Raw genomic sequence first — 288358 nt, forward strand, 5'->3', positions numbered from 1 at the left:
CTATCAATATTATTGTGTATTTGATCAATAGAGGTCACTCTACTCTTTTCAGTTGTGGTATTCTAGAAAAAGCATGGATTGGTAAGAAGGCGAGTTATTCTTTTCTCAGAACCTTTGGTTGTGAAGCATTTGCAAATATAGAATTTGAAAATAGAGCCAAGTTGGAAGCTAAATCAAATAAATGTATATTTATTGGATATGACATTGATAAATTTGGTTATAGGATTTGGGATTTTGAAAATCATAAAATTGTAAGAAGTGAGGATGCCATATTCAATGAGAAAGTGTTGTACAAAGATCTATTGCAGCAATGTGAGAAGAAGGAAAATGATTATTTAGTATTGGATGATACTCCAAAAATGATGTTACAACACTTCCTCATGCTCCACAAAAACCACAAGAAGAAATACCACAAACCCTAGTGAATGTTAGACAGTCAACAAGGTTAAGTAGACCTCCAACAAGATTTTCTCCCTCTTTGTATTGTATTTTATTAGCAAATGTTGGTGAACTTGAATGTTATGATGAAGTTGTGCAGGTGGACACAAAGATATAATGGGAGTTTGCAATGAAACAAGAAATGGATTCCTTGGTGAAAAATCAAGCTTGGGATATGCAAGTTGCCTATATGTAAAAGGGCTTTATAAAATAAATGGGTTTATAGGTTGAAAGAAGAGGATGGAGGTAAGAAATTATTTAAGTCAAGTTAGTTGTAAAAGGATTTGCATAGAAAAAGGGCATTGATTTTGATGAGATATTTTCTCCTATTGTTAAAATGACTTATGTTGGCATTCTTTTAAGTATTTTGGCTATTGAAGATTTTTTTTGGGAGCAGCTTGAAGTTAAACAACTTTTCTTCATCGTGATTTGGATGAAGAGATATATATGGTACAACCACATGGATTTAAGGTCAAAGGTAAGGAGAATCTAGTGTGCAGATTGAAGAAAAGTTTATATGGCTTAAAGTAAGCACCTCGATAATGGTATCTTAAATTTGACAATTTTATGCATGAGCATGGTTACACTTGGTTTCATTCTGACCATTGTGTTTATTTTAAGAGGTTAGATGATGATAACTAAATTATTTTATGTTTATATGTTAATTATATGGTTGTAGTTGGGTCTAGCATGGATCACATTAAGGGGTTAAAAACAACAGTTAACACATTCATTTTCTATGAAGGATTTTGGGGGAACAAAGAAAATCCTTGATATGAAAATTTGCAGAGATAAGAAGAACAAAAAATTGATATTATCTCAGGTTGATTATATAGAGAAGGTGTTGCAACATTTCTCTATGGAGAATGCTAAAGTTGCCAACACACCTTCACCTAATCATTTAAAATTAACTAAGGAGATGTGTTCAAAGATACCAAAAGAGGAGGCTAAGATGTCCAAGGTACCTTATGCTTTAGTTGTAGGAAGTTTAATGTATGCTATGATATGTACTAGGCCATATATTGCACATGTAGTGGGAGTTGTTAGTAGGTATATGAGTCATCTAGGGATTGAGCATGGGCATGCAATTAAATGGATTCTTAGATATTTGAGAGGAACATCCAGTAAGTGTTTATATTTTGGGGCTCTGCTACTAACTTACAAGGCTATGTTGACTCAGATTTGGTAGGGGATATTGATACCGAGCGAATTACTATAGGTTATGTATTTACTATTGGTGGGTCAATAGTGAGTTGGATTTCTGATTGCAGAAAGTTAATGATTTATCCACTACAAATGCAAAGTATACTGCTGCTACAGAGGCAACCAAGAAGATGTTATGGCTTTAATTATTCATGGAAGAGTTGGGACACCCATAGATGGACAATTATTTATTTAGAAATAGCCAAAGTGTCATTTATCTTGCAAAGAAATATGCTCTACATTCAAAGATAAAGCACATAAAGCTGTGGTACCATTTTATTCGGTCAGTTTTGGATGATGGAAAGTTAAAATTGGAGATGATGCATATACATGATAATCCAACAAATATGTTTACCAAGGTAGTAACAAGAGAGAAGCTTAACTCCTCTTCAGCTTTGGTTGGTCTTCTAAACTGAACAAAATAAAAGAACAACAGTGTCCACGGTGGTTTGATATTCCAGTGGGAGCTACATGCTTAATAATGTAATGATCAATCTTCAAGTAGGATGTTATTGTTGTGGAGTCTGATGAGTCTCCAAGTGGGAGATTTTTGTGATGTGGAACCTAATCAAACTTAGAGTTTAATTTCTCTCACTTTATTCAGCATGGTTTTTCCCCCATAGTATTACCACAAGGGTTTGGGGGCAGCACCCCATGTGAGTTCCCTATTGCAATATAGGGTGGGGTCAAGGGGCAATGTCCCCATGGGGGTTTTCGAGGGTAGCACCCCTGAATGACTTTAAGATTATAAAAGGCACCAGTTGCTATTTTTCTATTGGACAACTTATTCTAGCACTAATTTTGTAAGTAGTAAAAAAGCTTGTATAAAATGGCTTAGGGTTAGGGATTTCATAATGTATGATGAGATTGTAGCTTCTTGCAACATTATTGTAGATTGTAATCACTATATAATAATAATATTGGACTTGTTCTTGGTGGGTGTAGCCTAGGGATTAGGTGAACTACATTAAATCTTTGTGTCTTATGTTATCTTTTGTGCAATTTATTATTTTTTGATATTTTTTATATTTGCATGTAACTTTTATTTATGTATATGGGTAATCCTAACACAATATTTATTCTTATGCCCTAGATTGAGACCTCTTTCCCTTTGATTTTCCTCTTGATTTCCCATAATTTCTAGAATTGTTTCCTCTCTCATTTATTTTTCCTTTACTTTGAGTATTCAAAGCACTTCCTGATGTAGATCCACTTGAGATTTTCCTATGATTTCTTTCACTCAAAATAACACCAATCATATCATCAAATTTTAGGGTATTAGATACATAAACATAATTACTTACAACTATTACCAAGTCATTCCAACTTTCAGTCAAAGAACAAAAAAATCAAGAGAGCACTAATTTATTCATCAAAATAACATTTATAGAAGATAATTGACTGGTAATCATATTGAACTCATTTAAAATGATTAGCAATAGATCTGCCTTCTACCAACTTCATATTAAATAAATACTTTATGAGAAATACCTTGTTTGAAGTTGAGGGCTTTTCATACAACCTTGTTAGGGTTTGCATCAACTCTTCAGTCTTCTTTTATTTTGTAATATTAAACCCCACCAATTGTGCCAAGCATAATCAAATAATTCCAAGTCCCTTTCTATCAAAAATATCCTAGTCCTCATTTGTCATAGTTGTTAGTTTCTTATATTTTCCTTCCAATAACTTCCATAAATCCTTCTAATAAAGATAGTCATTTATTTTCATTTTCCATAACTAAAAGTTTTACCCATTAAAATTTTCAACCTTTAGCTTACCCTCATCTTCCATCACTCCCACTTGGCCATGAGACTCTCACTCAACCGTAAGACCTTCCTGCAGAGGATAACTAAAAATAACCTTTCTCTGATATCACTTGTTAGGATTAATGAGACAAAAATAAAAATTACATGAAAATATAACCAATATCATAAAATAATAAATCGCACAAAAGAGAACACAAGACACAAATATTTAACATAGCTCTCTCAATCTCTAAGCTACATCCACCAAACAGTGAGTCCAACATTCTTATTATGCACCAATTACAACCTAATTACAATCCATAATCCTGTACAACTCAATACTACCCCAAGAAGCTACAATCTCATCATACATCATAAAATCCCTAACCCTAAGCCTTTTTATACAATATTTTTCCACTTATGAAATTAGGGCTAGAATAAGCAGACCAAAAGAAAAAATATAACTCTCAACACCTTTTACAATATTAAATTCATTTTTGGCTTTGGGGGCACTTCCCCCAAGACCCTGAAAGGGCACTACCCCTTGACCTCACTTAGGGCACTACCTTAGGAACTCGTAAGGGGAATTTCCCCTTGACCCCTAGAGCTTGGGGGTGCTATTCCCAAACCCCCATAGTAAAATCTAAAGGGAAATCACACTGAGAAAAGTAGGGAAAAATTAATCTCTAAGTCTGGTTAGGCCCTACATCACACAATTTACCAATTTGAGCTTGTTTCTTAAGGGGATGTGCATTTCCCAGAGTATAGAACTCTCTAGAGGCACTCCTAGGTTGTTGCAGATGATCTTGTAACAACTTTTGGTACATGCATCATGTAATTGATGGATTCTATTTTGAAAAAATTAAAAGTAGCTCAAAGATGTGTTGAGAAACACATATTTATAACACACAAAGAACTCGGATCATTCCAAATTAAATTTTAAGGAATTTCTATCTACGATTTGAAGACACTCGTGTTTATAATTTCACAATGTCAACAGGTATTCCCACAATCATAGGAATATGGTCAAAACTCATACAAATGCGATTGAATTAGCAAAACAAAAAAATAAAATTTGAAAACTAGTAAATAGAGGGCAATGAACTAATTTCTCATAGATAATTCCTGCAAGGCCACATTCCTGTAGGTATTGAAAGTGTTCTCGTAGGTTGAGATGCCACAGGTTCAACAAATAAGAATTTAATTATTTTATTGCCCAAAGACTTACATAGAGCATTCCCACAGGGACATACAAGTGTTCCCACTATCCATCAAGTGTTCCCATGAAGACAAGAATGAGAAAGAGAAAAGGGAATTCAGGGGGAAGAAAAAGGCCATTTAATAATAGCATAATATTTTTGGATAGTATTCCTGCCATCATGGGATCATGTTTCCGTTAGTAGTTTCCTTAACTCTCATAGCCATAGGATCATGGACAATGAAGTTTTTGTAATATTATTATGTGAAAATTGATTTATGGATGGGAAAGTGTTGACCTTCTTTAGCCCTACAACCTACAAGTAATGCCAAAAAGCTTAACAACGATAATGAAACAATACAAAATGTTAGATATGGGGTTATCTTTTAAATGAAAAAAATCAACAAAAAGGATGTTAAACTGACCCAAATTCAAGGCCCCATTGGGTGTGCCAAAATGCATCACCTAAAATTTTATTGCAAAGGAACACTAAACTAGTAATAGCATCCACAAACCAAGTTAGATTAACAATTATGAAAGGACAAAGAAGACATACGAAGAGAATGCAAACCAAGTATGGAAAGCTCTCAAGATAGTCTTCTTGATATTTTGATGTGTCCAATGATGGAGGATGTATGCTCAATGTACTTCGAGCTTTAAGGTGGCTTCAACAATGGAGGATGAATGGATATTCAAACTATGAGAGTGTGGATGAAATTTGGCATTATGAGGGTATGGTTGATGATCTTGTTGTAAAATGGAGTATTATAAAATTAACATGGAAGATGGATAAAAATGAAGAATGGGAAGGTTTTAATTTATAGGCCAAGGGGTAGTGAATGGAGGGCCAAGATGCAAGATGGAGGATTTGTGAGGTAGGGCTCAGATGCAAGGAGAGAAAAGCACATTAATTGTGCTTGTTTGGAGCCAATGAGATGATGACACTTATCACAAGGGGAGTGAGTGTGAGGAGAGGGTAATATTACCTTTTTAGAGAATGTGAGGGGACAAAGAGGAGTCATGAGGGTTTGGAGTGTGTAAGAGGGATGTAAGAGAGTGTAAGGGGCATTTAAGGTGGACTTTAATGCATATGGGTGGGAATGTGAAGGATGTGACAAGAGCGTAGACTTTTGTTTCAATTATAAAGTCTTAATACATGCTTAAAGTTGTGAAAATTTTTAGGAGAGTATTAGGTTTGGGTTAGGGATGGATTAGGAGATAAATGAGGATGTTAGAGAAATGCAAGTGGATGGATTAATTAAGTTGGGTTAAATAGCTACTGAGATGGATTAGTATGAGTAAATGGAGCAAGTTAGGTTTGAGCTCCCAACTTAGGATTAGATTAGGGGATTAGTCCATGGTTGAGGGATTTAATTAATTAATTTATATAATCAAATGAGGAAAATAGAATTTAATTAAATATGTTAGTGCGACTATTTAACTGTATAGGAGAAAGGGGACTAATTAATAAATCAGACTATAGGTTGTCATTTGATTATTAATTGGACCATATTCAATTAATTGGATTAATTAGCTAGAGGATAACATAAATTAAATAAATATTAAATACTTAATCAATAATATCTTAGAAGATAACTAAATAAGATTAGCTAAATGACATAATTAGATTTAGGTGTCTACAGTACTGACTGGTTTGGACTCATCCATACCAAATGTCTTCAATATCCCCTTAATGTATTTATACTAAGTGACATATATGACTCCTTATGTTTGATGAAATTTAAAACGAATTAAGAATTTAATCTCAACAAACATAGACATCTCAAATTCTTTTCTCATCTGATTGGCAAATGATTTGTACAACAAATTATTTCCACCAAATATTATATCATTAACAAATATTTCAACAATTAGGAATTTATCTTTAGCTTCACTCTTAAAATACAAGTTATTATTATCACTTGTTCTAACAAATCTAATTTTGACCATGGGTTTAACCATGGAGGAAACTATGTACTTAAGTGTGCTCAGACTAAAGTAGTACTGGGATGGGTGACGTCCTGGGAAGTCTTGGCGCTTCACCCCTATGAGCATCACCTAGATCCAAATGAGTGCTAAGTGTTCCATTTATACTCATGAGAGATGGATTCATGTTGAATCACTACTCATGAAACATGGGACAATGAGTTTGACTCAAAATCACATAGTTAAATCCTGATAGCAATATCACAATTTGACTTGCTATGGAAATTATCTCCTACTTATCAATTGATGATCTTAAGGGAATTTCTAATGAATGGTTCATAAGGTAAAACACTTGGTGAAGGTTTTGAAAATGGGGTTGCAAGCTTTGGTTTTAACCATGGAGGAAACTCTATAGTTAAGTGTGCTTAGGCTGGAGTAGTATTGGGATGGGTGACCTCCAAGGAAGTCTCGGTGCTTCACCCCTGTAAGCATCACCTAGATCCAATGAGTGCTAAGTGTTCCATTTATACTCATTAGAGATGGATTCATGTTTAATCACTACTCATGAAACATGGGTCAATGAGTTTGAATCAAAATCACACAGTTAAATCCTGATAGCAATATCACCATTTGACTTGCTGTGGAAATTATCTCCTACTTATCAATTGATGAGTTTAAGGGGCTTTCTAATGAATGGTTCATAAGGCACAACACTTGGTGAAGGTTTTGCAAATGGGGTTGAAAGCTTTGGGTTTAACCATAGAGGAAACTCTATAGTTAAGGGCGCTTAGGCTGGAGTAGTACTGGGATGGGTAACCTCTCGGGAAGTCCTAGTGCTTTCACCCCTATGAGCATCACCTAAATCCAATAAGTGCCAAGTGTTCCATTTATACTCATGAAATATGGATTCATGTTGAATCACTACTCCTGAAACATGGGTCGATGAGTTTGACTCAAAATCACACAGTTAAATCCTGGTAGCAATATCACAAATCTAATTTTGATCAAATAAGAATGCAAACTTTCATACCATGCTCTTGGTGCTTACTTCAAACCATTTAGCACTTTCTTTAGTTTACATACCAAGTGCTTTTAGTTTGGCTCCACAAATCCTTAAGGTTGTTTCATACATACCTATTGTTCTAGTATTTTATTAGAAAAGTATATTTAACATCCATTTGTTAGACTTTAAATCTCTTGTAAGCTATATAAGAAAGTAGAGTTTTGACTCCTTCCAATCTAGCAACAGGTGAAAAGGTCTCTCCATAGTCAATTCATTTTTCTTGGACATAACCTTTACAAACTAGTTTGTCTTTGTTCCTCACAACTTCTCCTTTCTCATTCAATTTATCCTGAATATCCACTTGGTTCCAATCATATTCTTGTCTTTGGGTCTTGGTATCAATATCAATGCTTTGTTCTTTTCAATCTGTTATATCTCCTTGTTCATATAATTAATCCAATCATCATTCTAAAGTGCATCTCTTATAGTTCTAGACTCAAAATCAGCATTCAAACACGCATTATCCTTCAAATTACTTCTTGTCATGCCTCTAACACTCTCATGACCAATTATTTGGTTCTTTTAATGGTGTCTTCTCACATACTTTTCTAAAATAGACCCAGTTATGTGAAATCCAACATTGTTATCTCTTTATTGAGACTCAACATTATAATATGGTTGTTCTATTTGTGGCTCAGATAATGTAGACTATTTCTTGGCATCTCTTTGTTGCTATTCAATGTACCATTATAATGACTTGGTTAGGTGATTAGGTGTAGTGCTAGGTGCATCATCATAAACATACACAAACTTGTTGTAATCCTCAAGTTATTTCTCACTCTCCTCATCATTCTTATCTATAAACTCAACAATTCTTAGATTTGCACTTTCAATTAGTATGTCAATCACTTTGTTCAAACATTTATAAGCTTTGTTCCTAGTAGAGCAACCTATGAATATACTTTCATCACCTTTTGATAACATCTCATTTCTTGTATCATTATGAATATAACACCTACTTCTAAAGATTTTGAAATAACTTACATCAGTGTATGGTCGTACTAGAGTTCATAAGGTATCTTGTTTGTTCCTTTCTTTAACTAAACTTGGTTAAGGGTGTAAATAACACTACTTATAACCTCTCTCCATAATATTTTTATAACTCCTTTTTCAATCAGTAGTGTTCTAGCACAATCAACAATGGATATGTTTCTTCTTTCTACAATCTCATTCTATTGTGGTGTTCTCAGTGCAGATAGTTGTCTTCTAATTACATGCTCAAAACAATAGTTAGTAAATTCATTAGAAAAAAAAATCACCACCTCTATCAAATATAAAAAAAATCAATTGTTTACAAGATTCCTTTTCAACTATAGTCTTATACCACTTGAACATTTGAAATGCATCATATTTCACCTTTAGAAACATAACTACCATCATCCTAGAATGGCCACTAAAAAATAGAATGAAATATATCTCCATAGTAGCTTTCAACTTTCATAGGACTGCATAAGTCAATATGAAATAACTCCACAATATCATTAGATGAGTGTAAATTACTAGATAAACTAGACTTAGTCATCTTACCAAGTTGACATTGTTTGCACATAGCATTATCAAATTTATGTAAGCTTAGTAAACCTCTCAATTTATCCTTCTACTCACTTTAACAATATTATCAAAGTTTACATGACGAATTCTCTTATGCCATAACCATACATCTTCAACTTTAGAAAATAAGCATGTACTCATAGTAGGATTTGGGTAAATAAGTTACCTCTTGTTTTCTCTCTAGTTATCAAATATCCATCACCATCATAGATCTTCACCTTTCTATTATAAAATTCTAATCTATGACCTATATTGTGGAGCTGTGAAACACTCAAAAATTTTTACTTTAGTCCTTGAACCTAATAAGAATAATCACATCTGATCTTATCATTCAACATTAATGATAATCTACCTTTCACTAGACATGGAACATCATTTCCAAGTTTAACAATTCTACCATCATATTCTTCCAACTTATCAAACTTATCTATATTGCCAGTCATGCAATGTGAACATCCACTATCAATAATCCATGTATCATTCTTATTAACATGAGAAATAAGGCATGTATCCTTTTTCATACCTTTCCTCATCTAATTCTTCTTTACTGCAACATATACAACTTCCTCGCATTGCTTCTCATCATCAAATTCTAACTTGGTGTACTCCTCCTCAACAATGTGATGTGACTTCTTCCCTTAATCTTATGGTCCTTGTAGTTTTTGTTCCTCTAGTATTTTTTATTCTTTTTCTCATCTTTGTCATCTGTGTTCTTGTTAGGAAACCTAGCAATAATATGACCAACTTCATTGCATTTAAAATGTATCAGAGGCAATTTACCTTTGAATCTTCCTTTACCTCTCAGTAGCCTTCTATCTAGTAATGCATCAAGGTCTTCATCATCTTTTTCTTTTGAATCAAAATCACTATCCTCTTTGCTACACTTTTATTTTCTTTAACTTCTAATGGTTAGAGATGACTTGAAAGCATCCTCAATCTTAGGCATTTTATTATCAAAGTAACTCAACTCAAATGCAATTAATCTATCATCTAGACCATCAAGTTTAAGAGCATCAATAGACATAGCTCCTTAGGAATTCTTGAATAGAAAACACTCTAATAGCATTAATAGGAAATAATGTTTTGAGAACCTTACAACTTCTTCATCACTGATGATTCCTTCAAGATATTTGATGGAACTCACAACTTCTTTGATTCGATTACTATATTTAACAATGTTCTTTCCTCCTTTCATTCTCATTTTATCATACTTTCCTCTTAGGCTCTTCACTTTAGCTCTCAATACATTCATATCTCCACCATGCATAAGTGTTAGCTTATCCAACATGTCTTTAGCAATAGTACAATCCTTAATATCATCAAAATCATCATTAGTAAGTGTAGAGGCAATTTCAATCATCAAGTTATTATGTTATTTCTTCTGGCTTATCTTATCAACTATCATAGGAGGGTTTGGAGGTGTGTACTAGTTGTCCAGATAGTGTAATGCATTATCTCCAATTCCTAAAATATACAATCTCATTTTAATTTTCCATAGTGTGATGTTCTTCTTGTTCAACTTTGGTACCTCTCTGTTATACATCTACAAATATTTAACTTAAGTCCCTTTAAAATTTTCTTTCAAGTAATCAACTCTGATAGTAGTTGTTAGATGATTGGGGGGGAGCAAAATAGTTATATCTAGTTATCCTACAGGGCTTAAATATACTTTTCAACAACTCACACACTTTAATCATTCAAATTACTAGCTTGGTAACCATATCTAACATCATAATATGAATTGATATAAACTTTGCATCAAACTATCAACTTAATATACCAAATATCAAAGTAAAATTCCAAATAATAAAAAGTTCCAACATTTAATAAGAAACATGAAATAAACATGCAAAAAAAAAACATTCACACAATTTTGACACAATTATTTAATATGGAAACCTTGTAAAGGAAAAACCACCTGGGAACAAGCCACCCAAAAATGTCACTCTTCTAAAGTGAGCTTTTTTAGGACCTTGCCTTGTTAAAGGTTTGCATACACATCACTACATGTGACCTTGTTAGAGGATTTTCACCAAACATCCTCTAGACCTTATCACTCCATGAAACATCTACATAATGACCTGCTCTAAAGGAATTACAAAACATTACAATAGAATGTTACCATATAGGATTTCAATAAGACTGTTAGGTCCACTTGGTTAAGATATTTTCCTCTACAATTTTTAAAATGCAACAATGAAATGATCTATTAGGTTTAGCACTATCTTTTCTTGTTTAGATTCTATTTTTTTCAATCTCTTACTTCTTTCTCCCTTTTGATCCTTTTTGGCTGATCCACTCGCTCACACATCAACTTATCACTTCTCTTTCTTGATCTTCACAATGCATCTTTACTTAGTTATCCTTTGGTTATCAATATCTTCTTCAACTTGATTAGTAATGATGAACATTATGCTTATCCCTTAAATAGAAAACTTTTTGCTTTTCCATTCAATCTGATCCCTTGACGTTTCCATTTAATTACACTAATATTCATCTAGCTTATATTACATGATTCTATACACTTGATTAACACACTTTCACCTTGAAATTTGTGCTTTGATTCAAATCATCAATTCACCTTCATCCAATCATCTTTGAATTTCTTCATCTATTGATCTCATAAATAACTTCTTGAAACTCTCAAACAATCTTTATTTTCTTCCAATGTTAACCTTAGATTTAATCTTTAATTTTTTCCCTTTCTCAGTTAATATTACATCTTGCTAAGTCAATACTAGACTTCCTTTACTTCTTCACTAGGTGTTTAGTGACACTTGTAGTACCTCAGTTAATATTATAGTTCTTCTTTCACTAACCAAATTGTCTTCCTTATACATGATCTCAATACTTAATCAAATCACCTAAAACAATCAAACCAACATTATGCCATCATAGTGTAACTCATTCAAGTGCCCATTAAATACCATACACTTATTATCACTTTCATTATCATACTTTCTTCAAATCCTCTTTATCAATCAAATCCTCTTCATCAATCAAATGATATGGCACTCTATTGAGTTATCATATTGTCTCATGAATTAAGGCATTACATCAGTGACAACATAAAAACTAATATGACTCTTTCATATACATTAATAGCATTATCAATTGGGGCTAACAATTTTCTGATTTTTAGGATTTTTTCAAGATCATATTTAATTTTTTTTGGATTTTTCAGGATCATATTTAATATGTACAAAAGAATGTTAGATGTCAAGAGCGTCAGGTCAAAAATCTCTTTATATGGAGTATATTGATGGGTTCAAGGAGTTGGTCTCCCTTTAGTGTGGAAACTTGATATGCACTAGATCTGAAGCAAGCAGTGATAATATAAGGACCCAAACAATTTGATTGGAATTTTTCTTTTTGAGCTCTATTATGTTGATATTTGGGATTTACTGTAAAGACCAAGTCACCAAAATTGAAGGATCTATGGAAGAACTTCTTGTTATAGCTTTTAGACATCCTCTTTTGATAAAATCTCATGTGATCAAAAGATATTTGACACAAAGTGATGGAATCTCAACTTCAATAGGTAGAAAAATATATGTCTTATAGACAAGGGAGAAAGGGGTAGCCCCTATAGGTGTGTGTATGGTAGTTCTATCAGCCCACAAAGTTGATTTGATCTAGAAGTTCCAATCTCATCTAGATTTACTTACAGTCTTATGCAAGATTTTGAGGATCATTTTGTTAGAGGCTTATGGTTGACCATTCCCTTGAGGGTAATAGATAGAATATTGAATGTTGTTTAATCTTCAATTTTGTCCACAACTTCTTCAGATCCTTATTTAGAAATTGTCCTCTATTATCAATAACTATGGAGGAAGGCACACTGTACATACATATGATGTAGTTGAGAATAAATAATGACACTTGTTTCCCTGTAGTAGTTGAAAGAGGGAAAATCTTAACCCACTTAGTGTATTATTTTGTGGCAGTGATATAAAACATATGACCAATAAATGAATTAGGATGTATCTAGCCTACCAAATCAAATCCCACTACTGAAAGGGCTAGTGAAAAATAAAAGGTGTAATATCTCTTCTAGGAGCATGAATCAAGTTCCCATATATTTGACACTTCTTATAGGATCTGGCATAGTGAGTAGCATCTGTTTGCATTGTAGGCCAATAGTAACCAACCTTAAGCAGTTTTTAGGTTAACGCAAGATCGTTTGAGTAAGACCTACACACACCCTCATAGACTTTGACTGACACACATTTATATTCCTCTCTTTCCAAGAGATTAAGATGTTTCATGTCTAAACCCCTTCTATACATGTCATAGAGACAAGGGTATAATAGGAAGCATTACATATACATCATCTTTTCTAATTGTGAGTTAGGCCACTATAGATAATTTGGTCATAAGGTAAGAGTAAATGTTTCCATAAGGGAGGAATCATTGGAAATGATGGTGCATATTACATTATTGATAGGTGAGTCACAAAAGGGTAAAATATTTATTCCACCAAGAATTCATATCTCAATTCATGTTCCTCTAGTTGCAACATGGAAGCTAAGGTAGCCATATCATCAACCACTTTATTTTCAGCTCTAGGAATCTGTTGGAATGTGTTAAAGGAAAATTAATTCTTAAGATAGTCAATCATCTTCTGGTAGGGTACCAGTTTTTCATCTTTTGTTTTATAATAATAATTTATTTGATTGATAATCAATTGAGAATCTCCAAAGATATGTAAATTAGCTATCCTCCATTCGATTTCTCGACTAATCCCATGAGTAATATCTTCATACTCGGCTATATTATTGGTACATGTGAACAATAATTTGTAGGACTTGGGTATATTATATCCTGGGAGAGTAACAAAGAGAACTCCAACACTAATACCATTATGTGTATGGGAACCATTAAAGAGCATTTTCTAGATGTGTGAAGTCATGTACATGATAGAAGAGTTGGGAAAATCAATTTGTATTGGAGCATTGTCTTGAAGAGGAAAAATAGCTAGTTGATCTTTAATAGCTTGTCCTTTAATGGCCTTACGTTCAACATAATCAATGTCAAATTTAGAGAGAATCATCATCCATTTTGCAAGTCATCCACTAAGGGTAGCCTTACTCATCATTTTTTTCTACAAGATGTATAGTGTGTGCAAGCATGTGGTGTCTTAATTTTTTAGATGTAAAGACTATAGAAAGGAAATATTTTTCAATATTATTGTATTTAACCTCATCGGCTACCAATGTTCTATTGATATAGTATATTTCTTGCTCTTTTCCTATCTCAAATTTATGTGCTAGTAATGCCCCCAAGAATGTAGTTGTAGATGATAAATACAAAATGAGAGATTTCCTAGGAATAGGAGGCATTAGAATAGGAGGTTTAGAAAAGTATGCTTTTATTTCATTCAGACTCTTTTCACATTCCTCATTCCAAACATAAGTTTCTCCTTTGTATAGGTTCTTGTTAAAAAGTTGTGACCTATTAATAAGTTGAGATATTAACCTCTTGATAGATTGAAGACACCCTTTGAGGCTCTTCATTTGACTTATATTTTTGGGAGGTGGCATATCCATTATGGTTTGAACTTTCTTCAAGTAATCCTATTACCTTTAGATGAAATAATATACCAAAGTAATGTCCCAAAGGTGACACCAAAAGCAAATTTCTTAGGGTTAAATTTGAGTAGAAATTGTTCCATCCAATCCAAGATCACAACCAGATCTTCTATATATGTATTTAACTTTTTAGATTTTTCCAAGATATCATCCACATAATCTTCCATGATTTTATGGATCATTTCATGGAATATGGTAGTCATAGCTTTTTGGTAAGTAGCTCCACCATTTTTTAGTCCAAATGGCATGGCGTTCTAGAAAAATGTCCCCCATATACAAGTAAAGCTATTTTTCTCTTAATCTTTGGGAGTTATCTTAGTTTGGTTGTGCCCTAAGAATCTATTAATGAGAGAGTACATTTCATAACCCTTTGTCATATCCACTATCATGTCTATGTTAGCAAATGGAAATTTGTCCTTAGGGAATGCATTATTGAGATAGTAGAAATTGGTGCATACACAAATGGATTTTTTATGTTTTAAAACTAGTACAATATTTGAAATCCACTCAACATTATGGATAGCTCTTATAAATCTAGCTTTGAGGAGCTCTTGTAATTTTGTTTAAACTAAGAAAGCTACATGTGGATGTACTTCCCTTAGTTTTTGTTTGATAAGTTTTACTCTAGGAACTATGAATAAATTATGCATGATAAGATTTGTGTCAAGCCATGGCATATCTGAATAGGTCCAAGCAAAATTAATCTTTTTCTCCTTAGACATTTCTATAAATTCCTTCTTTCTTCTTTTGAGAATGATTGAGCTAGGTGTATAATTTGAGGATTGTATTCTATCCCAAGACTTATAAACTAAGTAGGTTCAATCAATATTAAATATCTCTCCTAAAAATAACTAGGTAGACTACCAAGTACCTCATCCTTAGGTGCCTTAAGGAGGTTTTCACCCTTTGATATGTATTTTTTTAACCTTTTAAAGCTCTGATAAAACCACAAAGTGATTTTTTCCATATGAGGGCCTATTCTTTTTCATTTTTCTTTTCATTTTCTAAGGTACTTGATATATATGTTAGCCATATTTTATACTAATTTAATGATCGAAGAAACTATGGGTTCAATAAAATTGAGGTAGTAGGAAATCTCATAGTAATTTTGAAAGGTGAGTAATTCAGGTTGTTGGCTTTGTTGTGACCAATCAATGAGGTCTAGGTGAACAAGTGAGAGTGAAGTAGAAGGGTCTAGGTTGTTAATGTGATAGGAAGTTAAGTCAGAATCTATAAAGTTTCGCTCAAAGGTACCTAGATCAATCAACCCCCTAGTGTAATCGATATGATCAACAAGTGTAATGCACATATTTGAATCATCAATTCCTATACGTGACTCATCTACTACCTTGTATTAATTAGCATAATTATGTAAAACATCCACTCCTAAGTTTATGGATTCTACTAAATTAAAATCCCATTCATACTCATGTGAATTTGTACTAAGATTTATTCCAAGAAGTTGAGTAGTATCTCTTCAAATTCTCTCTTTGTTGGGATCTTTAGCCTCTTATTCATCATGTTGGTGAGATGTAGAAGCTTCATCATCGTTTTCTAATGGAGATCCTTCTACATTCCAAAGGATAGTAATAGAAGGGATAAAGTTTTCATCATCTTTCTCAATAGTATTGACAAGTGAAGTCTCTTCTTTAGATTCACAAGAACAATTAGGAGATCAATCAAAAATAGGTTGTGTATCAGCATTAGAAAATCCCAATGTAGTCTTATACTTACATTTTTATCTATTGTGTGACTTAGGGGTTCAATAAGAGCATTTTTTTGTTACTCAAAGACCATTACCTGGATATCTCATCTGAGCTAAAAGATCAATGCCCTTTCCATATTTCTTAGGATATATTTCAACAATTAATGTGACTTCTTCAAAAGGCACTCCTCAATAGATCCACTCTTTAATATCTCTTTCTTCATGTTCATCTTGTAAGTGTTTGATGACAGAAAAGGTTCCATAAAATATCATAGTTGAAGAAGATGGTTTCATTTCCTTTGAATGTTTTCTATAGAATCAAGGTGGAATCTAATTGATACTCACCCATACCAATATCAATAATTTTCAACTTATTTTCACATTCAACAAGTGTACTCTTATTTTATTTAGTTGCTCTATTATGGGGTGCCAAATATTTAGTGGGAGAATTTATAGACATAGAAGTTTCCCTAGGAATAGACACCTCAGTACCATTGTAAGGAAACTTTATACATTGATGATAAGTTGAGAAAAATACTTGTATTTCATGAATCCAAGGTCTACCTAATAACACATTATAAGAAAGAGGATTATCCCAAACTTGAAAGATCACATCTTTTTCTATTGGACCCACTCAAATAGGTAAAACACCCAATCCTTTAGATGACCTCTCAACTTCATCATATATTTTAATAGTGTTTTTCCACCCACAATAGTAAATTTAGACAATCCCAACTATTTAACCAAATCAAATGAACATAAGTTTTAACCTTGCACCATTATATATCAGCACAAGCTTGACTCAGGTTCGATAGATTTGAACTTTACTATGCAAGGTAAGGTTATGAAGATGGCTTAAGGAATTTTTGTCTTCTCCATAAAATGTGAGGTAATGAGGAGGAATGATATGGGTTACTATAGTTTTGACCTAGTCAGTATCAATGTTTTTGGTGATGATAGCTGTGGAAAAACTTTCTCCAAGATTTGCTTGTCTGTAGGTGAAATTTCTAACAATTCAAATATAGATATTTGAGCTACGGTCCTTTGTGTTGATCAACCAAGTTATAGTTAGACTTGGATTGTTAGCATGAATACTAGTGATATTCCTATGTGGGGGTATCCTAGAATTTGGGAGATTATTTGTGTGATCATATGTTGCATTCATGGAAGTATTTTTCATTGATGTCAACATATCAAAGACTAATAGAGAAACATATAGAAATCAAGATTGTATGGATTGAGGATTGAAGATGGGATCAAGCAAAGTTGAGGAAAATTTCTACAAGGTGTCTTGATGCTTTGGTTAAGAGTACATGTAGAGAGTCAAAGACTACTAACAATTATTCAAGATTTATACAAGAGAGTATATAGATAGGGTTCTTGAGAAGTGGTTTTTGATAATTTGATAATATTTCCTAACAAGGATAGAATCTGGTTATGCGTACTTATATAGAGGTAAAATACATGACGATGATGTTAGTGAGCACATGAAGTCCAAGGTTGCATGTGTGAAGATTTGCGAAGACTATGAGATGACAACGTTATGTAATTATGAAAAGATGTAATGTAGCATGTATTGTTTAATCTTAATAAGGTCCTATTGTAATTGTAAATTGGGAAAGCCTCAAGACCAATTCAATAAATTATTGTGAGGACTTGGTATAATGAAAAGTTGTTTTCCTTGTGATTAAATGTGTGTAGGTGTTGTGTTGAAGTAAGAAAGAGAATCACAAGTGTGAATTTTACGTGAGTAAGAGATCTAATTGATTAATGTGATACAAGTTTACAGATCTTGTATTGAGACCTAATATGTATTTAGTGCAATAGAGGCATTATTAATGAATAGAGTGATTATATTTGGAAGAGAGTGCTAGTGAGCAGTTGGTCATTTTCTATTATTCTAAAAGGAATAATATAGAGGCCAATTAGATGGTGAGTTTGGTGGTTTCCCCCTTAAAGATATTGAGACAGTGGGTCCTTCTGCCTTCCACAACCCCTAACACGGTTAGAATCTCCTCAAAAGGATTCAAAGTCTCCTAATAGGGATAGATATGTACTAAACACATTTCATTGGCTCCTAACATAGTCCATCCTCTTATAAGAAATTTATATATTAGTACATCATTTTGTGGGTAACATCCCCACTGAGGTTTTTCCTCTCATCAAGAGTTTCCCTAGTTAACAAATCTGGTGTTATTGTGTATGGTTATTGCAATTGCTACATGTTTTAGATTTAATAAAGATAAGAAAAACTATATTGATTATATAAATGAATCACCCCCACCCCTCTCTCAGTTATCTTGGTGTAATTTACTTTCTAACAATTAGTATCAGAGCATCAAGTCCTTGAAGCAAAAACTTAGTAGCTTAAGCAGATCTATGGTGAGTCATTTCAAAAAGGATAGTTTGAAGTTTGATTAAACCAATTATGATAGTTGGAAAGAGAAGATGAAGACACATTTTTTATGCATGGGTCCCATGATATTGGTTGATTACTAAGGGAAAGAAAGATGTAATTGATGAAGAAAATAATGAAGATTGTACTAAAAGATAGACATAGTTATTCATGTGTAATATGCTTGCCAAGGAAGCACTTTTTTCATCCCTTCCTAAAAATGAATACAGTCAAGTAAAATCTTTTAAATTATCAAATGAGATTTGGCAAGCTTTGGAATATACTTATGAAGTTGATAAGCATGCTAAGAAGAGTTGATTGTAGAATTGGATATGTTTGTTTCAAGAAGCTAAAATGGTGGAAGATGAATATGTAAGAATCTATTTTCGTAGGATATCAAAGACTGTTGCAGGAATTAAAGCATGTGATGGGAAGAAGGATGAAGATGAAATTGTGTGGGAAATTGTGAAAACTTTGACACCTACATATCATCAAATAGCGTAGATGATTGAACAAGTTATACCATTAATGCGATTATATTTCCACAATCCATGATAGTTATGGTACTAGGTTTCTAGATTAAATTGTGTAAAGATTTATTTTTCTCCATCAACATTTTGAATTACACTATGTGATCCATCATCAAGATCATGTAGTGTGATTCGAAACGTTGATGGAGAAAGAAAAAAAATAAATCTCTACATAATCTAATCTAGAAACTTATTACCATAAGTTATACCATGTTCGTATCAGTTTACAAGAGAAACTCTTCTTGGAATATTGGAAGCAACATAGATAAGTTTGAGACAAAGCGTAGATTTGCCTAGAATTGAGACAAAATTGAGCACATTGAGTGTTGGACCTACATTGATAAAGAGTGCAAGCACTAATGGAGATTATGCTAGCAACAACAGAGGAAGAACTAAAGAAGATAGAAAGATTGAAGAAGGCATTGCCTTGCTTGTGAAAAGAGAACCTGAAGGTAAGAAAATATTTAAAAGTAGGACTTTTAATAAATTTTCTCATTATGATTTTAAATGTCCTAAGAGAGTAAAGAAGTACAAGAGAATATTCCAGTCTAGGAGATCTAGAGAATGTCTTTGTGTAAATGATGAATATCTGGAAGCTAGTTTGGAAAGATTCTTGAGTGAAAGTGAAAATGATAGTGATGAACAAGGATTTATTGCAATTAAAGAAGAAAGTCTTGAAAGGAAGAAGTTTGAGAAGAAAAGGCATTAACTTGTCACAAGTTGAAAAGAAGAAATATGATTGGATCATAGAAAGTGGTTGTTCACATCATATGACTGATGGTATGAATTTTTTTCTTGAGTTCAATAGTTGTGATGAAGGAATTATTAGAGTAAAAAAAAAATGTGGCTTGTCCTATTAAGGGAACATGATCTATTAATGTTGTTGGTAAACCAAATACTTATGATATTTAATTTGTTGATTGACTCAAACATAATCTTCTAAGTCTTGGACAATTGGTTGACAAGGGATATCAATTGCAGTTCATTGAGAGGACATGTATTGTCAAGGATAACAATAGTAAGATGATTGGTACTAGCATGAGATCAAGAGGTAATGTTTTTCATTTGAATCCTACATAAATGACATGTTTGGTTGCTAAAGTTGGTAATAGTTAGTTGAAATATAAAAGGTGTTGTCATATAAACTTTGATAACATTATTTTAGTGATCAATAGACTTGTTGTTAGAGGTATGCCTAAAATAGTAAAGCCTAATAACATGATATGCAAGGACTGTGTCATGGAAAAGAAGAAGAAAATCTCTTTTATAGGAAAGAAGTTCACAACATCAACAAAGTTGGAGATAGTGCACACATATTTGAGTGGTCCTACAAAAACAAAAACATTTTATGGTGAAAAGGTACTCCATGATTCTTGTTGATGATTTTACCAGGATGGTGTGGGTAGTATCTATTAGTGATAAATCTAAAGCATTTGATAAGTTTGAAGTGTTTAAGAACATAGTTGAAAATGAATCTAGATTAAAAAATAAGTTCTTAAGATCTAATAGAGGTAGAGATTTTACCTTGAATGAGTTTAATGGTTATTGTGAAGTAAATAAAATCAAAAGACAACTTTCAGCCCCTAAGACACCTAAGAAGAATGGTGTGGTGGAAAGGAGAAATAGATCAGTGACATAAGCAACAAGAGCTATGATGTTTGAGAATGATGTCTCAAAGAAATTTTGGAGAGAAGAAGTTAACACAATAGTATCTGTACAATGAATAGACTACAGATTAGACAATGTACTATTAAGATTCCTTATGAACTTTGGTTTGGACATGCACCATTAGTTAAGTATTTCAGAATCTTTAGAAATAAGTGTTAAATTAAGAGAGAAGATGACATTGGTAAGTTTGATACAAGAAGTGGTGAATATATGTTTCTTGGTTATTCATTGAAGAGTAAAGCATACTAATGTTTTAATCAAATAACTAAGACTATTGTTGAGATCACAAATGTTTTAGTTGATGAGAAGTTTGGAATTCAAGAGATAATACTTGATTATGATTCTAATGAAGAAACTAATCCAAAGGCTAACCAAGAGGATTTTGAGTTTTTTTATGAAACTGAAACTAATTTGCATAATGATATATAGGTTGTGGAATAGAGAGAAGAACCAAGGAGTGAACCTAGATGTGAGATAAGAGTTGAGGCAGTAACACCTAACAAGTACCTAATAAAGAACCATGCTGCTGATAAGATTATTGGTAGAAAGGACAAAAGTTTGATGACAAGAAACTAGGTACAAAGAGAAGAACTATGTTTGATTTCTCAAGTAGAACCTAAAAGTACAGATGAAGCTAGTAAAGATGACTATTGGATTCAAACTATGAGAGAGGAGTTAGATTAGATTGAGAAGAATGATACATGGGAATTGGTTTCCAAACCTAAGGACAAGAACTTTATAGGAACTAAATGGGTTTTTAGGAATAAAATGAATGAATAAGGTGAGGTTGTGAGAAATAAAGCAAGACTAGTATGTAAAGGATATTCAATGCAAGAATATATCTATTATTGAGGAAACATTTGTAGTAGTTGCTAGAATAGAAGTAGTAAGAATTTTTTTGGCTTATGTGGCTAACGAGAAACTCAAAGTGTATCAGATGGATGTGAAGTTAGCATTTCTGAATGGAGAACTTGAAGAAGAAGTTTACATTGAGCATCTTGAAGAATTTCCTTTGACAAAAGAAAAAGATATGGTATGCAAGTTAAATAAATAATTGTATGTTTTGAATCAAGCACCTAGAGCTTGGTATGCGAGGTTGGATAAATATTTGGCAAAATTGAGATTCATTAAAGGTACTATAGAAATTAACTTGTATTTGAAAGAAATTGAGAATGCTTTGTTGATCATTGAAGTATTTGTGGATGATATAATCTTTGGAGGAGATGATGAAGCAAGTCAAGCATTTGCTAGAGAAATGAAGGAGTTTGAGATGAGCATGACTGGTGAAATGAAGCATTTCTTTAGTTTACAAATTGTACAGAATAGTGAAGGTATTTTTTTATCACAGACTAAGTACTTGAAAGATATGTTGTCAAGATTTGGTTTGGAAATTTGTAAACTTGTTGTAAACCTATGGTAATAAGTTATCTAATAAAGATGAGACACCTACTATTGAGCTAAAGAAGTATAGATCCATGATTGGAGGTTTGCAATATCCAATTTGTGTAAGACCAAACATAGCTAATGCAGTTGGCATTGTTGCAAGATTTCAAGTTGATCCTAAAGAAGCACATTATGTAGCAGTAAAGAAGATTTTTAGATGCTTGAAGGGTATACTTAATTTTGGGTTGTGGTGTGATAGATCAAATGACTTTACTCTATGTGCATATTCTGATGCAGATTGGGATGGAAGTATGGATGACATAAAGAGTACAAGTGGTGGAGTATTTTTCTTAGGAGGAAGATTGGTTTTTTGGATAAGCAAGAAATAAGATTTCATTTCATAGAGTACAACAAAAGTGGAGTATGTAGCAACAAGAAATAATTGCAATCAACTTATGTGGATGAAGCAGATGTTCAAGGATATTGGACTTGAGCTTATTGAGCTTGTTGTCATACATTATGATAACACAAGTATAATAAGTATGTCTAAGAATCCTTTGTCACATTCTAAAAAGAAAGCACACATCTATTACATATCATGTTTTGAGAGAGAAGGCTACAGAGAAAGAGATTAGACTAGAGTATGGTAGTATAAAGGAGAAGTTAGCGAATATTCTTACAAAGCCTTTTCCAAAGGATACATTTGAGTATTTGAGAGGTATGGTTGGGGTTATACTCCTACCAACTTCTAAGTAGATGATGCAAAGATTGTATTAGTCCAATGGTACATAACACTATTGTTTATCTGGACTAGATGTTGACACTTCCTCTATGGTGGAGTATCTTTTTTTGCGTTGTGTCATATAGGACTCTTGGTAGTTGGTATTTCAATAGTGTCTTTGGACAATTGATCTTGGTGAATATTTTTCCAACAGATTGATATAATGATACCTTTGTCATTGATTTCAATGAGGGAAGTATATCAATTGGGGAGAGATGTTTCTGTGAGTGATTGCTTTTATTGATGAAGAGGATTTAAAAAGAAGATGACTAAAACAGTGGAGCAGTTGCAACAGAGTGGTATGTTTGGTATTCTTGGAACTTAGATGTTTTTCATCTGTATTGTCATCAATGCTAAAGGGGGAGATTTTTATCATGAAAGATGATGATAATCCTACGAGGGAGTATTCTAGCACTTGGGAGATTGTTTGTGTGATCATATGTTGCATTCATGGCAGTGTTTGTCATTGATGTCAACATACTGAAGGCTGATAAAGTAGAAGACAGAGATTGAGAGCGTATAGATGAAGGATTGAAGATCAGGTCAAGAAAAGTTGAGCAAATTTTCTACAGAGTGTCCTGATGCTATGGTTAAGAGCACATGTAGACAGTTGAAGATTGGTACCAATTATTTAAGAATTATAGAAGCTTGTATACAAAAAAAAGCTCCTTAGAAGTGGATTTAGGTAATCTGGTTATATCTCCTAATAGGGATATAATCTAGTTGTGTATTTGTACATAGATAGAAGACATCATGATGATGACATAAACAAGTACACAAAGTATGAGGTTGCATGTGTGAAGATTTGTGAAGACTGTGAGCTGACAATGTTATGTAATAATGAAAAGATGTAATGTAGTGTATATTGTTTTATCTTAATGAGGTCCCACTATAATTATAAATTGGGAAAGCCTAAATGTTGACTCAATAAATTATTTTGAGGACTTAGTATAAAGGAGAGTTATTTTTCTTGTGATTAAATGTGTAAAAGTGTTGTGTTGTGTTGAAGTAAGGAAGTTAATTGTAAGTGCAAATTATATGCGAGTAAGTGATCTAAGGGATTAATGTGATGTGAGTTTGTAGATCTGGTATTGAGATTTGAGAAGTATTTGGTGCAATAGACTTACAGTTAATGAACATAGTGATTATATTTGGCAAAGAGTGCTAGTGGATGGTTGATCATTTTCTATTGTTCTGAAAGGAATAATACAGAGGTGACTTGGACAATGAGTATGATGGTCTTGCCCTTGAAGTTGTTTGGACAATGGGTCATTCTGCCTTCCAAAACTCCTAATAGGGTTGGAATTTCCTCATAGGGATTCAAAGTTTCCTAACAAGGACCAATATGGAATGAGTGTATTTCATTGGATCCTAAAAAAGTCCATCCTCTTACAAGGAATTGATATATTAGTACATCATTTTGTGGGTACCATCCTCATTGGGGTTTTCCCTTTGATCAAGGGTTTCCCTAGTTAACAAATCTGATGTTATTGTCTATGGTTAGCTTCTCATGGTTATTGTACTTGATGATTACAAGTTTAAAATTGAATAATGATAAAAATAATTATAATTGTATAACTAATTCACCCCTTCCCCCCCCCTCAATTATCTTGGTGAACTTTAGTTTCTAACATGGACATAGTAGGTGCTTGTTTGGAAGAGGACCCAAATTGTTTTGATGTTGACTTATTAAAGGAATCAATACCCTTAAGGATAACCTTAAGTTGACATCTTGTGACAAAATTCAACTTTTTAGTGTGTGAAGGGGAATTAGCACCTCTACAAATAATCAACGGTTTTTGTTCATGTTTTCTTCAATATCATCATTGTAAGGTCGTGATCATGTGTACGAAGAGCCAACACCTCTTAAGATAACTTGGGGTGGTTCATCAACATCTGAATCATAGTTGCATTTATCATCCTTAAGTCTAACCACATGTATACTTTCCTTGATGGGTTCAAGCAGATGTATCACATTCTCATTATCTATGTAAGTGTAGTTGACTTTCGCATTTCCATTTTTCTTCTTAGATGTTTCACCATTCTCATAGGTAGGGAGTGGTTCCTTAAAATATTTCTAAACAACATTCTTATCAAGTCCATATACTTCCACCTTTTCACTGTCAATAAGAACATGAATGCCATTTTTCAATCTTATGCAATTTTTAGTCTTGTGTCCTTTGTTCCTATGACAGTCATAATAGTGGTCATAATTCCACCACTTAGGCTTTACCTCAAGTTTACAAGGTCTAGAATTTTCTATTAGCATAATGATATTGTTAGCAATTAGAGTCTTAAGCACCACATTATATGAATCTCTCAAAGGATTGAAATTGTGTTTAGGTCTAGGTGCCCAATTAGATCTCCCTCTGAGTCATTTGATTTTTTTGAGTCATTAACTTTGGAAGCCTCTTATTGTTTATCCATTTCAATAGCACTAATAAAATTAAAAATAGGATCCTTGGGTTTAGGTGTATCAACAACATCATCATTGCCCATATGCTTGTTCTTGGTCCAAGTTTTGTTCTTGTCTTTATCTCTGTAAGAGTTGTTGCCATTGTTTGATTTGCAATTTTTTAATGAAATCTCACCTTTATATCATAGCATAAAATGTAAGAAAGAGTTATTTCCTAAGATCATAATGTAATTCAGGTATGTGATTATTTCAAAAAAAAAAATCAATCATTTCATTCTCTAGAAGTTGTTGAGGATAACATGAGTGTAACTTCCTCCACCTTTTTATAAATCTAACAAAAGGTTTTCCTTGCCTTTTTTTGATGTTTCACAGGTAAAGCACAGTGACTAGATGTTGAATATTGTAGGAATAGTGTTGGAAAAACCTTTGGGAAAGCTCATAAAAGGACTTAAGTGGAGGAGTAATATTTGTGAAACATTCCATAATGTGACCACATAAACTCCTAGGAAAGAGTCTCATGAGATAAGTACCATCATTCATAAAGTCCATACTGAAGGCATATAATTGTCTTACATGGTCACGAGGATCTTCGTTCACATCATATTTGTCATATTTAGGAATCTCAACATCTCTTGGGATAGGAGACATGTACCATATTTTGTCAAAAGGTAGAGAAATTATGGACTCATACAAGAATGATTTTTTATGTGTGCCTTGTTTCATCTTCATTTTCATCCATTTTTATTTCTTTTCCTCACATATTTTTCCCCTTTTCTCCAAAGGTGTAGGTTCTTCCATTTGAACTAAGTTGGTAACATCAAAGTTATGAGGTAATTAAACACCTTGGGAAGATAGATGCACAAAGAATTGATCCTTATTTTGTTCCAAAGTTTTTATCATAATATTTTGCAAGGATCTAACTTATTGAAATTGTAGGACCTCATCTTCAATAATCTTAGGATCTTAATCATGGCCATGTTCACATTTGTGTGAAGCATGCCTTAGTGTGTGAAGATCTAGGTGGTAAATCATATATTGCATTTTGTGGTGATCTTGGAGGTGCACTTGGAGGTGAACCATTTCCATTGATTCCACACATAATAGCATTGAATTATTGAGCCAAATGTTGCACTTTTTCTTCCCTAAGTTAATTTGTCTAAGCCTTTTGTTTTGCACGAAAAGGTCATGAATGCACTTTTCATGTTCGTATCTAATGAAAGGGTTAATTGTATCTTCATTATAACCACTAATTTGCATAAATACTTCAACAAAAGTTGCCTACTTCTTGCCTTGCACATCATTAATAATTGCATCACCAATAGAATTTGTTGATCAACTATTTGTCAGTTGTAGCTTTGTGTAGAACTTCTCCCAAACTAACATCCTCATTAATATAAATCCCTCACTTGGAATCATATCATCCACTAAGGCATCCCTAGTGAAAGGCCATATCATTTTCCTATAGAACCCACTCATTATATTGCCGAGGGTCAATATCATTTAGAAGGATTTATTGCCTAACATTGCCCTCTCTTCTCGAACGATATTGATTTGTGGGTTTATGGTCAACCATAATTTATTATGTTGTTTGAAGTATGTCATGAATGGTGATAATACATTAGCATCCAGTGGTTGACACTTATGGTTGGTATGTGCGACAACTATGACAAAATCTATGTCTAGTTAATTGTTTGCCATGTCATATGGCTATCATGACCATCAAATACTAGAAGACAATTTGAGGGAGACACCTTACTAGGAATGGTTCTTACAAAGTAGTTAAGCCAATTCAAGAATAATTCTTTTATCATCCAAGCATGTTCTTGTACTACCATGCAGGCCCCAGACTCACAATTGACAATGTAATTCTTTATGTGTCTCTTGGTTTTAGACAAATAAAAATTCAGTATGCTTTGACAAAAAGAGGTGACACATGCTAGAACAATGACCCATTCCCTTCTTTATGAAATGAGGTGGGGAAATTTCTTGCTCTCATTTCCATAATGACTCTTATTCTATAGTTATGTCCTCATGCTTCACTCATGTTTCATCATAATTATATATTTTTCTTGATCCATAGTGGTTAAGGTTGTACAATCTTTCCATGTTGTCATAAAACTGGGCAAAAATAGTAGGATGAAGCATAATAGCTTTGCTAATGTCCACCCCTTCTTTTATTCTAAGGCTCAACTTTATATGGCAATGTTTAAATCTTAGCCACTATGATCTTCCTGGTAGTCCATTCATAAAAGGCTTAACTATCCTTGATATGATTTGGGAAACCACTCATTGCAAGTTCTAAAATTGTACACCCATGCCCACTTGAGACATTTATTTTCATCAATGACCAACCTTCTCTTCCTCTTAATGGGTTAGCATTGTTTTAAGCTCCTTCGAATTTATCAATGTAGTTTCCATATACCACACCCTTAAACTAGGCACAAGTATCTTCCAATGTGTTGTTGTACCTCGAATTGAGCTTAGTCTTTTCTCAACACTATCCATTACAACTTCCATGTCCTCCTTATTCCACTCTCATTTTTTGGTTTGATGAATAGTGTTACTTGTGTCTACATCTCTCTCCCCCCCCCCCCCCCCCACCCCCCCATTTTTGTCTGGTGCATTCGCTTCTACTCTATTGCCTAGAGTAGCATCTAGTGGTGCATTTCCAAGAATAACATCTTCTAGTGCATTAGCAGAAGTAGTAGGAGATGATACTTTTGGACTTGCAACAAGAGCATGAATGAGACCCATGTTTATGAATTTAACTCCATGTGACACTGTTATAGGTCTACAAGATCCCCTTGTTTTCCTTGTTACTTTGCTATACTTATTTCCTTTGTTATCCTTGTTCCTTTTGCTATACTTATTTCCTTTATTATATGTTATTTCTTTTTGTGTGCCATGCTTATAAGTTTACTTCATACAATAATGTTTGACATTGTACATACATTCACAGATACATCAAGTCAATGTAAACTTATTATGTAAAGAATCCTAGGTGAAGAATGGAAAGCAACAAGTTGAAAATGTGAGTAATACATACAATGCATGTTAGTTTAAGAATGGATACATTCTAATATATATGCATACACCCGATGCAAACTAAACAATGCATACAAGTAATGGTAGCTCAAATAATGCATATAGGCAATGTCAACTTAACAATTCATACAATTAATGTCAACTTAACAATGTATACAGTCAATGTCAATTGAACAATGCATACATTTATGACAACCTAATAATGCAAAGTAGTTAGTTGAATGAGGCAATGCAATCAAATAGAGGTATGCAAATGAGTATATTAAGGATGTCAAATAATTTGATGAGGGAAAAACACACAAATAAAATAAGAATAGAAAATGAGGGTGGTGGGAAACGTTGGTGGGTGCTAAAGTTTTCAGATAAATATTATGTGGAAAAAAATGATTAACATAGAGAAATCCCCATATTAAAAAATTAAAAAAAGGAAGAAACAATGGAGATTCACAAGTAGTACAACACCAAGTAATAGTTAAATTGACAATGTACACAATTTCTTTATCATTTCCTCTAATTATTTCTTTCTATTACACTACATGCAATGATTTGAAGGTTAAAAGATTGAAACGTACAACTATTAGCAGAGGAAAATCATTAGAAATAGTACATGAATATAATTAGAAACACTAATTGAATGATAAATAAGAGTGATATATAGCTACTTCATAATTTCTCACCTCAAATATAGAACAAGAACAAGGTTGAGCAAATTGCCAAAGATGAAAGCAATGAGAAGCATTGATAAGAGCTCTATGAGTGACTTCTACACAAAGAATATGATCCGGTTTATGGTTCCTTCACCTTACTAATTGGGTTAACCATAGGTGGTAACATGATATTTAATGAACATGAGAATGTGTCAAGGTGTACAAGTTGAGGGTTGGTTGTGGTTAAGTGGGGTTTTTATATGGGTGTAATAAGATGGGGTTTTGATTAATGTTAGGGACAATATGTTTTAATTAAAATGACCCCATTACCACCTTTTCTACCTAGTGGACCAGTTCACATTATAGAATGATTATTCATTGACTCTAAAGTAATTAGTGATTGGATATATTTAATTTCTTTATTGGACATTCATACATTATAAAAGTATAATATCAATTGGGTGAATAGCTTTTGTAATGTATTCATTTGGACTATCACAATTTCAATTAAGCAAAATGGTATGATAGTTGTGTAATGTATTCATTGACAACATTATACAAATGAACATGGAATTGTTAACTAGTCAATGAGAATGTGACAACAGAAATGGGAAATCACTGGGTACAATGATCATAAATTAACTAGATTAACGAGTACATGAAATTGTTGATTAAATAAGATAACTATTTGTGCACTCTACATAATTAGTCTTGTAATGTAATCATTGATATGAATGTGAGTACATCAATTAACTATTTGTTCACTTTCTTGGGTTAGCTAAGTACATTTCATCAGTGAATACATCACCTAACTACTTGTGCAAAAGAATTAGTTTTGTAATATACTCATTGACAATAGTATATAAATGAACAAGGAATAGATGGGTATTCATTGAGAATATTATAAAAGTAATACAACAATGTGAAACCTGAGAGTACACTAAAAAGAACACAAGTAGATTTACATGTACATCTAATTGTAGAATACATCATTAAACTAATTGTGCATAATGAAAAGCTAGTTTTATAATGTACTCATTGATAGAATTACAAAACTATTTCATTTTGTCAAACATGAGAATAGGAAGCTTGCATGAGTAAAAAAAAATTCAATATGAAGGAATCAAATAGCTTGATTAGATGATCAATTTCTAGTCGAGTTTTGGAAGAAGCTTTCACTATTGCAGAGACGAAGGAAGGTATTAAAAAAATGTCGATCTCCTTCTTCTAGCCATTGCTTATTGTCAAATATTTTTAGCATCCTTCATAGTAGACATAAGTCTGGAGCCATAGAACCAGAAAATTGAAATAGATAAATAGATGCATATGCGAACTCTTGTTTGTAAGGAGCTCAAAATTGCACTCTATTTTGAAAACCCTACCTATTAAATGTTTTATATGGTGAATTACAATTATATTGAATGGTGGATCCGCTTGGTACACATTGAGATTTATTCAAGTTTTGAAACACATCAATTGAAATTTGAGGTTGACATATGTTAATTTTTCTAGAGCCAATATAATGTGTAGATGCAGTTAAGTTAGAATTTATAAGGAGCCTTGAATAGTGGGGATGTGGAGAAAAAAGAGATCTATTTGATGTTTTTTACTGTAAAGAAATGGATGTGATTCGTAAACAAGCAAGCAAATTATGGGAGCAAGTCACCAAGCAAACAACATAATATTGAATATGACCAAAAAATGGAAGGAAGAGTAGAGTACATGAATTATGCAAAATATGTAGATAAAAACAACTAGCAAACATGAAAAACTAGAACAACAAAGCATTTAATTAGCAAACCAAAGTAGACAATTTGGGAACCTAATTGGCAGCCAGGGCAACATCCAAAAATATCAATATGTCAATCTAGCAGAGAAGCAGATGAGATTGGAATTTATACCTAACGCAGTGCAAGGTAGGAGGATCCCCAAAGGAGATGTCCTAGCCCCCAGCTATGAAACCACACAGCGGAAACACAACAAGAAGAAGCAATAATGCAAGATCTAATACCAAATCATAATAATATATTCATAAAATATAATTGATTACATGCAATGTGTCGGGCTGTAAGGCCTTCGTGGTTATGGCCAAATACAAAGTAAGTAATAGTTCTGCAAGATCCCTCAAGATTCAATCCCAAACCCTAGCTAGTCCAGATCCATGCTCTGGTAGAAACCTCCAAGGAAGATCTCAACTTGTGCTCGCAAGCCCACCAAGCAATCTCCTTGTTTTCCAAGCCACAACTACTAGCCCTTCTCAAAATTTGCTCTTCCAAGCTCCTCTACCTCTCCTTTATGGGTCAATAATGCCTAAAGACTTCCCCACAACCCCTACTTATACCAATCTAAGCCACAAGTCAGCCCAGGACACAAATTAAATACAAATACATAAATTAAATGCCAAAGTCGGCCTCCTACAACAATTAAATTCCCAAAATTGATGTCTTAGTAAAATTGTGATATCTCCTAGCTCTAGATGAATTAGAACTCAAGCTTTGAACCGTAGTTATAAATCTAGGCCCTATTCAATCTCTAAAATTTTCATCCTTTAAATCATTGTGGAAAATTAGTAATATAGCTTGAAACAAACACCAAATTCTCAAACCATGCCAAGCAACCAAAGACCATGTCGAGCTCCATAGACCATGCTGAGTTCCAAAGACCATGTCAAGCAACCAAGGACCATGCTAAATTCCCTAGACCATGCCAAGATCCCAAGACCATGTCAATCTGCATAGAGCATGCCGAGCTCCATAGACCATGTTGAGCTCCTAGTGTATGTCGAGCTCCTAGTGCATGTCAAGCACCAGTATTCACCAAGCTCCATAACCCTTAACCAAAATCCTTCTCAAACATGCAGGATTGCAAGAAAACCCAAGATGCTCCTGCATCAGACACCCCAGGTTCAAGAAGATGTTCTAGCAACTGGAAGACTGTCTTTTGGGATTCAACACATAAATCCAAATTGGTTCTTCACATACATATCCTTTGAGTCTTTAACTTGTACACTCTTTCTCTTGTTTTTCTTCTTCACATCCACCATAGGTGTTCCATAGGTCATATTTCCATACTGATCTCCAACCTTCTCAGAATTTTCCAACTCAACTCAACTGCCAATACTCAGGTTTCTCCTACTAAGCTCTTCATTCTACAAAGGAATCAAGGAAAACTTCCTGCCACCTTTCTCAATAGTACACACATTCTTGAAACAATCATGCACAACCTTAAAATCATACTACCAAGCAACACATGACAACTATTCATATCCAAAATATCACACAACACTTGATCCTTATACTACCCTATCTAGAATTTCAACAAGGCATTGCTCCATCACTTTTAAAGCATGCTTACCTTGCAACCAGCCAATCCTATAAGGATAAGGATGCCTCATTCTCTTCAAACCAAGTTTCTAAACCATCTCTTCAGCAACAAGGTTATCAGTACTACCACCATCCACAATCACTTTGCAGACTTTACTACTAGACTTACAACACGTCCTGAACAAACTAGTCCTCTGACAAGAATCCAATGCCCTCTCACCAACTAGTACTCATCGAGCCAACAAACTTTCTACTTACTCAGGCTGACTATTTTGTACTTCAACCTCATTTACAATAGCAGTTGTCTTACCAATTGGACATTCAAAAGATCTATGCCCTTCTTGACCACACTTGAAACAATTACCTCTGAATCCACCTCCACCTACCCTTCTTTTCTATTCAATAGGTTTTGGTTCACCTTCTACTTTTGGTTTAGCTTGTGTTGAACTATCCTGCTTCTCCTTCCCTCGAAAACCACCTTGATTCTTCCTCTTTAGCTTCTCCTCTGCTCTCAAAGCTTACCGATAAGCATCCTCAATTAAAGAAATATTTAGCATACTGACCTCATCTTGAATATTGAATCACAAACTATTAATGTACCAAGCTACCTTCTCTTTTGACAATTCTCTATGACCAGACTGAATAGTCAACTTGTAGAACTCCTCTGTATAATCCTTCACAGACATATCTTTCTACTTCAGATTCTGTAATCTCTTAAACAAATCAAGTTCATAATCAGTAGGAATGAACTTAACCTTCAACTTAGTCACCATTAACCTCCATCTAGTGATCTTCATTTCACCTTCCTCTTCTCTATCTCTTTGTAGTTCCTTCCACCAAAGAGCAACATGTCCCTTCAACTTTGTTTGTGCCAACCTCACTCTAAGTGGATCCTCAATATCCTCAAGCTCAAAGTAGTCTTCCAATTCACCAATCCAATCAATCAAGTCTTCAGGATTCAAAGTACCTGAGAAATTAGAAACCTCCATCTTATGCTTCAGCTTCAACTAAGATCCAGGTCTAGCAAACTGACCAACCCTAGTTCCAATAGGTCTCTCCACATGATCAGTTCTATCCTCACCACTAGATCCAACAACTTCAAAGTCTTCTGCAACTTCCTCATAACTACCTTCAATACCCACATGTCTAGGTACACCACCTAAAGCACTCGCAATTTTAGCAATCATGTCACTCTTCATCAATGTTATCTGAGATTTGAACTCTGCCCTAAACTCCTCTATTTCAGATCTGAAATCTTCTTTAATCTTCTCTAAGAGCCTTTCTTCCACAACATCCTCAATCTCCTTAGGGTCTGATCTTTTTGGAGGCATCTTCCAAATTATTAGAAAACCCTACGCAACAAATCCATGACCAAAATCTACCTCTTCAACCCAAGTCCTGGTGCAAACTGCCTCAACTTTGGCGATCTGTTCACACACATAGGAACAACCTTCGCTCTAATATCACCTAACGTAGTGCAAGGCAGGAGGATCCCCAAAGGAGATGTCATAGCCCCCAGCTATAAAACCACATAGCGAAAACACAACAACAAGGAGAAATAATGCAAGATCTGATACCAAATCATAATAATATATTCTTAAAATATAACTAATTACATGCAATGTGTCAGGCTATAAGGCATTCCCAGTTACAGCCAAATACAAAGCAAGTAATAGTTCTGCAAGATCCCTCAAGATCCAATCCCAAACCCTAGCTAGTCCAGATCCACACTCTGGTAGAAACCTCCAAGGAAGATCTCAACTTGTGCTCGCAAGCCCACCAAGCAATCTCCTTGTTTTCTAAGCCGCAACTACTAGCCCTTCTCAAAATTTGCTCTTCCAAGCTCCTCTACCACTCCTTCATGGATCAATAATGCCTAAAGACCTCCCCACAACCCCTACTTATACCAATCTAAGCCACAGGTCAGTCCAAAACACAAATTAAATACAAATACATAAATTAAATGCCAAAGTCAACCTCCTACAACAATTAAATTCCCAAAATTGATGTCTTAGTAAAATTGTGATATCTCCTAGCTCTGGATGAATTAGAAATCAAGCTTTGAACTGTAGTTAGAAATCTAGGCCCTCTTCAACATTTGAAATTTTCATCCTTTAAATCATTATGGAAAATTAGTTATATAGCTTGAAATAGACACTGAATTCTTAGACCATGCCAAGCAACCAAAGACCATGCCGAGCTCCATAGACCACGCTGAGTTCCAAAGACCATGCCAAGAAACCAAGGACCATGCCGAGTTCCCTAGACCATGTCAAGCTCCCAAGACCATGCCAAGCTACATAGAGCATGCCGAGCTCCCTAGGCCATGCCGAGCTCCATAGACCATGCCGAGCTCCTAGTGTATGTCGAGCTCCCAGTGCATGCCAAGCACCAGTATTCACCAAGCTCCATAACCCTTAACCAAAATTCTTCTCAAACATGTAGGATTGCAAGTGAACCCAAGATGCTCCTGCATCAATAGCATCGACCCTCCACATATCAAGGCTACTCCCTCTGTTAATCTCCAGTTTGTGGTAAAAACATCTAATCCTTTTGTGACACTTTTGGGGTATGATGATTTCAAGAAAAAGTTTCAACGGCAGACAAAATACATACAACCATTAGACTAGTAAAAATATAGTTGCATCCAATCAAAAGCTACCAGTGAAATTTAAAGAAAAATTAGGTTTTTTATTTCACTCGATAAAGACAATAAGAACAACAAAGGAGGAATTAAATTGGTAAGTAATCAGGACAATATACTAAATCTATCAATGAATCATCATAAGGTAAGTCAAACTCAGGTACCTCCTCAAATCAGTATAACCAAAAAAATTTCCAAATTAGGCAACAAATGGAATTGGAAGGGCTTTCGCCCTAATATCATTTTTTCAACTACAAGCCTAGACAAACAAATTTTCTTTTTTAATCATACCAAATATGTAGCACAAAATAACTTATCTATGTATTCCTAGTAGAAAGGATATCTCTCTAATCCTGATAACCATGGAACCAATCTCTGGAAGGTAGAACATCCTAAACCCATATCACATCTTAAAATGGCTTATATCCCACCACATTGTAGGATTGGGTCCCCCATTCAAACCATATCAACTTTGTGAACCTATAAAGAAAAATCTAAAGAACAGGTCCTGATTATTAGCAATCAAGTCAGCAAAGAATGATGGTAGGATTGTTAGAAAGTGAGTATATTCACATTTTGGAATGGACCAAAACAAAAAATAATCAATCTCATTTGTTGGTTAAAGGAATTCTGCAAAAATCAGGTAAGTATATATCACCATTTTGATAGATTGATATGTGTGTGTGTGTTGTAGTAATGAAGATGTGAAAAAAGATTTCCTCTTTGTCTCTATTTGCTTTACAAAGGATTTTCTGTTAAATTCATTGAATGGTCGCCAGATTGCAAAGAAAAATAGTTAGATTTATCCATTCCAACCTCAGTGTCCATTCATTAAATACCTCCTGAACTAATGCATTTATAGATTCTTAGGAAAATCAGATATTCAATTAGTAATTTAATAGTAATAGAATTATGTAACTCTGTTAAATTTTTGGTTAATGATAAGAATAAAACTCTGGAACACAATAGGATTAAGTTAATTATAAACAACCCTATATACAACTTGAAATATCACAAATTTGAAGGTAAAATATCAGAAATAACCAGATTAGATAATGAAAGAAAGATATCATTTAAAACTTTACAATCAACATCGAATCTTATAGACACCTTTCCTATGATGAACATTACAAATAAAATAGAAAAATAGGGGAAATCATAAATGAGATAAATGGGTTGAAGCCAAGTAAGGATATAATAAGGAAAGGAGATATAGAAAGGGAGGAAGGTAAAATCATATCATAAAAAATAATGGAAAATAAGGGAGGGAAAACAATTTCTTATCAATTACCAAGAAAGATCAGAAGAAAGAAATGGAATCACTACAAAAGTCAAAAGAAAAAACATGATCAAAGCATAGAAAAGGAAAAGGTTTTAAATTTAGAAAACAATAAAGAAAGCATCCAACTGTTAGAAGAATTTAAAGACACTACTCCATAGATGACTTTAGATCTTTTGTATGAAGATCAAAACCATAAAGAAAATAAAAGGAGGAAAGAAGAAACATTAGAAGATAATATTTCTAAAAGAAAGAAGTTAAAGACAACCAGTAACAACAAAAGATTAAGAAAGAAAAAAAAGGAAAACAAAAAAAAAGATTATCAGGACTATAAGTAAAATTTCAAGAAAGGAATGTTATTCGAAAAAGAAAAGAGCATACAGGGAAACAATAAGAATCTTGAAAAAAAAGAAAACAAACTTCTTTTCTATGAAGAATCAATAGATCAAGATAATACTAATTGTCTAAAAGAAATATCGGAAACTCCACAACACAAGAAGGTAGAAAAGGAAGCAAGCAATAAAAAAAGGCAATAAATTATACACCAAATTCTAGCAGACACCAATCACAAATCATGTATCACCTCCTTATAAGATGAGTGAGTTTAATACAAAGGATAATGATCAAAGTAAGATAAAAGAAAATATAATACAAGAGCTCCACGACTTCTTGGATAATGATCCACAAAAGAATGAAGAGATGGAAATGATAATTGCAGATAAGGTAGAGAAAGAGACCTTGGACAATTAACTGATGGATTGATCCAAGTTTTTAACTTTGATAATATTGATAATAACAGTGACTTACACAAAGAGGATTTAATACAACAAGTATTAAAAATAGGTTGAGATAATTACACATTTGAAGACTTTATAAGAGATATGCTACTCATTGAGGAGGAAGATAAAAGAAATATAGATTTACGAACAATCAAAATTGAAACAACAATAGGACAAGGAGATGGTATGGAATTAGATAGTACATATAGTGCATACCCCTAGTTTGCATTTTATTATTATTGTCGAAGTCTTTTAGGCCAATTTATGCTTGTTGATTAGTAGCACTATCTTTCAGATTATCATATATTGTTTCATATTCAATTGATTTCATGATGATTATTACAATGATTTCAATTATTGATGATGATTAGTTAGATGGATTATCATATGTGTTTTCTTATGGATACTTACCCCATACTGCATGTGTATGGTGTGCGTGTATAATTTCTTTATGTATGACATTTCTAATGTGGTTAAGGAAGGGAGTCGTAGTCACCTGCTAGTCAGGATCTACATGATGCACCACTTCTTGCCATTGTCTATTTAGTTTAGCATATATGTGTTTGTACATGTGTGGATTTTATGTAGATTACATGTATCAGGTATTGACTTCTTGAATTGCTAGGATGAGCGTACCCTATCACATTATCTCAATAATAAGAGAGGGAAGATAAATTCTTAAGTCCAAATCCTAACCTTTAAACCCATTTGTCCTAGAAAAATAAGACAAGTATTTGAGTTAGTTTACCCATCCGAATTCGTCAAGTGATGTCAATTCATGATTTTGACCTTAGAGTTTGATTATGTTCTTTGCCTTTAGTTGAGTTGTCATTTTGGTTTTGTGAGTATGTGGTGATTTTCTGTTATGACTAAATCAAATTAAAAGATAATTTAATAGAAATTTCATTTAAAAAATCAATATTTAATTATATTTAATTAATTGAGAAATTAATTAAATAAAACAATTAGATTCAAAAGATTATATTAAAGTTCTATTTTTGACGTATATTTTTTTTTAATTTAATAATTATTATTTAGGAGTTCTATTTTAACAATAAACTCTAAATACTATTATTAGTTGAATTAATACATATATGATTAAATGTCTCATGAATTAATAAAATAAAATAATTAGATTCAAAAGACTATATTAAAGTTCTATTTTTGTTGTATTTATATAATAATTATTTAGGAGTTTTATTTTAATAATAAACTCTAAATAATATTATTTGCTGAATTAATAAAAATATTATTAAAACATCTTGTAATTAACAAGAGAGAGAGAGAGAGAATATAAAATTTATAAAGTTTATTTGTATTAAATTGCATAAAGTGTATGCAAGAAATTTAAAGATAAAGTTATAGTTCTAATTGTGGCGTAGTTATATTTATTTAATTTAATGATAATTATTTAGGAGTTTTATTTTAATAATAAACTCTAAATGATGTTATTAATTAAGTTAATAAATATATCATTAAAAAAACATCTCATGAATTAATTAAATAAAAGAATTCAACTTAAAGATAAAGTTTTAGTATGTGTAACAATATTTGAAGTTTGAAATGACGAGAGAGCAGGAAGAGGAAGGCTATGGAAGCTGGAGGCAACGACTACCTATTTACGGTAGAGGAAACCATAGAAGGCATAAAGATTTTTGTTCTGGTTTCTGTCAACATGAAGGTAGGTTTTATGGGAAGCAAGCTAGTTCCAAATGGCCCTTTAATCGATATCATAATAACAAGAGGTTGATGCCCCATAGCCATCGAAATGAACAATTCCATCCTCCACAAAGAAGATCAGTCAGGTGGAATGAGAGGAAATGGGGAAATCAGACCCAAGGAAAGCAACTGATCTACATAAAGTTTGACAAATTTGATTTTACAAAGATTACCCACAAGTTTTATCAGCCTAAAATGCAGCAACAAATTGGGGAGATGGAGAAATAGACAATTAAAGACACATCCCAAAGCCCAGACAAGCATATCACTTATGAGGTAATTTCCACTGTTCATATTGATAATGAGAAATGGCAAGAAACTGTAAGGGTTTTAAAAGAGAAAGCTTTCTTTTTCAAATGGTTAGGCCCATGGCCCTCTGAAAGAACTATAAGGTTAGGATGTAAAGTCATATGGGGTAAAGACTGCAGACTGAAAACCCTAACAAATGGCTTTTACATGGGGTTGGCACCAAGTAAATCTAACAAATGGGAAATTTTTTATTATGACCCATATCTTTTAGAAGGAAAAGGCATTTTTATGAAGGAATGGGAACCAAATTTTGATCCAGGTAAAGAAAAGCTAAAAAATTTCCCTTTATGGATTAATCTCTACAACTTACTAGTGGAATATTGGGGGAGGAGGTTTTGGTAGAGATTGGAAACATGATTGGATCTTATGTCAGAGTAGAAGAGGTGCTAAGCATTAAGGACTCTTCATCTCACCCAAGGGTTCTAGTCAACAGGAAGGAGGGGAACCCATGCCCAGACTTTATCACTCTTAGCACAAAAAATGGAGTGTGGAAACAACCTATAGAGGTATGGGAAGGGGATGATAATTCAATCCCTAAAGAAGCCTTTTAGAACAACAATTTTACAAAAGGGAAAGGGCTAGAGGTGGATGGACTCTTAGAAATTTTAGAAAGGAGGGAAGGTCAGTGGGAGAAAGAGAACAACACTCATTTAAAGTCTCATTTAAACAATCTCTGTGAAAATCAGCAGCAACCTACAACAAAAAAGTCAACAGAGACAGAGAAAGTTAATGAGGAAATAGATGTCAAAGAACATGAGGATAAAGAGGTTTCAACCCAAGTGGTGACAGAAACCCCTTTGGAGAATGGGATGTAAATAGGGAAGAGGATTTAAACATTAGCAATAGGGAGCAAGGCAAAGAGTCACATGAATTGGTAACTACCATCCCCTCAATGCTATTGTTGCCTGAACAGAACATAGAGACTGCCCAACCTAAAATTTTACTATCAGAAGGCTGTGAAGGACATATTATGGAAACACCCTTGAAGATGCAAGATCAAAGTGGCAAGACTTTAATAGAAGAGGAAAACCAAATTTTCAAGGATATAGAAGTATCTCCTAACAGGAATTTGAATGAATCTTTGGAGGAAACTATGGAAAGTGGCAGCTTGAAGGAAGGTGATGTTCATCTAAGGAGACTCTGGAAGAGGATGACAATTTGCATGATCTTGGCCTTTTTGAATACCCAGGCATTCAGGAGGAAAGATCAATAGAACAAACAAGTTCAAAAAAGAAGAGACCAAATGTAGGGAGCAAAAAGAAAAGGGGCCCCAAATCTATCAAATAAAGTTGGAGGTGGCAGGCAATGATGCAAGCCAATAGAAAATATTAAGATAGAGAAAAGGTTATCCTTTTCTCAGGTGCAATGAAAACCTTATCATGGAATGTCAGGGGTTGCAATGCCCCTGACAAGATTTGATTGATCAAAAGATGTCTTGATCAATCGAAACTGGACTTAGTGTTGCTACAGGAAACAAAGATAAAGGAGGTGGACTTTTCTTTTTTTTAAAACAAATTTAGAAGATGGGAGTGCTTTCTATCAAGAGGTCAAGGAGCCTTAGGAGGTATGGCTATTTTATGGAAATTTGATACTTTAGAAATTATCGGTTTCTTCTTGGATAGTAATTGGCAATGGGTTAGAGTTAATGTAAAACAATTACACTGCTCTTTTTTCAGTTTTCAATATTTATGGCCCAAATAATAATGCTCAAAAAAGGATCTTATGGGAAAACCTATCCAAAAAAGTGCAAGATATAGATAATGATGTGGCAATCCTTGGAGGGGATTTTAATGTAATTCTGAACCTAGGCGACAAAAAGGGTGGGAAAGGATGGATTTCAGAGAGTCAAAAATATTTTAGTAATATTGTTAATCATGGTGGTCTAGTGAAAATTTAGTTTAGAAAAGGAGATTTCACATGGACAAATAGAAGAGAGGGTTTTGTGCATATAGCATAAAAGTTGGACAGATTTATTGTGGCAGGTAATTGGGCAGAAGCAAATTGGTCTTGCTCAGTAGAAATCCTTCCTTATCAAGGTTCAGATCACTTTCCAATATGTTTGAGGATTTAAGAAGAAAATACTCTAGATAGGCGTCCATTCAAATTTAAGGCTATGTGGATGAAAACAGAAGGATTTGCAAACCTCATTGCTGAATGGTGGAAAAAATGTCCCAATAAGGAAAGGTAATAGAGCTTTCATTTAAAAAAAAATGTACAATATCTCAAGGAGTAGCTGAAGATTTGGAATAGAGAACATTTTGGCAATATTTTTGATAAAAAAAGGGATGTAGAGGAGAAACTTAAAATTGTGAGTCTTAAAGTCATAGAAAATGGAATGTTTGAGGAAGATTTTAAGGAGGAGAAAGTACTTAGGAAGGAATTAGAAGCATGTCTAAGTAAAGAAGAAGTTTACTGGAGATAGAAATCTAGAGAAGTATGGTTAAAGGAGGGGGACAAGAACACTAAATTCTTTCACAATTCAGTAAAAATTTGAAGGGCTAATAATAAAATATATGAGATTCAAAATGTTGATGGGGTTCTCATTCAAGATAAAGAAGCAATCAATGTGGGAGTAGTAAAATTTTTCTCTCATAAAGGTCAACAAACAATGAAGAATCATAATGAGGTGGATGAAGTGTTGAATGTTATCCTACAAAAGATTACATCCTCCCAAAACAAAGCTTTAATGGATCGAGTCAAAGAGAGTGAAGTGGTGGAAGCTCTAAAAGGTCTAGGAGGGGACAAAGCCCCAGGCCCAAATGGCTTTCCAACTATGTTCTTCCAAAAATTGAGTTTAATTTTTCAAAAGGATTTATGGGAATTTGTTGAGGAATCTAGGCAAGGAGGCTTCATCCTGAAAGATTTCAACAATACCTTTATAGCTTTAGTGCCAAAGAAAGAAACACTTTTAACCTTTGAAGACTTTAGACCAATTTTCTTATGTAACATAGTCTACAAGATTATTTTGAAGGTCATGGAAAAAAGGCTTAAACAAGTTCTTAGCTCTATAATTTTAGTGGAACATAATGGTTTCTTACCTGGGAGATCCATTTTTGAAGGAGTGGTGGTAGCACATGAGGTAGTTCACACAATTCGAACCTCAAGAACAAAAAATATGATGGTTAAATTAGATATAAAGTGGGCCTATGACAAGGTTGATAGAGGTTTTTTGTTGAATGTATTAAGGAGGTTTGGGTTTGGTTCATAATGGTTACAATGGGTGGAAAGCTAATTATTTATAGCACGCTTTTCAATGCTCATTAATGGAAGTCCTCAAGGTTTTTCTGAACAAGAGAAAGGCATTAGACTAGGGGACCCCTTATCCCCCTTTCTTTTTATCATAATGGTAGAAGTATTAGGGAGGCTTATACATACACAGAGGGAGCATGGTATTTGGAGAGGAATCAAAATTACAGAGACAATGGAAGCTCGAACTCACTTACAATTTGTAGATGGCACCTTTTTAGCAGGAATGTCAAGTTTAGAGGAAGCAAGGACTATGAAGGACAATTTAGAAATTTATGGTAAAATATTAGGACAATTTATTAACTAGAACAAATCAGAGATCTTTTTCTTCAACACCCCACATAATATCAGATTAAGGATTTGTAGGATAATAAACATAAGAGCAGGACTATTGCCAAACACATATCTAGGGATTCATTTTTTCGCAGGAAGAAACAAAGAAAATTTATGGGATAAATTGATAGACAAATGTTAGAAAAAGATGGAAGGATGGAGAGGGAAATGGTTATCCTCAGCAGGCTGAATCCTAATGCTTCAAATCTTAGCCATGCCTGTTTTTTCAATGATGTCTTTGGATTTACCCAAGAAAGTGATTCGTATTTTGGAATAGAAGATGAGGAATTTTTTTTGGAATGGGTCAAATGAAGGTGACAAAATCCCCTATTTGCATGGGAAAAGATATGTAGACCCAAGGAAGAAGGGGGTGCTAGAATAAGGAATTGGCAACTAATGAATAAAGCACGGGGAGCAAAATAATTTGGGCAATGTTTGAGAATTCACAACTATATTGGGTAAGAATTTTGAAAGGAAAATATCTAGATTCTGATGAGGCTCATAGGATCTTAACAATTTGAGACCCATCAAAAGGTTCAGCTATTTGAAATCTTATGCTCTCATGTAGACAAATTATAGTCAAACACATTTCTTGGCGTATTGGAGATGGCAAGCAAGCAAAATTTTGGGAAGACTCTTGGAATGGGAATAAATTTTTGGGTGAGGAGGTTGTTAATATGGATCTAAAAACATATTTCAAAGATAAGTGGGGAAATTCAGGAGCTGACTATATGACAGAAAAAGATGGACTTGTAGGGAAAGAATGGTGTTGGAGAGATGTTTGAAATGAGGAATTAACTAAGTCACAAAAACAACAAATGCAAAACATTTTCAAAGAGAGAGCTATCATGGTGATTCTTAAGAAGGATAAAATAATTTGGTGTGGGTCTTTATTAGGTAAGTACTTAGTTAAATTAGGATATAATATTCTGGCTGAAACAAATGAGGAGATCTTCACTTTAAAGGATCTATGTTGGAACAAAGACATTCTACCTAAGGCAGGGGCTTTTGCATGGCTAGCCTACAATGGGAGAATTTTAATAGTGGAAAGACTTAGGAGAATAGGCATCATTGGCCCATCAATATGTCCTCTATTTGAGAAGAATGAGGCGACTACAGATCATCTTTTAGTTCACTGTTAGTATGCAAAGAAATGCTAGGATATGGTGCAATTTAAATTAAGGTGGCAAGGTCCTAGAGTCCAAAGTGTCAGAGGGGTTATGGATGGATGGCCAAGGGAGCAAAGCAAAACAACACTCTCAAGCATTTGGCAAGTAACTCCATCTCTTATCATGTGGGAACTATGGAAGGAATGTAATAGAAGAATTTTTAAAGGGGAGAAATAAAATCTAAGAAGATGCTTAAATATAATTATAAACGCTATTGAAGAGACAATTAGTGTCTCAGCCACAAAAAGACAAGCTATGCAAATCCCTTACACCAAAGATGATAGTGTGTTACAAACTTCATGGCCAGGGATAAGATTCAAATCTCCCTTAGGGGCTTTAGTAACCAAAAAGAAAAAAGATAAACTAGGGAAAATTGAATGGAAAGTTCCACAGGATGGTTGGGTGAAGGCAAATTTTGATGGAGCTACAAGTGGCAACCCAGGAATCTCAAGAGTTGGGGTTATTTTGAGAGATAGTAAAGGTCATATCCTCTTGAAAGATGCTAAAAAATACCTATAGGCACAAACAACATAGCATAATGTCAAGCATCATTGCTAGCAATAAGGTTAGTAAGAAAGGAGGGGATTAAGAAATTGCACTTGGAAGGAGATTCTCTTTTAGCTATGCAAGCAATAGCAAAATTACAAACCAATGCTTGGAATTTGGAAGTGATAATCAATCAAATATGGAAAAATTAACTTACTTTGAAGATTTCAAAATAACACATATCAAATGCGAAGGAAACATAGATGTAGATATTTTTTCAAAATGGGCTTTATCTTTGAGAGATGAAGAAATTTGAGTTAAACATTCAAATAGAGGGAAAAATATAAATATTAACCCAAATGATGAAAGTTTGTAAATAACCACCAAGCAAGTCTATGCAAGGACGGGATAGTCAGAATGATAGATTTGGAAAGATTTATAAAAAACTTCAAATCTTTAAGAAGTGTGCGAGTTTATTTTTTCGTGCGGTGATAGGATTGGCTTTAAAGATGCCATTAATAACAATGATGAAGTGATAGAGTCACCATTAGCAAGAGTGTGCGAGCCTCTATAAAACAAGGAAGAAGGCATTTGCTTTTAATCATAAATTTGCATAAACTCAAAAATCTGTTACAGGTCTAATGGAGCCAACTTTTACTTTTAAAACTTTCGAGCAACAAAAAGTGCTTTTCAAGAGTGTTGCGGATCATCGGTTGAAGAAAATGGTGAAATGTCCTTTAGAGAAAGTTATTCAAGCTATGCAAGAGACAGTAGGGTCATTTTTCCATAAAGTTGAACATCGCTGGAAGTTGTAGGTGGATATAGCTGCAATGATCATGGCATGGGGTTTACATGTAGGAGAGCATGAGCAAGTGGTTGCATGGCTAATGAGGGAGCTCTTTAAAGAAGCTCTGATTCCAAATGTGGAAGCATTATTGGAATGGGTGCATCCAGGATGGGTGTTTGATTTTAGTGAGGGATATGCAAATGAGGAATGAGTTGTTGAAAAAGGGATATTTGCCTTTGTTAATTGGTTGCACGGGCAGATAGATAAAGATGCTTACACAAATGAGTGTTGCTAAGCATGGCAGACACTCAAATGTGCAATCTTGGCCCCATAATGAGCAGAAGAAAAGGGCTATGGTTCCACAAAACTTCCCAAAAGGAAAACGGTCAGCAAGGAATGTCCACCGTGCATGAAGTGAAGGAGGTTGGTGTCAATTTTTGAAAGGGCAAAAATATCTTTGGTTTTGATGGAAGACTTTGGACAAAGATGACAGATTGGTGAGGATTCAAAGTGTTGAAGACATGCTATTTTTGGCAAGCAGGAGGCTTGGAGAAAGGAAGTCCATGCAATATAGGTTGTTTTGGCTCTAAAGAGGATGTTTGAAGATGATCAGGTTACGACTGAATAAGGTTGCTTGGGGCAGATTGATCCAATGATTGGGTTTTTGGAGCATCGAGGATAATGTGAATGATGATCTAGGAGATGCTAGTTTTAGAAAGTAAGAAGTGCCTTGAGGCAATTTGGCCTAGCAGAGGCTTTTTGAATTTAGAATGTAAAGGAGTTATAGTATATTGTAAAGGATGGTCCTATATATTGAATTAAGGACCCTTAAATCTTGTTGCAATTACTATTATAATATTAAAAAAATAAAACTTATTACCGACCAAAAAAAAAGAGATAAAGTTTTAGTTCTAATTTAGGTGTAATTATATTTATTTAAATTAATAATGATTATTTAAGAGTTTTATTTTGAATAATAAACTCTAAATAATATTATTAGTTGAATTAATAAATATATTATTAAAACATCTTGTAATTAACTAGAGAGAGAAAATATAAATTTAGTAAATTTATTTTAATTAAATTGAATAAAGCGTATGCATGAAATTAAAATATAATAAATCAATAAGAGAGAGTAAGCAATTATTTAATAAAGATTATTTTAATTAAATTACATAAAGCTTATGCATGAAATTAAAATATAATAAATTAATAAGAGAGAGTAAGCAATTATTAATAAAGTTTATTTTAATTAAGAAGATTTTTATGTGTTAACCATGGCGTACAGGTGGGAATGGAGGTCGCCACGATAGAAATCAGGCATTGGTAATGACAGTTCCATGGTGCCTTGGCTTTGTAGGGATGGCAAAAGGACAGGGAAATCATCCTACCAGTTGTGGGACCAAGGGTAGACTAGTTTTTTTGGTGGAGGGTTTGGAAGGAAGGGTAATGGGGTCTCAAGACGATCCTTTAATATTCCCCGAGCAACACAAATTAATGATAGAATGCCTCCACGATGGAATTGTAAACAGTGGGATCTGGATGGTCCTAGTTCTCAGAGGCTTGGGAGGAAGGGGAATGGGGCTTTTCTCTACTCTAATGGAAATCTATCAATCCCTTAACCCTTCAATTTCAAGAAGATCGAGTAAAAGTTTTAGCGACCAAAACAAGCTCACCATGACAACATGGTGGCAGTGGGTATGTTATCTGAAGCCTATAACCAAAACATTTGCAGGGTTTCCACTCTAGCAGTGAAAAATCCTTCCTAAAGTGAATCTATAAAACATTTGCAATGTAGGGCTGTATTTCTAAAATGGCTTGGACCCTGGCCTTCTGTAAGGAAGATTTAGGAGTGGTTAAATGCAAACTAAGGAGAGAATATTGTGCTCAAACCCTTAGCTAATGAATTTTTTTGGCCATTTGCTCGACACTGGATGATAAGAGGAGCATTTTAAATGGTGGCCCATATATGCTAGATGGGAAAGGTTTTTATGTATGTGATTGGAGGCTGAACTTTAATCCAAAAATTGAAAAAGTGAAAGAGGTCTTGATTTGGGTTAATTTAAAAAGCCTACATTGGGAGTATAAGGATGAGGAAACCCTGAAGATGATTGGGGATAGTTTAGGAGTTTTTATTAAATCAGAAGAATTGTTAGATAAGAATCGCCTATATCAGTATTCTTAAATCTTGGTTAAAATGCAGGATTGTTACTTGGTTCGAGATCACATTGCTATTCGTCTTCCGGAAGGGGAATTTGTAGTCAGTGTGGATGCTAACCATGTTATTCTCTAAGAGGATATTGGAAAAGGGAAAGGACAGATGGAGAATTATTCCCTGGATCTAATGAAGCTTTTCAAGAAATAGAGAGAAATCATTCCCGCATGGTCCATTTCCTTCGAGGAGGAAATGCTTTGCAGAGAGCAAACTCTGGCAGATCCGATCAATGAATTGGGGAATGATCCCAATGATGGTAGTTGTGGTTTGCATGCAGATGAGTTTTGCGAGAATCTTGCCCAGTCAATACAAGTGGTGACTAAAACCCCCTTCTCTCAATTGTGTAATATCCAAGGGATTGGGCATGTTTCCACTTCTCAGGGTCAGACTCTGTATGCCCCAGATACTTGCGACAAGTATATGGGGGAAGGAAAATTACAAGATATGGTTGAGAGAGAACTAAAACCACAGGAGGAGGAGTGTTTCAATCAAGTGGTGGGGGAGACTTTATCTTTGGGAGGCAAGGATTGGGTGGAGGAGGAAACTTTCAAAGATATCCAAATTTCTCTGGTTAGAACTTTGAATTCCTTTTTGGATAGTGAGAAGACATGAAGAAGAGATACTTTGGCTTCTAAATCAAAATTTTCTAGTGATGAGGATATTGGCCCACGCGTTTCACCAGCACCATCAGCTCCATCAAAAAGCCAGTACAATATCTTGGAACACCTTGGGAACATGCCAACCCAAATCTCCATTTTAGACCTTCTTCGCACTAGTCCTATGTACAAGAACATCCTTGATAGTGCTCTCATAGAATCCTGTGTCCCTTCTAATATCAATGCTACTAATTTTCGTAATCTTGTTGGACACCTTTCATCCTCATGTGCCCTATCATTCAAACCCACTGACATACCCGTGGTCGAGCCAGATCACACCCTTCCGCTTCGCATAGCCATCATGGTATCCAATTTTGCCGTGAAAAGAGTAATGATAGATAATGGATCAGCCTTGAATATTTGTACCCTAAAATTCATAAAACAAGCTGGGTATACTGAGGCAGATATCATCAGTGAGGTTATCACCATCAAAGCTTATGGCAACTTGGAAAGAACCATAGAAGGAACTATTTTGCTGCCAATCAAGGTTGGTCCAGTCATCCAAGAAACACTCTGCCATGTTATTGATCTAAACCTACCATTCAACATCCTCCTCGGTCACCCATGGATTCATGCCATGAAAGCCGTTCCATCCACTTACCATCAGTGCATCAAATTTCCACATCAAGGCATTGAGGTAACCATCCATGCCATCCAGAACCCTTTGCTTACTGCAATGCGGTTGAAGCTTCATATACAAACCATTACTGTGGAATTGATATCGGCACATCCATCGCTAGCTCATCCCACACTTGTAATGACCCAGAAACCATCCTCGCCTCTACCCTGTCTATTGTGAAGATCAATAACAAGGGCTATGGAGAGTATAGTCTATCAGATGCATTTGTTGTCAGGGCACTCCCACTTGATCCACATGCCCATGGACAATTGACATATCACAAAGCTAAGAAGATTCCACCTCCTTGATACAAACAGTTTGGCCCAAGAACCTTTGTATCCTCGAAAATCCCTCTTCATGAGGAGCTCACTCCAGATATCAACAATTGGTTACATAAGGATGCACCTCAAAGGAATCAAGCACGCCTTGATCACTTCAGCCAAAAGTATCCCCAAGAACATAAGCTCATCACTAACAAATGGAACTATCAAGGTGGTGGTCTAGGACCAGAAGAAAGAGGCATGCAGTGCCCCATCGACGCACACAAGTGGGAATCGAAGTCAAGTCTTGGCTTTGGCATACCCACAACTGAGGGCACCAATACGGACAGTCACGCTTTTTTGAACATTCATCGCGACCTTGTCGAAATCGAAGACATTCCTGAGGAAGTTGAAAAGAGAGCCTACAACGATATGCTAGACCAAATCTCCCTCGGAGACTCTGTTCTCCAAGAACTATCCATCCACCTCATTGACCTACCGCTCGCCCATCCACAACTCATAGATTGGGACCAACCAAGCGTCATACACATTGATGAGTTCACATCAGAGGAAGCTCTTCTGAGATTCATGGGAGCTGAAACACCTCACAAGAAAACAAAGCTAGATTCTACCTATATCTACAAGCTAGATCCCAAGGGGTATTTTGGAGAAAATCCCAAACTTAGTTTTGATACACCCAAAACTGGAACTAAGGTGAATCTAAGACTAGCTAAGGCAGTGAAGAGAACCCCTCAGCAAGAACATCCAGAGCCACAAGAAGAACATGAGGATTTAGCATTACCTCCTCAAGATAATCGACTAGAGATATCTTTTATTCTAATTGAGGATACTAGGGAAGTCAACATCGGTTCTTTAGAGATCCCTAGGCTTGTTCACATTGCTGCATCCCTATCACAAGACCAAGTTGATCTCCTCTTTGAGGTCTTAAGAGAGAGCATTGGCCAATTTGCATGGTCATATCAGGACATGCCAGGGCTTGATCCAAAGCTTGTAGTTCATCATCTTGCAGTCAATCCACAGATCAAGCCGGTTAGACAAAAGCTTAGAAAAATGCACCCCAAGGTGGCATTACTAGTCAAAGCTGAGTTAGAAAGAATGTTAGCTGCTAAGGTTATCCAACCTATCGACTATTCAGAGTGGATCTCCACCATGGTCGCCGTCACTAAGCCTTCTGGTGACATCAGAATCTGCACTGATTTCAGAGATCTTAACAAAGCTTGTCCAAAAGATGATTTTCCCTTGCCCAACATAGATATGATTGTAGATCTTATAGCTGGACATGAAATTTTGTCCCTCATGGATGGATTTTCTGGGTATAATCAAATCAAGATTGCAGAAGAGAATCAACATAAGACAGCATTCACTACCCCTCGAGGAACCTTTTGCTACAACATGATGCCTTTTGGCCTAAAGAATGCTGGGGCTACCTATCAAAGAGCTATGACAGCCATTTTTCATGATCTCAGACATAGCATTTTGGAGGATTATGTGGATGATATCTTGGTCAAGTCTCATACCTTCATGGATCATCTTGTTGACCTGGAGAAAGTCTTTGATAGGTTAGCCAAATATCATCTCATGCTGAATCCCAAGAAATGTGTCTTTGGGGTCACATCTGGCAAGCTTCTAGGCTTTATAGTTTCTAAACGAGGTATAGAGATTGACCCCAAGAAGGTCAAGGCTATCTTAGACATGCCTCCTCCCCAGACACTACGACAACTTCGTTCTCTTCAGGGAAAGCTTCAATCTGTTCGACGCTTCATCTCCCACCTTGCAGATAAGTGTACACCATTTTCACATTTACTGAAGAAGGATGAGAACTTCAAGTGGGATCCTTTATGTCAGTGCAGCTTCGACCATCTCAAGCAGTATCTCATCAATCCCCCTATCTTGGTTCCACCAGTTCCTGGTCGTCCCCTGATTTTGTACATATCAGCAACACCTACTGCTCTGGGGGCACTTCTAGCACAACTCGATGACTACAGCAGAGAAAGAGCCATCTACTACATCAGTAGAACCCTAGTTGGTTATGAACTCAATTACACTCCTATGGAAAAAGCTTGTTTGGCAGTTGTTTTCTCAACTCAAAAGCTTCGCCATTACATGCTAAGTCATACCATCCAACTAGTCTCCAAGATTGACCCTCTCAAGTATATGCTCTCTAGAACAACACTTATAAGCCGTTTGGCCGAATGGGTTATGCTCCTTAGCGAATTTGACATCCAGTATGTGGACAGAAAGGCAATCAAAGGGAAAGCTATAGCAAATCACCTAGCTGATGCACCTCTAATAGATGCTTATCCGTTGATCACAGAATTTCCAAATGAGCATATCTATCTAATTGAAGAACAACCCCCATGGAAACTTTATTTTGATGGCTCATACACATCTCATGGATCAGGGGCAGGAATATTGTTGGTCACACCTCAAGGAGATTACATTCCAAAAGCCTTCAAGCTACAATTCCCTAGCACCAACAATATAGCTGAATATGAGGCCCTCATAGCAGGATTAAAGATAGCTGCAGAATGGAACATTGGTGAGCTACAAATCTTTGGCGATTCTCAGCTCATCATCAAGCAAGCCCTAAATGAATATCAAACCAAAGATGAAAAGCTATTACCCTACAAAGAGCTAGTTGATCAGCTATCCCAACATTTTACAAGGCTTCAGTTTACACAAGTGCCTCGAATATAGAACAAAGCAGCAGATGCTATGGCTACTATAGGCTCGCTCTTGGAAATTCCCCAAGCAGCTACACAGTATGAGTTTTTAGTGGAGCAGCTCCTCACACCTGCCTATGCGAATGAGGATTCAAACCGTGTTTGTATCTTGGTTGGTCCCCAATCCCCTTGGTACCATGAGATTCACGCTTACCTTAACGATGGTATCTTATCCCCTCACCTCACACGTACGCAATGCCAGAAACTCATTCAAAAATCATCCCACTATGTTATCATATCCAATACCCTATATCATTGGGGTTATCACGATACTCTCTCTCAATGTTTAGACCAAAACAAGGTTGTGATGGTGTTAAAGGAAGTACACTCTGGACTTTGCGGTGCCCACACGAGTGGTATTATCCTAGCGCGACAAATCCTTAGAGCAGGCTACTATTGGCCTACCATTGAAGAAGACTCCTGTGACTTTGTCAGAAAGTGTCTCCCATGTCAGCAGCATGCAAATCTTGTGCACGCTCCAGCACAGGATCTACAGCTTATTGCACCACCTTGGCCTTTCGCTTGTTGGGGCCTTGATCTAGTTGGAACTATCACACCCCTCTCATCTGATGGACATAAATGGATAATAACAGCTACAGACTATTTCACTAAATGGGTGGAAGCAGTCCCCCTAGTCTTAGCTATAGGAGTTCAGGTCTCCAAGTTCATCTTGTACCACATTGTTTTTCGCTTCGGCATCCCATCCACCATCTTCACCGACCACGGAGGTAACTTTGAAAATATCAACATGGAAGAATTATGCACTTCCCTCCGCATCCATCACCGCTTTTCTAGCCCATATTTCCCACAAGGTAACGGCCAAGCAGAGGCAACTAACAAAACCCTCCTCAAAATCCTAAAGAAAGTTGTCAATGATTCCAGCCGTGATTGGCACCTACAAATAAATCCAGCCCTATGGGCCTATTGAACTTCCTTTCGTACATCCACAGGCACAACTCCATACTCCCTAGTCTATGGTGCTGAAGCGGTACTACCTATAAAGGTTGAACTTCCCTCCTTGCGCATATCTTTGCAAGGGCAAATATCAGATGAAGAATACAGAGTAGCTCGACTCAGCCAATTAGATCTCTTAGATGAGAAGCAACAACAAGCCTATGATCATCTCATAGTCTATCAAAATCATCTCAAAAGGAATTTCAACAAGAAGGTGCTTCCATGACACTTTCAGCCAGGTGAAATGGTCCTCAAAGAAAACATGAAAGTCCAAGCAGATCGAGAAAAGAAAGGCAAGTTTGAACCTACATGGCTTGGTCCTTATGTTGTTACTGCTTCCTTTGGCTCCAGAGCCTATCAGCTATCTACATCGGAAGGAGAACTCTTGAATGATCCTACTAACATCATTCATCTCAAGAAGTTCTATGCTTGAAGATCCTTGGTATACCCAGCTTTTGAAAAATACAAAAAAAAATAGTAAAGAGAAATAAGCGTCCAATGGTGAAAACTTGGCAATTCAAGCGCCTTGGATAGGTACCTTGGTGAAAACCTGGTAATTCAGGCACCTTGTGTACTAAGACTAATCCATTATCTATCACTATCCTATCCCTCATCCATTCATCCACCATCCCATAAAACACCTGCTTGTTCTCTTGGTGTTCCAACCAAATATCCAAAATCTAATGGAGCTTGTAAATACCTCTTGTACAGCTTGTAAAATCTTGTACCAAAGCTTGTATTATACCTTGTAAATCTTGTACCATACCTTGTATATCCGAATCTTGTCCAAAGTTTGTACCATATTCCAGCCTGTAAATAATCTTGTATCTTAGCTTGTATACTATCACGTGCACACGCAAAACCCCATTTTCACTTAAGCTTTTCGCAAACCATCTACCTATCCACCTATCACCTATTATAGACATCCCATCCTTGACAAACATTTCCATCTCAAAAAAACCAAAACATGAACAAACTTGTACATTTGTAGCATATCTTGGTCCATCAGCTTGTACATCCTCTTTAGCTTAGTACCATTATATCTATCCAGCGTTTGTGTCAATTCGTCCTTGATCAGCATCTTGCACCCATCGCACATCTTGGTTAGCTATTCCAATGCATCCTTTAGCTAGATTTCCTATCACCAAAGTGTTATCTTTCTTAGTTCAGCTTGCCAGATGCATCACTCATCCAAATCCACCAGCTTAGGTGCTCTCCGATAGGTCCTTGCAGGATATAGCTTTCCTCATGTCTGATCTTGGTCCGTTAGTACCTCGTCCTACCCATCTCGTTGGCAAACGGTTCTTTTGGATTTTCGCTTTCTTTTGATTTGGACTCTTCCTTGTTGGCTCTTGAAATATCTTTTCCAAGCAATCTCCTTGTTCCCTCCTCAAGGTTGCCACGATCTTCCATATCATGGTATACTGCGAATGGGGCAATTAGAGCGTAAAGTCTTGATCATGTCTTTTGCTTGTTTTCTTTTCTGCTTGTGGGTTACCCAGTGTCGTTTCCACACTGCTTCCTTTGGGATTCATGTGTGATACTGGGGCAATCCTTGCGTGTTTGTTTTGAGTCAGTTCGCCAGTCCTCTGGACAGTTGGTGAAAAGGCCTTGATGTTCTTGGTAACCTTGGCAATTAACCAACAGTCCTATAGCAAATCTAGTGCTCAACTACATGGTGGTACTTCTCTTTGAAGTATCCCCCCTGCTCAAAAAGCTTCAATGGTTTTCCTTCATCTCCATTATCCCCCATCCATATCCAGCATCCGTCTCTCCTACCCCATCTTATGTATCAGTATCTCTTTGAATCACTCCTCACCTTTAGCTTTAGGGATCCACAATCCTAGTCTTAGGGATCCACCAATCCAAATCAATCCACCAAGCCTCGTCTTTTGAGATCCACAATCCTAGTCCTAGGGATCTCCGAAACCCATCTTCCACCAATCTGACTCTTTGAAATCCTATTGCATCAACTTTTTAATCCCCTCATCCATCTCCCTATCCTGGATTCCTTTTATAGCACTCCGCTCCTTCATCCTCCACCTTCCCTAAAGTCTTAAGCTTGCTTCCTCTTGTGCATCTGATTCTCCTTTATCATTCTCCCATAGTGAGAGTTTGAGCTAATTCAGCCCCTTCTCTTTGCCAATCTGAGTTTCCTTTCTCATTCAAGATTCTTGTACTTTTCAAGAAGCCATCGAGCCTCGCTTTCTCTTCCTGCCGCCTTCTTGAGGGGGCATCTCACAGTCCATTCTCTCCTCTTCTGCTCTAGCCTTGGGCATCTTATTTTCTTATCTTTGATGCCATGCCACTTGCAGCATCACATCAAAGAGGGGCAAAATGTAGACACCTAAAAACCTTTAGAAAATAAAGTATTTTTATTTTCTAAAAAATTCCTGATGACATCATCATTTATTAATTAATTAATTATTTAGTTAATTTATTTATTTTTATGCCATTAAATCCCTCTATCTTAATTAAAAATATTTAATTAAGAAATCCCTCCCAAAAATGTTTAAATCTTATTTAAACATTATTTCCTTATTTATTAATTATTTAATTAATAAATTGACCAAAAAACCCAAAATAAATTAAAAAAAAAATTTTTGCCCAAAACTTGGCCAATTTCCTTAAGACCACTAACCTCTTCCAAAATCTTCTAATCCTTCTTTAATTTTGATTAAAGGCCAATCCCATCATTTCCTACCCCTAATCCCAACTCAAAATATTTAATTAAGATTAAATATTAATCCTCATGTTTATTAAAAAAGTTTTAATAAATATCTCCTCAACCCAAACCCTTGAAATAAATAAAACTTTATTTATTTCCTAAAAATCTAATTTATCCTCATCCTAAGAAGTTCTAGACTCTTCTAGGAAGTCTTCATCCTCATCCTAGGAAATTCTAGACTATTCTAGAAAGTCTTTATCCTCATCCAAAGTCTAGACTCTTCTAGAAGATGTCTTTAAACCTAATCCTAATCCCCTCCTAACCTTGTCACATTCCCTAAACATGGGTTAAGACTTACTAACCCAAGCCAAAGTTAAGAAATATCTCCTCCTTCACCCACCCTCATTAAATGCCATCCACTTGCCTATCCCTAAGCTAATCCTAAACCATCCTAATCCATCCTCTAATCATTTGTACAATCCTAAGCAATCTTAAAACCCTCCTAATCAAGCCCAAGTCAAAATTCCTCTCATCTCCTTCAAAATATCTCAACCATAAAACTTTATGAAGCCCACTAGGCCATAAATGACTCTTCCAAGCCCTTTTATTGCTCTTACAAGTCATTGTGAGGGTCTTTATGAAAATTTTATCCCTTGAGCCTCCTTTGTTGACTCATCCTTCCCCTTTCCTCCATCTTCTCACCATGTGACATGTGTCACTCCTTGATTGGCTATAAGAAAGCACAATCCATGTGCTCTCCTCTCATGCAATCCGAGCCCTCCATGAGCTTTTTCCCATCCTTGCATCTTAGCCCTCAATCCCTCAAGCCTCTTGCTTATAAATTGGATCCTTTCCCTTTGTAAAATAACACAATCCATGAAGTAAAGTCATAATGCCATTTTAAGAAGCCATTTTACATCAAAACCATACACTCACACCCAAATTCCAACTCCATTTGAAGCCCTTTTTGAAGCATAAAGCTTGAGCATACATCCTATCTATTTAGAAAAAGCTGCTCAACAAGAGAGCTTCTCATTGAGAGAGCCCATTAATGGCTCATATTCTCAATTGAGAGTTCATCTTAGTCTATCTTGAAGTTTATGAATTTTGTTTAGTTTGTAGAAGCTTTATTTAAATTTGGTTTCTATTAGCATACTAACATTGCTCATATATAGTAGGAAGAAGGTTTCTTTGACTTGGTTAAAGGATGGTGGAATAGAGTTCCTAAACATAAGGGATCCTTTTCTTTTAATTTTTTCAAGAAATTGCAACATGTGAAGGAACAGTTGAAGGTATGGAACATGGTAGTGTTCAAAAATATTTTTGATGAGAAGTTTAAGCTGGAGAAACAGCTAATGGAAGTGAATGAAGTGGTGATGGCAGGGGGTTTGGATGAGGTTTTATATCAAAAAGAACTGTAGTTGAAGAAAGAATATGAGGCAATTTTACATAAGGAGAAAATTTTTGGTGACAAAAGTTTCGAGAATTGTGGCTCAAAGAGGGTGATTGTAGTACTAAATATTTTCATAATTCAGTTAAGGAAAGGAGAACAATCAATAAGATTTTCTCTATTATGAATGTGGATGGGGTTATTCTCATGGATCAAGCTCAGATAAATGGGGAAGCAGTTAGGTTTTTTAAGAATCTAATAGGAACTCCACATAATAATGCCTCGGAGGAGGATTGTCTAAGATTGTTGGATGGTGTTCCTAAGCCGATTTTAGATGCCTAAAATAAGATGTTAACTCGCTCGGTCTCTTTGGAGGAAGTGAAATCAACACTTTTTAGTTTGGGAAGGGATAAGTCACTTGGTTCGGATGGGTTTCTAGCTCTCTTCTTTAAGGAAGCATGGGATTTTGTTGGGTAGGAGCTCTGGGAGGTGGTGGATGAATCTAGAAGGAAGAAATTTGTGTTTAAAGACCTGAATAATACCTTTATTGTACTCATACGCAAAAAAGGGGATAGGGAGACTTTCAATGATTTTAGGCCCATTTCCTTGTGTAATACTATATACAAGGTGATTTCCAGGGTAATTGCAAATAGGCTTAAGTTGGTTTTACCTACAATCATATCCTTAGAACCAAGTGGTTTTGCTCCTGGGAAGTCTATCTTTCAAGGTGTCATTATAGCCCATGAAGCCATACATTCACTGAGAATGAATAAGGATGCAGGTATGATGATAAAATTAGATATTCATAAGGCTTATGACAATGTGAATAAGTTGTTTTTGTTGAAAGTTCTGGATAAGTTTGGTTTTAGTTATTGCTAGTCTTTCTTGCATTAATTCCCCCCGCATTTCAGTTTTAGTGAATGGTAGCCCCCAAGGTTTTTTTGATATGAAAAGGGGTATACATCAAGGTGACCCCTTATCTCCCTTTCTTTTTATTATTCTAGCAGAAGTATTGGGTAGAGCAATTTCTAAAGCAAGGAAGGATGGAAGGTGGAATGGACTGCAGGTTGCTAGAGGTGTTGATCAGGTAACACACTTAAAGTTTGTGGATGACAACTTTCTTATGGGAGAAGCTATTATTAGGGAGGCTCAATGTATTAAAAATGTGCTAAAGGAATATGGTAAAGTGTCTGAGCAGTGTATTAGCTAGAGAAATTTTTTTTAAAAGCTTTTTTAATACTGCAAGTAAGATTTGAGCCAAGATGTGCCAAATTTTGGGGGTAAGGTAGGGATTTCTACCTAATAAGTACTTAGGTACACCTCTGTTTCAAGGCAGAAATAATGCTAATATATGGAAAGAACTGATCGATAGTTGCATCAAGCATTTGGATGGTTGGAAAGGGAGGTGGTTGTCTTTTGCGAGAAGAATCTTGCTCCTTCAAACAGTTATTTCAGCTATTCCAACCTACTCTATGAGCTATTTGAAGATACCAGTAGAGTTATTAAGGTATATTGAATAGAGGATGATAAAATTATTGTGGAATGGGACCCAAAATGAAGAAAAAATTATGTTGGTAGCATCATAATCCTTGTGCAAGTCAAAGAAATAGGGGGGAGTGGGCCTTAGGAGGTGGCCAATTGTCAATAAGGCTTTGGGAGCCAAGTTGATATGGGAGATGTATGAGCATCTGAATCAACTATGGGTTAAAACACTATAGGCTAAATATTTAGATTCAAGGGATCCATTGTGGATTTTGACTATTAGGAATCCTCTAAAAGGTTTAGGTGTTTGGAATTTTATGTTGGAACATAGGCCTATTATAATTAAACATATCTCTTGGCACATTGGAAATGGGGAAAAAATATCCTTTTGGCATGATTCCTGGAATAGGATGGGAAAATTGGCTAAGTTGGAAGGTATGGAGGATCTTATTCCTATATTGGAGGCTACCTAGGGTACCACGGTGGACTGTTATATGGAGGAAAGACATACGAAGTTGGCCCCATGTTGGGCTTGGAGGGACTTTTCTAATTTGTAACTATCAGATGAGCATAAATCAAGGCTGGAAGGCATTTTTAAGGAAAGGCAAATTATTTTGAGCAATAAGGAGGATAGGATTGTTTGGTGTGCATCTAAGAGTGGACGATATTCTGCTAAGTTGGGATATCAGCTCAGTGGAAATGTGACAACTCTTAAGGGATGGCCACATAAGTTGTGTTGGAATAAATTATGCATGCCCAAGGTAGGAGCATTTGCTTGGCTTGCTTTGCAAGGCATGATTCTTACAAATGATAGAAGGTATGAGTATGGGTTTTGGGGGGTCGTCTCGTTGTTCCCTCTATATGAAGGCAACAGAGTCTGTGAATCACCTTTTAGCTCACTGTGACTTCACTCAACAGTGTTGGATGCAGTTGAAGATGCATTTATGCTAGACTGCTCCTCTATCGGATTTGGTTAAAGGAATCTTTCAATTTTGGCCGGTGGATTTCAAAAATCCTTCTGCTCAAATATTTGGGTTATAAGTCCAACTTTAGTTATATGGGAAATATGGAAGGAGAGGAATCGACATATTTTTCAGGATAAAGCGGAAAGTGTGGATGGAGTTTGGGATAAAATTCACCGTGCTATTGAAGAATGTATGAATGCCAATGGAGTACTTTAGCACCCTAAGAGATGTTTCAATTATTGGGATAGCAAAGTGTAAAAATTTTGGATAGGGATTAGAATTAAATGGGCAAATGATGGAGATTTGGAAGGGAAGCTAAAAATTGACAGGAAAGAAATCAAGTGGTGCCTGCCAAAAAAGGAATGGATTAAAATCAACTTTGATGGTGCGTCAAAAGGGAATAAAGGTGTATCAAGCGCAGTGGCAGTGGCTAGAAATGATAAAGGGGAGATCATTGGGTTTGTGGCTAAAAGGTTGGTGGATGGCACCAATAATGCAGCCAAGATTGAAGCTGCACTGTTGGTAGTTTTATTAGCAAAAAAAAAAAAGATGTTACACATCTTCACTTGGAAGGGGATTCAAAAGTGGTGGTTGATGGCATTGTTAGAGGATCGATGCAAACATGGTTTTATCAAAACCCAATTGAAATGATTAGAGAGTTGTTGGATACATTTATAGATTTTAAGATGAGTCACGTGTACAGGGATGACAACATGGAAATGGACAAATTGGCGAACTAGGCCACAACTTTTTTTGAAATTAATTCTATTGAAGTTAATGATCTATGTACGATACGACTGGACTCTTAAGGTGGTGGCAGTGTTGGGATTCATCATTGGTGTCAGTTATTTATTGCTGGTTGGTGATAGAGGGGCGCGTGTGATGAGTGGCTAGAAGATGGCTTCGGATTACCCAAACTGGCTTTTTAAGCTCCTATCAGTGGTCATATCTTATAAGTGGCGGCAACTAATAAGTTTTAGTTTTGATTAGAAGATTTTGTGTGTGAGGCAGGTGCTTTTATAGGTTGGCATACAAGACGGCTCATACACAAAACACAGTGTTGGTTGAATTAGGGCTCTAATTTTTTTGCAGTATAGGGAGACATTGTATGTAATGGAGGCCTCCTTTGCTTTGGATTCAAACAAAGAGATGAAGGGTTTTAAAGGGCTAGTTAGTAAGGAAAGGATGAAAGGCCTTTTGAAGATTAAGACTGATGCAATGATAGAATCAATGTTGGGTGTGGCGGGTACTCAATTCCAGGAATGAGCAGTTAAGTGGTGCTCCAACTTAGATGTTATTGCAATGGTGGTAGCATGGGGATTGGAGTTAAATAATCCCACAAAGGAGGTTGGATATGTGGCTAGAGCTTTGTTTGCAGAGGATATGCTAGAGGGGTTAGACTCCATTCTTGAGTGGTATGTACTAGGCATTGGCTCAGACCTTTATGAGTGTTTTGACGATGAGAATGAAGGTAGACGTTACGGCTACATTCCCTTCCTACAATGGAGAGCGAAGGTAGATAAGCCTTCTTTATATAAGGCAACAAAAGATGCATGGGGAAAGTTGTGGGAGGAGCTTAACAGGGAGGAAGGTGGGGATGCTCAGCCAACGAATGAATGGACCACCTTTCCATGTCAAATGCACAATCCTCAAGGTTGGCGTACTGCCCTGGAGATGCAGGGATAATGTTTTCACTTGGCAATGTTAAGGGCTAGGGTATGCTGGAAAGTTGATGGTGTATAAAGTTTTTGTGTAGGCGAATGCTATGTTTTTTAGTTGGCTGATATGTTAGTGGTAGGGAGCTAAGGCTTGTAATGGGTGGTTGGTTTTTGGATATGTATGGTTGCAGATTGTATTGAAAGTAGGATTGGCAATCAGGTTGGGTGCTCAAGCCTTTAGGACTTTTTTGTTAATGATATTTTGTTGATATTCGAATAACTTGTATGTAACTGTTTTATCTTTTATCTAATATATTATACCATTACCGATAAAAGAGAGAGAGTTTATTTTAACTAAATTGCATAAAGCTTATGCATGAAATTGTAATATAATAAATTAATTAAAAGAGAAAGCAAATTAATTTAATAAAGATATTTAAATTTAAATTGCTTAAAGTTGTTGCATGAAGATTGTATATAGAAAATTCAATATTTAATTAATTGAAAAATTAATTAAATAAAAGAATTAAATTTAAAAGATTAAATTAAAGTTCTAATTTTATCATATTTATATTTATTTAATTTAATAATAATTATTTAAGAGTTTTATTTTAATAATAAACTCTAAATAATATTATTAGTTGAGTAATAAATATTTTTTGATTAAAAAAAAAATATTAAAATATGTGAATATTTGATTAATTAAGAACTAATTAAATTTATGTTTTAAATAAAAAGCCTAAATTTAGAAGTCTAAATTTAGAAAATTGGTTAAAGAAAGATGATGTTATTTAATTAATTAGAAATTAATTAAATATGTAATTTAGTTTAAAAGATTTATTTTAAAAGTCTAATTTAAGAAGTTGGATAAAAATAGAATTAAAATATTAAAAGATTAAAGATTTAATATTGTTTTATTATGATTATTTAATTAATAATTATTAAACTAGAGTTGCATTTAAATAATAAGCTTTAATTATTCTTGTTAATTTAAATAATAAACTATGCTTTAAAAAGTGCTTACACTAATTAATAAATGGAGGAAAAGAAAATATAAAATAATATTTTAATAAAAATAATTCTTTAAATGTGCATGAATAAATATAAATATGCCTAAATAATTTAAAGTTATAATTTAGGCATATTTATATTTATTTAATTTAATAATAATTTATTTAGGAGTTTTATTTTTAATAAATTCTAAATAATATTATTAATTAAAATAATAAATATTATATTAAAAATGTTGTATGATTTAATAAGGGAGAGAAAGCTTCAATTTAATTAATTTTATTTTAATTAAATTGCTTAAAATGTGTGTATGAAAATTAAAATATAATAATTAAAGACAAAGGGTTTTCGCATGATTGCATGATCAGAGCCTTGATTTGGGAGAAAATTTCTTTATTAAGGAAATTAGAGCTTATTTCTAGATACACGGGTTTGAAGGAGCCAATTTACGAAAAGAGGGTTTTCGAAGTAAAAGGAAGATTCTCGTGTGTTTGCGTGTTCATTGTTTTAGCATCAGATCCAAGTAGGATCTTGTGAGTTTGTGCAGTAGTTGCTCATTCTTTGAATTCCTGTCTTCTTCGTGTCTATTGTATTTCTCTTTTGATAAGTTCTTTGGATTGAAACTCTTGTTTGAGAAAATTGTCTGTGATTTAATCTAAAAACTTTAGTAAATATTGAACTTTAGGGTTTTCAAAACCTAATGAATTATGAAATTCACTTTTATATGTGCTTTATGTGACGTGTGATTTACTGGTGTTGGGATATTTGGGTTTATCTTAGCTTTGGCCAATCAGGATGTTACCAAAGGCTCAAGAATTCTATGTTTGTGATGTCATGATGATGTTTGTATACGATCTTTTATACTCAACCATGGTAATGTGTCTTGTATGCTCTATGAGGTATTTTGATCTATTGATTATTATTACTTTCTAGTGTTCTTGTGTGAAACTGAGGTGAATGGTGTGACCTATCTGATATAACCTTTGAGTCTTTGATCAGTTGTATTTGGATTGCTTTCTAGTCGCTTTTATAGGACTGAGGTGTTTGTATGATTTGTCCTTAGTGATGTCATGTTATGATATGTTTGACTTAATCTTTTTGAGTCTTCGATCAGTATTTTTGGGATTCTTTCTAGTCACTTGTATAGGACCGAGGTGAAATACTATGATTCTTTGATTTATGATTTTTTTTATGAGCTTAGGGTAGGTTATATATATGTAATGTTGGGAAGTGGCTTGCAATGGAGGCCGGGGCCCAAAGTGGCTGCTAGGGTAACCCATTGTAGGTTATTTAATAAGTGATAACATTTCATTAAATGGGTTTAAAATGAATTAACAAGATATTGGTACCACAAAAAGTCACTAAGGGGTCGGAGGATTAAAAGACTACCCGAGTAACCTTAGAGTTGACTCATTAGTACGCCTTGTTAGTACGAAAGGATACTAGTGTTTCATAGCATAACTAAGGGGCTAGAGGATTAAAATACTAGCCGAGTAACCCTAGAGTTGGTTTGTGTGATGACACTTGCCCACTTGCATAGTAAATTTCCTACCTGTCTGTGTTGCCTCTGGGATTAGTTGATACTTGTGTCTTGGTACCTTTGAGTTAGATTGCTTTCAAGTGAATTCTTGAACCTAGGTATTGGATTTGATTGTTGAGTTTGTTATCCTGTTTGGGACTTGAGACTATCTCCTTAGCACAGTGGGAGTGGGTCATTTAGGTTCTATAAGGTTGGGCAGTAGTGCTTTTTCTTATACCATTGAGATTTGACCTTCAGACGCCCGGTGAACTAACCGTACCCCAAACCGACACGGGTGAACGAGTAGAGTATACTAGGGCGCTTGAGAGAACCATGTTGAAGGAACTTGGCAAAATGACCCCGTAACTTTGGGAGAAGGGGTGCTTTCCCATCCATGGGAAAGTGGCACATACCAGGGGGTAGCAACTGTTTCTTAAAAACACAGGACTCTTCCAAGTGGTAACATGATGTATAGAGTTTGACACCTGCCCGGTGCTGGAAGGTTGGAAGGAGTCTTAAGAGATGATGCAATTTATTTCATGATGTATATTATTTCATCCTTTCATACCCTGTGACCTGTACAGTGGATGATTGTGCATTTTGTTTATTGCCAAGTGGCATCATATATAATTATATATTATTTAAATGGTTTCATATTGGTATATTATCATTTGATGTGGATTTATTATATATTAGATTTATTATTAATTAAACTTAAATGTGATTCAACGTCATGGGACTCTTAAGAATTGTAATCTATTTTATGGTATGTGTTTATGCGAATGTTAATTGCTTCTACTATGTTATAACTGTTATTGTTAAGTTATTATCTTTAACTTTAAAAAAAATGTTTGACAAACTTAGTAAAACTTTAGGTTAACTTCTTTTGGGTCACATGGCAAGGTGTTATAGTACAAGGTGCAACCTAGCTTTAGAAGATGTATACATATAGGAAATCAAAAAAAATTGGTACAACTAATAATGTGAAATTAGAAAATGAAGAACAATGTGAGAGATGGTAAGCAATTGAAAGCTTTAAATGCATAGAGAATATAGAGCAATTGGGTATTCTGATGAATCGAGAAGGATTAAATTCCCCTAAATATGGTAGAGAATAAACTAAAAGAGGAAGGAAGTCACCTAAAGAACTTAGAGAAGCAGATGGGCAGAAAAAAGAATAGAAAAAGATTAATCAATTACTTAACATAGGGAAGGGGAAGATCCTTCCCAAGACAACATGAAGATCACTGCCTAGAATGCTAGGGGCTTAAATGCACCTAGCAAGAAAAGATTATTAAAACATAATTTAAAATAATTTGAATCCAAAATTATAATGATACAAGAAACAAAACTAAATAAGGAAGAATGATTTAAGCTAGAAAAGATATTAGGTAATTGGAACATCATCTTGCATGAATCAAGAGGAGTCTCAAGGGGATTAGGAATGATTTGGAATCCCATGAAAGTAAATCTAAATTTAATTCAATCTAATAACTCTTGGATGAGTGGCAAAATTAAAAACATTAAAAATAACTTTCAGTTAATTTTAATGTAACATATATGGACCGATCCAGAACATAGATAAAAATTGCTATTGGAAGAAATCAACATGTTTATAAAAATCCATAGGAATGAAAGCATTCTTATAGGTGGAGACTTTAACACTATCATAAATTTAGATGAAAAATTTGGAGGCATCCAAAAAAGTTCCCAAGCATCAATGGAATTTAAAAAATGGATAAACATTAATAACCTTATTAATATTCCTATTAACAACAATAAATACACATGGAATAATAGAAGGAAAGACTTTGCATTTATAGTTGAGAAACTTGAAAGATTATTGTTCAAAGGTGAATTAAGTGGATTAGATTTAGATTTACAAGCTGCAATACTTCCAATAGCAGGTTCTGATCACTTTCCTGCTAGAATTGAATTTAGTGAACCTATTAAACCTATCTTAAATCCTTTTAAATGCAAAAAAATGTGGATTTTAGATAAAAATTTCATGAAACTCATAAGAAAATGGTGGAATCAAGGCAATTTTAAAGGCTCCAAAATGTATATATTTGTATTAAAAATGAAAATGATTAAAAAAAATATACTCATATGGAACAAAAAAACATTTCACTGATATATTTAAAGAAAAAATAGACATCAAGGAAAGTATTAAAAAAATTAAACATAAAAGAAATTGAAAAAGGTAAGAATAATGAGACCTTTCTCTTAGAAAAAGAACTGTTGGCAAAGTAGGAAGACATTCTTGCAAAAGAAGAAGCCTTCTGGAGGCAAAAATCTAGAGAAAGATGGTTAGAAGAAGGGGACGGTAATACAAAATATTTCTATAACAACACGATTTATAATAGAGCTAAAAGTAAAATTATAAAAATTAAAGACATGTCAGGTTCTATCACTGAAAATCCTAGAAAATATAGCAAAGATGTTTGTAGATCATTTCAACAAGATATTAAATAATTTTGATAGTTCAAACATGATAGCCCAAACAAAAATGCTCAGAAACATACCAAAAGTGGTCCCCATAGAAGAAACAAAGCATTAAATACAACCATATCCTTGGAAGAAGTCAGATTTGTGTTATTTAGTATGAAACTGGATAGTTCACCAGGCCCAAACGGATTCTTTTATAAAAAATATTGGGACATTATCATAAATGATCTTTAGAAAGTCATTGAAGCTTCGAAAAACGGTGGATCTTTACTTTCAAAAATTAATAATACCTTTCTCATATTAATACCCAAAAAAGATGATCCTAAAAGCCCAAGGGACTTCAAACCTATAGCCCTCTGCAAAACCATTTATAAAATCTTATTCAAAATTTTAGCAAATAGAATGAGACCAATATTACATAAGATAATTTCATAAGAACAAACTTGTTTTGTTTTAGGAAGATCAATTCTAGATGGGATACTCATTATTCAAGAAACGTTATACACAACCAATAAGAATAAAATGGCAAGCATGTTCATGAAACTGGATATTCAAAAAGCATATGATATGGTTGATTGGAGGGTTTTATGCAAAACACTTGAAGCCTTTAGGTTCTCTCACCAATGGATTAATCTTATATACCAATGCATCTCAACAAGTAAATTTTTAGTTCTTATCAATAGAACGCCTGAAGGTTTCTTTGAGACATCAAGAGGTATTAGGTAGGGAGATCCCTTATCTCTGTTCCTATACATCATCATGGATGAAACATTTAGTAGAGCAATTTCCAAAGCCCACTCAGATGGTAAAATTAATGGTATTTCAGTTATTAAGAATGTTTCTAACATAACTCATCAATAATATGCTGATGATACCATTCTACCAAGAGAAAGTACAATATCAAAGGCACAAAACTTCAAGTTAATCATTCAATAGTATATGGAAGCATTAGGGAAAAGAGTAAATGCTGAAAAAAAATTAAAAATCATTAATACTAAGCCTGATAGAGAAATCCAGATTTGTAATATGCCAAGGTATATAAGAGAAAAATTTCCATGTAAATACTTGGGAATAGAGCTAGAAAAGGTAGTAAAACTAATAAGGGATGGCATAATATACTTGAAAAAATAGATAAGAAGATAGGAGGTTGGAAAGATAAATGGCTAACAAAAATAGGTAAAGTTATAAAGATCAAAGCAGTCTTATCGGCCCTCCCAACATGCCCACTTTCTTGCTTACCTCTTTCTAAAAATATGAATAAGAAGATGGAAGAAAAACTCAAACTTCTTCTTTTGGAATGACAATGAAGATCACAAAAAATTAGCTCTTATTAAATGGCAAAAATTATGTAAACCAAAGGAATTAGGAGGTCTCGGTATCAAGAATTTAAGTTGGCAAAATGAAGCATTAGGGGCCAAACTAACTTGGAGATTATTCATAGAAAGAAATCATAAATGGGAAAAATTTATGTATAATAAATATTTAAATGTATCTAACCCTTACTCTTTGTTTAGAATGAGGAACCTTCCTAAAGTATCTGAGAGCTGAAATTTCATAGTTAAAAGTAGAGATTTGATTAGTAAATATCTCACTTGATATGTTGGTAATGGGGAGGAAGCTCTCTTTTGGGAGGATTCTTGGGATGGGAATCCCCCATTAGACAATATGAATATCCTAGCTGATCTTAAAGAACAATTAATCAAAGTCGGAGGGTGTAAAGTCTGTAATTATAAAATTAAAAAAGATATTAATGGTAGTATAAGTTGGGAATGGAAAAATTTAGATAATTTTAACTTAGAACTAGAAGTAAAAAAGGTGTATGAAGACATCATTAATAAGAGGAAAATAAAACAATTAATAAGAAAAGACAAACTCATATAGGCAACATCAAAAGGTTGAAGGTATAGTGTGAAAAATGGCTATAAAGTAATCACTTAGTCTCAAATATGGGAAGAAGAGTACACTCCCCTTAAACTTTGTTGGGATTCTTCTTGTCTTCCAAAGGTAGGTTTCTTTCTGTGGACTACCTCCCAAGATAGGATTCTAACTACTGACAAACTTAGAAAGTTGGGCATTGAGGAGCCGTCTAGATGTTTGTTATGTAAGAATGACAATGAAGACACTAACCATCTTTTATGTAGATGTTCATACACACAAAAGTGTTGGGAATGACTTTGACATATGTTGAGATGGACTATGCCATTGCCTGAAACTCTGAATGAGCTACTCAAGGGTTGGCCCATGGACAATAGTAAAGGAATCTATGGTAACATCTGGAATATTTGACCTTCAATCCTTGTTTGGGAAATATGAAAAGAAAGGAATAGAAGAATATTCCACAATCAAGAGATAATGACATGCGAGATAAAAAATTCAATTGAAGCATGTATAGTTGAAACATTAAACTCTCATGTTAGAAAGATTCCATTAGAGGAAGGATCATTTACACAATGGGATGGTCTTATGAGAAAAAGTTGGAAAAACCTAGTCAATCCCCCAATGATGTATCAAAAAAAGAACAAAGAGGCTAGAAACAAATGTTGCTGGAATTCACCCCCAACAGGTTGGACCAAATTAAATTTTGATGGAGCTTTGAGAGGCAATCCTGGTACTACTAGGATAGGATGCATCATTAACAATGAATCTGGCAAGTGGATCACTAAAAGGGCTAAATATACATGATCAACCACTAACAACCTTGCTAATTTAGAAGCCCTTCAAGAAGGTCTCCAAATATGCCTGGAGCTCAGCATTTCAAAACTTATTATTGAAGGAGATTCGCATATTATCTTAAATGTTATCAGAAAAAGGGAGACTCCTAATTGGGTTCTAAATCTAATTTGGAAGAAGTTCTAAATCTCCTGGGCTATATCAAAGATATTAAGATTATGCATATTTTTTGGGAAGGTAATAAAGTAGCAAATTAGTTAGAAAATAAGGGAGGTGACAGGGAAAATTTCGTATTATTTAATTGTAAGTAAACTAATTAGAAATTTAACAACAATATAGTATATAAAACTAGCTATTAATATAAATGCATACATATCTGAGCATATAAAGACATACAAATCTATAGATATATTTGTATAACATCATAAATAAAAGTGAAAACATTAACACCGTGTAGTAATCAAAGGGGAGGATGGAAAATTGGAAAAGGTGTCCTCAAAATGCTGATAGATTTAAAAATATAAATTAAAAGAATAAAGTTGAATTCAAGTTATAAAAGTTAAGATAATTATACTTTCAAATGTGAAAGGTAGTCAGTCAGTATACATGGGAACATAATTTGGACATTTTTTAATACTTTATGAGTATTGATGGGAAATGTAGGATCCCTCTCCCAGAAATGTACATGGCACATACCCTTGGTAGCTTTGAGCTGGTTATTGTTCCTAGGTGGCCCTGTCCGGTTATTCGAGAGAATGCTTTGTTTTTTCAAGCTTGGCCAAAAATAGAAGCTAGTATTTATTTTCTTCTTAGGTGGAGAGGGATATTAGAAGACCATAACATAGTCCGGCTTAAGAATTATCTCTGCATCTTCAACTCCTATATCCATCTGAGAGTGGTGCTCAAGAATCTGAAAGATCTGGATATCTGTATTCCAAATATGGAAAAATCTAGTAGGGAGAAAAGTGCTTTTGAATTCTCGCCAAACTATCAATTTGAGAACTTGAAGGACATTATGAAATTATCATAGTTTACTAGAAATAGGATTTGTTGTTTATTGGTGCCCCTTGCTTTTTGGTTTTTGTTTGAATGTCAAATTATGTTAATATTAGATGTTAGATGGAGATTTTCGTGTTTCTCCTTTCCTGTATTCAACATATATGTAGTCTGGATAGCTTCAGTTTAGGGTTTTTTGTATCCACCATCTAGCCTTGGAGGTTTTGATTTTGTGACGGGTTCATCTTTATCTACAGCTCTGGCAATATCTTAGTCTGTTAGGTTTTTAGCTTTGGGCTATTATTTTTAGTGTATCCCAAGTTTATATAATTTTGAAATAAATTTGTAACTAGTTTTAATCTGTGTTGGTGAGTTTTTGCAAAACACGTAAGGTGATTGAAGCTTTGAATACAAGTTATGTAGCAATCATACCATAATCACAATATTAATCTTAGTAACTGTGCTAAAAGCTGTAAATACATGCATGGCAACACATTAAGACCAAAATGTGAAAGAAACAAATAAAGAATCAAATATATCAATTATAGTTAGAAAAAAAAAAAAAAAAGAATCTATCGGTAATGATATTCCACCTCGAATATAGCTAAACTTGATTGGATAAATTGACATCACTGTTTTAGAAACTACAAACATGTATAATCATTCAAAGGAATAGAATAGTAAAAATTGACAAGTCACAAACTAAGTATACCAATGCATAATAAATTATATATAGACAAAGAGAGAAATGCGATAAATATGTATCAGAAAAGGTAATTGCAAATATTGTAGAAACGTTTCATGTTTTCAGGTTGCTCTAACACTACTAATATTTGTGGAAATAAAGATATGTGTGATTGTAGGCTAATAAAAGGATTATTGCAAAAGATATAAGAAGCTACGAGTAGACAAACCAAATACCGAAAGGAGATTAATTCTTCATGGCAGGATTCGTGTTAATTTTCATGTCTCATCATATTTTTTATTCATATAAAAATAGGGGTTTGCCCCTTTTAAATTGTATAATATAAGACTTCGGTCTCGGATAATACTGGAGGTTTTCTTGCTTCATTATTTCCTACCAGTGTCCGTTTGAGCGGAGAATTCTATATTTCAATTTAATTTTATTTAATATAACACAAGGCTTCAACCATTTACTGATAAAAACAAAAGAAAAGCTTAATTAGATTGACATGTACATTTCATAAGTGAAAATATGGAATTGCTTAGTATTCATTGAGAATATTACAAAATGAAGAAAACAATGTGAATTCTCAGTGTATAACGAATACAACTTAGTAGAATGACCAATACATTTCATCGGTGAATACATCACATAACTAATTGTATACTACACAGAGTTAGTTTAGTAATGTACTCATTTACAACTTACAAAACTAATAAACACAAAAAAACTTGAATGTGTTAATGTACTCATTGACAATATTAGTTATGTAATGTACTAATTGAGATTATTAGATAACAACAATAAGGCATAGGCTTATACTTTTGAATACACATTAAGCATCATCATAAAGCATTCAGTAAGTAGTTAAAGCTAGTAAAACTGGAAAAAAATATGCATCAAAAATAGTAAAATTGAGAAACAAACATGCATTGAACATTATGCAAGTGTACTTTTAGTATACAATAACAACAAATAAACAAGACAAAAATGACAGTAAAAAGGCATATAAGTTTGGACATACGTTAAACATCGCTATTAAGCATTCACTAAACATAAACAATAAGCAATAAAATTGGAAACAAAAAATGTGCATTATAAGTTGCAAAATTGGAAAAATAACTGTCATTGAACTTTATGAAAGCACACATTAAGCATATGATAATAGGGATTAAGTCGAATGAAACATAGAGTAAAATCAAAATATGATAAAACATACATCTATAATTACCATGAAACATACAGTTAGCAATCAAAGTAGTAAAATTGGAAAAAAAAAGTGAATAAGAAACACTAAAATTGGGAAAATATTGTGCATTCCAACCACTAAAATAAGAAAGAAACATGCATTGAATAGTATGTTACCAACTTGAACAAACACAAAGAATTTGCATAATGTAGAGAATAAGTTGGGAGTGTTTAGATAAAGAATTTTCAAAGAAATTAACGCAACATTGTATCTTTCTTATAAGAATTCTGTCATAGAAGAAATAACTAGTTGATTTGAATTTTGAATTGTGGTGGGAAGTGATTGGTCATTTCATACTATAAATTGTAATTTAATGTTTGCTTCATGCAATGTCTTTCTAATTTTCAAATTTGTATTATTTGTTCTTTCTTTTATCTCCTTCCATCTGTTTAATTTAATTTAGTTGGTGTGCTTCCATCTATTTAATTTAATTCAATTGGTGAGCCTTACACAATTAGCTATGCATGCAGGTACTAAAAGAAGTTGGGTTGAATGCTTGAAGTTGTCACATATTTTTAGATCTATGTGCAGATGATAATGTTTAACAAGTGATTATGCACCAATAATTGTACATTTTTTTATGTAACCAAATTTGTAGTAAATGATCGTGTATGTGTGCACATGAATGTAATATAAATTAGACATTAATTTAGGATGCGCCTATCCTCTAGAGAAAATGCACCTTTGACCGAAATTGAAAAAATCGAAAATATAACAGATTTTGCTAAAATTTTCATCTTTTGTTCTCCATGATTTATATGTTCTATAATTGAAAACAACAAAAAAATTGTTAAAAAATCACTTATTTTCGAAGATCTAAAAAAATAAATTGATTTTTGGTGCATTCTGTATGGAATATAATTGACACTATTAATATATTCACTTTGTATTCTTAACCAATCATTTCAGTTTGCAAATATATGCACCAATATATTTTTATTAATACAAATATCACTTTATTACTTTTTTATGCAATAAGATATGCAACATAAACATGATTGTGGCAACAACAATGCATGTATTAATGCAAAAACCACCCTTATGCTGGGGTCCCATGGAGGGGGCTTAGGCTCTATATTTAAGGAGTTAGAGGTCCCATGATTATTTTTTGGGTGGGGGGGCTAAAGCTTAATTTTAAATCTTTTCCTATTAACTAGGAGTCCTTACTTTTTAGTTGAGCAGATGAAAATGGGGTGGGGCTGAAAAATAGCCCCACCAACTTAGGGAAGAATTCTGCCACTTGGCAAGAACCTACCCTTTATTTTCCCTCCAAAGTGAAATAATCTGGCCAAAAAATCTATAAAGAACAATTTATATTATCATAAATTTAAAAGTTTAAGCTAATTTCATTTTCAAATTCATGGGACCGCCTAATTCCTTGAATTTAGGAGTTAATTTTTTAAACAGATTTATATCTAAAATTCATGAGACCGCTCCCCTTTAAATGTTTCTAAAAAAGCTTGGTGACACTGCTCTATTTTTAAGCAAGTGAGTGACCATAGAACCCAGCCTTATTGAATGTTTATAGTGGTTTCTTTTGACATATTTGTTATTTTATGGGTACTAAGGGAAAAATATGACTAATAATTAAGATTTATCACAAAACTAGAATAGTCATTGACCTGGGGCTACGGAGTCCCTGTTCCCTAATTTCTATCAAAATTCAGTGATGAAAACTGCTTTCAAAATTTAGTGATAAAATTTGATCGAAATAATAGTCTTCAAATTCGATATGCTCATTAAATAAGAGCTTTGTTTGAGCACAAGTCCCTACCTATTGTGGCATTTAGAAGGGAATATAAGAGTCAATAATAAGATAGTAATTACATCTAAACGTTCAATTTGAGATAAAGACACTATTAACTTGGGTTAATCTAGTTATCAAACTTCTAAAGATGTAATAAATAATATTATAAAGTTCTTAGTTAAAGAGATATTAATAAGATTCATGGTCCCTAAATTGCCAAGTTGAAATGCTTTAATTTGATGCCACAAGAAGAAGATATGTAAAAGTTAGTAACTATTTTCATATATGCCAATCATCTTAGATTTGACAAAGAATATACATAAACAATTATATAATAAATTTTTGAATTTTTTAAATATTGGAAGAGAAAATTTTAATTTTATGGCTATTGTTGCAAGGTGTTTATACTCTTTAATACTCTTATGAATATCAATGCTATAATCTTCACTAATAAATATTAAAGAAAATCTAAAATCTTAACTTAATATTATATATACAACTAATATGTTTCCATTTTTAAATTACATATACAGAAAATCTTATATTGTATATTTCAATATTTCAAGGAACATAATTTAAAAATGTAAATAAAAAATTTAGCCGCAAGACTATTAATTAAATAATGGAAAAGTCGAGAACATTCAAGAGACTCATAAGGGGAGAAATTATTTGTGGGAAATTGAATTTGAAATGGAAATAGTTAAACAAAAGGAAGTATAAGAACAAACAGTACTTGCCGCGAGAGAAATATGAAAGCAGACAATTATGAGTGTAGAGTATACATAGATTGGCTCACCGTATAGGACAAGAGCTCATTTTAGATCTACAATGTATGTATAAAATAAAATAAGATATCACGTTGCAAAAAGTGTCTTACATCGGTGGAATCGTGAAAGGCTTTTTATCGGAAAATATCATTATAGTTTTAAACCCTTACAAATGAAATTTAAAATAATTTAAAAAAAAAATTGCGCAGGAAATCTATATTACGAGACTTGTTTCCTCCAAAATTTGGATTTGTTTTAACAATTTTCCGAACAGCTAGATTGTTATTTCTTTTCTTGTGTGACACATTATTTGTGCATCGATATTGTGGTTGCATTTCTTTACTAGAAAACAATTATGTCGACATCAGATCTTCAATACTCCAAACAATTTTCATAAATGGTTTAACAGAGAAACTATTCGCTTGAGAACTGTTCGACATTTAACTTTTTCCTGTCAATTTCTCCAAAAATATTCTCCAAGTTTTGTTTGTCCAAGAATATATTTTTAGAAATTGTGGGTTTATTTAAGTGGCTCGAATTTCCAAACGATGGAAGGCGTAGATTCATTGAGAACGCTTGGAGCTTGGACTAAATAAATCAGTGTCAAATGAACAAATGGTACATAAAATACCGCACCATAATGCAGAGATTGATATGACAAAAAGAGAGAGAGATTAATCAAAATATCTGAAGAATTTTCCAGAATTTAATTTATTGAATTTTTTGTATGCATAAATCAAAATTACCCTTGGAAGAATAGGGGTTAGCCAATCAGAATTAAACAATTAACATGCAAAAATTAATTTAAAAATAAACTTACTTTTTAACTTTAGAAAGTGATTGATTTTAGTTGTAAAAATTAAGTGTGACTTCAAGAGAAAACATTAGTTTCGAAACAAGAGCTCTTTGGGAGCTGGAGTCCCTGCCTTTTGACATTATAATAGGATTCTAGTATTGTAGTATTTGTTGGTGATTGCAAGACATTATAACAAGACATTATAACTATCATATTGAATTTGCTTTAGTTGAGCAATATTGAAATGGGAGACCTTGAGAAAGAAGGAACAGTTCATAATGTTTCATTCATTCTTGTTAGAGATTGGTTACAATATAACAATACCAAAACTAAATTATTTTTTTATTGATAACAATGTAATACAAAAATAAGAATTACTTTTATTTTTTAATATGAAAAGTTATATTATCAATTAAATTTGTTATTTTTTTACCATACATTTTTTTTTAATATTTGGAGTTAAATCATTTATTTATTTTTGAAATATTTCAAATTGAAAGTAAAATTTTATAATTTAGAATCTATAAACTAAAGAATTAATTTTTTTTGAAATGTGATATTTTTAACTATATTTTGAAAAAACTATTACGAACCTAACAAAAATTTAAAGAAATAAATCTAAAAATCTCTAAACTCTAAAAATTAATATTTGTTTTATGTTTAACAACAAACAATTTTGCAATTATAACATTTGTTTCAAATAAATAATTATTTAAGAGAAGATGGGAACATGGTAATATTAGAATATATTTTAACAATTATAGTTTTAATTTACCTAATGTGTGGCGTTGAGTACAGATCTAGTGTAGATACGTTAATAAATAATAAATAATAATAATAATAAAAGTACTTGAGATGCGTGACACCAAGGAGTGCCCATTCTTCGAAAATAAATATTTGTTAGGAAAAGTATTAAATGTATTCTTATCTTTAATTTGTTTTTTAACAATTTTAAAAAGTAATTTATACTCCCCTCAGAGACATTCGTTCTAATAAAACATTCAATATAAAAAAAACTCAAGATGTGACATGACTGTCAGTGTGCACTTGCAGTCGGAGACTCACATAGTGGCATCTGCCCTCATTAACTCCGTGCTTAGTGCTTTTATCGACATGTGGCTGAAGAAATCAAATCAAATCAGACAAAAATATTAACTGCCTACTGATCCTCTTTGCATTTTTCTGTATTTTTCAATTCGATAAATAGAAATTAAACCCAAGAAAATACTCTTCCACCAATCAGAAAAGTATTTTTTTGTTTTGATAAATGAATTAAAAAATATAGTGTCTTAAAACTTTTCAAAAGTGATACATGTTGAGAAAAAATTAATTAGATAGAGTAAAAGAAAACATTAGTTCCCTGCCCTGTATATAAGGCTCGTTAAATAATGCTTTTGGATCCTAGAGAGGCTAATTAGACCCTCTCTTTCAGTGGGCTCCAGCTCGGTTCCATTTGAAGACAACATTATGTGCCTCCAATAGGCGGACATGCAGATCCCAGGTACGCTTTTTCCCTTTTTCTTGCATCTGATTTTGCACCTGTTCAGGCTTCCTTTGTCTCTTCTCCTGGCATTGGTAAATTTACAACACTAAAACACCATTAAAAACATATAAACAAGGCACCAGTGGGAATGATATGGTCTTCATGGACGGAACAAACGGGGAAATCACAGATACATCTGCAGAGAGGATACTTGTAAAAGTATCATTGACTGATCAACCTAAGATAAGAGAGGAACAATCAGAACTTGATGGGTCCACCTTACATAACATAGGATCTGATAGTAACAGGGTGGCAGAGAATCAGATAGTCAAGGCACCCGTAACAGCAGAACAACAAACTAGTCTGGAAGAAGCTACGAAACACAACGACATCTCTGGCAATAGTGGCTTGGTCCTGACATACGGGGATAGTTTAATGCACAGTAGCATCATCAAGTGGAATCAAGGGAGCTTCCTCATTATTCCAGATCCCTCAGCCGGACACATGAGTTCGTTCAATCTTGGAGGGACAAATGGTAATTTACCCACAAACACTTTGAGCTTACCACAAGCCAGCGGACCACTCACAGGAGGCAACTACATCTATCTGAATGCCAAACAATATAAAAGAATAATTAGGCGGAGAAAGATACGAAAGTTTAAAAATGCAAAAAGAGGGAAGTTAGCAGCTTTACTTTTGAAACCGATTCCACAAATCCCAGACAGCACAAGGGAGGGAGAACAAAGTCTGAGGCCGACTGAAATCTCTAAAACAATTAAGCAATTTGATAATATCAGAGATATTAACGGTAAAAGGAAGCCAAATAATTCTCAGGTGATAGACATAGTGGAGGATGGGCTACCGAATAATTACAGCCCCACAAGGACACCTATGACGTGGTATCCAGACATTTTTGTGAACGATTTAGTAGCTATGAAGGAAAGGGTGTGGGCACTTGAAGAGAGGAGCCAAATAGAAAGTATCACAATGAAAAGAGTTACTGAAGATAACTGGAAGCTGGCAGCGGAGGTCAAGTCATTTAGAGAACAAATTCAAAAATTGCAATTTAATATGGAAAAAGGAGAGTATGAATTAATATTGTTAAAGAAAGAAGTAGGGGAAAAGAGGACAGCAGCAAGTACTACGGGAGAAGGAGAGGCTACAAAAGCAGACAAAAACCTGCAAATGAAAAATATACATGATGCCATGGCCAATATGGAAATAAAAGAGAATCAACTCAGAGAACAGATCGAAAAAGTTAGATCATGGGCCAACATAGTAAAGGGGCCAGCAAACACTTCTATTGACAACATAGAAAAACAAGTTCGGAGATAGATTAGAGAGGAAAAAGAAAGAAATGAGAAAGCAACAAATATCGTTGTCAAAGGGCTACGAGACTATGGAGAACAGGAGAAAAAAATGGATTTAGTTAAAGACTTCTTTAAAGACCAATTAGACTGGCATGGAACAACCATACAAGCTCAAAGAATCGAAAAATGGATTAGAGGAGGCAAAGATAGACATGTTAGAGTGACAATGAGGAATATAGGAGATAAAAATAACATTTTCAGCAAGAGGAAGTTTCTTAGAGGCACACACATATATCTTGATGATGACCTCACCGTAACTCAGCAAGAAGAAAGGAGGAAGGAATGGGAAAAAGTGAAAACAACAAGAGGAAAAGGCAAGTGGGCGTGGCTACAAGATGGCAAAGCCCAAATCAGCGACAAAATCACACACAATAAATAGGAACTCGGGCCCACCCAAGAACATTTAACTATAGTTAGCTGGAACTGTAGAGGTTATCCTTGGAGAAGAGGACCTGGGTTAGGGCCGATAGCTAAAGATAATGACATCATTATGCTTACCGAGACTCATGAACATGATGGATATAGAGTTTCAGATTTTGAAGGGTATAAGAAGGTATCACTGTGGAATGAAAAGATAGATAATGGTAAGGGGCATGGAGGCATCACCGTTCTAATAAAAGAAACTTGGAGCAGATTTGTAAACTTAGAGAAAGAAGATGTAAACAAGCAGTATATTTGGATAAAAATAACAGAGAATCAGATTTCTACAAGGGTGGCTATATGTTACTTCGCTCCAAAAGGCTCAAAAATATATAAAAAACATAGATTGGATCGAGAAGATCCGTTCGTTGCGCTAAAGAAAGACATAGCAGCCTTTAGCTCTTTAGGAGAAATAATACTAATAGGGGATTTCAATGCTAGAACAACAAACAACCAAACTCTCAATCTTAAGGAGAGTTACAATGAAAGCAAAGATCTAGTTTGGCTCGAAGAAGAAGGGACACAAAAATGGGAAAGATCTTCACAGGATAACATGGGAAAGATTAATCATTTTGGTGTTGAATTACTAGGCTTATGCTGCCTATACAACATGGTTATATGCAATGGTATGAAAAAGTGGCCTAAATCAGGAGGCATCACATGCAAAAGACACAATGGACAAAGTGTTGTTGATTATGTTATATGCTCACAAGACTATGTCGCAAAGATAATTAACTTTGAGATAGAAGATTGCGCCATAGAGTTAAAATCTGATCATAACCCCATCTTGATAAGGGTGACTACTCACTTTAAAGATCAACATATTGTCTCAAAACTTTTACAGAAGAGGAAGATGATTCTGACTGGCAAAGTTTTAATGACACAAGAAAACCATGATACTTTTCAAGACTCTCTTTTGCGGCTGTCTAGGGTTCCGGAAAACCATCTAGAGTCTGAAAAACAACATTTCATGGACAAGGATAATCTTGTTCTTACTATCATTAAAACATTGGAGGCGTGTAAAAGATCTAGGGCCACAAAAGAAGCCAAGAACACTTTTCTGGCCAATCCTTGGTTTGATAAGGAGTGCAAAATGGCAAAAAGGAATTGGAAAAAGAACATGAACAAAGAAAGTAGAAAAGAGTATGATCAACTGATTAAAAAGAAGAAAGAAGAGTACGTGAACAAGAGAAGAATAGAGTTGATTAATCTTGGTAAAAACAACCCCAGAAAATTTTGGAAAGAGCTTCAACAGAGAAAAACTCAGATAGTGAATAACATAACAGGAACCAAATGGTTGGAATATGCCAAGACTCTCTACGAATGTGATCTAAGAGAGCATAGTACTATGGAAACAGAGACTACAGGGGAGTTATTCAGCGAAAATGATATTATTCAAGGCATTAGGAGGTTAGTTGCCGGTAAAGCGCAAGATATAGATGGGCTACAAGCGGAATACTTAAAATGGGGTGCTGAAATCCTCACACCTCACATCACTAAGATTTTCAACAGTGTCAATAGAGAAGGTTTCCCTATAAAATGGACTACAAGTGTGGTGATCCCACTCCACAAAAGTGGAGATATAAACAATCCTTCTAATTACCGAACCATCATGATCAATCCAATATTTGGCAAGTTATTTGGTAGTTTGATAGAACAAAAAATCAGCAACTGGGCTGAAACAGAAGGCAAACGTGCAAAAGGGCAAACAAGCTTTAGACCGAAACACTCTACTATAGATCACGACATCACTCTCAGGCATTTGATAGAGAAAGTTTGGGACACTCTGGGGAACGAGACTTTTTGTTGTTTTGTGGACTTTAAAAAAGCTTTCGACACAGTGCCACGTAATAAACTATGGGATAGAATGGTAGAGTTGGATGTCCCTAAAGAACTTAGGTCAATGGTTTACAAATTATATGAGCAGGTCAAAGCTAAAATCAGAACGACAGAAGGGATATTAGAAGATTTTGACAGCAACATCGGGGTTAAGCAAGTGTGTCCGCTTTCTCCAACACTATTCGGGCTCTATATTGACAAGTTAGAAGAGTGGATAAACAAGACCAATGGTGAGGGGGTGCAGCTGGCCCACTTCATGATAAGATTGCTCTTATATGCAGATGATCTCATAATTCTTGCTAGAACAGCTAAAGGTCTGAAAGAGCACTTGAAAGCACTAGAAATTTTTTGTCATGATGTAGGAATGCAAGTTAACACTAGCAAAACCAAAATTATGATCTTCTCACTAAAGAAGAATAGGGGCATACAAGACAAGTTTTTGTTTGAAAATAGCTCCCTTGAGATTGTGGAAGAGTACAAATACTTGGGCATCGATTTTCATAACAAACTCAAATGGGATACTTGTAGATCGAAAAGGATCCAAGGGGGCTGGAAGGCGTTATACTCTTTACAAAACAAGTGCAGGAACGTAGAATTATGGGATTGGACGACCATGAAAACTCTGTTTGGTTTGCTGGTCACTCCGGTTATTCTATACGGATGTGAAGTGTGGGGCGGTAGTATGTCCAAACAGAAATGGCGGCAAGTAGAAAGAATTCAAAAACACTTTATTACATGCAATCTTAAAGTCAAGACCACAGTTCCGTATGAAATCCTTTTGGCGGAGGCGGGTTTCTTTCCATTAGAAGCCGTCGCATTGATCCGAATGCTAAGCTATTTAAAGAAAACCCAAGGTCTGGAAACACATCGTTGGCCCAAGTTGGTAATAGAGGAAAAACTTGTGAGGAGGAAAAGCACATGGATGAAACAAAATGACAAATGGATGCAAAAATGGGATATCAACATCCAAACTTGCCCGGATAACATTAAAGAAATAAAAAAATTTGTCAATGAAAAATTTCGCAATATTCTGTGGACAAGACACATAGGGCGGAAAAAATCTTATTACATTAAAGAATTTAATCCCACTTCTAGTCATGATGAAAAGGCCTATATAAGGGCACCTATTAATTGGAAAGCAAAAATGTTGATGGCACAAATTAGAACTAGTTCACATCAGCTGCGATGTGAAACTGGTAGATGGCAAGTTCCAAAGGAAGAGTGGGCAGACAGAACATTTTTATTCTGCAATATGGGAACAGTGGAGACAGAGCAACACTTTGTCATAGAATGCTTGGCTTACAACAACATCAGATCTGATTATACAAAAATTCTGAAGAACAGGGACTTCAACTATTTATTTGAGGAAGATCAAGTGAAGAGAACAGCGGATTTGATTATCAAAATTCAGAGAAGAAGAGACAAGTTAACCAAAACTTTGCAACTGACTAGTTTGGCTCTTGACTCGGGAGGGCGATTACATGAGTCCCATAGACTACTTTAGTCTCGTGGACGTCATTAAAATCTATCATATCATATCACCCCGTCGAAAATTCTTCCATTTCATTTCGTTTCCCTAAATTGGAAAATCGTCGGCCTTCCGCAGAAATAAATATATTGCAACTATCAACATATAATATTTCTTGAAGCAATGTATTTTTGGAAAATCGGAGATATAACCAGCACGCATTTCGCATTTTGACAAAGTTCAGAAAATGGGCAATGAAAAGGACGAGAACGCCAAGATTGGAGCGAACGAAGGCTCCCTGTTGGCCCATACATTTCTTTATCTAATGGGTACTCGCTTTTACGATAGGAGTTCAGGCTGCTTTAAGAATTGAAAAGCTACACAGTAATGTTTGCTTAAAAACTGAAACATGCTTGTTTGTGAACAGTGTCTCAGATTATATCCCGCGGATTCTCATTTGTTTTGAATTTGCTTATTGCCCGAAGGCTAACAGAAGAAGACTACGCGGTAATTCACTTCCATATGCCATCGTTTAACATAGAGCAATTTGCAAGGGGGTAAACTCCAAAAATAACGATATTGAGTGATGATACGTAACAATGTCTATGGGTTAACCATTAATTTGCCAATTTCATATAAGTAGGGCAATTCTATTCTGATTGCATAGTCTCAGGACAGCTTCTGTATGCACTTTCTATAAGCCGAAAATGCAAAGTTCCAATATAAAAGTCTTTCTTTGGCATTGATAGACATTTGCTGATTTTTTTCCCTGGTAATATGCATATGCTGCATGCCGGGTATGTTGATCTTGTCTAATTGAATCATACACCTTCAGATTATATTTTTCAGACATACTCTTTAAGCTCATAATTCTTATTGCCTTTTTTAAATAAGCAATGTTATAAATTGGAAATAATTGAAGTCCAAAAATGAAATAAAATATTTCTCTCGATGCAAGACTGATCCGCTAAAGAATTCATCTCAGGAAGCACTAACATTCAAAAAGTTCTTATGCTGCTTCCTACATGTTCCCTTTCCAGTTGATTCTAAAGCCCTTGTTTGCAGTCCCATAAAATTACTACCAAATTTATTTTGACTTCCTGTCTAGAAAAAATAGTACTCAGGGAAGCCTGTTGTTCGATTGTTTTTGAATTATCATGTCTCATTTCAAATACTGATAATTCTATATTAATTAAAATTTTTGATTGGTAACATAAGATGTTTTTAGCCTGGCTAAGCTGAGTGATGCCACAAACATGGGACCTTATCCCGGCCTAAACACATAGATTAACATGAATAGTTCAAACCTGTAATATCAATAGCTCAGCAGGGCACGAAGCTTGCAAGCAAACTGGCCCAACAGGGGTGTGGAGCACTAAGTCATTGGTATGAAAAGTAATAGCATCAACACAGAGGTTCAAACCCACAAGCACAATGGATTAGTGAAGGCACAATGCCCACATTCACAACAGCCTTGCTGGGGTTTGAACCTTGATGACTACAACAACAATCGCATGATTTAGCCATCATACAATGCCATGACCAGCCCTGGTGACTTTATTATTGATCCTTTTGGTATTAGATATTTTCACGTACTTCGGCATGTAATAGCATTGCTATGATTTTATGCTGATCGAATCAAACAATTCCTTTCTCCCAGAAAGCAATGACATGGCATGAGAGGTAAATTGAACACCTGGCTGAGAGAAAATTTTCAGCTTCTATGAAGTTTAAGGAAACATTTCAACACGAAAAAAAGAAACTCAAAAACTCCAAATAGTGGCATCTTGATCGAGTCCAATCCAGTGTTTCCTAATGGGTCAATGACAGGGCAACCAAGCTGCCCAAGGTCTAATATGATTACAAGAAGTAAAAGTAATATACTAATATGCCTTTTCTAAATGAAAGACTGGAAAACCTCAAAAACATTTTGAGAAGAACAAATCAGCGATGTTTCTATGATCCAAGGCTGGCTGAAACAAGGCTGTCTGTTCACTGGAAAAATAAGAGCCAGGAATGAGATATGAATTCAAGAAAAACATTTGAGTACTTAATGTTGGAGTTGTGCCAGAAAAAATCATTAGAGAAGAAGCATAAAAGATATGCTCCAGGAGCTCTTTATTTGAAAAACAAGCAAACACTAAGATTAATTGAGAACCTGTTATCTACACAAGGAAAAAAGACAATCTTGAGGTGGACGTTCCAACTTGATGTTTTAAGTACCTGTTTGGTTTGCAGTGCCTATATTGTTGTTCCTGATTACTTTCCAATGTAACCTTCAATGAAACTTCAACCAATGGGGGTCAATGTACAAGGAATCCAATAATATTTGCATGAGGATCGTGTCCAGCAATCAGGAAGAAAGAATAGATTTCTAATGGAGCAGCAATGTTTGGAATGAAAGTACTAGGAATAAACATCAGCAAAGCTATTTTCAAAAGATTGTTTTAGTTACTTTGTGGCCAGTCGGGAGAGAATGAACTCATCCACCAAAGGCCTTTTGTTAACAAGCATTCAAGTTTCCCAGTCATCCCACTCTGAAATATCTTATCATTGAAATTGTCAATGTCAGTGTAGGAAAGCCAACTTGAAAAAGACTCCGTTCCATGGTTACCCGGAGACCTGTCAACCAGCCCTGGAGATACATCTCAGAGATGGAAAGTCATCTCCAGTATCGGAGACATCACCCAAGACTTCTCAACACACATGGTTCTTTTTGCTGCTATCTCCTGCTGTTTCTGAAGTCTCCTGACCAGAAGTTGATGTCTCCCACCAGAAAACTTAGGGCAAAATGTGTTAAAAGGAAAAAAAGGAAGCCAACAAAATACAATAAGCCTGCATAATGTTTCATGCTGATATTTTGAATGATACAGCAATCCTTGCAAAGTTACAATGATTGGATCTACTAATAATGTAGACTTTTTAATGGGGACATAATCAGTTGTATGGCTGATTTCCTGTTATTATTATGGTCTAAAGAGAAACTACCTTTACTATTTATTGTTCTTGTATGGCTGATTTACTGTTCTTGTTTTCCAAGTTCTATGTCATTGATATTTTCTAGTTATTATAAAATATATTAAAAAGGCATCCCCAGGTACCTCCATCTATTTTTAAATATTAGGTGTACCGGTAATGGCACCAGTCCCTGCTGTCTCCAAGTACCCCCGACTCCTGATAACTATTGTCTGTTCTTATAACTCTATTTGCCATGACAACCAGAGGGTTAACCAAGCTAACAAATTTGCTGCCGGCCATATTAAAAAAAAGCTGAATAACCAGCTACACATTAAAAATAAACAGACCTAGTTAAATTACTATTTAGTGAAGCTTGATATCTGGTCATTCATTGCTGAATAGTTTTGAATCAAAGCTACCGAATATATCTCCATGTTTCCTATTTCTCTTATTTACTTTTGTTTAGGGATACAAGAGCAGGATTGGGTATGGGATTTGGGTATGTTGGCACAGCAAATTTATTTTCTGGGAATGGATACAACTTTACATGTATATACATATGGGATTTAGAATATATAATTTTATACTTGACAGTATGATACCAATTAAAGGTAAAGAACAGAATTGAAAATACATTTCACAATTCATTAATCATTCATATATCTATTAGGTGTACAGGTAGAAGAAGGCTCAATTATGAAATTCGAGGAATGTGCTGGCTAGGGATCTGTGTAATTCTGCAACTGACTATTAGGCTTAGCAACCTGTTTTTTAGATACCTCCTTACCATTGAGCAGGATGGTACACTTGTCTATGTGGTCTTGCACAAGGTGATGAAGATTCACACAATGCTAGGTATCATGACCGGGTAGTCAGTGGTATTGGTAGAACTTCTATGCACTACACCAGCTAGGGTATAGCTAGGGGAGAGTGACTAAGTTGTCTTTAAGTAGCATTTGAAGCTCACTCAGAGAATCAGATGTCTTAGTGAAGATTTGATTGTGTTGAGACTCCAATGTTCTCTTCTCAGTTGCTTGGGTTATTATTATTACATTGGCTAGTACTTTGATTTTCTTTGATCCCCCAGAGGAGGATGCAACTCCGTGATTATAAGGATGAGAGGATGAGGTGGAAACCCCATATCACATCAAATTTTGCTGATAATCAAGCAGTGTAGTGCATAATCTGGAAAGGAGGGGTACTTCACTAGAAGAACTTTATTCCTCAGTGCATGCTGCAGATTATTTATGAATACTCTCTGGATGTCAGAATCAGGCAGGGCATAGGGAATGTGGGAGTAAAAAAACAGGTAATAAAAGATGAAATCGATAACCTTCTCATGAGGTTGTTGCGTACGATGGACACGATCAGTGAAGGTTATCGGGTCCAATGTTAGCTTGGAAGTGTTGGAGGAATTGATTCATTAACTGCTTAAATGAGAATAAAGAATTGTAAGGCAACAAGCAAAGCCACTCCAATGTGGTATCCTAAAGAGACCGTGTGAATAACTTTGATTGCAACTGGTCCTGATACAAGAAGTCACTACAAAGTGCAGTGAAGAAGCTTCATGTGCTTGTGGATCTCCTTCCCCATTGTATTTATGAAACTTAGGGATCTCTAACCTTTGGGTTATGGGTGTGTTTTGGAGGAAGTCTCAAGGGCTTTGACAATAGTATGGTTGCAAAGTGGATTAGGAAGCGGAATTGGTTAAGTTAGCTAGATGTGACTGCATCTGACCCATGTTTTGCAACAGATGTTTAAGGATAGGGTTAGATGGAGTTGGAATAGTTGAGGCAGGAACAGAGGCTTGGATTGTGGAAATAGTTGGAGGGTGGATGTGATAACCCAAGGGAGGCTGAGAGACATTAATGCATAGAATGTTAGGAGGTACAGATGCATTGTTATTAGTATCATTAGAAGAAGAAGAAGTCACTATAGGGTTAGTATCAACCAAGCGCACAAACGCCTTAGGCATTGTCACATTCAATTGTAAGCCAGTGATGTCTGATTGAGCATTAGGAAGGTGACCCAAGTTCGACATGTATAGAGGTATATGAGTCTCAATTGTGCAAGTTCGTGCATGTAGAAGCCTAAAATATCCCTAATGGATATTTGCTTCAGATTTTACCAAATGTTCCAAAAGAATTCAAACGAACAGTTTGCAAGAAAACTGATTTCTATTCATCCAACACTGGCCAGAGCAGATCTTTCACTACTGTAGCGATTCTTCGTCAAGAGGGACTTCGTCCTCGAGAAGGATGAGATGGACCAAGTTCAAATCTCCAGAACCCATAGGGTTACAATCAATGAAGTGAATAAACTCAACATGCCCTCCAAAAATACTCTCAATGATCTTTTATAACTTCGGAATGTCCCTTGGTCTTCCATTTTCTCTTGCCTTTCAATTTCTTTTTCAATGTCTCTTTATTATCCTCTTTCAAATTGAAATAAGGGAAACAATAATAAAATGACTTCATTATTTTTTCACTAAACTTCAGCATTAGTCATTTTAATACTTAATTAAATAATTAAATTAAGTTGTTGTTAAATTTGATATAATTTGACAACTTAATTATTTATTGATTTCTAATGTTCTAGAAGGGGACATTTTAGTCCTCCCATCCCAGAGATTGCTTGCCCTTAAGCTATTGGCACCTGCATGTTGGAATTTAATACCTGGATCCCATATCAACCTCAGAAATGTTGCTCCGTCACCATAACCAGAGCTGTAAAGCAACTTACCAAGATCCCACTAAAGTAAAGCACCAAACATGCCACTGCCAGGATCCCATATCCTCATGCAATAATATTGTCAAATGTAAGGGGATATAAGTATCTCAAGGAGCTATCAGCACCAAATAACTCTCAACTCCAAATGGTCTTCCATGGACGTGCAAAAAACCCATCATGGGCACATGAAAAATCATATCAACCCATCCTAAACTGCTCGTGCAAACTAGAACAACTCCCATAGGTCTCCGAGAGTTTTACAAGTAGTGCCATGTAATATATCTTGCCAAGGTAACTCAAAAAAAACCACATCAACAAACTCCTGCCAATCACAATCCCAGGTAACAGAAATAATTTTTCATTAAACCAAAAATTAAAAATCTCAGTATTTCTCCTCATGAAGACTCAAACAAGAATCTGATCTGTTACTATCAAGGGATTGGAATAGAAGGTATCATGACCAATCCTAAAATCTACAAACCAAGTATTACATCTGTGGTCAACTACTGAAAACATGACATCGATAGATGACCTCTTAGTGCTAGTATAGGCAAATTGAGTATTCCAACAAACCCAATTTGCTGCAATCAACCCATCATCATCTGGAAGCACATATACTAATATTTTAAAGTGACCACAGTGACTTGAATTCTCCCAAGTGGAAGTAAAGAATAAATGAGTTGTGCCCACAAGATGCCCCACTACCAGCTGCACTGAGGTCTGCAAGTGCTCAAAATCAAACTGCTCAAAGGTAGGGGTCAACAACAATGGTGCAGGGGAACTAGTACAACAGTAAGCAATCTGAAATACCACTGGATACATAGGAATCATGAGTAAGAAAGTAGGTGAAAATCTTTCTCCTACAATCAAATCACATCTACCTTCATTCCTCAACCAAGCAATAATCAACTGCTTTAACAAACAATCCATCCAACTCATCTGTAGATCAGAATCGTTAAGCTGATTGGAAAGTGGGCAGCAGTACTAACTCTAGAAATTGATTCACTACTTTAATCTTGTTATCAAAACTCACCACTAGAAACTGCACCTGGGTCCAAAATCCTGCAATCAATACTATTTTCATTACTGGAGTCAGAAAGAACTTCCTCATCCAACTCAAAGAGTGGATTTATCAAATGTCCAATCAACAACTACCTCAAACATGCAATTGTCAACCAATTGAATATTATCCTTAACTCCCAACTCATACTGAGGTTCTAGCTTTCTAAAAATTTATTACTTGATCTTTTGGGACAATTATCCAAATCATGAGCCTGTCGTATGCTGTCAGGTTCCTTAATCACTTCCTTGATAAACTTAGTCCTTCATTTGTTCTCCCACTCCCTAAAATGATTAGTTACAGCAATCTGATTTTTCACTTCTTAAAGAGCCATTGGTGTATTCTCCAATATCAACTAAGTATCTTTGAGCTCTATGATTAGCTTATTGATCCCATTCTCCTTTCCCTTCAATATATTAGCATAAACTTCAACAACCTTTAACACATCATCCTTTTTTTTTGATTGGTAAACGGCTGAAGCCTTATATTATATTAAATAAGCAAAAAGGATGCAAAATTCTCCGATCTGATGGGCATTGGTAGGAAAGAGCGGAGAAAGAAAACCTCCAGTCTAGCCCGGGACTGAAGTCCTTCATTATACATATAATAAAATGGGCACACCCCAGTTAGAGAAGAAATCAAAATATCATTGAAATGCTCGAGTGAGCAGAACATCAAATATCCTTAATATGAAAGGAACCACGATCATCAAATAATATAAATTTCTTGGGGAATAGCAAGAAACTTGTTGACAGGGAAAACCAACACCAAAATCTAACAGCCAAAAGGGTTAGACATAATAATATTAATAGAATAAAAACAAGACCTGTTTAGGGCATACTTGTTAGGAGATAAAGACTACCAAATTCTAAGTTTAATAAGTGAGAAATGCCTGATATCAAAGGGTTGTTAAAATGTACTGAATAGGTTTAATGGGCTAAATTTAATAATTATCCAGTTTAGGATTTGTTCTGCTTTAGTTATATTCAGTTTTATTCTATACTGATTTTGAGATTTAGCTTTATTAATAATTTAAGTTTTAATAGCTATTTTAAGATGATATTTATTGAGAACACCTTATAAGCCTCAGCAGCCCTTTATAATTTAAGAGTATAATATTGGTAACATGGTAATAGGAGGGAATGCCAGAATAAAATGCATTTTTCATTTGCAGTTGTTAACTCAGAATTAATGAGTTGCAAGTGAGAGTATACTAAGTAAATCTTTAAGTGGTTGAATAAAGTGTTAGCAAAATTTGATTTGATCATCTTACCAGATTTGATGATCATATACAGGCACAAAAGACGAAACCATTTAGAGGGCCGAATCCAATTCCTTCGTATTGGAAACGAATACTCATAAGATAAGATTTAATATTAATATAAACAAAAATTTACATAAGTAAGTGATCCGTAATCCATAGAGTATAGGGAAAGCCCTAGATTATACATATTCTACTTGCTGCCTATGGAAAATGCAGCAAGTCAAAACCCTAAGCTATATCTAGAAACAAACCTAGCGCTACATAGCCATAACAGAGAAAACCATAAAGCACACCCATGATCTTGATTATACTTCATGAGTTTGCTTCCCGAAGACCGTAATAATTTCTGTGGCATCCTTGAGGTTTTTTGCCCTAGAGCCAAGTGGGAACTCGTAACTATTCCTAGTTCTGCTTGATTTTGTCAAAGTTGGGGAGGTAGAACTCAACAACTTCTAGGTCAAAGAAGTCCATATCCTGGTGAATGTATGCGTCAAAGGCTTACAAATAAGTCGTTAGCCACTCCCTTGTTGGGTCCTCTTTAATGCCTCTCCATCGCAACAAGAATTGCACGCTAGCTTCCATTCTTAGCCATTCTCGGAAGAAAAGGATGTTATCTCTGACGACTAGGCAGGGGCGCTTGGGAGCAATGGCGAGTTCGAAACTACCCGATTGGTGAGCCATGTAGGCTAAAGGCAGCGGGATTTTGAGTTTATCATTAATGCTAAAAACCACTTCCTCTAAACCTACTAACCAACTTGGGTCAAATAGATTGAAGCTAAGTTTGATAATGTCCCATTTCTCAACTCTAGCCCTAGCTAGGCATCTCATCCATGTCCCTAGAATATCACTGTTGGTGCGCCATGAAATTTCGTAGTTGAAAACACCTTCCCCTAAAACCCTACCGACTGCTACCCCACTCATGTCATCTGCAGGCCTAAGTAATCAATTCCCCCTTTCGAGTTTAACTGAACCAAGAAAGGCCATGGTTCTGTTTTCAAAAGCATGATACAAGCAAATATTGGTGTCCATTTAATTGGGGGCAACACAGAACCTAATTCAAACGAGGTGAGGAGAGAATGAAGATTAATGAATCCGGCTCACATTTATAAAATAACCAATGGGAAGCATCTAGAGAGTCAGGAGATGACGCCAACTCCATGCAACTGAGTGATTATTCCTCCATTCGAAATCATAATTAATATGATGCCTATAGTCACGATATCTCTGAGGAGAGGATTCAAATATACGGAGATACGTGAGCCAAGATTTGCACCAATAGTGATAATCATATATCTAAGTGTCGAGGGAGATTGCGATGTGGGCCGATATCTTATGATAATAATCCTTTACTAGCTATGATTAAATGTTGATATGTTTTCTCCATCTGTATCCACTTTAGTATTGCCTTCACTAAATATATGTGAGAATCTAATTTCTTCAAATTCTTCCAGTAGTCTTAGGGCCCGTTTGTTTGCTGGAATTAACTTGGAATAGGGAAACGGGAATAGGAAAATTGGAATAAATCTATTCCAATTTTGGCCCAGAATGAGAATAAATCGAATTCTAGGTTTTTTTAGGAATTAGATTTATTCTTGCATTGGACCAAAATTGGAATAGATTTATTCCAATTTTCCTATTCCCGTTTCCCTATTCTAGGTTAATTCCAGCAAACAAACGGGCCCTTATGGTTTTTTCTAATCTAGAATTTAATATCCAATTTTGGAGTTCTTCCTTTCCTGAGCGCGTTTAAGACTATTTGTGAGTCTCCTTCGATTATAATTTTTTTGATTTTTGGATTAATACAAAGTTTTAGTCCTTCTTCTACTACTTCTAGTTTTGCTATATTTTTCAAGACTATTCCTAGTGGCTTTGCTCTTTTAACAAGCCATTTTCCAGATTCTTCCTTGAGAATACACCCTATTCCTGCTTTTCCGGGGTTGCCTCTAGAAACTCCGTCGAAATTCAGTTTCTTCCAGCCTTTCGGTGGCGGTTCCCATTTGCATTCTTTTCTGGCTACACTGTTATTTTTCTTATATGTGAGTGGTGGATTGATTAGATGTTTCGAGTTCTTTTTAATCTCAACATCCCACTTTGAGAAGGAGCCTTCTTCTTTTGAAGTTTTCCTTAAATCGTAATTTATGACTTCCACAAATGTTAGCCTCAATTTTGTTGCAGAGTTAGTGTGTTAAGTTCTTCATTCTGAAAGATTCATTTGTTTTGTTCTTTCCATATCTCCCAAACTAGGATTGCTGGTGTAATGCACCAGAGTTTTCCATATACTTTATTGTCTACTTTTTTTGGCCACCCTATCAAATGGTCTTGGCATTTTTCCGGTAGAGGGGCTGTCCAATTTACTTTTGATTTAAGCCATATCCAGGATTCCTTCGCAAATTTGCATTTGTAAAGAAGATGCTTTGCATTTTCTAATTCTTCTTTACAAAGAGTACATCTCGATGGGCGTTCGAATCCCATTTTCCTAATTCTATCTGCTGTTAGAATTCTTTCTTGGATGGCTGCCCATAGAAAGATACCTGCTTTAGGAAGCCTTGCTGGATCCCAACAGAGATTCATCAGGATGTTTATTGCTTCCCATCTTTGCGAATTTATGATTTGGTTATATCCTTCTTTTACTTTGTAGTTTCCATCTTTAGAAGCTGCCCAGATAAGTCTATCCTCCCTATTTTTAATAGTAATAGGACGATCTCTAAGGATATTTTCTAGAGTCTCTTGGTCTACGTGGTTGAGACCACAATTGTCTAAGGATTTCCATTCCTAGGTTGTTTCTTCATTGGACTGGATCAAGTGAATGTAATCTTTTACCTTTGTACCCCAAATTGTTTGTAAGTGAATTTTTGCGTTACGAGTTACATCAAAGTGATCAAGGGGGGGATACCCATTCCAGGAATCTTCCAAGAAAAGAGCTTTATCACCTTTACTGATATCCCATGTCGTATATTTGGTTATAAGGGGATGGCACTTCATTAAGAAATTCCATGCTACTGAACTTTTGGGAGGGTTCCTAGTTCTGAATAGTGATGAACTATCTGACATGTTAAGATATTTGTTATATAGAATTCTAGCCCATTTACTATCTCTTTCTTGATACAATCTCCATTCTTGCTTTGCGCCTAGAGCTTCGTTCTGCCATTCTAGATTTTTTATTTCTAGACCCACTGCTTCTTTAGGCCTACATATTTTTTCCCATCTTATTAATGCTGCCCTCTTCTTGTCTTCTAATCCATTCCAAAAGAAGTCTCTTAATTTCTTTTCGATTTTCTGATTTATATTCTTGGGTAGTTGTGAACATGAAATTTGATAAGTAGGTATGGCTGATAGAACAACTTTGATTTTTCTCTCGGCTTTGGTTAGCCATTTTCCTTTCCAAGCTTCTGTCTGATTGTCTATTTTTCCCAATATTTGTTCCCATCCTTGATTATATTTGTTTCCTTTTTCCAGATATATTCCCAGATATTTAAATGGAAAGGTGCCCTTTTTAAATCCCAGTGTATTGCATATATATTCTTTTCTATCTATTGTTGTGTTTAAGAAAAAAATTTCAGATTTTTCTGCATTGATTTTTTGACCTTAGGCTTTCGTGTAATTGTTTAAAATTGTTTTGAAATAGTCTGTCTCTTTTGTAGTGCTTGCTCCAGCTAGTATAGTATCATCAGCGAATTGCTAATGTGTGGTGTTATCCACATTATTAGTGACCTTTATCCCTTTAATTTTATTTTGAAGTTGCACTGTTTTAATTGCTCTTCCAAAAGATTATGCCATGGTGATGAAAAGAAAGGGGGAGATAGGGTTGCCTTATCGGAGCACCCTAGATATACTAAAAAATCCTTCTGGAGTTCCATTAATAAGGAGAGAGATTTTTGGGGTAGAGATGCGTCGATAAATGATGTTTATCCATTGTTTCGAGAATCCAAAAGCTTAGAGTGTTTTACATATGAATCTTCAGTCTACTTTATCATAAGATTTTTGTATGTCTAATTTTAATAACATACATGCTTCTTTATTTTTGGATGCTGAATGAATTGTTTCTTGGATGACAGGAATGCCATCTAGAATTGGTCTCCCAGGTACAAATCTTGTTTGTTTTCTGAAATTAACTTAGGGAGAAGGTTTTTTGAAACGGTTGGCTAAGGCTTTTGAGAGAATTTTATAGATGGTATTACATAGTGCAATAGGTCTGAAATCTCCTAGTTCTTCAGTCCTATTTTTCTTTGGGATAAGAGTAAGGAAGGTGTGATTGATTTCCGCTAAAAGAGTTCCTTCATTCCTAGATGCTTCCATTGCTTTGCATAAATCTACACCTATTATTTCCTAGCATTTTTGGAAGAAGAATTCTTGGAATCCATCAGGTCCAGGTGATTTGTCTGAGTTAATACTAAAGAGAGCCATTTTGATTATTTGCAATGTGAATGGTTTATTGAGGGATTTATTATCGTTAGTTGAAATTACCTTAGGTATTGTTTTCAACATTTCTTGTTCTATTCTATTAGAAGTCTCATAATTATCGAGGATATTTTTAAAACACTCTACAAAAATTTCTGCTATTTTATCTGGATTATCTATTGATTCACCTTGTGTATTTTTTATTTTTGTTATATTATTACGGGCTCTATGATGTAGGTACTGTTGTGAAATAATTTCGTGTTGCGATCTCCTTCTGTCAACCATTTCCCCCTAGATTTTTGCTTCTAGTATACCTCTTCTTTAGCTAAAATTTCTTTTTGTTTTAGTAGATATTCTTTTTCTAGTTGGTAAGTTTCATTATTCATTCCTTTTTTGATAACTTTTTTGTTTAATTTTTCCAGTTTCTCTTCTATGTCTAACTTTTTTTTAAATATGCTTTTGAATTGTGTTTTATTCCATCTAAGTATCTTTTCTTTTATAATTTTTAGTTTGGATACGAAGCATAACATTTTTGAGCCCTGGAATTGCTCTTCTTGCTACCAATTTAGATATTCTTTTTCTAGTTGGTAAGTTTCATTATTCATTCCTTTTTTGATAACTTTTTTGTTTAATTTTTCTAGTTTCTCTTCTATGTCTAACTTTTTGTTTAATTTTTCCAGTTTCTCTTCTATGTCTAACTTTTCTTTAAATATGCTTTTGAATTGTGTTTTATTCCATCTAAGTATCTTTTCTTTTATAATTTTTAGTTTGGATACGAAGCATAACATTTTTGAGCCCTGGAATTGCTCTTCTTGCTACCAATTTAGATATTCTTTTTCTAGTTGGTAAGTTTCATTATTCATTCCTTTTTTGATAACTTTTTGGTTTAATTTTTCCAGTTTCTCTTCTATGTCTAACTTTTTGTTTAATTTTTTTAGTTTCTCTTCTATGTCTAACTTTTCTTTAAATATGCTTTTGAATTGTGTTTTATTCCATCTAAGTATCTTTTCTTTTATAATTTTTAGTTTGGATACGAAGCATAACATTTTTGAGCCCTGGAATTGCTCTTCTTGCTACCAATTTTTTATATTATTCATAAAGTTTTTGCCCATAAACCACATTTTTTCACATTTAAATGGGTTTCTAGTAGGCTTGGACTGTTCCTTGATTTCAGTTTTATCTGGAAAATGATCTGATCTTGCCATTGGTAGAATTTCTGTAGTGATTTCTCTTTCCAGATTGCTTAGCTCTCCTTTAAAGAAAAATCTATCTAATCTTTTTGCAATTTAGCTATAGTCTTTTCTTCTATTATTCTATGTGTACACTCCATTTTTTGTTGGAATATCTATGAAAGAATTTCTTTCTGTCCATTCTTTGAAGTCTTCTGTAGCTCTAGATATTGTTTGGATCCCACCATGTTTTTCATCTCTTTTTAATATTTCATTGAAATCTCCTCCAATAATAATGCTCTCATTTTGTAGTGTATTAAGAAATATATTGATCTCATTCCATACTGTTAATTTGTCTGCTGTTTGTGTGGGCCCATAGACATTTATTACTATCATCTAGAGATTAGTTTTTTTGTTGGAAACCCTGCTTCCCATCCAATTAGAACTAGAGGTTATACTTTCTAGATTTGACTTTTCGGTTATTCCATATTATTCCCAATCCTCCTGAGGCTCCTTGTGATGATTTAAATTCTGATTTCCAAGTGCCTAATTTCTGTCCTAACTTTAAGCCTTCTTTGTTTAATTTTGTTTGCCCCTAGCATTCCATGTGGTGATTCTCGTTGATCCTTGGGAAGGTTCTCCCCCTTCCCACCTTGTAGAATTTCTATAATCTTGGTTTGTTCCTTTGCTTGTCCTGCTGCCTCCCTAAGCTCTTTTAATGATTTTTTTCCTTGTTTCTGTTTTTGTTTATCACAATTGGGTGTCTTTAGCCCTTCCCAATTAATGGATATACCCAAATTGTTCCAAATTTAGTTGATTTTTTACTCTTTCTGCAATGTCTGAATCTTTTGTTTCCTTGTCATCCTCTGCTAAAACTTCTTTAATTAGTTGGTTATTCATTTGATAATCTTCTGCTTCTAAATTTTCCCCTTCTTCCTCCATTATTTCTTTCTCTGTTCCTTCTTCCCAGTTGGAGTTATCCACTATAGTTCCACAATCTTCCCATATTGAGTTTTCTTCTCTTTGGTTTTCTTGTACTTCTCCTTACATGCTTATTTGTTTGCTAATCTGTTTTATTTTTGAGAATATTTTTTCTATATCTATCGGTGTCAATGTCTTTATTTCTCCTTTGTCTTCAGCCCTTCTTATCTCTTCTTTGTCCTTATTGAACATAACCTTTCCATTGCTCGGTGTTTGCCAAAATTTGTAACTCTTCTTTTTTGCTTTTTTCCTAATGGTGACATTGCTCCATTGGGCTGATTCTGCTGGCAGGATATTAGGGTTCTGATCATTCTTCTCCACTATTTGATTTTGTTCTTGATTCACTTCTTCCTCTGATTCCATGTCTATGTTGGTCCCTTTTTCTAATTGATTATTGCAATTTTTTCCTTCCTGTTCCTTATTTGTATCCTTTTCTAATGATTTGATCTTTATATTACCTCTTTTTTCTGATTCTTTCTCTAAGTCGAACTTCAAAACAGCCTTACCTTTATGTTTTGTATGATTAGCTTCTGCCAGGATACATTGGTCTACCAGATCATTCTGTAGGAGCAGTATCTCATGAGAAAGCATATTTAATTTTTTACCATTAATCTCTATCTCTTCTATTGTATCCTTCTCCATTCTGCAGTCTTTACAATTTTTGTATTTTTCTAAAGAATGTTGATAATCTATATTTGTCATCTATCCATATTTTGCCTCTTCTTCTCTTCCTGAATATTCCTTTTGAACCTCGTGAACTATCTCTGTTTTCTCCATATCTTGGTTTCTATACTTTTCGAATGTTCTTTTCTCTCCGTTTTCTTCTACTTTTTCTTCCCTATTCCTGCTTGCCCTTATTGTTTACTTTAAGTTATTTTTGATGTTTATGCTGTTAAAGTCTGTTCCTATAATTTTGTTTATTTCTCTTTTATATTCAGTAAAGGTTAATTTATATATTGATCTGTTTGTTATAATTTTCCTATTTATAGATTCACTTTGATCAAGTTTCACTAAGAATCTTATCTTACTTGTTTTAGATTTATTGACTTCAATTCCTATTAGAGTTCTTAGAGATTGTCCTATTGTTCTTATGATGTGGATATCATTTAATTCTGATGGAATGTTCGCACATTCCATCCATATAATTGCTTGTTTTTGTTTACTATAGTTTTCATTAAAATTGGGCTTCCATGCTATAAAATTTATATGATGCCATTTGTAAACATAGTTTGATAGTTCTAATAGTTCATTTCTAAATTTAATATCCTGACATTGCAGAAACCAATATTGATTTGCATGAGGAGTTATGTTACTTACCTTTGCTCCACAGATTTTGGCTAGATTTCGTTTCAAATTGTTTCTGTATTTTGCTGGACCATTCCAATATGCATGAATGCCTTTCTCAGAATATTCCTGCTATTTTGCGTCGCTGTATTTGTTGCTAATGATTATAGTGTCGAAACTGTCTATTTTGGTTGAGATGCTTTGATTGGGGTTTGTTCCTTCACTTCATTTATTTAGTACACACTTCTTTTTCCGATGTGGAGAAATGTAAATAGATGGTGAGGATGTCTCTATTCCCTTCTGAGCTTGTTTTCTATATGATTTTTCAGTATAGATGCATATGTTTCATGCTTTTGTGCTGGTAACCGTGGTCGATACAGATTGCATCCTAAAGTTATGTTATTGGGTTCGGAGATCTGGGTAGATTGAGATGTTTGCTTTTTGTATTTTTCTTTGCATTGGCGAATGCTTCTTGTCTTCTCCATTGGCGTATTTGGTTTTTTTGAAAAAGATCTCTTGATTCTTCAATTGCTGACCCTGACCTTCGATCTTGGTGTATGGTTTTGACATCTGCTTTTTACCGTCTTGCTTATTCTTCTTTCTTTTTTGAACAGTGTTCCAACTGTTTTCATGATTGCTATTCTGATTCCTATGGATGACAGCATTTCATTCTGCATGAAGCCTAATTAGGGTTTCAAAGCCTTGCGAATTTTCTGGTTGTTTGCAAATTTGCTGTTCTTACTGGATTGATTTTTAACATGAAGAGCACCATCCCTCTTTGTTTGGTATTGGTTTGCTTTGTAGTTTGAGGGAGGCCTGTGATTAGGAGCAATCGTGTTTCCTGCTTTCTTCTAATTTTTCATCATATTCGTCATTTTTGCTAAGCAGAGCAGAGCATTGATTTTTCCTTTTATTGGAAATTTTTTATTCTTTAACACATCATCCTTGTCTGAAAGTAAATACAAATAATCATCATTCATTGATTCAAGCTACTTTGATCACTTGCAAGGTGGTAAGATAAGCATCACCTTCAATTGCCCCTTTGTCTCCTTCCAATCTGAGTCTTCTAGTATATTTCTTCAATCAGAGTGTGAGTGTTATCATAATGTAGTAAGGCTGCAACAATCATATCTCCAGTAACCTGCAACTGATTCTTCAAAGTATGTTTCTCAACACCATCATCTTGAAATGCATCTCTGATCAATTTCTTATTATATTTTAGATTCACAAGCTAGGACAATCCACCGTTTGTTGCAATTCGTACGGTAGATCTTCTTCTAACAACATGTTGATCTTATCCATTTTAAAGTTTACCAAATGGCCATCATCAATAACATTATTAGGGACCTTCTAAGTAATTGGTTTGGTCACCCAAAACACTATTATGCATCAGTGAATTGCTGCTATTAAGAACACACGAGTCATCATATCTTTCAATGTTTTCATAGTCCTCAAAACCCTTGTTTGATTGAACTGCATCCAAAGTCAAGACTGCTGTTGTGTCATCATTTTAAAGTAATTTCTTGAGCCTTTAACATTCTCTCTCCTTGAGTAAAACCATCATCATTTAAATATTTGTCAAAAACAACATCCAAGTCACTAATATAGAGATTTGTAATATCTCTTACCTATAACAATAGTTGAATCCATCTCATAAGCATATGTGTTATTTTGTTGGAACAAAGCTGTGGAATTTTTATCTTTTTCATTGCTAGTCCAAACTTCTTTAGCTGAGACACCTTCCTTACATACCCCACATTTGTGAACGGGTGTCCAAGTCTCCTAACATGAAACAAATTTTCTCCTTTCTCATCTAAGTCTTAACTTTTTTTGGGAGACCCTGCAACCTAAAAGCCCATTGAGATTAGTTCATTTTTAGCCATCTGTTTCTCGAAACTTTCAGTCTTCTGCTTAATCTGCCCTTTTGAGAGCTCATAAGCCATAGGTCAGATATTATGCTCCTTTCTCCAAATGGCCAAGAAGTCTGATTGCAATCACTAACATATATCATTATCGTTATCTAATAATAAAGACATAATAGTATGCATACAAGCCCTCACATTGTTTGGATGCAGTATTTTTAATTTTGGTTAAAAAACATTGAAACATCTGTAGAATCAATTTATCACATTTGAGATCCAACATAATGATAAATGATCTGGTTCTTGGCATAATTTCTAAAATCTTAGCTCTCTTACCAAAAATAGGGGCTTTGACATCATGTAACACATGTACTCTCTCCACAATTAGCTGTAGAACCTTCTTCGGCATGTCATCATTATAGGGTGCTGCAGGAGCTGTTATCCTTCTAATCTCATTTCGACAAGAAGTAACTGCAAGTTTTACATTTTCATAAGGATATTCCATAAACTTGTGTTTGACTGAAGCGAGTGTTGAGGGTTACAAAGTCCAATCACAATTTGAAAGCCTCCAATCTAACCGGTCTACTTTAGACAAGTATGAGTCTAATTCCTTTAAATTAGAGAGAACACCATCAAGAACTTTCATGGTTTCTAATTGTAATCCAGTTATATAGAGCCAAATTCCTACCTTTTCTTTCTTTTTGCAAGTCCTTTAGCTGATCATAATTAAATGTATCATTGAATTCTTTTGAGTAAAAATCGCTTTTCTGATTTTCTATTGGCTTCTTTTGTTTTTTCCAAACATGAATTGCACCAAATCTGCCCCTATTTTTATACCTCAATTTGAAATATCAGGTCCTAACTCAATAGTTTGCTAATTTTGCATTGGTATTGTTCGTTTGAGAAGATTTAATTGTTTCTTTGTTTGAGAAGACTTACAAGCCTATGCTCCACAGAGTTGTCGAGACATGGATGTTTAAGGGGCGGGGATGTGTTTTGTTACAGGTACAATTTAGAGCCAATTTTTTGGTGATGGCAGGGGATGACTATTAAAAGATTAGGGGATTATATATAGAGAGAATTTATTAAAATAATGTTTTATTATTTATTTAATGCTCAATAATGTACTTTGTTGGGTGGATATTTTGCAACCGACAGTTTTGGGTAAAATCCAGTTGCAAAATAGGTAGACCAGCCAGAACGTGTGAGACAAAGTCTCTCCTACCTTAAAAGGAAGGCTCCCCCTTCTCACTGTTCCTTGGATCAACTCAAGGCAAAGAAGAAGTTGAGAGATTTGAAAGGGTATTACCAATATTCTTTCCTCTTAGCTTTCAGAAAAGAATCTACTTACCCACAAAGCGAGTAATGGGCAAGATGAAACCTTGAACTACACTTCTATCTAGAGTTGTAAATGGAGATACCGATAAACTAACACTAACTCAAAGGCTAGCTGAAACCGTACCTGTTTGGCTCTAAGTTTGGTCTTTATCTACACTATAAGAATAACCTTTACTATTGGGGCACAAAGACTTCCAAAAGTAAAGAATTCTAACAATTTTGTGAGTTAAGAAAGAGATACAAGCTACAGTCAAAGCTCCTAGCCTATATATCTCCATAACTGCTCCTAGTCAAAGCTTCGGCTCCAATTGCTTCCTAACTCTTTATACTCAATTATCAAGAATGCAAAAGCACATGAATCAAAGATAACAAATGCAAATCACAGTCAAAGCTTCCAACTTGCACAAGTAACAGTTGCACTCAATCAAAGTTCAACTTCAATTGTTTCTTTGTATTCACCTTTCTTTCAAAATAACACTATATAATCAAAGTTATGCTTGCATAGTTTCTCTAGAGCTCTCTTGCATATAATAAAAGATGATTTTTACAATGAGGGGGCATTCCTTTATATAGGCAAAGGAGTTGAGAAAAAGGAGAAAAAAGTGGGAGCAACTCAACCAACTTTGACTTGGTCTAAGTAACAAGAGAAATTATTGGATTACACATCATAAGGACATGTAAATCGTATTACATGTAATTACACATTTTCATGTAATACATCTTCTTCAATCTACAAACATGAAATAGAGAAGAAAGAAGATGAAGAAGAGAAACAATCCTGAGGATTATTTTTAAGTGCCTTGAACTTGATGATAACATCACACATTGTAGGAAGATTTGAAATCTCCATCGTCTTTGATATAGCTTCTATTCTCACGCCATTGGCATATGCTGATTTCACTACTTTGCAAATTGCCACGAGAGAATCTTGTAAGTGCTTTGCTAAGGATTTGTACAAAACAAACTTATTTATTGTATGAGAACGAAAATCTTCAGAATCTAAATCAGCATTAATTTTGACTGTATATTTTGAAGTCATTTCTGCAATTGCAACCAAATTATGAGGTTCATCAAGAACTTAACATCCCATTTGTTCCAATTGCACATGATCCCAATTTCTATTGCCTGACAATCTGCTAAGGCTACCTGTAACTTTATTACAAGTTTTTGGAGCGTTTCTTCTTTATAACCCATGAGTCCGTGGCATCTATAGAACAATTCACAAGAAGGAACAATATCACATGTGACCATGGCATCCAAATCAGATTTGGCGATCTCATCCCAATCATTCAGAATTTCTTTCAGGGTATTAGTTTCCTGACTCAAAGATGCAATCAAGTCATGCAACATATCTTCAATCTCTCTAATACGTTCAAGAATTCTGACCGCACCTGTGATGGCTTGAACTCCTTTAGAGACAACTTCTCCAAACCAAGTTTTTGCTGCTTCCATGATCCGCTTCTCTTGAAGTGTCTCAGATGTAGTGGTTGCATGTTGCAAAGACTGTTGTTGAATAACCTCACTCAGGTGAGCAACTTCTTGCTTGAGTTGATTCTTTTTCTCGCACAGCTCATGATTACTTTTTGCTACATTAGCAAGTGCATCATGAGCATCTTGTAGACAATTCAATTGTGATTGCTTACCAAGTTCAATTTTGGTGAACTTGTAATACGAACAGTTAAGTTCTTCAACTAGTTTATCCACCAGTGGTTCAATAACCTCCACAAACTTAGTCTTATCAGAATCAACTACAATCCTTGAAACAATCTTATTTTTTCAAAAATTTAGACTTCGTTTTCTTAATAGGAAGATTATTTGGGGGCAACACAACCTTCCTTCTCTTCATAGTAATCTTGCCCAACCAAGTAGGCAAACTAAAACCCTTATCTACTGATTTAGGAGCTGTAATAACCATTGACATTGATCTTGATTGTATTTCCGTAGTGACTGCACAGGCTTCAATTTGTACTGTTGTACCAAGAGGTGCTTGTTGAGAAGATTCTGTCATGAATGCTTCAAAACTAGTTATTGAAGTATCAAGTTGGGAAATTTGAACTTCAGTGAATGTTGGGAAATCTTCAAACATATTTCCCAAGTTCTTGCATTGCTCAATTTGTGAGAATAGGAGGAGCTGCTAAAGAGAAAGGAAACACCAATGTATTCACCTCTGAGGAACAAATGGTAGATATGAAAACAGTGGAGAATGAATCCACGTCATCATCTATGACACCAAGAAAAGGCGTTTCCTGAATGGATGAACCTTGCTGATTTACTGGTCGTGGAGGAGATATGAGCATAACCTCTCCTTCCTCTTCATCAAATTCTTCTTCAGATGTAGTTTCCTCTTCAGCTTCTTCCTCATTAGATTCTTGAGCTTGTGCAGGTTCTTGTGAGGGTTCTTGAGATGACTTAGAGACCTTTCAACCTTTTAACTTGAACTTGAGGGATTGCGTTGCAACAAAAGAAGATGCACCATCTTTGCTTGAGATTTCCAGTGGAGATTTCCTTCTAGGCGGTCCAAAACTTCCACAATCTAACCCAAGTTTGGGATTCACTCTCTTGAGACCTTTGATCTTCAACCATTTGTTAGTATTCACCGGGATGGATTGAACTCTATAGAAAATGGATATACCTTCTTTCTGTTGCCACTGTATAGGAAACAAACATTGCTTATCAAAACTAGCACGACGGTATTTTGGATCAAGAATATTACCACCTTCCTCAATCTAAAGATTAGATGGAATTTCAAGCATGTTAAGATCAATGATCTCCTACAGGGTAAGCTTTTCATGATATGTAGCTTTTGTGCGCAAGTCAATCCATATGTCCTCTATGCGATGGATATGAGTGAATGCCCTCTTAATCATTGAATGCATACCTTGATAATCAAAATCAAACCTAGCCTTGAACCTTTTTAATGTGATAAGCTGAAGTTCTGCCTCCATATTCTTTGCCTTGTAAATTGAATTGATTATATACTGACCAATTACCAAGGGTTTGGCTATAGTGATAACAAAACTTGGCTTATGTAGAGAATTATGATGAGACTATACCTCCATGAGCTGTCTGGCTAATTCCATTGGTATGCTCTTATTTGTAGCATATCTTGGCAGAGTATATGGCTCTCCTTTGAAATAACCAACTCTCAAATAAGTGAAAGTTGAAAACTATAGAAAGATAGCACCAAATTGGTTAACCTTGTTCCAAGTTTCATGTGACGCTTGATTACCAGCTGTTTATCAAACAAACACTGGAAATATCCAAAAAATGCATTTTGGAATCTCATGTAATGATATTTTCTATGTGACAAGGTGATTTGATCATAGTAGTCTCAGATAGTAACTTGTAACCGATCCCCTTTGGTGGAGAGACACGAGAAAGATCACATGGATCTAGCTATGTAAACTAGGTAGGAATTCATGTTGAATGACGCTGAGGTTTCTACATTAAGAAATTGCTCACAAATAGCAATACTAATAAGTTCTCCCCAGAAGATAGGTTCTTCATTATCAAAGATATGGAAAATGAATTTATACATCTAAGGCTTGAAATCACTAGAATCTTTGAGACCACATATCTTGCTAAGAAGAGTTATTAAGTTTTTGTATTCTGAATGAAAGTTTGACATGTGAATGGTTTTAGGCCATCTTGAAAAATTGGTTCTTTTGACCTTTAACCAATATGCACTTACATATTTCTGATAATCCGCCCTCTTTTCATTCCTTAACTCTGAAGACATATCTTTAGACAAGTCTATGCACTCTGCACTTTGAGGAACTCTAAAGATTTGTTCAATAACCTCTGGATCAAGGCTAATGATGACCTTTCCATCTACATTCTTTATTGTCTTGGTCTTTGGACTGAAATTTTGCGCACAACCTAAAACAAACTCTAGTTCCAAGGCAGCCATAGGGAAAGTAGATACGAAATGGATATTTCTCTTCTTGATGTGCTTTAATTCATGAGTTGAAGGAGATTCAACCCTTTGTAAGAAATTAACCATGTCAACGTGCCCAATTCTGTGTCAGAAACATTATCAAGAGGTGATGAAACTTGAGATGCAGTCGCATTAGCTAACTCTTTGTCGAATTGGTACTTCATCTTTCCTTTGGATTTTGTTGATGAGGGCATTTCTTGTGCTACAACATAAAAATTCCAAAATGTGGACACGTCTCAGAGGGTATTGATTCCATAAAAACGTTGATTCTTGAGATCCAACAAAGGTTTGGAGTATGGATTAAATACTTCAAAGATCTAGTGTAATGATCTTGAAAGGAGATGACACACATATACAAGGTTGAAATGCAACTTGGGAAGATGGAAACATGTGTAAAGGATGAGTCCTTATGTACAAGTTTGAGGAGTGAATGTTAGGCACATGGGAATGCGTGCAAATGACAATTTTTGACTTTAAAAGAGTGACCTTTACTCAAAAATGGGTTCTCAAGATGCAATTACATGTAAATGTGACATGCGATAGGGTTTTGTTGAAGTTTGTAGCTGGGATAGAGATCTTTACCTATATTCTTATAAAATGGAAATATGTTTGTTATGATTGTTATGGTCACCATCAGGTGAAAGAGATATTTGTGAAAATATTTAAGTCAATATTATACAAAAAAAGAGGTGTCATACGTCATGTGAAGAGGCATGTGTATGAAAATATTAAGTGTTGTATATTTGGAAATTTGAATGGTCTCACATTTGAGATTTGAAGAGTCCATCTTGTGTAAGATGAAGTATCAAATGCAATCTATTTATGTGATTGCTCAACATATTGTAATTAAGTCAAGTGAAAAGCCTTGTATTCAATCATTTTTATCATCAATAAAAGAGAGATTTTGTTGGTGTGGCCGGGTTTTTCTCGTCAAGTGGAAGGGCTTTCCTAGGATAAATCTTTTGTCTTCTGTGCAATTTATTCAATTTTCTTATGTTTATCTAATTTCTGGGCATAAAATTTAATTGGTTCGAAGGATGAAATGCGTGTAAGTAGGAATGGAGAATGAGATTACATGTAAGTGCCGATAAAGGGTGAGATTACATGCAATCACATGTGAAAAATGAGATGCAACATGGCACGACATGTAATGATGGATATGGAATGAAATGATGCAATTGCACGAAGAGGTGGAAGGTGGAGTGAAGTGAAAGGTGCTCAAGTTCTTAGGAAAGAACTTGCAATTTCTTCCCAATGAAGAAAAACAAGAAAGCAAAACAAACAAACAAGAAAAATCCAAAAGTATGAAAATAAGAGTTTTCATCACATTTAAAGGAAAAATGCACTTTGGATGGCATATCTATGGAAAAGTGTGTAACATAAGCTAAAATATGCAATAGAATAGCAAAATAAACACAAATTAATGAACAAGATTGAAAATGTCCACTTACTCAAAGATCAATGAGCCAAAATAGAAAGATTTGTAGATTTTGAAGACCAATTCTCCTCCAAATCCGGATAATTAAACAATAATATTGACTTCTTAAATCTTGCAAGTGATGATCATTAATGTGCAATGAGGATACCAAAAATGTGGTCAAAGATCAGCAATGCACAAAACGTTTTTGTCAAAAAAAAACCCAAGGGAAACCCGTTTTTAGCAAAAACGTGGTCTCTTGGATCCTTGACATGAATAGTTTTTACCCTTGGAATGCAAAAACGTGTTTCTCAATAGCAAGGATATGGATCAAAATGCCAAAAGGCCTCTTTAGTAACAACTGTGATCAAAATCACCAAGAAATGGACATTTGTTGACAAAAATGTGGCTTCAAAATGCCATAAAATGCACCGTTTTTGGCAAAGAATCCAACATTTTTGCAAGGAGAATGCATGGAAGTGCAAAAACACCTCTTCAGGAAGAGATTTCAAGACATTCCATGGACAAATCTGGGCAAAATCTTCAAAAACGTGTTCTTCAAAGGCACAAGCATGAACAATTTTGCACTTGGAGGAAAAACATGATTACCAATTGCAAATGCATATGATGTTTGTCCAAACGCACTCTTTAGAGGAGATTACATGTTTTAAATTTCACGCCTTGTGCCTTTTTCTTGCCAAACACACTCTTGGAAGGTGTTTGCATGTTTCAAAATGTTCACTTGGTCAAAAACACATTCTTAAAGTGCTATTACACATTTTAAAGTATGTAATATGACTTGCTTATCTAAAACACACTCTTGCTTATGTAAAACACACTCTAAGAAGGTGTCAACATGTATTAAAATATGCTTATATGCCCTCAAGATGTAAAACACACTCTTGGAGGAGCATTGCATATTTTAGAAACTTGAATATGCATAAGTCTTTTAGTGTAAAACACATTCTCCAGAGGTGATTGCACATTTAAAAACTTGAATATCGCATAGTTTAAGTTAAAAACATTTGCATGCCTTTGGTTCAAAATGCATTCTCTAAGAGCCTTTGCATATTTTACATGCAAATGGATTAAAAGACATGTTTGCACAACTTAAGTGATCAATTAAGCACATTATTAATTGATTGTTGAAGAAATATCACTTAATTGGGTGAAAAATAATATTTACACTATATTGTTTAATAAACATATGCAAATATCATTCAAAAAGTAATATTTACTTAGATCTTTTAAATTAAAACATAAAGTAACTCAAAAAATTTAAATCAGCCTATATAGTTAATAAAGTCAATTAAGTGAAAAATTTAAAAAGCAACTCAACATGAAAATATAACATAAAGTGCACTATAATCACTTAAGTGATAAAGTAACTTACATAACATAAAGTGGATTTGTGTTATATTTTTCAAAAAGTGAATGTCAACTTAAAAATATAACATGATACTTAATATCGTGCAGTTGCACCTGGAGAGTCCACCTTTTGGGTGCTAAAATGGTCATATCTTCTGATTGCCAACTTTGAGTAAGCCCTAAGATAGATCGAATCAGAGGGAAAATCGAAAGTAATGATTTGAGCAAAACCAAAAGACCAAAAACTAACAAAGACACTAAAAAATAAAAAAAAAGGACAATGAAGCCTTCAAAAATCAAGCATTGGCTTGACAAACTGAAAAATGAAAAAGACTTGACGAAAGACTTCAGTAAAAGGATCCATTATAACAACTAAAGTCAATTAGTTGATCAATGTTATCCAATTAAATAACGAACTAACTTAGAGAAATGCAAAATTAAGTTGACAACATACTATATTGTAAATTTAGGTGATAAGATCATCTTTGATCTTCTCTGTAGTTTCTTTTTAGAAACTTGCTTATTTTGTAAGTATTATAAACTTATTTATTGTGCATCTTTTTTTATTGTTAATACATCAAATAATTTACCAATTACTTGTGTAATATGGTATCAGAGCCATAGTACTTTTTTGAAAAAATTTAAAATAAAAACTTGAAATGAATTTTTATTGTTTTGTTTTTTGAAAAATTTCCTAATTTTTGAAAATTGGCTTGCAGGGATTTGTTTGTAGAGAATATTAAAACCTTGCTAGGGTTTTTGTATTTTTCAAGATTGGAATTGGGCGTCATTTCTTTTTTTCTTGTGTTTTTCAAATGTCTTCACTTTTGGATTGTGTGTTTTTCTTTGCAAATCCCAACCTTTTTTGGTTGTTTTTGTTAGAGTAATTAGTTGTTTTCACTTATTAATTAAATCACTTTGATTTAATTAATTAAGTTGTCTATTACTCTAGTTTGATTAAGCTATCTTGTAGGTGCATATAATTAATATTTTATTAATTATATTGTGCAACCTAGCTTTTTTAGGCTTTAGGTTACCCTTTTCGGGTTTCGATCTCCTTTTATAAGAATTGATCTCTTTGTATTTTAATTATGAAGATCTGTTGAATAATATTTTCTTCGTCTGAGTTTTTCAGATCAAACCCTTGTCTCTTCTTGTCTTTTTCTTCTTCGTGACAGGTTTTTTGCATGTAGGTTTTCTTGGGCTTCGTGGATTTGTTGTGCGGTTTTGCTCAAATCCTACATGGTATCAGAGCTAGATCTGCTATAGCTTGTTTGGTTTAAAGAAAAAGGGATAACAAGGGTTTGGCGCATCAGATCTGGTTTTTTTTGGGCTTTTTCTGAGAAAACAGGGGGGTCATTGATTTTCGAAGCAATTTGAGGCCAAACAGACCTCACGGATGGATTTAGAAGGTGTCAAAACCCTTGTTTTGATATAAAATTTGTCCGATTTGGACAATGTTGATTTGGGAGGCAAAATTTTTTTGCTCGACAGGGCCATACGGCCCTTGGCACGCAGGTCGAGGCGTGGAAATTAAAAAAATTGCAGAAAGCGGTTTTATTTACCACTGCAGTTTAAAAAAACCACCAACGGTCATCGAAACTGCTAGCGGTCGGCGGTAACCGCTGCGGCTTCATCGCCGCTGCCTGCGAGTAGTGTCGTGGTGGCTGCTCAGCGACTCCGCCACGGTGGACCTCCTGCCACCGCTACTGCTCTACCCACCGCCCACCAGCAACTCGGCCGCCGACCTTCGCTCCACCTCTGCCCCACGGGTGGCGCATTTTTTTGAAGGTTTTTTAAATTATTTTTTAAATTATTAATTTTTTTTTTTCATGCATTCCAAAGGCCCTGGAGGTTTTTTGCCGTAACTTGAGCATACGGACGTATTTTTTCAATCTGGAAAATGCGCTGGAAAGCTGGTTCCGAGACGAAAATGTTGGTACAGGTGTTTTTGGGTTTTGATGCAGTTTGGTTGCCTGTTTTGGCAGTCAAAGCCAGATGTTCTATTTTGCACTCCGAGAGGCGTATCTTGAGCATCCGATCTCCGATTTTGGACTTCTTTATATCGCTGGAAAGCTCTTTCTGTGATCTTTCTAGTGATGATGGTTGTTGTTCCAGATTCTGTTCCAAGCACATCCTATTCATTCTTTTGCGTTTTAGCATTCTGGTGGATATCCTGATTGTTTCAAGTTTGGGGATCGATTTTGTTGCTTTAGATACTTCATTTTGGGCTCTTCCTTCTATTGTATCAGCCTTATGCTTTTTCTGATCATTGTTGATATTCATTGTAAGCATCTTTATGCAATGCACTGAGATAAAGTGCCACTTGTGTTTCAGGATCCTTTTCATCATTGTGATTCGTTGTACTCGCACTATTTTATAAAGTGCCATGGGGGGATCGTTGTTTGCCGCTTATAGGCCCTCTTTCTCTTTTGCCTCATGTAGTGTCGATGACACGTGCCTTTATAGGTGTCTCTACCTCACTCTCGATGTGTTTGGTTCCTATGTTGTAGGAGATTTTTTGACCCACCTTTTTAGCTGCCTGTCACCTCACCTGCCTTAAGGGGGGGTTATATTGTTGTTCTATGCTTCTTTGGTTGATGGTTTGTTAGTGCGAGCTATATATTTGGTACCTGATCCTACATACTAGGCGATTGCAGTGGCTGGCTACCTATGCATTTCGGTGAGATGGATCATCTACCATATAGACACACTTGGTTCGTGCCTTCTATTTCCATGGAGGTTCTACAGATCAGCATTTTCGACAGAGTTTTGCGGCTTTTCATGCTTCAGTGGTTCTCTTCATGATCTTTCTTTGTTCCTATCTTTTGGAACATTCTTTGCTATCTCTTTTTGGAGTAAGGTTTTTCCCATGTGGTTTTCTCTATTTCTCCATTTCATAGAGATTTTGTTGTGATTGGGTACCTGATCAGGCCTTGTTGCCGGGACCCATCTTTCTGCTTTCATAGTTGTGCTAGGTTAGCTTACCTCCTGAGCTTCGCTTAAGGCAGGGTGTTAGAGTAATTAGTTGTTTTCACTTATTAATCAAATCACTTTGATTTAATTAATTAAGTTGTCTATTACTCTAGTTTGCTTAGGCTATCTTGTAAGTGCATATAATTAATATTTTATTAATTATATTGTGCAACCTAGCTTTTTTAGGCTTTAGGTTACCCTTTTCGGGTTTCGATCTCCTTTTATAAGGATTGATCTTTTTGTGTTTTAATTATGAAGATCCGTTGAATAATATTTTCTTCGTCTGAGTTTTTCAAATCAAACCCTTGCCTCTTCTTGTCTTTTTCTTTTCCGTGATAGGTTTTCTGCATGCAGGTTTTCTTGAGCTTTGTGGATTTGTTATGCGCTTTTGCTCAAATCCTACAGTTTTTTGGTCTGCAACTTGTTTTGGCTGCTTGGCAAACTGGTTTTGCAACTTGCACGCTTGATTTTTGACGCTGTTCCTACAAAAATCATAATTTGTAGAGGCATTGGTTTGTTCTTGTAGAGACACCTATGCGACATTCCTCTTTAACTTAAGATTTTTTCTTGCTTGATCCATGTTTAAAAACGCATTTTTTTGTTGCTTTGGGCATCGTCTAGGGTTTCCATTCAACCCTCTATCATTGATCTGCAACCAACAATTTTGTTTCCACGATTTTTTAGTAGGGTTTTCAAGATCTCATTTGGGTTGTCTGAATTTTTTGGGTACCTCATTTTTTGTGCCTCAATTTCTGCATTGTTAGGATTTCATTATGATTTCAGATTGTTTTTGGGTCTTCAAGAATTTTTGTCTCAAAATTTGTACCTTATCTCAATGCATTGAAATTCGTGCACGAATTTTGTGGAATCAACATCTTCACAATCTCTTGTTTTTCGTGTCTTGGAAAACGTGAGCATGGCTTCATTGACCAACATCATGTTGGAAGGTAGTCAATGTTTCAATGGAAGAAACTATAACACTTGGAAGCAATGCAAGATGATCATTTTTGAATATCCCTGCCTTGACAAGATTGTGTTGGGTACCCTTCAGCATCCAGCTATAACAGATCCAGATTAGTCAAAGTTTGATGAGCATAATTGTGAAGTTGTTATGTTCATTAAACTTTCTGTTACAGATGATCAACTTCCATAGCTTCCCTCTGGAAAATCAGTTACTGAGATTTGGGAGCACTTAAAGGCCTTGCATGAGACCTTTGATAAAAATCATTTGTTCTTTTTAAAAAATTAGCTGTTTTGCATCATGATGGATGAGAGAACGCCCTTATAGGAACATCTGACAAAGATTAAGAACATCCGTGATCAGTTGGAGGTGATTGGTCAGAAGATGGAGGAAGAAGACATGGTGGTTATTACAAATAATACGTGGGGCTGCCATTTGTTTTTAGGGTTGGAATGAATTCATCTGAAGAACAATCGGGGCTCATTTACATTTTGAATAGATGGTGGGAAATTTTGAAGATTAGAGATTGTTTTTTCCATCGGATATTTGTAATTATTATGGGCTTTCTGTAACAAGTGATTGGGCATTACATTTTGAAGTTGAGGTGCCTGTCACAAAGACTACATTGATGCTCAGTGAATATGTAAAACTTTAATATTGTATTGGAAAGAATCATGCATGGTAGGCACAACTTCACTTAAGAAGTTTCTATTAGTATACAAAGAGCCACTTCCCTGACAAGGAGTTGAAGATAATTCCTCATACCATTGGGTTTTCAGCTATTCAACTCCCTTGGCAAACGCTTCTGCACATTCTGAACATGGTATCAAGTGATATGGATTAGTCAACAATGACATGGATTGTCAAAACAACATTTGTTTGTAAGCAAGAACTAACTAATTTAAATGTAGTTGTAATTGAAACATAGACGTGGAGCGGAAATGGCAAAAAACAAATATATGAGGGAGCTGTTTGGAATTGTGGAGGATAGTCATAAAGCAGCGAAGGAAGCATTCACTGTAGATATCAACTCCAGACGGCAATACATCATGGCTAACATAACATGGTTTAAAATATTAAAGGATCAAATTCATGATAAGCTGTAACTTTCATTGATGCCGTCCAATGCAGAGAGAAAGAAAAAAATATGGGAGTCAACTATTCATCTAAAACAAACACGGTGGACACATATAAAAAAGAAAACAAAAACAAGCCAGCAAGTTGCTTGCCACATCAGCCAAATGGAAGCTTGAAGAATAAACATTAAAATTAAAATTAATAAATGATGGCTATATAATTTGATGTGAAAAAAAGAGTCATTGGATGCATATAAAGACCGTGACGGTTCCTTGAAAAGTCATCTATAATATGTACATATATTAAGAGTTTTGAAAAGTCAGTTTGGATAGTGTGAGTGTGAAGTATATATTGGGAAGATAAGAATAAAAAGAAGACATACCCAGGCGATAACAGCAGAAGCAGATAATTAAATTAATACAATGCCAAGCAAGTTCTTGCACCACATATAAGAAAAAGACAAAGCCAGTAATTTATCAGTCAATACATGTGGTTAACACATTACTGGAGATACAGAATTTTATTTGACACTGGATGGTGACAGGAACAGATTATCAACATATTTTTAACCATATCAGACCCAGCAAGTAGAAAAGACATTCAAGTCATATGAGAGTCAGAACAGTCAAACAGTCAATTATGTTTCTGATGTAGATATATAGATGGAACAACAAGCAATAAAAAGAGGAGTTGATTACTTCTTATATCGAATTATAGACAATTTCAGGTCTGCGGAGTGCATACAGTAAACTACTGGCACAACCAATATCATAAGCTAAAGACACACAGGCAGCACTATATGCAGCTCTATTTCTGTATCTTGAAGAGAAAATGGTTCCCTAATCAAGAGGGGGAATCAGAACATGCATTAATAAGTGGTTACCCTCATGTAATATTAAGTTATTTGATATGGAACATATTCGAAGAAGAAAAAGAAGTAATACATAAAAATACACCACCAGCACAGAAGGAAAGATTCTGTTAAGACATATGCATCTTGAGGTAAGCATGTTATTTATCAATTTATTTAAATAATATACATACTCAGTCCCATTATAAAATATAGGCTAGAAGGGATAGATAGGGATACAATATGAGAAAAGCTTGTATAAATCCAGCCAACAGATCATTCCTACATGGGTAAGGACCAACATCCCTGTAAGATGCCTTGAGGGTTAATCAAGATGGTGTCACATTGCCTTGAGGTTATTTCAAGATGGGATTAAGGGCTTGGATCCACAGAAACCTTGAGGAAGACCGTTGAGTTTGGTGTCAAAGCAACCTTTTGCATTAACATTCCTTCTAGCCTGCAATTATAATTGGAATAATACGACCTTTTTGATTCACATATAGTTTATTACTTACCTATAAAAGTGGCCTCAAGAGAGAGAACTCAGGTGTATTCAGGCTAGTCTAACCAATCGGTTATTCTGAGATGGGTAGGATCAGCATCCCTGTAGTTGCCTTGAGGTTTGAGCAAGATGGAATCAAGTTGCCTTGAGGTCATTCCAAGATGGGATTGTGGGCTTGGATCCACAGAAACCTTGAGGTTTACTGTTGAGTTTGGTGCCTAAACAATTTGTTTACATCCTAAGTGTTCTTCTCAACTAAAGAATACTTATAAGTGTAAAACAAAACAAGCTTCCCCCTCAGTAAGCCACCTCGTGTGGAAGTATGGGAATATCTTGGATAAATTATCTTGACTCACATTTTTTTGAAACTTATACATACAAGTGTACTAATGATCACTTGTGGTTGCAAGATTCTATTGAAGAAATAAAATTTTGTAAATCTTTTCCTTAACCCTAGTTTATTGCAAATAGTAAGGCATTGATCAAGAATGCATGCATTATATGTCTTCATTATGTTTGCTTCGTGTTTTCATGTGTCTGCTTCGTGTTTTCAAGCATTCACATGTTTACTTCGTGTATGCTTTGTGTTTTCATGCATTATGATGTATACTAAAATCTTCTAGCATCCAATTATATGCTTCGTATGACGGTTCTATAAAAAAAAGGTTACGTATAAATGATTTTTGCTTGAGGGCAAGAAAAATCTGAGAGGGGAGGACTGTGATATCCCCATCAATAAGATCCATATAATTAAATTAAAAAAAAATATTAATAATGGTATAGTATAATTTATCACCATGTTATAATAGTGCATAATATATTAATAAAATATCAATATGAGAATTAAATATTATATTAAGCGATAAAATTTAATATTTAGATTAATAATCTAAATATATAAAGTAAATATATTATGCATTATATGTAATAATATTAGTATTAATATTAGAATAAGACATAATTGATATATTATTAATACAATATATGTTATAATCTATTTATTAATATAATTATCTTATCAATATAATATAATTATTATTTATGTAGAGACATGACTCTTAGAATGAAAGAGTATATATATATATATATATATATAATATAAACACTTAAAGAAATCATTCAGATATGGAAGCAATATATATTAAACAAATTTACAGATAGTCTCAAGAGAGAAATGGGAAGTATTAAATTAATCTCCTAATATGGGACATTACATCTTCTACTTGGTACATTGACTTAGGTGCTTCACGCTACTTTACTAATTAGCTTGATTGGTTCTTAGACTTCTCTCTGTTCACCGACTCAGTTGTTTTTGGAGGAGGAAAATAATATATAGTTGTTAGTAAGGGCACTGTTCAGGTACATTCTAGTCGTAGATATCTCTTATTCCTCAATTTGTACTTTGTTCTTGGCACAGAGCTAAATCTTCTCTTAGTCAGTTAGATCATGCTGCATTCTCCTTAGTTGCATGTTGTATTCAGCTCACACAAGTGTTCAATTATTGATTGGGAGACTCACTCTGTTGTAGCTATTGGCATTAAGGATCATGATCTTTCCCGACTTGTGGATATTGGTGATTCTCCGAAGTTATCCATGGTAGCCAGAAGTCCTTCCATCACCAGTCTTTGGGATCAGTGATATGGGCACTTAAATATGCACTATCTCTCTCAATTAGCTTGGGAGGGACTTGTAGTTGGTTTACCTAATATCCAGACTCAACATCATGGTGTTTGCGGAGCTTGTCAGGCTGGGAAGAAACACAAAACACCGTTCACGGATGGTGACCCATGACGAGCCTCTAAGGTACTTCAGTTGGTTTATAATGATATTTGTGGGCCAATGCATACACCTTCAGTTACTGCATTCTCTAACTTCTGTGATACACAAGGTATAAATTGTCAGTCAACCACACCCTACACTTAGCAAAACTATGTTGTAGAGTGACGCAATCGTACTATTGTGGAGATGACCCGCTCCATGTTACAACACATGAGTGTTCCTAGTAAGTTTTGGGCAGAAACAATTTTCATCGTGGTCTATATCCTTAATAGGTCCCCTACATAGGCTGTTAAAGGAAAGACTTCTGAAGAAGTTTGGACTAGTCACAAACCTAGGAGCAGTCATCTCAAAGTCTTGGGCTCTTTAGCTTTGTCGGGTGGATATTTCGCAATTGATAGTTTTGGGTAAAATCCAATCGCAAAATAGATAGGCTAGCCACAATGTGCTTGGCAGAGTCTCTCCTACCTTAAAGGGAAGGCTTCCCCTTCTCATCGTTTCTAGGATCAACAAGGTAAGCAAAGAAGTTGAGAGATTTGAAAGGGTATTACCAATATTCTTTCCTCTTAGCTTTCAGGAAAGAATCCACTTACTCGCAGAGCGAGTAATGGGCAAGATGAAGCCTTGAACTACACTTCTATCTAGACTTGTAAACAGTGATACCGATAAACTAACACTAATTCAAAGGCTAGCTGAGAACGTACCAGTTTGGCTCTAAGTCTGATCTTTAATCTACTCTATAAGAATAACCATTACTATTGGGGCACAAAGATTTCTAGAAGTAAAGCCTTCTAACTATTTTGTGAGTTAAGAAAGAGATATAAGCTATTGTCAAAGCTCCTAGTCTATATATCTCCACAATCATTCCCAATCAAAGCTTTAGATTCGATTGCTTCCTAACTCTTTTTATACTCAATTATCAAGAGTGCAAAAACACATGAATCAAAGATAACAAATGCAAATCACAGTCAAGCTTCCAACTTGCATAACGAACAATTGCACTCAATCAAAGTTCAGCTTCAATTGTTTCTTTATAGTCACTTTTCTTTCAAAATAACACTACACAATCAAAGTTATGCTTGCAAAATTTCTCCAGAGCTCTCTTGCATACAATAAAAGATTATTTTACAATGAAGGAGCACTCGTTTATATAGGCAAAGGAGTTGAGGAAAAGGAGGAGAAAGTGGGAGCAACTCAACCAACTTTGACCCGGTATAACTAACAGGAGAAATTAGTGGATTACATGTCATTACACATGTAAATTGTATTACATGTAACTACACATTTTCATGTAATACATCCTCTTCATTCTACAAACATGAAAGAAGAAGAAGAAGAAAGTGTTGAGGCTATTGATTCTGAATGAATCAATCCTGTAGACTATCATCAAAATCCTTGTACTGCGTGATCATCACAGGATTAGGGATTCTTGTATTATGCGCCATTGCATTCTCTTTGACGAGTTTCTAGTTGTTATTTAAAAACTCTATGTGATCAAGCTTTTCCTCATTCCAAGTTGTGAATTATCTTCTTAGACTTGCACATTTTGGATTTTTGGGCACTTTGAAGACCATCTCGATGATATCCGGGTGTAAACTTGGAACAACTTTCCATCAGCATCATTAACTTTTTTTTTTTTTTGAAACAAAGTGCTTGGCGCATTCCCACATGAACTTAAGTTCTTAGACAACCATTGGGAAAATGGAGACCAAATGAATTATTGCTTCTTTGATTCGAAGCACACCTTCTTTACTGAATGTCTTCATTCTTTATAGAAATTCTAGCATATCTTGGCTTGCTGCAACATGAAAGTTTCAATGGGATCGAATCCATCATTGGAAGATATGGATTTTGACTCCATGATAATATTGACAACATGGATCTCTAAGGAACAGTATATTTGGAGTATTGATTAGATACTCATGGAACATATGCAATGAACTGGATGTGATATGGAAAGTACATGTGACGGGCTAAAATATGACTTAGGAAGATGGATGGTATATGATGCATATGGGAAAAGGATTAGTTCTTATAAAGATGCCTTGAGGAATGAAGGCTAAGCGCATGGGAATGTGTGAAAATGATGACTTTTGACCTTTAAAGAGTGACCTTTCTTCAAAAACGGATTCTCTAGATGCAATTATATTTAAAGTGATTTACATGTAATTGTGATTTGATGCGAACATGCAATTAGGTTCGGAGGATGGAAATGTATGTAAGCGGGTTTGGAAAATAGGTTTATATGTAAATGCATATGAAGGATGGAGTTACATGTAAATGTGGATGGAAAATGAGATTACATGTAATTGTGGATGGAGAATGAGATTACATGTAATCACACGTGGGGAATGAGATGCAATGTGCTATGATATGTAATGATGGATGTGGAATGAAATGATGCACTTGCATGAAATTGTGAAAGGTGGAGTCAAGTGAAATGTGCTCAACTTCTTAGGAAAGAACTTGCAATTTTTTCCAAAAGAAGAAAAACAAGAAAGCAAGCAAACAAACAATGAAAATAAGCACAAAAGAAACACATACCTTTGGTTTTAAACTCAATCATGCCAAGAGGCAAGTTACTTTAAAGTGCAAATTCGAATTTGGAGTTTGGGGAAAATTGAAAAGTATGAAAATGAGAATTTTCATCATTTTTAAAGGAAAAATGCACTATTCATGGCATCTCTATGGACAAGTGTGCAACATCAAGCTAAAACATGCATTAAAATAGCAAGATAAGCATGAATTAATGAGAAAAACGGAAAATGTCCACTTACTTGGAGGTTAATGAGCCAAAAATGGAGGAGAAAGAAATTCCAACTTCAAAACATTCTCAAAACAAACTTTGATCTCTTCAACCTTGCAATAATGAATTCAAAATGAGCAATGCATAGCCATTTTTCATGGATATGCTCAAAAACATGGTCAACTATCACCCATGCATGGACATTTTTTGCTAAAATGTTCAAGGAAAACCCGATTTTAGCAAAAACGTGGTCTCTTGGAGCTTTGACATGAATTGTTTTTACCCTTGGAATGCAAAAACATGTTTCTCAATAGCAAGGATATGGATCACAATGCCAAAACGCCTCTTCTTTAACCAAAAACGTTATCAAAATCACCAAAAAAAATGGACTTTTTTTGCTAAAAACATTCCAAAATGCCATAAAATGCACTGTTTTTGCCAAGGATCCCAACGTTTTTGCAAGGAGAATGCATGGAAATGCAAAAACGCCTCTTGAGGAAGAGATTTCAAGACATCTCATGAACAAATCTGGGTAAAAACACCAAAAATGTGTTCTTTAAGGGCACAAGCATGTACATTTTTTTGCTCTTGGAAGCAAAACATGGACTCAAGATGCAAATGCATGGGTTGAAGGTCTAAACACACTCTTGGAGAGGAAATACATGTTTTAAAAGTGTCTTTTGGCTTTCTCATGCAAAACACTCTCTAGAGGTGTTTGCATGTTTTAAAAACATGTATTTGGTTTAAAACACACTCTTGGAGTGCTATTAGATATTTTAAAACATTTAATATAACTTGCCCATGTAAAACACATTCTCTTAGTGCCATTGCATGTTTTAAAAAATATGCAATATGTCCTCAAGATGCAAAACACTTTCTTGGAGGGGCATTGCATATTTTTAAAAACTTGCAAATACATCTCTTTAGTGCAAAGTGCACTCTCTAGAGGTGTTTGCATGTTTTAAAAACATGTATTTGGTTTAAAACACTCTTGGGGTGCTGTTACATATTTTAAAACATATAATATAACTTGCGCAGGTAAAACACATTCTCTTAGTGCCATTGCATGTTTTTAAAATATGCAATATGCCCTCAAGATGCAAAACACGCTCTTGGAGGGGCATTGCATATTTTTAAAAACTTGCAAATACATGTCTTTTAATGCAAAACACACTTTCTAAAGGTCTTTGCACATTTTAATAACTTGCATATGCATAAGCTCACTCTAGGAGGTCCATTGCATATTTTAAGTCAAAAGCATTTGTATGCCTTTAGTTCAAAACACATTCTCTTGGAGCCTTTGCATATTTTACATGCAAATGGGTTAAAAGACATGTTTGGACAACTTAAATGACCAATTAAGCACATATTTAATAAAATTTTGAAGAAATATCACTTAATTGGGACATAAAAAATATTTACACTATATAGTTTAATATATAATATGCAAATACCATTCAAAAAGTAATATTTACTAAGATGTTTTGAATTAAAACTCAAATTAAATCAAACTATATAGTTAATATAATCACTTAAGTGAAAAATTTAAAAAGCAATTCAACATGAAAATATAGCATAAAGTGCACTATAGTCACTTGAGTGATAAAGGAACTTAAAAAAATAGCATAAAGTGGATTTATGTTATATTTTTCAAAAAGTGAATGTTAACTTTAAAATATAACATGATATTTTAAATCGTGTAGTTGCACTTGGAGAGTCCACCTTTTGGGCATTAAAATGATCATATCTTTTGATTGCTAGCTCTGATTAAGCTCTAAGATAGATCTAATCGAAGGCAATGATTTGAGCAAAACTAAAAGACCAAAAATTAACAAACACATTAAAAAATGAGAAAAAGGACGTTGAAGGCTTCAAAAATCAAGTATAGACTCAACAAACAGAAAAATTAAAAAGACTTGATGAATGTCTTTAGTAAAAGCATCCATAATAATAATTAGAGTCAATTGGTTAATCAATGTTATTCAGTTAAATAACGAACTAACGTAGAGAAATGTGAAACTAAGTTGAAAAAGTTTTGTATTGTTACCTAAATTTTGTGGTGACAAAATGCAGGACAATAAGCTTGTGTATGGATTCCAGATGCCAAGTGCTCCAAGTTGGATTCCAAGAGTCAAAAACTTATGTTTACAAGGTACATTAACAACCATAAGGCTTACCAATTGATAGATGTAGACAATGATTGTCTTCTCTTTAGGAGCGATGTTGTCTTTGATGAAACATGTGGACCCTTTCACCCATCGTCATCTGTGCAGAATTCTGAGGATCGACTTTTGTAGGCTTCTGATTTAGGTGTCTGTCTTCCGATAGGTCTACCTGATGGGAGGGATGATGCAACTTCTCAATTTGAAGATACTCAACTTGAGTTTCCTCTAGAGGATGGCAATTTTCCCCCTGTTGAATATGTTCTCGATCCAGTATCAATTCTAGCTCCTCATCCGATGTTGGTTCTACTCTCTAGCCTAAATGGTGGGCTAAGACTATTGTTGATCTTAATCATGATGAGCTCATTGAGGGAAGATCATCCAGAAACAAGATCAAACAAAATTTAGTTAATTTTTCTCTCATGGCCAACATTCATAGTGTTTAAGAGCCTCAAACATATTCAGAAGTTAAAGGATATTCTTGAGTGGGAAAAGGCTATGGAAGCAAAATTTCAGAGTTGTCAGAAGAATCACACTTGGGTCCTTTTTGATCTTTCTTCAGGGAAAGAAGAATCACACTTGGGTCCTTTTTGATCTTTCTTCAGGGAAGAAGCACATTACCTGCAAATGGGTGTATAAGGTGAAATACAAAGCTGACATAACCCTTAACAAGCACAAGGTTAGTCTTGTTGCTATGGGGTTCTCACAGAAGGAAGGCATTGACTATGGTGAGACTTTTACTCGTACAACCAAGGCGAGTACCATTTGGCTCGTCCTTGCCTTAGCAGTCCAATTTGGTTGGAAAGTCTACCAAATGGATGTTAGGAGTGCTATTCTCAATGGTGAGTTGAGGGAAGAAGTCTATATGACTCAATCTCCAGGGTTCAAGGTTGCCGGTTAAGAACACAAGGTGTATAGATTGGTAAAAGAAGTCTATGGCTTGAAACAAGCTCCTCGGGCTTGGCACATCAAGATTCATAAATACCTCACAGATCATGGCTATCAAAGATGTCCATTTGACCCTAATTTGTATGTCAAACAGGTTGGTAATGAGATTATGTTGGCTGTTCTCTATGTTGATGACCTGATCATTATTGGCAGCTCTGAATAGTTGATTGGTGAGCTCAAATAGAGTTTATTCAGCTCCTTTGACATGACATATTTGGGTCTTCTTCACTATTGTTTAGGTGTTGAGGTTTGGCAGACAAAGAGCATTATCTTCGTCTCCCCATGCAAGTATGCTCGAAGTCTTCAGGATAAGTTCTAGATGTAGGATTGCAAACCCTCCACACCCATGGAAAAAGGGCTTAAGTTGTTAGTTAAGTCTGATTCACGTGTAGTAGATGAATCTTTATTTAGGCAACAAGTGGGTAGTTTTATCTATCTCACTACCACTAGACCTGACCTCAATTTTGCAATGAGATACATTTCACGCTTCATGACAGCCCCTGAGGTTGATCATTGGGTAGCAGCAAAGTGTGTGCTGCATTATGTGAAGGGCACTTCTGATTTAGGACTCTTTTACACTCGGAGTTAAGATCCTAGACTTCTTGGTTACACAAATTCAGATTGGGCAGGTTCAATTGACGACATAAAATCAACATCTACGTATGTGTTCAGTTTGGGATTTCGTGCAGTCACATGGACTAGTAAGAAGCAATAGGTTGTGGCTCTCTCCTTGACAGAAGCAAAGTACCGTGGAGCTATTAAAGCAACTTGTGAGGTAGTTTGGCTTCGATGAATGCATACGGATATGCATTTATCTCAAGCAGGTTCGATTCCTTTGTTTGACATAATTAGGGAGTTCTCAAACTTGCCAAGAATCTAGTCTTCCATGAAAGAACCAAGCATGTGGAAACTCATTGTACTTCATTCGACAACTTGGTGAAGACAGATCCATTCAGTTGTTGTATGTTCTAACAATAGATTAGACAACAAATATCCTCACCAAGTTACTTAGTCAAGTTTGTAAAATTAGGGACTCTATTGGTGTTGTTGATAGATTGAGCATTAAGGGAGGGTATTAAAATAATGTTATATTTTTATTTAATGCTCAATAAATTATAATGTACTTTATTGTAAATTTAGGTGATAAGATTGACTTTGATCTTATTTGCAATTTCTTTTTAGAAACTTGCTTATTTTGTAAATATTGTAAATTTATTTATTGAGTGTCTTTGCTCATTGTTAATACATCAAATAATTTACCAATTACTCGTGTAATAGAATTCAAATGTGCAATTCGCCATAGACATATTAGAAGCTGAATACATAGCAAATAAACAAAATTGAAAACCCAAATGCAACCCAAAAATGAAAACTTTCTTGCTGCTATTCTTTCTTTTTCTTGTTGCCAAGAATGGTTGAAATGAAGAAATGAAAATTTACCTTTTTAGCCTCCAAGTAGGGTTCCATAGTTTCTAATTACTTATCCACCCATGTGGGGCCCATCTAACAATTAAATTTTTAAAAAAAATTTACTTTGCAAAATGATGGATGTTTTTTTTGGCTGGAAAAAAGGGGACGTCGTTAGATACCAGAGATAGTCAAAGGACAACTAGGCCATCCTCAATACCTAATCACGTCCTTGAGTTTCCTATTTCGCGCAGCGCACCTTTTCTAGGATGTTTCCTTGTTTTGCATTTTTGGAACGACATTGGAGACAGGAAATTCTTGTCCCCGTGTCCCCATACCGTTCACTGGACGAGAGCGGGGAAAATTGGGCAGGGGACATGTCTATGTGGAGCACTGTCACAAACACTTAAAATGTATACACATAAGGTAAACAATAATTTTTCTCAATTGAAACTTCTTTTTCAAATTTATAGAGATATTAAACTGAGTTCACACCTGTTAATCAATTATTGCTGACAATACTATTACTTCATGGACCTAAACAAAGATAAACCAACAATCTGACCTTCGAGAGCAGCAAAAGCTCAATTTGAATCTTTGATGAAGACATCAACTTATTCATTGAAGAACCCCTGATCTTAAACATTCAGAAAACAACAGATATGTTCCAAATACAAAAAAGAGAATAGGAGTGACCCAAGAGATACCCGTAGTATGCACAAATTCTTTCTTTGTTTAGAGTACCTTAAAATGAGTACCTTACTGCTGTCTAAAGTGGGCATGACCCATAGACCACAAAACATACATAAATACTTAGCAGCAGCTTCAAAGAATGAAATAAGCAGATTATTTCCAAATCAGATACAAAAAACGAGTCATGATTCGATGAGTATTTTCATTTTGGGGCTACGGAGCTCCACATTTTGTTCCTTCCACCGATAATGATGGATAGAGAAGCACCAAACAAGGTTGCCTTCATGCCACAAATAAGGACTCATATGCTGTCAAGACTAGAAGTTACGAGAATATGTAAGAACTAACTTCATGCCCAAATATGAAATTCAGGTAGTAGCCCACAGTATTAATGACTAGCAAAACTTCTTTTTGATCTCCCATTTGGCACAATTGTTAAGCACGATAATTCTTGAACACAAACAACTTTATTTACTTTATATGCCCGATAGGAAGAATACACGCTAGAACATGAAGTTCAAATGCCCAAGCTTGAACCTGATAGAACTGTTACTTTTCCAACTCCAAAGAATAAAATATCGGTTGTACCATTCACAACCAGACTCATATCAGGGAACTCTCTCAACAAATGCTATTCCTAGTGGTTAGCATAGCAATGCAACCTCCTTCTCAATGAATTGGCATAGTACTGATGAAACCTGGGTGAGAAAACGCTAAAGGTGCATCTTGTGCCTATTCCTGTTGTTGTGCTTAGTAACTAACCCACTGTGATTTTCTCGATTGATTGTGTTTCCTTGTTAATGACACTTCCTTCAGTTGCTAACATTTGAAACTTCAATATAATCACCATTGAAAATGAAAAATTCAAACACCTTTCCCATGACACATATTGATAACCCCAAAATATAGCCCCATTATATAATATATTGCTCCAACTATATTATAAGCCCGAGTTATGGATTATTTCTTTTCCATTTTAAATGTAAACCCCAACGATCAACTTTCGCCTCTTATTTTCGTTCCTCTTACTGTAAATCTTCTATTAAATACTTCCCTTAAATATTTGTTATTCCAAAGTCCTATGGCTTCTCCAGGCTATATTGGCTGCTTAGATCCATAGCTTTAGGAAAGTATAAAACGCACACCCATCTATGCACCTCAAGTATTTAATTAGTTCCTTTTGTCCTTGACCTCATGCCAACAAGTTTCACTAGCTCCATGGAAAGTATCAAATTCCTAATTCAGGATTACTGATTTTAATATTCGCTTTCAATATATTTCAAACCGTAAGAGAATTGCCTTGCATAAGAAGTGGGTCCCATTGTTTTTTTGCAAAAATATAAAATATTCAGACCAAAAATCACTTTTTTCTCAGAATTGTGAATAAAATATTCCAGTGTAGCCATCTCCAAAATCCCACTAGGCAAGCAAGCTGCACTTCTCTATTGCTCATCAAAACAGCATAGGTTGGCAGGAGATTGATACCACTAACATATTCCCTAAGGATATTAGCTTCAGATTTTACCGAATGTTCTACAAGATTTGAACAAACAATTTGCAAGAAAACTGATTTCTATTCATCCAATGGATTATATTGAAAATCATATTGTATCATACTGAAATAAATATCTGAAATTGAATATGAACATTGCCATCAAAATAGATAAGATAAATTTATTAATGTCCAACAAGAGACCACCAAAGGATCTATGGGACTGAGAGCATACAACCAAAGAAACATCATGCTACAAGAACACCAAACGGTGTCTGAGAAAGAGCAAGCAAGAAACAAAAAAATAAAAAGGAGCCAACAACGAGGTAGGGACTAAGGGTCCTTCCTCGGCTGAAAGAAATTCCGCACCGAAGGGTATGGTCTAGCATGAGTAAGGGCCCTAAATTGCCATTGAGAGCTACTGAAGGGGTGATGTTGACGAGTATATCTACTGCATGGCTTTACAGATCTAGAGTGACTGGTGGTGGAGGTACAATGCGGTCGCTTCACCCCTTGAAATATTCCAGTAGGATATTTTCCCAATACTTTCCTCAGAATAGATTATTAGAAAACCATAAACATATTTTGCAAATAAAATCAGCAGATTAAACTAGCAATGAACCAGAATACTCATTAAAATACTTAGTTTTGATACAACTTCAGAATTGTCATTGTATTATAAATCAACAATACAACAACCAAAAGCATAAATCCAATCTTAAAAACAATGTTTTGCAGTCAGATTGGAGAGAAAATACAAGAAGCACCTGTAAACCCAAATGTGAATCCACCTAAGATGATGAATTAGGGCTATGTCCAATCCACCCAAAAAATTCTGAAGGTTTCTGTCCTTAGGCTTCAACAAGAGAAAGCTAGCAACTTCCCAAAGTTCTCCAAAAAGAAACCAGAAATTCAATATCAAATCTAAGCATACCCAAAATGAGTCTCCCTTCTTTTAATGAATCACATTGTGACTCTTCAGTTTCCATTTCTCTATCTTTTGTCATCTTCTACTTTGTCATCGTATAGCCCCCTTTATAATATTAAATTGACATTTTATAAACTTGCTTTAAACTCTCATAAGTCAAATTTAATATTTTATGACTTTAATTTGAGGGAGAAAAGAAAGCGATGATGAGCTGAACCAAGGCCTCTTCTTGGGGGAATAAGAGCTGTAGAGTGTGGCTGAGTAAATGCATAGTCTCTCGGAGATAAAGCGCAAGGTACCTTTGATTCGTGTAATTGAAGGAAGCCATGAGAGATTTGCACTCTTTGAATAAGAAGTAAAATCTCCCTCTCATCTCGTAGTAGGCGGGGCAGTGGAAAATGAAATGGGTCTCAGTCTTAGTCACAACCAGGGTACATAGACAATAGACCCGGTCTTCTCTATCTATGTGGTGATCAGTTTAGATCTAAAGCCGGTGGGAGCCAACTCTGAAGGACCCAAGAGAAATGCGTAAGGCATGACACCAACGCTGAGAGAAGTAGCTAGGGCGTACAATAATATTTTCTTGAATATTTAAAGAGTGCTCAGCATAAAAGGCCATCTTCCGACATAACCCCCAAGCTAGGTTACTCCAAGTTGTGGTGATGTATTGTCTGTAAATGTCAAGTTTGACATGCCCGTTCAATTCCTGCCGTGAAGGGAGGAGGTGAGTGGGAGTACCAAGTGAGACATGAAAGGGAGGGAGGCGCTAAATATTGATACTGATTGAGCTCAACAAGGAAGTAGCCTGCGCATACCAACAACGGGCTCTAGAGGTGGGGTTAGAGTCTACAACTGTGACAGAGGAGTAGTAAGCCAAGTAAGAGTATCTGTGCCAGTCATCGTGGAATCCATAAAGCCACGAAGATGGTGAAAAAACTAAACCAGGTAAAAAATGGCCTTTAGATAAATAATTACAATCTTTAACATGATAGCAACAAAATCACCTTCTAATCATAGCCACACAATTTATAGTAGGATTCGATGCAAAGGAAACTTCCCAGACACAAATACAAAATGTATAGAAGAATTGGTTATCCACACATCATCAACAGATCTATTTGTTATCTTTATCAAACACCAACCAAAGCATGTCTTTTTGTGATATCCCCATCAAAATAAGATCTATATAATAAAAATAAAAATGAATAACTAAATAATAAATAAATAAAATAATAATAAAAATATAATATTAATAATGGTATAGTTATAATTTATTACAATCATTTTATAATATTGCATAATATATTAATATTAAAGTATGAGAATAAAACATTATTATATAAAACAATAAAATATAATATTTAGATATATAAAGTGAAGTATATATATTATGCATTATATATATAGTAATATTAATATTAAAAATAAAACTAATAATAAATGATAACAACAATATTAATGTTAAAACCAGCTTTTGAATTCTACTTTGATATTCTGGGTTGCTGGTCCCTGTAAAACCAACTCCTGACTTTGGTTCTTTTTTGTTTGGGGTTTCGGGTCCCCTTCAAACCTGCTTTTACCTAACTGTTCAAATAAATATTAAAGTTAATAAATAAAACAATTAATTAAATGAAAAGACAACTTTTCTTATATTAAGGTATATAAAGAAATATGAAATCAACCAAAAAGACATACAAGAGAAAATGAGATATATGGAATTAGTCTGCAAAAGTTCAACCGAGAATTTTTTAAGTTAAACTATGTAAGTTTCTGATAGGGGACACAACATTTCCACTATTGTAGCTAGTCTTCTTTAAGAGGGATTTCAACCTTAGAAAGACTACAGTGGACCAAGTCCAAGTATCTAGAACCCACAGGGTTATAATCAATGAAATGAATAAACTCAACATGCCCTCCAACAATCCTCTAAATCCATTTTTTAAAACTTTTGAATATCCCTTGGCCTTCAATTTCTTCTTTCCTTTTCATTTCCTTTTCTTGGTCTTTTTATCATATCCCCCTTTCAATTGAAATTAGGAAAATAATAATAAAATGACTATTACTTTTTCACTAAATTTCACCATTAAAGTCATTTTAATACTTTATTAAATAATTAAGTTAAATTGTCATTAGAATTTGATATAATTTGATAACTTACGAATTAATTATTTAATTGATTTCTAATGTCCCTAAAATGAGACATTACAAAGCCTAACTCCATTGCGATCTAAAATGATTAAGTCTTAGATATACAATGACATGGGCTGCTCGAGTGTACAAAGAATCTCATTTAAGAAAATCTTGTAAGCCCCTTAGATTTTCCTCCAAAGATTGAACTTACTCAAAGGGGACCCTAAAAGCATCCTCATGCTCTATATGAGGAGGACTAGGGAGAGTGTTTGGTTGAGAATTTGAAGTGTTAGTATTAAAGTTCTGAGAGTTAAGGTTAGTTGGAAACTCTGGTCTTGTTTAAGGAGGATTATGACTACATTAGTTTTAGAGATGTTTAGATTTCACAAACTTCTTTTGACTATGTTCCCAAAAGTTGTAGACTAGGTTGTGATGCTCATAGAAAGCTATCGTAATGCATGATGCAACAAATCTCAAGAAACAAGAGAAGTAAGTTTGTGAAAATGTTTTATGTAAAAAGATTGATCAATTGTAAACAAATTTACCAAAAGATGTGTTCACCAAAATGTAGAGGACAAAAAAGTGAACTATTATGAAGGATAACCAATTCTTCAAGAGCTAAGGTTCCAACCCCACACTTAATAAATCTAGAGGTTACCACTACCTTTTGGTCTATCTAATTAGTTGTTTCAATGTAGGTCTTAGTGAGCACAAGTCCTAACTAAATTTTTGGACATGAGGAATAAAAAATATAGACTATAGTGGCCGTTCAAACAAGTTGATTAACTCTTTGTCTAGGACACGTTTGCGATGTGCTAGTGTCTTGCACAAATAGAAAATAAATATTGTCTACAAAAAGATAAAAAAAAATTCCACACTAACCCTAGAGTCCAGGAAGCTTGGAATGTGATGAAATAATAGATTTAACAAATTATAGTAAATGAATGTGATGTATTAAATGAAGCAAAGTTATGAAATGAAAAAGTAAAGGAAATAAATAACTATAAAATGCCCGATAGTCTCAATGGCCTATATTTGATAGCCTCTCTCCCAAAACCTACATACATAAGACCAAAGAAATTTGTTGGGGGTGGCTATATAAGGGTTTGCTGTAGATAAGCCCTTGTTTTGATGTTTCCACCTTCATAGATGCCCAAGATAGAGAAATGGATAACAATATAAAAATAAGGCAATATATATGAAGAAAGGAGAATACAAGCCACCTGTGAAATAGAGTTGCTTTTTTGTAAATACTATAGGGAAGCAGTAACGATCCTCAAAGCTCCTATTAATGATCTCCAGTATGATAATAGTTAAAGGGATTGCATAGTAATCGTAAGTTCAAGTGAGATTGTGAGAAAAATTCCATTGAGAATGAATGATAGAAGTTAAATGCAAGAATTGGAGGCAAAAGGAAGGTTTGAAAGCCAAAATATCAAGTTTTGAAGGATTCCCGATGGTTACGCAGGCTGAATAAAGCATTACATTGCCAAAATGCGGTGAATGTAACATCTGAACAATAAATATAGTCACAAGTTTTGAGGATACTAGCATATCTCAGACATTTGTGCATGGTGCATTTGTGTGGGTGAAAATTGGGCCAACGGTTAGGGCAATACTTGACAGATTAGGAATGTTTCCAATTAGAATAAAAGTGATGCACATAATTGTCTTAAATTCAACTAAACAAAGGGCATATCTGATGTCAAATTGCACAGGATGCAATTTTTACCATTACACCAACAAAAATTGCATATTTGAACATTTATTCAATATAAGGAGATTATGTCACATAAAATGGGAGGACTTGGGCATAGAAAAATTTGGCAATGGAAGGCTTTGCTAGATTCCATGCTTGCATATTGAACATATCTACAATCACCTTTGCCCTCTAACTACCACCAATATTTGACATCTTTCTTGTAGAAATGTCACCACTAGCATTGGCAACCATTGATGGAATAGTTGATTGTGTAGATTGTATTGGTGTAGTCACACCCTTAGACCTTGCTTTCGCTACCTTAGGTATTATTAGCCTTTTCCTTTTCATTCTCCTTTATATTTAGGCAAATTTTCACTGCCTTATTGTTAATGCTCAAGAGGTGATTATATACCCCAGTGTAGTGTTGGACTAGTTGCCAACGTTCCCCTTCGGGATTCGTGACATGGCTTAACTGCCTCCCATGTTCTATCAGTCTAGTGGTTGTATCAGGCATTGACAAGTCAATCTTTTGGTGCAATGACAACCATGGCTTGTAACAAGTGGTATAAAGAGCTTGGTCACATTTTTGAATCTCCTCTGGTAACGCTAAGGGGGGAATTGTTGGACTAATTGCCAACGTTCCCCCATGGGATTTGTGGCATTGCTTAATCATTTCTTGTGTTCTATAAGTCTAGTGGTTGTATCAAGCATTGATAGGTCAATCTTTGGTGCAACGACAACCCTAGCTTGTAACATGGAGTGCCTTATAAAATCTATGTTACAAGTATGACACAATTGCAACCACATTTACTCTCCCTCAAATTTTTCTTTTAGTCTTTGTCTAGACTTGTCAAAATTTTGAGAGAGGCTTGGAGGGTTTGAAAGAGCCTTCACATAAGGTTTCAACTTCAAGGTGGTGGAAGGGCACTCAAATGGGGTACATGGCTGTTCTACTTCACCTGTAACACTCCCATATCTTGATAAATCCTTAGTTGAGCCTAACATTCTTATATTTCTTTCTTCTGTTTCATCTTCAAGTTCAACCTGGAAATTTAGCCCCAAAAGTATTTTTTTCCTTCCTCAAACATTGATATACAAATAAATAAAAGTAAAGACACATTCTTTTCTACTGCTAGCTTTGTAATTTCATCACTTACTGCTAACTAACACTGCCTTATTCCTATTATTTCAAGCCAAACCTTAAAATTTTGCTCATAATGCTTTTAGTTTATTTTCCTTCAACTTTGTTGCAATTTTGTTGTGGCATGTAAAAATGGTTCTGAATGGAAGAGGGGGCTACTTTTAGTATGTAGAGTTGAGTGTGGTGTGGCAGCCCACAATAGAAGAGAATTAAACAATTTTATTTCTGATTTGGGCTTTTAAAAAAACTGTCTTTGATAGATGGGGACAACTAGCCATCCTTGGGATAATTGGAGGATGTGCTTGTCATCCTTCGCTGTCTTCATGTAGGGGTGCTGCTACTAGGTCCTAGAAAAATTAGTGATAGGAGGTGGTGTGGGGGAGTTTCCAAGGCATCCCCATGTCCCTAGTATTCAAAATGTGTGTAACAATGTAAAATTCAAAGGACTGGTAACCTTAAGGCTTTTTTACCAAATAGAAAGAAACAACCATCTGTCACATGAAAAGGAAATAACCAAAAATAACTGATTAACTGCTAAATTACAACTGCATTCTCATGAAAGGATGTAAACTACTAACTGAAAGATTTAAACTACCTTTTTGATGAGCTAGAAAGAACAATCAGAATGGATTAACTAATTATCTATACTGCAAATGAATTGTAAAATAATATCTAACTTCAAAATCTTAACTACCATTTCATATGAACAGGTAAGTAACTGCATAGAATATAAAGCTGAAATAAAGATGCAACTTAAAGAAAATAATAATATCTAACAAGGTTTAGATTGCACCACATCAAGAGAAGTAGGAACTGGTCTATTCTGTGCAAGTCTAGGCATTTTGGAGGAGGGAGAAACATTGACCAAGGCTTAGCCTCCAAACCAAAAACCTAGGCCCTACCTTGTATGGGATAAGGCATGTATACACCATCTCGTCTTACCACATGAGCACCCTAGTGTTAGAGTTGTCAACTACATAGCCGGCTAGACTATGGGTACCTCCCAACAGACCATCCATTTGACTATGAGTTATCCTGACCTCTGGTGATCATAGCAACATTACTCACCACTAAACATACCATGTCTAGGGATTTCCAAAGGACACTAGGTGCCCAATCACCCACCGCTCAACTTTACAGACTAAACTAATATCCAGTTCCCACTATGAGCTGACCAGATTTACTAATTCCAATTATTCGTAGATTTTTCTTAGTTCTGATACATCTTTTTGATTTTGGAGGTTTATCGATGTGTCCAATTTATATGGACTACACCACTCATCTTAGCCATTCTTGGTTATCCTTGATCTTTGGTGTGATTTTCCAGCTTGCATTATATAATAATCAGTTATGTAAATTAATATCTTTCTGCCTCCATAATTCAGAAAAGAAAGAAAGATTATGATTTCCATGTGATCAGATTTATTTTCAGCCATGGATAATCCTCCATAAATCTCAGGGACATATACTTTTAATGTCACTGTATTATGGAAGTATATATGACATGCTCAACTGATTCTTCTTGACACATATAAATAAACTTCAGAAAACATGATGTAGCAGAGGCAATAAACAGCCTATGAGTGCTCTTGGCGCGACTGGTAAAATAGTTCAAATGCGCTCAAACGGTCTTTTCATTCCGCAAGTAATGATCCAACTGAACCTTCTTTGTGCATGCTATGAATGATAATCTATTGACTGTTATTGTGACAAGAAAATAAGCAAAAAGGAATTATGACTTGAATAAGGAGCTTCTGATTTGTAGTTCACTTGCTCTTGACTTGGTGGATGATTAATGAACTTCAATGGATTTTCTGAACTAGATTCACAGTTTTTTGTGACACTAATTGAGTGTAAATGAGATAAGATGATTCACAATTGCAGATACGACTGATAAATGAGTTAGCCGCATAACCAAAGATCGGTTGCAATTGATAATTATAAAGAAGAGTCATCCCCCCTAAAATGGAGTTACGATTTGCATGAAAGAACAAGGTGGCGGAGACATGTATCTGTATGTTACAATCTTGGCCGATGGAACATGCCATATTAGAAGAAAAATGAAAGGCCTTAATAATTAAAGATTTATAGGAGTCTGATGGACTTTTCTTGAGTTAGAATTAAATTAGATATGGGAATTAAATTTTTACCCATACTATTATATTTAAAAAAAAAAAAAAAAAATCTAATACGTACAAATATACATTAATACTGTGGGTATTACTTATATAACATAACATATCCGACAACAGATAATTTAGAACATCCAAATTCCAATTTAAAGGTAATAATTTTATTTTATTTATTATTTATAAAAATATATTTACATTTTTAAATTTGATAACCTAGTTAGCTCAGAGTGGAAACTTGGTATTATTTAGTTTGCCCTAGTTTTCTTTTCCCTGGCCAAAGTGGTTTGGACGAATACCTGACAAACTCGATTGCAGGTTGGTGTTCGTGCCCTAATCCCTCTTTGCCAATGCTTTCCCCCTTCGTGGCTTACTTGCATAGGAAAATAACGTAGCGAAAGTATATTTCCAATAAATTCCAATGCAAATAATTTAATCATAACAAATAACCAACTTAACCAACGATTCCCAATTCACATGAAATCTCAACAGCTATAAGTTATATTCCGAATGTTTTAAATTAAAATAAAAAATGGGATGTAAAAATGTGTCCTAAAGAAAGTGGAAAGGTCTCCGGGGAACATAAGTGTTTGTCGATGTAATTTAGTCCCAACTGCATTGACTAGAACTCACTAGTTGTTAGACAAGATTGGTTAATCAAACTAGTTTAATTGACTAGTCAATGTGAGTGTCACTCAGATAAATTGTAAGCTCAACTTGAAGCAGTACCACTCAGATAAATTGTAAGATAAAATTTAAGCTATACTTAACACTTCTTTTAGTTTCTCTTAGCTAGATTCTTGGTGTACTTGTCTATTTAGAAGGGCACAGTCTAATTTTCATTAAAATGGATATAGTCTCTTTTATAAAAATTCATTTCAGTGCTAATTAGAGTATAGTTGCAGGTCTAAGAGTTCCATATTGGTATTTTCTGTTCACATTTTCGGCGGTAGGTATTTGTAGATCAATAGAGTCAGATTATTGTTTAGAACTTTAGATTGAATTTTCTGTGTTTTAAGCTGTCTAGTTTTAAGACAATTTTCTGATTGCAGAATCTGCTTACCATGGTCTAAAATTTAACAATAGGTAGTAGTTTGTGCTTCAGTGTTATTTTTCTGATTAGTAGAAAGTTATTTAAAAATGTTCTATTGGTAGTTTGGCCTGTATGCTTGTCTCGGACAAATAGAGTACACACATTTGTTAGTTAACTGCTTTCGGATAATTCTGCCTATTCTTTAGATTTTATGTAGTTTCATCTTTCATGATACTCTAGAGAAGTACCAGATGCATTTTATAGCAATTTCTAATGCTCAAACAATTGCCATTGAGGACATCCGTTGTTCTCCTTAATTTCCTTGCTTCTACTAGATTGTTTATTTTCGTGTAATTTTACACAAAGTACAGCATATTGCATTGTGAGATACATCAAGATCAAATATTTGTTTAGTAGAAACATTACTGGCGCACTTGAAGGGGACTATCCAATAGAATGTCAGTGAAATGATGAATGTGTGAATTTTTGCTTTCTAGCAAACTCCAAGCCACTTGACTAAATTTGAGGTGTAATGAATGACGTCTTCATGGCATCATGATTAAAGCCTAAAGGTGTCCAAGTCACTAACATTTCTCTTTTTCTCTGAAGATATCGTGAGGTGGTTTGGCTTCTTTTCTGACTTTGCAGTTGCAAGACACATTTAAAAAAATAGTTTCCCTTTTGTTTCACAATATTTTGTGTTCTTTATTTCACATATGCTATTAGTTTTGTACTGTGGAAAGGAAATCATAATGAACTTATGTACTGTTGTATGTCATGCAGCTTTATGCAGTCCAATTTCACCTATTAATCACAACTATTTTATTTATCAGCCGAGAAGGCTTTCGTCGGGGTTGCCTTCGCATTGACGTGAGGTACATGTCTGCCATTTTGACATAAAAGAACTGAAGTTGTTAAATATGAAACTCAAAGGTCTTGAATGATTATTCTTTATTCATTCTTCTAGTAGACAATTTTCTTTCAAACAACATTTTGTGAACTTATTTCATCCGTCATTCCTCATAAATGTGAACAAGACCTAATGTTGATTCTTCAACAAATAATTTTTGAGTTGCTTTTTAGAGACATCTGTAATGTCCCCTTTTTGGGACATTAGGAATTCTGAAATGAATTCATATAATATTAAATTTGGCTTTTGAGAGCTTAAAATAAGTTTATAAAATGGCTCAATTTAATATTATAAAAGGGGTTATAAGGTGACAAAAGAAGAAGATGACAAAAGACAGAGAAGTGGACACTGAAGAGTCACAACTTGGTGCATTAAAAGAAGGAAGGGAGATTCATTTTGGGGCATGCTTGGATTTGAGACTTATTTTCTAGTTTCTCTTTGGAGAACTTTTAGAAGTTGCTAGCTTTCTCTTGCTGAGGATCTTGAGGATGGAAATCTTCAGGCTCTTCTTGGGTGATTTGACATAGCCCCGATTCATCTTTGTGGTGGATTCATATCAGAATTTTACACTTGGGATTACAGGTGCATTTTATTGTTATTTCCAATCTAACTATATTTTCTGTATTTAAGATTGGACTTGATTTTTGGTGTTATTGTATTGCTGATGTATAATGCAATAACATATTTTGAGGCATTTTATTGAGAATTTACTGGTTTACATTGCATCATTTATTTGTTTATGTTTTGAAGATTATTTTGAGAAAGTTTGGAGATAATATCCTGTTGGGATATTATGGTGATATTAGAGCAGTTCATCCTGCCAGCCTATGTGGGTAATGAAAATTGTCCATCAATTTTTTTTATCGGAGTTTATCGGAGACAAACTTTTCAGAAATAAAAGTGTGATTGATAAGGAGTTCTTTCATATTTTCATAAGATTTTCTAAGTTCTGGGTAATACTTTTGGGGAAGAGGATTACTTGTTGCACTCATTATCGTGATTTTTTTTTCATGTGGACGATTAGACATAGTTTAAGAGAACAAAAATATGTTGGTGCGATTACTGTCTTGGGACAACACCCGTGGACTTGAGCTATTTAAAAAAAAATACAAGACTGATGGATATTAATCTTTCTGCTTGATGTTTGCGGCAGTTTTAATATTGAGGGAATTATTTGGAGAGTTTTGCCGAACTTCATTCTGTAATGGGATGATGAAAGAAACCTTGATAGTAAACTTGGGCTATTTGTTATTGCCGAAAAATGTCAAATAGATTTGTAGTGAATATTTTTCTCTAGTCACTGGTTGGTGGTTTAATTTTTTTGAGCCGAAAATTATATTAAAGTCGCGTGTCGGACAATGTCGTGAAATGCAAAATACGAAATATATGTTAAAGATTCATGCACAAGTTTAGTCATTATTGTAACAGAGTTTTGGCAATTACCTTCTTTATGCTGGAGCCATTTGTATTACTAGGTGCTAGTAGGTGAACGGGCTTGGTTTCTCTCCTATGGTGTGAGTTGTATGACTGAAAGTTGAACCTACATTTTGAAGATCATACCAATAGAGGTATGTAGTTTCATCATTTAGCTAGAAATTGTTCATGCTACAGTGACTACCCTGTAAGGTATCATCGTGTTGGTTGTTGAGGACTTTGTAGTTGGACAAAACCAAATTTTGGTGCGGTTTCTGTGGAATATTCGAAATACAACTATTATTTTGGAGTTGTGAAAGAAACATTTGGTGTATATTGCAAATGGTAGATGGGTTGTTGTTAAGGCTAAACGCTTGTAAGCGAATCTCAATACAACAAAAATATTAAGCTATCTTCAACATCTTCATTTGAGCACAACTCATTCTAGTAATTTGTAATGTTTTGGAAGGAGAAAATTAATCGTTGTCGTGTAATTGAGATTTCCATGAGGGAAGTATATGTCGTGAAGTTTAAGTGGTTGAATGTATAAATGCCATCGATGTTTAAGGTCAGAAATGATATTTCTAAGTTTAGTTAGGATTTGCACCCAGGAAGAATGTGTAATGACAGAGAATTGGTAAAGCTGGTGTGATTGCAATTGAAGGCATTAGACTTAGGCTTGTGTTTGTAATGTTTGGAATGTATGTGGTGCTAGCTATGGGAATAATGTTTGAAGGTTTATAGTGTAACCAGAAAGGTGTTTAGTGTGACAAGGGAATCAAGTTCTTTGAAAACTTTCATAGCATCTTTAACAAGTACCATTTTACATTTGGGCGGGTTGCATTAGTGGAGTCTCTATCATTGTTTTAACGATAGGCCTTAGGTGAAAATGGAGCGAGCCAAATTAGAATAGCAATATACTGTTAAAGGGAAGCACACATGGCAATGTATTGCTGAAGGTTTGAAGAAGGCGGAGAAGCTCTATGAAGCACTTTGGCAAGCGGCAACAAAGAACAAGACGACATGAAGTATTAACAAGGGGAAGTTGGGAAACAAGTCCAACTGTCGAAGTTGGGAATGAATCATCTAATTGACGACAAGGTAACTCCTTGTGATCCCAAACTTGTAACTGTCCACAAAACCACGTTAGCATCATTGAGTGGAAGATACAAGGCATAGGAAACAAGAATTCACATAATGATTTGTGGTGCGGTTTCTTCTGATGAAAGGCTTCAAATTGATATCATCCATTGCTATGTATTGAAGAACAAATATTTCAATCTTGCTAAGAAAGCGTTTAAGTGGGAATAAGAAAGAAGAGAAACTGTCGACTATTGCTAATCTCCATAATTATGTTGAAGGGAATAAAATGTATTAGTTCTTTACGAGGCATTGGAATTATTGATGGGCATTATAGTCGATAGATGCAGAATAATTTAAGGTGTGGAATTTAACGACAGTAGTATACTTGTTATGGGTGGACATGAGAAACCAACATTTTTGGTAGAGTCGTTGCTACTCGGAGGCCATACATTGATGTTGCCAATACAAGAATAATTCCCAAGTTGACGGTAGCCAATATTTTGAATAAAAGGTGCAACTGAAGTTGTAAATTTCTTTGATAGCAATTATCCATGTTGTTGGGTGAAAATAAAATTATCGAAGCAAATATCTGTTAGAAATTTATAATGTTTGTCATCTTAGATCTATATTATATGAAATTAGTTGCTTGTGGGGCCATTGGGGAGCTGGTTGTTATTAACATCTGTTGATTAGCCCTGTGTTATAACCCGAGCTAGAGGAGAGTGCTCACACATGGGTGTCGTATGGAATCCTGGATTTGTTGTTGACCAGAACTAGAACAAAGTAACTGGGGCAAGATTGTGTTAGTACCTGCAAGTTGTTACTGTGAGAAGGGCTTTAATAGCTGACTAGAATCACATTCAAAACCATAATGAGAATGACTGATCTATCTATGACCATAAAGTAGCACATTGGACTCAACACTGTAAGTTTGTTGTTTGAATCTCATATGCATTAGTGTTTGATTGAATTTCGGTAGAACATGTGTTTGAAATAATATTAGCTCTAAGCTCTTATCTGCTGGTCATTTCATTCTTGCACTACAAGCCATAAAAGTTGTAGGGAATTGTGAATCCTTAAACAAATCATCTCAGTTCAAATTCTCTTAATAAGCCTCTGACAGTATTGTTTAATCTGGAATAGGGAATGGTTGTTAAAGTTGGAAGTAGCTATTCACCAATTAGTGAATATTGAAGAATTTCAAATCATCCGTTGGGATTGATTTGACTGTAAACAAACCAGATTGCTATAATCTGAAAATTCTTGCAAATTGGACAAGGCAATAGTAGTTTTCAGGGTTGGGGATTCTTTTGGTGGCAACATAAGTCAATGGAAAATCTGAAAAACAATATCTTTTCAAAGGGATTTAATGACTCTTTTAACAGTGAACAACTAAGAGATTTGCAGAAGGAAAAGAGAACAGGGAACAAGTTGTACATTATGGGTTGGCAATTGGAGTCTATGCAGTGTGTGGATGGTATCCTGACAGAGTTGAGTTCTTGTTTAGCCAAAGTGGATCAGTCCGATTGGAGGATCTTAAACTGGGTATTACAACCTTCCATGATTGTCTTAGTCCAACAAAGGTTAATTGAACATCCATGTGAAGAGGTGAGACTAATGGTTGCTACTTGTCTTAGTGATATCATCACAATAACAGTTCCAACTGCTCCTTATAATGATAGCATCTTGAAGAGGGTTCTACAACTAATTGTGGACAGCTTAGGTGGATTTCATGATGTCACCAGCCCTACCTTTGGTAAACAGGCTAAGACCTTGGAACTCATGGCAGGGGTCAGATTTTTTATCATGATGTTGGATCTCAATTGTGAACGAACAGTGCTATAAATGTTTCAATGTTTCTTAAGGGAAGTGAGGAAGCATCATTCGGATAAAGTGAATACTTGCATAAAAACAATCATCTCTTTAATTCTAGACGAGGATGATGCATGTAAGAAATTAAAATCAAACTTGCTGGCTATATGGAGGGGGGAGGATAGAGTGTTGCCCATGGCTTATGAACTTGTGGAGGAAATAATCAAACATAAATTTGACATCTTCAAGGACCTTATGTCAGATCACGAGTTGAGATCGACAGGCATACAATTTATAGGATATTTGAAAATGAGCAAGAACCAAATGAGGAAAGAGCAGATATGTTTTACTTGCAAACATTCTTGGTCACTTGATCACATTTCTGGGGATAACAAGTGGGAAGGGTCAACTTGAGAAGTGTAGATCAACGTTGAGGAAGTCAAAGATTTGTTAGTTCAGCTTCAACATAATGAAGACCATGGTAGGGGATCCGCTAAGGTTAATGGTAAGGATTATTCTAGCATCTTATTTCGTGAATTGGAGGTTTTTATTGACAAACATTATGGTAATCATAAGGCTGAAACTGAGTCTCTCCATGAGGATGATTAATGTGGAGACAATGATGTAACAGTTAAGGAGCCAATAAATTTGGGAGATGGAGGAAATTCATGAAGATGGTGCCGCTGAAAAAGAAGATGAATCTAGCATTCAAGAACTAGAGCAAGATGATGATACTATAGAGGCCGATTTGAAGGACAAATCAGAAATTTTATTTGTGGATGATGATTTTGGAGCATATAATTTGGATAAGCTGAAAGTATCAATTGACATGGTTATTGCAGCTTTAGTGCATTTTGATCAAACCCATAAGGACATTAAAGAAGCTATGTGGGAGGTTAATAACATTGAAAAGGAAAAGGGAATTACGAATGGAATCAATAGTGCATACCTTCACCCTTTTAAGAAGGCATTGGAAAGAATGAAATCAAATTACTTGAAGTTGCTCAAAGACAGGGATATAGCAATCAAACATGTTGAAGATAAAGAGAGGGACATGTTGTGTGGTTTTCACACCATCACTCTATTGCAAATGGGGACCCCCCTCTTTTTTCTTTAGTAAGAATGCTTGTCTTAGGTAGTTTTGGTTAGCTTTTTTTTTCTAGTGTCCAAGTCCAAGGGTAAGTTTGAGCAATTTTGGCTCGTTGGGAAGCAATTTTTGATCTCGGGTTTGTGCAAGCATTTGATGCTACTTGAGAATTTTTGTGATCCAAGTCCAAGTGGAGAGTGAAATTTTAGTCCGAGCGAGAAGGGTGACATGTTTGAGAAATAGGACGAAGTTTGTGAGAGAACCAAGTCTCAGTGATATTTTCGGATCTTCCGAAATCTATCCCCGTTGATGTTTGATAGCTTTTGTTGGATAAACCTATATATAATTATATGAGATATAATTTATATATATAAGTTTATTGTTATATATATATATATATATAAATGATTAAATATTTATTATATTAAATTAACAAGTAGACATGTCCCATGAAGGGACATGTCTCTTCTTATTCTTTTCTCATTATAAATAAGAGGTTGCTGTCATTGGGAACATACATATCAAATATAATGGCAATGCTATTACATTTGTAGCAAATCTTGAAAAATAACACCCTTTTGGTGGAAATTTCGGATCTTCCAAAATCTCCGCTTTGGTGGAAATTTTTGATCTTTCGAAATCTCTCTCCTCACGTCTCTCAAAAATCTCAAGACTCGAGCCTTTTATTCGAGGCAACTTAGCATTGCAATTTTAAAATGATGAGTAGGGGAAGAAGATAATTTTTCTAAAGGATTTTCCCTTCGATGGAAATTTCACAAGTTCAAAATTTTCCATTGGTGGAAATTTCACATCTTTTGAAATCTCCCCCTTAGTGGAAATTTCGCATCTTCTGAAATCTCCCCCTTACTAGAAATTTTGCATCTTCCGAAATCTCCTCCTTGGTGGAAATTTTGCATCTTCTAAAATCTCCCTTTTTGGTGGAAATTTCGGTTCTTCTGAAATCTCCCCTTTGGTGGAAATTTTGCATCTTCCAAAATCTCCCTTGATGGAAATTTTGGATCTCTCAAAATCTCCCTCTTAGTGGAAATTTTGGATCTTTCAAAATCTCCCCCTTGGTGGAAATTTTGTACTTCTAAAATCTCCCCCTTGGTGAAAATTTTGGATCTTCTGAAATCTCCCTCCCCATTTTTCTCAAAAATCTCATGACTTGGGCCTTTTATTTGGTAGTAACTTAAGCGTTGCAATTTTAGAATGATGAGGGGAAGAAAATGAGAATTTTTCTGAAGGATTTTCCCTTTGGTGGAAAATTTGCAAGTTTGGAATTTTCCACCGGTGGAAATTTCACATCTTCCGAAATCTCGTCCTTGGTGGAAATTTTGGATCTTCCATAATCTGCCCCCTAGTGGAAATTTTGTATCTTCTGAAATCTCCCTTTTAGTGGCAATTTTGGATCTTTAGAAATTTCTCGTCCCTTCCCATCTACTACCAAGCACTAAAATTGTTCAACGGGAAATATTTTGCCTCCTAAGAGTGGAAATTTGAGATTGCTGGTGTTAAGGTGACCCTAGCTCCAGGGGCGGTGATTTTATTTTTGCCATTAAATTTAAATATCTAGGCGTTATCACCACTAAGATGGCTAACTTTGGATGATCTAAAAGGGAAATCTGAATTACTTCAGGACAAATTGAATGGGTAGAGTTGCGAGAGAAATAAATTTTAATGCAAAATGGGATCAATCTTGTTTATTGATGTGATTTTCTTCTTTAGATTTTTCACAAGCTTAATGCTCATCTCCTTTGTTTGCAAGGGGAGATCTAGAAAGAGAAGCTAGAGGACAAGGTGATGATCAAGGCCTCAAGACTTCAGGTGGAAACTACAAGGACATGGCTCAATCTCGAGGACTCAAGTAAGAAGGAAGGATTCATGGTCAAGTTGTCAACCCGCAAACTTAAGTTGGAATCAAAAGGAAATTCAAGAAAGCACAGGACATCCAACTACATGAGGACATATTCAAGGAGAATCAAGAAAGATCAAGTTCACGGGTTCATTAAGATGCAAGTGATTCAAGTCAATTCCATGAGGAAATTTTGAAGGATGGAGAAACCTCAAGCATTGAGAGATACTTTTCCTCAAGCTAGTATTCCAAGCACATGATAAGGAAGATGAGGTGGCAACAGTTTGTCTCCTCCAAGCAAAAATTTCCAATTTCAAGCATAGTAAATCATAGCATGCCAAGTGTCCTATTTCCTCATCGGCTATTAAAATCATTGTAATTTTCTTATTGGGCCATAAATTGGTGCCTTCATGTAATTGGTTGTAAATTGGGCAACCCTAATTAGGGTTTGTGGGAAGAAATCTCTGCCCTTAATCTTGAATCGATCTTGGCCCTTCATTATAATTAAGCAACTATAAAAGGTCAAGGCCTTCTCATTTGTCATTCATTAGTTTAGGGGGTAAGGTTAGGAAGGTAGAGTAGAATAGGCTAGCTAAGGGAGAGACTTGATGGAGTTGTTGCTATAATACTTTTCAAAGTAATGGATAATTCATTGTTAGTGTATTTATTTGATATTGCTTTGTAGTATTGCATGATTTCCTCAATCTTTCACTTGGAATAGATTTCTTTTCATGTTGAAGTAGTTTAGTTGAATGGAAGTTATTGTGGATATTTTCTTGTTTGACTCGAACAAATTTGGGCCACTAGCCTATTGCCGATGGTAAGGGTGCCTTGCGTTGTAAGCCAATGAAAACACCTAGCTTCAATTAATATTCAATCTTTGGTCTGCATCTAGATGATGGGATTGGAGAGAGGATATTAATGTGAAAATCATTTGTGTAGTCCTGAAAAGCTTGCACTGGGTGGGTGGAGCCATTGGTGAGATTACACCTAGTACAGTCCAAGTCGTCCACGATTACTTGCAATTATTGTTAGAAGTAGAGATGTAGGAGTAGTAATAGAAGTTAAGCTTAAGTTAAAGTGGAAAGATTGGAAGATCAAAGCTGTATTTTCATTCCATGTTATAAAGCCAAATCTTTACGAGTGCAAGAGTTGATATCCATTGAATGAATAGTGTAAGTCCCTTTGTGATAACCAACAAATCATATTATTTCATTGAGCGAGTATCCTCAAGAGAAGGAACCTTGAAGTCATTTCATGCTCTTACTTTGCAAGCTTAGCATGAGAGATGATTTTATATCAAGAGAGGATTGAGTGTTTGGTGTTTCTCCTTGAAACATTAAGTATTTGATTTTGCCTGTTGTAGTGGAACAAACCTCGTATCAACATGATATAGATGAGTTATGTCTCCAACTAAGTATGACACAATACTCATTACAGCAGGCTGAAGATCAGATTTCTATGACAGTCACTCCCCAAGATGATGATCAAGAACCTAAGGCTAAGGAGATCATACAAATAATAGAAGGGATTCACACCCTTGGTGAGAATGAAGAAGAGCACAATGTATGCACTTCACCTGATTTGTATGAAGTTCATTACGAACATGAGGACTATGAGGACCAGCATGAATACAACCATGAGAACTCTGATTTCTATGACAGCAGTGGTATATCTTCACAATGCCATCTGGATAAATTTAAGTGAAAATAATTCAGAAATTTCACTTGATGATGATCTTTTCATTGCTGGAGATGGTCATTTGGCTAATGATATTAATAGTGAACCAAGAAATGAAGGTTCCTACAACTCACCTATTGTTTTGCCACCAAGTTCTTATGATATGGCTACCGCTTCCTTACTAATCAGTGATTTTACTTTTATGCATCCCCCTGTTGATAGTGGCTGCTCTAATTGGTGTGATGTTATATTTTCAGATTTGGCTGAGCTTTTGGAAGGTAGTGAGTTGTAGATTGATCTCCTCTAGAGGCACATACCTCACGAGATGATATTCCTTCCGCTACAAAGGGAAAATGACTACATGGATATCATTTCTATTCTTGATTATGATAATAGTAGCAGCGTGTGGTGGTCGTATTAGTTGAACTTCATGCATTTTCACAATTTTGGTTGGGTGACTTGTTTGCTTAGTTGGTTGATCTAGGATGACGGGTTGATAGACGCCTATATCTACTCCCGAGATCGAGTTGATAGATTGGTTTGGGATCTTGGTGTTAACATAATGTATGCTTTGCATTTTGTGGATCATGATGTAATGCTACAGAGTTGGAGATTTATGATCAGAGTTGCGCAACCTGTAGTCACAACAGAGATTCATATATTGACATGGGATCTAGGGATTATAGTGATAGACGAGTTGCATTCTCATTTTTTAAGTCAAAACATGGCAGATCCTCACTTTAGAGTTATTCGTGTGGACCACAGTGAGACTAGCAGATGGATATGGCTTATGGACTCATGATTGCTCTCGAGGTGGGAGGATTGTAATGTCCCCTTTTTGGGACATCAGGAGTTCTGAAATAAATTCATATAATATTAAGTTTGGCTTATGAGGGTTTAAAACAAGTTAATAAAATGGGTAAATTTAATATTATAAAAGGGATTATAAGGTGACAAAAGAAGAAGATGACAAAAGACAGCTTGGTGTATTAAAAGAAGGGAGACTCATATTGGGGCATGCTTGGATTTGAAACTTATTTTCTGGTTTCTATTTGGAGAACTTTTGGAAGCTGCTAGCTTTCTCTTGTTGAGGATCCCAAAGATGGAAACCTTCGGGCTCCTCTTGGTTGGATTGGACAAAGGCCTGATTCATCTTTGTGGTGTATTCATATCAGAATTCACACTTGGGATTATATGTGCATTTTATTGTTATTTCCAATCTGACTGTATTTTATGTATTTAAGATTGGACTTGATATCTGGTTATTGTATTGCTGATGTATAATGCAATAACATATTCTGAGGCATTTAAAATCTTTTACTGGTTATATTGCTGGTGTACATTGCATCATTTATCTGTTTATGTTTTGAAAATTATTTTGAGAATATTTGGAGATAATATCCTAACGGGATATTATATCAGAAAATGTGTCCGTTGAAATTAGATAAGTAAGCACTTTTTATGAGCTGGGTTGTCTTTTGTTTGTTGAAAAAGTGTTTGTATAAGTGGGAAATAAAATCTAGAATTTTTATACTCATTTCATGGTGAAATATCAGAACTTTTGATTTATGTGTTTGCTGTTATGACTTACGACATCATGCAAGATTTGTATAAATGTATGTGAAGGAGAACTTGGGGTTTTTACATATATGATATATTCATGACCTCCGATCTTATAATCCTCCTTTGTTATGAAGAATCCAATCACCATTGGCTCACAAACCTTGTTGAGAGAAGGTATGCTTTGCATTCTTATGAAGTTTGTTGCAAATTGTGTAACCTCTGTTCACATAAACTGTTTTCCTTTGATGTGCTTTCTCATCAAGCTAAGGATCCAAATGCAATTCTAGATAAACTTTTCGATGTTTCTTGCATTTCAAATACAGTGTTGACCAAGTTAAGATCAATGTAGTGGGCAGCACAAGGGTTCTCAGAAATGGTGGGATGCTTCTCTTGATGAAGTCTCTCTACTACATATGCAACTCCATTCTTTGCAAAAAGCTGAACTCTGTCCCCCAAATCCTCTCTGAAACATTGCCTTCAACAAATTGCACATAGTCCAGGCACTTTTGATTTAGTGTTGGCATCTGCAAAATTCAATAATGCTATTGACTGTGCCAGTGGAAATTTTATCAAGTTCTATTGTTTTATTTTCTGTTTGAGCATGAAATAAAATGCTGAACCCTTCTTCCATCATATTCTCTTGTAATCTTCTACTACTAGCTACATGTTTTTGATGGCTTCGTCTAGCAGTATCTCACTCAAATTGTCTGAAGTCAGTATCTGAAACTCTGCATCAATATTAGTCAATGCATTTACTAGCTTACCTGAATATGTACTGCATGCTACATCAGATGACATTTCTTATAGTGCCCAAAGTTTGCAGCAGCTATTGTCACCTCCTGCTGCTTCTGTCAGTTCCAAGTAGTACTTTTGAGTGAAGTTTGGGTACTTGGAATGTTGCAAGGAATGGAGGAGCTTTGAAAATTAATACGATTTGAATTTTCTTCAGTGTGGTTGAGGAAAACTGATAGTTTGGGTGAACAAATGATTTCTCCATTGTATCAGAGGTGTAATTTATCATGGATGCAATGCTTTCTCTCCTTTTCCTTTTTGCCTTTTTGTTCTCATAGATGGAAAGGAGGGTATCTATTTCTCATTGTACTTGGTCACACAACTTGACATCCTGGCCAGAAATTTGAATAAGATGGTATTCGAGGCTATTTTTGCCTTCATTCATATTAAAACTGCAATTATTACAAGTCTCAGTGTCCTTGATTATACCCTGTCTGCTATGCTTCTATGTTGGGTCCTTTCAGCCTTGCATACTGCCTTGTGCATGATATAGAGAATCTATACATGAAAAATAAATAAGTAGTAGAGTTTTAAAATAGGAAACAAAAGCAAGACCAGGAAAAAAAAAAAATTAAAAACCCAAAGAAAAATAACTAGTAAATAGTGCTGTAATGTTGATAAATCATTTCAATTTTCCAACAATCACTTAATACAGTTGAGATTTGAATTTCTGAAGGAATTTTTTTTTTAACAAATGTCATTTTGGGGGGTTTAAGCAAGTGCAAGCCTTTTAATCTGCCAGCTTTGTTTCATTGTTGTACTCGCTCAGTCTGAGCATGTTAACCCTGTCAACTTGCTGAGTTTGGCACCTGGTTTCGCATTTGATTGGCTCGTGAATTGTTCCTGAGTTACTCACCTGTCTGGAAATCTGTTGAGTACTCAAGTCCAGCGAATACTTGCACAGTTTTAGAATTGTGTTCTGTTACTATACCATACTGTACTGTCATTGAAATCAAAACTAAAGAACTTAAAACACCATTTTAGCACTTATAAACAGATTTAATTGCATTCATTCATCGTACACCTGTAAATATCATTCATATTCTTAATATTTAAAAAAAGTAGAAAATAAATAATTTTACAGTCAATAAGCACTATGAATATGTGCACATAATCACACCAGAGTTTGTGTTGTTTAGAGGTGTAAATGCTAGAATTTTGCATATTCCTATGTGATTTTTTTGAATGTTTTGTCATCTTGATGCTGTTGTTAACACCATAGTTGGAAAACTTGGACTCGACAACAACTCGCCAAGCCCCGCAAAAGTTTAATTGGGAAAATTACATATTTTTTGCAAAATTTAATGAGAAGATGCATCTAATAAGTTAATTAAAGAGAACACAAAAGAAAAAAATAGAGTTTAGATATATATAAATGCATAGTGGATACAAAATCACATTCTCATGCGGAATGCTAGTGGCGGGAAGCAAAATAATAAATAGTTTCAATCTGTCAAACTATAAGTAAATACCAAATACATCAATACAATCACATCTTCCTCTTTCCAGCTGTACTAGCAAGAAAGCAAGGGGGTCTAGTCTTCGAAGAGGTGCCCTGCATTGGGATTGGGCATGAGTTGCGTGACTGTGAAGTCTGTGGCTGTGCCTCCTCACTCGACATCCCTACTGACTGGCTTGGCGTCCTATAAGTGGATGCATCTCCTCCTATATGTGGCACTGGTAGTGCCTCCTCCTCTGAGCTTGAATTATCATTGTCCTTGTCCTCAATGTCATTTGTTGTGAAGTGAAAATCTGTCCCAGCACCTCCCTCGATGGCCTGCCTCTCCAAATCAGCGATCTCATTTGCTGAAAACAATGGACCTGGCTCCTGTTTCGTCCAATCAGAATAAGGATCTACCTCTTCCAGATCAAATGGACTAGGTAGTGCCGAACTTTGTGCCCTTTTTATGCGCAACTTAAGATTATAGTGTACGTAAATAAGGTCATTAAGCCGTCTTTGAGTCATTCTGTTTCTTTTCTTTGTGTGGATGGACTCAAATAAGCTCCAATTGGGCTCACAATGGGATGCGCTACAAGGTTGGCATAGGACTCTAAGAGCAAAATTCTTTAAATTGGGGATATTGACCCCAACTTGTCCACCAACCATCTGCAAAAAAAAATGTAATAAGTTATTTATCAATTAAAAAACATAATCAGAAAACACAACTTATCAATTTGCAAAAGTTTTAAAGTTTGACACTTTACTTGGTGCTTGAGTAGCTCTTGCTCTCTTTGCTACAATAGAAGAGAACAAATTACCCCTCGGTTCCACATAGAGTTGTTGTTCGGTCACAACAAGGTCTCTCTCCGTTTCATTGGATATCATTCTCTCAATGCATTTAGAGAGACCTTCCATGAAGCCTCCATTAGGATCAGAGTAGGAATCATCAGCCCTAAAAGAAATAGAAAATGAAATCAAGGCTTACTACACAACCTTAAGAAGTAAAGTAAAATGAAGTCTTAGTAAAATCTAAAGGAGAATCATAGTACCTGAATTTGGGGTTGAGGAAGTAGCCTGCTACATGAATGGGTTGGTGGAGCATATTGTTCCACCTCTTAATTATTTCCCAAATGGGGTCAAATTTAAGTATGCTTGCATGGTAGTAATTTCTAACAGCCTCTTTGGCCTTATCCATGGCCTCATAAAGACTGCCCATTGGGGATTGTTGCCCATCACATATGCACAAGATTCTAACTAGGGGCATAGACATCTACATTTGAAATTTGAAAAATACAAATTAGTTAATAACATAGTAAGTTATGAATTAATAATGAAACTTGAATCAACTAAAAAAATAATGTTTTGATTCTTGAAGTTACCTCCACAATCTCCTTAGCCTTTGCAAAAAAACTATCATCAAAGACTATCCATGCCATAGCCTCTCCTTTGGGCTTCTTCGAGTAAGGTGAAGCAACCCAATCAGCACATACAAACATTTGTTTTAGAACCAATATTTGGTCGAGAATCCTTTGCAACATCAAGAACACCATTGCAAACCAAATTGGTCCAATCTATTTTAGACTATTTTCAATAAGATATTATAAAACTAGCTCTGAATGTGTACTGAACAGTTAATAGTACTAGTAGGGAACATTCCTTGACTTAGGAGGCTTTGAAAAATTTAGGACATCTTGTTATTTTGCATATTTGTATAAGATAAGATAATTTTATTTATGTCCAACGAGAGATCACAAAGACGGTCTAAGGGACTTAAAATAGACAACGAGGCAACAACCAACAATAGGAACACCAAACTGTGCTTAGGGAAAGAGAAAGAAAAACAAGAACAGAGTCAGAACCCAACAGAATCGAATAAAACAAGCTAAGCACTCCTCATTGATGAGTAGTAGTCTAGGACCAAAGGATATAGTCTGGTGCGAGAGGGCACTCTAGATCGTCCTTGGGGGCTACTGGATGTGAAGTGCCACTGCCATGCATAATCTCTGCGAGGCTTCATAGGTCTGGAGTGCCGAAAATTAGGGAGGACAAGTGACTGCTTCATGCCCCTGGCTGGAGACACAAATGTGAAGAAGGTGACGAGCTGATTTGAGGCTCGTCTTGACAAGGATTGAAGGTGCAAAGTGTGATCTCGAAACTGCTTGACCTTTTGGAGATAAAGCGCAAGACATTTTTGGTCAGTGTATATGAAGGAGGAAGAAAGGAATTGACACCCCCTGATCAAGTCGTAAAACCTCCCCTAATCTCATGGTAGATAGGGCAACAAAAGACAAAGTGTATCTCTTTCTCAGCCTCTCCTGAGTCACAGAGGTGCCAGGTCTAATCTTCTGCCTAGTGGTTTGTTTGGATACAGAGTCGGTGGGAGCCCACTTTGAAAGAACCCAAAGAGATGCAAAGGGAGTGAGTCTAGTGACCTACAAGTTATGGAGTGCATATGATAACCCCATCTTGAATATCCATATAGTGCTCAACATAGAAGGCCTTCCTTTGATAGAATCCCCTTGGGGGGTTACTCCATGTTGTGAGAATATATTGTTTGAAGATGTCCAGCTTGACGTGATGTTCAACTCCTGTTGAGAGGGAAGGAGGTGAGTAGGGGTGTCCAAATACAACTGAAAGGGGGGAAGGTGGTACATCTCAATCCCCATGGAACCCAACAAAGCAGAGGCCTGAGCGTACTTGCAACAGGCCCTACCAGTGGAGTCGGAACCCACAATCGCATCCGAGGAACAATAGGTTGGGTATGAGCATCTATGACGACCTTCGGTCGAGTCCACGAAACCCTAAAGTCACCCTGAAGTCGATGGGGGAACCAAACAAGGTTCCCCCAAGTTTGAAAGGATGGGCCCCAAAATTGGCCAAAATGATGTTGTGAGGAGTGGATTGGTGACACCTGATGATGCACTAGAGGAGGAGGGTCTGGACTCTCCATTGAATCACTGTTTGACTCTAGGAGAGAGGGCCCCTACATAATAGAGCCATAAAGCATAGTTAGTCTAGCCAAGGAGTCCAAGAGAGACGTCTTGGATGTAGTGTCTTGAAAGCGGTGCTAGAATCACTGTCTCTTTAGCATAGCAAGGGAAACAAACCCCTAGTTGATACAGGGTTGCATGTAAGGTCTCACACAGAAGTGGAGTCTAAAAAATATGACTCCTAGATATGTGTGTTGATTCCCAAAACCGCATATTGGAATTGTATGAGTCTTTCCAATTCGATGCTGGGATATCCAATTGGTTAAGGCCAACTTGACAAGATTGATCAATTTGATTCAAGTCTTCTACACTTGTACTCTACAAGGCCAAGGCGGATATACCTAATCCTAAACAAATCACTTAAATCCAAGCTAATTATAATAGATCAATTTGAATATGAATGTAATGTAAGTTTCCCAAATGGCAAGGATTACAAAAAACTTTAAACTTGAAAAATTATGAATTAAGAACAAAAGTAAATGATTATATAAATGTGTGAGTGTTTTAAATAAAGAATAATTTTAATGGATTATTGCAAGAAATGAATATATTAATTCTTCAAAGGAAAAGTACAAAAAGTGTATGGATTATAAATCATGAATAATATAAAAACTTTAAAGGGGTGAACAGAGTCAATATTTTAAGTTATTACGGTACAACTTTATAAAGTTCTATGCACCTTAACTCTAAACAATTTAATAATCAATACATGGCGGATCAAATATATAGACAATTCTAAACTAGTTTAGAATGTGCTTTAGCTCCTATGGTTAGGAGACAAACCAAATACAAATACAAAAACAATTAAATATTTCACTATATCTATGATAATTGAGTTTAAAATGCTATAATTGACCTTATCCACTTATCTATGATATAAATTATTTATACAATTTAAAAATAATAATTAAAGGACATAACTTAATAATATTTCCAACTCTAAAATTTAAAATAAATAATTATGCTTACTGATTATGTTGGAAATAAAATTGCAATAAAGGCACTCCTTACGGATGATCCATCCACTGCAAATTCATCCCAGAATCGCACAATTTTTTATCTAGTAATCCAAATCCACGAGCTTTGATCAATCTTTCAATCTTCACCAATAGAAGAACATAATATATTAAGTGTGCATGTATAACTTGATTATGTAAAATTTGTAGGAAATTGTATATGAATATGAATTCTATGTGTTTTTTCTTGTTTGTTTTTTGCATTGATATTTATATGACTATAGAAGCGTACGGGTAAACCAACACGCCTCTTCATAATTCCTAATACCAATCTGATGGTTGCAACTACATAATTATAGTGATAATGACATTATAATAAAGTTTAAATATATTACAATTATCTTCTAAATCAACTCGACTTCCTCCTTAGCACATGTTATAATGTGTTTGGCGTAGAAGGGGCTTTCATTTCATACTTCAAACTGGATTGGTACACTTTCACCTTGAGAATGCTTGAGATTCTGTGACATACGTCCACACAAGTCCATCCTTTTCCATGCGTATTTCATGAAGCTCAAGCGTGTACCTTCAGAATGGTAAATAATTATATTCCTTTATCCATGACAACTACCAGGAGCCTCAATAACCTTCAGCTTTCCGTATATTCTATAAACTTGTTTGTATTTTGTATAAACCACATCTTTGCCAATGTATAATGCCATGGACCTGCACCAAAAACAAGGCATCATTAGACACATATTACTGAGTAATAAATGATAATGGAAACGTAACTCCATACTTAGGCAGCTCTCAAAGATTTCAACCATCGAGTATATTATCCTCCTCGCATCTGTTTGCTGAATATATAACAGGTATCGGGCTTAAACATAGACAATGTTTTTTCAAACTGTGCATTCTGAATATGCCGCATTCTCCAATATCACCAGAACTACACCTTAGGTTGCCATATGAAATGATACTCACTTGATAAATTTTGTCTATACTGAGTCAGGTATGCCGCTCAACATTACTTCATTGCTTAGTAATAAAATTTTCATCACATGAATATCAATTGCACCTTTCCAAACTCTGACTGCTTCTAAATAATAAAATTCTTATTTTCTAGATGGTTGCTTCCATCATGATTTTTATATTGTTGTTGATGTCTGTGCACCTGCCAGCTGATTACAAAACAAATGCGAAGGTGCTAGGAATAGAATTGCATACAATCAATATAATTGAACCCATAATAGATAACCATGAATATTCCTATTAGCGATCCATTACAAGACTGGAATAAATATTAGACCCCATATTAAATCATTAGACTTTTTAAATTTTGGTTTACTGACTTCACATTGCTCGTGCCAAGGTGCAACTGATTACGGAAATCGTTCGGATGCAGTTTCAAAACTTTTAATGATGTCCATATTAAATCTTATGGCACTAACTTGATACCTCGCCTCCCGCGAGCGCTAAAAAAAGTAATTTCACCCTTACATCAAACATTGTGATAGCATTTCCAACTATAGGAGAACAATATTTGTTGGGAGACACTAATGTTGTATGGTTCAAAGTTAGACTGAAGACTATCCTGGAGATAGGAAATCACGCTCCTACTTTGCCTTAGATTGAGAAAATAATATGCTTGGCATATATGATCTTGAACACCTGCAATTATCATGAATATTTTATGATCCATATGATATAGGTCCTATGGTCAAATCATCTACAAGCACAAACAATGAAAGTGAAATTGATCCTGCTCTTGGAGGCATCTGCATATCCTTTTATATGCTGCTAATATTGATATTCTCAAAGATTCCTGTTGATTCATCTTTGTGCATTGCCCATAAGGTAGATACAAAATTTGATGGCTTGATATCCTTATTTATAGTTCAGACAAATATCATCAATGATAATAGGCTGAAGATTCTCTCACAAGTATGCTCAAGAACATTTGATTCATTTCTAGATTTCAAATGTCAAATAAAAAACCCCACAAGAGAAACTGCCCCCCTGCTCTTGGAGGCATCTGCATATCCTTTTATATGCTGCTAATATTGATATTCTCAAAGATTCCTGTTGATTCATCTTTCTGCATTGCCCATAAGGTAGATACAAAATTTGATGGCTTGATATCCTTATTTACATTTCAGACAAATATCATCAATGATAATAGGCTGGAGATTCTCTCACAAGTCTGCTCTAGAACATTTGATTCATTTCTAGATTTCAAATGTCAAATAAAAAACCCCACAAGAGAAACTGCTCCCTTATCATACAACATCTTTACTCTGAAAACTAAATGTCCCCTGCTTATGCTCTTTTCAGATGATCTCCTGATTCTTGTGCATACAGCCTTAAGTTCTATATCAGATCAATGCTACGCATTAGATTCATTTTTCATGAACGGGTTTTCAAAATATCTCAACAAAACTCTTCATGAATCCATACTCTTAACTTGAGGTGAATGATTTTTATAAAAAATGAGGCATTAGTATCTGCAAGTGAGCAAGGAAGTTCAAATCATCTAAGCATTTTAAGATTATCCCATGGAATGATGATTAAGGTTTGTTCACTGTAACTCAATGATATGGGAATTATATATTAAATCTAATATTAAAAATATAAAATAAGATGTAGGTTTAAAAAGATTAGAAAAGATGTGCAAATGGAAGCCCAAAATTTGGGGTTCCATCAACGTGTACAAAGACAAAATCTCAATCTCCTTGCCTTGGGAAAAGATATGGAGATGGGAGGTCTTCAAGCAGTTGGAGACCATCACCCGGGTCCTTTCCAAGTTCACTGCCAGCTGCTACAAGTGTAAGTATGCTAGACCATCAAGAAGTTGTTGAAGACCCTCCAGGGAGGAGGCCAAAAGAACCATAGCATTAGCAAACAACATAATGGAGATTAGAATTGGGTGCAAGTAACAAGTGGCACACGGGAGCGAGAAGTCCCAAAGGAATGCCTCGAGCTCGTTGATGTAGATACCAAATAAAGTGGGAGAGAGAGGGAAATCCTCCTTCACCCTAGTGGTGCTCTAGATAGGGTTCAAGAAACCCTACAAAGTCCTGAACCTACCTACCACACTCTCATAAAGTCTCATGATGGCCGCCAAAAGAATCTCTTGGATCTCGATTTTTTTTAGATCTCTGGAAAAGAGCCACCCGGGGGACAGTATCAAACGGTTTGCGGAAGTCCACAAAGCAATAGTAGGCTTTCGCTGAGTGGTGTTGAGCCTCCTTGATGATAGCCCATAGAGTCAAAATGTGGTTCATTGTAATGTCCCCTATTTTCCTCTAATATAATTTAATAATAAATGTAATGAAATAATAATAAAATGGATAAAGAATGCTTTACTTTGAGAAATTAAATATTATAATATATTATTATTATATTATAATATAATAATAATAAAAATGATTAATCTTATTGTACTGATACAATAAAATACAAGGCTATAAATGATTATAAGAACATCATAGTTGTTATATTATTATTATTAGATAATAATATTATATATATAAATATAGTAATAATAATATGAAAGAACCCTTATTAAAATAATAATACTCTAAGATGACTAATTACTTAGGAATCAGACATAATTAAGATTACAAATAATAACAATACCCAAGTAACGCAAGGAAGGGACGTGTCTTTCACTAGGGAATTATGTTCCGGATATACAAGGAGGAATCGATGGAGAAAGAAAGAGGGGTTTAGGTCAACCTATTTGCAATCGATCTATATCTCTATGTTATATAGCATTATCAATTTTGGGGAATCGTTGAAAAGGATATGTGTCAGCGAACTAGAGGAGGAGTCAGCATTCAAATACACCACAGTTATTTGGCTTTCCATGTCTCCCCAAAAATAAGGGGAATCAATCCCGTGAGATCCAGGATAGAGAAGATTGGACAATGATAGAGGAGTTGATAATATAATGGATTAAAAACTATATTACTTGTGCAGATGTTGGGCATGTTCCGCTAACATGAAGTGATTATTATATAGTGACCAGGGATGGAGAGAAAAAAAGGGAACAAGAGGGACACGGAGGAAGAGGAGATAGGGACGCAAAAGACAAAGGAGCAAAGGGAGCATTGACTAGGTGGAGTTTATACTCGGCCACATCTTCAAACAGAACTGACATACCACAAGCAAATAGGAAAATAGACATAGTGGTCCCTTCAAAGGTGTTTTATTGTGATTGGGTGGGAGAGAAAGAAGCGACTGGACTCTCATCTTTGGCAAGAGCCTTTCCAAAAATTATTCACAATTGTAAGAGCAGAGCACCACCGGCAAGTGAGGGAGTTTTACTAGGATCATCCATCGTTGAGGAGAAACATAAATGTTGTCTTGTAAATCAACCAAGTGACTCTCCCACCTGCTGTGTCCAGTAGGAGGAGAATACATCTGCAAGAGTCTTCAGGCTGGCATACAGATTGCATTCCATTGCACTATAGGCCAGTCACAATGTTAGCAACTCTAAACAGAAGTAATCCTGATAACATCCAGCATAGACATAAGTTAGTAATTTACAGACCTGGGATAAACTAACAGATTTAGTAGAGATCAATGTTCAGAAAACATAAATAAATATGGAAAGAATTTCATGCAAGAAGTAATATCAGTTTCAGTCAAAACAAGGATAGATATTGTTGGGAAAGGCCTCTTTACTTTTCCCATGAGAAGACATTGTTGATAACCATGTCACTGTTATAACAGTCTGATTCGCAATTGATGTCTCTGCATATGTAAATGCATACAAACATCAAGCTTGATCAGTCAGTTTTTCTGAAGGTATTAATAGTTCAAAGCGCTGTACTCATTTCTTCTTCATCTCAGTATACACAACAAACTATAATATTAAAACAAGTCCAAGATTTCTGTATAAGAAGATTTTTGGAAGATGTTTGGAAAAATCACAAGACAACAAAAGTTAAAATTTAAGTTAAATATCCTTTTGGGATAGTACAGTGCTATCAGAGCATGATCTGGCCATCCTGTAGGGCGAGTCTTAAATAAAGATCAGCATATAAGAACAAAGAATCATCAGTGAAGGTGAAGTATGTGAAAAGATTGTGGATACTTTGTGATAGACATATGGTTGAATTATACAAAACATTAGAGCATAATTGTGGATAACTTTTTAACAAATTTGTGGAAGAAGTGAACACTACTTTGGCAAATAATAATATGAGGACGATCAACACATCACTCATTCAGGATTGATCGTCATCTAAACAAGTAATGTTCATCTCAGGTCAAACCAGACATGGCATGTCCTTGTCATCATGCAGGAAAGGGAGAAAATCAATAGAAATGAGTGGTATGGGGAAGGATTCAAATAAGAGGAATAGTTAATTCAACAATGTTCTGATGGAACTCAAAAGGACACAACAAGAATATCAATCAAATATATATAAGACCAATCATCGATTCAGTGATTTCTTACAGTTAATGGTAAATTCTTGCAGAATATTGAATTTTTTGAGATTGAGAGGAACAAGAAATAGACTACTCCAAATAGCCACTAATAAGAGGAAAATAAAACATAATAATTCCTAGAAGGTATTAAGGCAGAGAGCTAACCTCTCTGAATGACTTCACAAGATATTCTATAATTGAATACTCTTAAGTGAGGCAGGGAATCAAGTATTCTCTGAAGGATCTTGCACGAGTGATCCTAATCATTGAGGGTCAACATAGTAAGCTTACCTTTGGCAGTTGCAGGATCTTGCATCTCGAAACATGTATTTTTTACAAGCTAGAGATTGAAACGTTTTCCTTAGTGATAAGTAATTAACTTTTGTTCACATTTCTGTGTGTTGGGGATTGTCACTTTCACCCACAGACAGTATAGTAGTATATAAATTACATACAGGATTTACAGTTTACAATAGTGCCTTTATTCCAATTCAGTTTAATCACATTGCTACTTTTTACACTTGCAGGAAAGGAGGTTCACATGAAGAAGATACTAAGAAGATAGTGGTAGTGGCTTGGCTTACTGTGCCAATTGGAATGGTTACGTCAGCTGCAACATGCGCATTTATCTTCTGGTGGCAGGGACTCAGTTTCTCAGATCGCTATGCCCAGGCTGTGCTAATACATGGCAAGTTTTAAGACATTAATGTCCCAGGAATATGCATCCATTTTGGGGTTTTCCTTGACACTCACTGAAGCCTCTAATGTATAGAACTTCGTAGTATCCCTTCTGTATGCCATAGAATTGGAACACGCAGTTCTTATGTTCACAATAAATTCCAATTTCTTGTCCGATAATATAACACTATTACTGGCCACTTGGGTGACCATTTCAGGAAAACGTTATGTTGGTTATGTATACTTCAGCAATTTTCTGCTTTACTTAATAACCTTGGGCATGCTGCAATATGTTAGTCATCCTGTAAATTTTTTTTTTTTTTTTTTTGTGTTTGTCAGCAGTTAATACTCTTGGAGTCATGAGTTTTAGCAAAACCAAGATTTTCCTATTAAATAAAGATATTCCAAGCCAAAGGAGAGGAGCTTACTCAAAACTTCTTGCAAATTTTCTAAAGAAAAGACTCAAAAAAATATTAAGACAGGCTTCATTACTTTAAAGTTTAAAACTTTTTCCAAAGTTCTAATTAGAGATTCATGCATGGGAAATTAAGTGTTATTTATTATTGTTGTTTTTAGTGTCTTCTCAGTCACATATCTTTATATTGGTCCTTTTTCATTGGACAAGATAGTGGATTCTTTGGTTTCGATATTCAACATTCTGAAAATCTTAGTTTAGCAAAGGTGTTAGAAACAAAATCTTTGTTTTCTAGTTTTCTTCTGCCCACCATAAGCTGGTCTCTGAGATCCTTTGAAAGATGATTACTAAAGATGCCTTCTCTTGAAGCTGTTGAAACAAGTATACATTTACTAGCTCCTGTGGTGTTGGAATTTTGTAACATGGGTAATTAGTAATTACTATTACTAATAACTGTATTTTACAGATGAGAAATATATAGGGTGCTCTGAAGGGTTTCTTCATGAAACTATTCTTCACTATCTGGTTGTTCTGCTTCTCCCACCTTTTCTGAATGTTTGGCTGAATATGCTTGTGGTAGAACTATGGATCGGGTCTCTGTCATGCATGACAGCCTTCATCTGGCCAAATATGCAATAAATATACTCATAGATCTCCCATAGGTTGGGATTGTCAGAATTTCCATATTTAAAGATAGTGAAAATAGGAATTTAATAAATATGTTGTAGCTCACGTCTAGTGAAAAAAGGGGTCTGAGATCTCAGATTAATGCATGAAATCATTACCCATGAACAAATGACTTAAATCTTTTCACTGATAACCGAGTTGCTATAAAATTACCTACACAAAAGTTGCAATGAACAAAGCTTATTTATCCCAATCAGAAAGGCTGTATAATAAATCTAATGAAGTTGCATTTATGGAAAATACAAGGACATGAGTATTGCAACTCATTCTCTAGAATAGAAATATTCTCACAAAACAATCTTGTGAAAATCAGGAAATAAAGAAGGATAAAGCATGAAATATCCACCCAAAGAACAAATAAAGAATTCTCCTAAGCAAGCTTAATATCCCAATGTGTAACAAATGCATACATACAGCTACAAGGGGATACATTAGATATGCATTGCACATTTGATCAAATTCCAGCACTGACCAACATACATTTTGTTCCTTTTTCGTTTTTCTTTCCTTTGTTGGACTCTTCCAACCAACCCATCCTTGTGTCATGATCATAATTCCAAGGGCTCCTGCAACTCAATCATTCTCTCCAATAAATATATTTGGACACAAATCTTCTCTCTACTGGTCTTTTGAATTCATTCCTTAAAGGAGGCTGAAATAATGCCAAGGAACTGTGGTGGCTGTAATGTAATATCTGCACATCCCTTGTAATGGCCATGACTTTTTGGTCCTCAATTTTTCAAAGTCTTTGAGCATTCTTCATGGTATGCACACAAGGGATCCAATATATGCACCCATAGGTATACTCAACTAATTTGCCTGCTGCCCTTTGCACCCATACTTAGCATTACCAACCACGTGTACTATATTGTAAGAATCAACCTCCTCAATTGTAACCCATTTTCTTTTGCTTTCTTCTAGAACAGTCAGCTACTCTAAGGATGTATAGGCTTTCCTTACATATAATTCTGGCATTGGTGAAAGGGTGATGTGTGATGTTCATCCACCCATCCATGATTATCTTGCAGCTATGATACAAGTTGGCCTTCATCTCCTCCACTAGTACTTCTAACCAGAAAAGTCCTTTTTTCTAAGATTGTGCTTTACAGTTTGCTTTCCTGAAGGCAGATAAGATGATTTTCTTTTTTCTTTTTTTGGCCACAGCCTCCTTGAAATAAAGGAACTGAGCAACATAAAACAGAATAGCTTTAAGGAGAATTCACTAAGGGCCTTCTTTGCCTCCTCTGTGGCTTTCAAATAGAGCATATCTATTATTGGGTTTGAATTTAATGTTGAATCCATGGATCAGATATGGAACTGTGGGAGGTGTAGCTTCCTGCTTAGAAATCCTAAAAATTAGCATATTATATAGTGATTATCCCATCCTACAATTTGATCATCTCTCTCTCTTTTAAGTGTTAGCTTAGTACATGGGCCGACCTCTTTACCAGTGATTTGTAGAGCTGTGCATTAGTTCTCACAAAGTAAAAGTGGCCTCTACAATTAAGCTTGACAATGTTGCTTTTCCAATACCAACTCGATTCTAGATTATGCATCTTATGTTGTCATTGCGAATTGGTGTAAAAGGATTTCCTGTCAAATGAGTGCTTAGCATTTAAAGAAACCTTTGATGGACAATCAAAATTACAAAGTACTCTTAACTGAACATTCTATATGGGGAGTGTGGCTTGCCTCACTTTCATATTCCTCAGTTTCCTCACTTTCATTTTCCAATTAAAAATCCTCATTGTCACTCAAGGAACACATCTTGACCTTGAGAAGAGATCAAACCAATATATATAACAAGCTTCATATGATTTTTTGCATATTACAAGTTTATAAATCAGCTGTATCTTATAAGGTTTTAATAAAGATAATATAATTTATAAATGATAAGAGCACAAAAATTGCATAATAGCACAAGAAAAGTGGAAAGCAGCATGAATCTTTTGAAGAAACATAAAAGAAAGCAATTTTTTAATACACCAACGTAAAAACAGTAGCATTTTAAAATTTTGAAGTCGAAGTAAACAACATTTCAGCAATCAGAAAAAAGCCAGTTTTCAACTTTTTTAATGATACATAGGAAATAAAAAGCAAGCAGACATACTTTGTGAATGGTGGACTGAATTTCAAAAAAATATTCTCCTTTCTTCCTTTTCTTTTCCCTTTCATGCACATGTATTTGTAAATAGGTTTCAGGTGTATCATCTTTGAGGACATGTTTTGGGTGGAGGCCCTCCAATCAACTTTAGGCTGATTTTTCTTTTAAATTTAAACTATTTTCCTTTTGCTCTAAAATTTGAAGAAGTTGTCAAGGATGTCCTGATGTACCTAAGGGGCTGAGGGAGAAATAATAGGGTATCCTCATGGCACTTCTAGGGGGAATACCTTTGGAAATGTTTTGTGAATTGAGGGTATGATTTTGGGGTGTCCCTGATTTTCGCATATTGAGTACTAGTTGGAACAATATTTGTGGGCCTCAAGATTTCACCATTCGTAGAGATAAAGAAAGCCTTGGATGCATCGGTTAGGTACACTGCTTAAAAAAAGATAAGGACTTTAAATTGACTGCTTGAATTAATGGATTCAACAGGTACATATAACAATTTACAAGAGCTTCAAACTGAAGCTAAAGTTTTGTAAAATAGAAGACTAAAATAAAATAGTAAATAAAATACCTAAGTGATCATTAATAGAAGATTCTATAAATCTAGCCAACAATATAAAAAGATGCTAAAATGTTTAAAGAATCTAAAGTATGCGAATACCCCCCTCAATGGTCATTCTATTAACTACACCAAATTGACGTCTAATCTTGACAAACGTTTCCAGAGTGAGAGACTTGGTGAGGATATTTGGAGTCTGGTCCTCAGTGGGGACATATTGCAATATCACTGATCCGTTTTGACAAGCTCGCATATGAAATGACAATGAAGATCAACATGCTTGGTCTATTTATGGAAGACCGGATTTGTAGCAAGTTTTAGGACCCCTTGATTATCATTGAACAAGGGAGTAGGTTGTGCTTATGACGTGCATGTCAGAAAGCATTCTTTGAAGCCAAACTGCCTCGCAAGATACCTTAATAGTTCCTTGATATTCAGCTTCAGTGGAGGAGAGAGCTACTGCCTGCTGTTTCTTGCTGGTCTATGTGATTGCACTTGTTGCCAAACTGAAAACATACCCAAAAGTAAAATTTCTATCATCAACACAACTTGTCAAATTTGAGTTTGTAAAAACAACATGCTTAGGATCTTTGTTTTTGCTGTACAAAATGCCGAAATCAGGAGTGCCTTTCACATATCTCAGCACACGCTTTGCTGCAACCCAGTGTTGAACTTTTGGTGCTGTCATGAAGCGAGAGATGTAGCTTATAACATAGCTGATGTTGGGTCTAGTGGCGGTGAGATAGATGAGGCTGCCCACTAGTTGCCTAAAAGTTGTTTCACCCACCACGGGTGAATGTAATTTGGTGAAAGCTTCAACCCTTTCTCCATAGGTGTAGATGCAAATTTGTAAGCATGCATCTGAAACTTATCTAGCAGACATTTGACATACTTTGACTAAGAAATTAATATGTTGTCATCTGTTTGCCAAACCTCTACACCGAGACAATAATGAAGAAGTCCCAAATTTGTCATATCAAAAGTCTGGCACAAATTCTGTTTGACCTGCTTGACCAAATGTGTTGCACTATCGATAGTGATCAGATTGTCAACATAGATAATAAGAATAAGAATCTCAAGACTAGCTTACTTGACATACAAATTTGGATTTTAAGGGCTCCATTGGAACTCTTGATCAATCAATTACTTTTCAATCTTGATCTACCATGCATGCTAAGCCTGCTTTTGGCCAGAGAGTGCTTTCATTAATCTGCAAACCTATTGTTCAATATTGGCAATGTTGAAACCTGGGAGGTTGCATCATGTAGACTTCTTGTATAACACTATAGAGGCAAGCAATCTTGACATCCATCTAATGGACTTTCCATCCAAATTGAGCTAAAAGAGTGAGGAGAAGCTGAACGGTGCTCATTTTGGCTGTGGGACCAAATGACTCTTCATAGTTGATGCCTTCCTTCTTTGAAAACCTTTTAGCTACTAATCGTGCCTTGTAATTATCAAGTGCTCCATCAGCCTTGTACTTGACTTTATTCACCCATTCGCAACCAATGGGTTTCCTTCTCAGTGGAAGATCTGATAGGACCCAAGTGTTGTTTTTCAAGATACTCAACTATTTAGCTGCCATAGCTTGTTTCCATTCTAGGATAACTTTAGCCTTTGAATATGATTCAACCTCATAAATACTGAGAATGTTTTCCATAAGAGCAAAGTTGACTATGGTATGTTGCTTTCTTTTATTCCTAGCTGATCTACCCTCAACACGTATATCATCATGAAGATCACTAATGGTCTTGGAAGACCACTTATGCTAGAGAGCAGAAGATCCAACATCCATTCTAGGAGGAACAACATCACTTGGGATCTCTGGGTGTGGATCTTGAATGCCTTGAGGAAAGATGATTGCATTGTTTCATTTGAATCCCTCCCATGAAGTGATTTTTTTCAGAGGCTGATCCTTAGGGTTCAAAACTGGAGAAGGCTTGAACAACCCTCATTCTTAATCAAACACCACATATATGAGACAATTAATGTCAACATTAATCAATCGATAAGCCTTGATGTGTATCATTGTAGTCTATGAACAACAATTTTAGAGTCTTGGAATCTAATTTGGTGCACTTGGCATTTGGAATCCAAACGTTAGTTGTAGAGCCAAAAACCTTTAGATGGCTGGTTTTGGGCTTTAATCTAGACCAAGCTTCCTTTGGGGTCATCTTCTTAACAACTTGTATGGGGGACTAATTCAAAAGATAAACTATGGTATAGACTGCCTCCGCCCAAAATCTATATGGAACGTTTCTATGTTCTAACATATTTTGAGCCATCTCAATGATTGTACAATTCCTATGCTCAACAACATCGTTCTTCTATGGAGTGTAAGATGTGGTAAATTGATGCGTAATGCCATGTGATGCATTGTTGTGGGATCAAAGAGTGATTATTTAACATCCTAACTCTTTTTCCCCTAAGACCTTTAACTTCTCAAATATATCCAATACTTTTGAGTTATGCAAAAAAAAAAAAAAAATACATCCACATTTTTCCCATTGAAATCATCAACAAATAACAAAAAATATATACATCCAGTAACTGGAGTATTCATGGGTCCACAAATATTTGCATGGACCAACTATAAGACCTTGGATGCCCTCCAAGTTTCACCCTCTTAAAGTGGAGTCCAGTGCAACTTTCTAGCTCGACAAGCTAATCCAATAACCAGATTCTCTCAAGCTAAGTGAGAGAGCTAGTGAATATTTAGGTGCCCATACCACTAATGCCAAAGATTGTTGATGGAAGTATTTCTAGCTATCATGGCTTGTTCTTGAGAATCACCTGTATCAATGAGTCTATAAAGACCATAATCCTCAAAACTAATAACAACTACGATGTGAGACTTCCTATCAACATTGTTGCACTTGTCCAAACTGAAGAGAACATCCAACTGTGGAGGATGAAGAATAATTTGATCGACTCACAACAGATTGAGCTTCATGCTTGGGAAAAAGTATACATTGAGAGAGATGAAATATTTCCCACCGAGTGAAATTTGAACATTGTCCTTTTCGACAACAATATACTCCTCACCACCTCCAAAGATCACTAAATTTGTGAAAGACGTGAACTTTGTGAACCAATCTCAATGATCTGAAATGCCAAGGGGTGCCACAATCAATGTATCATGCAAATGATTTTTCATGATATGATGGGCATGGGGCCACAAATGCATATGAGGTAGACTCCCTCTGATTGGTGTGGAGAGCAACTTGGCCTTCTGCTGAGATTCTCTTTGTGTAGATTGCGTGGCTACCAACTATTTCTCACAACTTATCTTCATGTGACCAAAATTGTGAGAATAATTTCCGTGAACACTCTTCTTTTGTGAAGATGCTTGAGGTTTACCTAGTGCTTTCTATGGGAGGACTAAGATAATCTTTGTTCTTGTTTGAGGCTTTGGCTATGAAGGCCACCTTTTCTATGGTTGACAAACTAGCATCACTTCCAAATTGTTTCTTCCATCTATCCTGTGGTAAAAGCTTGTTGTAGAGATTAGGAAACTTCAAATCAACACTAGTAGAAGTGATATTCAATGATTTAATGAAATGTTGATAGGATCGGGGCAAAATTTTTCCACACAACTCACAACAGATTGAGCTTCATGCCTAGGACAAAGTATACATCGAGAGAGATGAAATATCTCCCATCGAGTGAAATTTGAACATTGTCCTTATCGACAACAATATACTCCTCGCCTCCTTCGAAGATCACTAAATTTGTGAAAGACGTGAACTTTGTGAACTAATCTCAATGATGTGAAATGCCAAGGGGTGCCATAATCAATGTATCATGCAAATGATTTCTCATGATATGATGGGCATGGGGCCATAAATGCATATGAGGCAGATTCCCTCTAATTGGTGTGGAGAGCAACTTGGCCTTCTGCTGAGATCCTCTCTGTGTAGATTGCGGGGTTGCAACTATTTCTCATAACCTATCTTCATGTGACCAAAATTGTGACAATAGTTGCTATGAACACTCTTCTTTTGTGAAGATGCCGGAGGTTTACTTGGTGTTTTCTACAGGAGGACTAAGATAATCTTTGTTCTTGTTCGAGGCCTTGGCTATGAAGGCCACTTTTTCTATGGTGGACAAACTAGCATCACTTCCAAACTGTTGCTTCCATCTATCCTGTGGTAAAATCTTGTTGTAGAGATTAGGAAACTTCAAATCAACACTAGTAGAAGTGATATTCAACATTCTAATGAAATGTTGATAGGATCAGGGCAAAATTTTTCCACACAATCATTACCATATCTTCTTCCTCCATGTGGCCAATATCCTTTAGCTGGTCACAAATGTCCTTGATCTTTGTAAGATGTGCCTAGAGAGACATCTTCTCATCCATTATGATAGAAAACAACATATTCTTGAGAAAGAAATCTCACCTCTTGTTGGACGTATTTTTGTGTACCCATAACAACCTTTTCAAGGCACTGATATTCATATATCCTCATCATGCATTGCTTCTAGGTGTTGTAGTTGTGGCCATTGAATCAGTAATTGCCCTTGAACATAATGTTGGTCAAAGACACCATTATGGTATCTTGTGAAGGCATGAAAACTGAGGTAGTAGAAGCCAATCAATTGACACCAATTCCAACACAAAATTGTTGTAGAAAACCTAGGGAGGATTATGTTTTTAAAAAATATTAGTCCAACCCTAAAATTGTGTCTCAAAAAATGTGCAAACTCTCAAAAAACTCCAAATCCATGTGAGGTCATAAAGATTGGATCTGGGAAAAAAATGCATCCATGGGCCATGGAGAAATGATGCAGAACTGAAATAAACACAAATGTTGAATTTGCACAAGCAAGAAAATCTTGTAGGTCAAAAAAATCATTGGCAGAGGTCATGAAAATCGTGACTAAAAAATCATGTGATAAGCAACACTTATGCGCAAAGACTGAACATGTGCGAACAAGCTACGGATGGTAGAAAAAACTTCCACGCGGTCGCAAGAAAACTTGCACGGGAGCTGATGTTGCAGAAGAAAAAAGAAAAACGAAAGAAATTGTGTTAGGTTTTTTTTGCATTTGCTTGTAGACATCACAATTTTTTTGGACGCCCTAGAGACACCCATAGAGGTTTTATGAAAACTCTTGTATTTTTGTTTTATTTCTCACGTGATTTCCAATTGCAAATTACAGAAAATACTCACCTAGAAAATTTGCTCTTATACCATGAAACTCGAAATTGTGTGCTTGAATGAATGGATTCATCGGATACACATTGAACGTTACAAGAGCTTCATACTAAAGCTCTAAACCTGGAAGACTCAAATAAAATAATAAATAGAAAACCTAAATGACCATTAATAGAAGATTCTATTAGGCTAGGTAAAATAGCAAAGATACTTAAATTTTAAAAGAATCCAAAATATTCTAGTATAACTAAGCAGCTCAAGGTTTCATTCTCTTTATTTCAGTTTCTGTTCTAACTTTACTGACACACCATGAGGTTATCTTCTTTAATTATGTTCTCTTGTTAATTTTTCTTTCTGAAGAGAAAGAGTCAAATAACTTACTATGTTGCAACTTTAAAGATGGTTTTACCTTAAAACTTTGATGATAAAATAATGAGAATTGTTGAATTTTCCTTTTCTGTGCAGGAGCTGCATGTTTCCTAGAGCTTCTGACCGAGCCTCTCTATATTCTTGCACAAAATCTACTTCTTTTGGGACTGCGGGTTAAAGCAGAAGCAATTGCTACCTTTTTTCGCTGTGCAACCACTTATATTATGATCATAAATGGAATAGGAATGGTATTTTTTTAGTCTAACCTCTTCTATGAATAGGAAGTATATGTTTATAAAGTACATTTCTTGTTCAAAGGAGATGTTATAATGCACGACGAGGCTAAGTTAGCTTGTTCTGGAAGTTCATGGAACAAAGTTTTAGTTCTTTCTGTCTTCTTTTGAATATTCTCTAAACCTTGGCTTAAAATGCAGTGACCACAGATTGATTATGGGTTTGCAAAAGCCAAAGGATGTTGCTTAGAGATAGGAAGCTACATGCATGACCAAACAAGTACAGGGAATGTTTTAAGACATATCCTTCCTAGAACTGACTAAGATTAGTGGTGATATAAAACTGCAAACCTATCTTGCATTTTTCTTATAGTTATTGTTGACCCCACAGCGACAAGGCTTTTCGAGAAAATTGTATGACACGAGCTAGTACAAGATGCATATATCTACTGAAAGGGAAAGGACTGGCTTCTGATAATGCACATAACTAACTGGACAGAGCACAGAGAGATGAATTTTGTTAGCATCTTTTATTGGAATTCTAATACATGAAAAAAAGCATAAAGCAAGTGCATCGCTTGACTTGAGTCTAGTTTAAGTCTCTAAGGCCAAAATCAAAATATTATTACAAGTGAATGCAGAGGCTAGAACATATGTTTACAGTCTATTTAATCCCTCTATCCAGTCCAATTTAAAAGCATGAAGATATTGAAGAGCTAGTGAGTTTTGATATAAATCTTGCCCATGGTTTGATGGTGATCTGTACATTGTCGAAGGAAAAACGTTCTTTGATGATCAGCAGACTGAAAATGTCATGTATTTAAGGGGATGGTAGTACTAATCTGGTTGAATGAAATCATTTACTTGTGGATTACTCTTGCAGACTCAGTAGTATATATGTAAATTTGTCATTTTCAAAGCTTTAGGCCATCATGGTTTGATTCAATGGAGTTTCAGATTCATGTGGCTGCAGGCAGAAATATTGAAAATTGTTGGACAGCCTAAAATTGTATGCGAAAACCATTAAACTTGGATTGTTGTAATCTATTTAATGGGTGTCTCAGTCTAAGCATAAAGAAGGTACAGAAACAAACTACAGAGATTTATTAGTAGACTAATGAGAGGAACTAACAAGGTCTTTTTGATATGAGCTATCTGATATCGGATGATTTTGCAAGCGAGAGTGGTTAATAGTGATGGTAAGAGCAATAGAAACCGAATGCAAAGTAGTGGATAGTTTGCTAAATGATGATGTTTCTTAGCCTTGGGTTAATTTCGATATCAAACAGTGTTTCTGCTAAGAAGGTGGTCTCAATGTTGCAATGCATTACTTGCTCAAACAATATTGTATGGAAATCACACTTCCTCATATTTGGTGCTCATGTTATTGGGTTCACTTGGTTTCAAGAAAATATCCTAAATGAATTGGTTTGATTATGAATCTCTAGCCATGTACTAGGTTCTTGAGGCTTGCTTGATGTGTTGATTATGTTTCCCTAAAAGATTTTGTTTGTGTTGTTTCTACTTATGTTTGGTATCTTTTCTCTTCATTTGGTATTAGAGGTAGGATTTAGTTAGTTCCTTGATAGCAAGGGTATCTTGGTCTTGTGATAAGCCTCTTCTTGATTAGATATCTACAAAATAATGAATGTGTAGAGGATGGAGATTGGAAACTTTAACGGCCAAAAATGCAAGTAATGGAAGTTTTAGACGAAAGACTTTGTGGATAGAGATTGGTGGTTTGTTGGGAAAGGATCGCTCTAGTATGGTGGTAGAAGAATGGATGAAGATTGATAGGTAGTTGAAGAGTTCAATTAGACTGTGCATTTTAGATTCATTATTATTGAATGTCTCTAAACAAGCCAATGCAAACACAATATGGGATAAGTTAAGGTCTTTGTACTAGACAATATTCCTATTTTTTTCCCCTTTAAACGAAGTCTTCTTTTAGGATGTATGATGGTGAGTCCATGATAGTGCATTTGAATGATTTTAACATGGCGGTAAACCATTTAGCCTTGGTTGATCTTAAAATGGATGAAGAAGATAAACTTATGACTTTGTTCTGTTCTTTGTTAGATTTAGGGGATAATCTTGCTATGGCCATGAGTAGTACATACTCTAAATTAAAACTTGTGGTAATAGGTGCATCCTTGTTATTAGAACTTGGAAGAAATGACACAAAAATTCATGGAGACCTTGTTTTCCTAAGAGAGAGAAAAAGTGTTAGTAGACAAACAATTGAATTCCTGAGGTAACTTTAAATCTCTACAAAGGTTGATGAAGGAATGTTGGAACTGTTACAAGACTAGGCGTTTTAAGAAGTTTAAAGTTGAAAAGGGTAATGCACATGATGATTTCCTTGCCATGGAAACATATACTTGCATTGAAACAAGGGACGTATGCCTGCCGTCTTCAAGTAAACACACATTTAATTATGCATGGTTGGTTGATTAGGTTTCTTCCTTTTATATGACTTCACACAAGGAGTGGCTCCACAAATATGAAATTAAATGAACTTGATGTCTTCTTAGGACATAAATTATCATATAAGGTCATAAGGTGAGGAAAGGATAACTTGATGTTCAACGATGCAAGAATTATAACTGTCCCTAGGATTCTACAAATTCCAAAGCTGCCTAGAAATTTGATATAAATAGCATTAGCAATGCAAGTAAACATGTAATAAGGATAGCGAACTTGTATTAAGTAATATGAATGATGGATGTAGAATGTTCCTTGTTCTTGAGGTTGGAATTCATATGCTTCTTTTGGAGATACAATGATTTTCTATTGAAGAACACGAGGTATTGGAGCAAAAGACCTTTGAACTTTGCACACTAAAAAGTTATGGCTGAAGGAATATTTGATTTTTCTATAGATTTTTCCTTTAGTCAACATAGTCTATATGATTATAAAATTTAGTACAGTTCCTCACTAGTGCTACAAGAGAAATGGGATTTTGCAGCTAATACATAGTGATATTTTTGGTCCTGTTTGTCTTTCATTACTAGGAAACTTTAATTTATGTTTATCCTATAGATGATTTCTCCTATAGAATGTCAATATATTTTCCACAAACAAAAATAAGAGGTTTTTGATTAACTAAAGGAGTTTAAGGAATTCTAATGAATTCTAGATCATAACTTCTTTAGAGCTGCTTCCATAAGATTGAGTCCGCACAATATTTGGTAAAGTACCAACCATTTCTTGCAAGAACATCCTCAGACATAAAGCAAAAGATCAAGGTAAATATAGAAATAAAAGATAGAGACTATAATGAGTAGATAAATGTAATACTTAAGAATAATAAATACTTATTTGTACATCAACATCCTTGATATTAATTTCTCCAAATATGCATCAAATCTGCAAATGCCTTTAATTGGAATGAAACATTGATTAAGGTAATTATTCACCCCCCACAATGTAAAATTCCCACAGACTTCATTTTTATAGAGTTTTTAGTCTTTTAGGGATAGATCATCAGAAGTTAATGTATTCTTCGTAAGTCTTTATCCCTTCTGGTAAAACATGAGACAAAGATTCACAGGTGTATGGCTATGGCTTTCCCTTTATTGGTCCCTCTTTTATTTCCTCCTTTAGATTCTAAGGTTCAATAGGATGTCATCACGACACTACAAAACATCTTTGTTAGCAATGATTATTTTTCAAGGTCCCAACAAACTCACAACTTCTCATGCTACACGGACTATCTCTGAGCACCAAATTGATTCTCTTCTCTAGGAAATATTTCTTGTTCAACAAATCCTTACTTTCGAATAACACCATGCAGTTATGTAGTAGTAGTAATATGGTCTAATTTCAACAATCCTTAAAGACTTTGCTTTCAAATTTGCACTTCATCGATATTTCTTCATCAATGGGGACATAACTCAATAACTATTAGGGGCATGTGATAGTTTAAGTATGTCCAATCTGATAAAGTTGAAGTATGATATTAGCCTTTGTGTCTTGATTAATATCATTGCCTCAACATGCTTTATCAAATTCACAAACACATTTACCAATTGCTATGGTATATCCTTCCTCTTAGTGAAAGTGACTTTATGCGTCAATCCTGGCAATAAAGTGTTAAGTTTTACATACTATCAAAATGTAGGTTTGTAAAGTTCCCTTTTTAGATCTTATTTTCAAGTTCTCATTTATTTGATCATCCTCTCTCCATAGTCATGATTTAGAGTAAGGTGGTGAATAGAACCAAAATCCTATGTTCATCAATGTTGTTGCTGACTGAATTCTCAAATCTCTGCTCTGCAGTTGGCTATTTCTGATATAACAATGTGGGTTATGCTACTAATTAATTCTTAATTACTTGTATTCCTTCTTGGTTATATTGATGTTAATATACTGTGTATCTCTTCTCCTCGACTCATAGTGATGAAGCAGATTCATAACTTTTGATTAAGACTCTTGAAGCATGTGGCAACCTTTCTAGTATCACTTATAGTAATAAGCTAATTGTTAAATTCATAACTCCGATCACCATACTGCTCTGATTGTGTAGATCGCACAAAGCTTATCATTCTGAAATGCCTTATAAAGGCCTATTACTCCTTGTCTAAACATGATCGGCAGGGTTCTTAAGACAACTATGTGCAAGTATTATCTTAACTAAATCTTAGTTAAGTATTCTCAAATCATTACCTTCTTAAGATTGCCGATTATGAGAAGGCATGTATGGGCCGACCTAGATAGGGTTATGTCCCTTCAAGGGACAATGCCCTTTGGATTCGGTATTTATATAGGGTGTGGTTGAAGTTTAAGGACACACAAAAATTAGAAGTCTACCCCTTGATCAATACTGCCCTAAAGACAATTTGCAGAAAATAAAAAACATTTCCAGAATTATGTTTATTAATTCACTCAAGTCTGCATATTTGAAGATCATCCTCAGCAAGTATAAAACTAGAAGGTATAATCTAAGTCTGATTTATAATAGAATTTGGTATTAGAGCTCTGGTAGCCAAACCTAGGCTCTGCAAATTAAACGATCAGACTTAATATAACTAAAATTATTCTTCTATCTTCAATGGCATACACAATCAGACCCGAAGATAGGTTTGATGGGAGAGAACACTTTGATGCTTGGAAATTCAGAATCATGATGATTCTTGAAGAAAATAATGTGAAACAGTTTGTTGATTCAGCATCCAAACGACCTGCCATGCAAATCATATTAGATGGAGTGAAAAATGAAATAGTACGCATGCTAACGAAACATCAAACATTTCATATGATGAATGCATATGAGGTCAATAATGCAACTGGAGTCCTCGCACTAAAAAGACAACTAAATAATATACAGAGAAAGAAGGGAGAATCGATGAATTCTTACTTCCTAAGGGTTGCCAGTCTATGAGATGAACTTGCAAGTATAGGAACCATAATTGATGACAAGGAACTAACACTGATGGCTATAGATGGGTTACTAGATTCATGAGAAACATTTGCAAAAGGAGTAAGTGCTAGAGACAATCTTCCTAACTTCAATAGACCTAAGAGAGATTATCTTTAGGAAGAATCTAGAAAACTTAAGAAACGGGGAAAGTTGAAAACTGAAGATGAACTTCATGTTCTCAATACAAATTCCTATAAAGGTAAGAAGAAGCACTTCAAGAAGAAAAAAGGTAATCAAAAGAATGACAAACCTAAGAAAGATCTATCCAAAATAAAATGCTTCAAATGCCAAAAATTTGGACACTATAGATCTAATTGCCCTGAGAATTCTAAGTAGCAAGTAAACTGTACAAACAAGAAGATAACTATGATCTTGAGAATTGTGTATCATATTCGGCTCTATCAAATGAAGTCTCAAGTAAGGCATGGGTGATTGATAGTGGATCATCTCGACATATTATAGGATACAAAGAAGCACTAGACTCTATATCAAAAAATGTTAATGGTGAAGTCACCATCGGTGATAATTCAGCACATTCCGTCAAAGGAATTGGAAATTGTACCTTGAAACTAAAGTCGGATAGTTCTCTACATCTCAAAGTACTCTATGTACTAGAAATAAAAATGAATCTAATCTTGGTTACAACACTTGAAGATGATGGACATAATTTTGCATTCATGGACAGTAAAGTAATGACCTGGGCTAAGAACTCCTCATTTAAGAAAGCAAAATTGATTGTTCAAAGAAAGGGGTCCTTGTATGAATTAAATTCAAAACCTAGTCGACACATTCAAGCCTTAATTCATAAAGCTGCCGATATAAATGAAATATGGCATAGAAGGTTAGGACATCTAAATTTCAAAACCTTATCAACTATGGAGAAGATGGTTAGCGGTTTACCTAAGTTAAATAAAGATCATTCAAGCATATGCAAAGAATGCACGTTGGGTAAGAACACCAAAAGTCCATTTCATGATAGCACTAGAAAAACTAACAATATTTTGGAATTAATCCACTCAGATTTATGTAGACCTATGTTTGTTCCTTCTCTTGGAGGATTCTGGTACTATATACTTTTTATAGCTGACTTCTCTAGGAAAACTTGGATTTACTTCTTAAAATGTAAAGAATCGGAAGAAATTCTTAAGAGATTTAAAAAATTTAAAACCTTAACTGAAAACTTATCAAGACATAAAATTATAACTTTTAGGATTGATAATGGAGGAGAATATACCTTAGATTTGTTTAAAGAGTTTTGTAAAGAAACAAGACTTAAGAGGGAGTGTATTGTTCTTTATAACCTACAACAAAATGGGGTAGCAGAAAGGAAGAATAAGACAATTATAGAAGTTGCAAGAGCTATGATATTTGATTTAAATCTAGAATATTATCTTTGGGTAGAAGCCTCTTGTATTGTTGTCTATATTCAAAACAAAAGTCCTCACTCCTACATTAGAGATAAAACTCTTGAAGAAGTCTTTACTAAGGTTAAACCTAATATAAGTTATCTTAGGATTTTTGGGTGTCCAACATATATACATGTTCCAAAAGAAAAGAGAACTAAGTTAAAACCCTCCAGGAGGAAAGTTATTTTGTAGGGTATAGTGAAATATCTAAAGCATATAGGATTTTCATACTTGGTCAGAAAAATATTGAACTTAGTAGGGATATAATATTTGAAGAAGATTTAGCATTCAAAAGAGTCCTTAGTTCTGAAGATCCTACATATATACCTAGTTATGAAGAAAATCATGAATCTAAGTTTCAGAAGGATAACATTGAAGAAATTGAAGATGAAATTCAAAACCCCAATTTGGAGGAAACTCAAACTCCTAAGAAACGACCACTTTGTGCTATTAAGATTGTAGAGGAAGCACAAGACTTTGCTGCACTATTTGGAACCTCCAGAGAAAGCAAAAGACCCAAAAGATTTTCTAGTTGTGCAACAAACATGAATGATTTGTCTAGATCAAAACCAACCAATGTTTCAGATGCTATTAAAAATACAACTTGGAAGGATGCCATGATGGAAGAATACCAATCTATTAGGAAGAATGATGTTTGAGAAATTGTTCCAAGACTTGAAGGAAGATTTGTTGTTTCTTCCAAGTGGATATTTAAAATCAAGCATGCTGCTGACGGTAGCATTGAAAAATATGAAATTCGTAGCTAGGGGATTCTCTCAGAAAGAGGGGATTGATTATGAAGAAACTTTTGCTCTTGTTGCCAGATACACCTCCATAAGAGCAGTCCTAGCTATTGTAGAATCAAAGGGATGGAAAGTACATTAGATGGATGTAAAAATAACATTTCTGAATGGAAAGATTACAAAAGAGGTATATTTGGAGCAACCTGAAAGATCTGAAACTCATAACCCTAAAATTTTTGTTTGCAGGCTCAAGAAAGCTCTCTATGGGCTTAATAGGCTCTAAAGGAATGGTATGAAAGAATTGATAAGTATCTCACTGGCTTAGGATTCTCCAAGAATGAAGCTGATCCACATCCATATTGTAAAAAGGATAAAGATGATATGGTAATTTTGATATTGCATGTTGATGATTTACTAATAACAGGTGCTGATCATCTCATAGATCAATGCAAGAAAGATCTAATCAAAGAATTTGAAATGAAAGATTTAGGACTCCATTACTTCCTAGGATTGGAAGTATGGAAGAATTCTAATAGCATCATACTTAATCAAGGAAAGTATACATTAGACATCTTGAAGAGATTTGGAATGTGGAACTGTAGGCCTATGTCTTCTCCCATGGAGACTAATCTACATAAACTTAAGGAAGCAGCAACAAATTCACCTTCCATAGATTCTACTCTTTACAGACAGATAATTGTGCCCCTTATGTACTTGGTAAATACAAGACTTGATATTTGCTATGCTGTTAATGCATAAGTCAGTTTATGTGTGAGCCAAAGGAGATTCACCTAATTGCAGTCAAACACATCATGAGATACTTACAAGGCACTCATAAGCTTGGGCTTAAGTATGAGAAAGTTGAATTGGACCTACATGGATACACAGACTCAGATTGGGCTAGAAGTGTTACTAACAGGAAAAGCACTTCAAGTGTTTCATGGATATGCAAAAAGCAGTCTTCAGTAGCACGAAGTTTCATAGAAGCCGAATACATTGCAGCAGTGATGGCCTCTCGGGAAGTAGTTTGGCTTAGAAAGTTACTTAGGGGATTATTTGGTCAAGCCATGAATCCTACTATTATTCATTGTGATAATCAAAGTTTAATAAAGCTTTCTGCGAATCCAATTTTTCATGATAGGTCCAAGCATATTGAAATTCCTTACCATTATGTAAGAGATATGGTAGATAGGAATACTATAAAATTAGAATACATTTGCACTATAGAGCAGACAACATATATTCTTACCAAACCTCTCTCTCGAGTGAAGATAGATCACTTCAAGAAAAGACTTGGTATGGTTGAATCATAATTCATTTGTATTCTTTAAATTATTATTAAAATAATTATTATTGTTAGGCTATTGATTGTTATGGGCTCCACCATTTGTATTCATTATTTATGAGGTGACGATCTTTGAGATAATGAATACTTGTATAAAAGACATTATGGGAGATGACGATCTCTTAGATAATGTGCTCAACAGTAGAGAACTACTGTCAGATCTAGACGAGTTCAAGATCATTTGTGACATAGACATTTCTATGCCTATGAGTCACAACTTGGATAAAGGAAGAATTTATTCTTCAGACTTTATCCTTTGTTTTGGTAGATTTTAACTCAAGATCATGTTGTGATATAGGATCGCTAGTACCTATGAGTCACAACCTAGATAAATGAAGAATTTAATCATTCTTCGGTTTTTATCTGGTGTGTTGCATTCCATGCAATACTGTCACCACTAGTATAAGTGATAAGTCATATCACAAGATGGTAATATGACATAGTATCATGTGTTCAATGATACCACATGCTTAGAAGTTCAAATAGATATAGAGTATCAATCTGCTTAATCATCGTAATCGATGATGCTAGATAAGTTATCTCTCGGTTTGATTATCAAGTTAAGGGAGAGTGTTAAACTTTGTAACTCTGATCACCATATTGATCTGACTGTGCAGATCCTACAGAGCTTATCATTCTTAAATGCCTTATAAAGGCCTATTACTCCTTTTTTAAACGTGATCGGTAGGGTTCTTAAGACAACTATGTGCAAGTATTATCTTAACTAAATCTTAGTTAAGTATTTTCAAACTGTTACCTTCTTAAGATCGCCAATTATGAGAAGGCATATAGGGGCCGACGTAGATAGGGTCGTGTCCCTTCAAGGGACATGCCCTTTGGATTCAGTATTTATGTAGGGTGTGGTTGAAGTTTAAGGACACACAAAAATTAGAAGTCTGCTCCTTGATCAATACTGCCCTAAAGACAATTTGCACAAAATAGAAAACATTTCCAGAATTATATTTATTAATTTACTCAAGTCTGCATATTTGAAGATCATCCTCAGCAAGTATAAAACTAGAAGGTATAATCTAAGTCTGATTTATAACAGAATTTGTAGAAACTTTACACTAATTTCTATGTCTGATTAGTTTTTAGTCTTCTAATGTCAATTAATAATATATTAACATTTAATCGGTGCTTCTCTTTGTGTATAGTCTCTTGCTAATTGGCTTTAATAGCCACTTCTGATTGCTGATTGGATTGTTTGACACGTGATTTGGTAAGTTGAATCCAGTGTATACTTTTTCAATGAAGATCATCAATTTCTCCATTGCAACTATGATAGATTGTTTAAGGTTGATGTAATCACAAGATTCCAAGTTCGATGCTCATTGGGTTACTTAGTCATGTTGATGTTAAAATAATTACTTAGCACTTGAAGATTTCTCTTTAACGGACTTGACTCCTAATATTCGACACTATCTTTTCCCTTTCTCACCTTATCAAATGTTGTTTCTTAAGCCCAATTAATGGAGAATGTGTAGTTTATTATGAAAAGTAATATTCATGCACTGGAAAATGCTCACTGTCAGCCTATGGCTCCAACTTTGCAATCTATACCAAAGAGAAAACTCAGATACCGCCCAAAAATTACCATGACTCAGTATCATGCCATGCAATCCCAATATATTCTACTACCAACATAAGCCTAGTAATGATGATTCTTTCAACTCAAGAATCGCCGTCTATGACTGGATTCGATCCCTCTTCAATTCCCACTGGATAGCTATCCCAAATGGTTCCATCATGTAGAATACTCCCAATGTGATGAAGACAATGTATGTAGCAACAAACTCCACGTAACCTGATGCAAGAAGAATGTGAACCCGATAACAAACAGCATAGCAGATTCTTACTTCTCGGCTTCACTATGACAAACTCTTCATTGGTCAAGGCCCAAACGCAAACTTGCACCAAACGTGAGATTCATGGAAATTATTATTGAACTCCTTAGAATTATGTGTTGATGTGGATGTTGCTGCTAGTCATAATGAAGATTCAATTCCCCAAGTCTAATCTTTTAACTCCAGTGATTAGTGGTCTGTTGTATTATTCTACAATGATATGTGTTATATCAGTTGGGAATTCCAAAACCCACATGTGATTGGTAGAAGAATTTCGTATTCTCGATTGATTACTCTTTGGGTGTTTTGTGCTTAGCGTTCCTGTGAATTCCTCTCGACCATTTCACTTCAATCTTCATTGTGAGAAACAATCTCCTTATCCGTTGCTTTGGTAACCTTCCAAATTACTCCCCATGGCTTATGTCCTAATATTATTTATATTTGTGATGAATATTCGTTCGATGATTTTCCTTAGTCAAAAAGTGAATTTCTAAACTCTGATGCAACTCCATTTTTGACTTGACTTTCTATGGTATTAAATTCTCTTTATATTGCTTGATTATCTTGCTGCATCTCTATTGCAATGAGTCCCATGGCATATATCTCCCGCTATGTTTAATGCACTCATTGTTTGTGCTAGAATGAACATTGATTATTTTCTCTCATTCCTTCATGTAATTCTATCATTGTCTCTATTCTTTCTCCATTAGTGTAAGGAATTTAGTTTGCTTGGTCCTAAGAGCGCATATTTAATGGGAGCCATCGTCCAAAATGATTGATTTTGTCTTTTACTCCCGCTTGCATGTTACATCTTTCATTAACCTCTCCCAATATATAAGTGTACTCTTATATTGGCTGCGATGTATCTTTCTTGGCGATCCTATTGTTTTTCCTTGTTCGATTTCAATCCTTAAGACCAATCGCTCAGCCGACTCTCTTTATCATCCAATGTTTTGTTCTCTGATGAATATGCTTGGCAACATAGATAGTCTCTTTGTTTTTAGATTCACTTGTATTTCTCTAATTTCTTTCTTACATTGGCAGCCTCGCTCTGATACCATGTTGAATTTTTGTAGATTGATTTCTGCAATTGTAATAAACACTGCCATCATATTGGTGTGTTCCAAATGCAGATTTGAATGACTTATAAATATGAGAGGAGGAGACATGTCTCTATCATTAATCATCATTAAATAATATATTAACAATAATATAGCTATATATATATATATATATATATATATATATATATATATATATATATATATATATATATATTTCTAAATGATGATTTACCAACAACCATTAAAGATTTATCTCCGGGTCAATTTAATCCAACTAAAGCTACAACCTTAACATCATAAGGAACAAAAAGATAAAATAAAGTATGTGGCAAAACCTATTTAAAAAGGGTGGCACATTGCCAACTCAGCCCATTAACATATATTAAATGGACGAAGGAAAATATATTGGAAAAGGTCACCAATTGATAAAGCCCACATAGGAACTGATGAGGAAAGAAACATAGTAGAGAACAAGTTGAAGAGAGCATGGAAGAGGGTCGGTAAAGTGAAAAACAATACAACCACCATGCAGCTTAAGAAACACCTGCGAAAGCACAGTGAATAGTCGGCTGCATAGCAGTGACCATTTGAATTAATTGGACTCTCCTACATCACACAATGTGGGGTCTATTGGACTAACCACCAACGTTCCCCTTCGGGATTCATGACATGGCTTAACTACCTCCTATATTCTATAAGTCTAGTGGTTGTACTGAGCATTGATAGGTCGATCTTTTGGTGCAACAACTCTAGCTTGTAATAAGTGGTATTAGAGCTTGGTCACAAGTTCGAATCTCCTCGAGTAATGCTGAGGGGGGGATTGTTGGACTAACCGCCAACGTTCCCCTTCGGAATTCATGACATGGCTTAACCGTCTCCTGTGTTCTATAAGTCTAGAGGTTGTATCGGGCATTGACAGGTCTATCTTTTGATGCAGTGGCAACTCTAGCTTGTAATAGGGTCTACTTAAAGTGTGGCACAATTTAAATATATTTGTGTTGTGGGTAATAGGGATGAGATAAATTACTAACATTCTAATTAATAGAATAAGCTATATTGCCTAATTATAAGGGAAATATGAAATAAGGGATTATCAAAATAAATACATATGAATAATAAATCGATATATTGGGGAGGAAAACAGGAAATACAAAACAATAAAATACTGTTCTGTGCTGAAATAGAATCAATGGAGTTCAAGAGCAAGATTGTTGTGGTGCAGATCATTAAGACTGCAATTAACAGCATATCCCAAACTAATATAAGTATCGCTGCCTGGAATAAACAGACAAACTGAAGAGTATAAAATATACTGCACAGCAGATGCTCCATTCACTCATAATATATTAAGGCAGGTGTCCTACACATCCTCTGTCATCAATATTAATTTGATGAATAGCTTCATATTTATTATAATTCGGAATTAGAAGAACAAGGATAGAGTGTAGGACTGTTTAATCCAACTGATAGATTATCTTGTCTATATTTCTGGTTGTATGCAGCCCCTAATTGTCTATTTCCAATACTCCAATTTTCAGGGGTTCCAAGTTACCATATCTATTGATCAGTAGGTATTAAATATTATGTAAGACAATAATTGACAGGTAGTACCTGATGGTGAAAATAGTATTATTGAAGTGCTAAGTGCATCCTCTTTATGGATTTATGCCGGCTAGTAGTTGTGAGATATTTAGGCAGGCTACTATGTACAGGGAATTTCGTTTTTCTATCTCAGTGCACTGGATGTTGCTGTACCAAATATTTTCATACATGGTTGTAGGGATTCAATGCTAATTGTTATCAAGATTTAGCTTCACCATATAGTTTTAATTTTTTAGTTGAAGATTCGTAGTTTAGTTAATATTTATTGTTTCAATGCTATGGTAGCAGTAATTTTTTAATAATTTTCTGATTTCCTTTTCTGTGCTTCAGTGTTCTTTTTTATTTATTTCATTTTAGTTTCTTTCGAGATAAAACATGTATGGGTATCTTATTCCTGTTTTGGGTTTTGAAAAGACTTTTCAATTAATTATTTATTTATTTCAGGAAAGAGGGCTGGTTTTTGCTTTCTCCCAGATTGCCTATGCAGTTTGTTTGGTTTTATGTTACTGGGGCTACTTTCTTGACACCCCAGTGTTTAGAAGCCTAGCGGAGAAAGAAAACACTAAAGTTCATTTGATTCCTTTTGGGTATTGCTCTATACTTGTATCTAAGTATATGATATGTTTTGCATGTAGCTTCTTACTTCATACTGTTTAGATAATATTTGATTTGGCTTTGCAAGTTTATTCAATGTTTTTGAAGTACAATGCCTTCATTTGTTTTTTACTTTTTTCTTTTATGCTACTTCTTTTTCTTGTTTGGTGGAAAACGGACTAATGGGAATTCAATCTTTGATACAGAATGAGTCGGACTTGTTATTTTGACAGACAGCTCCTGCGTTCTTGTTTGGTCTTTACTTTTCAGTCTGTTCAAAAGCTGGTTCTTCAAGAAGGGGAAAAACTTGTTCTTGTTCTCTTTGATACTCCTTATAACCAAGGCACATATGGTCTTGTAGAGAAACTAGGCAGGTAACCTGACACAACATTAATAAAATTCACTTGTCTAATAGCAAGTTGTCTTGTCTCCATAGAATTTACAAGATCATCTTCCTCTGTTGTGGAAGTTGTCTAAAGGCAGTGGTATAGCATATTGGCCTTTTTATTTCTCAACGACCATGGAGGAGCCATCTGGGGCCAATTGTTATAACACCAGATTTTTTGATTATGGATTAAAACTATTTTGCATACACATCTTGAAGAAAGTTAACACACTTGAAGCCAATTAGCTATGTGTCCTGGCCACTGGGATGAAATTTCTCAGTGCAATCGGCATTCTTGTAGCTGTCTTTGTATCTTGGGCATTATGACATATTTAAAGTTAAAACTGATTCAATGTCTGGTCTGTTCAGTACAAACTATTATGTTCTTTGTTGCAGAATCATTGATTTTGCTGGTTATATCTTTCAGGAAGTCTGGTTGTTCGCTCTGTGCTTCAACCATTTGAAGAAAGTGCATTTACAATTTTTGCGAAGGCAGCACAAGGTGAGCCCTCCTGTCCCTTTTGAGAAAGTTATCAACTATTCTGCAGATACAAATAGTGGCCAATAAGATTGTATCAACTCTTTATCTTCTTTATCTGTGTTTGGTCAGCAGGCAATATAATTGTCAGAAATTACCATTGTTGTATATCCTTAGATAATTCCACTTTCATGTTTTATATCTTTTTTATTTAATACAAACAAATTAACTTGGTCCTTGGAAGACAAGTTAAATGTTTTATTATCCAGTTGATCGTGTTTATACAATATGACAATGATAAAATACTCCTTTTTGATTGTAGACAAATCGTCACGGGGGAATTCGGCTTTAGAACATGTTCTACACTTGGGCTTAAAGCTTGTCATCATGCTTGGTATGTATAGTTTTATGGCATCATATCTGCTGTTGGTCAAGTTTTCACAAAATTGCAATAGATAATGCATCTCTTGGTATAAATTATTATTTTTATTTTTGGTTTTGAACTTTATATTTCTGATTTTTTGGTGGATATTTATTGAAGACTGTTCATTTGAAAAACTGCACTTTGTATCTCATTTTCATGATTGATGAAGTTACTCTTTATATCAGCTTTTAATATTTTTATGTTAGAGCATGCAGTCAAAGTAAAATGGTAGAATCTATTATTATAAATCAGAGGAATAATTATATTCTTACAGAAACAATGGAAGTTTTATCACCATTTTGGGATATTTTGAATGTTTTTAACTTTTAGTTCATATGGGGCATGCATTTCAGGACTTTTCTTCATCACATTTGGCCCGAGCTACTCTTATACCCTTGTGAGACTATTATATGGAAAAAAATGGAGTGATGGTGAAGCTTCAGTGGCATTGGGTTACTACTGCCTTTATGTCATGGTTCTGGCTATAAATGGTAAAGACATTTAATATATCTTTCTGTTTAGCTTTGATTTTGTTCGCAGTAAAAAATAGTTGAAAAGGTCATTTCTTGTAATATAAAGTTACACCAAAATGCACTTTCCCTTGATTCTATTATTCATTATTTTTTCATTCTCAAGTGGAATAATATATTTCTTGTACTATTGCTTGACCAAAAATAGAGAGGAACAAACACATTAACAGAACACAAGCATTTGATATGAGAACATTTGCTTGTCTTGGTCTGTGTACTCCATTTGAAAGGATATCATATGCAAGAATCATGCACTAACTTGACTTTCTGTGGGCTGTGCCCTACTTGAAAGTGTGAAACAGCCTTTAACTCTCCTGCATCCATTTTGCCATGGAGATAAGCAGCAATACATTGCAAAATTACCCCCGAAAAAGATCAAACCATCAAGCAACCTTTCTCTGTAAAAGAAAGATAATTTTATAATATCTCTGCGAAGACTTTGTCCTCTTAGGATTTTTTTTGCTTGCAATGAGGGTTCATGCATCCCTCAAGCATGCATTAAAATCCAAATATGACACCCAGGTGATGAGTAGTGTGCAAATTTAATGCTAGTTCAGTGCAATCATATGCTATTGATCATTCTTCCTTTTCAATTGTAGTTTGAGTAAAGAGTTGGGATATTCGGGTCCCATATTTGCCACTTCTCCTGGCTCAATATTATGAATACATGGCAGAGTTCAATAATGGCCTGATTTTATTAAGTGGTCCTGTTGAGGTGCAGGTGGAAAAGAGTGTAGTTTGTTGCTCATATAATGGGTGCCTATCCCTGAATGTCCAAGGATGCTATACACAAATTTGTGGGCTGAGGTGTTAAAAATATTGAAGACTACTTTGAGCTCCTATATTGTCACTAATCACTGGGGAAAAATAAGCCATGTTTTAGTCAAACACAAGTGCATAGACAGAGCATTTGAAGTTGAGAATACACAGAAAAGGGGAAGAATCATGATTTAATTAGTTTTTTTTTTTTGCCAAGATTGAATGCTAAAGGCATTTAACTACTTGGCATGCTTTTAGATATGAAATGGGTCCCAACAACCTAGACTATCACTGTTTTCATTAATTATCTGTGGTCATTTAAGTTAATAATCTATAGTGAACACTCAATCTTGGCAGGCTTATAGATATGAAGTGTTAACCCTCCTATCAACTTAAATAATCAAAATTTTCATTAATTATGTGTAGATTCATATGAAGGTTCATAACTTATGATGTTAGATGACCCTTGGATCGATTAGAAAATCAGAATGATTTCTTAAATGAAAGCACAACAAAGTAGAGGGTGAGACATTACAAAGCAGGTCTTATTTCATGCATGTTTGGAACTTAGGATGGTAATAGATGATGAGATAAGAGACAAAATCTTGACAAGTTGACTGTTGGGCTACAAGGAGGGGGGAGGGTCTTTTCTTCAACTCAAGCCATTCAAAGGAGGGAAAACCAATAGCCAAATAAACAAAAAAATCCTTAATTTTCAGCCTAGTATGAGAAAAGTAGAAAATTTGGAAGTTTTAATAATTTATAATCTATGTTGTATTTGTAGACTTATGGCTGGAGAATTCTGATTCTGCTACATCAACTATAGAAGCTAGCTATCTTATTTCATCTTAGTTTTGTAGTGCTTTTGATTGTGACCACTGTTGGAGCCAATTTTAGACCATTTACCCCAAGCAGAGAAATATATTTGATAGTTGAGTGTCTCAATGATCTTATTTTTGTACAGTTATTGCCTTCACCCTTGAACCAAAAAGCTGCAGGGCCTTTCTCATGATGCCATTGATCCATTTTTTGATTGGATTGTGAAGAACATAATGATATTATGCTCATTGATGAACCTATTTACAATTGGAGAGAGCAGCAACATCAACAACGGAGATGGATCATTGGAGGAAAACAAAGACTATAATTTGAGAAAACAAAGAAAATTTAAACGAAAGAATCAAGCCTTTTGTTGATATTGACTTACTGTGTAGTTCGAGGCCTAAAATTTTAAGTTTCTCTAGGAGGGAGAAGCGGAGAATGTAGGTTGTATTGGCTGTTATTTAACATATGTAAACAATTATAGTACTGTTATACAAATATTATTTATAATTTTAGTAAAATGTATTGTTTGACTTTGAGACTTTGAAATACCAACATTTGAACATCTGAGAGTCACATGATTATAACGTGTGTGATCTTTGAATCATGACAAATTGATGATCAGAATAGTTCTCTAAATGCATTATTTTCTGTTTTCTATATGTAACTATTGTTATTTTTTAGCTGTGTTTTTTGTTAGTCATGAGTTTTATAGAAAACAAGTTATGCTGAATTTGAATTTTTTCCAATTATGTTCCACCCACATTAAATAAATATATATAAAACAGCACATTGTTTTGGTCGTAGCTGACCAAGATGGTTTGGTGAAACTTCCTAGCATAGTCAGTCTCATTGCTCCACATTGTGGAGCAAAAGAATGGGATGATCCCCAACAATTCTTTGTGGCTTCAGCTGGCCTTTCCATGGTATTCTGCACACTCAGTCCACACATTAAATCAAATGACATGGAACTGTAGCCAAAGCACAACAATATTAAATTACGCTATTCACCCATTCATACATAGAGTTATCTAGTAGAGGACAGTAATAAGCAATCAGCACGCATGACAAGCTAATATGATAAAACACATATCACCAGTATAACTCAAATTGAATCATGTTCGATTATACAAATCCACACCATCTGAGTATAAAAAATCCACATGTTCAATTAGATGTTTAATTCTCATAATTTCACTCGCATTTTAACTGAAATTAAATGCTTAATTAAATATCAAATCTTCATTAAGAATTTAATTACAATATTAAATTTGCCATGGATGATTTATTTAACATTACTTTTTTAATATAAAAATTCACATAATGACCAGCTTATAAACTATGGTTAGCAATATTACAAAAAAAACTATTCAAATTAAATCAACTCATTTTCCAGTGGAATCTATGTTGACTAATAACTGTACATAATAAAACATCACTGTTCATTGTAATGAAATCAGGAATCAACCTATTTATCAGAATAGCATTTTAAAATTCAAAATTTTAAGTAATGTTCATGATCATGATAAATTTGTTTTCAAACATGCAATTATCCTCATGAAAAACTCAGACAAAACTTCCAAATTTGTGCAATAGAACACACAAATCCCTAAATACAATCTCATAAATAATGAAGGCTATGAACACAATCACCTGTACCATCAATGAAATCAGGTCATCACCACTCAAATATGCAGCAGGGTTTACAACACTTATTAGTAGTTAATAATTACAATGCATGAAGCCTTGAATAATTAAAATTAACAATCTATTGGGTTTATCATCAATTAACATCATAAAGAAGCGTGCAAGTTAGACTATTTACATGTTGACTGAAATTAGATAATATTGTAAGAGTCGCTAGGCAAGAAGGGTGTGACCGAGGCCATATACTTTGGCTTTACTGGTTTGAGAATGTTATATCCCCTTTGCCAAGATAGGATTTATTAATAATAATAAAACTAAATGAAACTAAAATATGAAATAAATGAATGAATAATAATATTATAAAAATAAATAATAAATATAATAAATTAATGATCATATAAATCAAATATTATGTGTGTTTATCTGTTGTGTAAAGTTGCTTCTACAAAAAATATATAATAATAAATTCCATGGCATTTATCTATGTGAAAAAAAATATTACAGCATGATATCCAACAGCTGTAACAGCTGATATCTGACACAGTTTCTGACAGTGTTTGTGTCTTATCCTCTAAACTTCCGTACAATATGCAGCAAGGAAAAGCATTTCACAGAATCCTTGGAAAGGATTAAGGAATATTGTAAGGAGCTGCCTTCTTTGAGAGATTCCCGATGATGGACTCTTGTTAGACACCTTCACTGTAATGACTAGCATACGATAGATAAATGTTGGCACATATTGTGCAATAATCATACTGTAAATACTGAGTATTCACATCATTGACTACTACAACTGTGGATTAATGATTAGGGAGCGTTGAATAAACCTGGCAATAATAATGAAGCATTACTTAATCATAAGACATATTAAACTTGCTATCGATAAGTTATAGGGAAGATGTGGCACTGCGTGGTAATGAAATAATAATTTATAGTCAGCGTTTGCATAATGGTGCGACTAAGGGGTTTGAATAAGGGAATAGTTGTTATGAAGAGATAGGGCCGTATCTCTTGAAGGCATCATTCCACCATACATAGTATAAGATGAAAGTCAATTAGTCCCATTTGAAAATCATTGATTTGGAAGAGAATTGATGTTCATCGAAGGAAATAAACTATATTGCTGGCAAGCAGCAATGAAGTAAACTGTAATACTGTCACAAAATATTATATCTAAATCTTCTTAGCATAAAGAACTAGCAAATGATCACACACACACACACACACGCACACGCACACGCTAGGAAATGATCACACACACACGCACGCATACGCACACGCACACGCACACGCACATGCACACGCACACACACACGCACACGCACACGCTAGCAAATGATCACACACACACACACACACACATAAAAAACTAGCAAATGATCACACACACGCACACGCACACGCACACGCACACGCACACACTAGCAAATGATCACACACACACACACACGCACACGAACACGCACACGCACACGCGCACACACGCACACGCACACGCTAGCAAATGATCACACACACACACACACACATAAAGAACTAGCAAATAATCACGCACGCACACGCACACGCACACGCACACGTACACGCACACTCTTCTTAGCATAAAGAACTAGCAAATGATCACACACACACACACACACACACACACCTACACCCACACACGCACACGCACACGCACACACACACACACACACACACACACACTGGAAGTGGAAGCAGATTTTGTGCGAGGCAAAAGCGGACATGGCAGTCCTATGGATGCCTCCAAAAAGTGCATCTTGGGCTTCCGGGTGCTTAGCGTACGAAAAGATGCTTTTTGCAACCAAAAATCGCTTAAAAGCACATTAAAACATGTGTTTTGTATTTTTTTTAATGGGCCCTATTGGTAAAGGATTCACAATGTGCAAGGGCAAAGATGGGCAGGGGATGTCTAATGCACAAATAGTTTCATGTGTAAAAGAACAAGAAGATGCTGATAAATTGGTTAAAAGATTAAAAATAAAAGTTTTTATCAACTTCCATCAGGGAAGAAAAACAATGCAATTACCCACTGAACCAATGTATCGTCTAAATATCTATTAAAAATGGAGGCAAGAGAGATTGCTGATCAAGCCATTGCACATTGGCTTTATGCCAATGGTATTCTTTTCAACTTGGTGAGATCGCCATATTAGGAGGACATGGTGGCAGCCATCAATAAAGCACCAATTTATTACACAAGTCCCAGGCATGAAAAAGGTGTACGTACCACTCTATTGCAAAAAGAGAAGATTATAAATTCTTGGAAAAATTTGGGTGTTTCTATTGTTTCTGATGGATGGAAAGATACCTGATTATTGATTAATGTGATTGCGGTGTCACCCAAAGGGACAATCTTTTTGAAGGTAGTTGATTGTGAAGGGGAAGTGAAAGATTCACAATTCATTTCCAAAATTTTAATTGAAGCCATAGAGATGGTGGGTAGTGATAAAGTGGTCCAAGTGATTACAGACAATGCCAAAAATTTTAAGGGGTAGGTACTTTGGTTAATGGTCAGTATGAGGTTTTGACGAACCATCACATGTCACAATTGATATTTAGATCATTCTCCAAATTGGAGTTGTTGAAGGCAAATTGTAATTACTAAATTTAGTTTATTTATTTGATTTGAATTAATTTTATGTCATCATCAATTATCAAATTGTATATAACTTTTCTAAGTGTTTATTGACATATTGTTATTAACTTGCTTAGGTGGTTGAAACCCAATTTTCATCGCATACTATTGTTATGAGACAACTTGTCAAGGTGCAAGGAGCATTAAGCCAAATGGTTATTTTTTGCCAGTGGGGTATATGGAAGGGTTCAAATACAGAGAGGTCCCAAAAGATCAAGCTACTGATCTTGGACGAAAGTTGGTGGGCTCATGTGCAATTTGTATTAGATTTCACGGACCCTATAATGACTATGCTCTTCTTTGTTGATACAGATCAACCTTGTTTGGGGAATGTTTATGATGGCATGGACACAATGGTAGAGAAGGTAAAAATTTCCATACAAATACATGAGAATGACCCCACACAATGTGAAGCCTTATGCAATCAATTGGAAACAATAACTCATCATCATTGGGAAAAGATGACCACCCCATTGCACCTCCTTGCATATGCCTTATCTCCAAGCTACTATATCAAGGAAGTACTTGCTATGCCAAATAGAGTAGCACCATATGTAGATGAAGAAGTTGCTAGTGAGTGTTACAAAGCTTTTGCAATAATCTTCCAAAATCATGACATTCAAAAAAACGTTAGGACAAAATTTGACTTATTTGCTTCGGGAGCAAAACTTAGTCCAATTGCAATAAAGGACCAAAGTTACATAGGAGCTATCACATGTTGGTACCTCTATGGTCTACCATTTAAGCATCTACAACCTCTTGCAATCAAGATTCTCCACAAACAAGTTTATTAATTAATTTACCACTTGTATTCTACAATTCTTTGAATTGCTTTTCATTTTTTATGTTTTACTTTAATTTTGTGAACATTGTCCAGGTTCCAAGTTCTTTTGCTGCTTAATGGAATTGGAGTACATACTTCTTTGTCCAGTTAGTGAAGCGTAATCGGTTGGGCTAAAAAAAAAAACTAAAGACTTGGTTTACATTCATACCAACTTGCATTTTTTTCATGTAAGGAGGATCACTACAAGGAAGGGGCAACCAAGCTTTGGGATGTAGAACTTGAGAGTGTGAACTTGGATGCAATGATTCAAGATCTTACTGCTATAACAAATGATGATGCTAATAACATCATGACACATGATGCATCTAGCAGTGGAATTTTTTTCAGTTCAAATGATCTTGGATGCAACGATTCAAGATCTTACTGCTATAGCAGAGGATGATGCTAATAACATCATGACACATGATGCATCTAGCAATGGAATTGTTTTCAGTTCAAATGATCTTGAACTTGCAGCAGTTGGAGGAGTTTGAGTTGAGGAGGATTTTTTTTCAAATCCATATGATTTTGATTCAGATTGATGAACTTTGAATCATGAAATATATTTTGATTTTGTAACTCTAATGATTTCCTAATTTGTTTTGGAATTGTGAACATAGACGTATATGATATGGCTTATTCAATTGTTATTTGAATTTGGATTTGAAAATATGTGAACTTTCACATATCTTGATCAATGGTATTGGTGAAGTATCATACCATAAAATGATTTAGTTTTGTATATTTCTTGCATTTCTTTGGATATATATGTATGTATGTATGTGAATTATTGAGAAACAATGATTAAAATTAATAATGCGTAGCAAGGAAAAACATTTCACTAAATCATTGAAAAGGATTAAGGAATATCATAAGGAGCCTTTCTTTTCAGGAATAATTATAATGTTGTCACATATGTTGTTAAGTTGTTAAGTATGTTGTTGGGTTGTTAGCATATCCAAGGGCAAGTAGTTATGGGTTGTGACCATTCATCTCGCATCCCCTAGGGGTTTATATGTACTCTCTCGGTTGGAACATAGGATGATGATTGTATGGAGTCTTAGTGTCTTGTGGAGTTTGAACACTTGGATGTAAACTTAATTGGCGTTAATGAAGAAGTTGGCAATTCTCTGATATTGCATTGTTCTATGTTGTATTACATTCCTTCTTATCTACTCTATGCATTAATCACTTTACCCATAGCGGTAAACATTTGGTGTTGTTGTTGATACAAACTCGAGAAGTGACAGGGTGCTTATGGTGAAGGGAAAATCATGGGGCAGCCAGTTGTCCACTGTTCAAGTAGCAACTAAGAGCACAAAGAAGAAAACCCGTAACTCTTTGAAGGTGAACATGCATTGCCATCAGACTTTGTTGCATTTTTGCAAGCGTTGATTAAAACCTGCATCAAGAGGTAAGCCACATGAGAAAAGGTGTCTGAAAGCGTCGAGTGTAGTGCCCTCAAAGTGTATCTTGTAGTGGATCAGTTGATGTCTCATTTCCCTCGACTGTGTGCAAACCTTCCTTGCTCCTGAAAAGCATCGTGAGGAGACCAACCGTGGAAATTGAAGGCAACAAATTCTCCAAGCACATGAAGAGAAGTAATGCTAAAGGAATAGCCGAAGGGAAGAGAAATGAGATGAAACTCATCAGAGGCAACACAATTAAAACTTTATAAAGAGAAATAAAAATAAAAGAAAGCACCGAAGTTGTTACGATACTGTCATGTTGTTGATATGTATTGTACACAATTGATGAATTAATTTAGTGTTGGAAGTTCTTATATATATCATTTTTTGTGTCATTTTCATGCACAAAAGACAAAATTCATGCCGAACTTGGTAACAAAGATAAAAACATAAATGATTGTGAGGCTATTTGGAGGGCTTTATCACTAAAACAATAGGTGGAATGAAGAAGACGACTGAGTAGACTTGCCCAAAAGGATTGGTAGATAAAAATCAAATTGGCGTTGCGGAAGGCGAAGAAGCTGAGGGAGAATTCCGCAAGGAGTATAGTAGAGAGGAACGCCGTCAGGATTATGACAGGAAGACTTTATTGAAGAGACCAGGAACCGATTGAAAAAGTTTAATCCTCACACCATGCCCAGAGGTGAGGGAAGCTCAAAGGAATGAAGTGGAGGATACCAAAGACAAGACCATTGAGGACACAAGTGCTGCCTAAAGTGTCAGAGGGATATCGGGCACGATGGTCAACACAACCTGCGAGGGTCTAACCTACACAGTTTGGGAGCACAACCAATCGGAGGTAACGAAAATGGAAGGATGATGACACAAAAACAAAAACTATGCAACTAGGGTGAATGAAGAGATTGAACGTATGCTCAACGCGGGGATAGATGTATTGTATGTGTCTTGTCCAAAAATATGGGCATGACATATATGGACTCTTGTTAGACATTGTCACTATAATGCTTAGCAATCAATAGAGAAATTTTGGCATATAAATATCATCTAATATGATGAATTGTGCAGTAATCACAATATAAATATTGATGACTATTTGCATCGTCAACTTGACCTAATACTGTGAATTAATGACTAGGGAGTGGTGAATGCAAGCTTGCAATAATAACTAAGCGACAGTCAATCATAAGACATTAACCTTGTTATCAATAAGTCATAGGGAAGATATGGCACTGCTTGGTAATGAAGTTAATAATAATTCAACAAAACTAATAGTAACATCTTCGTTATTACTTTAGCAATAAAGAAGGCTGCAGCAACTTAAGGAATGACAATCTAAATACCAAAAGGATAGTTCCCAAGATAGGGTGGGGATTACTGATCAGTGACCCTCTAATCTTTGAGGGCAAAAGTCCCAAGGGAGGGCTTGGATCTGCAAATTGAGGGAATCTATTAAGTGGTCTCTAAGTGCCTTGGATTCTTTTCTTTAAAAAATTAAGAGTGGATCAAGCTTAGCAACAAGAAGTATAGATAGCATGTGAAATTAAATTACTTACCATGTAATACAAATGAGTGGTTGACCCTTCTTACATCATAGAATATTATATTTATAGGAAATCAATGCATTTTTATTATCAATTCAACTTAGGCTATAAGAGTTGAGATTAATAATTGAACTTAAATTGCCAAGGGACATTACAAACAATAGTTAGCTACCTAAGGTAGTGTTGTGACAATGTACTTGGTTGTGGTTTGGCTGCAAGATTTTAACATTCTAATCAGGGCTATTGAGAACTTGTCAACCAGCACTAAAATGATTTGAAAAATGTTTCTATGAAGTCATTTGTGTGCAATATTCACAAACTTTATACTCTTCAATCAAATCATTAATGAAAGATATAGCAATGCAAAACAGCATGCAATAAGACACATGATTTTTATTCTTGAGGAAAACCTTGTTAAGGGAAAAACCCCGGTGGGGATGATACCCACAAGATCATGCACTAATATGAAAAAGCCTCCATGGGAGACCTGACCCTGTTAGGAGTAAATACAGCGTATTTAGTACACCAGTCCCTGTTAATGGACATAACCCCTGTTAAAAGGTTCACAACCCTATTAGGAATTGATAGAGAACAAAGGGTGAAGGTTAAAGCCACCTTCAAGAGAACTGACTGTCTGAAGAATGAAAGATTAAATCCACCTTTGATGAATTGACTAAATGACAACTCAATTGTCTTTAGAGAGCCAATGAAGTACACAAGGAATGAGCACAAATCCCACTCATACCTCTATCAAAGCATTTGACCAACCTTTAGCTCTGATATGATATCCAGCATCAAGGTTCACACATATATTCACATTCACATACCCATACAAAAAGAAAATTACTTTCCTTTATACAAGATTCAAACAAGCAATTACGTTCTCCTATTAGGACTTCTCCAATGCACAAATAATTACATTAACCAATGCTAAGGTACCTACACACGATACCTATTACAAATATCAAAACATGGGCCAAGATCCATAATCAATGCTTGCCAATCCATATTACAGATTACACCTTCTAGTCGGCTCTCAGAAGCAATTATCCAAATGCTACATGCTAGCAACCAATACAACATGAGCCAAATGAACAACACATCCCGAAGAATGCACTAAATCGAGTGTTCTAACATGACTTATGCTCGGATACAATGATTCGGGCTCGCCATCAACTTATACTCAAAACACAATAATTACCTCTGGCATAATTCCTTGTCCCTGGCCTGCAACCAGTCTTCAACAAAACATTTGTAACTCTCTCATATTGTCACAAAAAGCTCTGTAACCATAGACATAGTGTCTACGCACACACTGAATTATAAATCCAAGCTCGCATACTCAGGAATGTTGCACACTATCTGTATTGTCCTGATCAATAGCCTATAACACATGATATCATAGTCTGTCTATCACATCTCTGAAACCTATGAACATATTTTGACATCAATAACAAAACCTGTATGTCAACACCTCATATAGAAACAATTCCAATCAACAACCTCCCAATGTCCAACATATCCAACAATCTCCTTCATCACCCAACAGTATCACCCCTTTTTTTGTGATTGATCAGGCTGCAGATCATTGTGCTCTGGACTCTGATGCAATCTAGCATCTTAATCTCTACCAATCTTCTTCTCTTCAATCTCTTAATGGTTTCCTTTTCTGATGAGCATTTGTTTCTCAGGTTCATTTGTGTTATATTGCTTTGTCTATACTGGCATGTTTAACATTACACCCCTTTGCTAGTATCTACTGTTTTAGTTTTAGACACTCCTTTAGGTTTTGAAGTTTTCTTTCAGCACCTCTACTTGCTAGTGTAACTTACTTTCGCATTCCATTTACATTTTGTCATCCATGAAAATTAATGTGTTCTTTTTTATTCATTAATTCCTTTTCCATCTAAAGATTAATTGGGCTATATGCAAAAAAAAATTATTTAAATTTGGAAGGTGTGATATTTTCATAGATCTATTGTACTGTATTAGGAAAATGAATAAAAGATTTGAGTTTTCTACTTTTAAATTTGTTAACGTTTCAAATAATTTTAATGTCAAAAGAAAACATGCTTTCTGAAACATTTGATAACATATGCTATTTCCATGGAATAAGTGGATTTTCTTTCATTGAAATAATGAAATTCACAATTATTTTGTTAACACGTGTGTGTTATTTTTCAAACTCTTCAATATGTATAAGTAGAGAACGCTACTGGCTACATTTAACATGTACTTCACCAATTAGATGGATGAGTCTGATAACAATTTACATATAGCCAGTACTTGTTAACAACAGAAAAACTCAACATATATGAAGGACCAATTAAATGAGGTATAATATATGCAAATAGGATGTTATTTAACTAGCCATCTCCCAGACCTGACCAATTTTACTCAGCCACAATGAGGTGATTGCTGCTGTACTTCATGAGCCATCCTTTTATAGTTTTCTACAGTTGTGTGGTTGTAAGCATTTGCTCGCTTTTTAGCTGGCTACACACATACAATGAGCATAAAGTTGCTGATGATTTCTTTTTTGTGGTTATATAGCCTTACGTTTTGTTATTATTGCAGTGCATTTAAAGCAAAGAGGTTTATGGTTTGTTCTTTACAGCTTCAAAGGAACATCATAAAATTTTCCTTTTTTTTCCTGGAGACATCATCTATATTTTTTTCTTGAGGTTCATCTACAATGCTGGGATTAAAGGCAGTTTTCATCTCTACTTTCCTAGATGGAGGGGATTTTGTCTTCGAATAGCTCACATTTTGTCTGATGTAGGTACAACTGAGGCTTTTTTGCACGCAGTTGGGACCAACCGGCAGCTTCTTTGGTCAAATGCTTCACTTGTGCTGTTCTCTGTTATTTATGTTTGTTTGAATATTACACTTGTTCAGAGGGCCGGAGCTGTTGGGCTTATCCTTGCAAATTTCATAAGTATCCTCTTACAACTCTCTCGTGCATTTTGTTATTGGTGCTTTTGCTTTTTCAGTGCACAGAATTGAGTATTGTGCATGCAATTACTTTTCACAGCATACTGTGCTGTGATTTTTTCCGGGTTAAATTTACTTACACAATTCCACAGGATATTTATTCTGTTGGCTAAATGAATGAGTCAATTCTCATGTCTGTAATACAGGCCATGGTAAAATTGGATAAACATCTAAATTGAATACATTTAATTACCTGATTACAAGAGAAGAATGACAGCAGTATATTGCAGTCGGCAAGATATCAAGAGAAGAATAGAAGAGACCATACAATATGAGTAAAAGAATGTGGAGGCTTAATATTAATCTTAGCCATTATTAACAGGCAAACTCAAAAAACTCTTGCAAGAATAACGAAATTTGCCAAGAGATCATCATCTAACCTCTACCTTCCATATATAGCATAACTTGGCTATGGTGAACCCATTGTTCCAATTAGGCCAACTAGTATTATAATAATTAAATGTGGGAACTGACAAATGATGAGTCCAAGTTCGTGTGTGTTATGAGCTGGTCACTGCATAAGTTGATGCATCCAACGAATTAAAAGCATCAGTACAATTACCAGATATTAGATTGTAGCGTTAGTCTATAAGTGCCTCAACTCTCATTCTATAGCATTTCTAGAGTCAGAAATCATTTTAAAATATTATCGATCTCCCTCTCTGTGCATGCATCATGTTTGCAAGTCCAATATTTTGTTGCGTTAACTACAAACATTTGTAGCCCATTTATTGCTGGATCCTATTTTGACTGTTAGGGCCGTTTATACTTTTATTTTTTTGGAGCTCAAACGAAAAGGATTACATTACATTTCATGAATGAGTTGCCATAGAGCGTAGTATTCTGTGTCAATCTATATTTTGTAACTTAACTTTATCCAAAGATATGCTTTTGCGGATCACATACTCATTAGTGTTCATCACAATATTTTTCAAGGTAAGCATGCAAATTCTATCCTATTCTACTATTTCCAGTCTACATTTAATTTTCAGAATGCAGAGAATGAGCCAATGAGCTAAGTGAAGCTATCTTAATATCTTTTATGGATTTTACATTGCTGTGTGTGTTTGAACAGGATACATCTTCCTTCAGTATGCTTCAGTGGTTGCCATCATCCAAAGTTCTTGCAGGTTTCTGCATTTCAGGCATTCTGACACGTATTTCTGAAAGCAAATTAGTGGACCATCAAAACTTCTTCCCTTCAGCAGCTATACATGTCAGCATGGGCTGTGCTTGTTTTGCAGTTCTGTCCGTTATGATGTATCCTTGGCTACGCTTTCATTACTATATAAGTTGCAAATTTTCTTTCATGCTACTTTTGATTGTAAGTTTGATAAACATTTCTTTAGTCTTTAAAAAATTGCACATGATGACTTTTTACGTGACGTAAAGTGAAAAAAGTCAAATTTTCTAACATTTCGTTTGTTGCATGTTTTGAAGTGATTTATATTCACCTTTCTTTTTTACACTTTTATTTGCAAGCTTCCTTGATCTAAGTCATGGGACAGATATCATTACGAGAGAGTTTTCATTCGCCAAATTCTTGATCTCCGCAAATCCAGAGATGTCCATAGGGACTAGCTGACGACAATGCATTACAACACTGGATCAGAGGCTCCTGTTAATTTAAAGATGCGAAATTGTAGTATTTGTGCAACTAGATGATTTTGGGTGTTGATGCCACAAGGGGTAGACCACCTTTGATGAATTAATGACCTTCGGAAGTTAACAAAAAATACATGTTATACAGAGAGGCTTGGTTGTAGAGACGGCAGATATTTGGGATCATAAACCGTTATGGTAAATACGTAATTTACTGTATGCACATATTGATATAAAATATGAAATGAAATAAGAATATGCGAGTCTTCACTTACTTAAGTTCCTGGATTTGATGGGGATGAATAATCATCTCATTTTTTCACTAGTTTAGCTTAATCAGATAGTCTTTGTTACGAAACATTCGTCAGAGAACGATTTAGCGTGTAGAGAAGATGATTGATGAGCATGCTGGTTCTTAGATGGCAATTGGTCATTGTCTAACTTTGAACCGTGTAGCCCACTTCACCACTTCGTCACTGAATTATGCATGTCCAGAAATTAAGCCTAGTGCAAACTGCATTTTTCCGGCCCCTGAGTGAGCAGATGTGTCAAAATTATTAGTTGCTCAAGTAATCCGAGTTCTCTTATCTTTCACCAAACTTCCTTATTTTCAATCATGATCTTTGGAGAAGCAGTCGTAGAGGATTACATGAAGGGGGTTGTGAACTTTACAGCGGAAGTGGTTTGTGAACACGTACTTGTCGTAAAACAACAAGAAATAATTGATCCTGTAAACAATTGAATTGACTGTAGGAGAATAACCAGATATCATGAACAAAAAGTTTCAAGGGCTACCAATTGATGCTTTAAACAATTAAATTGACTATATGAGCATAAGTATAGAACAGGAAGAAAAAAATTCAAGTTTTTAAATTATCTCTTCTCAGAAACGGAAGAAGGAAATTGCTGAAATGATACAAAAGCGGGTTGTGTTGGACCCATTCCTAATAGACATGCTAGAAATCTTGAAAATTCAACAGCTGCGACATGCGAGGGTCAGGGCATAGGCCTCGGACAGTTATTCTGTTCTTGCTTATAGAGTTTGAGACACCTCTAACGTTTACAAGTTGTATCTATTTGATTTCTGTGTTTTTGGGATGGCTATGACAGACGACACGACCAGCAGCAGGACAACTTAAAAAACGGAAAAAGGTAAAATATAGAAAATTTCAATTATTTAAATTCGTAAAGCGTTTACCATATCTATAATATAACCACGCAATGAAATACTAGAGCAGATTACAGAATGCATGAGTTTGAAATAAAATCTAAGCTGTCCATATGGACACAACAGCTATAGGAACTTGTAGGGTTTAATATATTTGATAGCATGATATTTTATTATTGATCTATATTAAATGTTTTGGATAAGGTAAATATAGGATTTGAAGGGATCCGGAAATTTCTTAATATGAAAGATATTCAAAGTTACCTAATCACTCCTAAGCAGACCCAAAAATAGGTTTCGAAGGGATTTGACACCCTATACAGGAATAGTGAGGACAAGAATCTCACAAGAAGACTATTGCTGCCATAGAAAGAGCAAATGTCTAGCAGCCCCAATAAAACCAAAGCAAATGCAAAGAGTAATAGTATCCTGAGCTCAATAAGAGAAAATATAGCATAAGATAATCATTACGTCCACACCAGTGAAATGGATTTTTTTACAATAGAAACCTTCAACCTGCCAACTAGAAAGAAAAGCTAAGATTTTCCTTTACCTCCCTTCTTCTAGGATCGAATAGTCATATCAACTAGAAGAGGGGCCTTTTTAGAATGTTTTCCAGTCACATGAATCCAACCATTTTACACCATAGCTGCCTTAGATGGCGATGTCTATGCCAGCATCAAAATGACATTTTTAAATTAAATTTAAATTTCAGATATAGTTTATAATAGATTTCTATTTTATTTATTAAAAATGAAAAATTGTCATTTTGATGCCGGCATAGACATTTGCACCTTAGATTGCCACACTTGAGAATCCAAAATAGAGGATCGAGATTGAGACACCTGGGTTGGACCAACACAAGAAACCCTTGCTGGAGAAACCCCATTAGATACAGTAGGCACAACATCAATACTTTGGACAAAGCTAGAAACTAGAGTACCAACAGAAGATTGATGTGCATATCCACCATCAATGTGAGTACCTACACTTTGTTGGAAAGAGCCATCATGCATAGAACCAGAAATTTTGCCTTGAGCTGAATACTAGTAGGCATTGCAGTCTACTTCTACCTGAACCAGAAGGAGAAGCATCTTCAAGCACAACATAAGGAACCACAACCCCTTGTTATCTCTTATTAGAACCAATAACCTTTGTGGGAATGTCTTCAGGAGAGAATTTTTTCACCATCGTGTAGAGTCTTCACCATTTCACTTATAGAAGAAACATGAGGTTGTTAAACCATGTTTTGATTCCTCATGACTGATGTTAGCACATTGCTAACATAGCTTTGTGAATGCTCCTCAATGTTTTCTAGAGGACTTGTTAAAATTTGAGAAAGCCCCTTTTTAGAAACAACTAACTCATTTTAATTTTTAATTTTTTTGAATTCCTTCGCTACTTTTGATTAATCTTTTTGTATTGTAGCAAATTTATCAACTTTATTTGCTAAAAGTATATCTTAAAAACAATAAATGCTTTAAACCACTCAATGAAACCCTAACTAGAAGATCCACATATATGGCATGCCTCAAAATTACTTTGATAATTTTGAAATTCTTTGAAATATTCTTTGCTACATTTTGTACATTATACCATTTTTCCATTGAGTTAAGAGTTCAAAATTAACAAATGATAGATCATCTGTTAACAAAATAAAAGGTAAGGGAAAAAATTAAAGAATATGATAATATGTGAGTTAAAGATATATGCATTATCTGAAAAAGAAAAGTGTTTGGATTGGTCAAGATGTTATTTTCAGTCACCGTTTGGTGCCTTTGCTTGGCTGGCTCTTCTATTTGTATGCTCAGTCCCATAAACCGTTTTGGTTTTTCGTGGACATAAATAATTTTATCTTATCTTATCTTATCTTATTACAAATGTTACAACTATAATAATAAACAAAGGATAAATTCCTTATAAAGGTAAGGCTGATGCTTATGAAGGCTTCTTAGGATCTTAAGGAGCATCAACAAGTAACAAATATCTTTAAAAATTATATTAAGAAAATTAGAACACTTGTATTAAATTTTGTGGAATAAATGAAGATTTCATTCCCAAAATTTGAATAGATGAAACATAATCCATGTAATCGATGTTGATTATTTATAAAGTTTGCAATGAAAAACAATATGATCCAACAACTACAGAGCAAACTCCTTATAAGACAACAAAACTAAAATTATCATCGTAGTTTACTCAATATACAAACACATCTAATTGAAGACAAGATCTTTGCTTCCATTACATCAATCGACACCAAGAACATGACTAAAAAGAAATTGGATTTGTTCAAAATACTACTAGTACTATATATATGCACTAACAGATGGCCGATCGGTTATCTTTCCATCCAAATTAGAAACTTATCAGTGAAGCAATCTTATTTTGTATTCAATCTAGAAACTCACAAGTAAGACAATCTTATCCTAAGAAGAACAAAAGTAAATTTATTTTTAAAAACAAATATAGGCATAGCGGGTAAAAATAGAAAGAGGTGAAAATAAAAAACATAAAAGAAGATGAGATTTAGGTGTATTGTCATAAAATGAAAAAAAAATGGGAAATGCCAAAATATTAGTACACATGGGGTGTATATGTCTATGTATACAAAAATTTAAAGAATTGTAAAACAAAACACGTGATAATATGATACTTCATCATGAATCAATGTAAATGTTGGAATCATAGTGATAAAGATAAATTTTAAATGTCAATTGATAGAAAAATATTTACTATTTATCTTTATCAATTGGCATTTGATAGTGATAATTTTAATTGTCTAAGTTCTTGACTCTAGTCTCCCCTCTTAGACCCCCTCATTGTAATCAAATTGCTTAATGTTGTATTTAAAAAGTATTTATTTTTTGTTACGATTTAGTGTTCAAAGTGCACCCTTGAGTGAACCTATATTTTTATGGGTGCAAGATTAGTTCTAAACATACACAATAGTTTTAAATATAAAGAAAATGCCTCTTTCAAAAGATTGGGAAAACTTTTAGTCCAAATTCTATGAAATGTAGGGGAATTCAAATAACATCAAAAGGAGTCTCTCAAGCATTCTAACCATGAGTAAAGAGATAATTAAAATGCTACCACCAACTTGCTTCAAGGAGAACTTTACAAGAGGAAAGGTAAACCATTTGAAGAGTAATTTTCCAAAATAACCAAAGCTAGAAATTGGAAAATTTTGGAGACCCACACATCCAAACTAGTGAAGAAATACCTAAACATCTTATCTGTAGTAGACTACAATAAGAAGTAGGGTGTTTATGGTTTTACACCATTGTTTCATAGTTGCCCTTGTATGCTTACCTTGCATTCATAGATCAAGATGCTATCAATTATATGCTAATTTCTCCAAAGCATATTGTCAAATATCTTGCAAGTTTGTTCAACACTAGGAAATTTTGTATCATTATAATTTACTTCAACTTATGGTGCAAACATACTTGCAAACACACATTTAATTAAAGAATGATTTGAATGATAGTGTGAATGCTAACATAAAAATGGAAATCATTGACAAGTGAAGGGTAAAATAAAAACACTCTCGCACCTACAATAGACCACTAATTATTATTAAGAGTCTTTTTGTTCACAATTTGATTTGAGTTCTTCTGGACCTCTACACCACTTTAGGTGAACCATCAATAACTATAGAAACGCCTACATGTTATAACCCACATATATATGATAGTATAATATACCTAGGTGGGTGGAGATGCCAACATGTGACACATCTTTAATTATTTTGAGTCATGTCATTTGGTCATCTAATGTGCTCACTTGAAACATTTAGTATCTTGTTGATAATCTTCTAGTTCTCCTCCTTAAGGTAGCTTATCAAACAATCTGCAATCAAAGGAAGCCTTCAATATTTTGAGCCTTAATTGCTTATTTCTTATTGCTAGCTTCCAACTATAGAAGCATTTCTACAAATGCTTTGCATTCATTGAGTAATATATGGACACTTCATCAAACAATTAATGTCTAGTTGTATCTAGTATGTATTTCAATAATTTTTGAGTTATTGTATGACAAAATTCAAGAATTATTTGGCATAACTAATTGATCTCCTAATGACACTCATTTTACTACAACCACTCATTCAAACTTACACATATCAAACTAATAATTAGTGCAACAAAATAAAGAACATAACATAAATATCATGTTGATCACTTGCAATCAAATAAAAAGATTTCATTGACCCAATTTTCATGTTGATTAGACATTAAATTGTTATCTTTTTGTTTGTTAGTGATGTTCTTTATTTTCACTCCCCTTCAAAAGTGTTGATTCATAAAGCAAGCCTACCTTGCCTATCAATGTCCTAGCCTACTTCTTAATTGCCAGTCCTTTGAAGCCTTTTCGAAGAAGTCCCAAAATTATGCTCTTCCTTACAATGTCAATCCCCTGCCAATGTATGTTCTTAATTGCTCGGTCAAGGTTACCGTAAGCTTGAAAGCCTCGATTGCTAATTATCAATTAAGGGTCTAGGGTGATCAAGTGACCGATGGGTCCCAAGTTGTAGTGTAACTTCACTTTAGGTTCTCCTTCTCTGCCATGTCACTCCCCTTGCCTCTTTGACTGTAGTTTGGCATATAAGTTGCACATTTTTCAAATAAGAATGATAGTTCATATAATATGTTGTTGGAAGTCTAATGAGAAAGTAAGATACTCAGAGGGTGGGGGATGAACTAGGATCTATAAAACTTAACTCACTTCAAACATTTGATACATTTGACATCTTTCACCTCAAACCCTTATCTCAACAATATCATAAATCACATAAACATTTATTGCAATGATGTATCAGATCTAACAACTAATTACATCAATGAAATATATAAACAAACAATCAACACATAACAAAAAGATTTTGATTACCTAGAAATCCTCCAAGGTGAAGGTAAAACTAGGGTGGTGATGACAAACACAAAGCTTCAATACTGCAACAATAAAGTTTGCCTGTTAGGGCTACAATTTTGATCACTTTTGATGATTTACCTGTGAGGGGTCTGCCATGTTAAGAGCTTACAAGACTTATTCAGTCTACCTTGATTAAAGGATTCAAACTTATAGCTAAGTAAGCACTATGTTAAGAGATTTACAAAGGTCTGTTAGGAACACTTTATTAAGATATTAACCCTGAAACACTTGCTAGAATACATCAGTACTTGATCCTTCGGTTTGCAGTTCAAATGTTGATAATGAATCTCCTCTTTACAATCTTTGATCTGATATGTAATCTGATATATATGTATTATGCCCTTCACTTCTCTACATGGTCGCTATATCTAGTTTACCTCTACACTTTGCCTCTAACATCCAAACTCACAACCTTTCTCACATGCCTTATGAAATTGGGTTTTCAACCCTTTTCTTATAACCATATGTAGAAGTTTCCAAATCAAAACCAATGATCTAGATCCTTCACTTTTGTTGTGTAGTCCTTCCATTTTTTTGATTGGTTGAACACCTTGTGTAGGGATTAATAATTCAAAACAAAATGCATGATCATCTCCGTAATTGACTTCTTGAACAAAAACATACATCTCCAAATCAACAAAAATGGTTTACCTCAATGTTCGTGTCATTCCAACAAATTATATCAAAATTGGTTTACTCGACACTTGAACATTTTAATGCTCGGTCATAACTATTTTGCATGTTGTCACTCGACATGTATTGACTCGGCTTATACTATGTGACTCAACATGTATACGCTTGACATGAACCATGTTCTAGATGACTCAACACGTATTGGAGTACTTAGCGACCAAACGCTTCTTAGAATTCACTATTGCTCAATTCACAAATGAAATATATAGTAGTCTAGTTACAATGCTTGACCTAAATATGATGGCTCAGTCACAGTGATGATCGACCAACTCTTCCAAATGTATGACTAAGTTTTTGACAAAAATAGACAAGATGACTTAGGTATCTGATGCAAAAGTATTGGGGTCAATGAGATTTTTTAAAAAGGTGTGTTTGCAAAATGGCTTAAAACTCCTTGTATTCACTAAGTGTTCCAAAGGCACCTTATAACTCTAAAGGGTCAAAACTAAAACCCACTTTATCCCAATGATTCTAAGGCCTCCAATCACTTATTTCCAACCTAATATGATATGAAACAACATGTTTCAAAACCCAAAACATTATACAAATATGAAAAGCCAACTTCACCCCTCAACTAGTCCCACTAGCCCAATTAGCCCTATTGGGACTATTTATTGCCATTTTCTCTATACTTTTCCAAATAATGTTGAAAAAAAATTACATATTCTAATACCCTTTTGGAATTTATATGACATAAAAAAAAAAATAGAGATATTTGTTTTGGACCAAATTTAGGCCAAATTAGGCCACTTTTACAAAGGCACCTATAGAAAAACTTGTTACCAAAGTCTCTCACTTTCAATAGAGTTGTATTTTATTAATGACCCATTTGAACCCAACACTTAATTTCATATGAAAAATATAAAACCCTCACCAAAATAGGCTTAAATCTAGGGCCTCTTGGTAATCCAACCTCCCAACACTTCTGAGACCAAATAAATGATCCAACAACGTCCATAGTATATGTCCTAACTCTGTTGTGCATAAAATAACCACCTCCTTAAGGTAGATCTCTTTTTGCTATACCCTAGCCTCCATTTCCATGCACCTTTCTCCTTCAACCTCACCGTGTACACCCTCCAAACCATGTCTCCTCCAAGTTAAAGTGTTAGAAACATCAAACATATGTTTTATAGGATTCATACCATGAGAAAGAGAAACTAAAAATTCATGGGATAGATCCCCATTCTCCAAAATGACTCAAATCAATAAAATTAAGAGCCCTGTTTTGCACTAGTTAGCAATAAAATGATAAAATTAGTTTGTTCAAATCCTGAAAATCCTTTATCAGATCATAAAACATTAGTAAAAATATTATACTTCATCAAAAATGATTGAATAACCAAAACTATATAAGAATCATTCAAAAATATCAAGGAAATTGCAAGAAACTATGTTTTTTAAATTAAATAATTGTAGCAATTTGTACAATTCCATACAGTACCACCTCATGCCTCAAAATGATGTTCCAAGTCTTTTTAAAACCAATTTCCTAACTTCCCAAACTGATTCCCATTAGTCTTGATGGGATTGAACTCCTAAACAACTCAAAATCTAAGTTTCCCTCCTAAAACCAACCATTACATGTTCAATTTCCAAATTTAAAACCTTCACAAATGGACTAAAAACTATTACTAAAGTCCACACATTGATCCAACTATATTATTTATTTATTCATAAAACTTACTAACTCCTTACTGCCTATAGACCCATTACATGTTATATATTGGTCTTATGGCTCCTTTAGGACCATAAGGATATTTTGAACTTATGTTTGTTTTATCACAATCAAATGCCATAATATGCTTTAAGACCTCTAATGGACCTTTATTGATTCACCAAATCCATTCATAACCCTTGCTGTCTTGATTTATTCAATAGCTCTTCTAGGTGCTCCTGCACCATACTCCCCAAGAATGAAAGGATTCTTGCCCCAACAACTATCCAAATTTGATCTATCACTTTGGCTCTCACTCTTGCATGATTGTATCTTTAGAGTATAGTCTGTATAGTCTCCTAACCTTATCTTCTTCTTCTTGTGCCAACATGCATTCCCATTACACAAAATGCTAGAAACATAACATGATTAGTTTGTTCTGTCTGAGGACATGGCTGTCTCCTTTGAACTACTTCTTGTACTCGATCTTTGACCTCAAACCTATGATCACTTTGTCCTTGGAACAACATAGGACCTCCTCCTTTATTCCTAAAAATGACAGGACATTTAATGCTACCAAATCTTATGCTATCCAAATCTCAAAAAATTTGGGTTTTAGAATTGCACTCCTTGTTCTGTTGCAACTTATTATTTTTCTTTAAAATATTTTTGATCTATTTTGGAGATTTTTGATAATGTTTTTTTGATTGTTTTTTAAGTTTTTGTGTTGTTTCTAAGTCTTGTATGGACATGTACAACTTGGAAACCATGTATAATCTATATATTTCTATGTTCGGATGAATATGTTCCTTTTTTTTTTGGTTTGGAGTAATTTCATTCAAGTTTTGAAGAAGTTATGAGCATTTTGGTGAAAGTGCCTATTTGCAAATTTGAGAATCCTTGACAATAGTCATATTGCAGGGTTTGGTACAAACATAAATTTTGAAGAATCTGGACCTCTAATTATATTCATTGGAAATATAGATCAATCATCTTTTCTTTCCTTTTGATTTGAATTAGTTTTGTGGAGATTTGTGAAAGTTATAGACAACTAAGTGAAAAGTGTTTTTTGAATAGATTCAATGGAGTTTTAGGCATATATTTGTGCTTGTATAATGATTTATGCACTGGAAGAGTTTATTGATTACATATTATGAAACTATACTCACAAATGGTTCATTTAAAATTGGTTTTCTGACATTTGGATTAGTCTTGAGAAAGATATTGGATGCCCTAGGAAGGGTCACATATTTTATTTTTGGTTTATGATAGAAAATTTGGGTCTTGATACAAAGACCATAGAATGCAAATGATTTATTGGATTGGGCTTAGATTTGAGTATGTTTTAGAAGGACTAATTTAAAACAATTCCACCAAAGGGTTTGGAAACAAACTATTAGGAAAAAACTTTATGAATAACAGACTTTGGAATAGAAGTCAGACCATGTGAATGGTGAAGTATTGATTAACTTGGGTTGAAATATAATTTGTTTTACCTCACAAGATGCCTCTAATAATGAAATTATTTAGTGGATGTTGAAGGGATCAACATGGATCCTAATGATTGGTTTGTTTGTAAAATTATCTACATTAGATGGAATTTGGGAAATTAATTTTAAAATTCCTTGGCATGCCATTTTGAGGCATGAGATGGTATTGCACGGATTGCTACAATAAGTTAATAAAAAAGGTTTAGTTTCTTGCAATTTCCGTGAGATTTTTGAATGATTCTTGCATAGTTTTGGTTATTTAATCATTACTGATGAAGTATAAACTTGTTACTACATGTTTTATAATCTCAAAACAATTTAGAGGGTTTGAACAAACTAATTTTCCCATTTTATTACTGATTGGTGCAAAACATGGCTCTTAATTTTATTGATTTGAGGGTTTTTGGAGAATGGGGATCCATCCCATGAATTTTTAGTTTCTTTTCTCATGGTATGGATCCTATGCAACATATATATGATGTTACTAACACTTTAATTTGTAGGAGACATGGTTTGGAGGGTGTACATTGTGAGGTTGAAGGAGAACTATGGATGGAAATGGAGGCTAGGGTATTGCAGAAAGAGATCTACCTTAAGGAGGTTGTTATTTTATGCCAAAAAAAGTTATTGAATGTCATAAAGATTCTATTGGATCTTTTTTTGGTCTCATAAGTGTTGGTAGGTTGGATTACCAAGAGGCCCTAGATTTAAGCCTTTTGGTTTGGTGAGGGCTTTATACATTTCATATGAAATGAAGTGTTGGGTTAAAATGGGTCATTAAATCATTTAATTTGGACTAAAATACAACTCTAGTGAAAGTGCAAGACTTTTATAACAAGTTTTTCTATAGGTTCCTTTGTAAAAGTGGCCTAATTTGCCCTAAATTTAGCGAAATGAACAAATTTGCATGCATTTGGTCCAAAACAACTATAGATGATTTTTACATATATTATATAAATTCCAAAAGGGTATTAGAATATGTAATTTTTTTCAATGTTATTTGGAAAAGTTTATAGAAAACAACAATAAACAATCCTAGTAGAGTTAACTAAGCTAGTAGGCCTAATTGAAGGGTATAGTTAGGTTTGCATCTTTGTAGAGTGTTTGGGATTTTTAAACCTATTGTTTCATATCATAGTAGGTTGGAATAAGTGATTGGATTATTATACTAAAGTCCACAAATTGATCCACTTACATTATTTATTTATTCGTAAAAACTTACTAACCCCTTGTTACCTATAGACCCATTACATCTCATATATTGGTCCTATGGCTCCTTTAAGACCATACATATATTTTAACCTTATTCTTTTGTTTTTTGTTTATTACAATCAAATTTTATAATAAGATTTTAGAGCTCATATTTGACCTTTATTGATTTAGCAAATCTATTCATAGCCATTGTTGTCTTCATGTCTTCAATAGCTCTTCTAGGTGCTCCTGCACTAGGATCAACATATACATCTTGTCCATGTTAATATATCATTCAGGTGGTGAATTTTCAGTATAGTTCTTTAACACCTCTACTATTCTATTTGCTTCTACTTCTTTCTCATAATATAGTTTGTAATGTAGAGCCAACTAGCCAAGGTGAAGGATGTTGAGATGGAGTACATGAATTTAAATAAGCTTTTGGAGAAGTGTGAGGGAAATAAGGGTTCAAATTCCTAGGAATTGTTTCTCCTTTAGAGTGATCTTGTGCACACAAAAAGGTTTTCCTTCCACTATATAATTTCGTAAACTAGTAGTCACATGTGCATTTTTTATCATCCTATCGAGTGGGAAACTTAGACAATCGATGATAAAGTATTAACAAAAACCAATTTGGAAAGCACTATACAGATTCTAGGCATTCCCTATGATCATGCAATAGAGAGGCTTTCCATTGAGGCTAGACATGATTAATTCAAAGCACATAAATATTTTTCTCTTAACAATGCTGCCAAGAACAAGCTCAAATCAGAAAGGAAAGGTAAGTCCCAATTGTCCAGCAAGCTAAATAAATTTTATTTTAAAGAGCCCATTGCAAATGTAATTACTTTTTTGCATAGAGTAGTAGGGAACCCTAATTTCAAGTTCTTTTAATTTTGGAGGTTCAAGTTTATTTTGATAGTTCATGGGAAGAAGGATTATATAAATTGGGTTGTCCTTATAAGTTTTCATCTTCATGCTCAGTTGAAATATTTCCCCTAAAAAGGAATGATCCACTTTTCTTTTGTGTTATTCTATCTTATCACCAATCATAAAATTTTTTGGGAAGATTTGGCCCTACAACCCATACAATTTTTCTAAGCCCCTATCTATAGAAAATTTCAAGAAATGATAACAAAGATTTTTCCCTAGTGATTGATGTTTTTCTTATGAAGTTGGTCAAGGAGTTGGAGGGAAAACCCTATAAAAGGTTATCTTGGGAAGCTTCAAATATTTTCTTAGGGTTTGGCAGTGTATTCACTCAATTCAAGTAGTTTACACATATGAGAATAGGGATTGTTAAGAAACCCTTGCGACTTCCTACATATCCCTTTGACCTTCTTGTGTTTATGGAAATCAATAGCCAAATGGTTGCTATGAATGTTAAATACTCTAGCATGGAAAAAAGGGCGTTAGCTTCCCTCTATCTATGTCTTTGTATTCATGTAAAATCTCAGTAACTACTAAAAGTGTTGTGAAAATACTGGAGGTTTATCATTTTCCCACTTTACTTGAAAGGACCCAATTTGATAGCAAAGGCTTTTCTAGAATAAATTGTTATGAAACTTGAACTTATACCCACAAGCCCACATTAAAGGATTTCTGGGTAGATTTTATTGATGAAATGGAGATTTTTAAAATGAATTTCACCATACTTATTATGCAACAAATTTGATCATTTAGGGTCAATTTAAACATCCTTGTCAGAGCATAGGAATACGATATTGTATTTTTATATCAAGTTCCAAGAAATAAGAGATAAAGTTGTTCCCAAAATAGATTGGACTAAGGCATTAGTTTTTTATTTGGAAGCTTGAAAAACTCCCGTAATTAAGAGAACAATATATTTGTTGGAAGGAAAATGGAGAAAGAAGGTTGCATGTGTGGGTGAAAACACACTTGCTAGTCCTTCAATACAAGGTGAGACTTCTACTACTCCTATGGTGATTAATGAGAACACATTTGTTGGCACAACTAAGGGAGACACACAAAGTGAAGGAGATAGAGAACAACTTGATTAAAATAGGAATGGAATTAAAAGTGTGTGTGAATAGATGAAGAGGGTAATCCTACTAAAAACAAGGAAGTTGATGAAGATCCTAATGTGGTGTACAAATAAATTATGTAGGATACCACCATAACATCCATAATGGAGATCTGTTCTTCCTATACACTTACTAACAATGTAACACTCCCATCTTCATTGGGAGTGGCCGATGCCAGTTTCAGTCTTACCTCCCTTTTTCTAGATAACTCAAGAAGTAGAGAAGAAAACTAGGAAGGTCACCTCAAGCACTTATAAAGTGAACCTTATAGCCCCACTCTTCCAGAGCTCAAAGAAACTTGAAAGGGCTAAAATAATGTCTAGGGTTGTTTTCGATGCCAATATAGGACATGTCCTAGAAATAGCTGACCTTGTTGGATATGCAAATATGGATGCCATCACTGGGTCGACTATGATATCTCACATGTTGATATGGGACTTGATAACCCGGAGAATGAAGCCTATAATATGAATTTCCATGTTAGCTCTGATTGAAAAGGCCTTAGAGCTAGAGAAGAAGAACCACAAGTTATAGGAGCATTTACCACTAATCTATCCTTATGAGGAACTTGTGACTTATAAGCGTAGACAACCCAAATGGACATGCATGTGAATTAAGATCAATTTGGTAAATGTTTCTTCCATTAATTTATGATTATTTAATTATTAATTAATCATCCTTATTTCTCTACAATTCAATCTTCAATCATTTAATCATGCTCATAATATTACTTAAATAATTAAATCTATTTAAATAGTTAAGCTTTGATTAGTTGATCATTATCAATTAATTAAATACAATTTCCACCTTTCCACAATTTAAATAATTATTTAAATTAGTTAATTTATTCATCTTGCATTAAATTAAATTTCAAATTAAATTAAATTTTTTCTCGATTTCCTTCAAATTTAATTTCTAATTAATTAATTTAAATTCTATTTAATTTCAACTAATTCCATCTTTCTAATTTAATATTCAATTAAATCTTCTAAGATTTGAAAAATAAATTTGTGAGGAACTATCAATTTAAAAAATTAAAAATCCTCACAAATTGAAAAATTATTTTTTTCTAGGAATCAAATATTCTTTAAAATCAGCAAAAAAAAGGTCTTTCCATTTTCAATTTTTGGAAACTTTATCTCTCAAAAAATTGAAAATATCTTTAAATTTTATCCTTTGTTTCTCTAGTTTGAAATGGGTAACTTACTAATTTCTTCATTAGTCTTATCTTTTCTTGTCCATTGATCTTTATTTTCTTTGATTAATTTTGATAATCCATTTTAACCATTATTTCTATATAAGCAATCATCTCTCTCTCTCTCTCTCTCTCTCTCTCTCTCTCTCTCACACACACACACACACACACACACACACACACACACACACACACACACACACACACACACACACACACACACACATTAAAATCTGTATCAAACCTCTATCAGTTTATCATCACAATAATTAGTAATCATACTACTTGATCATTTTCTCATAGATTCAAGTCAAGGTGTACCTGAATCACATTTGAGTGCTACATCTTAACAAAGCAAATAGAAGCAATAAAAGCTTGGAGCATTTGATTGGTTTGCATATTTTATTGTGTGTTTCTTATTATTTGGTACTTCTTATTTTTTTGTTATAAGCTAATTTTAGTAGTTTGGTGCCCACTCAACTACTAACCCTCATTTCTTAAGTGTGTAGATTTAAGCCTGTACATTTCAATGAACCCAACCTGAAGCATCCGACTGTTGGAATTATTTAGAATAACTCAGAGTGGGGTGAATTAGTTATCCAATGTCCAGATGTACAAATAAAACTTGTAACAACTTAGTGATTCCATATCCATAAAATGTATTCATCATGCATGCATCCATTAGGTCATATGATTACTTAAACTTGTAGGTTACTATCAACTCAACTTTGTAGAAATGTAAGCATGACACATAATAGATTCAATAACACATTTGACACAATGATTTTACATGGAAACCCAATTTGGGAAAACCACCAATAACATGCTATTCATTCTCACTCTTCTAAAGTGATGCCCTATGAAAGGCCAACACTGCTAAAGGTTACAATGCACACTAGTAAATGTGACATGGGTAGAGGATTTCAATCACCTTGTTATGAGCGAAACTTGTTAGAGGACTTTAGATCATTCACTTAAAATTTCACCCTGTCAAAGGATTTGCAAATGATTATTAGGTCAACCTTAATCCAAAGGATTTACCCTAGACTAGTACAATGATAAAAAAGTAACAGTAAGGCTTGATCTAATAATAACTTACAACACACTAGCAAATTACAGATCTATGTTTCAATCTCCATTTTGCTTGGCTTTCACAAACTTTAGCTTTGATAGCTTGTTCACCGTTTAAGCATCCATACCCTTAAGCCTTCTTTCTTTGCTTTTCAATAGCAATCTCTTCTATTTGGTCTCTAAATAAAGCAATACCCTAGACTCTTTGTCTTCCTTAGGTTCTCGTTCATGATAACCTTTTCTTCTGACCAACCATCTCTATAAATAGAAAATTAAGATATTTTATTTTTCAACCTCTATCGTCCATTTCAGGGTTAGGTAAGAATAGGTAGGATTAAATGAATCTACCCATCTTTTTATTTTATTCCCTTCTAGAAACTTCTCCTTCAATCCTCTTTGAATTTGCCTCAAAATGGTTTACCATGAATTCTGTGCCACTAGCTCATCAAGCTTATCTTCCACATGCTTCACAAAATTTAAGAAAACAAAATAGTTAGCTCAAATTTGTCAAATCCATGATTTAACATGAATACTGACACTCAACATCAATATGTTGTCACTCAACTTTCATACTGTTCTTCTACTCGGCATCAACTAGATTACTTAGAATGAACTAAAGTTTATTGATGCTTGACACCAACTAAACTTCACTCAGCTTACATTGCATCACTTGGCATACACTAAAATTTGGCTTTGCTCAACTGCAACTAATTTTTTACTTGGCTTGCACTAAATTTTCTCGACACCTACTGTCCACTCGGTCAAGCTTGGCAGACTCAATTCGGCTTACTTGTTCTTCTAGACGTAATCACTGTATCCATCCTTTGCAACCTTAAGTAGATAATCAATGTACTATAACATCACTGTCTTAATTGATCTTTGTACTCTTTTTTCTTAACATAACTCAATGTTTCCTCTATGTACTATTGTTATCTCATTTGATCAAAACCTCTTCATCAATCAAACAAATGATAGTACTCAAATCATCTAACTAGTTGTCTTACCAACAAGTAGCAAGTTTGACATCAATGAGAAAACAATGATTGAAACACATTCTCATACTTGTATCAATCTATTTTCAACAATCTCCCTCTTTGGCATTGATGAAAAACCAGTTCAAGCAACAATAATATCAAAGGGAAAATAATTCTCTATATTGAAATCTCTCCCTCTATCAATAACTTTCATCTTCTATATAGGTTACAAAATTTTGTTTTGATCAATAGACAACCAACTCATCCTTATAAGCCCCTCTTGATCACTTCTTATATCTCCCTCTTACTAGGTAGATGTAATCATTTCATACTTTGTACTAATCAATCGGTACAGTAGCTCCCTCTGAGTAGATATTCCATATTTCTTCTATCTCCTTCTATCTTCTATAATCTCCACCAATATCTCCCTCTTTGACAACAATTCCAAAGACTTGTTCATCTTAATATATAGATATGCAAATTTTTAGTTTCTCCCTCTATCACCTAGCTCGTGACTTATTTGTAACTCCATCTCTTTGATTACTTTAGGCAGCTCCTAAAGTAAAATCCACTGCATCAATGTGCAACATATGTCAATCATCTCATTTGATGTAGGGCACCTCTTATGCTTCTTAGATAGCCTTGGATAGGTGTATCACCCCTTGTTTACCTCTTAGATACTCATGAGCATCCTTGGGTAATGCTTTTGTGAAGATATCAACTATTTGCTCTTTTGTATTCACATATTCTATCTTTACCTCTTTATATTGAACTAACTCTCTCAAGTAATAATACTTGATCGAGGTGTGCTTAGTCTTTCTATGCATCACATTATTCTTTGATATATTTATAGCACTTGTATTATCACTATAACGTATCACAGGTTCAGTCATTTCCTCCTTCATACCTTTGAGTAGTTGTTTGATCCATACAATGTTTGTACAATTTACTGCAACAACAACATATTTAGCTTCAATGCAACAACAACATATTCAGCTTCAACACTAGATTGATATATGCAGTTTTCTTTCTTTCTAGTCCATGTAACCAACCTTTTTCCCAAGAAAATGCTCCTCCATTAGTGCTCTTTATGTCATCAATATTTTTAGCCCAATCAACATCAGTATAGGCTATCAACTCAAAATTTTCATTTTTCTTTTAGTATAGACCATAGTCTTTTGTTCCTTTTAGATATCTCATTATTCTCTTAATAGCCATCAAATTATCCTCCTTGGGATTAGTAGAGAATCTTGCAATTGTCCTAATAGATAATGCAATATTAGGTCTACCATGTACTACATTTTCCAATTTTCCAATCATAGACCTGTACAATGTTTGATTCACCTCAGTTCAATCATCATTCTTTGACAATTTGTGTCTTGTCACCATAGATGTGCTTATTAGCTTGGAATCTTCGATTCCAAACAAATTTAGTATCTCATTTACATATTTTGACTAAGTGATGTATATACCATATTTCATCTAATGTACTTGCAAACCCACAAAAAAATTGATCTCTCCAAACACAAACATCTCAAATTCTTTCTTCATTTCATTTGCAAAAGCTTTACATAAAGTATCTTGACCTCCAATTATGATATCATCAACAAAAATTTTAGATAGTAAAATACATTTTCCTTTATCTGTCTTTAAGTATAGATTGTTGTTATCATCAGTCCTCTCAAATCCAATTTTCACAAGATAATTGTGAAGCCTTTCATACCATACTCTTGGTGCTTGTTTCAATCCATATAAAGCTTTGTGTACTACATACCATGTTTTTATTGTTAGCATCAACAAATCCTTCTGGTTGTTCTATATAGACCTCTTCTTCCAATATGCCATTCAAAAATGCTGACTTAACATCCATTTGATAAACTTTGAAACCTTTGTATGTAGAGTAAGCAAGTAGAGTTCTTACTCCTTCCAATCTTGCAACAGGAACAAATGTTTCTCTATAGTCTATCCCTTCTTCTTATGCATACCCTCACAAACTAATCTTGCCTTATTCCTTGTGACTTCACCATTTTCATCTAACTTGTTTCTATACACCCACTTGGTGCTAATCACATTATTATCTTCTAGTCAAGGAACTAGAGTCCATGTCTTATTTTTCTAAATTTGTTTAATCTCTTCTTTCATGGCTTTACTCTAGTCCACATCTTCTAAGACATATTTCATTATTTTAGGTTCATGTATGCTAAGAAAACATGTATCATTTCTCAACTTTTTCCTTGTCATTGGTCTTGCATCTTTATCTCCAATGATTTGTGCAGTAGGGTGATGTCTCTTGACATACTTTGACAATCTTGGTTCTGCTCTATTTTCTTCATTTGGTCTTTCAACTTTTGAATCACTATGTACTTCTATATTAGGTAATTCAACATCTCTTTCATGTACACTAATTTGAGAATCAAAATGTGCTTCAACTTCATTCTGTAACTCGACACTTGAATGTAGCTCGATTTCTAAACATAATTCGACATTCATAGTATTTGACTCAACAAGAACTAAAACTTGTTTTTAGATTACGGTAAAAGCAGGTTTTGAAGGGACCCCAAAACCCTTTAACAACTAGAGAAAAGATAAAGCAATAAAGCCACCAGGAAAGAAGTCCTAAAACCGACAAAAAAATCAGGTTTTACAGGGACCTGAAACCACAAACATACTCCAAAAAAAGAGAACCTAGGTTTCACAGGGACCTGGAACCACTAAAATAGTTTAGACCAAAAACCAGTAAATAGGACCAAAAACCAGTACCAAGTACCACATCTAAAAATAGGACCAAAATAGGACAAAACCAAAGAACACAAACCCAAGGCAACTATTGCAGCTCTAAAATCATCTTGACAGCCTCTTTACCAATCACAACAGTATCCTGGATGGAATCAATAGCCGAAGCAACAACATCTTTCAGGGCTTTCTTCCTCGAGCTCTGCCTTGTTCTTTTGCGTGGACCCTTAGGAGATATAATTTCTTTATTGACTCTTTTGCCAAGGCTTGCAGCAGCAACACATATACTATATGTGACCTGTTCCATCCTTGTTCCATTTTTCTTGATAAGTATTCTGAGATTTTGCTCATAGTTTTTGAGTTTATTAGGGATATCTCCCATTTGCTCTTCCAAATGGCTGATTTTGGCATAGTCGGTATCTTGGATGTGTTGCAGAGTTTCCACTTTCTTTTTCAACCCCATCAATTCATTATAAATCCAAGAATCAACACGGAGAATGGAGTCAACTTTGAGTTTGGCAGAATGCAGGAAGGAGAGCTTGGTTTCCCTCTGCAGAGAATCAATGGTACCAATTGCAAACTCACGAGGAGGGGAGCCAACCATATCTACATGTTTCTCCTTATCCCTCTATTCCTCCTCCCTAGTCTCAACAGGATTCTCATTCTAAACGAGGTCCTCCTTGTCATGACCTCCAATCTCTTTAGCAGGTAAGGTAGGTTTAACCATTTGATCCTCCTCTCTCACCTCAACAAGATTCACAATAAGAATATCTTTGTCTTTAACCCCTCCACCAGAAATAGTCTGAATGTCCTCCTTCTTAGGGTTGCTCTGTTTTGAATTTCCTTCACTTGTGTCTTTCTCATTCCCTTTCTCAATTTTTTCTTTGGTCTCCAGATATCCTTCCAAATTTGAGCTAAAATCCCCAACATCCATACCATCCTCTTCCTCATAGATATCATTCTCTAAGCTAACAATATTCTCAGACTCAGAAACCTCTTCCACAACTTGTTTCTGAGTATTAGAGGGTTTACGTTTGGGGTCCTTTTCTTTTCCTTTTACACTACTCTCCTTCTTAATTTTTTTAAAGTGAGAACCCTTATGTTTTTCACAAGGGGTAGAGGATATAGAATTATTTTTGCAATAATCCTCTATGAGAAGAATCAGACCTTCATGCAAAATAGGACGAGACTCCTTCCTATGAGCATGCAAACTTTGAAGCAAAGAAAACTACAGATAGAAAGGGAAAGAAAGTCTATCCTTATTCCTGAAATGATTGAGAAAAAAAAAATGAAATTATTGAACCCTTTTATTTCTACCATCGAGGATGATATACTCACGAATACAACATAACACATCTCACTAAATTTCTTTTATCTACTCCACATCAAAGAAATCTCCATTCTTTTTTAGTTGTTTCTCCTCAGCATCCGATGTTGGAAATATTTTGTAGGCAGCATTGGAGATACTAGTCTATTTGGTGAACTTAATGCTAGCCGTGGGGAGCCCCGTGATCTCAGCAATAATTTCCTCTATTAAATTCATAGTGACTCCATGAAGAAGGACCCTATCAATGGACTGGTTATTAAAAAAGGCAGTTGTGATATGGGGTTTAAAACCATGCAGTCTCTCCAGGTAACTGGTCACCTACCATTTCTGTAAGATGTTCCAAACTTCCTTCCGAGCCTTCCATTCATCACACTTTTTAGGTTCTTGCTTCCATGGTTCACCCCCCATATTCAAAAAATAGATAGAGCCAAGAACCAAAAACAAACTAACACAAAGAGCCAAGTTAAAATAAAACCAGATTTTCATCACTTGAAAAGGAGCTCACTTTTTCAATGATACATGCAAAGGACACATTACATTCATATGAGTGTACTTCCTCGAGGAGGGTGATCTGATAGCCGTAAGGTCACTCCATAAAATCATTAAATTTCTAATTCGGGCAAATCTTTCCCACTTTGGAATGAATGGCATCATAATTAATGATAGCTTTTAAATCAACGTGCTTGTTTAACTCATCAAGCCACCTCAACTTATATCCTAACTGTACCGCATGATTGGCTATCCAGTTAGCAGCCCCATTGGCCTCTTGATAAGTATGGGAAATGACAACTTTTTCAAATTTATGTATTAGGGATTTGATCTCCATGACCATTTCTTCTATCATCCATGAAATTGAATTTTTGTCATTCAAAATGTTAACAATATTTAAAGAGTCACCTTCCAACCATAGATTAGGGTATCCCAGATCAATTGCAATCTTTATAGTGTATAGGGAAGCAATAGCTTCAACAATATGACTGTTAGAGTGACCTATAGGAATTGTGATCACATCTATTACATTTCCCACATAATCTCTCAAAACTCCTCCACATCCTACTCTTCCTGGATTACCCTTAGCAGCTCCATCAAAGTTCCCTTTAATCCAACCATTAGGAGGAGTATTCCATCTTATGGTCAGTCTTGGATTATCAGTTTTCAAATTAGGATCTTCAGATCACAAAGGAGTATCAAATTGAAATGTTGGACCAGTTTTCCTCTGAGAAATAAAATTCTCCTTGAAGGATTTAATGATATTCTGTCCAAGCACCCATCCTGTTAATTCTTTATTTTTGAATATTCTATTATTTCTATCTTTCCAAATGCCCCAACAGAGATGAGGAAGAGTTAATTTCCAGAGAAATTGAACATTAGGGTCCTTTGAAGGACAATTCCAACTTTTAAAAGAAAGTTCAACATTGTTTTGGTGAACCCAGGTCAAGCTCTAGTAGTTAAGAATCTTAGCCTAGACATGTTGAGTATAAGCACAATTCATAAACAGATGATCTCTATCTTCAAAACCATTTTTACATAAAGAACACCTATTAACCACATTAATGCCTCTTTTTTGCAGATTGTCCAATGTCAAAATTTTATTTTGAAGCATTAACCAATAGAAGATATTAATTTTGGGTATGAGACCCTTAATCGAAGCATAAGACCACAAAGGATGATTGCCCTTTTCCCTAGAAGCAAAGATAGTAGAAACTTTAAATAGGCTACTTGGATCAACATTCCATATTATCTTATCTTCAAGAGATGGATAAAGAGAGACAACATTTAGAGACAGTTGAATGTTATTGAAACCTTGATCAATATAGGATAAATTCACCCAAGAATTATTCTGCCAATAGTGAGAAACTAAAATGCCATATCTTTGTTTGCATATACCAACCTGAACCTTATCCTAAAAATCTTCAATCAGAGGATGATCCTTTAACCAAACATCTTCCCATAATCTCACCTTGTGCCCATTTCCAATTTTCCAGGAGCACCCTTTTACAAGAGTCTTCTTTGTCCCCTGAATAGCTCCCCATATGATAGAAGGATGAATAACATCAGGAGAGGAGAAGAAATTAGCTAGAGAATTAACATTAAAAAGGTAGTTATGTTTCCAAATGGTACTCCATTCCTTGTTATCATGATAAGATCTCCGTCCTTGTTTAGCCAAGAGAGCTTTATTCATACTTCTAATTTTCCTAATTCCCAATCCTCCTTCACTGAAGGGCTTACAAACTTGATCCCAAGCAATTAAATGCATTCTCTTTTTTCCCTCAGTGCCAGACCATAAAAAATTTCTTTGAATTTTTTCAATAGCCTCTACAAATTTTAAAGGAATTCTGAAAAGGCTCAAGGCATAAGTAGGTATGCTTTGGAGACAAGCTTTGAGAAGAATTAATTTACCTACTTGACTTAGAAGTTTACCTTTCCAACTTGTCAATTTCTTGTTAAATTTATTAATGAGATCAACCCAAAAGGAATCAGGGACTTTTAAGCCTAGAGGAAGACCCAAATAGGTTGAAGGGAGAGACCCTATTGAACAACCAAGGATCTTAGCAATTTTATTTTATCTAGGAATAGGGGTATTGAAAAAGAAAATAACACTTTTATTCCAATTAATCAATTGACCTGAGGTTGAAGAATATAAATTAATGGCTTGCTTAGGACTTCTAGCTTCCTTAACTTTAGATTTACCCATAAAAATAGTATCATCAACAAATTGACCATGCGAACAAATAAGAGGGTGGGAAGAGGGTTGAAAACCCTTAATGACTCCTCTTTGGACCAAATCCCCAATATATCTCCCCAAATAGTCAGCCATAATAACAATAAGAATGGGAGATAAAGGATCTCCTTGTCTCAAACCCTGGGAGGGATTAAAAAATGAGAAGAGCTACCATTAACCAAAACCGCAATAGAGGAACTTGAAATCAGCTAAAGAATGACACTAACAACCTTTTGGTCAAAGCCAAAAGCATATAAATTTTTTGAGAGGAAAGCCCAATCAACTCTATCATAGGCCTTGGCTATGTCAAATTTCATAATAAAGCCCTTATTATTAGAACACAACAAGGAATGGATATTCTCATGAGCAGAGATAACAAAATTAAGAATTTGTCTACCTGGGATGAAGCCATTTTTCTGATCAGAAATGATCGAAGGAGTCACCAGGAGAAATATGGAAGTGAGCACTTTAGAGATAATTTTATAGAAAGAATTGCAAAGGTTGATCAATCTGAACTGATCAGGAGAGTCAGTTCTAGTTATCTTAGGAATCAGGAAAAGGAAGGTGGAATTTATTTCCTTCAGCATCTATTTTGCTCCATAGAATTCCTTCATAGCATCACAAACATCTTTTCCAAAGTTTCTAGAAGAAAAACATAGGAAAACCATCTGGACCAGGTGCTTTGGCTCCTCCAAGAGAGCAAACAGCTTTAAAGATTTCTTCATCCTTTGGAATTGAGCTTAACAATTTATTTTGTTCCTTCGTAACCAATGGAGGAATCACTCTTAGGAAATCATCTTGATTATCCAAATTAATAGTAGGGTCAGTAGTCATTAGAGAAGAGAAGAAACTCACCATTTCAATCATAATGTCCTTATCCTTAGTAATTTTTAAGTCTCCCTTTTTAAGATGTGAAATGTGAGTTTTGGCTCTATGTATAAGGGTGGAAAGATGAAATTTTTTGGTATTTTTATTCCCTTCACTCAACCATATCAATCTAGACCTCTGTCTCCAATAGATTTCTTCTTTAGTAATGATGTCATGATATTGGGCCAACTTTTCATTTTCTTCTAAAAGAAGGTTGGATTATATCCTTCTTTTTGAATTTTGTCCTAAATTTTTTGGATTTCCTCCTTCATAGTAGTTTTATTTTAAAAAATATTCCCAAAACAATTTTATTCCAAATTTCAACTTCCTTTGTGGCATTTTAAAGCTTAGAGGCAACTCTAAAGAGAGTTGTACCTTCAATATCAATACTCCACCATTCTTCCATCTTACTTTCAAACAGTGGGTGCTGCATCCACATCTTTTCGAATATAAAAGAAAAATTCTTCTTAAAATTAATCTTTGTAGTAGTTAAAATCAGAGGAAAATGATTTGAACCAATTCTCTGACAGGCTACCAGCTTGCAAATATAATCTTTAGTCTAGTCAAAAGAAATAAGAGCACGGTCTAACCTCGCTTGGATACAATCATTACACACTCTCTTATTACTCCAAGTAAATTGGATTCCTTGAAGATCCATATCCATCAAACCCTCTTTGTTTATAAACTCCATAAGGTCCAATCTCCCCTCCAACTGGGTGGCATTACCTCACATTTTTTCATGATCATAGAGAGGAACATTAAAATCTCCCATAATTATCCATTGTCCAAAATAATCATTACTTTTAATATTGGAGATAACATCCCAAACCTTTTTCCTTAGGTTCTTAATGCTGGAAGCATATATATTAACAATATACCAACCCTCCTTTTGGTCAACACTAGTAATATTGGCTATCATAAAATATTTATTGGCAAACAGAATTGTTCCAGAGTAACAATTCTTCTTCCATAACATCAAAGCTCCCCTTGAAGCACCCTCTGAACTACTAGCATTTATTGAATAATTTTTAAAGGCTTTAATCTACACAACTTTCTCTTTATCCATCTTTGTTTCTTGAAAAAGAAGGAAGTCTGGCTGCTGTTCTCTAACAAAATTCCTAACTACATCTAGTTTATGGACACTATTCAGCCCCCTAATATTCCAGGAAATAATTTTCATTTCTATCTTTTAGGGGTAAAATCTAGAATAGTTGCTTGCCTACCATCGGAAATATTCTGTATACTCTCTAACTCTTTGGTTTTCTTAGAGGTTCTTCTTCTAGGATGGCCCGGGATACCAACATCTGGTTTCACCTTGAGTTGCTGATCCACTCTTTTTCCAGTTTCTTTGTGGTAGATGTCTGTGGTTTCACTTTGGTTTGCTAATTTTTTTTACTTCTTCTAGTCTCTACCACCTTCACAACTATATTGCTCTTTTTTTTAGCCTTTTTCCTTTGCTTTGGTTTAAGCTTTGAGTTTACTCCCTTCTCGTTTCAAAGTTCTAGGATCAGAGGATCATCTCTAGAAGTATCAAAATCATCCTAATAACTAAATGAGTCAAACACCTGAATCTCCTTAGACAAGGAGCAATATAAATCTCCCTCCTCAGGTTGGATTCTAGATTCAACCAAGATTTCACCTTCCTCAAGCAAGATCTTCTCATCTACATCTTTCCACCGATCTTCCATCTTTTGGTAAATAACATTTTGTTTTGTTAAATCAGCCAGATCATCTATACTTTGTTCAGGCACCATGGATTTAAGCTGAGATCCATTCCCTTCTTTTTCAATATTAACTCCCTCATGGATTTAAGCTAAGAACTAAAACTTGTTGATTTGCAACTTGGTTTACAATTTTTTCATCAATAGACATATCTTCATAAAAGTGTACAAATAATTTGTATTCCTCTAGTTGCTTCATAGGTTTAGCCTCATGTACTTCTGTATATTCATCAAATTTCACATTTGCACTTTCCACAACTTTTTTAGTGTTAGTATTTAAACATTTATAAGCTTTACTTCTTGTGGAATAATGAAAGAATATACCTTCTTCACTTTTTGCATCTACTTTACCATTCCTGAAATCCTTTAGAATATAGCACTTGCTTCCAAATATCTTAAAATATTTTACATTGGGTGAGTATCCATACCATAGTTCAAAAGGTGTTGAGTGAGTACCTTTCTCAACTTGCACATGTTTGAAGGTATAGACATATGTACTTACAACCTCTCTCTAGTATTTCAAAGCAACATTCTTTTTCGGCATGAGTGTCCTAGCATAGTCCATTAAAAATTTGTTCTTCTTGTTGGAATATTCAAATAGGAAAGAATACTTATGAGAAGGTGGGGGGGGGGGGGGGGGGGGGGTGGTGGGGGTGAATCAGAAGTATCACAATTTAACCAATAAAACCTTTAGGTGGAAGTAAATTGCATGCATGTAAATACATCAAGTAAACATGAAACTAAGACATGCATCAACAACACATAACACTGGAATTTGGTAACCCAGAAACCCTCCAGGAATAAGAAGGTAAAACTGGGGTGGGGATGATACCCACAAAAATTACTGTAGCAATATTGTTCAACCACTTTTGATGGTTTGCCCTGTTAAAGGCTTTACACTGTATTAATAGTGACCTAGTTAGAGGATTTACAAACACTTTACATGAAGTATCACCCTGTTAAAGGATTTAATCACCTATTTAAAGGATCTATGTAATAGCTGTTAAGCTAACCTATCACCATAAGATTTTCATTCTAATACAATTGCTAGAAAGTATTAGGTGTAATGAACCTGATAGATTACAATCCTTGATTGCTGAATACAAGCACCTGTTCTACTTTCTCTGATCTTGATCCTTTGTGATCTGATAACCCTTATTCTGAAAATAAATTTCCTCATACACCCTTGTATATCCATTCATCTCTTGTACAATGAAATTTTGTCTTCCTTATAAAGACATTTGAGGATTTAGGGTTAGGTATGGATCTACGATCCATATTCAATCTCCATTTTTTGCTTATTGTTTGTACTTCTTCCATTGGTTGCATGCCTTCATCGTTTTTCTTATTGGCTACATGTAGATTGCATAGGAAAGATAAAAGATTTGATCTTATCATTAAATCCTTCGAGATTTACCTTATGTCGGCTACAAAAATTGTTTGCATCATAGTTTGTACAATTACAAACTCTTATGCTGATATTCTGAGTTACTCGGCTCCTAAAACATTACTGATGTTCGACACATGCTGTTTCCTGGATAACTCAGCACCTAAACAAAATTGGCTTACTTGGCACTTGTTTCATTTCTATATTACTCGACATCATCTATGACTCGACACTTGAATATCACTCGGCACTTTATTTTGCTCGGCACTTGAAGTCACTCGACACTTGTACTTCACTCGACACCTGATCTTCACTCGACATCTGAAAGTTGCTCGACACTTGAAGATCACTCAGCACCTGAAGTATTTCCTAACTCAGCATTTGTTGTGGCTCGGCATACATGGTGTACTCGGCTCCAATATATAAAGTAGTTAAGTGTATTGGTACTCAAGTGTCAAAAACCATTATGAAGTTAACAATCTCCCCCTTTGACATGAGTGACAAAAACACTTAACTGACCTTATGAGTACATTTACCAATCTGTTTGGTATATACAAAGTTTTAAAAAAAATTTACAATATACTATATATACCTCAAAAATTTTGTAACTCCCCCTGAGTTGGTTATTGTGTCTCACGCATCTCAAAGTATCTCCTCCTTTTGTTCTTATCTCCCCCTTTCTTGTCTCCCCCCTTTTATTATTATCTCCCCCTTTTTGACACTTATGGCAAAGGGGTTTAAGGGTTAAGACCGTATTTTGCTAGAAATGTGCTATTTGCCTCCATAATCATCCTAAGAGTTGCATCCCAATTGTTTAAAGCAATTTCTAGTGACTTATGTTGGATGGCAGTCTCTGCAACAAGATGAATAAGTCCATCTGATGTAGAAAGATTAGGATCTTTCTTGAAAATGGTTTTTGCATAGACTTGTTCCTCATGGAGTAATTCCAAATGTGGGGTAATGGAGGACTATAGCTATATCAGTTTGGCTTTGATATTATCCTCATCTGTTGTTAATATGGCTATTTCTTTGTGAGTGTGAAGCGATTGAGCAAAATGCTTCTCATTTTGAGCTCAGTCATTTGGTAGTTACATGATTGAAATGTTTAAATTTTTTTCCAAGCTCAGTATCTTTTGGCTTGTCTCTTGTGTGAAGTATGAAAAATCACACAACTTTTTGTACAATGAGAATATATTCTCAAGTACCTTTTTGACTTTGTCCACTAACTTTTCCAATTCAACTTGTGAAAGTGCTATTTCACCAGATACTTTCTCATTTACTTTCCCTTGAAATTTTCTTTCAGACCATTCCATAAGTTTTGCATTTGTTTCTAGGTCTTCATTTGTCACTTGGTCAACAATATCTAATAATTTCTCTGTGATATGCTTTGACTCATCTAGTGATTGCAAACTAAAGGCATCCATAAAGATGTCCTTAATCTCATGTAGTGTTTGCTTTTGTTTATACTCCTTCCTGAGTATTTCTTGTCTTTTTCTCCTATTTAGTGCTTCCTGCACCTCATTTATTTGATCAATGGTTATTGTTTTTGAGTCATAGCCTGGTATGAATATCTCCTCATCTAATTCAGGGTCTCCATAGTGAAGTACCCTTGCAACTTTTGTAGTAATAGATGTTGGTACAGATATTTGCAATGGCTAGTGTGAAGGAGTTCCCGAGGTAGGCAAATTTATCAATGTTTGTATTGCCTCCTGCTCTTTAGGGGTTTCCACTATTTCCTCCTCCTGCTATCTTCTATCTTGATCAATTATGGTAATCTTAGGAAGTGCACCTTGTGTTTGTGTTGTAGGATCAGATGTAATAGTCTGTCCTATTTGTTCTATTTCTTTATCTACAGCTGCACTCGGCTTCTGTATTGTAGTATCAACTATGGCTATTGAAATAACTATTGGCATTTGAAGTTGACCACTAGTAGTTGTAGAGATAATGGAAGGTGGTTCTTGTGGATTCACCTTATCTCTAACTATGCTTTCTACCAGTTTTTGCAATTCATCCATACTAACCAATACTGGATCTGCACATAATATTGCTTGTTGTGTAGATTGGTCAAGAATTCTTTTGAGATCTTCTACAGTTAATGGGTTGATGTTCTGACTAGAACTATCAGGAACATCGATAATAGTTACAATTTCTGCAGGTGTGATGGATACTTAAGGAGGGCTAGAGGGTGGCAATTGTGTGTCTTGCACACTCTGATTTGGTTGCTGCTCTTGCTCAGTTGTTGCCATTATATCTTGTTTTTGTGTCTCTTCCTCCTCTCCATCTTTCTTTTCTTCTTCCTTCCTCTCTTCTTCTACCTTCTTTTCTTCTTCTTCTTTCCTTTCTTCTTCTTCTTTCTTTTCTTCTTCTCCTTTCTCTACTACTATCTTCTCTTATCTCTTTTTTCTCCTCTCTTCTATTGGAATAGTAGCTTCTTCCTTGTATTCTTCTTCAAGAAAATCTTCAATCTTCTTGTACAAGTTTTTCCATGATTTCATTGTTCTTTGAATGATTTCTTCCATCCTATTTTGGAGTATGAAGAATGCCCTGTATTTAGGTGTAAACCTATTATTATGCCTTTTGACTACTTTCTTTACTTGTTCCCTAGTCAAATCTGGCAATATGCTTGCTAGGGTTGATTCCCTCATCTCCTTCTCCATTTTCAAACAAAAATGCCATCTATCTTCTACAATTTTAGACAGTTCTTTTGGCAATTGTCCATCTAGTTCAAGTGGAGTGTACTTGAACTGTGCCATCATTCCATAAAATATTTCTTCTATCCTATTCTGTTCTTCTTTAGTAAATTTATTGAAATCAACTTTATTTAAATTGCTTAAGTCACCATTTCCAATCTTTTCACATAAGATATCAACTGAAGAATGGCTTACCTTTTCAGATTGATCTTCTTCATCAGTATCAGGTTGAGCCACATATCTTCTTCTTTTCCTCGGCTCTTCCTATGTTTCCTTTATTTGTTTCTTCTTTGTAACTTCCTCTTTAACCTTTTGAGTGGAGGTCCTTGCTGCAGCCCATGTTGTAGGCTTTTGAGGTGATGCTGTGGCAGCTTTCTTTGGTTTGGGCTTAGCTGGAGGCTGTACTGTTGCCTTTCTCTTCTTTGGCTCAGCTTCAGTTGGTGCTTCCCTTGGCTTCTTGTTCCTCGACACCTTCTTCCTTGTCTTCTCCCAGGCCTTGAGTTAATTCCATTGGGCCTTGTTCTTGCTCATCTTCATCATCATTGTCATCTTCTTCTTCTTCTGCTTCAGCCTCAATTTCTTCACCAAATTTCTTCTTAATCTTCTTTAGCAATTTGTCTTTCTTCTTTAATGTGGAAGCAGTCTTCAATTCCATGTTTATTGTTGACCTTACTACATCATAAGTGCCAAAATGTGGAGCACTTTTATCTGTTTCTTCTGCCAATAATGCAGTTATTTTTGCAGATGCCTCATCAACATTAATTTCATATCCAATGGTCTTAGCCATCTCACTCTTGGAATTGCTGCTTGGATGTATGTGAAGTCAATATCAACCAAGAAACATATATCATTAACATGTTCTTCTACCAAAGAAACTGGTATTCTCACCCTTTGTTTCATGGATTTCTTGAAATCTTTGAAATAGCTTGTCATCAAGGTATCAAAATTTTCTCCCATTTGTTCTATATATTCATTGATTTGGGCAATAATTGTTCTGTCATTCCTCCATGTCACTTTGCCAAAAGAGGGAAACTCATTTTGAACATAAAAGAATATACAAACTAGAATTGCTCCAAATTTACATCGAGTACCCTTTGTCCTTCTTATGACAGCTAGGTTTTCATTAATCTGTTGTAGTTGCAGTTCTGCAAGATCATAAGTATGATCCTTTTTCACCAATTTGTAGCCTACATTTACTACAATACATGGTACACTGTTGAGTCTACTGGATTGGTAGAACTTATGGGCGATTACTCTAACAACAAATTCAACTAGAGGATCCTATATGGTGTGAATTGTCATTCCTCTTTTGTTCCACTGGGCACCAATGTTCTTTTCAATAACCTCCTTTGATTCACTTCTCAAGGTTTTGAACCGATCTAGGGTTGGGTACCCTGTTACTCTATGTATGATTTCTTTGGTCAATTTGATGGGAATATCTTCTAACCATGAATTACCACCATGAATTCTGCTCAGTACAAGTCTAACCCATTCTGTCTTGAATGCGGTGGGAAAGCTCAAAACTCGGGTCAAACCCTTTCTTTCAACAATTTTGAATTCATCTTTCAAGATTCCATTTATGCACAATTTCTCATAGGCTTGCCTTATTTCCATATCTCCTAGGGAACCTATCTTACAATTGTAACATTTCCTAACATCTTGAACCATTACAACTTTTGGGGGTATTTGGGAGAGAGCTTCGGCTGGGTCATTTTTGTATGCAACTTCCGGTATAGGACAAAAATCAGGTTGCTTGACCTCATTTGACACTAACTGAACTTCAAATGACTCTTTGTCCTCAGTTTTCTTGGAACTTGATGCCATTTATGCAAACTAGGGTTTCCTTTTTATGAGATATAAAACTACATAGCTCGGCACAAATGAAAAATACCTCAAGATTGATGAAAACACATTGGAAGATGTTACAATCTACTTGAAATGCTAGATTCTTTGCTTTGCTCTTTTTCTCTTCTTTGCTTCTTGATCACAATAAGTAAAACTGATTAAAATTGCGATAATATACCCTATTTTCATTGCATTAAATGTTTAACTACCAACTCGGCTTCTGAAAAAGTTTAACCTAACTCAACATCAATTATCAACTTGATCGCTGTTAGAAGCTCTACATGTATTGGATTTTAACTTGGCATCTAAAAATAGCTTGGCAACAATATTTAGATTTTGTCTTGACATCTTGTCTCATGCAGATTTATACTTTGCATAGCTTCTTTGTCTTGGGACTGATGTGTGATATAGCTTTGTATATTAGTCCCATATACTTCTCATGCTTAGTTTGATGAAGTGTGATCACTTGACCCATTGGATGAAGTGATCCCTTCACTTGATGTGTTGCACTCATCTTTCTTTTTCCAAGTCTTATTCATTTGCCCCCTTATCTTTTTGACATCAATCTTTTCTTTACCCTTGTTTTCTTCAGTCTTGGGTGCCTTTGATCTTGTAGGATAATTTCTGCTAATATGACCAATTTTCAAACAACTAAAACATGTAGTTTGATTCAACCATCTTTTTTAGTTCCCTTTGAAATGTGTTCTTATGCAGTTCTGTGGTATATGTCCATATTCTTGTCAATAATGACAACTATACCTAGTGCTGTAATCCCAATGATAATGACTTTCATTCCCTTTAGATTTTGCTGGTTGATTTGATGTCCATATAGGCTTTGATCTGCATTCAGATGCCCTATGTCCATACTTTTTTCAATTATAACATTGCCCATCAAATCTCTGAGTTCTTGTGATATTGGATTTGCAATCTTGTGTCATATGTCCTTGTATGTTGCACTTGTGATAGAAACTCTTACTCTTGGGTGTGTTTGGTTGATTGAATCTTCTACTCCTACACACATTAGCTATATGCCCCTTCTTATTACAATAATGACAAGTGGGTTTTGAATCCTTACCTTTGTCACTTCTTTGTTCAACATTCTTTGATGATTCCCCAACTTCAGTGCTATTGTATCCTAGTCCTGATGTATCATGGGCAGATTTTGGGGATTTCAACAACTATTCAAAATACTTGATGGCTTCACTTGACTTGTTGAGATTCTCTGCTACCTCTTTTTCTCTGTTCAATTCATTCTGCATCTTCAAAGTAGAGATCTCAATATCTTTCACATTGAGTTCATGATGAAGATTCATCATTTGGGCAAGTGTATCCATCTACATGTTTGAGATCTTTGTCAATTCAGTACATTTTTCTTCAAGTCTGTTTGCAAGATTTCTTTTGTCATTTTCCATCATGAATTTATCCTCAACTGCTCTTTTCTTTTGTTTAGTAATTTCACATATCATTATGGCCTGTGATTCATGTTCCATCTTGAGAGATCTTATCTCCTCTGCTTGAACTTTGTTTTTCTCCATCAGTTCTGCTATTGCTGCATCAAACTCTTTAGTGTCTCCATTGGCAAACACTTGTGTGGTATCAAACTCCTTGTAGTGTATATCATTTTCAGCTATGGCTATCTCCTTTCTTCTCTTTAAAGATTTTCTTAATTCCACTCTTGCTTCCTCTACATTTTGTAGAGCGAGATGCACATCAATCACCTGGTTTTCAATGATCTTTCCAAGTTTGAAAACTTCCATCTTTAGATCTTTTTCTTCAAGCTGTCAAACTTTTTCTTTGTGAGAACTTGGAAGCTCTGATACCAATTGTTGGAATATTCAAATAGGAAAGAATACTTATGAGAGGGGGGGTGAATCAGAAGTATCACAATTTAACCAATAAAACCTTTAGGTGGAAGTAAATTGCGTGTATGTAAATACATCAAGTAAACATGAAACTAAGACATGCATCAACAACACATAACACTAGAATTTGGTAACCCAGAAACTCTCCAGGAATAAGAAGGTAAAACTAGGGTGGGGATGATACCCACAAAAATTACTACAGCAATATTGTTCAACCACTTCTGATGGTTTGTCATGTTAAAGGCCTACCCTGTCAAAGGCTTTACACTGTATTAACAATGACTTGGTTAGAGGATTTACAAGCACTTTACATGAAGTGTCACCCTGTTAAAGGATTTAATCACCTATTTAAAGGATCTATGTAATAGCTATTAAGCTAACCTATCACCATAGGATTTTCATTCTAATACAATTGCTAGAAAGTATTAAGTGTAATGAACCTGATAGATTACAATCCTTGATTGCTGAATGCAGGCACCTGTTCTACTTTCTCTGATCTTGATCCTTTGTGATCTGATAACCCTTGTTCTGAAAATAAATTTCCTCATACACTCTTGTATATCCATTCATCTCTTTTACAATGAAATTTCATCTTCCTTATAAAGACATTTGAGGATTTAGGGTTAGGTATGGATCTACGATCCATATTCAATCTCCATTTTCTGTTTATTGTTTGCACTTCTTCCATTGGTTGCATGCCTTCATCATTTTTCTTATTGGCTACATGTAGATTGCATAAGAAAGATAAAAGATTTGATCTTATCATTAAATCCTTCAAGATTTACCTTATGTTAGCTACAAAAATTGTTTGCATCATAGTTTGTGCAATTACAAACTCTTATGCTGATATTCTGAGTTACTCGGCTCCTAAAGCATTACTAATGTTTGATACATGCTGTTTCCTGGATAACTTGACACCTAAACAAAAATGGCTTACTTGGCACTTGTTTCATTTCTGTATTACTCGACATCATCTATGACTCGGTACTTGAATATCACTCGGTACTTTATTCTGCTCAGCACTTGAAGTCACTTGGCACTTGTACTTCACTCGGCACCTGATCTTCACTGGGCATCTGAAAGTTGCTCAGCACTTGAAGATCATTCGGCACCTAAAGTATTTCCTAACTCGGTATTTTTTGTGGCTCTACATACATGGTGTACTCAGCTCCAATATAGAAAGTAGTTAAGTGTATTGGCACTCAAGTGTCAAAAACCATTATGAAGTTAACACTTCCTTTTAGAAATTTCATTTTGTGGAAGGGTTCTAGGGGCATATGTCTATCTTTGGATATCTCTGTCATTGCAAAACATCTCAAACTCATTTGATGTAAATTCTCCTCCTCTATTAGATCTCAAACATTTTAGACTTTTACCTGTTTCCTTCTTAACTCTTGCTAAGTACCACTTAAACATTTGGAAAGCATCAGACTTCTGTTTCAAAAATATAATCATCATCATCCTAGAATAATCATCAATAAATAGCATACACCTTTGTAGCTTTGCACATCAGTTGGTCCACACAAGTCAGTATGAATAATCTCCAACATTACTTTAGAGCTATGAGTCTTATTCTTAAAACTTGACTTTGTCATCTTGCCTAACTGACATTGTTTGCAAATTATATTGTTAGGTTTCTTCAACTTAAGCAAACCTCTAACTCTTCTCATGTTATTGATACTAACCAAGTTATGAAAATTAACATGACATAACCTCTTGTGCCATTACCACACATCATCAAATTTTACAACTAGACAAGTAGTATCATCCATATCAAGGTAGAATATATTACCTCTAGTTTTGATCACCTTTTCCCATTACTTTTCAACTAGTATCATATATCTTAACAATCTTGTTCTCAAACTCAACCTTGCAACCTAAACTATTCAGTTGTGGCACAAAAAATTATAGTTAAGTCCTTCAACATAATAAGCATTGTCCCATAAAATCTTTTCTGTGAGTTTGATAGAACCTTTTCCTTTTATTAGATAGGGTGCATCATTACTAGACCTTACACTATTTTCATCATAATAATTCAAGGTAATGAACTTAATTTTATCTCCAATCATGTGATGTGAACACCCATTGTCAATGATCTATTTGTCATTCTTGTTCACACAAGACACTAGTGTAGTTGCCTCATCATAATCAGAACCATCCTTCATTACAACATACACCACTTCATTATCATGATCATTTGATCCATCTTTGGTTTCCTCTTCAATAATGTAGCAAAAATTCTTGACTTTGAAATCTTTCTTGTCTTCATCTCTTCTAGTTTTGTACTTGTCTCCACCTTTGTAGTTTTTCTTCTCTAGACATCTAGCAACAATATGACCAACCTCATTACAATCAAAACACATGATAGGTAACTTACCTTTGAATTTTCTTTTACCTTTGTAAAATCTCCTTGCCAGTAGTGCTTCAAGTTGTTGTACATCCTCCTCATTTGTATCACTATTATTGGAAACATATTTTAACTTTTTATTTTTCTTGTCATTAGGTTCCTTCAGTGACGACTTAGCTTTGAAAGTAGATTCAACATTGTCAGATTTGAAATTATCAAAATTGGATAGCTCAAAAGCAATGTTCCTACCCACTAGACCTTCAAGAGTTAGTTTAGAACCCGATATACATCTCAATTCTTGTATTGCAGAAACTCTAATAGCATAGATGGGCAAATTTTTTCTCAAAACTTTGTTTAGTATAGTTTCATAATCTATCTTACCAGTAGATCCTCTTATTGCATTAACAACATCTTTTATCCTAGAGAAATATTGAGAACCATTCTTACCTTCTTACATTCTCATATCATTGAACTTACCTCTAAGACTTTTAGATTTGACTCTCAAAACATTTGTGTCACCTCCATAGATGGTGTGAAGAGCATCCCACATTTTCTTTGCATTGTCACAACCCTTGATATCATCAAAATTGATATAGATTAGGCAGAGGCAATCTCCAACATTTCCTAGTTGTGTTATTTCTTCTTTTTTACATTTTCAATAGTTAGGGCTCCCACGGGATTGACATGCTCAGTAGCAATGGTAGATTTTGCATGATCTCTAAGACCTCCTAGTTGTAGCATCATTAGAATTTTCCATGCAGGAAAGTTTTCTCTATTAAGCTTAGGTACCTCTCTTTTTGACATCTTGATCTTTTGCTTCTATTACCTTCAAATAGGTACTCTTAAGCAAATGAATCTAATACCAATTGTTAGAATTTTTTAGAATAATTGATAATAAATAAAGTCACAGGAGGGCACACCTCCCAAGTGCTTTAGCATAGCCAGTGAGAGGGGTAGACCTAAGTGAGATACAAAACTACCTTAGTCACAATTGATCCAACTCAGTGTAAAGTAAAAGGCTTGCAATATTTAATGGGGTGCAAGAAAAGGAGCATAACCTTCCTATAGTAGTTCTCACAAATTGTGCAAAACCTCCCTAGTGTTGGTGGGAAGCTCTCTTAATTAAGATGTAAAAGAAAGGCTCTTTGAATGGATATTTTGATTAAATCCTATTTTTTTTTACAAAACTTGACCTTAGATAGATTGTTCATAATATATTCTTGCACAAGACTTCTCAAAATAATCTAGAACAGATATTCAATGTTTATCTCTTAGGATTATTGATTAGAGTGAGTGTTGTGCTTGTTTACTTTTTTGTTAAATTCAAAATTTCATGTTGTAAGTGCCATAAAACAACCTTCAAATCATATTTCAAGATTCACTATCAAGGATCCCAAGTCCTTAGTTATAAGAGATCACAATCAAAACATCAATAGTCTAAATCATACAGATAAACCTTTCTCAATTAGATTTCAATTCAAAAGACACTTCAATATTGGAATCAATACAATAACAATCTAAATCACACTCCAAACACTTCAAATCAATGTCAAGATGTCTCTTCCATACCCTTTTGGTCAAAGGCCTCTCATGCAATCTCAAACAAGGAACAACCCAAATGACATGTACTTCAATCCATTTCCCACCTATGAAGAGGAACATGATTTTAATTGTTGTGATGACATAAACCCTTTTTTCTATTTAGAAAGTTCATTTGAGATGGTGCAACAAAAATGGAAAATTGGTATCATAATACAACAAATGGGAGACTTGCAAACCTAGATAGATGATCTCAAATGTTAGAAGCAACCAAAGTCCTACACCATGAAGAACATATATCCCTACCCTATTAATCAATCAGTCAAGATGCCTTCAATCACATCACATGTCAATGAACATTTGTTTACTTCTTCAATCCATCATAGAGGGTTTTTGAGACAAATAATATTGAAAATATGTCATCCTTTGGAAATCAATCAAGTATAATCAATAAGAGACATGTTGTACCACATATTCAATCAAAAAATGATTTACAACATGAAAATATCAATGTGGAATCTCAACAAAATCACAAAAACCAACAAAAATTCCAATCTAAACCTTTCTATAATCTACATTAAAAATTGGTTGATACTCATCATATTCTTACTCAACAAAATAGAAAACATCCACCCATGTCTAGAAATTTCACAATCCAATACCTCCCATGGCACAGATACCTCAAAAATTCCCCTACAATATTTTGGTGAATTCAACATGAAGAACCTGACTTCATAAATCTACTTTCATGCATGTATGGGTTGAATTAGATATTTTATTTTGCACATGTGTGTTTTTTGTACGTATTTCATTCTTGGACAATGGAAATATCCAAAGAGATACACCATTAATTTCCTTCATCTACATCTGGTGGCCTGAATATGATCAATTTATAAACTTTCCAAATATTTGATCATATCTCTCAAACAAATTAAAAATTTGGTGTGATTTTTTTTGCATGTTTCCAACAACATAAGAGGACTACAGGGAAAAAAGCTTAGAATTTTTTGGATTTATTAATTTTTTTAATGTTTTTTGTAAAAACAAATCTGGTTGCAGATAAGAGATTTTTTCTTAAAAAATAAAATTTCTGGAAAGGTCATAAAATTATAGAGCGGGTTTGTTGTTTATGACTTTGTTTTTGATGACAAATAATAGATGAAATAAATAGATCTTTGAAAACTGGTCTATTTTGACAAATTAGGTCCATAGGGCACAAATGAGCATATTTTTCAAAAATTCTTAGAATTTTGGAAAGCTAGCTGATTTTAAGCATGGGTTTCTTCTTTCTATTTATTTTATTTTGGAACAACAATATATCAAAAACTTTCATCTTTATGAGTAGGCTGAAATCATTAAAAAAAATCAAGTTAAACATGGAGTAAAGAAACAATCTATGTGCTTATCCTTTCGAAAGTTCATTGATTTTTATTTCATTTTTATATCCTTCACTTTTTTGGTCTTGTGTTGGACTAAAATTTTAAAAATTTATATTAAATGTTAAGGAGTTGGAATGATCGCAACTAGGTGAATATCTTTAAATTAAAAACAAAACAATCTTAAAAAAGTGCCTAACGGTGAAATTGTCCTTCAAGAAGCCTGGATAATTTCCACCATTCCTCCATCTCTTGAAGTGTTACAAAAGAAATATTTTCCATTTTGATCAAATGGTATACCTAGTGATGACACCTCCCAAGGGCTGTCCATAATAGATTTCCAAGTTTATCCCTTTCATGACACAATTCTCTTCTACAACTCAACTATCCTAGATCCAATGCCACCTATGCTCCATTCCTAGATAACCCCATTTCTGACAGTCTCATTCAAAGTCCCCCCTTCATGCCAAAACATTGAACTCTTTCGAGAAATTACCTCTCATATTCTAGTCCATATCCCATGTCAAGAGGATAATCAAAATCATAATGAAATAAGTTTTGAATAAATTCATGATCAAGATCCCAACAATTACAAAGACTATCCAATTTTTGACCAAGAACCCATCTTTTAGGAGTCTTATGAAGATTCTAGTATCCATGTCCATCACATCAATGATGATCCCCATCTATTCAAAAATCAAAGTGTCCTTCCCAATCTTATGGACCTTCCACTTCCTATTCCTAAGAAAGATCATAAACTCCTATCCATTATTCTAAATGATTCAAGTTGTTCATGAAGCTCGTACATGTCAATTGGGTCCTACTTCCATCTAGTCCGGTCTATTTCATAATTCTATTGTTTCTTCTATATTGTATCCACCTTTAAAGGGACTTACATCTTGTATAATGTGTCCTAGTGATCAAAAGTACTGTCTAGTCAATGGGATAAAACTTTATGGAAAAAGTATATTAAAACCCTTCCATATCAAAGAAAATTCAAATGATCATGGCCTTAGTCACAAAACCTATTCTAAAGGTTTTTGGTTGTAAACAAAATGGATTATGACCTTAGTTACATAGTATCAAGATATCTAACATAATTCAGAATTTCAACCCGAATATAGACAATCTAGATACATCTGTCATCATGTGTTCCAACCAATTTATTAACACATGACAACAAGTCAACCTATTGATAAGATCATCATCTTACAATAGTAACCTTAACCACAAGAAGGATCACCATCTTTCTTACCACAACCCATCCACAATATTGCAATATTGATTTTATTATATATTCAATAAAGTTTACATAATATTAGATTATAGTTTAGATAAACCAAGTTTATTCTCGAAATACTCAAATTTCAAATTAGCAAGAGGTCTGGTGAAGATATCATCCTTTTTTTCTTCAGTATTGATGTACCTTAGCTTGATAACATTTCTTTCCACCATATTGCTTATGTAATGGTAAGGAGTTTCTATATGCTTGGACCTATTATGAAACATGATAACATTTCTTTCTACCATATCCCTTATATAATGGTAAGGAATTTTTATATGCTTGGACATGTTATGAAACATTAGGTTAACTGATAATTTGATACAACTTTAATTGTCACAATGAATTATAGTGGATTCTAATGGTTCTCCAAATAGTTCATATAAATTTTTCCTTAGCTATAATGCTTCCCGTGCTCCTGTGAAAGCTTCCATTTACTCTACTTTTGTAGAACTTTGAGCAACTAATGATTTTTTTCTACTAAAGCAAGATATCATAGCTGATCCAATGCTAAAACAACTTCCAATAATACTCTTGCAATCAATAGAATTACCCGTCTAGTCTAAATTACTATCCCCTTGAAGTTATAGTTCATAATTTTCATACTTCAGCCCTATTCCAATTGTTCCTTGAAGATACCTTAGAATATGCTTGGCTACCATAAGGTGAATATTCTTGGGTTCACACATGAAGTGACTTAAAACATTTGTTGCAAAGAAGATATTTGGTCAAGTGTTCACCAAGTACATAAGAGATCCAACAATTTGTTGATAGAGAGTAGGATCTATTGTTTATGAATATGTTGCTTCAATTTTGAGTTTATGAAGATTAGTTTCCATTAGAGTAGATAAGGGTTTACAGTCCATTATTCCAACCCTAGTCAATATATTTGTAGTGTACTTTTCCTAATTTAGGAAGATGCAATTTTTCTTTTGTTGTACTTCTATATCCAAAATAATGTAGAAGACCTAGATCCTTCATTTCAAATTCTTCTATAAGATCTTATTTGCATTTTTCTATAAGATGATCTAGTTCTACATTGCTCTCTTCAATCATTTTTCTTTCCCATAGTGGTCTTTCTTGTGATTTAAAACTTCATCATTTCAATGTTGGATGAACTTGTGTCTATCTTCAGGGAGACCCTCCAAATTTCTAGTTGAATTATCTTCTATAGTGTTCTCTCACTGATTCTTAGTATTTTACTCATCTTCTATGATAAACTCCCTTTTCTTTTCAATTTCCTCACCTTCTTTGTTCAAATAAATTTTGAAAGCAATCTCTTCTTCATAATGAACATCCATACTTATTTCAACATACTTTTTCCCTAGAATGTATACTCTAAATCCATTAGTTGTTTAACTGCAGCCAACAAATATGCCTTTCTTTTCAAAAGGTTCTAGTTTAGACCTTTTCTCTTTTGGGGCATGGATGTAGATAGGACAACCAAAAATTCTTAGATTGCTAAGATCTAGTTTGATTCTTGAGAAAGCTTCTTTGGGAGTTATATTTTCTAGTGTTGCATGAGGGCTTTTGTTTTGAATGTAGATTGTAGTATTTGTTGCTTCAGACTAGAAAAACATAGATGGATTTTGATCATGAATTTTGGCTTTTGTTGCTTCTATAATAGACCTATTTTTTCTTTCTGCAACCCCATTTTGTTGATGATTATATGACACTGTAGTCTCCCTCTTAATCCCAACAAAAATGCAAAATTCTTTGAAAGTGTTAGATGTCTATTCACCTCCATTATCAGATCTTAATTTTTTTATTTTCTTTCTAGTGTGATTTTCCACACGAGCTTTGAACTCTTTGAATTTTTGTACAACTTCATTAGACTCTTAAGTTTTAGAAAACATATCCAAGTTTTCTTGGAGTATTCATCAATGAAGGTTACATAGTACAATAATCCCCCTAGAGAGGGTGTTGACATGGGTCCACATAAATCAGTATGTATAAGTTCTAGTGCAATTTTAGACTTGTGTTTGCTTAAGGGAAAATATCCTTTCTTATTTTCTCCTAGAGCACAACCTTTGCAAATACTAATGTGATTAGTTTGAGGTTAGGTAGACCTGTTGTGATTTTCCCTATGGTGGGAAGAGCACTAAATCCAAGGTGCCCTAATATTTTATGCCAAAGTTCATTAGAATTATGAACTTCATGATATAGAGCTTGTTGTTTTTCTTTAAGGTTTATTTTTTACAAGCTTCCATCTCTTGATCCTATACTGATATTGTTCTTTATGTTGGAGTTTTTAGGCCATAGTAATACTTTATCCTCATTAAAGGTGATTTGATATCCTTGATCAACTAGACCCAAAATTGAAATTAGGTTTCTTTTTATTCCTAGTATGAATAACACTTCTTTTAATTGTAGATTTTCTCTAGTCTATATTTGTAAAATGTAGGTCCCAATTCCTTTTACTAGATAAGTAGAGTTGTCTCCAATTGTGATTTCTTCTATGCAATACTTCTTGAATGTTTCAAATTGACTTCTAAATCCAATTATATGTCTTGATGCTTCACTATACATTATCCAAGTATTATCACTTGTGTTTAATTCACTTGATAAGGGTAGAAAGAATAAAGGATTTTCAAAATCAAGAGATTAAGATATGTTTGCTTGATTTTTGGCAGAATCTTTGAATGCGACCAATTTTATCACATCGATAACATTAAAATTTGGATATATCCCTTTCCTTTTCATGTTTAGGATTATTTTATCTCTTTGGTTTGAACTTCCTCTTCATCCCTTTTCTTTTGTTGTTGGTATGTAGGGCTTGAATCTTCCCTTCTTGATTTGTGTGGATTCCTCTAGAAATTAATTGCGATTCCTCTTGAATGCACTCATTCTTGAGTTGATCAAATTTTGGAATAGAGGGATGACTTACACATTGAATGAAGGGTTCCCATAATATAGGTAAGCCTCTTAGAGAAATTAGTGTAAGTTCTTTGTCACCTGCATTGTTTCCAATGATGGCAAGTTGATCTCTTATTTTATAGATTCTTAAGAAGTAGGTTGTTATTGATTCTTCTTTATTTATTTTTATATTTAGAAGCTAATTTTTTAATGTTAGTTTTCTACTAGCATTTTTTAATTTCAAATGTATATTTTATAGTTTTAAATACTTCATACGTTGTTTTCAAACTTGCTATGGAAGGAAGTATATGATCCATGACAACATCAATTATAATTTTCTTAGCCTTATTGTTTCATCTTTTCCAAGTAGTTTTTTCTTATTCTTCTTTAGGAATTTTAATATCTTTTTCTACGAAGGAATCTAGTTCAAGTTCTTCAAGTAATGCTATTATTAAAATTTTCTAGGAGAAAAAGTTTATTGCCCCTTCCAATCTATCTTCTACTTTGATTTCACTCACCATTTTGAATTGAAGCAAAAAATAGCCTTGTATAAGGAAAAAAGTATTGTAAGTTTGTCTTTAGAATTTTTCTCTAGTTAGGCTTTGATGCCATGTAATCAAAATGGATATGTTCTAGAGAAAACTAATTTTATTAGTAATAATTTCCGATCTCATTATTTTAGAATGCAGGGACAATTCATAATAATACAATGACTATAGGTAATCTTGAATGTCATGATTATTGATTCATTGATCAAAATAGTCACCCGATGTTACATTACATATCTTTAAGGAGAGTCATGATATCATGGAAGGCTGTGACTTACCCATGGAAATTAGCACAAGAGTCACAATTTCCCATGGGATCATGACTTTCCATAACCAATACATATGAAATTAAAACAATTATTTCTCTTTATTGATTCATGGTAAGATATAACAATATTTAATATGGTTTGACTTTTAATGATATTTAATAATATGAATATGTGTGTGTGTGTGTGTGTGTAATTATATATATATATATATATATGTGTGTGTGTGTGTGTGTGTGTGTGTGTGTGTGTGTGTGTGTGTGTGTGTATGTATGTATGTATGTATGTATGTATGTATGTATGTATGTATGTATGTATGTATTTCACAATTGTATATATATAGTTGAATATGTTTAGATTAATGCAAAAATAGGTTTTGAAGGGACCCAAAGCCCTTTGATAGAAGCTAAAGATAAAAAATAAGCACCATTAGGTTTTACAAGGACTTGAAACCTAAAGTTTACCACCAAACATAAAAAAATTAGGTTTTATAGGGACCTAAAACTACAAGAGTAAGCCAAACAGAAACAAACCCAGGTTTGACAAGGGCCTGGAACCTAAAGTTTAAGCAAGAAGCTGGAAATAAAAATAAAGAATCAACAACACAACATAGACTAGCACCTAACACACCAGCATCCTCGACCAACTCCTACAACAAATCTTTAAGGATCTTCTCTACCTCCTTACGTGCCTCCATAGTACTATGGATATATCAACTGTACTAGAAATAGGAGCCTCAGGAGCCTTAGTAACCTTTTTCTTCATACTCTTCCTAGTCCTCTTACTTGGAGCTCCTGGACTCTTCACCCCAATAGTATTTGAATATGTCATTATATTGATATCACAATTATATATATGTTTATGACTATAATAAATACAAATGCTTCAATTTGAATGAAGCTACATTCTTAATATTGGTATCCCTTCCAAATCAAAATTTAAACACATACCTTCCCCTTCACCTCTTCCATCCTATTGGCTCCTGAATTAACAAATATTTCAACTGCTAGGTAGCCAAGACAAGATTACATCTAAGGTCAGTTTTCTCCTATGATGGACACAATTTGTCTAGAACCTAGGCCAACTAGAAAGCTGAACTCCTTCTTCACTTCAGGATCTACAAAACCTAGGTGGGTAGAAATTAGATTCATTTATATGGTACCACTTCCTAAAACATAAAATTGAATATGTATTAAGTTGATGCAAACCCCAAAACCTTCTATGCTCATACAATGACATAGATATGAAATAGCTACTAACATGATCTATGAGATTCACAAGCCAAGTGTAGGTATCCTTTTCAACTCCACAACATGTAAGAGAAAATGTTTTTGATTAATTGATTCATATCAACATAACCCACATATGAGACAATAATATACTTGTAGATCCTATGACTGATCAATGGTCTATCCTATTGTGTATTCCATAAATCACAACATACATCAAGTATTAGATCTATCCCTTCACTTTGTGAATTATACATCGATGTTTAGACTGAAATTCATACTCATCAAATCCTTCTCATGAAATTTTCAACCTTGCCAAGATATATCAAGCACTTACATGATTCTTTGAATCAAAGAAAAAATACATCAAGACATACAAACCAGAATGAATTGTAACTAGATCTATGTTCTTTGCCCACAAACCAAAAATATTACAAACAACAAAGATAAAAGACAAGAATCATAATGAAACTAAGTAATTTTCTTCTCTTTGTATTCATTCTTTTGAATCAAATACATTCAAGATGCATGAAAGACTCATAAAACACACATTAGACCATAATTATACACTAAAACTCCATTAATGTTGCTCCTACAAAAGAGAAAATCTAATTGTGGTGGTATCATAACTATGGCAACTTGTCCAAAAGTCTAGAACCAACCTCCAATAAACTAAAACCAACCCTATACAATGAGAGAAAGATGAAAGATATAGAAGAGGAAAGAAATCCTGGATTTGGTATGGAATCAACATGTGTCCACTTGAATCTCCCTCCATTGTTGTTTCAAAGCCTTTCTCTTCTCTCTAGAATTGATAACCGGATAAAATCTAATCATTGTGCACAAAAAACTCACAATTATCTCTCATGAATGATGAGAAACCCCTTTCTAATAAAATATCAAATTTGGTATCAAAAGTTTTCAAAACCATTAAAACTAATTTGGGGACAAAATAATACTGCTAACAAGAACCTCTCCAAGTTTGGCACATACACATTTCATTGTTTGGCCACAAACTGAATTTGAACTATTCATACCGGAATATAGTTACAAATAGAACACCTCAGAAAAAACCTAGTATAACTTTTACCCACTAATACCTATGCAAAAATGATGGAAGATCTAGAAAGTAGACTTTGAGAGCTTTTCCAATGATATATAATACTCTTATATTTTCTTAAGAAACATGCCCAAGGAAGCCATTTGAAACTCTAGGTTGCAAATTGATTTATAGGCCTTAATTTTTGGCAAAAAATTATCTATTTTATAAAGTCTAAAGTTCATAAAATAAACTAGTTTCATTTAAAATGGTTTACATGTTTAAAACTAAGGGAAATGAATAAGAAAACATTTTCTAGAACTTTGAAAATTTTCCCTTTTTTCCAATCTAGGTCAAACCTAGTTGATTGGCCCAAGTGACATGTGGCACTTGCTGATTGGTTTGTCTTTGCACAATCACTACCACATCATCACAATCTGGACACCTCTACTACCTATGTACCACATGACACCTTCTAGTTTTCCTACAGACTACCACCTTGCCTCTGACATGCTACCACATGGTAGCCTCCTATTGGATCGTATTGTCGCATTAGTTAACCTCCCAGAAACTTTCTATCCTAACTAAGCAACAATCACTGATTGGCTACCATGTGGCACAATTTGGATGCTTGGATTTGAATTTTCCTTGTTAGCACCATTGCCATGTGTTAGCATGTCACTTTTTTCATGTCCAGTCAGAAGACTGCCACATCATCATGACATAATGACATCATGACATGTGACAACTTATCTAAGTCACTGCTTTGATTTCTATGCCATGTGTCATCTCACCACCTCAGTACCCAAGACACGTATCATCTTGTCACATTCTTTCATGTTGACTTATCCTCTACCACATCACCTATGATGATGTGACATCATACCATGTGTCCACTTTTCCTTGAAGTGTGTGCCATGTGGCATCATTCTATTTGTCCTACTATGGGTTGCTAGTCCAAGTCACCATTACCACAAAAATAGAAATGCTAAGTAATTGTCTAATTAATCTGTAAATAAGTTGTAAAATCTATTTTTCACTCTTTAATTTAAAATATTAGCCTTGATTTTAGTTATAGATTACATGAGAGCTAAATAAAAAAATGCATTTAATATTTTTTAAAAAATTTTACAAGTACTATATACAATACTATGGGAGATTACGTACATATTTTTCTAAAAATGGTAGATTGGAGATCCATTTCAATTAAACTTATTCTTTTTGGGCTCTTTTGGTAATAAATAAAAAATACCATCATTACAATACAAAGTAGTTGTGTCTTTTCTAAACAAGAGGAGGAAAAAAGGATAGGTTCCCTATCCTCTAAATTATCTAGCTGATAAGGCTATTACCCAGGAAAAGGCTATAGATATATAAAGGAATGCTTTGAGCATATCTTTAATACTATCACATTCCCTGTAGCAAGGTTAGATTGAAGAAATTTTTATTTTTTTAGTATCATTAGCTTGCCAATTTTTCTTCTAGAAAATAAACAATAGGAATACATGAGGTGTACTTTTGACTTCAAATGTCACATGTCCATATTTAGCACTAATAATTGTGTGTTTTCCTCCAACACACTACTCAGCTCATGGAACAAAGCTTTATTCTCTAGGATGCACCTTCCTGCGAGCCATTGAAGTTTGCATTTAATTTTATAAGAGTTTTAGGCAATCCTAGAAAGTTAATTTAGTAGAAGATCATTTATTACCTTTTTCTAATAGATTTGTTGTCCACACATCTAAATTTAAGTTAATAGCTCATTACTTTTCAAATTTGTTTGTAATCCATATTCTCTCCTCCTTGCGTAGCTCACATTTAGGCTCCAAAATTGTCCGATTTGGTATTGATTTTGTTTAGCATTCATAAGATTTTAGACATCAAATTTTTGTTGATAAGTTTAGATTTGTCTAATATAAAATATTGGAGTTTTGAATTGTTCATCTACAATTTTTTTAAACTATTCAAATATGAGAAGATGAATCACCCTACATTGAAAGCTCTTCGATTAGGGGCTGAAAATGGAGGGATATCCATTCTATAAAATCTAACCATGACACAATTTTATCACTTGAATATGATGTGTTAATGTTTATGGATCCAAACAAATAACCATATAGAGTCTATCAACATATTTTTAGGTGCCACAATATCAAATCTCTACTATATATCCTCCATGTCTAATGGATTTAAAAAAAATCTTAACATGTTTATCATTACAACATAAAAAAATATGACATACTACTCTATTGAATCCTCACTAAAATTTTTGTAAAGAGGAATCTTTGCAACAAAAACACTTTAGTTTCTATAAAAGAGAAAGTTTTGATATAAATGCACCTAAACTTGGAGCGGGGCTTGAAAATTGACATTTGGTATTGATAGATTTTTTTTGTCTCTGTTATATTTGTATCATTTTCTCAGTTGAAATAAATGGTTACTCTTATTTATTAGACTATTTGGACATGGTTCTTGGATTTAATTGTGATAACAATTTCAAGCACGAAAACAAAATCTAGGATAAGTATTGTTGTTGTCTTTGTGTTTCAGGTGTTGGAAATGATTGAAATGATCATAAGAAAAGTTGTTGGAATAATATATGGAACTGGTAAAGAATGTCCTCAATCATTGTTTTGTCATTGATGTCAAACTTGCTACTTGCAGGAATGAAAATTGCTTTAGTGATCCAAATACTATCAATTAGTTGATTGTCAAGGAGGAGGCAATCAATAAGATGTAACTAGAACACCTAGAGAAAGGTTGAAGTTATGATGTTGTAATGAAGTACAAGGATCAACTAAGCCATTGATGAAAAAGTGTATTTGATGACATACTATAAGATACAAAGAATGGGCACACTGAAACATATCAAAGATTTAAGGTTTTAGCTAAGTCTTTTGTAAAGCTCAACTAAGTTCATTAGAGAGAAGGAGCTGAGCAAGCTAGTAAGAGCTGAGCAAATTCCTAGTTAATGTCGAGTAAACTTTAGATGCCGAGCAAACTTCAGATGCTGAGTAAACTTCAGATGCTGAGTAAACTTTAGATACTGAGTAAACTTTAGATGCTGAGTAAAATTAAGATGCTGAGAAAGTTTAGATGTTGAGTGATACAAAGTTTATCAAGTGTCGAGCAGAACCAAGTGCCAAGCAAGTATAGGTGCCGAGTAACAAAGAGGTGCCGAGCACCAGTAACTCAATAATGCCGAGTTGTTGCATTATTTTGGAAATCAAAGATTTGCCAGATCTAAGCCAACAAGGTTGTTATCTAGAAATTTGTGAATTAAAAGGAAGATAAGAATGATGAGCTGGTGGCACAGAACACCATGTAGAACATTTTTAAGGATACAACTGGCAAAGTTTCTAGAAGAGAAGAAGATATGGGGTAGATACATTGTATCCTACCTAATCCATTTTGAAACCCTAAAATTGGAGAGGGAGAATTGAGCGGCAAAGGCAAATCAAATTTCTATTTAAGAAGACATAAGTTAATGAAAAAAAGAGAGAGGTGGTCAAGCATAAAAGCATGAAGTACTGAAGAAGGTGCTAAGGAGAAGAAAGCACAAGAACTCTGTTTGGATAGATGACCACAAGGATGATTGCATTGGCAGAGTGAGTAAGAAGACTCAAGGAGACGAAGCTTGAGAGGAAGACAAGCAGTCAGAGCTGGAGTGATTGAAGCCAAGCATAAGGATTGAACTGAAAGTGTGATCTGAAATCTGCAAAGTGTGTTGTAAGTTATATCAGATCAAAAGACCATTATCGTTACTTTCTAGTAATTGTAATAGTAAGTTTAAATCCTATAGACTTAGGTTGGTTTAATAGCCATAAGATAAATCCTTTAACAAGGTGACATTCCAAGTGAATGTTCTAAAGACCTTTAACCAGGCCCATTCCTAACAGTTTGGTGAAATCCTGTAACAGGGTCACATTTAACAGTGTGTTGTAAGCCTTTAACAGGGCATCACTTCAGAAGAGTGAGAATCAAGTAGCATGTTACTGGTGGTTTTTCTCAAATTGGGTTTCCACGTAAATCATTGTGTCATGTGTTGATCTTGGATGTTTTATCTTTGCATATTGATTTACTGTAACTTGCTTATATGATTGATTTAAGTTTGGATGGATGAAAAGTGTATGGATTCATTAAAAGTAGTAAAAAGGTATTAATAGGGCATTTGGACCTTGAATAACTGATTCACCCCCCCCTCTCAGTTATTCTAAAGAATTCTAACATCAGGTACCAAAAATGCAATGTCACAAGTTGCAAGAAACTAACAATAAGTCCTCTAGATCTCTACTACATGACATGCTATTATTGAATCTAAAATTACTTCATTTTAAAATCACTTAATTTAGTTGAGTTTTGATTTTCCATACCCTTTAGTTCAAAATAATATTTTCAATTTGAAGCTCTCTTCCTAAATGTTACTTGATTTTAGAATCACTTAATTTATTTGAGTTTTGATCTTCCATACCCTTTAGTTCAAAATAATGTTTTCAATTTGAAGCTCTCTTCCCAATGTCTTCCTTATATCCTCCTTATACCTAACTAAAATTTATTAAAATACATTTTTTTTAGTAAAATGCATATCTTTGACATTTTCCATGTTCAACCAACATAAAATAAAATTCATTATTTAATTTATTAAAATACATCTTTTGATATTTGTCATGTTCAACCAATATAAAAATATAATTCATTTTTTAATTTATTAAAACACATCATTTGATATTTTCTATGTTCAACCAACATAAAAATAAAATTCATTTTTTTCATAACTTTTTAAAGTTATATTATATTATTTTCTTGAAAGATGATCTTGGAGATTATTTTTAAATTCTATAAGAGATTAGAGATATTATGTTAAACTAATATTAAAATAAAATTTATTCTTTTTCAAAACTTTTTTTAGGTTATAATATCAACAAAAAATGATAGGATTTATCCAACAAGTGTGACAAAGAAGAAGATAATTTCCACTAGCAAATTTAAATATAAGTATAAGAGACTTTCATCAATGCAAAGTACAAATGAAGTGATATTTTTCATGTTGAGAAAAATTATTAGTTGCGGATGGTAAAGAAGTTGAATTTTCAAGTACATCCTCAAGGTAGGGGTACATGCATCTTCATGACATTGATAATAAATGATATGCTAATTTGGAGTTAGTTGAATAAGAAACTATTGATAAGTTATACAAAGGTATGAAATTAGTATCTATTGATAGGTCATACAAAGGTATGAATTTTTTGGATTGTTCATTGTTTGATAAAGTGCTATGATGCCAATAGTTTGAAGAGTGTACAAGGAAAAAAATGAAAATAAAAAAGATCAACTTATTGATGTAAAACATTTTAGTAAGCATTTTTTTGGTAGCTCACTTTTTGGCATGCGGTAACAATCCATTTTGAGTGATGGGTGGCTAGGAATTTTTTAGTTCTAGTAACATAGCTTGTAAACTTAACAACATATGAAATCTAGGTGATTGTTAGACACACTAAAGAAAAATTCAAAATAGAGATTTTTATTTATTTTTGGTGATTCATTAGTTAGATACAATACTATCATGCCAACTATTTGGGAAAATTATAGGAAAAGTCATGAAAAGAAAGATAAAAAGTGAAAATTTTTGTAGATTCATTATACACCAATATAGAGTCTTTATAATGGAGCTCAAATCATTGGCTCTCCAATCTCTATTAATCATTCCTTCTTTATTGATGGCACTCTTTTATTTGGGACCTCATTAGTCAAGGAAGGTCAATAAGTGAAAAAGCACACTTGATTTATATACATATACTTTAGGGAAAAAGGTAAATGCTAAATAAACCAAGATTTATTTGTTCATTACTAATTAGGTTTTGTCTAACAGAATGGTTAATATCTTTGGATTCTTAGTAGAAAATCTCCCTTCAACATATTGGGTGTTCCATATTTTATGGGGAGCAAATAAAACTTGTTATTGGACAAACATGATTAAGAGTAGAGTATCAACATGGAAAGAAAGATGGACTTCTTTATTGGGACAAACATTTCTTATTAAAATAGTGCTTTCAACTATCCCTAATTATTACATAACTATATTCAAATCCCCCTCTTCAATTATGCGTCAAATTGAAAAATTAATCAAAGATTTTCTTTGGAAAGGGAATTTATTTGAAGAAAAAAGATTTCACTCATTTTATTCAAAGAAACGAAAAATATTAAATCATTTAGAGGTGTTGGTTTACATGAGCTATCAAGAAGGAACAAGGCATTTGGTGGGAAATTAGTGTAGAAAATGTATTCCAAAGCCAAGAATAAGTGGTACAAAATTAGTACCTTGACTCACAAGACCCAAATATATGTTTTACAACTTTAGGTCCTCCTAAGGGATCTTCTATATGGGACTTTATGATATCTTCAAAGGAGGTGGTTCTAGTTAGATTATTGGAAAGACCTACCCCCTCTCAGCAGTAAACCACATCTCATTGATGCTATGAATATTTTATCTAATATTTGGGGCCCTTGGTTTGTAGATTATGTATCCACAATAGAGATTCATTTGAGAAAAGTCCTTCAAAGGATCCTTGTGATCTAAACTATACTAAGCAACAATGATTAGATATGCAAATAATTTTCAAAGAAAGACATGTATTTTTATCTAATTAGAGTGAGACCTTAATATGGGCTTCATCCAAAGATGAAACTTATTCAATCAGATAGGGGTATAAGGTGTTACAATAGCTGGAAGGATTCTAGACCTCACATAGAGCCTTTTCTTTTTGTTGGGACAAATTCATCTTTCCTAAAGTAGATTGCTTTGTTTGGCTGGCTTTGTGAAACAAAATTTTGACAAGTGAAAAAGTAGAGAAACATCATATTTCTCAACCCTTATGGTGTGTATTATGTAATAAATACTTGGAGTCTACTAACCATCTTTTATTGAATAGCTCTTTTGCACAAGAACATTTTCTTTTAATTTTGAATAAATTATTATTTTTACATGGAATTACCTAAGAAATTGTGGGACTTCTTTCAAGCTTGGTTGGTACTTTACTCATCCTCAATGTGCATGTATCCCAACTATTGTAATATGGGCTATATGGTGGGAAAGGAACAAAATTATATTTAGATAGTAATCTTTTTCTTTCATTTCAGTTATGGAAGGTATTGAGAATTCAGTTTCAAAGATTATCAATACAAGTGTTTCTAATGTGTATTATAATAATTTCTTTTCTGCTTGGGATAATTTAATAGTTAGGAATTGAAAAGGTATCCTTATACTGATTGGAACAACTCCAAATATTCAACATCCTCCTTCACTTGATAGATCATGCATCAAGTGGATTCCATATTACATGGTTTTGTTAAACTAAATCTTGATGGCTCATCTTAGGGTAATTTGAGTAAATCAGACATTGGAGTCTGCAAACCATCAGGCTACATTGCTTTCTTGTCCCATTTTGGATAGAACTAATAATATGGTATAAGCTATAGACACTCAAAAATGTTTTTTGCCTACTCTTTCATCACTTTTCCATCCTAACTTGTCTCATTTTCTCATTTCACTAACTTTGATCTTTTGGCCAACTTGATCATTATTCAATCAAAATGCAGATCATCTCATAATCAATTCAAAACCATTTCAATGTCCTCTTATCATCATTGATCCTTTACGCATTGGTATTTCCTTTAGTTCCTAATCAACATTGATTAATACATGTCATGTGTCCTTGGCATGCCATCATTTTACCAATTCAATCCTTGGCATTGTCACATCCTTCAGTGTCGTATCAACATCATCAACTCTTGTCATGTGTCCTTGACAATTCTCAATTTCTATCATTCATCTAGTCTAATTTATTTCATCAATTTAATCATGTCCTTGATCCTTTCCAATATCATTACATTTGACCTACATTTTCATCATAATCCTTTGACATGGTTATTCCTTGTATTTATTTTATCATTTGGCCAATCATTTCTATTCATGTCTCCTATAGGAATAAATAACCCATGCTTTATTGCCAGGTCTTTAATCATTTAATCCATTTCATTTTATTAATTCATCCTCTTTCATTAATTATTCCCAATTTTATATATTAATTAATTAATTTTTCCATTTCCATGAATTTTGGGAAATTTCTATTTTCTAAGTTCTAATTTCCATTTTGGAGTGATTTATGAATTTTTAAATTCAAAAATCCTAACTCTTACACATTCCCACTAATTGTGCTTCCACTTCCTCTTTTCTAGCCACTACTTCCTCTTTTCTAGCCTCCACTTTCCCTTTTTCTTTTTTCATAAATTTTCATAGTTTATGACAAATTTCTTTTCCTCTTTTGTCATAATTTGTCATAGTTCATGACATTTTCCTTTCTCCTTTTTCATAATTGTCATAGTTGATGATGATTTTCCTCTTTCCTTTTGTCATATCTGTCATAGTTTATGACAAATTTCCTTTTTTTTCTAACTCTTTGATCTCTAATTGTGCATCCTTTTGTCATACTTTAGGAGAAATTTCCTCTTTCAATTTGTAAACTTTCATATTTTATGACATTTACCTTTTTGTGTACTAAAATTGCTAATTTGTAATTTCTGTTGCAAATTCTATAAATTGTGATAATTTCTCTCATTTTTGGTTAACCATCTTCTTTCAATTCTTCTTATCATCATATTATAATTTGTCATCTTTCTTTCATTGTGTCAATATGGGAGCTACATCCACTCTTTTGGAGAAGCAAGAAAGGGCACAATTGTCAAATTGAGGGAGTTTGTTATTTTCCTTACTTTGTCTAAATTTCTTTTGTGTTAGGATTAGGATTTTTTTTGTACATGCTTTTAGAGTTTGATGGTTCCTCTTGCATGCATGTTTGTGATTTTTCCTCTGCTACATTTTGTGAACCCGACATGAAACATGCTTTAATAATCTTCTTTCTTTTTGATGTGTGCTTGTAGGTGCAAGGAGAAAGCTTGGAGCATTTTTTGGAATCTAACTTTGTTGTTGTACAATTTCTTTATTTTGGAAATTTAAAATGAACAAAAAAGTCACATAGTCTAATTTGGAGGTGAATGAACAACAAATCTCATCTAGCCTAATTGGAAGGATTAAAGAACATCAAAATTTCATATTCTCTCAACTTTTTCTTTTATAATGGGAAAATGAACAACAAAGTCACATAGATCTAATTAGGAGATGAATGAATATCACATCATATAATCTAGCCTAATTAGAAGGATCAAAGAACATTAATTTTCATATTCTCTCAAATTTTTATTTCTTAATGGGTAAATGAACAACAAAGTCACACATAGATCTAATTGGATACCATTGAGGCTCACTTTGGTAGTATTGGAGGAAATGTATAAGGTTTTCACCCATGAAATATTAACACTCCTATCCCATGGTTTTTACCTTATCTACACTCAGATCACATGGTTTGGTCTTCATTGATATAGTGGACTTTGAATTACCACATTAGTACATGATGTATAGTGGTCTTGTCTTACCACATCAACTCAGATCACATGGTAGTTTATTTTCCTCTACATTGGGACCACCCTTAAACATCACACACTAATGAAAAGATTAAGCTTGTAATAATAAGTCAACTTTGACTATTTAACACTTTTACCCTAGGAGTTAAGCCTTAGGGTTTGATGTTTAAGTTGTTCGCTATATTGGCAATGAGGTTTCATAGTGAAAAATATATCTTCTTTAGGGGACATTGAAAATATTCATCATCATTTTACCATTCTTCTTTGGTAGTGATATTTTGGAATTTGAAGGTTTAAGTCACTAGTCTCTTTGTATTTTGGGGTCACTTTAGCATACATAAACACTATTATTTCTTCAACTTAGCTTAGAACCAACTCTCACCATCTCTGATGTGAGATCAAACAATGTAAGAGGCTAAAAGAACCTTAGGAAGAGAGAGTTTTAATATTTTGCAATTCCATGAAGGTGGAAACTAGTCTCTTGGTATGACTTATTTGACAAGAAGAACATTTTGTAGTTAGGTGGGCTCATCACCAGCTTGTATTAAAAAAAATCAATTTTCTAAAATTGATTTTGTGGGAAGGTTGTCCCATTGGCTATTTTTAGCCTCATGGACATTAAAAAATAAACTATCTATCTATCTTGAATACTATGTATTATGAATGCAAGTTTGAAATTGGTAATATCTATGTATGCATTATGCTATTTTTTTGTCTAATCATGGGGTAGGTCTTTAGAACACATTTTGAGATGGGTATTATACTCTCTTCTTTGATTTTGTATTTGGCCTATGATTCAATATTTTCTTGTTAGATCTTTCCACAATGATCTCTCAAACCAGTTTAGTATTAATAATAAAATATTAGTGGTCTGCCATCTTTGCTTTATATATATATCACTTGGCTAATTTCAAAGTGGGAAGTAAAAAATAGTGATAGAATGAGGTTTGTTGATCTTATTTCTTTCAACCCACATGAATATAATTTGGCAACATTTGTAATGACATGTAAAAATGGGATACCCAAAAGATTTCAAAGATCATTCTGGTACGACAAAATTTTGAGCTCAAAATGGAAGGAATGTGATGATAGTCATGATGAGTTCCCTATGTTTTCATCTAATTTTTTCATACATAGTCTGTGTAATTACACATAGATTTTTCCAAGATTTGACCTTATGCCCTTGTAATTACATACAAAATTAGGGAGAATAAAGGTGAAAAATAGGATTAGAACCTCAACTGAACCCATTTTTAGGAATAAACCTCAATTTGGGAAGAATGAAAGGAAAGTATGTTGTCATGTAGTAGAGTTTAGATCTAGAAAATGAATCATATCATACCTTGTACACACAAATAATCCTTGAAATATGATCAATATATTTATGTAATAGATTTGACTAAGTGCACAAACCAAATAGGAAATCATAAAAAAACATAAAACGGTATGGAATAGATGTTGGCCTAAGTGTTAAAGACTAATTGATAGAAAAAATAGTAGACTTAGTCATCAAAGGTGTTGTCATTGCTAACAATACAAGCAAAGGGATCATGACTAGTAGATAGACACAACCAACAAGGCACATTAACATGCGACCCTAACACTAAAAGGAAATTAGGAAAGATGACAAGCCCAATGAAAGTGATGACAAAGGTAATTCACTTAGATAAAGAATGCTAATTGAAGTCCACACAAGTAGAAGAAAGCCAAATGACAAACACAACAAAAAAATAGAAAGGTGAGTCGCTATGATGAGCACAAAACAAGATACGTATGACTACCTAGTCATGTAGAGGGTAAGAGTGCAAAGGGCATCACATTTAATAGTGATGAGAGAAGGGACCAAGATACAATAAAAAAAAATCAAATTTGAATTATTTATAACTAAATCTAGTCACCAAAAACACACTAAACCCGTGAATCTTGTATAAACATGCCACAACTTGACAAGGGTGATGCACCACTACAACATAGGATTAAATTAGTATTATTAAGGGAACTCAAATTTTGAATTCTTAGATTGATGCTTCCAAGCAAAGAAAGAATAAGAGTATAAAAAAAAAATAAAGTTGAAAGGGAGAAGGTTAGATTACCAAGTGAATAACCTGAGAACCAAAAGATCCAAGCTAAAGTGGAATCTCATAAAGAGAAGAAGAGTGATTAGAGAAAGATCATCTTAAAGGGAGTGATCATGATGAGAAGAGGAGAGAGAGCCTAAAACAACACAAGGAGTATCAAGTTCTTAAACTAAGAGAGTAAAGCACACCGGTGACTAGAGACAAAAGTTCTAGAGCCCAAAGAAGTAATCAAACATTTCTAAGTCTAGTCAAGCAAGTGGAAGAAGGATCCAAATCAAGCTAATTTTAGTAGCTAAACTGATAGGCCATTTCTCTATTGTTTACCTATCTATACAACAAAAATCCCTATTAGGGTGGACCCCAACATGTTATTTTTACAAATCCCCTAATAGGGTTACATATTAACTTGTGTTTCAAATTCCTTTATTTGAGCTGCTCCTAAGAGAGAAATATCTTAATATGTCTTATTTAAATCCCCTAATAGGGTGGCACCTCATAGTTTTGTTGTAATATTTTAATAGGGATAAGCTCTTGATTAGGAACACTTCAAAAGAGTGCAAACTTGTGAAGATCGACTCATACACTTTGGTTTTTTACCCTATCTAGGTTTCCATGAGATAAATATTATGTTGTGTGTTTCTATTTTCATGTGATCCATGTTCAAGATCAAGTCAACCAATCAAAAGGAGTTGACTTTTCATGTGAGACAAAAGCCTTTTCTTTTAATTTGTAAATAGAAAAAAAGACTTTATGTGGGCACATTGAGTAGGTTAGAAGAATGGGTTCTTTTATTTAATTAAAAGGGGACATTTTCTTTTAATCAAATATGGACTTAGGATATTACAGTCAAATTATAGGTTAAATCAAATAAATTTATTTTTAGAAATTTTGCCTAGGCAAATGATTAAATAATTTAGCCAAAATGCTAAGAAGGGGGATAATAGTCTATATGACCATTTTCAAGTGATTAAATTTTCCCACTTTGAATAATGTGTGATTGATTAGGGAACACATGGCATCAAAGAATACAAAAGACAAGTAGGCAGAAATAGATAGAGATATTTGATTCCAAAGAACCAAATGCAGAATGAGATAACAAGTCCTGAATGTGCAACCTAGTAGCAATAGTACTGAACACTAGCAGAGAGACAATATCAAAACTCAAGAAGAGTACTAACATCAAGAAAAGTAGATGGATCGAGAGAAAATAAAAGAATCAAGCATATTCTCTTGAGAAATAGATAACTATAGAAAGCAAGCAATGATAGAGTACTTTTGCCCCCTCAAGATTGAAATAAAAATGAGGTAAAGGGAATGTAGAAATGAGATAAACATGAAAAAATTAATATATAGAAAATTCCATGATGATAGATGAGTGATTAGAACCAAAGAGTGACCCTAAAGAAGTGATAGAATGCCCCAGTTTGACTAGAGTTGACCAAGAAGGATAAAATATTAAAATTAGGTCAAATAAAAGATCATTTAGAAGAGAAATATGTGAAGTGAAGTTGTTACAGAGTGTAGAAATGATGAAGACATGGAGAACTAAAGATGTCCCAACTAAAATTAAAAGATTAGACCTCAAAAGATCAGCTAACTACATAGAAGGTAGAATTTTGAAATATTATTTTGACTATCAAGATGAACTCGGATTTTGATTTTGATCCAAAAAATGGATCTAGGACATTGAGATTAGCTAGGGGTACAATTTTTGTAGAACTCTAAGGAGTTTGAAAAATAAGTCAGAATGAGTTCAGAGGACTATATAAGGGGTCCAAAGGTCATTTTTAATTCATTTGTCTTTTATGATTCTTGAGTGATTTTGAGAGAGAATGATGACTCTTTCTGGAATTCCAACCCAAAAACACCATTTCAAGCATAGCTGGTTGCACAACTAGCCACTTGAGTATGAGGTCCTAATGAATCTTCAAAACATTCATGCTTTTCAAGCTATTTTGAGGAATTTTAACATGTTCTTAATATTTTTTGGGAGTTTTTAAAAAATATCATTTGATACTTTAAAATTATCACAAGACTATGTTGAGAAGTATCACACAATACTTTTGTTACCAAAGTTGTATTGCATGCATTGAAAAGTTCAATCATATCGAGCATACCCAATATCATATGAGATGGCATGAAGTATCACATGGTAGGAAAGTATCACCCGATAGTTTTAAGAAGTATTGCATGATACTTAGTCAATAAATTGTATCACCTTCCTATTAGAAAAAGTATCGCTTGGTTATTTATTGAGCATTTTTTAATGTTTAGGAGAAAATTTTGCATGTGGGATTATTGTTTTCTATCATTTTGATCTATTAATGATGTTCTTGATATGTTTATAGCTGATACTAATGTTTCAACATTTTCTTGACTCAATTATGCATATTTTCTTCCCAACTCTATTGATTAGAGACCCCAAGGTGGTGGGGTTACATGTACTTTGTCATCTAGAGATAGATGAGAAGGTTGCTATAGATAGTATGGGATTGAGGTGGTTATTGTGCATGCCCCATATTCGGGCAAACCACAAATTTATGAGTGGTGGTACAATGAGCATAACACCTTTCATTTTCCTATTAGTGAGGCCACCATTATTCTAGAGGATGTATATCTCATCCTTCATGTGCCATGCAATAGAGATCTTGTGAGTATGATAGTAATGTTTTGATGGTCTTTTGTTTTAAGTTTCTGATTTCCATATGAGGTGTGCTGAGATGAGTTTGATCATGTCACATGTTTACTACAATCATACCTCGACAAAAGGGAGGTTTGCAATATAGCAGCTATTTGAGGATGTGACCATCCTAGACTGATACCTTTGTTGGGAGAGGCTCATAGATGAGTATGAGGATCAATATCCTTTAGCCTCTATTCTTTTCTCATTGGTTGGCTAGGCTTTGGTTATTGACATGGGCTAGAAGGGATTCCCTCTAGGATGGGTTCAACTAGTTGTTGATTTTATAGGTTGACTGAGACACATGGCATGGTGGCCTACCATTCTTGCTGATATGTGCCATAAGCTTAATGAGACTGTGTATTGAGATGGCTAGACTTGAGCATGTGGTGCAATTCTAGCACAAATGTGGGGTTGGGAGCACATAGTAGTTATATGGCCATAGGTGCAGCCATGGGATCATAGACACTCATTCATTTATAGATACACAATATTCATCCCTTAGAGTCATAGTAGGGATGTGACATACTATAGGAGTCTATTTGATGAGCTCATGACCTTTGTGTGGCAATAATATTGCCAATGTTCCAGATGGTTAGATGTGTGGGAGGTAGAGTATATGCATTATAGTTGACCACTTGTGGGGAGGTATGCAGATATCATAGAGCATTTTTTTATCAGCCAGATCTAGAGACAGTTCAGAAAGAGGCAGGTGATCTTGATGGAGACCACCACATATGCTCACTTTCACAGAGAGGAGGGCCAAGGCTAGTTACCTATGCTAGATTACCAAACAGTTGTAAGGGACACAAAAATGTTGATGCATGAGCCTTGGGACTACCAAATAGACCTGGGAGATGCAAGGGTTGATCTTGCATACCTGTATGAGATGCAAAGACATATATTCCCTAGATTTACATGGCCAGATGCACTGCATGTGGTAGTAAGACATGGAGGATATGGTGGAGATGGTTGTGAAGGTAAAGGAAAAGGTGGGAGATGGATGGAGGTTAGGAGAAGTTCCCAAGCTACTAGCATAAGATGGACATGGGATCGATCCTTGAGGGAGGAGGAGAGTGAGCATGAGGAGGAGAAGGATGAGGAAGAGTCTAAAGAGGAGTGTCCCCTAAGGTGCAAAAGAGTGGAGCAAGAGGATCCATGGTAGGAGTAACTTGTTGAGGGTGGAGGAAAGGAACCTAGAGATTCTCTTATACGAGCACTAGAGGTAGAGGTATAGGAAACATGTATTAGCATAGCCATGTGGCATCAAAAACTAATTAATGAGTAGGTGAAAAGTGAGGAGCTCTAGAGAGGCAAGATGGTGAGAGACACGATGTAGAACATCATGGTGCACGAGCAACCTATTATTATGCTGCATATAGAGGTGTGGTTCCACCAAGGTAGGGGCTTTGAGACTACTCCAAGTGGGAAACAATATTAGAGGGTGTGGTATAATTTCTAGACAAGAGATAGGCCCCACCTCCATGACCACCACCAGCCTAGGAGGGTGGGAGTCAGTCCTAGAGTTAGGAGTAGGTCTAGGATGATTTCCTTGTGAAATTTTGTTGTATCATGTGTTTTGAGTTAGTTATCTAGATTTTGGATCCCATATTTTATTTAATTGATCATTATATATATATGTATGTATGTATGTGTGAGTGTGTGTGTGTGTGTGTGTGTGTGTGTGATACTGGATTCGATCAATCTATAGTGTGTACTTGTCCAATTTTTATGCTGATGTGATGGTTGTTGTTCATGGATATTTTAGCACTTGTGTTTATGTTTCCATGTGATATTTCAGCTTCTACTCATGTTTATGTATGCTCACTCAATTTTATGTTTGTGTTTATATGCTCATGGATCTCTCTCATGGATAGTTTTAGCTCTCACGTATATGATGTAGACTCATGTTTTAAAAATGTGATACTTGGAAATATTAGATGTGATGATTAGATTAACCCCTTTTGATGACAAATATAGAAGAAGAAAGAAAGTGGATATGTTCAATCAGAGAATGAAAGACATGGTTGAAAGAAAAGAAAGAAGGGATGGACATAGTTAGTTGACGTGTCTGAAAAAGATGAAGAGAGATATCTCCTCATATGAAAAGTGCAAGACTAAGCTAGAATGAGCCTATAATGAAAGCTAGTATGCAAAATGGTTTAATTGCAAGGGACGTGAAACATTTAGACTCTAATTTCATCATTGAGTATTATTAGGGACATCAGAAGATCATAAAATTCTCACTAGTATAACTATGAGAATATAATTATGATCTATGTTAGATAAAAATGTGGGAATCCAACCTATGAATCAAAGAAATGTAGGTAAAGATGGATAATGTAGTTGGATTCCCCAAGTTTAATATAGAAAGATTACACCTGTATCAAGGCATGAGTGCCAAGATAACCCCCGAGTGTGGTTTGAAAAAATAGACAAGGATGATACATTGTAGGCCCAAAGTGTCAAGTAGGAAAAATGCAAAAGGCTCTCAACACCTTAAACTAACAAAGTATACCCACAAGAAGAAAAAAAGTAAACCATGCCCCATGCTCCTAGTCTTCTAGTCCATGACATCCTCAAAAGACTATTAGGGAGGGAACACTCAACATAGAAATCATCATAAAAAAAACACAAAGAAAAGATAAAGTTCATCAAAGCTCAACAATTTTAATGTTTAGGTGTGTGTGTGTGTATCACGTGGAAATTTCTTTGAGACTTAAATCTAATAATGAGAAAAATCATAACATCCTAGACTGTAGGTAAAGGATCTGAGAAGTGTTAAGAAACACTTGATGTCAAGGAGGGGTAGTGTTGAGAAAAACTATTTTGTATGAGTTTCCAAAGAAATCCTAACACATAGGAAGAGCCTAATAAGCTAAGAAACCATTCCTTCGAAATGAAGACAAGAGACAATTCCAAGCTAGGAAATGTGTTATGAAATGAATGAGACTGATAGACATAGGTGCAAGGGTTTCAAGTAGTGCCCATTTCTAAGTTTTCACCACTCAATATATTTTTTCAGGACTTTTTGTCAATTTTTTTTGTTCTTTTTGGTTGTTTTGGTGATACATCAAAGTGCCTATTGTTAGTTTTTCACTAAGATGATCTTTTTTCAAGATATTTATGCTTTTTAGCATTATTTTTTAGGACCATAAGATATATATAGAAATATGAGACCAAAGAGCCTTAGGCATAAAACCTTTTTAGATGTAGAATGTTGAAAGGATTAGTAAGTTGTTCCCCTTTAGGTGTAGAGAGCTGATATGCACTGGAGCCAAACATTGCTATGATGATGTAAGGACTCGACCAATTAGGCTCAAATTTCCCTCTATGTTCCTTATTTTGATAATTCTTAGGGTTCTCTCAAAAGGAAAGTTTACCTACTTGGAACTTATGAGGATGGAACTTTTTGTTGTAGGTAGTAGACATCCTTTTTTGATAAGCCCTCATGTGATCAAAAGAAGCCTTGCAATGCTTATCGAAGGTTCCTAGCTTGTGTATCCTCATAGCCCTATGGTCTTCATCAATTATTAGCCCATGTAGAGAGACTCGTAGTGAGGGAATCTCAACTTCTAAAGGTAGGATAACCTCAAAACCATAGACCAATGAGAAAGGTGTAGCTCTTATAGTGGTGTATATAGTGGTCCTGTAAGCCCATAATGCTAAATTGATCTGCAAGTGCCAATCTCCACTTGATTTATAGACAATTTGATGCAGAATTTTGAGCAATGTATTGTTAGAGGCCTCAGCTTGGTCATTCCCTCGGATAGTATATTGAGGAACAATGTTGTTGGATCTTGAATTTCTTGCAAAGTTTGCCAAGATATTTATTTTTTAATGGTCCTCCATTATCAATAACAATGGAGGATGGGAAACCATAGCGATAAATAATATGACTGAGAATAAAAAAGGCAACATGCTTTCCTATAGCAACAAATAAAGGTAAAAATTTAACCCATTTTGTGAAGTATTTAGTTATTTTAATGATGAATTTGTGCCCACTAGATGAGCATGGATGAATCTTTCCCACCAAATCAAAGGCCCACTGCTAAGAAGGCCAATATGTGATAGAAGTGATGAGCTCATGCCCATGAGAATGAATTAAGTTACCATGTAGCTAACACCTCTTGCAACATTTAGCATATCTCACTGTGTTGTTGGTAAATAGATTATTCTTTTTAAATTAACTCTTTAAATGCCCAATATCTATGAATAATGATTGATTAAAATAGTTAGGAAACCATAACTAAACAAATAATTTCCCTTTGAATTTATAGGTACAACTCCCTTTAGTTTATGATTTACAATGAATTTGTTTGTTCCTAAATCTAAGATGGGGTTTGTTCTTGACCAGAGAATAGGAGAGGAAAACCAAGTTAGATCTAGATATGAACTAACTTAGGCTAGAATTTGGGTCTTTATACCAACCAAATTTGTGAATCCACACATCATATGAACCTGCAAAATTTGATGATGTAGTAATGAATTCTATTTATATGAGCACAATTCTTAAAGGAAAACTTTTAACTTCTAAAATATAAGAAAATAATTTAAGAAACAATATTGAGAAAAGCCTCTTTTGACTTCTAACAATACTACAATTATCCTTACTCTACTATATTAAAACAAGGCAACAATGCTCTATTCATTCCTTAATTTAATTAAACTCAAAGAGATGCTTCTGACTAAGACATATAATGGAACAATAAATAATTGATACAAAACACATTCAAGTTGTCTCTGCAATTTGAAGCATTTCACACCAAAATTTAGCCGACCCTTCATTAAGCTTTACTAAGTACATATAGGATTCTGAGATGAACCATTACAAAAAGTAACTAAATCAATTTGTCTCGTCAAAAATGACAAATGGAAAGAAGTCACTATCAATTACAATTTCACATCAGAATAGAAAAGAGTGGGAGAAATATCATTTCACTTTCTTCCCCTTTTCTAATTTGGCCTTATAGGCTTTATCAACAACAATGATTCGAATGAGCTCCTTGTGTCTATTGACATGGACATTGGTGCATTTGAGAAGCCACTTGGAGTGTTCCCTAGCCAATTTTTTGATTCCACTCAATTATCCTTGCATCTCCTCTGTTGCTACATTTATGCATCCATTGAGTTTTAAGAGATATGATACTCTATCTTGAGGGCTAGAAGATCTCCTTGTAAATTTATCCAAATAGCTAGAGAAATATTTTTGAATAACAATGACTCTTACTACTCCTTTCCCTTGTCCACTTGTCTAAGATTTAGTATTAAGGCCCTTGAGAAACTCATAATCTTTCTCTTTCTCTTCTTTAACCTTGCCTTCCATCATCTACAATCCTTTTTCTACTAAAGAGATTATTTCTACTTCAGATTACAAACTTTGTTGCCATTCAAATAGAGGCTCATCTCCTTTTTTTATAATCTTGGCTTCAACTACTTCCTTGGTCTTCATGTGGATGATCATTCATAGAAGGTGGATGCAATCTTCATATTTTTTCTTCTCTACAGATAGAGTTACTCAGTTAGCCAGGATGTTATGCTTTTCTATCTCAAGCCTCAACACTGCATTTCTTAATTATTTTGTTCTATAACTACAAGTTCTTTAGATTTGAGTTTTTCACTCCAACTCCTACCAATCTTCCCAAAATGCTTGTCCTCTTGCAATTGAGAGATGATGGCCTAAATGTTTGTAGCTATGGGATCACTAGTAGGTGGTATCCCTAAAATGCTTGCTAATGGGAAAACCAATTGTCTGATGAAGCAGTTGAGCTCATGGATCTTTTCCTTCAACCTAACTTTGGCAAGCTTGAGGCCTTCAAGCTCTTCTTCTATCACTTCATTATTTTCTCCATAAGCCCACTTTGGTGTCATGCTTAACCTCTCCTAGGTCCAAAGACTTAATGTAAGGTCATATATAGTTAGATCTTCAATCCTACCTTCTTTACTTGGCTTGGCAATCTCCGTAGTTAGGTGTCCCATTTTTAGATCTCAACCAAGGATAGAAAAAAGTCTTCTTCTTCTTCAATTTTTTCAATCTCAACCTAGAAAAGATGGCTAGAGACAAAGTCTCTTTGTTCAGAGCCCCATCTTCTATCCTCTTCCTCTTTCTATCCAAGGTATTCTTGAGCCATGACTTGGTGCCCATTACTTTAGATGCAATCCCTAATGTATCCACACTAAAACTCTTTCTCTTAGCTAGGGTCAAGGCCTTTGAAGATGAAGAGAAAGGATTTATTGGAGTAGGGGAAATGAACTTTGGAGCTTCAGTTATCTTGCATGATTCAAATTTTTTCTTTGTCGCTTCATCTAACTCCATGGATTCACTCTCACTACTCTTTCCATCTCTAAGGTCAAATACTTGTATTTGGGGACTACTTGGAAAGAGAAGTGTTGCACTAATAGATAGAATTGGACTTCTTTTGGATAGAAAATCCATTGGAACCATAGTGCCTTTTAGTTCCTCCACCTTCTTTTCAACTTCTACCTCTGTTCCGATCATAGGTACCGAACCATCCACACAAGTTTTTTCTAGTGGGATTTTCTTATCAGGATGTTGATCACCTCCACCAATAGATTGAGTGGGGTTTTGAGTGAGTGATGGGGTTGTGCCTAAAGTGCTGCTAGGGGAAGATAATGTTGTAGCTACATTTGGGGTAGACTAGGTGTTCAAAACTTTACTTCTTTTCTTCCACACCATAGTCCATTCGACCCACTTCTTGGTCCTCTTGTAGATTCTTTCCATCATCATGTCTAGGTCTTCTATGACATATATGAATTGTTTAGAGCTTATACAAGAGCTCCTTAACTTTTTCAAGTAATTCATGCTATACATATTTTGACCATCATCCTTAAATCCATCCACATCTATATTTACTTTGTATAACTTGACTTGATCTATTGTTAATCTTGCAAAAGCTTGATCACAACTTTCAAATTTGTCTTTGCAATTGTCCCAGTAGTCTTCAGTTGTGTTGACATGCTTGATTACACTCCCAATCTGAAAGACATATTTAGCATATCTATTGGCATCAAACATAGGTCATAGGACCTCGTACATATCCAACTGGTACTTATTCTCAAAAACCTTCATCACATTCTTAGCATCAAACTAGGTGCCGCAACTGAATGCTCCAACCTTCATAGGGAACTCATACCCTTTCTTATTTAGAATTCCACTTAGGATGTTCACCTCTAGTGCTTGTCAAATGATCTCTACCAAAACTATCACATCATTGGGATATCTTGGCAGCTTAGGAGTAAATCCATTGAAAGCTGCAAGACATAGGTAAGAAAAAGATGAAAATTGAATAAATTAACAACCAAATTGACTGATGATGGCCATGGATTCAGGGGAGAATCTCCTTTCTAGGGACCCTTGCAATTCCCTACAAAAAATTATAGTAAATGAGTTATTCACTTTTACATAATCTACATAACTATTTTTCATATTGAGACATGGATAAAATTCATAGGACTTGACATCATTTGGGAAATCTTTTAAGCGTAGGAGACCAGGCCATAATTATAGAGAGGCTAGCATATAAATCAAGAACGAGGACATATAAAATTAATTGTAAAACTTGGTTGCTTGGAGGGTATTAGAAAAAATCTCACTTGCCTCTTGCATCCAATCAATATAATATATATCTAAACGTATAATTTGAACCAAAAAGAAGCACTATTCAACAAAATTTAGGGCTTCAGTTTCACCTCTCAATCATTGAAAAAGAATGAAAATGTCTATTATCTTTGACTTTAGGTTGGTTCCAAACAAAGTTTTGGGGACTTTTCTCTTATCACGTTGTGGCTTCTAGAACCATGTTCACACAATTTCTTTTCTCTAGATCATCTTCTTCATTGAGAATTTTGAAATGGCCCCATTAACAGTTATATCAAAAATCTCCTCCTATTTTGGCACATGAAGGAAATTCACCACCATTTTTATGTCAATTGAAATCAATATAGTGTCATTAGGTAGAACTATCTATTTGGTTTCTAGATTGTAATAGTGGATACATTTGTAGATGAGCTCTAAGGCTTGAACCACAATTAAGAAATCAATAACTTTAACTGGACCACATCCTCAAAGCTTCTCTGTGATAGGATGGATGTTTTTGGCTTTTACCCTCATTTGGAAGTTTTCCATATCATAGAAACTGAGGGACGTCTATGTGAGGTCTTGAAGTTGAGACTTGTGTTGACATTTTAGTCATGTTTGTTATTAGCGACCTACACTTATTTAGATTGTAAGTGTCTACCAAGTTCTATAGTTGCTATCGAGTTCAAGGGACAATATTTAGTTTTCATCGAGTAGTTACTACCAAAGTATTGATTAGTAGTATAAATCAAGCATCTTAGTGTATGTTGAGTTTATTAGTGCAAACCAAGTTGTGTAGTGCTTACTAAGTTCATAGTTGATGTGATGTGAGTCTAGTGTTAATCGATCTACTTAGTGTTAACCAAGTGACTTAGTTTATATTGAGCTCATAGTGATAGCATTAATAGAGCTATGTGGTGTGAATTGAGTGATTCAGTTTATATGCCAAGTTTCATAATATTCACCGAGTCACCAGTGCATAATGAGTTCAAGAATACTTGGAAGTGATCAATATGGATTGAGTTTTTACATCTATCAAGTGCATGATGATGTCAAGCATTGATAGTGGATGCTGAGTATTAGAATCTCACTAAGCCACTCTTCAAAACCTAAGTTCTTGTAGGTGGGCCAACTTTGTGATTTTTGTGTAAAACTGTATTGTGGTTGACTTTGTAATTTGTAAATTGGATTGGTATATATTTAATGTATTGTATCACATCCAATGTATGGTATGAAGTAATGTAATAAGAAAAGAAGAGTAGAAGAGTGAATTACACAGGCTACAATAGTATGAGTAACAAAGATTTATCTATCACAACAAGGTGATTACTATACTCAAAGGAATCTCATTCAATAAAAAAGTTGTAGATTAGAGATTAGCTACTATTTCATCCTAATAGGTGGATCAGTAAAATAATTTCACAAGGTAGACTCAATAGTCTTATGTAAATCTCTTTACCAAGTGCATACTTCATTGTATGTTTTTAAATCCTTTTACAAGGTGGACCTAGCAGTCCTTATTGCTCCTAATAGGGCAGATCATCATAAGTGATCATGGTAAGCCTTAACAAGCCACCTTTATATTGTAGTACTAAAGATTGTGGTTATCATCTCCACCCCAATTTTATGTTCTATTTTGAAGGTTTCTGGGTCACCAAATTGTGTGTCAAAGTGTTATGAATGCTTAATGTTTTCAATTTCTCATGCATGCAATTAGATCAGAACACACGTAAAGGATTAATTGCTAATTAATGATTAAGTTTTATTGGTTACTAATTCACCCCTCCCCTCTTAGTAACTTAGCCTATCATAATATTTCCAATAATTGGTATCAGAGATTTATGGTTCTCAGGAAAGAATTTTACTAACTTGAGCAAAGATCAAAGGCTATGGAGGTATTCAAACTTGACAAGGATATTGATAATGAGAAGCTAGATTTGGAGTTGGCTATTGGACAACTCAAGAAAGAAAAAGAGAAACTCTCTCAATCCTTGAAAATAAGAAAAGAACTTGCAATCTAGATAAATGACCAAATCTACATTGAAGGCAAAATTGAAGACATCCATTCAAGCAATTCAGATGAAGCTAATGAAGAAATCAAAGAACTATTTGAAAATAATAATACTCTTCAAGAAGAAGTAATAAAACTAAGAAGAGAGCAATAATTTTGAAGCTAATGAAGGAATCAAAGAACTATTTGAAAATAATAATACTCTTCAAGAAGAAGTAAGAAAACTAAGAAGAGAGCAAGAAATTCAATTAGTAAGATTATGTGAAGTCATGGAAGAGAAAAACAAGATAAAAGAAGAGATAGAAGGAAAGAGCAATGGAATTCAGCACCTATCCCTTCAATAGACAGACTTCATTGATTAGCTCATGAATGCAAATGAAGAAATCATGAATCTAATATCAGAGAATGAATGACTACAGAATGATCTAAACATTGAAAGGAAAACCAATGAAAGGATGATGAAATCCTAGGCATACATGAATCAATTGAATGAGAAAATCCATTACATAAAAAAGGGAAAAGCAAGAATTGGATACATAGAAGAAGGTGAATCATCTAATCAAGGAACTCAAAAGAATCAAAGACTTACTTGTAGTCACTATGGTAAGATAAGCCATACACCAAAAAAATGTTGGAGCAATAGGAAAAGTAAATTCAATGGAAAGTTCTACAATTACAATCAACATGGTCATAAGGAAAATGAATGCAAAGAGAAACCTAAGTTTGAGGGTAAATGTCATAAATGTAAGAAGCATGGGCACAAATCCTCAGAATGTAAAACTAAGACATTGAACCCAACAAAATAGATTGTGAAAGCTATATTTGGTTGGGACTATAACACTTGGTGTAGATGTCATTATTGTGGAGAATTTGGACATATTGGAATGAATTGTGTAAAACATCACATGAGGACAAGAGACACTACCAGAAGATGTTTCATTTGTACATAACTTGGTCATCTTGCCAAGAACTATATGAATAATGTAAGAATTGAAGATGAAAAGAAGGCAAAAGCTGATAATATCAGAAAGCAAATGAGACAACAATGGGTTCCAAAATCTTTTGAGAATACAAGTTTGAGCAATAATGAACAAGTCACTCAAGACTTGGATGACTCCACCATTTCTGCTTGATCTCTCATAGGAGAATTGGAACTAGGACACTCAAGAAGATATCTCACATCAGTTCCAATTAGTAGAACAAAAGATCCAAATCAACATTCAAGATGCAAAGGGATCACTGAGTAAAATATGTAATAATTACCAAGCATGGTTAGGTTGCAAACCTTACCAAGTTAGGTAAGGTTGTAAGACCCTGCTAAGAAAGCTTGGGAGCTACTATATTTGTTGCATGGTTACTAAGTCATGGAAGACTTTTCTGAGCATTTAGTGCAAGTGAAGTGGATGATAGTCTATCATTTGAGTGAACAATTTTACCAAGAATTTATAGAAAAATTTGATAACAAGGGCAAAATAAAAGTCCTTTCTCACTATGAATTTTTGAAAGCTATCTATGTAAGGTGATCTTTAGAGCTTTCAATAAATTTGAGCAAATTATTATTGAAGACTTTCATATTCTCTCAAATCCTACTGATCAAAGATGGAATCCACCAAAAAAAAATCAAAAAAAGGTTCAAACATGTTAGTTTGAGGTGTGGAGTGGAAGACAACATATTTTAAGTTGAGTCCTATTGTTACTAAAATCCTAGATACAAGTGGAGCTCAATCACAAATTCCACCAAAGAAACTGTTAATCAATGATATCTATTCACATTTTAAATGTGCTATTCAAGATATTGGAACATTGGAGATGGATAAGTCATTGGAAGAATTATGTGTTAATGGTGTGTTGAAACTAGAACACCAACATCTTGAAACTAACTTGGTTTAACTCACATTCTGCATATGCCATAGGATTTTTAAATAAAATGGATAAGATATATTCTCAGTCATGTGCAAAATGGTTAGATGTGGTTGGAACAACCTATTTTGATAACTAAGAAGATGGTCCATAGGATCACTAGTCTTCCCATGTTGACAAAAGAAAAAATGACCAAAACCCTTTTCGAGTGGGATGGATGGGGAATAAAGATTAGTTGTGTTACTAACATTGAACTCAAGTTTGGGATACATGTCATGACTCACAAGATTCATAGCTCAAGTAGATTAAACAACATGTCATGTGAAGTAGTGGATTTAGCATAGAAAGTGGTCAAAAATAATCTATCACTTGACCTCGCCAAGTTGATGTTGAATCAGTTCAACAAGAATATAGAGAGTATAAGAACTTCCAAGAAGGATCCATGTAAGTTTGGTTCACTTTTGACTTATTTATTTTTCTATGTGTAAAATTTCTTCCCATCTAAAGGTACAGTAGTTTGGAGGAAGGATGTACCTATTGTTTATCAGATTAATGAGTATATAGCTGAAATGGGAGAGAACTATGTAAGTATTATAGACAACTACTTTGATGCATTCAAAGAGAAGATGAATGACTAATTCAAGATTCCTAAGATTAAAAAGATGATGTTTGTTTCATGGTTGATAGTGACAAAGTATACATTCAGGTAGTTAGACCAAGGACAATATGGGTAAAATGTCTTAGTTATGAGGTAAACATAGATGAAAACAAGGACATTATTGAGGCATTGATTAATGAGCATGTTGACCCTAAAGAAAAACTATTTGGCACTTATGATGAGGCAAATGCTAGAATTAAAATTGAAATCAAAATCCCTTGGGAAATCAATAAAGGAAAGAAGAGAATCACCAAATTGAAAACTAGTTCCACTCTTCTGTTGATTGAAGGAAAAAGAGATGATATTGCAGATGAAGAAGAAAAAGATGAAGAGAAATTAGAAGATGAAGAGCCACTAAAGAAGAAAGGTAAGGTAATTATCACCAAGCCTGCCAAGACATCTATTGCTATGTTTACAAGAAGATCATCTAGGAAGAAAGAAGATAAAGAAGGAGGAGATGTAACCATTAAAAGGCCTCCACCTACTTTTGAGGAAAGACTAAAAGATATTGAATCAGGATCAGGCATTCCAAATTTCAAGGCACTAAAGTATGAGACTAGGACTATAGAAGAGCATAATAAAATAGAATATGTGTTAATATCTAAAATGGGTAAACGGAATTATTCCCCAGACAAGCTTTTTCAGTAGCTTTCGAGTGATCTAATAAAGAAGATCAAGCCAAGATGGGAGAATTCCATGAAAACTACATTAGATATATATGAGTAGACTCCATGGCAACTCATGCCAATTTTGGATGACAAGGAGGTAAATGAATCTCTAAAGAAAAATTAAGAAAAGCTTACTTTGAGATTCAACACTTGTCTTATATTGTTGAATGACATTGAACATGTGGTAAGGAATGCTAGAAATGCATGGAAGAACATTTATCTTCTTCACAAGCTAAGTGATTTTGTTGTTAATGTTAGTGATAAGGATGAAGGTGATGATGAACAAGAAAAAGATGAGGAAATTGATAATGAAGAAGTTACTCATTTTGACAATGTAGATGATGATGAAGAGGAATAGGGGTAGGAAGGTACCGAGGATAATGTACCAGATATACAAGATATTAAGGAGACTAGTCCAATAAAAATTTCTATAGCAATCATAGCCTCACTTCCTCATTCTCCAAGAAAAGCATTGAAAACATCTAGTCTAGAGAAAGCTTTAGCAAGATTGATTGTGACAAACATAGTTAGCACAATCACTCAATCAATTTTACCACCCATCTATCTTAGTACTTCATTGACTGAAGTGACAAGCACTTCATCTATCAAGAAACCAACACTTCCCTCTACATCAATTTTGGTAAATCTAGGTATTTCTACTATAGGTATTTCAAAAATAAGTGCATTATCTATAGCTAGTCCTACTATTTCTACATTTTTTTCCATTCCTAGCATGTAATAAATAAGTGAAAAGATAGTTGAGACCAAGTCTCAACCAAGTACACAATTTTTGGGTAAAGTGAAAAGAGAAGGAAGAAGACATAGATATTGATGAGGAGATTGTAATTCCAAATTGGGACATCTCAAATCTCAATCTTGATCAGATGCATGTTTTTGGAGAAATTCTTCAGAAGAAAGCCAAGCAAAAAAGGCTTAGAGAAGAAAGGAACAAGGAATTCCAAATAATAGAAGATGCAAAGAATATCCTTGCAGTGACATTAAATATAGAGGCTAATACTTCTCAACCAATTTTGAACTAGTTAGTAGAGGTAGTCCAAAAATTCAACAATGATTTAAATGGACAAGAGAAATTGTTGCAGAGAACAGAGAAGAAGTTTGAGAATAAAGTTTTGGAACTTATTGCTCAACAAATTGCTATCCATTAGGTAGCATTATCTACTATTCTAGGCTCACTGGAGACCTCTTACAACAATGTGTCTTTTCTATTTGGTAAAATCTATGATACTTCAAATTTCACTAAGGAAATAAAAGATAAAATGTCAAAGATTGATGAAGATCTAAAGGCAAGTGCACAATAGTTGTAACTTGACTCGAGCTACATCTCTACCCATTACACCAAGCTTAGATTCTTGCCTGATATGTAGGTAGAATTGATGAGAGAAGAGGAAAGAATAAGAACTACATTAATAGATATATAGGGTGCGATTCTCCCATATATGGATGCATTGCAAAAAAATATTGCACATGCTAAAATGCTCATCCATGACAAAAACTTCTCCATTGCAAACCACATGATGGAACTATCAGTAGAAGTGCAAATTGCATTGCACACATACAAGGTGTGGCAAGAGAATTTAGACAAGACATTGGTGATAATTTTGAAGGTACATTCATATTTGGCATTACTGTATAATATATATAGCATACATCTTTGGCATTAATGTCAAAAAAGGGGAGAAGATGTGTATTGCAGAGAAAATGTATAATGTATAAAGGGGAAAAGATGTACAAAAAAGAGATGTATAGTATACTATATATTATTTATGGGGAAGAATTATAATATTATTCATGTATAGTTACTCAGTGGTACATCTCTTACAAAACCAATTTTCTTGAAAAATCTCAAAAAATAGTATAGTCTACTGAGTCAAAGACATAAGGTGATTGATAATTTTGAATTCAGTTTTTTCTAATTAGTGTTTTTGTCACTAATGCCAAAGGTGGAGATTGTTGAAATTTCAGTCATGTTTTTTATTAGTGACATAGGATTATTCAAATTGTAAGTATCTACCAAGATCTACAATTGCTACTGAGTCCAAGGGATAGTATTCACTTTGCACCAAGAAATTACTACCAAGGTATTGATCAACAATATAAACCAAGCATGTCAGTGTATGTTGAGTTTATTAGAGAAAATTGAGTTGTGTAGTGCTTATCAAGTTTTTAGTTGATGTGATGTGAGTCTAGTGTTAACCAAGCTACTCAATAGCTCATAGTGATAGCATTGATTGAGCTATGCAGTGTGAATCAAGTGATTCAATTTATATGCTAAGTTTCATAATATTCACTGAGTCACCAGTGTAGATCGAGTTCAAGACTACTTGGAAGTGATTAGTATAAATCGAGCTTCTACATCTACCAAGTGTATGATGATGCTGAACATTAACAATAGATGTTGAGTATCAAAACCTCACTGAGCCAGTCTTCAGAACCTGAGTTCTTGTAGTTGGGCTAACTTTGTGGTTTTTGTGTAAACTTGTATTGTGGTAAACTTTGTAATTTGTAAATTGGATTAGTATATATGTAATGTATTGTATCACATCCAATGTATGGTATGAAGAAATGTAATAAGTAGAGAAGAGCAAAAGAGAAAATTACAAAGGCTACAATAGTATAAGGAGCAACAAGGATTTTTCTATCACAACAAGGTGATTACTATACTCAAAGGAATCTCATTCAACAAAAGAAGTTGTAGATCAGAGATTAGTTACTATTTCATCCTAATAGGTGGATCAATCAAATCCTTTCACAAGGTAGACTTAATAGTCTTATGTAAATCTCTTTACTGAGTGCATACTTCATTTTATGTTTGTAAATCCTTTTGCAAGGTGGACCTAGCAGTTTGTATTGCTCTGAATAGGGTAGATCATTAGAAGTGATCATTATAAACCTTAATAGGCCAACTTTATATTGCAGTACTAAAGCTTGTGGGTATCGTCCCCACCCAAAATTTAGTTTCTATTTGGAAGGTTTCTGGGTCACCAAATTGTGTCAAAGTGTTATGAATGCTTTAATGTTTTTAGTTTCTCATGCATGCAATTAGATCATAATACACATAAAGGATTACTTGATAATTAAGGATTAAGTTTTATTGGTTACTGATTCACTCCTCCCCTCTCAGTAACTTAGCCTATCATAATATATCCAACAACTTGATCCTAGTCAAACCATCAAAACCCATGAACTTAGTAGTCATAGCTTATGAATGAGATTTTGAATCAAAAAATGAATAAGGCAAAAAACTTTTACAATCACTAGCTTTCAAAAGTTACATGTACTGATAAAATGAAAAATCAAGGAAATAAGGTAACTCATTCAACTACCTATTTATTTTTATACAAGGACATTGATTCATCCATTAAATTTCAGGATTCATGCCACACGAGTGAAAATTTAAGGAAATACCTATTAAAGAGTAAATGCAAAGATTCAACGAACATTTAAAAGACTTTTTGCTGTTCCATTAATTGTAATAGTAACTTTCCATTAATGTGTTATTTTATTTTTTGTTTTCTTTTTAGCTTTGGAAAGTTTACTTTGGATTACTCCTTTGATGAAAATTTTCCAAATGAGATCCTGACCATATCTTCTTTCCTCAAGAGTTTGTTTCATTCTAATTTCATCCTGACATGCACTAGATCCAAAATGCAAGAAAAATTTCACTTGTTAACCTGATTTCTCTACATAGTCAGAAAATTGTCTTCATGGGTTGGAAATTTTCCAAAGATAAGATGAATTGAAGTTTTCTACCAAGGCTTTGCACTTGAGTGCCATTGAATTTGAATTATGCTTGGCCATTAGTCTTTGATTTAGCTCATGTGGAAAGTCACCTTCATGGGTCAAAACCCACTATGGAGAAGGCAACATGAGATTTTTCACCAATGCTTATTTTATCAACCATTGATATGATGTACAATGCCTTCACTTGACCGTCAATTCTTACTAAAATTGTAGCAATAGATTTCCACATTTCTTGTGTCATAAAGACATGTGAATTTTAGAGAACTTTTAAGTGCATGAGAATGAAAACATGAGTCTAATTCATCTATAATGAGTGAAATTTGATCTCTATTGGATTGGATACTAAAATTACCCAAAAAATTACAAGACAATAAAAAAACTAGCTCGACTTTAAGAATAGAGAAGGCATTTTGGGAAAATTTGATAAAGACCACTTAGCCTTTAGGAAACTAGAAGTAGACTCAAACATTCATAGGAAAGAAACTAACTTCATCTAAACATGCATAACTTAGTTTTGCCAATAATTTGGAAAAAAAAAGTTGGGTAACATGCATCAACCTACATAGTTGGCCAATAATATCTTGCCATAAGTAGTTTTCAAGAAAGTGCAAGGCCATTAGAGTGTGCCCCATAAATGTCATTGTGGACTTTGGCCAATTCCTTTTCAAACTCTTCTAGTTCTAGACACCTAAGAAGCATTTTGTCTAGACCCTTCCTATACAAATCACTAGAGACAAGGGTATTATGAGAGACATTTCAGAGAAGTTGGAAATTTTTGTTATATGTGAGATTTTTAGGTAGGAAAAAATGGTGGATCAACAAGATGAGTCATAATCGAAAACAATGCAGATCACATGATTATCAGGGGAGTCATATGTAGGATGGTATAATTCTTCCACCAGGAGCTCAAAGTGTGATTAATGTTCTTGTAACTAAAGAATAGATGCTAAGTGGCCATATCATCTGCAACCTTATTATCTACCCTAGTAATTTACTAAAATGTCAAAAATGTGAAGTAGTTCCATAGGGCATCAATCAACTTCTTGTATAGTACAAGCTTGTCATCTTTGGTTTGATAATCATTATTAACTTGGTTAATAACAAGTTGAGAGTTTCCATAGATTTTTAACTCTATGATCCTCCACTCTAAAACCATTTTAATCCCATTATTTAAGGCCTCATACTCTACTATATTGTTAGTGCATGGAAACAAGAGTTTGTAGGACTCTGTGATAGTATAGCCATGAGGTGTGACAAACATGATTCCTGCACTGGCTTCATTTTGGGTGTGAGAGCCATTGAAGAATATTTTCCATGTACTTTTAGTGACATACATGATAGATGCATCAAGAAATTTAATCTACATAGGAGTGGTATCTTGCAATGGAAAAGAAAAAAGTTGACCAACCATGGCTTGTCCCTTAATAGCTTTGCATTCAACATACTAAATGTCAAATTTAGAGAGAATCATTATCCATTTATCAAGATGTCTAGTAAGCACAACCTTACTTAGTAAATATTTGAGGGGATCAATCTTTGCAATAAGGTGCACTATATGAGCAAACATATAGTGCCCAAGATTTTGGGACACAAATACTACTACAAGAAAATATTTTTCAATGTTGCTATAATTCACTTCATAAGCCACCAAAGTAAGACTAATGTAGTAAATAACACATTCTTTTCAATTCTCATTGCTTTGTGCTTACAATGCTCCTAGAGAAGAATCTATAGCTAAGATGTATAGAATCAAAGGTTTCCCTTCTTTGGGTGGCATCAATAGTGGAGGTTTATCCAAATATCCTTTGATTTGATCTAAGGTTTGCTGACATTCCTCATTCTAGATACAAGTGGAACCTTTGTGCAAGTTCTTGTTGAAGGATTATGCTTGATCAATAGGCTGAGATATAAACCTCCTAATGGATTGAAGACATCCTTGAAGAATTCTTAATTGATTGATGTTCCTAGGAGAAGGCATTTCCATAATGGCTTGCACCTTTTCTAGATCAAATTTGATGCCTCTAGCAGATATCATGTATCCAACTACTTTTGCTAATGTGATGCCAAAGGTACACTTTTTGGGATTTAACCTAACCTAAAACTATTCCATGTGGTCCAATATAAAACTCAGGTCATCAAGAGGTATATCTCTTGTTTTAGATTTGGACAAGTGGCATCAACATAGTCTTCCATATTTTTATGCATCATGTCATGGAAGATAGTTATCATGGCCCTTTGGTAAGTGGCTCTTGCATTCTTTAACCCAAAGGGCATGACGTTCCAATATAAAGTACCCCATGCACATGTAAAGGTTGTTTTCTCTTGATCCCCAAGGGAAATTTTTATTTGATTATATTGAGAGAATTTTTCCATTAAATAATAAATTTCATAACTCGTTGTCATATCCACTATCATATCTATGTTGGGAAGTGGAAAATCATCCTTAGGGCATGCTTTGTTCAAGTCTCTAAAATTGGTGCACACACGAATAAACTTGTAATGTTTGGACATAGGTATGATGTTGGACATCCACTTTGCATAATCAATAGCTTGGATGAAGTTTTCACTTAAGAGATTTTCTAGTTCTTCTTGAACCAAGAGAGCAACATGTGGATGCATTTTTCTCAACTTTTTCTTAATAGGATTGACATCAAGAGAAATGGATAGATGTTGCATGATAATATCTGTGTCTAAACTAGGAATATATGAATATGTCCATACAAAGTTGATATTTTTTCTTGGAAGAATTTCATAAATTCCTCTTTTTCCTTAGCTGATAATGATTGAGCCACATGAATGATCTTAGGAGATTCACATGTACCTAGATTGATAGGTTGTGTAGGTTTAATAATAAATGAAGATATATCTTGGACATAGCTAGGCAGACTACCAAGAACATCACCACCCTTAGATACATTTTTATTTTCACCATTTACGGTGGGCACCAAAAAGGTACACTAAAAAAGCGCACTTCTCTAAACCCTTCTATCTATTAAGGTATCCCATAGATTGGAACACTTGAATGGCATCTTAGAGCTCCCTATCCATGGAGTGCAAAGGTGTGTGTTTGTACATATGAGGGGTTCTCACCTAAGCCTTAGAGACACAACCCTTGCTAGTAAACTATGCAATGGAAGATTCCTTAGATAAAACCAAGAGTGAAAGTGTCCAAGAGAGCTCTCAAACATGCAATGCAAGAATGAACTATACTATGATGAAATGCAAGAATGCAACTAAACTAAGCAAGATGAGCATATTACAACCATTTTACTTAAACTAGGTGATCTAATCTATTGCAAAATAATTTAAACTAGTATGAGGATGATAATGAGAGAATCAGAAAAGAAACAAGAAGTTCTCCAAAAATCTCTAAGAAAATATGTCAAGAAACTTACAACATAACATTAGCTCAAAATAGGATCCTTAGAGAGGGAGCGAGCTCTCTCTTTTAAAGAGAGATAGACAGTTGAGATCAAGATCAAGAAATGGATGATCAAGGGTGGGGGTCTAGTTTTGGCATGATCCATGTGCAAGATTAGGTCAACCAATGAAAAGGAGTTGACTTCTCATTTGAGAGAAAAGCCTTTTCTTTTAATTTGTAAATAGGAAAAAAGACTTTATGTGTACACATTGAGTGGGTTAGAAGAATAGGGTCTTTTATTTAATTAAAAGGGGGCATATTATTTTAATCAAATATGGACTTAGGATATTATAGTCAAATCATAGGTTGAATAGAAAGAAAATAAATAATAAAGTTTTCCCCTTTCTTAACCCTAATTTCCAAAATGAATGATCCAAATTGATTAAGCAAAAGAAAGTGATTAATGTAGAAATGGATCATGTGACGGATAATAGGGAGAAAGTGGGTTCAATGCTCTTTTTATTTTGAGGGGTATGTGCTTAAATCTTAAAATATATAAAAGACAAACAATAACCTTGAATCTATAAAATGCTAATTTCTAATGTTTGTATACAGTTTCAGGGAATTTTGTAACTTGTTCCAAATAGAAAATGTCAAGATAGAGAAAACCTAGAAATATTTTGTCTTTTTGAAGGGAGATTGACCTTGACCCTAATAGCATGGCACAATCTTACCCCAGCTCACAATTGTACCTTGAAAAGTTGACCTTGACCTGCACTACTTCAACAAAATTTCTATTCGTAGATCTCACAAGTTTGAGAAAAAGGGTATCTGAATCTGCTCTTCAATTCATTATTCCACACCTAGATCAAGAAGCTCAAGCACTAGCACAATATGGACCAATAAAGTATGATTAGAATAGCAATATGAAATTGAGTTGATGTACATACACACTAGGAGTGCCTGTATATAAAGCCTCTAGACTGACTAGGAGTTAGCAAAATGACAAGACTCACAACTAAGCACATGTCCACCAATAGTGGATTATCCTCCATTGAGAACAAAAGTTAGTATGTTGATGAGAGGATAAGTTTACATAGGTGTGTCACTGAAATAGATGTTGTAGACACCATGTACTTAATTAGAGTGTGAACCATTATGTTGTCTACATGAAAACTCAGATAAACATGCAAACTTCTGTGTTGTAGATACCATGTGCTAAATTAGAGTTGCTAACTCTTGTGTTGTCAACAAGACAACTCATATGTGTACGCATACTCCTAGGTTTCTAACTAATAAATAATAAAATAATGCATTAACCTAAGCAAACTTAAGTAAAGTGTAATAATAATTAATTATTTACATTAACAATTTCTTTGGATGGGGAGTTTGCCTTAGTCAAACTCAAGTTTGGAATTAACCTTGAAATTGAATTGAAATTGTAATATAAATAAACAAAGTAAATGAAACTATTCACCTTGCTTATATTGAAATCCTTTTTGAGAATTTGAATCCTTGAATCCACAAATATATATGCTCCAAATGAATGTAGAAATGTATATAGGATGTCTCAAATTAATGGCATTAGATCTTCAACACAAATCTTAAGTGTATATTTGCATAGGAATAGGCTTGGATGAATATGGATGGAGAAATCTTCAACAAGAGGGCTCCATAGAGATTGAATCCTTCAATGGATAACAATGGATCTCCTTGATGAATTGGATGCTTGAACACTTGAATACTTGAATGCTTGAATGATTGATAGACAACAGGTCTTCACTTCATGGTAGGTGGATGTTCTCATGAAAAGTAGATAATAAATTCACTCATAGAGTGTGGATGAATTGTCAATGTCAAAATGAGGGAAGAAGGCTTCCTTATATAGAGATCTAGGGTACTAACTCCTAGAGAAGGCTAACAAGGGAACATTAAATCCAATTTAACCTTAACCCCTAGGAATAGACCTAGATTAAATGTAATTTTAGAGTCTACCATACTGAAACCTAAAATAGTCAACCCTGAAGTGAGAAAAGAAACTTTCCAAAGCCCAAGATCCCAAAACTTCCAAAAATTGAAAAATGAACCTGGGGTTAGAGTTGAGGTCATCCTTGACCTAGGTTAGGGTTAAGGTCAACCTTGACCCACCAAGTCATCCTTGACCTAGTAGTCAAAGTCCTCAGTTTCATTAAGCAGGTTGTCAAAAAATAGGCTGGAAATGGAGAGAGAAGAAGAATAAGGGGAAAATAGCTAGATCCATGAAAATACCCATTCAAGGCACTTGACATGACCCCAAACTACTTACTCAAAGGGCTAAACATTCCTAACATGGAAGTGCTTCCATTTGAAGACAATACATTTAGCCACCACTTTAGCAAGAGTATGGACTTGATGAAAACTCATGGTAAAGTAGATCATAATGAAAAGATAATCTTATTAAAATCAAAGTGACAAAGAGATCCTCAAGCCCCCAGAGACTTAAGTCTTCATCAAATCCAAGATCACAATAAGAGAGACATCTAGAAAAAAGGAAAAGAAAAAAGAGTGTGATTATCTCACCCAATGAGAACTTATATCCCATTGTAAACCACACAAAGAAACTAGGCAACTAGAAATATGGAATTGAACCACCCAATGAATGTGGCTACTCACTAGTCAACCCATCAAGGATTCACTCTTAAGAATATTGTATTCCACAAGAGAAAAACCAAAAAATAGATCCAATCTTAAGGACACATTCAACCTTAAGGGACCAAAAATATTTATTTGAAACTGGAGGGATCAAGAGATCTTAAAATATAAATCCATGCTTTAAGAATTAGCCACTAATCCAAAAAGGGAGAAAAAGTATCTTGAAAAATAATATATGTGTTTTAAAAAAGTGCGTGTCTGCAATAAGTGAGAAGAGCATATACCCCCACATTAAAATTATTGCTAAAAATTTAATAGGAGTAATGGATTTGATGGAAACACAAAAAACTCCACTACTTATGTTTCCACTACAAGATGCCCCGAGACAAAGACAATTCAAGGGAAATAGTACATTAACATATAGAGAATACATAAGGGATCTACCTAGTATGGGGTCAGTATGATCATATATATATATATGTATATATATATATGATATTATTGCAAAAAAAATTGACATCATTCACCAATGAAGTAGAACTACAATCACAAAGGAGGAAAGATCACATAAGAGATACAAAGGAGAATCTTTTCAGACCATGACCTAGAGACCAAAAAGAATCAGTGCTACCATGTCTCAGATCTAAGAAGATTATACAAGGAAACATGTACTAACAATAGCACAAATACAAAATAACATGAAACAACATATGAAAGAATAAATATATATATATATATATATATATAGAGGAATAATACAATAGGTTTGATTCTTTTATTACCTTGCACTAACATAGAGACAAAGATTGTGTAAATGAATCTAACAACATTTAGTAAACACATCATGGGAGAAATATAGTACAAAAGACAAACACTAAAAAGGGCTACCATGAAGGAATAGCTAATCAAGTGTGCTACCTACTCTCCCCATCTTAGTGTATATCATTTAGGGAATGTGGGTAACTCACAAGATGGACTATATCCAACATAGTGGGAATAATAGCCAGTTCCAAACAAGGATCCTCTTCAGAATCATAATGTTCAATACTAGGTGTAACTATCAATTGTGAGGAAAGAATATTAGGTAATTCAACATAAATGTCAATAGTTTCATATTCATCATTAACATCACTAGTATCATCAAGAGTATCTTCTTCATCTAGATTATTCAAAATATGATCTAATATACAAATATAATCATCCAAATCATGCAACTTAACATCATTATGAATAACAACTTCTAATAGATCATGCACAATTGTATCCAAACAAGGTAAAGATTCTTGAAAATAGAATTATGAGCTTTAGCTTGAGCATGACACTTTTAATGACATTATTTTGTAGATCAATTACATTTTTCCTTGCTTGAAATTTATTGAGAACTAGGAGAAACAATTATAGGATTCTTCATAGGTTCTATAGGAGGATTATCAGTAGACTAACAATCAATGGGAGGAGCTTGATTAATAGATATAGAAGCCATAGATAAAGTAGGTATGCAAGGTGTAGGCAAAAGACCATGGTTAAGATTCACACGAGGTAGAATTAACTTGAGAATCTTATGATGCTTATAGACTTGATATGAAAAAAAAAGATGATCAAGTCAAAAAGGACATGAATTAGGTAATGAAGACCAAAAGAAGTCAATGGTACAAGAATCCTTGGGCCTAGACGTATGATATAAACTATGATTAGCTGTATTCACTTCATTATCATAAAAAAAGATTAAGACATTTATGAATAGGTGAAGCAACAACATGCATGGAATTCAACCCTGGTAAACCAAGCTTAACTTGAGACTAATTAGAAGTAGGAACAAAAATAAAGGTGGCGTTCACAATCTTTCCACAAAGTTCAATTGGTAAATCAATAGAACCAAATGATAGATTAAAAAAACCATTACAACTTTGAATCCACACATTCGATGTATCATAAAAATCATGTTCCAAAATTTTCATAAAAAGATTTTTTCTGGAATAACATTAACTAAGGAGGTGGGATCAACAAGACAACCAAAAGTAGGTATCTCAAAAATCTTAGCATAAATATAAAGGGGACCATCAAGAGATTTAATAGTCTCAAAATCATCAAAGGTAATCAAAAGTTCCTGAGGTCATGTTTTCTTAGGTTGCTATCGAGTTTTAGTTTGAGGCTTCAATTTAGGCTTAGGCTTAAGATGAGGTGGAGCTTAAACTCAAGATTGAAGTGGAGGTTGAGTTTGAGGTGGAGATACAGATTGAACTACATGCTCCACTTGATTAACTACATGACTAAGAACATCCATGTTTGAATCATACACAATATCCATAGAAGATGGCTGAGCAATAGTATTAGTGTCATGTGTAGGTAAAGGATTCATATAAATTTATAGATTTTGATTAGGAGGACAAATGAATTTATTTCCATTACCATAAAAATTATCAATAGATAAAGCATTAGAATCAATTAAGTCCCGAACCTTATGTTTTAAAGAATAACACTTCTCAATATCATGACCATTTTGGCAATGATATTGACAAAAATATTTTGGATCAAAATATTTAGCCACCACTGTAGTAGGTAAAAGAGGTCAAATAGGAGGTAAAGTAATTATATCAGTAGTTAATAACCTATTCATAATATAATGTAAAAATTCAAAGAGATGAGTAAATGTGTGATTCAATCAAAAAGTAGTGGATGTAGAAGTGGCATTATGAGATAAACAACAACTTGATCATCAACTATATTTTCTTGTTTATTTATCTTTACATAGTTATTGAATTTTTGAACTTTATTTGGATTAGGAGCAACATGATTTTTATCAATAGGAATGGGAGCCATTGGAGTGGTACTCGCAAATTAACTCACTTGTAATTGATAATGATGAAGCACTGCACAAAGTTGTTGAAAAGAAATAAATTCAATAAGTAGATCTTATCTCTAATATCCTTTTGCAAATTTGAAATAAACATACATTGAATATCAATATCAAGAACATGATAGGAAGTTTGAGCATGCAAATGCTTAAATCTACCAATAAATTCAGTCAAATTTTCTTTAGAATTTTGTTTATAATGCATCAAATTAGTCAAAGACACTTGTAGGCCAATGTTGTTTTGAAATTGTTGAATATAAAAATTAGCAAGTTGAGGAAGTGAATGAATATAATAAGGAGTCAAAGAACAAAACCATCGAAAGGCCTTGTCACAAAAAGTTTGAGCAAACAACTTAGCAAAAATTGTATAATCATGAGCATAATCAGTAGAAAGGATTTGAAATAATTTAACATGATGAACATGATCCCCCTTACCATTATAATTCTCAAGATGAGGCATACAGGTTTTTTGAGGAACAAGAGTATGAATGATATCCTAAGACAAAGGACTTCCCATGTCACAAGTAGGAATACTAAACTTGTTTTGAGTCAAGGATGCAAGTTGTTGTTGTAAAGATGACATAGTTTGAGCCAAACTGATAATTGTAGCATCATGAGAAGAAGTAGGAGGAATATAAGCATTAGAAACACTAGGTAAAGTGTAAGAAGTTGCAAGAATGGAAGACACAACTGGAGGAACACTAGGAACTATAGTTGGCATAGGAGTAGAATATGTAAAAGTAATAGTTTGATAAGAAGGTTGTGATGTAGGAAGGAAAATAGGAGGAACACTCATAGGGATATAGGGAACCATTGTAGTCACAAAGGAGTATAAATACGAACACTAGGAAGAGAAACATAAGAAGGTTCTACACTAGTGATAGGAGGAAAAAACCTTAAATCTTGAGCTTCTTGAGCTAAAGGTTAACATTGGAATGAAGAAGGTGAGTAATACCATGCAAGAGATTAACACCTTGGTCACTATCATGAAGAACTTTCTTAAGTGCTTCAATAGCTTGAATAAAACCTTTATTATGGTTTTCTTCAAGAAGCCAATTACCCATTTTATCAATTTCATTTGAAATTTTTTGGACTTGTTTAGGAGGAAATCTTAAAGTATCATCCTCATCATGAGATGAGTGAGAAGAGTTTTGATCCATAAGAGGATTAGAATCAAGAAGAATCAAAGGTTCACCCAAAATCCTAAGGAAAGAAGAAGAAAACTTAGGCTCAAAGGTACCCATAAGTCTATAACTACATCTAACCGTAAGATTAGAAGTAGGACTACAAGTAATAAAGCTCATAAACTAATGCAATGCAAATGAACTAAACTAAGAAAACATAACACATGAATATTTTTTATTTTGAAAGAGATTTGCAATTTTTTTGTATTTTTGAATTAAAATGAAAGAGCATAAACTAAATATAATCTTAATGCAAGAAAATACCTAACAAACCTGAAATGAAATATAACACTACAAAACATAATAAGGCATCTAATTCCACAAAATAAAAGAGGGTAAGCATGTCAAGTTCACCAAATTGAATAGAAATAAAATAGATAATAAAGTTTTCCCCTTTCTCAACCCTAATTTTCAAAAGGAATGATCCAAATTGATTGAGCACAAGAAAGTGATCAATACAAAAATGGATCATGTGATAGAGAATAGGAGAAAGGGGGTTCAATGTTCTTTTTATTTTGAGGGTTATGCGCTTAAATCCTAAAATAGATAAAAGAAAAATACTAACCTTGAATCTAGAAAATGCTAATTTTTGATGGCTGTGTAAAGTCTCAGGGAATCCTATAACTTGTTTCAGATTGGAAATGTTGAGACAAAGAAAACCTAGAAATATTTTATCTTTTTGAAGGGAAGTCGACCTTGACCCTGATAGTGAGGTAAAATCTTACCCTAGGGCACAATTGTACCTCATAAATTTGACCTTGACCTACATTACTCTAACAAATTTTTTTTTCATAGATCTTGCAAGTTTGATGAAAAGGTTATCTGAATCTACTCTTCATTTTGATGTTCAACACCTATATTTGCAAGAAAACTGGTTTGCTTTTTTGGATGAGGGATTTTCCTTAGTCAAACCCAAGTTTGGAATTAACCTTGAAATTGAATTGAAATTGTAATATAAATAAACAAAGTAAATGAAACAATTCACCTTGCTTATATTGAAATCCTTGTGGAGGATTAGAATCCTTGAATCCACAAAGACAGATGCTCCAAATGAATGTAGAAATGTATGTAGGATGTCTCAAATCAATGAAATTATCTCTTCAACACCAATCTTGAATGTATATTTGCATAAGAAAGGGCTTGGATGAATATGGATGGAGAAATCTTCAACAAGAGGACTTCATAGAGATTGAATCCTTCAATGGCTAACAATGGATCTCTTTGATAATTTGGATGCTTGAAAACTTGAATTCTTGATAGGTAGTAGATCTTCACTTCATGGTAGGTGGATGCTCTTATGAAAAGTAGATAATAACTTTACTCATAGAGTGTGGATGAATTATTGATGTCAAAATGAAGGAAGAAGTCTTCCTTATATAGAGATCTAGGGCACTAACTCCTAGAGAAGGCCAACATGGGAGCATTAAATTTCATTTAACCTTAACCCCTAGAAATAGACCTAGATTAAATGTAATTTAAGAGTCTACCATTTTGAAACCTAAAAAAACTGAAAAGAAACTTTCTAAAGCCCAAGATCTGAAAAATTCTAGAAATTGAAAAATGAACCTGGGGTCAAGGATGAGGTTGACCCTATCCTAGGTAAGAGTTGAGGTCATCCTTGAACCAAAAATCAAAGTCCTCAGTTTCACAAAGTAAGTTGTCAAAAAATGCACTGGAAATAGAAAGAAAGAAAGATAGATAGAGAGAGAGAGAGAGAGAGAGAGAGAGAGAGAGAGAGAGAGAGAGAGAGAGAGAGAGAGAGAGAGAGAGAGAAGCATAATAGGGGGAAAACAACTAGATAGATGCAAAGACACATTCAAGGAACTTGAAATCACCCCATAATACTAACTCAAAGGGCTAAACATTCTTAACATGAAAGTGCTTCCATTTTAAGATGATGCATAGGTTAAATTAAAAAAAAAAAGATTTTTAGCGATTTGCTTTAGGAAAATGATTAAATAATTTAGCCAAAATACTAAGAAGGGGGCTAATAGTCTATATGACCATTTTTAAGTGATTTCAAATCCTACTCAGTGCTAACTAGCTAAAGTAGAAGGAGATACACATGACTTTAAAAGATTATCTAGTGAACACATTGTCATACTCTAAATATAAAGATGTGAAAGAACTAGAGAAAACCTATGACATAAGGGAGAAGATGAAGGTCATCCATGGTGGAGAGAACCATGTCATGATGGCTAAGGATGAAAGCCTACAAGAAAATTTTGATGACATGAGAGTGCAAGAAGGTGAAGAGGTTGAAGCCTATGGAAAGAGAATGAAGGACATCATGTTATACATTAGAGCATGTGGATGAGTAATACTATAATATGAGTGCATGAGGAAGATGCCAAGAACATAGCTACCCAAGTATGCTATAAGGGTGTCATCCATCTAAGAGTTGAATATGATCAACAAGATGGAGGTATCGCTTGACAAATTGATAGGAAAGTTTACTACATTTGAGCTTGGCAATTTCAACAACAATAAACCACCTAAGGTAAAAACTATGTTCAAGGCCTCAATTACACCACTTGCAATGCTGAGAGAAAGAGGAGAACCAAGCTAATATATACATAGGGTGGAGTTGGAGATCCTGTATGGTAAAGAAGACAAACAAGAAGAGCTGGAGGCTTTGTTTGCAAAAAAAATGGTTAGGGAAGTATAGGGGTAAGCTTCCTTTCAAATTCTTTAACTACAAAAAGGTAAAACATTATGATGCTAGATGTCCATAACATGTTAGAAAGGAGACCGATGACTATATAGAAAACAAAAATTAGAAAGGTAAGAGAAGAAGTGGTTAAAGGAAAAAGAGAAGTAGTGTTACATCACAGAAGGTATAACTGATGAAGAGTCAACCAACAAAAAGGAAGATAATGAGCATGAAGTGTCATTTTTTGCTATCATGGAAGAAAGAGTGGAGAGAGCTCTAATAAAAAGTACTAGTATCCACAAAAATGGGATAATAGATAGTGGTTTCTCACATCACGTGTTAGGTGATAGGGTCAAGTTCCATGAACTTGAGGCCTATGATGGAGGAATGGTGAAGCTTAGTAAAAACTCACCATACACAATGATAGGTAAGGGTATTGTAGCCCTAAATGAATCCACTACCTATGAAGCTATGTTTCAAGTGGAGGGATTGAAATAAAACCTATTGATCATGACTCAACTAATGGAAAAAGGCTATATGTTTGAGTTCAATAAAAGGTCTTGCAAAATAGTTGACAAGACATACAAATTACTTGCTACATGAGAACAAAGAAGAGGTAACTTTTTCTACCTCAATATTTCTTTTAATATTGGTATGATAGCTAGAAATGATAATAGTTGGTTATGGAATAGGAGGTTATGTCAAGTAAATTTGGAAAACATTGTTAAAGAAGAAAGGAAGAACTATGTAAGGGGCTCATCCCCTAATACAAAACCTTACAGTGTTATGTATAAAGATTGTGAATTAGGAAAGTTAGCAATTTCATGCTTTTCTATCAAGTTGTTCATGTTAGAAAATGCATTAGATCTAGTTCATATTGACTTGTGTGGACCAATGAGGACAAAGAGTATATCTAGTAATAGATACTTTATGTTGTTCATTGATTATTTTTCTTGAATGATGTGGACTATTTATTTGAAAGATAAGTCAAAAGCCTTTATTTGGAGAGGTTTACATTCTTCAAACTCTAGATGCTATATTTTGTGTCAATCTTATATTAAAGCTAGGTCCAACTAGATTTAATGGATTTATTATTATGTTGTGTTTGACACTTCTTATTGACATCACCATTCATTATCTATAGGTGCATAACATTTTTGGACTTTATTTTTGATGCATCACAGTTAGACATAATATTAATATATGTTTCCCTTCTCAACTATACTACAAAAAATATAGATATTTTGGGTAATAATTAGTGTATCTTGTAGCTAAAAAATCAAAACTAATCCTTTCTGTTAGTCCAACCAAAATCATATAAATATCTCATTAGTGGTCAATTTGAACATTTTCTCATATTAACTAATCAAAAGTTAAGAAGGTTGGACTAGAAATTAAATTATAATTGTTCAAAGACATTTTCAATGCAAATTACACTCAAGAAAGAGACACAACTCAATACAACACAAGTCGAGTCTATTCATTTTTTTTTGTATTAGACTTAGGCGAACAATGTTGCTTTACATATTTATCATCTAAGTCCTTTTTCTAACAGTCGGACCAGATGATAAATGCAACCAAATTTGAACTAATCAAGAAATAACCATCACTAATAAATTCTTTT

The 288358-nt window shown here is 34.4% G+C and overlaps 1 protein-coding gene across 2 annotated transcripts; it reads left to right on the forward strand.

Annotated features, from left to right (window-relative positions):
• Positions 1–81425: 81425 nt before the first annotated feature.
• LOC149535139 (lipid transporter) lies at positions 81426–197484 on the forward strand. 2 transcript variants are annotated; one of them, XM_089804352.1, is made up of 14 exons: positions 81426–81767; positions 81866–81945; positions 134641–134732; positions 157406–157566; positions 166955–167106; positions 180965–181107; positions 181321–181484; positions 181927–182001; positions 182300–182371; positions 182755–182892; positions 195392–195547; positions 196487–196539; positions 196679–196863; positions 197112–197484. In XM_089804352.1, exons 1-14 carry the CDS (start codon positions 81686–81688, stop codon positions 197182–197184), a joined length of 1626 nt encoding a protein of 541 aa, XP_089660478.1. In that variant the 5' UTR covers positions 81426–81685; the 3' UTR covers positions 197185–197484. The 2 variants fall into 2 exon arrangements, with proteins under 2 accessions (XP_089660478.1, XP_089660477.1); XM_089804351.1 differs by having other exon boundaries at positions 81543–81767; positions 181321–181488; positions 181931–182001.
• The last annotated feature ends 90874 nt before the right edge of the window (positions 197485–288358 follow it).

Source organism: Cupressus sempervirens, chromosome 10 (genome assembly GCF_028749045.1).
Source record: "Cupressus sempervirens isolate cs-2001-9-10 chromosome 10, ASM2874904v1, whole genome shotgun sequence".
Taxonomy (NCBI): Eukaryota; Viridiplantae; Streptophyta; class Pinopsida; order Cupressales; family Cupressaceae; genus Cupressus; species Cupressus sempervirens.

Bases quoted from the DNA above. Each gene is read 5' to 3' on its own strand.
- LOC149535139 (XM_089804352.1), top strand. From the start codon at position 81,686: ATGGGCAATGAAAAGGACGAGAACGCCAAGATTGGAGCGAACGAAGGC. The intron at 182,002-182,299 runs GTGAGCCCTCCT...TTTTGATTGTAG, and splicing joins TTTTGCGAAGGCAGCACAAG to ACAAATCGTCACGGGGGAAT. The intron at 182,893-195,391 runs GTAAAGACATTT...TGTCTGATGTAG, and splicing joins CATGGTTCTGGCTATAAATG to GTACAACTGAGGCTTTTTTG.